At 42.3% G+C, this 258390-nt stretch overlaps 8 protein-coding genes and 1 long non-coding RNA gene across 34 annotated transcripts; 5 read left to right on the top strand and 4 right to left on the bottom strand.

Moving 5' to 3' along the window:
- The first annotated feature begins 31775 nt into the window (after positions 1 to 31775).
- Positions 31776 to 78067, top strand: LOC109637989 (rho GTPase-activating protein 20-like). 2 transcript variants are annotated; one of them, XM_069533062.1, is made up of 15 exons: positions 31776 to 32013; positions 53406 to 53491; positions 60065 to 60241; positions 61370 to 61519; positions 62136 to 62177; positions 62469 to 62553; positions 62652 to 62729; positions 62880 to 62946; positions 63386 to 63589; positions 66492 to 66682; positions 66905 to 67069; positions 67687 to 67796; positions 68238 to 68427; positions 73534 to 73648; positions 74722 to 78067. In XM_069533062.1, the coding sequence occupies exons 1-15, from the start codon at positions 31897 to 31899 to the stop codon at positions 76419 to 76421; spliced, it is 3477 nt and encodes a 1158-aa protein (XP_069389163.1). In that variant the 5' UTR covers positions 31776 to 31896; the 3' UTR covers positions 76422 to 78067. The 2 variants fall into 2 exon arrangements, with proteins under 2 accessions (XP_069389163.1, XP_019956282.2); XM_020100723.2 differs by lacking the exon at positions 31776 to 32013 and adding an exon at positions 50089 to 50388.
- A 13323-nt stretch (positions 78068 to 91390) lies between these two features.
- Positions 91391 to 93606, bottom strand: LOC138411762 (uncharacterized). The gene is made up of 3 exons (XR_011244254.1): positions 93478 to 93606; positions 91611 to 91711; positions 91391 to 91520 (listed from the first exon to the last, which is right to left on the bottom strand). It is a non-coding gene; the product is annotated as an uncharacterized lncRNA (long non-coding RNA).
- LOC109638006 (radixin) lies at positions 93472 to 116635 on the top strand. Of its 3 annotated transcripts, none has more exons than XM_020100756.2 (15): positions 93472 to 93738; positions 100195 to 100295; positions 107530 to 107613; positions 111146 to 111241; positions 111584 to 111706; positions 111950 to 112101; positions 112186 to 112269; positions 112367 to 112513; positions 113285 to 113381; positions 113479 to 113642; positions 114180 to 114310; positions 114692 to 114852; positions 115010 to 115102; positions 115187 to 115396; positions 115937 to 116635. In XM_020100756.2, the coding sequence occupies exons 2-15, from the start codon at positions 100284 to 100286 to the stop codon at positions 116099 to 116101; spliced, it is 1719 nt and encodes a 572-aa protein (XP_019956315.1). In that variant the 5' UTR covers positions 93472 to 93738; positions 100195 to 100283; the 3' UTR covers positions 116102 to 116635. The 3 variants fall into 3 exon arrangements, with proteins under 3 accessions (XP_019956315.1, XP_069388487.1, XP_069388488.1); XM_069532386.1 differs by lacking the exon at positions 93472 to 93738 and adding an exon at positions 93858 to 93998; XM_069532387.1 differs by lacking the exons at positions 93472 to 93738; positions 100195 to 100295; positions 107530 to 107613 and adding an exon at positions 110407 to 110592.
- A 425-nt stretch (positions 116636 to 117060) lies between these two features.
- On the bottom strand, positions 117061 to 136786 carry LOC109642049 (probable ribonuclease ZC3H12C). 3 transcript variants are annotated; one of them, XM_069532385.1, is made up of 6 exons: positions 136665 to 136786; positions 123880 to 124742; positions 123275 to 123414; positions 122951 to 123185; positions 122345 to 122445; positions 117061 to 122169 (listed from the first exon to the last, which is right to left on the bottom strand). In XM_069532385.1, the coding sequence occupies exons 2-6, from the start codon at positions 124638 to 124640 to the stop codon at positions 120677 to 120679; spliced, it is 2730 nt and encodes a 909-aa protein (XP_069388486.1). In that variant the 5' UTR covers positions 124641 to 124742; positions 136665 to 136786; the 3' UTR covers positions 117061 to 120676. The 3 variants fall into 3 exon arrangements, with proteins under 3 accessions (XP_069388486.1, XP_019962248.2, XP_019962249.2); XM_020106689.2 differs by lacking the exon at positions 136665 to 136786 and adding an exon at positions 129963 to 130395; XM_020106690.2 differs by lacking the exon at positions 136665 to 136786 and adding an exon at positions 124838 to 125265.
- Positions 136787 to 138442: 1656 nt separating this feature from the next.
- Positions 138443 to 155422, top strand: LOC109642048 (interleukin-1 receptor type 1). 4 transcript variants are annotated; one of them, XM_020106686.2, is made up of 13 exons: positions 138443 to 138618; positions 141414 to 141517; positions 148334 to 148411; positions 149171 to 149429; positions 149815 to 150001; positions 150679 to 150850; positions 151119 to 151181; positions 151585 to 151720; positions 151833 to 151987; positions 152621 to 152764; positions 153930 to 154097; positions 154223 to 154488; positions 154746 to 155422. In XM_020106686.2, exons 3-13 carry the CDS (start codon positions 148336 to 148338, stop codon positions 155040 to 155042), a joined length of 1923 nt encoding a protein of 640 aa, XP_019962245.1. In that variant the 5' UTR covers positions 138443 to 138618; positions 141414 to 141517; positions 148334 to 148335; the 3' UTR covers positions 155043 to 155422. The 4 variants fall into 4 exon arrangements, with proteins under 4 accessions (XP_019962245.1, XP_069388481.1, XP_069388479.1 ...); XM_069532380.1 differs by lacking the exon at positions 141414 to 141517 and having other exon boundaries at positions 138503 to 138618; XM_069532378.1 differs by lacking the exons at positions 138443 to 138618; positions 141414 to 141517 and adding an exon at positions 147942 to 148078.
- A 374-nt stretch (positions 155423 to 155796) lies between these two features.
- il1rl2 (interleukin 1 receptor-like 2) lies at positions 155797 to 168348 on the top strand. 3 transcript variants are annotated; one of them, XM_069532382.1, is made up of 12 exons: positions 155797 to 155963; positions 156711 to 156797; positions 158674 to 158884; positions 162355 to 162523; positions 163092 to 163254; positions 163600 to 163671; positions 164631 to 164760; positions 165412 to 165551; positions 165684 to 165827; positions 166821 to 166985; positions 167078 to 167284; positions 167379 to 168348. In XM_069532382.1, the coding sequence occupies exons 2-12, from the start codon at positions 156719 to 156721 to the stop codon at positions 167570 to 167572; spliced, it is 1674 nt and encodes a 557-aa protein (XP_069388483.1). In that variant the 5' UTR covers positions 155797 to 155963; positions 156711 to 156718; the 3' UTR covers positions 167573 to 168348. The 3 variants fall into 3 exon arrangements, with proteins under 3 accessions (XP_069388483.1, XP_069388482.1, XP_069388485.1); XM_069532381.1 differs by lacking the exon at positions 155797 to 155963 and having other exon boundaries at positions 156592 to 156797; XM_069532384.1 differs by lacking the exons at positions 155797 to 155963; positions 156711 to 156797; positions 158674 to 158884 and adding an exon at positions 159848 to 159986.
- A 1709-nt stretch (positions 168349 to 170057) lies between these two features.
- Positions 170058 to 177635, top strand: il1rl1 (interleukin 1 receptor-like 1). Its single transcript, XM_020106693.2, has 12 exons — positions 170058 to 170151; positions 171930 to 171993; positions 172116 to 172368; positions 172725 to 172914; positions 173233 to 173383; positions 173491 to 173556; positions 173719 to 173839; positions 174389 to 174537; positions 174640 to 174777; positions 175450 to 175614; positions 176121 to 176266; positions 176679 to 177635. Exons 2-12 carry the CDS (start codon positions 171933 to 171935, stop codon positions 176925 to 176927), a joined length of 1689 nt encoding a protein of 562 aa, XP_019962252.2. The 5' UTR covers positions 170058 to 170151; positions 171930 to 171932; the 3' UTR covers positions 176928 to 177635.
- On the bottom strand, positions 177525 to 185090 carry LOC109642053 (interleukin-1 receptor type 2). Of its 2 annotated transcripts, none has more exons than XM_069532957.1 (10): positions 184653 to 185090; positions 182925 to 183018; positions 181982 to 182240; positions 181146 to 181320; positions 180142 to 180319; positions 179025 to 179111; positions 178852 to 178908; positions 178633 to 178768; positions 178164 to 178309; positions 177525 to 178073 (listed from the first exon to the last, which is right to left on the bottom strand). In XM_069532957.1, the coding sequence occupies exons 2-10, from the start codon at positions 183001 to 183003 to the stop codon at positions 177928 to 177930; spliced, it is 1263 nt and encodes a 420-aa protein (XP_069389058.1). In that variant the 5' UTR covers positions 183004 to 183018; positions 184653 to 185090; the 3' UTR covers positions 177525 to 177927. The 2 variants fall into 2 exon arrangements, with proteins under 2 accessions (XP_069389058.1, XP_069389059.1); XM_069532958.1 differs by lacking the exon at positions 184653 to 185090 and adding an exon at positions 183130 to 184050.
- Positions 185091 to 187845: 2755 nt separating this feature from the next.
- LOC109637931 (mitogen-activated protein kinase kinase kinase kinase 4-like) lies at positions 187846 to 257987 on the bottom strand. Of its 15 annotated transcripts, none has more exons than XM_069532940.1 (32): positions 257703 to 257987; positions 257396 to 257461; positions 223967 to 224023; positions 216113 to 216238; positions 214476 to 214586; positions 214106 to 214196; positions 213400 to 213530; positions 213151 to 213205; positions 212939 to 213017; positions 212678 to 212853; positions 212254 to 212326; positions 211887 to 212097; positions 209724 to 209885; positions 209420 to 209506; positions 207494 to 207802; positions 206346 to 206501; positions 202723 to 203004; positions 201275 to 201384; positions 200632 to 200792; positions 200372 to 200469; positions 199610 to 199788; positions 199276 to 199393; positions 198391 to 198846; positions 197311 to 197425; positions 196074 to 196262; positions 195584 to 195727; positions 194428 to 194562; positions 193284 to 193384; positions 192627 to 192776; positions 192318 to 192477; positions 191725 to 191864; positions 187846 to 190997 (listed from the first exon to the last, which is right to left on the bottom strand). In XM_069532940.1, the coding sequence occupies exons 1-32, from the start codon at positions 257757 to 257759 to the stop codon at positions 190914 to 190916; spliced, it is 4569 nt and encodes a 1522-aa protein (XP_069389041.1). In that variant the 5' UTR covers positions 257760 to 257987; the 3' UTR covers positions 187846 to 190913. The 15 variants fall into 15 exon arrangements, with proteins under 15 accessions (XP_069389041.1, XP_069389043.1, XP_069389044.1 ...); XM_069532942.1 differs by having other exon boundaries at positions 196074 to 196241; XM_069532943.1 differs by having other exon boundaries at positions 198391 to 198738.
- Positions 257988 to 258390: the final 403 nt, after the last annotated feature.

The raw sequence follows: 258390 nt of genomic DNA, 5'->3' as shown, positions 1-258390 counted from the left end.
ATCGAACACCAGATGAGCACCGATTAAAGATTTTCCACACTGAGCTTTCAAAGTCTTTAAAACCTCAAACATGAATATTTGAAACACGCTGAACTGAGTCAGTCTTCAGATTAAACACTTTTTCCGCAGTGAATCTGTGTCAACTTTCAAATACATTGTTATTTCAGCTGAGAGCATCTGCTGTGCTCCAGGAAACAGTTTGTTAGAAACATTCAACAAAGGTGCCTGTTGAATGTTTCTAACAAACTGCAGGGAGCAAGTACTACATATTCAAAACACAAGTATGTTAGTATGGAAAATAAATTACATGGTTCTCGTTTTGATTTGACCGAATCTAAAGGTTTTATTTTACATATCCAAACATAGTTTTCTCCACAAGTCTTATATATATATATATATATATATATATATATATATATACAGACCTAATGTTACATTCTGTACACTCCAATCCAAGATGGCTTTTAAAGAAAGGCTATTGTTCCTGAGAAAGTCGTCCGTGCAGTTCCACAGTTCCTCACAGAGTTCAACCAAACACTATTTACTTCATGACCACTTGATTCTTGATGAATATGATTTCTGAATTTGCACTCAGCAGGGAGCCTTGACGGCCGAGCTGTGTTATTTTTGGCTTAATGGAATCCAGCGTGGAGAATCAGCTGGAATTTTTGCATTAGTTAATCCATTCTGAATTCTCCTTCATTTTCTTCCAGAGCCTTCACTGTCTATTAGTCTGAGGCTAAGCACGAGCCAGGCGGGTCGGACCCACACCCTCCCTGTTTACACTGACAGTCATCCACACATGGAACTAATTCTATCTGCGCGCAGCACCGAGGCCGCCTGCCGCATCGCTCCGCCAGCGCCAACCTGCAAAACAATCTGTCACCAAGGCAACAGGCGGTGTTAGACACGTCCACGGTTTAACAAGGAGCAGGAGTTGATTAGAAGTGGCCGAGAAGAGAGTGATTAGGTCCCTGTGCAGAAACACAGTAAGGATGACATCAGTGTCCGCACGTGCGCTTCATCTAGAAATAGAGTCCCTGTGTTTGTCTTGGCGAGTCGATATGTAACCGCTATTATTGAGCTTTTGTTAAAAGCTTGAGTCGAAATGTGAGACGTCGCAGATATCGTCTTGCACATGCCAGAAAAACTGTTTAGAGAAAGATTTAATGAGCCAAAGGTATTAATGCGGATTAAAGCTCTACAGGCTCATTCTTGTCAAACTAACATTGCAACATCGCTGGACCAGCTTAGTGTATTTACTCAGCAAAGACTGGAGGAAAAAAGAAGAATTGCCCTGGACAAACACTGTGTGGTTGCTATCGTAAAATCTCCCCAACACTCTGTAAAGGCTGTCGCTGTTTGAATCAGCCTGTAAATATTTGAGTGTGGGTTTTTCCTGGTGTGTCTTTACTTAGAATGCCATTTACTTTACTTAGAATGAGAGGCCACATGAGAATCCTGACTGTATAATGTAACATCAGATTTTTTGGGTCTTTTTTCAAATCTAGGTCAGAAGGGCTGCCGAATGAACAGAACAGTGCAATACAAACACCATCCCCCCCCAGTCCACGCCTGCACGAGCGCATTCCTCGATGCCAGAGCCCCCACGATCCTGTAATCCGCCACCTTGACCTCAAAATGACGATAAAGCCACATACTGTAATTCACTCGTGCATGCCCGGCATATTTCACGTGCCTTTTGAAACAGAGACGAAGTGATACGTGACTTCGTCCTCCACCTGACATTGTTTGAATTGTTGAGTCTTTCTCGATGCAACCTTTGCTGGTGCATGTTGCACATTGAGGAATTTCACAAACAAAAGGAGTTGACATTGGCTTCAAACTCGGCTGATAACAAACTTCAAGAGCTGAGTGTTGATTGCTCCTGAGCTGACCCTTGTTTGTGTTTAATTCTTAACTGTGCTGTAAATGCTAAAGATATAAATCACCTTAAAGGGGATTCATGGCAGTGTCTGCGCTACGTTAGAGCCCTGTGATGCTGAGGCGAGTCGACGGTGAAGCAAACGCCACAGGATGTACCACTCAAGAGGAGGTGGAAATAGATTTGTGACATGCGGACAACGCATCCCGGGGGCCTGGTAGGTACCGCTGCCCAGACTTTTGTGGGCGGGGACGAAGGTGGAGCGCTGTGGGTGGATGGATCAGTGGACCGACACAGATTGCCCTCCAGCTTTTTCGGGTGCCAGCATCCAGACGGATAATGATTAACCGAGAATGACTGGTGCTGGCTGGAACAGACCTGAGATCAAATCAGGTCTTGTCCAAAATAGATTGGGACTTTTTAGAGTTTAGAGTTTCTCTAGTTTTCTTCCATTTACCTTCCTTGGTCGTACCCTCCATCTAACCCTTCCTCTGCTCCTTTCTTTCTCTCTTCTTCCCACTTCCTAGCTATTATTGTAATATTTCCCTCTTTCCTTTACCTCTTCCCTTTTTTTTTACTTCTCTACCTTCCATCCTCTACCTCTTTGCATTGCTCACTTGTTCTTGCCCCTTCTTCTTCACCTCTCCTCTCACATCCTTCTCTTACTTATTTCCCTACCTATTGTCTTTTGCACCTTTTCTACCGCCCAAACATTCTCCTTTCTCCCTCCATTCCCTCTTTTTTATCTTGTGTAGAACGAGTGAGACACCATTAAAACCACTAAGCTACTGCTGCTGTGCATGACTCCCTAATCTAAATGAAACCTGACATTGCTGTGCTTATTTCCAATATTTCCTGACTCCGTTACCCTCATGTGGTCTCCTCTGACTGCTGGCATCCTCCTGAGTGTGTGAGCCCAGTGTGCAACAAAGCAAGGCGAGGTTTCATGCAGGGTAACTCACAGAGTTTTAACTGAAACACTGAGAAAGCAACAACTGATCCAGCAGAGAGATTGTGAAAATCACTGACTATTAGAAAATAATAGAGAAAAGTAAATAAAACATCATTGTTTAAACAAGTGAAAAAGACTAAGGATCATATTCCCCATCAACTTCCAGCTCTTTATTGAATCCACGTTTACACTGAACGAAGTGGTTTTTATGGCTGCATGCTCCATCAGATCCATAAATTCTAGATGTCTTGTGCAGTATTTTATACCCACTTCCTTAAATTCATTTTGACATATTTGCCGTCATTGAACATTTTGAGGGAACCACAATGTAAAATAAACCCTTATAGGTTTTGGACAACTTTAGCTTTTGGGGCAAGTCTCAAATCATCTGGATGTTTTCAGCCGTGTTAGTGGTGTCACTCCAGGTGTGGTAACGTCAGTCAGTTTGAAGTCGACTATCTCAACAGCTATTAGATTAGATTGTAATGAAATGTGACACTGAGTTTTCTTGTGCCCGGAGGATAGCTAAGCGCAGTAGTGATCAATGAACGATATCGAGGTCCTGCCATTTTCTACCAGTCGGGCCAAGGCCGAACACTTTTCCACCAAGATCCTAAAACCCCGTCTCATAACATTGGGAAAGTGATCCATGCCAAAATAGAATGGGTTATTTCTTGGCCCTGTTCTTCCGAACAAGTTTTATGCAAATCTCTTCAGTAGTTTTTTGCGTAATCCAACAAACCAACCAATAACCAGACAGGGGCGAAAACATAACCTCCTTGGCGAAGGCTGCTGATGATTGTAGAAATTCTGCAGCTGAATCCATGGCATGGTCGGTTGAAAGACAAAACATTGTCTCTTAAAAATGTGTTTCCCTTGGCGGGTCCGCTTGGTCTCGATTTCAATTTTGGGAAGATGGATTGTTGTGAATTGCTTTCCCATTATAGTAAATTAAAAAGGAGGAGTTGACCTACTTCATCCTCCACTGGCTGACAGACCTCAGCAATTAGTCCTGTTCCCTTAAAACAAAAGGACTGTTAAATCCATATGTCCGTCTTCGCCTGTGTGTATTTAGTTGAAATGGAAACTCTAAATTGCCCTTAGAATAAATCGATTCCTTTCACCAGAGACACAGTAGGCTGTAGTAATACATTACTGTTTTCATCTAATCACACTACAGCCTATTGAAAGATACATGGCTCTGTTACTGGTGACTTTTACACGTGGTCCGGTTTTCTTCCACTGCACCTACATTTAAGTAACAGTAAAAAATCAGTCAGTAATTTAATCATACCAGAAAAAATCTGGATCTGCATCAAATTGCACACCCATTGATATCAGTCCCCTAAATATACAGTACAGTACTTTTTAATCAAGATCCATGACTTCTTTCTTTGCCCAAAGTTTTTGACCAACTGACCAGCTAACCAGGCAACGTACAGATGTTCCTTATCAAGACATTGATGGTACAATATGAGTCATGAGTAATTTCTAACAATACACTCAAGATGAATGTTGGCATTAGTAAATAAGTTGTCTTATATCCTGTGTCTATTTGGCAGAGTGAGCAGAGCAAAATAAGTATTTCACTGCAGGCGTTGGATCAGACATCACAGTACAATGAGGTATAATGTGTCTCGCTGTAATTTGTCTACATTACTAATTAGCTGTGGTTGGCTGCTGCTCGTAATTCCTTCTCATACACCACCGAAGTCTCTGCTCAGCACTGAAGGGCAACGAGGCCAAGAAAAACACACAGGTGCTGAATATCAAGGAGCTGATGCCATTTCCTAACCTCCCCCCCCCTCCTTAGCTTTCAGCAGATGCTCCAACCCAGTAATCCAAAAACAACCTCTTCTCTTCATCCTGCTCTCCCCCTCCGTCGTCCCAGTCCTTCTGTGGTTACTGAAAGAGTTTTGTCTGTGTTTGGATGAGCTCATCAGCGAAGGATGTTCCACAGCTCCACTCACTCTTTCATCTTTCGGAGACTTGGACGGAGCGGCCCGATGCTTTCGAGCAAAACGGGTTGCATGTGCATCCATGAAGCAGCGTTGTTTCAGTCCAACCCCATTAAAGAGTGTTGTTTATTTACAAACTACACCGTGCATTGCCTTTTTTCCAGGAAATACACAAGTTGGAAGTAGAATTAGTAACCGTAATGTTGACAACTGCTGCCACAACTAAAGGAATAAAAAAAATACACGATGGAAAGTTTGTTCTAGGAGGATCGTGCCTTTAAAAGGTTTTTAGTTGCTTCTCGGCAGCAAAGTTGGATTACCAATGAGGCAAAGCAACTCAGATGCCCCTTACCCCAGTTGCCCCTCGGTTCACTACAGAATGTTCAGGTGACTTGACCAGTCTGTGTTCACAAAACTTGACATCTGCACCTGGGTCTTGCATTATTAGCACATTTTTTGCCGTTTCTTACACAGGAAGGATTTGTAAAAAGCTAGTTTTTGGTTATTTGATTTTAATTTATTGACTTCTCATGTATTTCATTTTACGATTACAAACTTATTCCAGCAGCACCCGTGTAGAATGCCTCCACTTAACAATTTAATGTTTCCAATCTTTTTTTTTAAACATTTGACCTTTTTTAATGTTTTCTCTGCTTCTGATCTGTACTTTTATGCTTCTTTTATTTCTGTAAACCACACTGAATGAACTTTGTCTGTGATAATGCACTGTACGACTACATTCGTAGCAGGGGCAAACAGTAAATAAGTTATTAACAAATGGTATTTCTACAATTCCTCAAATTGAAACCCAATACCTAGAATGCAAGAGTTTTTCAAAGAATTGAGTCTCCTGCCTCCACTAATTGTAAAAACATCAGGATGCTGCTGACACAGTGGACATGAGGAGACATTAAACAAGCCTCATCGCCTGCAGCTTGAATTTCCTGGTTGGGCCGGAGTGATTCCTGGTTGCCAGCACATGACAGGAATGTATTAAAGATGACTGAGCAATCAACACAGTAATGTCCATCTGTTACAAGAGTGCTGTAACTGATGTGGAGCCTAAAGCAATGACTCCTGACTGTGTTTTTACCAAGATGTGAGCCAGTCAGATTGATTTATGAGAACTTTTAGATAAAAATTGAGTCAGTCTCCTCAATCTTTCACTCTCTCTTGTATTAATTAGTAGTTTGGCTCCTCTTGAAGGCTCTCAGGGGCCTCTGGGTCGTACTAATTCAAAAACAGTGGTCCGAGAGGTTACAGACGCAGCCTGTTGAGTTCTCTAATTCCCCAGACCGGCTGGGAAAATCTGTGCTAAGGAAGTAAAGTGAAACTGTGCTGTGGTAGCTGCTTTCTGACAAACTGTGCTGGACAGCTCGGTGAAAAACTCCCACACATTATCATTTGAAAAAACACTGAGAGAAGTACATAAGAAATTCAATTATACGGTGATCGGTACACTGCAACACATAAACAAAATTCGGAATATTATAATAATAAGGAGGCAAATAACCAGGAAAATCTTTTTATTCTGACAGGAAATCTGATAAACATACATGGGCATTCAAAAAATCTATTTGGCCAAAATGGAGACCACTGCTTCAGGAGAAAACTGTGTGATTGAAGTAGAAAAGTCACTTCAGAGAAATGTTCTAACCAGAATCTGAGCTATTATCTGTCTATTAAGGTCAAAATATGACATTTTTCTCACCTGTCAAGTCTTAAAAACAATCATCGCCTCCTCTAGCCTCCAGGATTTTACAGTAAATCAGATGTGGCATTTTCTCTCTCAGGTAATAGTCGTAACATGAAAGCCCCGGAGGCCGTTTGAGAACCACTGCGGGGATTTTCTTTTGGTTAACACAAATTATGAAATATATCCTTCTAATTAACTGCAGTATTTAGGTTTGACTGTGAAATGAACTGTATACCTGCAATTACCTTCAAAACTTCCTTTGAGCCGTGAAATGTAGCCTCACAGTTTACCAGAGAATTTAAGTCAAACTGTGACGCACGTCCCTGAAATTAGCTTCACATGTGGCACTGAAATCAGGAAGCAAAAATACTTTATTTCCCACCCACGACCTCCGTGACTAATGTGACCAAATCAACCGTTTTGTAGGTGCGCTACAGGAACAGACATGCAATCATGTGTATAATCACCGGTGTGGTCTGTAATTATTAAGAGTAAAAGCTGCATCAAGGTGCAAAAAGACATGCATCTGAAACGTGTCGACGGTTGCAAGACGAGGACAGAAAATGTGTGTGTGTGTGGCATGAAGCAGTGATGACAGACAAAAGGAGGAGTGCATGCAAACAGAGGTGCAAAAGATCAGGATATAGATATCACCTATCAATCAATATTGCTCTTATAAACCACATATGAGTCATTTGGGTCAAAGCATATCTCCTCATGGTCGACTAGTACATATGTGACCTCCTTAATACACGATACCAATACATATAAGAAGAAACTCATGGGAGATAGAAGACAGATCTGATGGACAGATGCAGTAAATGGCAAAAAAGTAAAAAAAAATAATGATGGTGGATGAAGTGATGCACACTGACAGCTTGTGGAATAGATTCAATAAAGACATCATGTACTGTATGTAGCCACATGCACCCTACAGCAACATCTGTCTGTCTGTGTGTACACGTGTGTTATCTGTGAACATATAAGAGCACACATCACAAGGTTACTGGCTTTAAGTGTTGTCAACACTCATTTCATCATTCACACACACAGACCCAGCTAAGACCCTTGGTTTGACTTGTACACAAATCATCAGTCGATTGTTTGGGGACATTTCCGTCCCAGAAAGCAGCTGCAGAGTGACCGTTCCTTGTGTTTGGTATTTGACGGTATCAAGTCGTCTTCTAAGAAGTTTAGAAGAGGTGAACTGACAACTTCATATGACCAAGTCTCTAGTTATTATCAAATGTCGGCAAACATCTCATCCTTTGTTTCTGTAATTAGCTCAGAGCGATAACTTGTTAACTGTATTACATGAACGTCACTGTGACCTTAAATATCATCAGGCGGTTAAATAAAGAAAAATCTATTATTAGCATCGATCAACCTCATCTGTTTCTGAGATGAATATGCACAGATCCACATTCAGCTACAGCAGAACATTTGATGTATTGCACCGCATTCTGTTCTTTTATTTAATGTATCGTGTTATTGCATACTGCGGCTCTCCTCCAGTTGTTTTGCACAATTCTTCACTTAATGTATTTCTTCATACCGTTCCTCTGTTGCACCATTGAAGAGGCTCCTGCGTATTTCATCCCGCTGTTTAAATAAACTGTATATGGGTGTTTGGGTTGACTTAATAAGAGCTGACGTACAGCAGCAGCTTCCAAATGAAGTCGAACGTGAAACCTGCAGATCCTGTGAGGACCAAAACAACAAGCAGCAGAAATCCTCGCTCGATGGGAAGGTATTGGGTCAAATCTCTGTTGGTTCAAGTGTTTTATAAGAGATCATCAGACAGAGAGAAGAGGGAGATGAAGTGTTCTGCACAGATTGACACGGCTCATCATCCTCCTCCAGATCTCCGGTTGATCTCTGCCTCTTGGCTGTTATGGAACTGATGCTAATTAATGAAACCGAAGTTACACAAGAGTCATGGGAGTGAATCCGCAGCGTCTCATGACCGTTTGTGATGAGGGGTCAGAGGTGTCATGCAAGCTTGTTTGTTTTGGGACAAAACCGTCTGGACCCTCATCACCTCTAATATTTACTGAGGGGAGAGAGGAAGCTGTTGCATAAGGAAACCTGCACTCATGAACAAACTTAAATGTTATACTTTTTCAAATAATAAATACAAGAATACTTATGTGAAGGGTTAAATGGCAAAAAGTGCATCTTATCTGCTTCAACAATCTGTCTTGAATCTTGCAAAGACTGCCTATAGTATTATTATTTATTTTAGTATGGAGATCACATACTTCTACCAAGGCAAACTCGGCATCTTAACTCGCAGTGTTAAAGATTGAGTAAAAAAACCTCCCTGGATCTTAAAGTTTATGGGTTAAGACCGACTTCTTCACAAAACTGTCTTAAATCAGTCTTTGAGTGATTCTGCTATTAAACAAAGATATTAAACATAATGTCCTCAGTGCAGGTGAAGATACGACTGATCAAAAATCAAATGTGTGGATAACAACTTTGTTAAAGGGAAATTCTAGTATAAATCAAAGTCTAATTACATGTATTACATTATATCCATGTGAATGTATAAAATATTTTGTGTCGTACCGAACCTCACACCCATTCCTAATTTCTGCAGGAGGCCTGTGACTTGAGGCTGTAGCCACCGCGATGAGACACACGGACGAGATCTCAGTGTAAACATTAATTTAAACAGCAGCCACCAGGAGATTGATTCTGCCGCTTTATAAACCTCATCTGCAGTTAAACTGTTAATATTATACCATCAAGGCTGATATATGTTATTTTAAACCTTTTAAACTAAGTAAACGAGCGTGAATTCCACTTTAGCCAACACAGACTGAGATCGTGTTAACACTGTAAACACACTCCATCTGAATGGGGCAAGTGGACGGGCTGCAACCAATGATTATTTTCTTTAATTATAAACTTTATAAAGCATTTATAGTGGAGTGCATGCTTTTTAACTGTGTGTGTGTGTGTGTGTGTGTGTGTGTGTGTGTGTGTGTGTGTGTGTGTGTGTGAGAGAGAGAGAAAGAGAGAGAGAGAGAGAGAGAGAGAGAGAGAGAGAGAGAGAGAGAGAGAGAGAGAGAGAGAGAGGTAAATTACAGTACGTGTGTGTGTCAGGTGGAACTACCGCTGTGTTTGTACAAAACATGCTCCAGAATAATTGTTCAATAATTACTGTCTTCCTTCTCTTCATTGTTTCACAGTACGGGTACAGTCAGTACACACACTGACCAACAACAACTTCAACAACACCATGTTTGCATGTGTGTGTGTGTGTGTGTGTGTGTGTGTGTGTGTGTGTGTGACATCAGAGTCAACACAGAACATTTCCACTGTTTGTGGGAACTGGGCTAATCGACCTGTATGTGTGCTGCCTCTCACTGCAGCAGAACACTGGATGTTGTTTTGCTACTCATTATGTGATAGAACATAAAGCATCTGGTGGACAAACGTTAGGGTCAAAGCTGAGGTCAGACGATACCATTGTATTTCTGTTATGAAGCACTCAAGGTTAAAACTCCTGGTCATGGGCCTGCAGAGGTGCAACTGTAGCTGTCAGTGTTTATCATCTTTGGATACCAAAAGAGATAAAAGCAGATTCATTTGCAGTTTTGCAGCCAATGACTGTGACAGTCTGTGGAGGAGACTGAATCTGGGAGAGCTGACGTTTTAAAGACAAACATCTCAAATCCTACAACCAGAATCATTTTAAACAGTAAGTGGTCAAATATACTGTCTTCAGAGAGTAAACAGAGAGAATTTGTTTATTTACAAAAATCAAGTATTCACAGCTGTCCCCTTGGCTTTGCCCTTTGACGCACAAAGCTAATGAAGTAACTTAAGATCGCTGATTGTCCACAAAGACACGCAAACCAGTTACAGACACCGCAAAGAAATGGAAAATAACCACATCACAAATGGGCTCAATTGAGTGCATGCTACTCCACAAAGACACAGAAATAAAGAGAGAGGCAACATGTCCACAAGAAGATGCAAAACAACCACAAGGAGACACAAAATGCCACCTGGAGATGAAAAAGCAACCTCTCAAGGACACAGAATAAACACAAAGGGACTCGGAATGTGTGCAGGTGATGCCATAGGACGTGAGAGCCACAGAACCACCACAAGGAAATGAAAAAATGACCATGAGAAGAAAAAGATAATAAAATGAGATGCGATGTGTCCACAAAGAGATGGAAAACCACCGCACAGAAATAAAAAATGACCATGAAACAATGAAGACCAACAAAAGATGCAATTTGTCCACAAAACGTCCACAAAGACACTTAAAACATTCACAACCAGTTACAGTTTCCTTTTGTTCACAGAAGATTCCATTTTTAAAAACAACATAAACTCATCAAAACAAACTAAGAGGGAGCCGCACACTTATTCTCCCAGGTCATCGCTCACTCAGTTTCCAGCTGAGGACAGCGGGGGAGCTGTCAGATAGAAATGAGCAGCAGGAAGAGAGAAGAACTGAACGAATTCACTTTGAATGGCAGAGGGATATGAGGGCGACCTCCTCTGTGTCCTCTCTGGAGCCCTGCAGTCACGTCTGAGGCAGAAACACACGTAAAACCTTCTGCTGTTGGTCGTTAAAAACTTTTTGGAAATGTGTCTGTTTGTTTAAACATCAGCAACAGTAGATGATTCACGTTTCTCTATCGTTTCCTCATTTACTGCCATTCTTGAAGCGACTGTAGCTCCACAGAGTGAATTCTTAACATATTTTTACATTTCTATGGGTTCAAACTAAACGTGCAGGCTGAGGTTTCAGGCCTTTTTTCAGGAAACGTGAAACATCACTGACCCATATACAGTAGAGGCCACATCCAACATCTGGTTACAGACCCGAGAAAGAGAAGGAATTAGAAACAGCAAACTCGTCTCTCTGACTCTTCCATCTGTCACTTCTCCTCCCGGTCTGCTCCTCGTTCGCTCTGTGTATCGTTCAGATAATTTGTGATTCATTTGAATACAAAAGGATTTACTTGAGTACGGTAATAAGATCTGTGAGATTAATGTAATTACATCCGCTGGTTTGGAACAAAGAGAAATATGTTGTTCAAAGAGTTCATCCCTGCAGTTTATTTACAAATCGTGTGACTTTGAACCTGGAAATTATTTTTCCATCCAAGTTTACTTTCTTTAAATGTTGCAGCAGAAAGACACGAAAAACAAAAGATGGAAGAAAACTGGACATAATGGACATGTAGTGCAGTTTTAATAGATTTTGTGGACTTCCTCTTCAGACTACATGTTAGTGTTAGTTAGTGGGTGTGTGAGCGACAGACCAACTCTGAGATACATAACATCTTAAACAAAAGAGTTTGTACAACTGATCACAAACCCTCTGGTTATGATGAGCGTGTGCAGATCAACCAGGAGATAGTCATCATAACTCTGCGTGTCCAGGTCACAGCCTTTATTTTGGGTCTGTCCCATTTGCCCTGTGGTGAAGACGGCCTGCAGCGCTCACCTGCACCTGAGGATGGAATGCAAACACACACACACACACACACATACATACATGTGCTGTATATACGCACACACTTTCCTGCAGCTTTGTGAAACAACTTGTTTGTTTGTTTCTGTTTCATGCAGGTTTGTGGGAGAAGTGTGTTTGTGTTGTTGCCTGAAACACAAGTTGAACATGTGCCTCCACCTTCCACTTCTACACCAAATGACCAGTGAGCATCAAATGTCAAATGAGAGGAAAATCCTGAGCAATGAGTGAAAGATCAGATGCTGCCATAGAGGATACAAGTGGTCATCACGTTCATCATGGTGTTCGCTCTTACATTAGCACGTGGAGTCAATGTAGAGCCTGTGGGTGAGAGCAGGAGAAACAACGCTGACACTCAATACATAAACTTAACGTCCATCAAACAGGGATTCAAACCAAGAACCATCCTAGTTCTTTATAGATGCCTTATTTAAGGTCTTGACCTCTATATGTATGTTATTATTTGGTGCTACTCGAATAAAACTGAATTAACTTGAATCAATATCAACACACTCCAAATTCTAACCCAACCTCTGACCTGCACCTTTTTCAAACCTTTGCTGTTACGGTTCACTTACTTTACACAAACATAAAAACTGCTTTAAACTGCATCCATCCGTGGAAAATCAGTGAAACAGTCGAGCAGATCAATATCACAGTATCGTGACGTGAAGCAGGACCGACACCAGCGCACAGCGACTCCTCGGCTCTGCTCTCGTAAAAAATCCTAAGAATTCCTTTTGTTTGCCATCCACCAGCCTTTCATAAGAACATTACACAACGACAGAAACACGTAACACATGCCGTTATGTAGACACCTTTATCCAAGGAGCTCTTTACAAGCTTGTGGAAGGATACTTATTGTAATATGGGCGCCCTGCTGGGAATCAAACACTGGCAATGTTATTGCAACAATTGACCCATTAGAGCCACTGGACTGTACCTGAAGTCCATGTTGGATCCCAAATACCTTCTTTGATGTGAAAACATTACCTGAGTGTGATGTAATCTCAACTCGTCTCTTCTCATCTTTAGTTTCAGTTATGCGCCAGGGGCATGAAACAGGGATTGTATAAAGAGTTTTATTTTTGTACCTGGGATGAAGACAGAACCAGATATTTTAAAATAAGGGCCTCTCTTGAATTGTTGGCAAAATACAGTATATTACATTCGTCCACATTGTAAGGGATGAGTCACAGTTTGTGAGGGGGGGGGGGATCATACCATTGGAGTTCCAGTGTTCTGCCTTCTGTTGTTTCTATATAACTGTAAATAACCATAACAAATATCTCTGGTCCTTTTAAATAATACAAATGATGTATTCCACTTTGCTGTTACCTCTCTATGTGTGTAATCAATGCAGTGCAAGCAACACCTGAGAATTACGATTCTCCCAAATGGGAAATGAGGCTGTGCAGAGTTGACAAAATAGGAAAATGGTTCAGCGGTTTGGTACTTTGACTAAAAGTTAGTTGACTAAATCTTTGCTGTTGCTCTACATCAATTTGTGATTCATATTTTTATTTTTGAGGCTGTTGTAAGGTCACAAAGGTTTTTGGCCTGGAACCGATGGGGGCCACGGTTTGCGTTGGTAAATCAGACATTCCTGAATCTGATTATGATGTAACTATGTATAAATACTCTTTGGTGAGATGTTGGATAGGTGGAGGTTTAAGAGCACAGCGAACTCCTCTACGCCCCCTGAGAGGGTTTCAGCCGCTGAGCCTCGGCCTTCACATTTCATTTAGCGAAGCATGGGTATCTTGATCTGCCTGATCCCGGCTGAGGGCTTCTCTCAGACCCATCCCCCCGCCAAGCTTGTGTAATGGCAGGATGTATGTCTGACCGCGATCCCTGCTCGGACAACCATGGCGGGGGTTTTCTCAGAGGCCACAACGTTCATGCAACTGGGACGTGACAGAGGGCACAGGAGGATACTGTGCCCTGTCATGTGATGTGTGTCTATCTTTGGCTGTGGATGCTGAGAGTTCCGACTGAGACAATGACGGAGAGAGAACATCTGCTGGTCACCTTCCAGCGAGGCTCTCTGGGAAACAGATACAAGAAGGATCTGGCTCCGACTCCTGCTCTGTTTTTGTGCAGCTCCTGTGTATTTTAACTGTATAAACATTTTGTTTTGCCAATATTCAGTCTGAGTGTGATTTGACTGGCTGTAGCCCACAAGAAAAAACTTTCTAACACTAATGACACATGAATGTAATAAGTATAATGTTCTCATCTACTTGCAGCACAGAAGATCAGGATAACTTGCAGCGTTTTTAATATGATGTCTCACTGAGGCAGAATAATAAAAAATACACTTCAACCTCAGTGCATGAACATTTGCACAGATCTAGTGAAACCATACTGCTTAGACTATGACTGAACATAATATTAATTCATTTATCGCGGTGTTATGATCAAAGTAGCAGCATTAAGACAGTGAGACATGATTCTGCTTTTATGTTAAATGCTCACTGAAGTGATGTGGGCTGCATAAAATCATGTCTTAACTACATTTTCCACAATCCATCCACGATTTAAAGTGACTTGTGTGAAGACTGCAGCAAAACAGTGGAGAGGCAATGCTAAGCAAAGCCTCTATATAAATCTATATATTATAGTGGAGGAGGCTCAGAGAGCACCCCCCCCCCCCCCCCCAGGTGAACCAGGGAGAGCTGACTGGCACAGCTGAGACTAGTTGAGCAATCAACTCTCCCTGACTGAGCCGCCGCAGACACACAGACACATGGGAAGAGAACGAGAAGCCTGAAAAGATTATAAGCCGGACAATTTATGTTTAGTTTTGACGTTTCTCACGTGTGTTAAAAGAGAATAAAAGAATTCTGGAAAGTAATTGGTTTGTTTCTGGCTGTTGTGGTGAGACCCCGGTGGAATCTTTATATGCCACAATTATATAAAAATATGTTTTATATTTGTCCCACCAGAGTTTCATGGTTACATTTTGTACTCAGCATGAAAGAGCTCTAACTTCATGTTGTGCATCGTTGCTTTATTGTAGAGCTGTGTGCTGTGGTCTCTGCCTGCTGTTGCTGTCAGCTGCGCACAAACACACATACAAAAACACAAACACACACACAAAAACACAAACACACACACACACAAAGGGGGGGGGGGGATACATGACTAAGGGACCAAGTATCTGCACTAAGCGAAAAATGCCCTCCAACTTGTTAGAGATCACTGTTTCATGTCTCTCTCCTGCATCCTCTGGTGACCTAACCCTATACACACACACACACACACACACACACACACACACACACACACACTCAGAGCTATAAAAATGCAGGGAGGAATGCTCGGACGTCACAGCTCTGCTAATATTATGTTATGTTTGTTGAGTACATGGCAGAAGAAACATCTGTGGCAAAGTGGAAAAATGGAAAGACGACAATTTTCTGGAGTGAACGCCCAGAACAAGCTTCTCCCAACTATTACAGAAACAAACATTTAACCTTAACACAGAGAAACAAGTGTTTATGGCTCATAACCAGACGGAACATAGGGTTAGTCTGACCCTCAATCTGACATTTGTGCCTGAGAAGCTGCAGAACAACCCCCCCCCACCCCCCCCGCTGTAAAATGTTGAATGAATGTGCTCTAAGCAAAGCCTGGTGCCCCTCCTCCATTAGTTCAATGCTCTTGTGTAGTGTCTGAATGATGGGACTGTTGACAACATCTCTGACGCCCCAGCACAACAGTGATTCACACCAAGTGAGTCACATAGTGTCACTCCTTAAATCATCGTGTTCCTTTCACCCTGCGGTCCCATCTCTGTCTGCATCTGCTCATCATTCCTGCAGGGCTTTGTGTCCACCGACCAGCGGTTCGATCCCCGACTGTCAGTGGTCACTAAGACAAGGAGAGCGCTAGTATAAATCCAGTCTATATACTATTTGGTAGAACATTAATTCTTAATGGTTAATGATGAGTGACAAATTCCCTTGATGAATTCTTGGTAGAGAATATGTGTATATTAACTTTACATATAAGTCATTATCATAAAAAACTTCATTCAGATTTTCTACAAAAGTTGAACCTCTAATCAGTTTCAGTTTAGTTTTTGAATCGGAGAAAAGTTTTTCTCTATGAACTGTTTGCTCTTCAGTCCCCATCTGAACCCATAATGTGACTCTCAGGAGAGATAGCTGTTCCTCCCTTTAAAAAGTACCTCCATTCTAACAATCTGAGGGCTATTTCTGTGCTGCTGGGTTTCCTGCAGAAGTCTGGGATTGTGGTTATGTTGATTAGTGGCTTGGAGACATTTATATACTTCGGAAACACGCCCAAAATACAGGCCATTCTGGAGAAGCAGTGGGTCAGGGGTGGAGAGAGAGAAAATAAAGTCCCCAACATACCACTAATGTTTCTACAAGCCATTTGCTCCACATGGGCCTGAAAGAAAAAGTCACTTGAATGATACCGTATGTGATTTGCCACAGTGAATCAGCCAGAGATCTGAACAACCTCAGACTCGTAAACATCTTGTTTCCTCCGGGGGTGGCGGTGTTCACTGTTCAGATTCTTACACAGGCTTCGGTTATCGGCTGTGAGCTCTACCTCTGGATGACTGAAGGATGACTGTCCCGAACCCGCCCGCTGTTATCGTACAGTAGAACTATTGATTTATTGGCGCTCTTTGTGTCAATGTTGGCCTCGCACAGTGTTTGGGCAGTTCTCACCCCTCCAAAGACTTGACGTGACATAAAGATATGTTCGTGGTTCATGTTTTGAAATTACTATTAAAAAAAGTACAATTAATTATGATCGGTTGAAGGATATGAGCAGCTTTCAGTAGAAAAAAGAAAGCAACAAACTTGTCAGATGAAGACTCGACTCATACTTTCCTGACTTCTATTTCTTGTAAAAAGTTTTCTCCTATGTAAATACAGTACCTAGGCTTCAAAGCAGATCCAACCTGGAACAACAGAACTAAGAAATTCACAAATGGTAGGTTTGGGAATAAAACCTCTGAACTCTGACGGCTGGTTGCGATGATGGCAACTTTTTCTTACCCTTTGCCAACTGAACCTTTGGATCAAGGGACTAAAAGAGTTTGGTGAAGGTTAGAATTAAGATGTGGTTACAGCAGGAAAAAAATCCTTCCAGTGCAAAGAGGTTGTGGCACATGTTGGGAATTAAAAATCAGGTCATAGGGGTTGAAGGCTTTTACCACTTTATTATTTTCCACTGCTTCTATCTTAAGTTTAATGCCACACTGGAAATGTCAGTCATCTCCTCTGTGCTCACTTCAAGGTGGAACCGACACCGGCTGAAGGACAGAGCGACGGCCTGTAAGTTAGTAATTTTTGTTGTGGGACCAAATCCCCTAAAGGATTATTCCTGAAATGTGTTGGTCATTTTAGTCCTAATTTTGTTATTATTTTCTCAGAGCTGAGTACTTCAACAGAAACCACCCTCAAATAGAAACCATATGGAGACATTTTCCATCAGTATTTGAGACGATCGACAACTCTCACAGTGGAACGAGGGACAAAGAGAAGGACTGGTTTGACAAACAGAGCATGGTGCTGATGGATGAAGAGTTAATATAAGACAAATGTCCACGTGAATGCAGCAGATATTGATATTTCATCATTGTACCATCAAGTTTTTTAATTTGATAATATGATCATAGTGTGTCCTTGTTTTGCAAAATCTGGTTGTCCAAGCAAAAATATAATTGAATATAAAACAGTGGAACATATTTTCCTTGTGTTCAATCTTAATCTTTGCCACATTGAACAAACTCAAACGATCAAAATATTTAAAAAATCTCAAATTGTCCTCTCTGTTATTGTATCACAGTGATCTAGTGATGATCCCACTGCGGACACACCCAAGATTGGTTTTCCACCGTCAGATGAATAACATTTAGGGATTTAAAGCCACAGTTGGCAGACGTCCTGTTGGCCTGTGTGATATGTCACTGCAACGTTTTAATTTGAATCAGACCCGAGAGTAAAGGGGCTCGGAAGGTGATAGGGATGGAAGTAGGTCATCCAACTCGGAGGGTCGGTGGTTCAAGCACCACATCCTAATGTCCACATATCCAAGTGTCCTACGTCAAGATTCGGAAATTGTGTCGATGTGGTGGATTATAAAAAAACAGTGCAATGTATTTACCATTTACAGAAAGTCTAATGATTTGCAATCTTTTGTGTGTGGTGTATTTTTTAACGATAAACTTTAATAACCGTTCAGACAGAAACTTACCATGATGACTTCCACAAGGTACAATAACGTTTGCTGCGTTAGTTTTTAGTTGGCTCCACCTCCTAAGCTGCAAACTGAGGGTCACAACAATGATGCTGCGCAGCTCCGAGGATGACTTTTCATTGTCTTTGAGTGAATGTTATTCGAACCTAGTCATCATTTACTCATCTTCACACCATCTTCTTCTGATTCTATCTATGAAAACTGCCACATTCTTCCTGGTCATGACTCACACTTAGTTCCATCTGCTCTGTTTCCCTGTTGGGATCCACTCCTGCCCCCCCACAGCACTCCTGCCTCACCCGTCCATGACCTCATGCCCGTCCCGCTGAACTACACTGGGCTTGGCCACACCAGGCTGGCTGTGTTGACCTGAAGACCAACAGAGAAATACTGCAGGGCGTCCTCTTCTTTCTTGTCTATTAGCACTGAAGTGTGGTAAAAATAAGTAAAAGTCATATTCAAGTCACAGGAACTAGTGGAAAGAAAATGTCCAGTGCAGTAGATAAAATCAGAGTAACAGGACTGGGGATTGATATTTGCTCCTCTGTAATAACGTTTATCAGTTTGTTAGGAAGGGGGTCAAACCTGACGCGGCTGAATAAGATTAATTTTGTTTTGGAGCAGAATCTCCGGACGCCGGAATCACTTCTTGTGAACGTCACATTAAACAGACCTTTCTCGTGAAGAAAGTGTTTTTTGTCAGTGTCACACTCCGACATCCTGACCTATATTTTGTTGCATTGATTAATTTTGGTGGAGCACAGCACAGTCAAGCTTTTTCCAAGATTCATCCACAAAGAGGAAAAAAGCAGTTCTTGCTGTATCCAGGTATTTCTGATTATTGTGACTGTGAGCTTAACTTTCTAGATTAATGAAATGTTCATACCACAGTGGCCATGTCTTATCTAAACTGCCACAGCAAACACATTCTGTGAGAAACCTAATTGCTGCCAGATTACATATTTTATTGATGTAATAAAGACATGTAGTTAATTAACTTATTTGTCAAGCCTGCAAGTCTCATTTTAAGCCATAGTATGACTTATTACTTAAACGTTTGGCTTCCAGTTAACGTTGAGCTCACCATGAATGTTTTCAAGGTCAGCTGGAGGCGCAGCAGCAGAGCGACACGACTGATAATGACGCATTTGGTTTTCGGGGTGTCTTTGACGCGGACGGGTAGCGGCCTAAGTGGCCCCATGGGATTGTTGGATTGCTTGTGCCAGGAAGTTCTGCCCTTCATTCCCTGAAACTCCAGATCTGAGACTTCTGCTTTTCATTGCCTGTGTGTGAGGTTTGGCCCCTGGATGCCACATTGAAGAAATACTGCCCTAATCCCGAGTGAGTCAGTGTGTGCGTATGCAGTGTTGTTACAGGCATTAGCTCTACAGCCTTGCTTAGATGTACTTGTATGTACGAGTAGATATTGTATGTTTACACGTGTTTATGTCGGCATGTAAAACTTTGTATATAGACTAGGTGTGTGTGTGTGTAAGTGAGTGTGTGAGTATGTATGACCTTCAGTGCAAGGATCAAACCGCTCCAACTGAGATTAAATAGTTTTACTGAGCACATTCGTTATTTCTACGAGCCTATAAAGGACAGAATATGGATAAATAACACAGACACACACATACTCGCTGTCAGCATAAGCCAGATGACGTGTTTATGACCATATTTGGTTCAGGGCGACTCCTTCGCTTTCTTAAGTAAAACAGATCATACGCTCTGGCCCCGGCTGAATTGTCTCACTCGCTTGTGTGAGGAGTCGGTCAACAGCTCTCCCACTGAGCGTTCCACAGGAATGCAACTTGTTTGTCAGTTTTTACACCATGTTTTATGATCGCCAAAGCTAATACCGCCAGGAATGTGGGTCGAATGTAAACGTTGTCGTATTGATCCCCGGAGAAGAAGAAAAAAAAATCCCTGCATCTCTTTAAGGGCCAGATTTCGAGCCGCAGCTGGTTTGCAGTATTTTAAAGTCTTGCTCAAGGGCACTTCAGCAGAGCGGAGCAATGTGAATCAGTCTACATCCTGCTTTCTTAACCGCAAGGCCCTGAACCAGACATCTTGGTGACCTGATTATTTAACTGAGTTTCAGTTATTTTTTACTTCTTCATCATCATTTTCTTCGAAGATGCTCTTTCGGGTCAATTATTGGCTGAGTTTTTTTTTTTTTTTGACAATTTGATTATAAACTATAACAAATGGAGGATTTGACTTATGAGGTTTATTTGAAGTTTGAGATAAAAACATTTACACAGTGAGTCAAAGATGAAAAAGGTTTTTCTATCAAACAGCAACATCAAGAACTTCGACTAATTAATTTCATTTTAGTTTCTGAGTCACTCGATCCTGCTCGGAACGCGATATGAATTAATTACAGAGTATAATGCTTGTGTGTGATACATCATCGAGGCAGCTGTTGATTTTGGATCTGACATCTTGTTTCTAAATGCACTATATCACTGGATATACCACGGAGCCCTCGGCATCATTTCTCTTCTAAAGTGGAAAAGTTCATGTGTTTTGGGAGGGCCTTCCAAAAACAATTACCTCGCACTTGGAAATTTCACCCCAGCTCAAAAGTGTGGGCCTCCGCTCACATGCAGCACTCGATGCAAATCAACTTGTTTTGACTGAGATTAGATCTAAATCTGTCACTTGCAGATAAGATCTCAGAGAAGTATCACTTTACTTTGGCTCTCGAGGATATAATCTCTGAAGCCATTTTGCAGCAGGTGTGAAGGACACTGCGGATTGTCATGGACGTTCGAGAGCAGCAGAGCATTTAGGATGAATTGTTTGTTAGGATAGCGAAACAGTAACTTACCTACCAACATCACTCATGTGAATCACTGCCCTTATATTTGATTTGAAGAGCTGAGTCGACACGAGGGACTTGCAGATAGAGAGGGACACCCCTGCTCTAACAGCATTCGGTAGCTTGTTCCACCGTCAGGGAACCGTGAACGAGAAAAGTTTGGACTGTGATCGCCTTGTTTGCAGACACCGCGAATCCAGACGAGGTTCCATAGGTGCAGCTGATTCTAACTGAAGATGTAGAATCAAGCCACATGATTGAGTTCAAGTGGATGGGTGCAGACCACAGAGTCGCTCTCAGTGGCTTGAATTTGATTTGGGCGGCCATGGGTAGCAGGTCCATGGGAAGTGAGATATGTGAGCTCTGATTAAAGACCAGACACATTCTGGAGCACCTGTTTGATGTTGTGCTGGAGAGATTGATCGGCTGAGACGTTTAAGAGTTCAGTCTTTGGATGTTTAGCTCCAGGTTCGCGTTCCTTCCTTCATGTGGTTAAGTCTGAATCAATTTTTATTTACTGTTTCGAACTCACCGGACAGAAAGTTGGATGTGATAGGACACGCAGGGCTGAATAATGTAGAGCTGATATCTGGAAGTTAAGCACATTTAATCCTCTTCAACCCTCTATGACCTACATCTGACTCTGAGTACATACAAAGAGACATTTATATATATATCTAAAGACGTATAGCTCCATCCAACAGTCAGCTGATCACGGTACCACCTTCAGAACGTACCATACAGATAGTCTGTATATCTGGAGGTCTACTTTGATTCTAGGTGGGAGGAGAGTAAATCAGAGCCTTTGAGTGTGGGACATTATATTTGTATACAACTAATTCGATGTGGGGATTAAACATATGTTGTGCTGTTTGGCCGGTGGACTCTAAGTGCATCTTGCACCATCATATCTACATGTACTCACAGAAACTGAGGGCGAACACATGGATCCAGGTGTTTGAACGTGAGATCAGTTACATACATCAAATTCCATTTCCTCTTTCTCTGCCTAAACTCTGCCTTTGATCGACAGCTTCACTATTACTGCCTCGGGTCCTGACTTACTCAACGTCAATCTTGAAGATCATGGCCACGTGCCGAAGCTGTAAATGTATCAGTCCGATGGCCAAGACTACTGTGCGGGATCTCAAGACCTGGAAAAGAAACTATGTGGAATTAGGAAAAGTATGAAGAATATTTGGGCTTGCTTGCTTGAGTTTAAAGACACAGAAACAAAATATCAGCCACTCGTACTTTGACTATTCAAAGTGGTTCCAACACTGTTCAAACCCAGAGAAATCCCAAAATAAAGCCAACATCTCCCGATATAGACACTCGAGCAATACCGAGTCAGTCTCAGCTGTCAATCATGATGTTTCACCCTGTTTTTATAGCAGCGAATAAGTAATCAAATCACACGTGGCCTCATTTGGATTTTCTCGTATTCTTTCACCTTAAGTTTTCTTTTGAGAATTAGGGTTTTACCTTCGATACAGCTCCAGCTCTGTGGTCTCCAAGAACTGTTCTGACCCATTTGCTTTGACACTTTACTGGACGCAGCTCATTGATAAACCTGCTGTGTATTAATGGCCAACATGGGCGGATTGCTGCAGCGCTGCCAAAAACAACCGCGACTCCACCCAACTGCTAAACAGCTTTAGTCTGAAATGATGTTTTGTTATCTCCCACATTCTTGTTCTGTCATTGTTTGTTTTTCATTTAGTCTTGCTTCTTGCCTTCAGCTCAGCGTTAAGGCCAGTGTAATGGAATACTTTCCCAGAAACATCTTTTAATAACGGGCAATACCAATTTACCACCCTGCACTGTCCAAATGTTCGCCAGGCAAGGATAAAGTCACACGGACAAAAAACAAAACAAAAGCAGTTACAGATATTCTGCTGGGGTTACTGTACCATGACCTCAATGGGTGAAAGTTTTAGCAATTTCTTCAATGATTCATATAAATTCTTATCAAAAATGTAAATGTTCTCTGTTTTAATTCGTTGAAATACATTTTTTTTAAACTACCTTGTGGAAACATTGCCTTGGAGATAGATCGCTGTTCCAGCTGAATTGGAGATTTGGATTTTTACCTCAGCAGATGTTTAAAACAGCATGAATGCATTACCTCTTTTCTTTTCCAACTATTTGTCATTAAGTCCTGGATTCAGAATTTCAGTTTTCCAGGCTGATTCTCTGACCCCCAAATATTCAGCCTCAGTTTGCCTTTCTCTCTGGGCTTTTCGCTGTTAGCTCAGTGTGTTGTGAAATGCAATATGTAGCCTGTCTCCAGTGCAGAAAACTGGACCTTATTAGCACCTTGAGCTAACAGTGCTAACCTGCTAACAGTCCATTGGCAGTGAATCAGAGAGCTAACCAATGCACACTAAGTCAGAGCCAGAGTTAGCTTGCTGGGTGATGATGGACACAGTAAATTAAATTAACTAGACTCTCCATCATCGCTGTCAGCTCTGCAGGGCCGGCTGTCCACAAGGCATGAATCTGCAGCACTGAAAATCAGGTCAGGAGCTCCGTGCAACATTACGCTGTATAGACAGATGCCAAAAAAGAACCGTGTATTTTGTAAAATCATTTCCATAAAGTCCTGCGAGGTTTTGGTAACATGGAAACTGCAGAGGACTGAGAGGAATGAAGCTGTTAATGGAGAATGTTTTGGCCAAGAAACTTTTTTTCATGACGCCCGCTCTAAAGAACATCGGGGATTTGTGACAAGAGGTGAAAGTGAAGAGACGTGTTCAGGCACTCGTAAATGAGAGGAGAGAGAAAATGATTGTAACAAGGTGAAGCAAAGGACTGAAGACAGAGACATCATCTGTATTTAAAAAAATACTTTTACATGTAATACGTATAGTACCAGAAGTAAAGGTACTTTTCCTGCAGTATAGTCTGAATCAGAATCATTTATATATTAATGTTGCAGCTGATAAACGTGGGGCAGTTTTAATAACTGTACATATTGTATTACTGGATTGCTTGTGAGTTTCCTCCTGGGGATCAACACTGCGATTGTCAATACTATAATTATAATTTATTGCTTGTTTACTAATCTGAACTTGTTTATGTCACTAGTAACACACTGATCATTAGACAAACATAGGATTGTGCAGTATTGGATTAGAAGAAGGAGGTGGCAGAAAAAAGAAACTGTCAAGTTAAGTACAACCTCAACATTGACATGTCAGTCAATTGTTTCAGAGGTTGGGGACAATTCAAAGAATTCTCAGATGGTGGAGTTGTCGTACGCTGGATCAAAAGCAGAGAGGTTTGGAAACGATGATGATGAAGTGTCCTGCATTCTCTCCCCTGATTAGTTCTTATCAGTGACGTCTCAGTGAAAGCAAATCATTTCTAACCTTTACTGACAGCTACAGCTCCACCTTGTAGTCGGTCCAAGAAAATAAACCCCCGCTCTTACTTTGCACCACTGCCGACTAACTGAGTTACTAAATATTGTGTTACTACCCTACACTGTTGTCACTGAGCAGCTCTCTAAAACAAATCCAGATGATGTTTCCCCGCTGATGATACTCAGCTGTTGTGGGCTCATGGTAAACACAGTGGAACGTTGCATCACGTTTTCTGAGCAGAAATGGAAAGACTGATTATTTCGACAATCCGTTCCTCTGTCTTTCCACCTGGTTTCCGTCTGGTTCCAAACAAACCTCAACAGCCACCACCAAGAGCAGTAAAACTTTCAGAGAGTGAGGAGATTTGTGATCTTTTCCCCAAACATGACAGGAAAATGTCCTGGCGTAAATCACTTACAGCACGTATGAGACTTCTTTATGGCAGATGTCCTGCAGAGATACTTCACTTCCCCCTCCGGGCTCTGCAGGCATCACGAGCAAAGGCTGAACAGGTAGATCGCAGATTAACATCATTATTACATTATTGTTATCTCTTGACAGATTTGGTTTTTTCAAGGTTTTAAAACATATTTAACATTTTAACCTCCTCACTGAAGTTAAGCCTTTTAACCTTACGAGTGAGATTTAATTTCTATGACATTTGCAATTGTCTGCATTTTGTCCCAATTACTGTTTTTAATAACTGACACCCGGGAGTTCTATGCACATGATAACAGTGCACTGGCGTTTAAACTGCCAAAATAAAGAATAATAGTCATAATAAGAAAATTGCACATCATGTTTCCATCGCTGTCGATCAGAGTTGATAAAGAATTGAATCTAATGCAGTGAATGCCGTTTGTATCCATTGCAGATAAAAGCCAGATGTTAGTGAGTGTTAGTGGTTTTTTTGGACCAGTGGAAATGGGGCTTCTTAGTGTCAGTACCTGTGAGAGGCAGCGCAGGTATAGATTTTTATTGTATCCCTCCTGTGTGCAGCTCATCCGTCCTGTCGTTGACTGAGAAAACTTATTTCATATTTAACCTCTGACCGCTCACTCTTATTTTAAAACCCCCCTGAGAGGGAATAAATCCAGATCTTTATCTTTGCAGTAAATATCTCTGGATTAGAAGTGAGGTGGGAGTGAAATGTAGGTTTTTGGGACAGCACGCAGGTGTGCCTGGTTTTTTTTTTGCACATGGACATTTGTGCTAGCATGTGAACATGACTGGTTCATTGGGGAAAAGGAAACAGGGTAACCTCATCTCTCTCTTTATGTCTCATGTAGAAGATGTAAGTTTGAGATTACCCTCAGCTCCAGAGGTAATTGTGTATACAATCCATACATGAGCTCAGTCGAAGCTCAACATGCTTCCAAGAACAACACCTGACTTTCCAGTTTTCAGAAATCCGATCACGGGCTGATAAGACCTGATTGCTATTTCTGAAACACACACCGGATCAACGCTATCGTCACTATGTCAACATTGTCACGTGCGGTGCCGTCGTGTGGATGAGGTTCAATTCTCCAGTGAATCTCTTTCTGTTATTTGTTGAACTGGACCCAAATGTAGACAAATAAAGAAAAAGCAAGTTCTGGAAAGATATTGAATAAAAAATAAACAGGCTTACACTTACAGTAGGCTCACAGGGAAAATAACTTCAATCTCTCGTGCTGTGTGAGCTGGAATCAAACGACAACAGTTCTGAAATCACAGCGTTTGTCCGTTGAGTCTGGTGATAAGTGTTTATTATTACCTGTGTTCAGAACTGTGTCCCTCATGCCACTCCATGCAACAAGGTTCAAATCACAGCTCTCCTCTGCTGCTGTGATATGAAGCGTGCTGCGGCTCGGAGAGAAGGATCATCTTGTGTTTGTCAAGAGATTCATGATAATAACATCTGGCATGAAAGAGGAATTCTTCAGTCATGCCACCTCTGTGTGTTGGCTCATGTCTCGCTTTTGCTTTTGTAAAAAGTAAAACCAGAAGTGTAATTACCCAATGTGTAACAACAAATAACACACACACACACACACACACACACACACACACACACACACACACACACACACACACACACACACACACACACACACACACACACACACACACACAGGGCTCAGGAATGCTTACCTGCTGTGGAGCCTTGACTCTTGCTTGTCTGACCATCTCTATCCCCCACTCTAAAAAAGCAGGGTCAGCCAGGAGTTCATCTCTCATCCAAAACAAGCTTCTAGAATGATTTGGTAAAATAATGAATCCACGAAAATACGGGAATTATAATGGAGGAAATCAGTGAAAAGGTTGAAAAACACCCAAACACAGAGGAAGACATCACCTCCTTGTTGTGATGGAAGTTATGGAAGTTGTTTTATATATTAGGTTTTGAAATGGCCAATGAAAGATGCCTTGTTGAGATATTGAGATATTGCTGTCTCGTGTGTATTGATATTCATATTCACTGATCAGAACTGTGTCAGCCAGACTTTGCTGCAGGGTGTGACTGTGGTCTGCACGTGACGGCTACGTGCTAAACTTAAACTTTCGCTCAGTGCACGTGCTCTTGCTCAGCACACGTTTTGAGTAATTTCCCTCAATAAGCCCTGTGGCTGCTCCACTGATAATAAACTCTAAACGCAACCTCTTTTAGGAGTAATAACCATCATGCTGCTTTGGGACTTGCTGCAGGGTATGTGGCTATTAGTTTGCCTCAGAGAAGAAGGAAGCTTCAAATAAAGGTAAATCAAAGAGAATGAATTCACAGCTTCTCTCCTCTGCCCAGCGTATGTGCTGTGCTCTGTCGTCAGCAGCGTGACAACATGCCTGCGTGCGCTCTCTCCCTCTGACTCATGCACAAACACAATTGATTACCTCTCAGCCGTCTGCATCCCCCTCTGTGTCGATGTCCGCCCGTTATCTGCTGTACATGCAGTGTGACTCACCTTTAACCTTTTGTGCCTCTTATTACTCAACGACCCGACACATTTGTTAGAGGGCAGTTCTAATCTCTCCACCATCAACGCGCTTCCAAGCACAAAACAATTATCATCTCGACTGTTTGTGCCATTTGTCACAAATAATAACCTGTAAAAGGTCAGAGCTAATATTAGGCTGCAGAGGGCCGGGAACCAAAGCTTCTTCAACATTATGCACGTCGGTTTTCTGAGATTGAGTGAATGAAGTAAATAAAGGTAGAATTAAGGCAGAACGCAAATTCCTTCTCCATTGTTTATTCTGTGAAATGACAAGTTTTCATATCAGCACAAACATAAAGGCTCATATCGGTTGATATTATCCACCAACTGTTATTTAAGTTGTTATGTTTTTTCCAGTTCTACAAACATTGTTGAAAGAGTTGATGGGGTAATAATTGTCATTAACTGACCAGGGAGGAATTCCTTCCAAGTACAAATCTAATGTAGGAAAAGTGGATGAAGCCCACAATCTTTTTAATGTGCAAAAATGCTTTTCAGAGTTCAGCTATATTTGAGCAGGTCAGCCGTGTCGAGTGTGGCAGTAAGCGGTGCCACAGGGTTCTCCCCACAAACAGCCTGAGACGAAACAGTTGCTCTTCACTTTAACATGAATTCACAGAACTCTTATTGCTTTCAGTTGCTGCTGGAGTCTAAGCTGCTCAGCTCTGTCTCTGCCATGTGTCCCCCTGAGTTCCTCCCATGTGTCTCTGTTCATGTGTCTCTGTTCATGTGTCTCTGTTCATGTGTCTCTGTTCATGTCTCTCTCTGGCAGCTCAGTTGCTGCTTTTTGAATCCAGGGACAGATTGGCCAGCTAGTCTCAGTTCAACTCTCCCTGTTCTCCTCCGCTGAAAAGCTAATGGTCCTTTCCGTCAAGATTATGCTGAAAATATCAGAGGAGATTCAGGAAAAATATTTTACGATATCTCATTAATCCTGTGTTGACCCTGTGACCCCCCCCCCCACTCCTTCAAAATCTGCCTACTTGTTGTGACGAGCTGCGAACTGCAGGGATCAGGCATTAAGATAAGACGAGATATTTTGACAACACGTGACACTGTGGACTCCCTCTGCCTCGTGCTGCAGTTTCAGTTGTTTATAGAAGACGTACGTATGTATGTGTTACACTTGTACTTCACCATCTGTTTAACCTGGAGAGACATTTATTCTACAATGTAAATGTCTGTATGAAAATCAACAGATTCAACGCAGAAACTAAACGAGGCCTCCGTGCACACAGCAGATAGATGCACGTGTATATACAATGTGTACCCAGTAATCATGAGTGGGACTTGAACATTAGGATCATAAATATTTATACCCGTGATGCATTTGAAGGCCCAGGGCTGCTATGGAAATGCAGCACTGCTGGTGCTTTTGATGAGAACGTCCATTCGGGTACAGTAGCTGGTTCAATCCAATCAAAACAAGCGGCTGCTGCTCCGTCTGTTCAAAGGAGACAACCTTACATAAGCTGAGTGACCGGCCAACCTTTGTTCTGCCTCCGGATTTGACTAATTGGATCATTGCTCACTCAAGCTTTCATAATGCCAAACAGACAGCTGACAAAAAAAAAAAGACGCAGACTAAGAGTTTAAAGTAGGCAGAGCGATGCGAGATGTCTAATTAGTGTCTGGTTGATGGTTGATGATCAACTCATGATTCAACATCTTAGTTTAATCTAAGATGATGAATGAGAGTCAAATACCAGCAATGACAGAATATCATCTTTGAATCTGTGTGTTAGTTTATATCAGCGATTAAATAATCTGTAATCACTCACTTGAGTTTGAGTGATTAATTCAGAATTGCATTTCCAAGAGGGAATATAATAATAATAATTATTATAACTAGATTATCAGCAGAAAAAAGAAGTTGTATACTTACACATTGGGATTCACACCATGTTCAACCATGAGTTAAGGGTAATCATGCACGTCAGATGAATGGATAAAGTTCCTCTTCTGTCTTTTCCATTGAAACAAAGTGTTGTAACTATTCTAACAGTCCGCAGTTTGTTTGGATGCATCATAAACGTCTGTGAGCTGCCTGAGGCCTGTTTGGTGAACCAACAGGTCGATTGTGTGAGTTGTAACTATGACTGTAGGGGAGCAAGCACCCGATGCTTGTTTTGCAACAGCAACTTTTTTTTAGTTTAGTTTATTCATGAATCTTTAATCCTTCCAGTGCCAGAGTACAGTATGTTTATGTGACAACACTTGAACTGCGACTGCTCCTATTGTGTGAGACTGTAGTGTTTGATGGTTTCTGTTTACGGAGCTGTTTCATCGACGCCCTCTGTTGATTTGATGTGCATGTCAGTCAGAATGATGATTGCCAACCAATCAAATATGACTTCCTCTTGCAGCTGTCATCTTTCCAATGTCATCGTGGTTATTATCGCTTTGCATCAAGTCACAATCATTTCTCAGTTCGGGGATTAGTACACTGAGCAAACACTGAACATCATCCAGGCCTGTTGAAGTCTGACAGAAACAGAAGTGTAACAAGAACCTGATAATCCCTCACCTGCTCTGGTTTTATTCTGTCACTGTTATGGTTTGTCATGTTGTTTATCCCATCGCTCTCTCTCCCCAGCCTTTCTCTCCCGCTCAGACGTGAGAGGCCATTAAAGCAGCCTCAGACTGAAGGCTGTAATCCTTTCAGCTGTGTCTTTACCAGAAACACAGTCTCGTGTCCTTGGCTTCCAGGAGAGGTGGAAAGATTTTCTTTGTGTCCGGCCACCTCGTGTTTTGGTTTCCATGCACCGCAACCTCTTTTGTAACTATGGCTGGTTGACGATGGTGTCAGTGAGACTCTGCTCCGACACGCACAGGACGTTTTGCAAAGGGATGATGCATGTTTCATTGATTTGATGTCCATGTCAGTCATATGTTGAACACGGTGGACAAGAGACAATAGCAGAAATAAGAAATGTTATCGCCTAAGTAACTTAGTATTATTTGGTGCTTAAAATGTAATTGCACTGAAAACCTTCTATTTTATTCATTTGTTTTTTCTTTTGCTTTGTATTTTGTGAAGCACTTCGTAACCTTGTTTGGATGAGAGCTATACAACTTTTTATTATTATCGTTTATTTATCCTTTTGTGCACGTCACACTTCTTCTGTTTTGAGCCACGTTCCTGTCAAAGAATGATGTGAGTTCCAAACAGCAACATTGAGGAACTGAGAACGAGACAACATGTCCCCACACTCTGTTCCACAAAAGAATAGAAGAACAAAATCACAGAAACACATTTGCATTCTCTGGTTCCTTGTTGTAATTTCAAACATCACAAATAAATGTAAACCTAATTAAACTTGATTCATGCATCTGCACATATTTGGTGACATTAGTAACCAGGCAGACCAACAAGAAATGAGGGAACTCAGTCGATACATGTGACTGCAACACCCTCTCCCTATTCAACAGTGTGTGTGTGTGTGTGTGTGTGTGTGTGTGTGCGTGTCCCTCCACATAAGGCTACATGGCTTAACACAATGGCCTGTTCTCACATCAGCACAGTGCATTTGAATAGCAAAGGCTATTGGGGCAGGAGCAATGGGTGGAGGTTAACAACCGCAGTGTAAAACAGTATCTGTCACGCACGCACACACACACACACACACACACACTGATCTCAGTTTTTCTGGCCTCTTGTCTTATCTGGTTTTGCGGATCCTCTGTCTCCCTCTTTGTTTTTGTTTTTGTCTTTCATTCTTGTTTTTAAGCTGTGAGGATCCCCCCCTCTTTCTCTCTGTCTGTCTCAGAGTCCAGGCTAATGATCCTCCGCCGGCCTCCGTCTCCCCTTCCTCTCTTGTTGACATCTCAACAGTGTGAGAGGAGGAGGTGCTGAAAATAAAATAAAATTCTGAGGAATAACTTATTTTTGTCCCTGTGAACTGTAAAAACTGTAAAGTTCTCCCCCTCACTGAGGATCCCATTGATCACCACTGCCTCCCACCCCTTCTGTGACAGTTTGGAGGATGCTGCCAGCCTTCCTGCATGTATAACACCCCATTCATTTACCCCCCCCCCCCCCCACCTCACCTCCTCCTCCTCTTTTTTGCCTCAGCCCCTCCCCCTGTTTTCCCCCCTTCCACCTGACTGGCCAATGGGACCAGACGGGCTTGTCCGGGCGTAGAATGACCGGGGGGGGAGAGGGAGGCAGGGGGTGGGGATGACCGCTTGGCCAGGACCAAACACCCTGCCAGCCAGACAGGCAGGAGCAGAGGGGCAGAGAGGACACGGGCGTCCATGCAATCTGTGGTGTCTGACTGGATAAATTGTCTCTGTCTGAATTAAACTCCTTTGCCTGATGCCTCCACAGAGCAACAGGTGTGAAGGAAGAGGTTCCTGAGGAAGAAGAGGAGGAGACACACTGGATCTAAAGCATGCACTGAAATTCAACAGGGCCAAAGTGTCAAATCTGATGTCAGTAGCTGTCAGCACAGACGTCTGACTCGTACACTCTGAGTCCTGCACGATGCCGGCAGGAGGAAGGAGGTTTTCAGACATGGAGATGTTAGTGGGGATGGAGGACGAGCAAAGGGACACAGCCAGGAGCAGGGCTGGGAGCTGTGTGGAGTTTTACACAGTCAGAGTAAGTTGTCTTGAATCATTTGTTTCACAGTTGCCATTATTGAGGTTGAGAAGGAGGTTTTCTGCTTCTGATCTGTGGAATATGAGAAATGTAGGACACACACCAGACTGGAAAATGTTGTATTTTTGTGCGGGAAGTGAGAGAATGTTAGGAAATTTCACAGCTCTCTTCACAGGAGCACACCAAGAATGTGTTTTCACACTTGTTGCATCTCGGAGCGGAGAAAACAGCCTGGAGCGTCACACCGCCTGGTTCTGAATCATAGAAATGAATGAAGCAGCTCATGTCCACAGTGGGAATAGTTTATGATGCTCACAGTGAATAGTTCTGATGCACCGAACTTTAATCAAAACTAATAAGAAATCAAATACTGACAAACACAATTTTCATAAAGCAACATAAAGTCCAGTTAGACTGACGTCTGATAATGTTGAATTGTTGCCCGGCCCCAACTATTCAAAGCAGGAACACAAATTTATGTCCACACAGCTTTTCAAATCAGACGTTACAAGAGAAAGGAAAAAAAGTTAACGCCATAATTGGAGCCCAGGTTGAAAAACAGTTCAAAATGTGTGCTTAAGCTTTCCTTCATAACCTGGGTCTTTGTGTGTTTTCATGCTGATACACATCTCCACAATTCAATAAAGTGCACATAGTGTCTATGATATTTAGAGGGATAAGTTGAACTGTTGTTGTAACCACTTCTCTGTGGCTCAGTTAAAGCCGGCAGACCTGAAGAGATTTGTGTGTGATTGGAAGGAGCTGAGCTGTTCGAGGAGGGTCTGGCTCATTCAGCCAGATGCTCAAACTGCTGCAGAAAAGCTGAACCTGGTGGGAGTTTATTTCTCAGCTACACTCTGGGTTAATGACCACAAACTCTTGCAACAGTTCCTAACTTTTGTTGAGTGTTCTTGCAGCATGCTTGATGATGTTGGATGGATCTGAAGTTCTATGTTTGTTCAACATCAGACCAACATTTTATTACTCCTCACTGTGGTGATACACTGGTGAAGAAGGACTTTCCATTTGAAAAGACCTTCGACATCCACATTGCAAAGCTTTAGATCTATAACACATCACTTTATTTCTGTTTCTGGGCCGCTAACATGAACATGTTTGGAAATGCTGCTGGCCCCATTTTAGTTTGAAAACTCCAGGGCTGCGTTTTTGGTATAAACGGGCAGAATTGGTTATGTTTGGAAAGGTGACGGTTTCACCTAAATCCCTCATCTTGCTTTTCATAATTGCTTCTTCTTCGTAGTATTTTCTGTAACTAAGCACCAAGCTGCAGGGCAGACAACCTGCTCCATGTTTAGACTGTAAATAAAGATGGACGACGCATCCCCTCTCCCCCCCACTATCCAGAAATAAAGTCAAAACACGCTGCAAAAGAACACTGCCATCTTGTGCCAATGGCGTGATTTGGAGCCAGAGTAGGTGCAGTCATGATGAGGGGATGGGGCAGTGCTCAGTGTCCTGAGGGTATTTATTTTATCATTACATTTATATCATCAAATAACTTAATTAAAACCAAACTTATGGGGAAACATCAGTGTGATATGAACTACCTAGAATGACAGACATTTTAGTTTTGTCCATGTGCCATCTGCTAACACGGAGGAGGTGAGGTTTATGAGCTATACTACAGCGAGTCATGTCGTCCATCTTTGTAGACAGACTATGATTTACCAGCATGCTCATGCCCAGTGTACGTGAACGGTCACGTGTGTTCGCATGGACAGAGATTTCTTGTAAAGCGGAGCGAGTTGCTCATCAGGATGGAGATCATTTTAGTTTTAAAACACTATCACACTTTGCGTTTGGTGATTCTGTCCAGAGGGGCTTGTCATACAAGAACTCACTGTACAGACAGAGCTTTACATGCAATTTGATGAGTGTGTCTGTGCAAGGCCGTCGACAGTCGACCAAAAATGCACGAGTAGAAAACGGAGCAGGTGTTGCTGTAAATTACAGAGTATTCAATATGCAGAGAATCTGATAGTTGACTGAAAACATTGTTGAAAGTCTTCATTATAAACATGTGATACGCAGCTGAACCTGATCATTGTCGACAGTTGACGATCACAACAAAGTGTTACCTGATGGTGTTGGGGCATGTTTCAGCAGGCGGGGGAAACAGATACTGTCTCCAGCTCAGCTGCTTGTGAAGAAGGTCTGTTCGAGATCAGCGCTGGCAGCAGCGAACTGACACGGCTCAGAGAGCAGCGAGGCAGATGTCCAACTTTGTCAATCTGAATTCCTGCAGGAAGAAACACTGACTGTCTCTGTTTTGTCATCACATTTGGACGTTATTCACGACTGCGTCTCAGCCTCCACCAACCCTGAACATGACAAACCTCCATGGTGGTTTGCATTTTACTAAACGACTTGAATTTGAGTTCTTTCTCCGCATTAGGTCGTGTGATGCTCATTCATTTTAATGCCATGCAGTATAAAGAACGTCAATGTCAGAATAGTCATGTGCTGCAGTTCTTCTTTCAAAAACTACACTTCTTCTTTTGTGGTCTGTATTCTGTATCTTTGGCCGGGCTACGCGCACACACACGGTAAAATCTGGATTTATAGAGTGAGAGAGGTGTAAATGTGAGTGTTTGTGTACAGTAGGAAGTCAGGTGGCTTCACGTGAGGCGGCCCACAGACCGGACAGACTCAGAGGAATGCTGCTTTTGTGTGGAGTGAAACTGCTGCTGGCTCTTTGTTCAAAACCAGGCTGCTGTTGCACTGTACACCCCCCCTTAAAACAGCAATGTAAAAATATATGTAGTACAATGTATTAAAAAGAACTTTATTAAAGAAGTAAAAGGTTCCTGCAGCCCCATGTTTGCCTGCGTTTCCACTGCAGATTAGGTAAACTAGCCTGCAGACGTACAAGCTGTTCCACTCCAGTCCACCAGGCAGCAGTAAAGCAGAAAACGAAACGATGACAAAACGATTGATCGAGCATCACTACTTTATGATATATTGATTTGCAAATGGGATCATTGCCCTTGTATGAACTCTGTATTTGAAACATTCAAAATGTTTTACTATTTATCCACGAGACTGAGCTGTTGAAAGGAAACGCTGGAGCACACGAATGTACTGTGTGACGAACCCAACCCAAAATGTTCCTGTCCTTTCGTAGACTACCTGGCCAGGGGGTTTTTGTTGAGTGGAAATATTTCTCTGTAAGTCCCTGAAAACTTTTCTGGTTCCTGTTACATGATTCATCGATTCATTGTGACGGAGCTATCACTTGAAAATACACTGGTGTGTCTGATCCTTTGAATAGATTTCCTCACTAACTTCAAACCATCAACATATTTGAGCGGACGAACCATGAAGAAGCGACTCAGAGGTCAGCGTGTGTGGAGAGAGAATGACGGCCTGTGTGTGTTCAACACAGCCCAGTGTCTGATACTATATCAGCTATACATGTGCACAGAAACATATACGCTCACAGTGAGAGTTCAGAAGTTCAGCGAATCATTAAAGTTATCTCCTGACTCTTCCAGGTATATCATTACTGCCCCTGAGTCATAACAAGTCAGGCCGGGCTCTTACACTGTATATGTATTTAGACATGTATGGTGCCTGTGTATGCAGCTCTGTGTGCGGGTTCACAGGGTCAATGATCATGTTATATGAAGCGATTGTTTTCACGTAACTGATTCAATGCATGTACAGTGTCTGTGTGTGTGTGTGTGTGTGTGTGTGTGTGTGTGAGAAAGAATCCTTCGGGGGTATCTCCTCAGTGTGTCCCGGTTTGAAGGGGAATCCCAACAAAGACAAAACAAATTTACCAACTGTCCAGTCGCTTTTGTGTAATACTGCTAATAAACAGAGTGAAAACATAACCTCCTTGATGAAGATAATAATTGTTCTTGCAAGTTTAAGATTTGCCCCAAATGACTTGAAGACTAAAAGACCAGACACTTGATCACCTTTAATTTCGGATGACTGGGATATAAGGACTCGTTAGATATGTGACACGACTTGCTTGAGGTGAGATTATTTACCAATTAACCATCAATTTTGTATCCATCACTCTATTTCCTGATCAAGTGTTCTTCATGGGTGGCCATTTTGCTTTAAAAAAGAGGCCTCTTTACACGTCACCAGCAGAGCTTTGCTTCCCCAAAGAAACAAGAGCAAGGGATTCAACGTCAGGAGGCATTATGTCTCTTCAGCTTCAGACGGCGGTCTGACACTGCAGGTTGTGAAGTTCGAGGCATCAGGGTGGCGGCAGGAGGTATTAGGCCAGCTGTGAAAGGGAGGGATTAGGTTGAGGAGAAGTAAGGGAGAATGGCTATCAGGGTAAAGAGAAGAGAAAAGTTTAGTCTTCCAGAGGGAGGAAAGGATTTGAGATGGAAGGAATGTAGGATAGGAAACAAGGAGAAAAAAGGATAAAGGTTTTGATGAGATGGCATCTGGCAGAACTTGGCGCCGCTCCGATAAACTTCAGTGAGAGAAGTAGCTCCCTCTGCTGCTGCATGTTTGAACACACTGCCTGAACAACATAGACAGAATCCCCCTTTACCTACAGTACCTGAAGGGATCACCTGTTCCATCGCAACAACCACCATGTGTCACATGACTGTAATTTGTTGCCATGGACTTGTGACGAAGGAGCGCGAACCTGTGGCCAAACAACTTCACCCACTGTGTTTCCATTGCAACTGCACAAAACACAACTGTCGTCCAATCAGCAGCTGATCTTCAGAGAGAGAGAGAGAGAGACTGAGAGCTGTGTGTGTGTGTGTGTGTGTGTGTGTGTGTGTGTGTGTGTGTGCACTCGTAAACCATCTGTGAAGTAATTTGGTCATTAAGTTGGGTGATTATTTGGGAGACCTAGTGTAAAAACATGTTTGGGTCTATTTTCCTTCCATGCTGTTTGAAGACAAACACGTATACAGTGTGAAAAGAGTGAAGCATATTCAAGGAAGCAGTAACAAGTTCTGCAGTCGAGGCTGAGCAAAGAACACAACGAACACACATGGAGAAGAGTAGAGAGAAATCAAAATGGGGAGTGTTATTCATCAGTAAGAATTTCATGACCTGTCGATGGAAATTTAAGTTTTGGAAATTGGACGGTCGTCAATTTTTATTGTGGACTTGGACATTGCAAAGCTTTTCTCTGTAGTTTCAGACTTTAACATGTTAGGATAACAAACCGAACAGATCTCTTACATTTACAAAAGAATCAAACGCACAACTCGTGTGTCTGTTGGCAAAATGTGGAGGACAAGCAGCTGCAGCTGATGTTGGAAAACTGTTGACGCTCGTTGGCCTAAAGCAGTTTTTTCCCTTTTAAATCAACATTAGTTTGGTAATGATCACCTGGTCAATGTGCTGAGTGCCTTGCAGATTTCACATTCAACCTAATAAGTCTAAAGTGGTCCACTTGTAAAATGTATCCCGAAACAAATAAGGGCCCTGTTCGGCAAACATGCAGTGATGATTTCTGGCCCAAATGAAATAAGGACAACCTTTGGTACCTTTGGTTCACATGTGGTATTGTTACGGCTAACATGTGGCCCAGATGTGGGCCAAAACAATTTTGCTTGTTTCCTCCAGCAGCTGCAGGTTTGTTCTGACCTGGTCCTTTGCTGAATGTCTTCCCCAGCCTCTCTCCCCATTTCAGACTTAAAATATCCAGAAAACCTATTTATGGATCCATTCATTTATTATTTATCCACATCCACTACAGGATTTAATTGGTTCTTCCTCAGATCATCCCTCAACAGAAAATGGAAATCGGTCCAGTAGCATTTTGAGTAATCCTGCGAACAAACAAGCAAACAAATGAAAACATAAGCTCGTCTGCAGAGGTAATCATCTCTCTCTCCTCTTGTTCTGAAAAATCGATCTCAAATTGTACATCACACTGTGCAGGAGAGCGTGACATGTGGTCTGATATTATATTCATCTTCCTGTTTCTCATAATGGTTTGACTTAACCAAAGTCCTGCGTCCAATCTTTGTCTCGATGGGACGGATAGCATCTCATTTAATGTCACTAACCCTCATGGCTGTGGAGACACAGCGGCTGCTGATATGATTTGTGTCTGATTGTTCGTGCCTGTTGCTTCAGATACATCTAGTGGTTATTGTTCTGCTGACTGAGAGGCTTAAGAGAACACTGATGGTACAAGAGATGTTCTGCAATGTAGCTGCAGAAAAGATAAGTCATGGTACCAAGCATTTCATCTTATCTTTTCTTCAACATTTGACCATAATTTAAAATGTAAATGTTTGCAAAATCACTTATGCATCAAAATGAACAAACCACATATTGCTCTGTTACCCAGTTACCACGACCAAAGTGAAGTTTATCTTGCAGAGCACTTTGCAGCAGATAAGGTTTTCAGATGTGGATATGGAGGCAGAGAAGATTGTGTTAGCCACATGATATCTGAGAGAGCTGAAGGGCGGTTTGAAGAGACGGAGAGAGAGAATAAGAAAGACAAAAGAGAGATTATGAAAACGGAGACCAACCACCAAGTTCATCGATAGCATCTGGGTTATTTTTAACCCAGGCCTCGTGATGTGATGCCACTTTTCTCCTCGACAGCAGCCCATACTGCGCTATGGCAACGCAGACTTTAATGGCTTATTGAACACACACACACGTACGACCCTCTCATCGGACACCCAGGAGTGTTCTCTGAGACACGCTCCACATAAAACACATGAAACTCACAGTGGAATATAATGAACTAATCTTTTTGTGTCGTCACAATGTTATGGAAAAGGTTTGGTGAGGATGAGGCATAAAAACAACCCGGACTGGCTCAAGAGAAGCTCACAGTTAAATTAAGTTTTTGAGGTTAGACCTTCATCGTCACACTTATACAATAATAAACACAGGGAACAGCTGCAGTTAAGAGAAAGAATTCAAATGGTTTGAACTGTGAAATGAGCGGCGGTCAACCTCCTCCCCGTGATCACTTTCTTTTCTCTACCGTCCCCTGACTTCCTACTTTTACTCTCGTCATACTTACTACGACTGCTGGAGGCCATTGTGACCTGATGTGAGCTTCGTCTCTGGGAAAGTGGTGTCGATTCACAAGGAAATAAATGCTCCTCATAATAAACATCCTACACGAACGGTTACTTTTAATGGGAGGATGTGATTAGAAACAACCCAGATGTAAAACTGTAAATCTACTTTTCATATACTGTCGAGTTCCTTCCCCTCATGACTGAACACTCACTGCCTGGACGCTCTTTCCTGGGAAAAATTCCTCTGGTGCAAAGGAAGTGATGCATTTTACATCTCAGGCTTTTTCTCAAGCAAACAAAAGCAGAGGAACTGTGGTTGGTTAGCATGAGCGGTGATAGTTGCTGTGGTTGAATGGAGAAAGAAAATGACGCCACCCACTAAAAACAGTGCTACACTTTCTGCAGATGAAGATGTAACCTGGAGTCTACGTGGACAGAAACAGTTTCACTCTCACAGACTAAAAAAGAAAATTGTATGTATGGATCATTTACCCGGACTGCACATGTGAAAACCCTCAGTCTCTGTCTGTAGCTGGATGTTTACTGGCAGCGTCGCAGTCTCTTTGGCCCCTGATGAGCAGAGATGTGCAGTAAATCACGTGACTTCTTCTCACAGTTCTGCAGCTCAAAGTTCAACAGATGAGAAACGACGTGAGCCAAACTTTTCTTTTTTTAACATTGACCGTGCCGGAGTAAATAATGCAGCTTTGGCCCGAGGAGAACGTTTCCCTTCAGTTAGCAACTGAGGAGCAGCTTCAGCTCAACCCTTCATTCTAATGTCAACTGTTTCCACTGGTTCCAGGTGACGTGTCCAGGACTTGAGTATGTCTTCTAAAAACAGAACAGGGCTACGAGCAAATGGACTCTTTGTTCCGTTTGTTGGTTTGTTAGTTTGTCTGCAGGATTAGACAACCACTACCAAATTGAAAAAAAGAAAGAATCACACATTTTCACCAATGTCTCACAAAGATATTTCATGGATCTTGATGAAATGTTTCTATAAGGACAATATCACTTAGAGGGTTTTATTTTCCACCCCTCTCCATTTGTTTATTTTCAACAGATTTCGATTAAACTTATTTCCAGAATTGGATTTCGTCCAAAACTTGCTTCTGGGTAGATAATAGTATTTTTTTTTTACATTTGCACTGATTTACCTGGGAATTTAGGGGACTGACATCTGCATGTGTGTGCAGTTTGGTGCAGCGTGGTTGAATTGGGACATTTGTCAAATTATAAAAGATTTTAATGAAAAGATAAGACTCCAGAGCCATTTCAAGAGCATTGAAACTAAGAACCACCCACTTTCTTTGAGGTGGAAAATAACACATTGCCAACCATATAGAACAGTTTGATTGTCTGGTTTTTCGGCATAGTGTACAAGGTCGTGGGTTTTTTTTGGGAGCGTGTGGCTCATTTTTAGCTCTGATCTGAGGTAATTACTACATGTAAGAGAAACGGCCACTTCAGTGAAGACTTGTCTGGTTATTATGGTTGGTTTAAGGCGGGGGAGCTTCGTCCAAGAATGAGGGGCTCCTCCGCTTGCATGTGTGATTAAACCACTTTCTGCACCCTGGTCTGTCGAAATGCATTGTGTCACATTTAGAAGCAGTTTTTTGACCATTGAAAATACTTAAAAGAGACAAGAGGACTTACTTCTTTCATCAAAGTGGTGTTTATATAATTTGGAAAATGTGGTTTTGCATCAGAAAACACAGATGCACACATGCTGAACCACAGTTATCATTCTTGGCAAAAGAAAACACTAATTTCCCTGGACTTTAAACTTTCGCTTTACACAAAAACTCCACTGTCTCAGATGGGAGCATTTCCTGGGAGTGTGAGTACAGAGATTGAGGAGGATGATGTTTGAGACAACAGCCCATCACACATTCAAAACCTTCACACAGATGTTGACACAGCAGGACTGTTGTGTTTCAGGGCATCAGGCCAAAAGTCCTGTTATCTGCAGTTGGATCTCGGCTGCTGCTGCTGCTGCTGCTGCTGCATGATCCTCTACTGTTTTGTTTTGACAGGGCACATGACAGAATGAGCAGCGAGAACGGATTACAACACTCGTGGCTCTGCAGCGCTTCTAAGGCACGTTTTAAAAATAGCAAAAGGCGTTCCCTGGAAACACAGAGCGAGTGTGTTTCCGTGCATGACACATTTTTGTGATTGTGAGTGTATGTTAAGTCAGTACATGGTTATTGGGTTTTGCGTCAGCTTGTGTGTGTACGTGAGCGAACAGTTTGTGTGTGTGTGAGTTTTCTTAAATGAAAGTGGATTATTTGCGGCAAGAAAATGGAAAAAGTTCAACATTGCAATTCTGGTGCATATCCTGGTTTATTTCTGGCACTGCCGAGCAGGGACGTGCCATCTATAGTGTCATTAGGACCGACACACACACACACACACACACACACACACACACACACACACACACATCCTTGCCTTTTAATAAAATCCAGACCATGCCTTGTGGGGTTAGTGGAGCCGCTGTGGGACGAAGTGCTGTCAAACTTTTACTTTTCTGAGCTGCTCCCTTGAACTCGGAGCAGCTGCCTGTTGTACAGCCTTATTTTACGCTGCAGCTCAGTGTGCATGAAATAACCTGAGTGTTTATTTGAGATATTTCATCGTAACAGAAAGAACCAACATAATCTGAGTGGTCTGTTTTCTGTTCACGTCTCGCGATGCATGTTGTGTTCATCATCCTGGCACAAGAGGCTCATTCCAGTGCAACACTTAGATTAATGCAAGATTCACATAGAGGGAAGAAAATCATAAAATGTGAAATGATCACACGCAGATTTAATTTTCACCCCAAGGTCAACATCCTCTGATGATCCTGACCTCTTCTGGCGGAGTGCAGGCTTTGAACTCTTGACCATCAACCTCTGGTGGGCCCATAACAGACCCCTGGAAGTGATAGCGGCTCACACACAGCGCCCGGCGGACGCTATGACTCTGAGCGCTGACTGACACACTGCTCACACACACATGCACACAGATAAAGGCAGATGGACTTCACACACACACACACACGCTCACACAATGAGTGGTCAACAGTTGAGGCTGCTTATCCTCCCCTCTAAACATTCCTGATTAGCTTTTCTCTCTCTGCTGCCTGTCGGACTCCCACAGAAAGTTGGAGAGAGAGCAACTGCTGTCGAGTGACTCTCTCTCTGTCTGTCGCACAGATAAACGACCATTTGGCTGCACGTTCTTGTCACTGTTGTTGGAACTTGATCAGTGACTCAGCCCACTACCACCTCTTGCAAGTGAATATTTTCACCGGCAACCCATTCATCATGCAGAGCTTTGAGGAGAATGCGAGGCAGCCTCAAGTCAAAAGTGTCAGTGCAGTAACAAACTGCCTCAAATTTAATAAAAGGAAACAACCATGCAGGAGAGAAAAGCGATCAGTCACAGGGAGGAAGTGCAGCTTTCTTTGTACTTTTTTTTAAATGGCCGCACATACAATTATAAAAATCAATCAATCAATCATCAAAAAATCTTTGTGAAACTGTAAAAGTGATTTGTAGCATTGAGCGGTGGAAAGAAAAGACCTGCAGCAGGACTCAGTCCACAGAACCCTGACGCCACATCACCGCTGCTGCGAGAACAACTGAAGGTGTCAGTGAAAAGTAGTTTTTTGTTAAAGAACAACTGTGATCCTGAACGCTATTTTCAAACCTGTGTAATTCTCTGCTTCATCTTGTCAAGCTGTCGGGTTGTTGCTGCCAGGTCTGATGAGGTCAGGGGTTTAAAGCCCCTCAGAGGGTTTAGCTGATGGACTGAACTTTTATCAAATGGCCTCATCTGGTTGGTGACATGATTTCCTTGGCTGGCTGTTAGCAAGGAGAGGCGGCTGAGTTTGTTTGGATAGATTACTTCTGCACACAATGTGTAATATCCTGGTGCTGCGAGTCTTTCAATCAAAACAATTACAAAAGACGGAGTATGGCGATGTTGTGAATTAGCGTTGGCATCGTGGGAGTCGTTGTTTTACAGCTTGTCCCGGTTTGCCCTCAGTGCTAATCCTTCAGGAGGTGATTAAGAGGAGCCCAATTATCTGCAGGGGTCTCCTCGTCTCTGAAAGCAGAAAACTCCTCACACACCTTTATCTGGCAGAAGTGGCCATTTCACCGGCAGCTCATTCATCAACATTCAAAGCTTCTAGGGAGACGTCAGCAAACCCACAAAGACGCATGACTGAGCCGCCTCACGTCGTCTCTAAGCAAATCGTCCATAAATGATCCACTGCACAAAGGTCAAACTGTTTCAGAGTCTTCACATGGAGCCATTTCAGTCAAGAACCCAGACAGCTTTTTCCATGGAAATGAAATTATTTAAATTCACTCACTCTCCTATAATCATGTTCTTTTTATTGGCTCATTTTGCTCAGATAGTCTTTGTTTGTGTCTGTGTGGTTTGTGCTCCGATGTTTTAAACCTCTGAATATTCTTGTAATGATCATCACCTTTTTTTTTAGCTCTAGTGTTTCCTGAAGGTAGAATACATTTAGTTGCTGGCATGACTTTTTGAGGTTTGGATGAAGAAATCTCAAAATATGAGTCAGAATCTGAGCACGAAGATTTACACAAGCATTTCCTGTGATTACATCGATAATTCTGAGGCAGCAAAAGTTTCTCCGTTAATTATTTAAGAGAGAAAATCAACCAGCACGAGATCTCTCTGAACCTCTCTGACTTATTCCTGTTTTTGGAAATGATAAATTAGAAGGAGTCCATTGTTTGGACCTGTCAGTGTTCAGCTGACGGGGTCATGAGGGTCGACCTGCAGGACTAAAGAACCTGTAGCTCCAGTAGAAACTTCAGAAACAGGCAGCTGAAGAAGAGAAGAGCAGTGAAGTGAGGAGTCCGCCTGATAACTTAAGAAAGTACTTGATGTCACATTGACAAATACAGTTTTAAAATGTTTAGTGTAAGCGTGTTTTTAAAGATCCACGATTAAAATCCTGCAACCACGACACAGTTTATAGAATGTTTTTACAAATGTACTTTATAATAACAATATAACTTCATGCATTGACACAAAGGAACAACATAGATTTGAGATAAGGGGAAACTGGGCTGGTTGGATTTCCTCCACACGACAGATATCATCAGTAAAGATGTTGGAGATCTCATTCACATTCATTCCTTGAATAACCTGCTTTTAGAAGAGACGCCAATTAGCCGTTTATTTCACATTTAGCTTTTGGGGAAACAGTCAAGTCATGTTTGTTTACATGTGTCTCGATGAGCTTCAAGATTCAAAATCAAAGATGTATGACAAATTTATGACGATTCAAATATATGAAATAAGAACATATCATAAATGAAAACAAATAGAACATTTAATCAAATGTGTGAGTGAGTGATAAATAAATAAAGTGATAGAAATTCCTGGATGAGCCCATGTGCCGAGGTCCGTGCCACGTATTTGGGAAATGCATGCAGTAGTTATGTGCGTGATCTTACCGACAAACAAACAAACAGAATGAAATCTTAACTTTGTTGGTGGATTCAACAAACATCAAATACAAAAACTACATCAAGAGAGTCCAACACTTTCAAAGACCCAGGACAGTTTGAACTATACGCCCACACCTCACAGAATATCCCACTATCACAGCTCATTCACTGTTTTCACTGGTCGAATCAAACTCCCGTGTTCGGACCCTGGACTCTCACCGCGGACGGACCCCTGCCACTCTCACACAGAAACCCTGTTCGGTCGAACCTGCCGCCTACACCAGCACGACCTCTCGACTGAAACCAAAACAGCCCCCGAGGTTACAACTCAACCTGTCCTGCTGCATCCTCCGCATGACTCCTGTCTCTCTCACACACACACACACACACACACACACACACACACACACACACACACACACACACACATTCCTACCTTATCAACATTGGGACTTTGGCGACCCACAGTTGACCACTGTTTCAAGTGATAAAAACTTACACACACTTTCCTCAAGTCTTTCAAAAATTGACAATTTAACGCCTTTGCTCTCAAATATACTCTCCCGATCTTTTACCACTTGTGAAAGAAAACAGTGAGAACGTGAGGGCCAACATGTAAACGTAGAAAACTCTTCACTGTCATTTAAGTGTCTCCACTGAGGGAGTAAGTCTGAGCACCCACAGAAAACCCATGTGGAAACAGGGACTCAAACCAAGAACCTACTTGCTGTGAGGCGAGGGTCCCAACCACTGCACCGCCCAATTCAACGTCTTCCTATGACAAATATTCTACAAACAATTTTCTCTTGTGAATTTATCAGAGCTGGAGCGGCTTTAATTGATGTACTTAAATACTGCTGTGTGTTGGAAATCCTTGGAAGATTTGTATTTTGAACGTTTTGTGCATTTTTCTATTTTCCACAAACCACTGCTTCCAGTTTTGGGGGGGGGGACGGTTTTGACCCTTTGACAGAATGTGAACGTCACGCTGCTTCTTACAGAAACAATATGCGACGCTGTGACATCAGGATGATACAGTCACAACAACAAAAACAACAAACGTGTGTCAATAGCATCTTTAACTCTGTGGGGAGACTGTGGTAATCAGATTAACAGGGTTAGAGGGTCTGGAAGGAGGAGGGGGGGGGGGGTCTCTGTGTGCGTGTGTGACGAGATAGCAGATGTAACAGCCAGACTTAGACCGTCTGTTTCTGATTTCTGTCTCAGTGTCTCTCTCCGTCTGACCGACTGAGTGATCGACTGTCCGTGACATCATCAAAACAAAAAAAAATCCCAAAATGTCACATTTTGAATCATAATAAATTACAGGAACTATGTTTCCTCCAGAAAATTAGATATTAGTTCTTTGTCAGAAACACGTTTGCACATTCAGCTCTTTTTTTCAAGCAACAGCTAGAAAATACAGATGAGTAAGTTTAATTACAGAAACTGGAAATGACTGATTACATTTTGAGAAGCTGACACAACCTGACACAGCTGCTCTTACGTCACAGGACTGTGATCAAGCAGCAGCCGTTGTAATTTCATAGTTAAGAGTCAATCAAATAGAAATTAAACTTTGATTCACAACATTTTCTATCGTATGCATTTTTCTTGACGGGATGAAAAAGCAGCTGCTTTTCCAGCTTTAAACACGACTTGACCCACAATTTAAAAGTTCCACTTCTCCACAAAGTTTCTTTAAATGTCTTTCCTCCCTGTCCTCCACCTGAGTCACTCCCTCTCACCACAGGCTTTGTCTCAGTCTGGTTCTCCCAGGCCGCCTCCGTCTGTCTCCCCCCACACGTCTCCGCGGCCCAGATCGTGCCTCGGCCTCCCCGAGCCGCAATGTTTAGACAAACCGAAAGAGACAGAGACGCGCTGACTGTGAAGGGAGAGTGACGCCGAAGTTTCCGCCTTCTCGTTCTCTGTAACTAACCCTGATGTTTTGCCTCAGAGGCTTTAAAGGCTGTATCGTAAATCCCTGAGGAGTAAACACACCATGAGAAGACTTTCAGATTCTTTTTTTTTGCAGTGCTTCTTTTGAATGCGACGTTATTCCCCCAAAAAAACTAAAATTTCTTCTGTGCAATGTTTTTTTTGTGGGTTGAGGGATAAAGTTACAGTGACTCAAGTCGTTTAGATAAAGGATGGAAGGATAAACAGACAGATGTGAATTATCAGAGTTTTTCAAATGTTTTAAAATCTGCATGTTGCTTTATATATATATATAAAAAAAACTAGGAACACAGGAATGCCCAAAACATATTTCCCACCCACACATTTTGTTTTCCACAGTTTATTCAGCCATACCTCAAACATTTGTCGCCCAGAAACCTCTGGATTATGCTGTTCAGGAAGAAAAGGGAAACAGTCGGTCTTTATTTTTGGCAGACGACATGGAAGTCTGGCTTCTTAAAGCAGCAGCGGTGGCATGGGCTGTGGTGGTGGAGGTGGTGGAGGTGGTGGAGGTGTCTCTTCCAGGGTAGCGGATGCTGTTTTTGGGTCACAGCGACTCCCTGTCTGCCTGAAACATTTCTGTCATCTGTCACACATCCATCCCCTGGATCCCTCTATCCTCTTTCTGCTGAACCTCCTCATCACGTGGATTTGTTGTCAGAAGAGGCAGAAGTGCTCTTTAAATACATTATTCAACTACATTTTATATGTGAGGCTGCATTCGTGCATGTGTTTACAGTGCAAAGTCCAAACCACCAACACCTGAACCCTGCACAGTCAAGAATAAAGCCTCCTATCAGAGCTCTGGATTCTCTCCAGCTCATTTTCTCTTTCTCTGGGATCCACTGTTTGCCGTCCAAGTCAATACTCTCCCTGGCTTCGGGTTTTCAATAGCCTGACTCCCCGGGCGTGACGGAGACATTCTCTCTCAGCCACACTTCAAAGAATATGTCAGATGATATTTGCAAGGACACATATTGATTCTCTGTCTTTCCTTCCGAGAGGAGAATATCAGCATAGAGCAGATTAGTCTTCGTATTTCTCTCCCGACCTGTAGAGTCGGCTCAGACGCGAGGGGGAATCCTGGAGTGTCAGACGGCGGGGTGGGTGACCCACGGTGGAAATTTCTAAGTGTGCTTTAAAGTTATCACAGAGAAAAGTATTGTTTCTGCCATGGATACTGGAAGTAACAAGCAGTAAAAACCCCAAACACACTTTTTTATTGTTGCAGCCCGGTGACAGAGTGGAACACTGAGGCGGCAGAAACAAAACCGTGTAGTGACAGTCGTGGTCGACCGGCGACGTTTCCAACCACATTTCTGACACACCCTGGACATTTTTTTCCTTTAAATCCAGACGACTCCTGAAAACAGCGGGAAACTAAAGCCGTCATTTCACCCCTAAAACCAGAAAGAGTTTAAAAACGCTATTTATTTAAAGTCAAAAGACAAATGTGACTGAACCAAACTGGGCCCTTGATGAAAGGAAGATTTAGCTGCAGAGGGAAGGAATGTGGTTTCCTGCTCATGAAGAGACCTCCAGACAGAAGCTGACGGTGTTCCCCCGGCTGTTGTTTCATGCATCTTGTGACATGATCAAAGGGGAACACTATCAATGTTCTAATCATCGCATGCAGGACACTTTTCATGGGACAGATAACGAGGAACAATCGGTGCATACCTTTGTGTTTGTGCAGACAAGACAATGGTCTACAAAGAGCAGCCGTGCAAAACTATCCTTTCAGCTTGACGCTGTTTTATGATTTTTTTTTTTGCAGATGACAGATAAATACCCTCAGAGATTCAAATGATTAAAACATTTATATTCTCAGGGAATTGCAGATTTATTTTTAAAGGAGACACATTTAGCGTGTGGCTCAGGCTCCAGCTTTCTATTCGAGTTGAAGAGAAAACTAATCATTCTGATATTCTGTTCTCTGTGTCCAAACCCAACGAGAGGCCAACATGACTGAAGATCATAAAACAAATTGATGCGAATATCTTTTTTTCCAATTGTCCCTAGATGTCCCTTCAGATTGGGGTTAGGTTTCCCCACTCAAGGACAAATTATGTTTTCTCAATTTCCAAAAGTTCTGCAAAGTAAAGAAAGTCCACAGATAGGGAAGTCTGGACGATATACTTATGTGCAATCAACATTTTGCAGATTGCATTCCTAGTTGCTAGTCTGACACGCCCCCTAACAAAGCCAGGTGACGGAGGCCGACGTTTCCGACATGTGCATGAAGCGGTTGACCAATCGCAATGGAGTGAGGATGAGGAGGAGCTCGGGCTTTATCAAGAGAGGCCTTAAAGAGACAGGAGCTAAACGAGACTGAAAAGAGGAGGTGCAGCAATGAACAATATGACGCTGACGTGTTTTCTAAACTTTAAAGTTTGTAAATATGTTTGAGTGATAAGAAAAATTTAAACGATCAAACTGAATAAACGTAGGCCTGTAATATGTCTCCTTCAATGGTTAACAATACGTCCACGCTATAATACCGCGATTTAATCCAAATCCTAAAACTCAATTTACACAGTCAACAAATCACCTCAGCATTAAAGGAGGCGTGTGCGGCTCTGATCACCTTCGGCCCTTTGAAAGTAAACACCTCCAGCCGCTCTCGGGGAAGTTAACCTACAGTGAAATGTACTGTAGCTACAGTGTAAAGGCGAATGTGTCGAACGGGTCCCGCTGTGGCTGCCTGCTCTGACATTCCTCCTCATCACTCATGTTGTTCTTGGCACTGGCAGAACATTCTTACACCTGGACTCTGTGGAAACTGCTTTCCTGTCGTACGAGAACACTCGGCCCCTCTGTGGTGCCGACTGCCAGACAAGCAGAACACATGATGGGTGCTTCAAATGAAAACACACACACACACTTGTAGGTAAACACAGTCAGGATCAAGAGTTAAACCAGAGCAAGCTTTCATATCTGTGAGGAAATAAGGGAAAGGAAGTTCTGCTTTCAAAATAAAAGCACTAAAAAAGTGATGAAGAATACTCATCCACACAATAAGATGGAAACACAAAGATTCTCCATTAAGCCTTTTTTTTTCAGCAATATAAAAACATTTCCAGACAAACATTCACACTGGAACCATAACGATGCTTTACAAATCAACGGACATGAAGTGGTGTTGTCTGGGACAGGCAGGAAGTTCAACAAATCAAATCAAAGCACACCTAAATAATCAGAAACAACAATGACACTGCTTCATATACAACTCAAACAAGCAAACACAAGCATGCCAGGTGGAGGGACAGCAAATTTTTGTTGGACCCAAGTTAGACCGAGCAAGATTATGAAGAAACTTCATAAATCAGAAAATGTATAAAGGTTTTCCATCATTTCACATCTAATTCTCTTATGTAAAGACCTTTTTAAACACGGTCTATCGTCCATGTGGTGTTAAATCAACGCTCGACGCTCACCTGCTTGTTTATACACGAGCATTACAAACATTTCTCCTGACACACTCTCTGTGTTCTACTTCACCTTCCCAACAAACATTTTCAGGAAGGTTTTCGTTCTCGCCTGTTTTATTTTGACAAGGAAGATCAGTGGTCGGCTGATTCACTTCCTCTGACTTTACAACCTCAGACTGAGCTCAGCTGCAGCAGCTCAGACCAGACTGCGCTCACACACTGACACACACACAGACACACACAGACACACACCGTGGCGGTTCATCATCCTGCTGCCCAGCATCATGAGCTCTGCTCCTCGGACTCGCTCTCTGCTCTTTACCGGATAAACGTTGGACTTATTTACGCTCGTATCATGGGAATATACCGTCGGTGCGCTCGGCTCCGTGGATGTGTACAGCCTTGATGGAAACCATGTCACCGCAGCAGGGGACCATGGGACAGAACAGGTCCGACTCTCTGACCGGAGAGAGCAAGGCGCCCACCGAAAACAAAAAGGTAACAGCGGCGCTTCTCTGCTGATGGAGCAGTGGCTCCGGACACTGTGCGTCCTGTGCGTATTTACGCACAGAGATTCCAGGCGCTTTCAATTAGGATACGTTTGCAGATTCAAATCAGACTCTTGTGAAATGTGAAACTTAATTTTTTTTCGATACAAGAATCATGACAGAACCAGGGTGTGAGTTTTTTAAAGTGACTTTAAAGACTGACTGTGGATGATTTATGCGTAAAATGTCAGAGTTGTTCGGTTTAATCGCTTATTTCCATATTTATTTGCTGGACTACTGAAGTTCCCTTTTTGGTCTGGTCTTGGAAATCTGCATTTGTTTCTTCTGCTTCACACCAGGTCAGTTTCTTGGGCTGGATAATGATTAAGTCGTTGGTGATAAGAGCTGTTTTAAATAAAGTGCATATCGAATTTGTTTGTTAAATGAACATTTAAACCCCTGTTAAGCACTTTTCATTTTATTTGGTGTTTTGGATTTCTCATTTGAAAACCTGGATATGATTTTAAACGCGTAAAATCCACCTACATTGTGATATTTATGATAATATTATTTCTAACCGGGAGAAACGCTCAAATCCACTAACAAGAGACATTGTTAGTCACTGTTATCTCAAATAAATGTCTATCTGACTGAGCTGAAGAGAAACCAAACTGCAGAACAGGATAACGAGCTGATAGTGATGATTTATCAATCAGACAGACAAAGCAATGATCAGCTTCTCTGGCCTCTCGAAAGTTAAGCTCCTTCTTTAAACAACAAAATTAAACTCTAGTTTTTAACATATGATTCGTGGCCTCTGACTCTCATGTGGTTTAACTGAGCTGCAGTTACTGTAGTTTCCCCCCCCCCCCCAGTTTTTGGTGACCCGCTCTGATTGAACATGTAGTAAACAGCGCCCCCCTCCAGTGCATTTTAAAATAAAGATTGAAGTATTTTTCTGCAGCATCTCAGCAGGATGTGTAGAACTCATATCTGCTAAAATGCTGCAAATAAATAAATAAATGCAAAGTCAGCCATTGTCCACATTTGGAGTCTTATTTAAACATGTGTTTTAATATAAATGCCATCATCTGCAGAAAGAAGGCTGAGTTTATATGTAGAATTATATATAGATATGTATTTCTGTCCCTGTTGATTGGGTTTTAATGGTATAATAACTTCACCAGTTTGGCTCCAGATTAATCAACCAAAGACGGATGGTTTCAGTTCAACAGTTAGAGCTGAAGGACCATTACTGTGTTATTGTCTAATTTCTTCACCTCCAACGCAGGATATGCACGGCCGTGTTTTTACACAAGGAAACTTAATGTTTTCCCAAGTATTTCACCACTTCCCCGGGCCGCTGCACTCGGTCGTGGTTTGGAAAGTTTCTGCGCTCAGCTCAGCTCTGGGAAGTTGTGAGAAATGAGCTGTCATCCGGCCACCTCCAGAGAAACCGGAGCCGCGCTTCATTGTCACGGACGGAGAAAATACTCCGAATGCAGAGTTTCCACATGCCTCCCTGCGCTCCGATGCTGTTCTTCTTTGTTTCTGTCCAAATGTTGAGGCTTTATTTGACATGTATGACAGCTACATGCGTAGATGGTCTCTCTGCTGATATGATAACATTGGTGTTTTCTTGAAGTTAGAGCTCACAGTTCAGGATTCCTCTTTGATTTCTGTGCAGTCGTCATCCTCTGAGATTTCAGGACTTACATGTGCAGCAGCGATATGACTATTGAGCTTCGTGTGAATATGATGTATCTGATTATGAACTTAAGAGTAGTTGCTTGTAGAAGATACCAGCAACTACTGTACATTCCTGTTTACATGTGACAGATCATAGTCAGTAGTTGCTGAGCATGAAGCTGTCACCAAACGGTTTTAAAGCTCAAACAGGAAATTATAATGTGATTAAGATGCGTCCACGTCATGTGACTGAGGTCAAACTTTACCACATCTGGTACGATTCGTAGAATGGGAAAAATGAGGCTCCGAGGTTAGAGCGGTCATCCCCTAAAGAAGGTCGGTCGGTGGTTTGATTCGTTCCCCTTCTGCATGCCGAAGTGTCCTTGGGCAATATACCCATAATGCCCCTTCTCATAGATGCACTGTGTGAATGGCTAAAAAACTTGTGGAGAATTTCCGACTGTGCAGATTCAGCTGAGTCAGTTTCTAACATGAAACTAATGAAATCCTAAAACCAACCTCAAACATGACGTCTCCCTCCTCCTCCGACTGTTAAACTGTTGTCGGGGCAGTTTGTCTGTCGTGTGTCCTCTTCATCTCGAAGTTTGTGAAAAGTAGATGAATCATTCTTTTGTCCGGACATTTTTTATAGTTTGATGTTGTGACTGTGGACTCAATTTCTCATCGCGAACGCTATCGGAGAGGAATGTGACACCAATAAGTCTCTGCAAAGTTTGACTTATTTCATGTACATTTGAATTTCTAACTGTTTCCAGATTAGCAGTTGTGTATATTTGGAGGGTGTTTATGTGTCACACGTTTTTGGAATGTCGTCGATAGATCGGCTTTAAGTGGAATGGCTGTGGTTGCCACGGGGATGACTGTCATACTTGAGGCTGCTCGCAATTCATCATGTTACAGTGAGAATAAACGAGGGATCGTAAACATTGTGCAACACCACTCTTCTGATCCACCTTTCAACAATTTCACTCACTTCCTCTTTTTCCTCTTGCTGCTGTCACTTCTCTTTTTGTTTAGTTAACTCCTCAGACACACACACACACACACACACACACACACACACACACACACACACACACACACACACACACACAGGATCTTTTTTCCATTTCCCTGTCTGCCTTTATTTCCTGCAGGCTTCGAGCAGTGCTGGTTTTGTGCTCTGCGTTTCCATTTGGCCTCCTTCTCAATAACCACCATACAGAATGCCATTTATCATGGGATGCCAAATGGTGCAAACCATCATGTTCAGTCAGCACTTGCATTGATTACCCCCCCCCCCCCCCCTCCCCCCCCCCCCTCTCTCTGACTGCATAGAAGATGAAGACCTTGGCCCAAAGACGACAGTCAGCTCCTTCGCTGGTCATCAGCAAAGCACTTACCAGATCGAGAAGCACGTCCAGGTATGAGCTCCCACACACACACACACACACACACACACACACTTGGGCTCTGACATCATTGTTGGCCTGCAGTTTGTCAATGGAGCGATGATTTCTCTCAGGAGAAAACTGCAATTTGTAGCAGAGTTTTATTTCTTCCTCGTTCCATATGAATTTAGATTCCTCAGATTTAGGGTTTAAGGGATTTGTAAGCTGTTTTCAGACAAGAGCACAGACCGGGACATTTTCCTGAAATGTTCTGGATTTAGGTTTTAAGGGTTTAAAAGAGAGAAATTTAGCTCCAGAATCACTAACGCAGGGATTTAAGGAAGTGAAACACCGATATTTTAGAGGCTAGAGATTCCGATTATTTCCCACTCTGCTTTGAACGCTGGCTTCCCAGACTCATTCATGGCTTAGAGCGGGGTTTAAATGCTTACCTCTCTCAGAGCTATCAGGATTTTCATCACCCTTGCCCATTATCAAACAAATCCTTTCCTCTTCCTTTCAACAGGGTCGGAAATAAGCCATTAAAAACCTCTCAGGGGAAGCATGTACTTACCAGGAACTTCACTGTGTTTAACTTAACTCTTTGCCTGTGTCACTTTTTTAGGGATTTTTGGGGAATTTCATGGACTTTATTTCTCCTCTAAACCCTTTTAGACTTTAATATCAAAGTTTATGTGCCGCCGTAATGTCTCCATCGAGGAAGTGCCTGTCTGGTGTGTTTATGATGCGTGTGCATGCTAGTGCCAGTTTTTAGTGACGGCACAGGGAGGTCAGGTTTGGCCGCTGAACTGTGAAACAGGACCATTAAGACCAGCGCTGAGGGAAACTCTTCACACTTTTAAATGGGTCAGTGCTCATGGGGCAGAGTGTGTGTGTCTGTGTGTGTGTGTGTGTGTGTGGGTGTTTGTCTGTGTGTGTCTGTGGGTGTGTGTGTGCAGAAGAAAGTTAAAACAACTCATATTCTGCTTGCAAGCTCAGAGGGAGGGAGAGACAAGTTCTTGAGTGAAAGACAAATAGACTGACAGAGTCTCTTAGTCTGTCCAAGTCCGTCCAGTGTGTGTGTGTGTGTGTGTGTGTGTGTGTGTGTGTGTGTGTGTGTGCATGCTTTACAAGTCAGGAGGTATGGAGCCAGGGCTTGACACTCTCAGCTGTCACCTTTGACCTTTGACATCTCGTCAGGAGGTGCATGGGCCGCTCTGGGTCATCTGGGGTCAACACCTCTCATGTCGTGTGAGGTGTTCATTAATGTCCGGATGTGTGTGTCTCTGTGTGTGTGTGTGTGTGTGTGTCTGTGTGTGTGTGTGTGTGTGTGTCTGTGTGTGCGTGGTGGTCAGGTGACTCACAGTAGGTGAATGTGAAAGATCACCAGCGTGATTATTGTGCAGGGGCTGTCAGTTATTTCCATATTTTCAGGATGATTGATTTAATTTCTAGATTTTCTTGGTTTCTTTTTTGTTTGTCATGAATTTGTTCTGACAGCGTTTCATGGTAGCTGTGGTATAAAAACTATAAACCCCCAAAGTGCTATTAATACAGTTTTTATGGATAAACAAGTAGCGCCAGAAATACTTGGCAGTGGGTTTCACAGCACAGCAACACCACTGTTCTCTTCCTCCAAATAATTCTGCTGGCTCAGGTGGTTATTACAAAAGAAGGAAAGTAGCTTCGCTGTATTTGTCGTCCTGAGAACTTTCTACAATCACAAATGAAAGAAGGATTTTCTTCTTATATCAGAATCAGGAAGATTTTTCAGTTTTGTTACTTCGAGACAACGGCGACCACAAACCACATCGGTTCTTTCACATCAGCCACATGAGCGCCGTTACTCATAAGTAACTTTAGTTCAGTAATATCTCACAAACCCTTCACTCGTGTTTGTCAGTTTCACATATCTGTATCGTGATGTATTTTTATATGATTCTAACAAATCGATCGCATTGTATCATGAGCTATTCTGCAATTCGCACCACTTTTAACAGTGTTTTAAATTTAACCTTTTTTAATTTTTCTGTCTGATTATTAAAAATGTAATTTAACCTTAAAAAAATCAAGTTCTGATTTGCTTAGTTTGATTGATTTCATTTAAAAAAATCCAACATATTACATTGGTACATAGACATTTTTTACAGCCTTTACATTTGCTATTGTTATTCAAACCACTAACCTGTAGCCCTGTGTTGTCATGTTAGCTTCTTCAGTGTGGCTGTGGCTCAGAAGGTAGAGCGGGTTGTCCATTAATCATAGGGTCACTAGTTTGATTCTCCATTTGCGCAGATGCGTGCTGGATATAGAAGCAGTGTGTGGATGTGTGATTGTATTTAAAAGCGCTTTGAGTTGTTGTTAAGTTTAGAAAAGTTCATGAATGCAGCTTGTTTACCGTCTCAGGGAAATACAAGGTTTTCACCATATTTCTTCTTCGCACGCTTTTATCGTTCCTCCTCTTCCAACCTCAATAAACAGCATCAGCTCTGTTTAAGAACCATCCAACAGCTCAGCCTGGAATCAGAGAATTACTTAAGGACAAAGGATCTTTTCACAAACTCGAGTTCTTGCTCTTGTTCTTATAACAACAGCTTGGAAATTAAATTTGTTTTAATGTTAGACAAATTAGAAACATCGGCTGAATGCCTGAAAAATAAATGTGAACTCATGACTGATTTCATTAGAGATTTATACATTTAACAGCTTTAATACCTGAGGGTCCTGGCTTTCCCATCAGGCCAAGAGACGCTGAAAGGCTCTTTGGCCTTCAGCTCAGCCACTTACATCACCTGCACACACACACACGCACACGCACACACACACACACGCACACACACACACACACACACGCAGACGCACACACTCATCCAGAAGTATAACCTCATCTCACAGTGCAGGGTATTAAACTGGAGAATGAATCCCCCCCACCCCGCCCACAGGCAATGAAACCTACACTGCAGGGAGGAAGGTGACTGCACCATAAAGAGTGTGACACACACACACACAAATCCAAAAACCATCTGACACAGCACACACACACGTCATTCACTCATGTGCACACACTACAGCAACATCTCAGTCCATTTATCTGACACCTCAGTAGACGGACACGTGTTTGTTTTAATATACTCGTCAGGATATCAGTGTGTTTTTCTGGTTGTTCCAAGGTCCCTGAACACAACGACAAATACATGAGCGCGCTCACTCACATTTCATGCAAAAGAAGTTTCCTAATGAGATCTGCTGAGGATATCACGGCCGATAGCCCCTGGCCACTTCTCCTTTACCGACTGAAAAAAAGTGAAGAGCTGATGATACAGACGATATAGAAACTCACATTAACACACACACACACACACACACACACACACAAACACTCACAGGGACATTTGTGCGGTTGATTATAAAGCTGAGCAGATGTGCAGTGTTATATAAGAGTGTGTCACGGCTGCCCTGAGGGAGTCCGTCTGCTCGGTGGGGGTCGGAGAGGGTTGACAGCGGAGGTGACGTTACACAGCCACTGAACACGTCGCTGTGCAACAGTGTGGCGGTGTGATGTGTTGAATAAAACGATGTCAGTGAGTGAGTTTATTAAGGTATTGATCTTTTAAAACATCGCTGAAACTTAGGAAAAGGAGCTTGATGCAGAAAAAGAAAGAGAGAGCGACACAGAAATGGACTGAGGGGAAAGTGGAACATGTTTGGGAAGAAGAAAAAACCCAGGGAAGAAGAAAGAGAAAGTTACAGCTGTTTATCCAGCTGTTGTCCTCGGGGTTTATCGTACTTACACCTGTCGGATCATGCTTGTGTCCGTGACTAAAACTTTACTCGTCTGTCCCGTCCCGGCCTCCGACACTTAACAACTGAGTGAATCACACAGGTTGTTTTCTAATTCTTTTACTTCATTCTGGATTTTGACATCATGCTTTAAATCCAAATCTTCCCTGGTGCCACTTACATATTCATGCGGGGACATTAGTATGCAGTGTTGTGTGCGTCTTTTCTACACCGGGTTCTCATTGTGTTTCAAAAAGTCAACAGTTCTCGGCACAGAGCAGTTCCTCGACAAAGGTGGCCATGTATGCGAGGGCGGGCCGACCACTCGATTTATCAACATCACATGATGCACAATGGAGCCATTAGCCGCTCATCCATCAGACCCAAAGGGCGGCCGGCCCGGCTGTCAATCTCACATTCAGGAGCGAGGGGTGTGCGGCGAATACGGAACATGACGCCTTTTTTGGGGCAGCGAGATGTGAAAGGGTCTTTACAGCAAGGTTTGTCCATGTGTGTGTGTGTGTGTGTGTGTGTGTGTGGCCTCCTCTGACAGGAGCATTGAACAGACGAGGATGTGTTTCTCAAACTTTTGCTCTGTAATGATTATAATGCTGCTGCAATTTAACAAAGAACCCCCCCCCCCCCCCCAAAAAAAATCCTCCCCTCGTCCCGTTTGCATGTGGTCTCTCACCCCTGCTGTCCTGCGGCGTCCTGTGGCCCGACATCAAGAGAGCAGCCACTGCCATGTTGAGAAATCCAATAGGAGCTGAGCTTTGATGCGGAATTAGTCACATATCAAAGACTCCGGAGAAAACTCATTTTGAACTTTATTAGTTCTTTGGAGACAAAATTTGGAGAAAAAGCGGGGGGGGGGGGGGGGGGGGGGGGTCGGTACATAGAGTCATGTCCCCAAATGACTTCAAGCTGCAAGAGTTGACACTGAAAATTAAGATTTACATGTTGCAGCCTCCATCTCTTTGACGCAGTAATAAAGAAATGCTTGATTTAGAGTAGTGGGCTGGTGGTTGTGTAAATGTTTTCAAAGGGGGGGGTAAAAACTCATTTCACAGTAAAACCACATGGAAAGTATTTTTTTTCTGTTCTAGGAACAATGGCAGATTGTTTTGCAGCAAGAAACTTTGTCATCGTTAAAGCAACATGTTGTCATATCATGTCTTGATAAAGTAAAATATTGTTGACCCGAGAAAAATGAAACGGATGTATTCCTCTCAACCCGTCCTTCATCTTCATTTTCCCACTCTTTCTATCCCACGGGGCCTCAGAGCTTAATTGGCTACATTCATCGCTTTTAATTGAATTCACTCAGCGGCCCTTGGATTTATTTTTGGATGGCACACAAAGACGGACGAAAGAAGGGAAGCACTCCAGCGTAGTCGTCTGTTCTTTGTTAATAATTGCATAACCAGTTACTTACGCAATGTCGCTGGACGGAGAGCGAATTTGAACTTCTGTGTCCTCCCAGCAAGAGTTGGACTACTTCTTCTTTGTGGAAAGGGTCAACTGTGTTTTTGTGCTTGTGGGTGCGTATGGGTGCGTCCTAGGATGTGCATTTGTAAGAGAAGTATGTTAAAAAGTGGGTGTGTACATGCGTGAGAGTGTGTGAATGTTTGTGTACATGAAAGAGGCAGGGACGGAGATATAAAGTGTGTTTAAGTAGAAATCTCGGTCTTTTATCTGGTAGAGAAGCGTAAACAGGAAAGCTCTCAAACTATTTCCTCTTCCTCTAAAAGTTCCCCACAGTTTACATCTGTCCATCAGCGGGACATATTGACAGCAGAGATGCAAGATAGAAGCTTCAAATTAAAACTGAAGAGACGGAATAGATGATGTAACAGACGAGTTTTTCGGATGAACGATTCGTGACCTCTGCAGAGGAGGTTATGTTTTCATCCCTTTCCCTTTGTCCGTTGGTTTGTTTGTTTGTAAGCAAGATCACACAAAAGCAATTGATTTGATTCTCACGAGACCTGGTGGACGGACGTGATGCTGGTCAGGGAAGAACCCATCACGTTTTGGTGCAGATCTAGATCAGGAGGTGGATCCAGGAATTAGTTTTAGCACTTTTCACTTTTTTCTCTGATAATAATTCATGGATCTTGATGAAAAGTTGCAGAATAAAATGGACTCTGAATTTTCCAACTGTTTGACTTGATAGAGCCGTCTTTGTGCACATTCAAAATAATGTCTAACAGCTTTGTCCAACCAACGTTATTTGTAGCCAAACTATTGCACCAAGGGTCCAACATTTATTTTATTGAAAGCAGCTTATTTTATGTGTGTGGAATCGAGTGTAAGGAATCAGGAGAAGAAATGCAGTAAATAATGAGGAGCATGTTCCAGTTTTGCACTTTGTCTTCCAACTGCAGAAGCTAGTTTTTTCACAGCCTTTTTCAAATTAGGTTCAACAACATCCACGTCATGTTTTGTTACCTACATCCTCGCCGATGTGCCGTTATTCCCCAAAGCTGGAGGAGTTTGGAAAATCCCCTTTAGTTCAAATGCAGCAACTGTGAAACCACTGGAATGAATCAAGCTTCCTGAGTGATTTCATATTCTCACAATCAATTCCTGCACTTTCAGTCCTCCATTCTTCTGTCAGCTGCTTTGATGCATTCAGGGGCCCAGTGCTTTGCTGAATGACAGTTGAAGGGAGTGAGAGAATTTGAGCCAAATGCTGCGGTTTCAAACCTGTTGATCAGAGAAATGCCTCCAAACACTTCCAAACCACAAATACCTCCTCTGGGGATCAATAGAGTATTTGATTCTTTGTGTTGTGTGTTTGACTCTGGATTGTTTTGGCCCCAGGGAAAGCTGCCTGACGCCAGTAAGCCCAGAGTCGTGTCCCCTCGTCCAGGCCTTCCTGGCTGAGTGTCCAGGCCGCCTATTCCTGGGACACGCCCAGGCGCAGCTAAAGACGGGCCTGCAGACTCAGGAGAGGCACCTCTTCCTCTTCACGGACACGCTACTCGTCGCCAAGGCCAAGTAAGTGCTCCTTTGCGTGTCTTCTGAAATGACAGAGAGAAGAAGCAAGTGTATGTTTTTGTGGCTGTGTGAGTGAGAAGGAAAATGGAGACAGAGAGACGTAAACAGGAATAAAACGAGGGACAAATTTCAGAAACCCAGACGCAACATTTCGACTGCTGCGCCCAGTTTCACAAACAATATGTGGAAGATGGAGACTCGTCTTGAGCTTCTCAATCGTTCCCTCCATTCTTCCTCCCTGACTCCACTGCTCCTTTCATTCCTCCCTCCCCCATTTTTCTCCACTATATAATTATTTCCCAGCCAATTAAATCCATATGAAGCCTGGCTCGGATCAAAGCTCCACTGGCCTGACTCGGGCCTACAGTATGGGCCTCCCCACCCACAAACTGCACACACTTTCAAAAATAGTCACTTGAAAAGCATGCTGAGGTTTTTGAAGTCCGCAAACACACACACATGCACGAATGCACACATATGAACACATGGGCATGTAGCGACGGAAACAAACTTCTGCTCTGTGCACTTATGTGCTTACTGTACACACACACCCCTGAGTGCAGACACAGCGAGACCTCTGTGGTCTGTCCTGGTAGTCATGTGCCAGTGGGCGGAGCTGACCCTTCCAGCACAGAGCATAAGCTATAATTGGTTTTATTACATTGCGGCTGAACACAGGGTGAGTAGGAGGAATGTGTGTTGGCATGTGAGAGAGACGGAGAAGACGTTCATTTTTTTGTGTGCGTTTTTGTGCCTTCATATGTGTGTGTGGATTCCACGTGTGCGTTTGGGGTTTATCCCTCTATAATCACATATGTAGTGAGCCTGCCTGTGTTTAACCTCTGACTTTTAATATTTCGCTTCTATATTGAGTGTTTTTAAAAGTTCGCCTCATGTTAGTGGTTTATAGAAGCTATTTTTTGACGAAAACTAACTCAGATTGGAAGTTGAGAGGATCTAAGTACGTTCCTTGGGGAACTCCTTTATAAGGGACCTTTCTTTTTTTTTTGGTCAGCTTTTTACATAATATGTTCCAGGGTTTCTAGAGCACAAATAGAAGTCTATTAACTTTAGGTCGTTTTTTAAATGATAACTGATTTACCCGTTGCACACTCTTTTCTTTTGCAGGTCTCCGACTCATTTCAAAGTGAAAGCCCAAGTCCGGGTGTGTGAGATGTGGACGGCCAACTGTTTGGAGGTGGTGTGTGAAGGAAGCACTAACACAGAGAGCAGCTTTGTCATGGGTTGGCCCACCTACAACTGTGCGGCCACCTTCAGGTACACACATGCTCACACACTTACACACAAATACGCATGCACGCATCGCAGGGACATTTGCTTTAGTTTAAATTTTCCTAGATGATTATAATACTTAAAAACTAGACATTCAATGCAATTTAGTTTTAGTCTAATTCATGCATCCACTTGCATTGCATGTCATTCATACCCAGCACACCAAACATATTTCTAAAATTCCTGACTGAGCCACGTATAAATCTGAAAGTGAACACCATGTCCTGTGGTGCAGACGTGTATTATAGAAGCAAACTAAAAACTGAACATGCAATCACAAAATCTATGAGGCCTCAAGCGCAAAAGGATTGAACCACCGGCAGTAGAGTTGACAACCACAGACGCACAACAGGCACAAACACGCAGCACACATGCAAATACCTCAATTTGTATATATGTTCCTGCCTCGATGGAAAACACCAATCATTCTTCTATTTACAGCCTTATTACAAACTGCAACCTGGACTCCACTAATAGAAATCCATAGCTAAGGGCAACGTCTGTGCTTTTTACCCATAGTTACATAAAGAGAGAAAACAGACAGCTGCTTTAAAAAACGAATTTCCTCTGATTGTGCTTCATCTCTTTCTGTCCTCTGCAGCTCTGAGGAGCACAAGAACAAGTGGTTGGCACTCATCAAAAGGTAAATGCTCAGTTAAGCCTGACTTGTTTTTGTGATTTAATCCATTTATTTAGCAAATTAGATTTCTTCAATTTGCAGGCCACAAAAGATCGGATGCAGCAGACGTGATTTAATAAAAGCAAAGTAATTTAGTTTACACAGAGTGAATGAATAAACAAGCGGCCAGTGAGAGTTATTGGATGAATTTATGAGATTTGAATCAATGAATACAGGTTTACAGCTAAGATGAATCAGCTGATATGATGGCACATTCAACTGCTCAACCAAACCTCCTTTGTTTTTGTCTTTTAGCCGGATTATCGAGGGTAAAGAGAAGGACGACCCTAAGACCATACCAGTCAAGATATTCGCAAAGGATATTGGAAATTGTGCTTATGTAAGTTTCTCTTGTTTCCTCTTTAATGCGTTCATCAACAGACATTAGCACAGTTTGTGTTGTCACTTATTAACACACAAACCACTTGTTGTCTTCAGGCCAAGACGCTCGCTGTCAGCAACAACGACAGCACCACTGATGTCATCCGAATGGCTCTGCAGCAGTTTGGCATATCGGTGAGTTAAGACCATTGCTACTTGTTGAGTATTTTAGATTTTATATCATCAATTTTTCATGTCACCATATCTAAATACAAAATACTGAAATTAACATCTAATGTTCACTGATGTGATTCTTTTAACACAATTCCCTTTTTCTTTTTCTAGGGTTGCGTTAAAGACCACCGGTTGTGGGTGAGCTCCAGTAAAGACGACCCTCCATACCCTCTGATCGGTGAGCCCACCTGTCTGGTTTGATGCACATTACTATTTATAACAGACTTATTATGGGACCATAGTCTGTTCCCTTCAGTCTTTTCCCTTTTCTCCATACAACATGCTTGTAATTAAAGAATAAAGTTAAACCAAAAACATCCTTCCTCATTTGTCTCATGGCATTTTAGAAAACTAGTCGTAGCTATAGCAGAGAATATCAATAAACTGCTGAACAAGCACAAAACACTTCCCATCTTGAAGCGTTTCTGTCACTGTGGTTTCTTCTGTGACATTTCCTTTCCATAATTCTTTGAAATTCAAGCATCCTTAATTTTGGATTTGCTGATTTTAACGCTAGTTCTGCCGCATTAGATCAGACCTTTAGTTCGACTCCATGTGATATGCGCAGACTGCAAATACCAGACCCTCTGACCTCTGCACCCTGACCTCTCACGCAGGCCACGAGTTTCCCTTTAGCATCAAGATGAGCCACATCCGGGACGGTGGGAGCAACGGCGGAGGATTCGGAGGTGGGCGGGATCCAACGAGTCCCACAGACTGTCCAGGGGTGCTACTGCTGGACCAGTGTCTTCCGCCCGACACCCAGTGCCAGTTCATCCTCAAACCGAGCAAAGTCGCCCCAGGACAGGCTCAACTTCTCGGTAAGACTGGATTTAAGGTCCAACTACCTTTTCATGGAGATGCATGACAACACTTTGGGGGTCGATTACTCCTCAGAACAAGATGTGTTTATTTCAGAATCAAGGACAGTTTAATATGTGGGTGACTTGAACCCTTGAAATTCAATGGGAAAGTCTGTAGCATGTTTAATGTTAAACAGTCAGTGGATTCATTCTGGTGCTGTTAAAGCAGTAAGAGGGAAATTAAGGTGTTTTCTGAAACTTATTTATTGAACTGTTTCCAAACCAAAAGTTATTTGTTCTCATTCGAAGTAAAAAATGACTCTTGCTGGGTTTTAAACAAGTTAAGGTTTCCAAGCACTTGTTTGGCCATTGTCAAGGATGTATCTGTAAATTTACCCCTGTGAAACCACAGGAAGACAAAGAAGGATGCACGACATGTTTCCTCCAAATTTGTTTCACATACAGTCAGTTGTTGTTAGTGCTCAGGATGAAACAGCAGCGAAAAGGAAAAGAGACATTGAGAATGGTGGGAAAGGAGTTCTTAGCGGACAAGGGGTTACAGCAGGGGTTAGGACAGACGCTGTATCAAAATAAGAAAAACAATAGACAGATGAAGAGGAAGAAACCCCAGAAGGGAAGAGCGTGATGAGTGTGAGAATAGGAAGATGGAAAGTGAAGAGAGGTGACACAGCTATTGAGTAAGTCTGAAGGGTCAAAAGAGGTGAAGGAAAAAGAAACAACGGACTATAACAGATGGAGAATGAGGAATTTACAGGGACAGGCAGAAAAAAGGGGAACCTCAGAAACGAGAAGAGGAGGGGGAGGGATGAAAACAGGAGGACGGAGGACAGGCGTGATGACGAGCTGCAGATACAGAGAAACAGATGGAAAAAGGAGGAGATGAGGTTTAGAGGAAAACAAGTCGAGGAGGAAAAGTGTGTGTTTTCCAGTCGAGGAGGCTCCAGTAAGCCAACCACAAGCTTCGCCTCAGATTCCTTTGCCTCAAGCGCAACAGCGCCTTACATAATCCCTCCATACCAGCGCCGCCACCGTAGAGGCCTAATGGTTCACACCCAAACCCGAGAGCTAACGAATGTGTGGGTTTCTACTTTACACGTTAACGATGAACACCAACACTAATCACGTACAGGACCTGATGTTTACTTCCAGTTCCTTTGATTTGCTCTAGAGTTTATGAGACACTTATTTAAACACATTCTACCTGCATGCAGTTCCAAAAAACATTTTTATCAGTTCCATCTAAAATCATTTGTCCGCAACAAAAACGCTCACATAGTGGAACCTGATCCTTATGAAGAAATACACAGCATCCAGCACCTGTTTTGTAATCTGCCTGCAGAAGATTATTTGTGGTCCATCTTCGTTTCACTCCCCGTCTCTAAAGCTCTTCCTCACCAGAGCGCTGTAATGATGTAACGCCTGATCTACAGCGAGGTCATGTTGTTTCAATGATGGCGAGGCCTGCTGAGAAGTGCCAGAGCACGCCAGAAATTCTGTAACTGTTGAACTTTGCTCCAGAGAGTATTTGGGCAAGACGCCACGGCAGATCGTTAAATAATGGATTCTACGAAAGGCATGCCGCAGAGTTTTTTTGGGGCCCTTTTTGGACGAGTGCGTCCTCCACCCACAGAAAGAATTCCTCGTTCGTTTGGAGAGAACCGCCCTCAGATATAAATCACAATCGCTTGTGTTATCAATGATGTCATCTCAAGATCGCTGGCAAAATAAAGTTGCCACAATTAAATTTACTGTGGTTGTTGAAAGATTTACTGCAGCTTCCAAATATACTGATGACAAAGGTTTTGACAGATGTGTCAGAGCAGATGCATCACTCTGTAGTAGCTCTGCCAAAGAGGTTGTGTTTTCACCCCCGGTTTGTTTGTAAGTCAGATAACACAATAACATCCTACAGATTTCTGAAACTTGGAAGGATGAGGTGGAGGTCTGAGCTCTGCTGAGTGACATTATAGTTTGATTAATTATTTTTAAAAAGCTTGTTTTAGACAATTTATCAAAAAAAACAAATTTTCAGATGCTACAACCAGCAAAGATTTGGTATTTCACTCAATAGTTAAACTTAATTACTAAAAAATCACTGTCCTTTATCGAATGAATCAACTGTCAACTTGAAGTAGAAAGCCACCATGCTGCAAGTTGATCCCACAGGTTTTAAAATCGTGCTGCTGTCATTTGAGGATGAGATAAAATGGAAAAGTTTGCTGTACTTTTCATCATCATACGTGTCAGTGCACACACAGTACATGGTTTCATAACTGCAGGAACACGCTGAGCTGTTATGTCACAGAGAACATGCAGACACATTGAAGACACACCCGTAGACAGACGACAACACAGGTTGACATTGTGACTTGACCCAGCTGAGCGCTCGACAGTCGTAAGCCTCAACACACAGAGGGTCCCATACATAATTCACACACGCACACACACACACACACGGATAAACAGAGACACACTCTTCAATTTAAGTGGTTCTCTGGAGCGTGAGGGCATGTCTGCATATGTTTCTCTCAATCACAGATTCTTTGGTGTCTCTGTGTTACACAGTGCGTCTTTCTCTCTCTCACCTTTAAGCAGCGATCTTGTAGTTTTCAGTGGTGACACCTGTAGTTACTGGTGTTCACAGCAAACATCCAGTTTAATGCTACAGGTCGCTGAATTCTGGGGGGCAGCAAAACTAACTTTTGTGAATTCCATCAATCTATGGAGCTGATAACTCTGAGAAGCTGGAGGTGTGCTCTTCGTCTAACTGCTCACTGTGGCTGCTCCTTCTTCTATAAAGACTGTTGCAGTGCTCATTCTAAACCTGCCGGTTTGCTCGGCCTGTGGTAATGCTGGTTTGGTGAATCACCTCTAACAGCTCTTCCTCTTCCACCTGCAGAGCCCGGACAGCAGAAGACTTTTAAGAGGAAGAGGTCTCTGATCAACTGGCCTTTTTGGAAAGGCTCCAGCACACAGCTGGACGGCCTGCCCCTGTCCCCGACTTCCACCTCTCCCACTCAGGGGCGACTGTTCGGACGACCCCTGAGCTCCATCTGCTCTGCAGACCACGGCCTGCCCAAGCCTGTCATGGTGAGTCCTGCAGAGGTCATGTGCACCATGAGCAGGAGGAGGTCAGGAACCTGTCTGGAGGATGGTTTGGGGTCTACAGTGTGTAGCACTGGGAGGCTTGGGAGCTTTTGTCTGATGTACTGCAACAGACATGCTGAAGAGATATGTTTTTGTCCTGGTGATAAATAGAATAATATGAAGAGACTCTATTAACGAAGACTTTAATTCCATCGTTTCTTCCAGGACATGTTGGTGTTCCTGTATCTGGAGGGGCCCTACACCCGGGGCGTCTTCAGACGGTCGGCCGGGGCCAAAGCCTGTCGGGAGCTTCGAGACAGACTGGACACTGGGACTGAGGACCCAGAGATATCACACCAGTCTGTGTTCATCATTGCCGCCGTCTTCAAGGTAACACACACTCACACACACACACACACACACACACACACACACACACACACACACACAGGTCTGCTCTGTCTCACTCGTTTGAAGCCAGACAACAGAAAGCAGGAGCGACTGATGTGCATCCAAAGTCACATTAGTGCAGACAGGATAATCTGTCAGTGCACCAGGCATTCTGCCAGTCACACACACAAGGTGCAGCATTGTTCAACATCCAGGCCGAGCGGTGGCTGCAGCGCGGAGCATCCTGAGAACAGCCCGGAGTTTTTTATCATTTTACTCAGGTCATTCATCTTTAACCTGTTTTCTGCAGAGTGGACACGGATGGTTGCTCCACCTGAGACTAAAGTTTTGTTTAATGGGCTTCACGCTGTATGTGTCTAATTCATTGAAACAGATGATAATACTATGATAGTATATTTGATATATTATGAGCAAATGAAAATCTCATTCAGGATTTGTGTGTGTGTATATAGATTATTTTCAATTTCTCTATATTTCCCAGTGTTTTTTAACTTTCTTATTTATTACTGAGTGACTCTTTTATGATCCCTGTTGTTGCTGTAACACGGCACATTTTTTTAGTGGTACTTATCACTTTAATTTATTTCTCCACACAGGACTTCCTGCGAAATATCCCAGGCAGCTTGTTGTGTGTGGATCTGTACGAGCGGTGGATGGACGTGATGGAGGGGGACGGAGGGGAGGAGACGACCCAGGCTGTCCAGAGGTACTGGACACGCTCCCTTCAAATCCTTAATTCAAAAACATCTTATTTGGTGCCAATTAACTGCTGCAGCAAAATCACACAGGCGTTCATTATGCAGATCTGTGACAAATTAAAGGAAAAGACCTGAAGACGCCTCAATGTGTCACTCTGTTGGTTCTTCCTTCAATTACACACTGTTTACATCTGCACAGAGAAAGACGGAGAACGAGAGGGGGCACATAGCTTCACATCCAACATCAACAAACAGAATTCCTTTTGCTTAGGAAAATAAAAAACAAGTAATGTGAAAGAAACAATGAGAATGTGAGAGGAGAAATTCCTGTGAAGCCAGAGAGCAGGAAGTGACACGGCAACACACACACACACACACACACAGGAACCAGTCGTTCACCATCCTCTTCCTCTCTCTTTCTTCCGTTTCTTCATCGCTCCCTCTCTCAGGTTGCTCCACCTCCTACCTGGCGAGAACCTGCTTCTGCTGCGACACGTGATGGCCATACTGCACTGTATCCAAGGCAACGCCCACGACAACCAGATGAATGCCTTCAACCTGTCTGTCTGCATCGCTCCCAGCATGCTTTGGGCTCCGGCACCGAGCACCCCTGAGATGGAGGGAGAGGGCACCAAAAAGGTGAGGAGGAGCACACACACACACACATGCAGATTAATAAATGTCAAATCTGCCAGGTGAGATTTGAGATTTAATCCACAACAAAAATGTTTGTTCTTGGCCCAAGTCCGAGTCAAGGTTCAGAAATCAAACACACCAACCAACAATCAGATAAACAGACAAGGGCTGAACACAACGTCCTTGGCAGACCAATGAGTATTTCACAACATGTCTAACTGGAAAACACACTTCTAGACATACTACAAGTGTGTGTGTGTGTGTGTGTGTGTGTGTGTGTGTGTGTGTGTGTGTGAGTGTGCAAACTGAGGAATTCAACATTTCAGTGGGATAATAGAAGCAAACTGCTTCAGCATGAGTGTGTATATATGAAACACATGTGATCAGACAGGCAGACACGAGTTTGTCAGACAGGTAAGAGACTGTGATCTCTCTTACACTATGACCCACACACACGCCTGTACATATACATATACGTGTTCACATGCACACACTACCTCTGTGAGCTCAAAACCATTTGTCAGCAGTCTGAAGGTTTCCCTGCGGATGTGAGGGTCGACCTGTGAGCAGGAGCTGACACATGCTACTAACACACAGCTGTGACGAACACACACACACACACACACACACACACGCTCACTCAGGTTGGCATGTCATCACTGACGAGCTCAAATCACATTCTTACTCTGCTGAGTCTGAAATCCCGGAGGTCGGAGCAATACTTGACAGGAAGGAGGAAGCTTCACAGTTTCATGCTGATTCTTTAACACACAGGAAAATACAACTTTACAACTTCACCATTGAAAAGTTATTTCACCCAAATTACAAAAAACACAAGTAGCTTCGGTTCTATTCACTTTTCTTCTTCAGATTGTTTCTAGAATCTGTTGTACATGAATTTTTGACATGAAACATCTGTCAAACTGTTTCAGGGAAATACATGTGCGATGTTTTTAACATGTTGTAACAGACATAAGAGAGCATATCACAAATATATCAGCTGCAGTTATTCAGTCCATTCTCCGCTGCCCTGCCTCCTCCGTGTTAGCAGATGGGACAGGGACCAAACAAAAAAGAAGTTCCTGTTTAATAAATGTTTAATCAGATGGTGTGGAGGCAGCTGGGAGAGCACCTTCACCTGGAGGATCAGTCAGCGCAGGTGAGAGCCGTTAGCTGATTGATCCTCTGGTTCAAAAGGCAGCTCATGGTCGGTCCTTCGGGAGCGTATTGGCTGGAGCTCAATTTTGTGGCTCCATCGCTTCTGGAAGTGGAGACACGTCAATACATGGGCGGCCAGACTAACCTGAAATAACTTAAGTCCGCAGCAGAGGCCGAAGCAGCCGCAGCCCACTGAGCCCCCTCACCCACCACAGCCCATCACGTAGTCACTGAGACTTGGAGCACAATGCTTTTGGATTTGTGGTCTCTTTGGAAAATAACACTTATTGAGTTACACACAGTCTTAGTGGGTGGCTGGTCTGCTTACCTTTTCAAAAATGTGTGTGTGTGTGTGTGTGTGTGTGTGTGTGCATATTGAGAAAAAAGATATGCAAAGAATTTCCTACAGAATTTTTCTACAGAAAATTGTGTTTCTGCTGAAACACTGCTCTGTTTCTTTCTACACACACACACACGTCAGTACAAGTAGCCTCAACACCCGCAAATACCTAAATATCTCCTTCACAAATACTCCCCTGATAACACTTTCCCTCTCACACACTGCTGGTTTGTGCGGCCGTCCGAGCACAGTCGCTCTTTTTCTTAAAAAAATAACAAAGTGAGATTTCAACATTACCCCCCCCCCCCCTGCGGTCGCGACCATGGGCTAATTTAAACGTAATGGCCAAGTCCCAACCTCGTCTGGAGACGTGTACGCTCAGTTTCAGCCAATTCAGTTGAGTCTCTGTGTCCCTCCCACGTCCACGCAGCGTATAATTTAAATGTTTCTGGCTGTAGCTGCTGAGGAGCTCCCGAGGTAAAAAGCAGTTTTGGTTTGTGTACCGCTTAAGATGGAGACAGGGAGACAAATCATTCAGAGGAAAGTTGTTTTTTTCTTTTGAGCTTGAAATGTGGAGGAGCATGTTCCGCGTCCTTCTGCTTTGTTTAAAATTACAGTGACTTTTCTGCAGAATCTTTTGCGGGAGGAAAGAGAAAAGCGATTCCCCCGGCAGATAGGTGGACTGTGTCTGTGTGTGTGTGTGTGTGTCTGTGTGTGCGTGTGGATTGATGAACTCAGAAATATTTAGGAATGACCTACTAACACACAGCTGTAACATCTGCTAATGCACACACACACCCACGCACATGTGCAGATTGTGTAAACGCCTGCTGTGTCCTGCAGAGGCATTAAATAGAGAAAGTTCTTTCTACACCTGCGTTCATCCCACAAATGTTTCAGCATTCAGTTTAATTGACCTGCTTTTGTAAAGAGGTGAAAGAGAGGTGAAGAAAGAGAAGCAGCTCTGAACAGGCTGCTGATGGATGGACGGCTGAACGTCCCCTGGACGCCCACAGGCTTTTCTCTAACTGTGCTCCGTATCACGTAGCAGCGCTCTCTGACTGACAGGGAGGAATGCTGAACGAGTGTTTGAAGGAGGGCAGGAAGGACACAATGAAAGGGAGAGTGACAGGTGAGAAGAGAACAAATCAAGAGAGGGAAGTCGACAGGAAAAGAGAAAGGAGGACGGTAAAGATGAAAGTGGTGAAAACAGTAAAGTTAAGATGTTTCTAGTGACGTGCGTGAAAACTTTCTTTAAATGATCTCGATCAGACTGGATGGAAAGATGGACGACGTGACAGCTCCGAAAAAGTGAACCGAATAATCGTGATTGCCCCCTGGTGGCTGGCTGCCTTATAGGCCATGAACCCTGCCTCCTCCAGGTTTGCAGAGGGGACATGGACTATCACAAAAATTGTATTACGCATCAAGTAATTTTTCCCAAAGATGGTCACGTACAGTCTTGTGTCCAAATATCTCACTGGCTCCAATGACGTCCAAAGTGCAAGATAGCGGCACCCATGTCTGCGATATTTCAGCTCAAGGGGGTGGAGGAATTAGTCATGAGACATTGGAAGGTTTTGGGGATTTTGCATGTTTATTTTTGCTATCGCTGCTGGTTTTAGCTCCATATGAGTGAATATAGATACTGCTTTAAAGTCTCTTGATAAAAGTAACGTCACGTTTCTGCTTCATGTGTCACACGAGGTCACGTGCAGCGTTTGTGGGGGACACACTGATGTTGTGTAACTGCAGGTTATGGATAGCAGAGATGGCTGAGAATTACCCATAATCCAAAGAAAAGTATTGCCTCCGGGCTTTCATACAGCAGTCATTAGTGCAAGTGGTGCACTTTCAGAGGAGATAAAACCAGGAGGAAAATGTTGCATCTGCTCTCTGGTAACAACAAGAAGAGATTAACTTTTCCATATTGCCAGCATGAAATAACCGTGGACCTCATTACGTTATATAACAACTGAAAATTCAGCTCTCATCAGAATAAATCAAGCATCAGTGGCAGTTTTATTGCACTGCTCAAAAATCTCCATCTTATCAAGAGACAGGTTGATAAAAGTTGAAAATGCAGTAGATTTAAACCATCTCGCCCTCTTTGAAGACAACTTTTACGAGACTTTTCCTACTGGACCCCCTCATGAAAATTCCAGAAAATGCCAGAATCAACCATAACACACAGAAGACACAGACAAAGACGTCAACGTGGAAAGTCCCCAAGAGTTTTTGATGATAAGGGCCGACGCAGGTGTTGATTTGCTTAATTTCCATTACCCAGACACCACCCCTCCCTTGACCGTTTCAGACATTTTCCTGTTGTTGTGAATACGTCTGACCCGAGCGCACGTGAGAAAACGTCTCAGCCTTCTGCAAAAAGCTTCGGACTTTTCGAGGTTTGGTTCAAAGTCCTTTGAAACACTTCTAACTTCATAATGTGCAAAATGACTGTGCAGCCTGAGTGTGCAGTGTTTAACAAAACCCTTCCTCTGAGCAGTGACTCATTAACTGCATGTGGACACCACACACTCACACACACACACACACACACACACACACACACACACACACACACTCACACACACACACACACACACACACACACACACACACAGACAACATCTGGCCCACAAACAAACAGAGAGAGGCCCTAAAGTCTGTTTGTCTCCACCGTGTTTTCCATAGTGTCATGGTGTCGCAGAGGCCGAATGGCGACAGGGAAAAACATCTCATTTATAAACACAGCAGGCGAATTCTACTGGAAATTTCCCAGCGTCTCTGAGTCCCTCCGGCGTTCTCTGCGAGTTTGTTTCACAGGACGTCACGTTATTTGGTAAATTTCTTGTCTGTTTAGACTGATCCGATAATTCCTGTAAAGCACCGTCATTGTCAGCGTATTGCAAAACTGAGCTGGTTGAAGCAATAGCTCAAACGTATTGGTTAATCTCTGCAAAATGTGTTGGTCGCGTTGCAAGCTGAGATGATGATGATTATTATCCTAGAAGAAATTCAAAAGAAAGGTTACTGCACAAAACTTCTACTCTGCCGTTCCCACCCAATAAAAGCGAAACACATGACGTCAGGTGTTTTCTCAGAATGCAAATTCTTGTGTAGGCGTTGGAGCGACGATATCAGGAACAAACAAATGAACACAGACTTTTCTCAAGACTGAAAATAAGCACACACACAAAATGATTTCGGTCACAGGGTCACAAAGTGATTCAGGCTGCAGCTACAGTAACAGCAACCGCATGTTTGTTTCAGCAACATCAAGTTTAATCAATGTTCAAATGCTCGTGAATTGGTTTGAATGTGTTTGTGTCTAATTAGGTGCATGTGTGTGTCTGTGTGTGAGTGTGTGTGTCTGTGTGTGAGTGTGTGTCTGTGTGTGTGTTTCATACGTTCCACTAAACAAATGTGTGAGTTTGAATTCGTGCTGACTTAGACACTGCAGAACATTTTGCATCCTCCCTGTGGAGCTGCTTCAACAAATGAACTTCTGCATAAACAAAATCCAAATGTGCAACAATGAAAGCGAGCAGTCAGCATCTGGAAGGTAAAAAGGGTTCATGCTGTAACTGTGTGGCGTCTCCTCCTTGCAGGTGTGCGAGCTGGTCCGGTTCCTCATAGAGAACTGCAGCAGCGTCCTGGGAGAAGACGTCACCTCGCTGTTCAGAAACTTCAGCCAGAAGAGCAGCAGCAGTGACCACGGATCAGGTGAGAGAATGAAGGGAACAGGGCAGAACGGCAGCGCAGAGATAATCAAGTGTGTGAAGCACGAGGACAAAAATAGAAAGTGAGCGAAAACATGGACAGAGTTTCACCAAGTTGTTCTTTTCTTCATGAAACCACTGAAATAAAAAAACTCCACCACGTTGTTAATATCAGCTCATAAATCCAACGATGACATTTCAAACTGTTTTGAGAATTTGTGGAGATAAGTGGTTGAGAAGGTCGACATGAAACTATGGGAATAGTTTGTGAAATTTAAATATGAATCCTCAACTATCTAATCATCTGCAATAAATAATACTAAAAAAATATGTACTATATATAATGTGTGTGTCAACAGACCCTTGAATTGTTTTCTCAAAGTTCCCCAACAGTGCTTCAGTGTGCTACACACACACACACACACACACACAGACGTTCTAACAAGATGGTTTGACATTGACTGTCTAACCTTGTGTGTGTGTGTGTGTGTGTGTGTGTGCGCGCCACTGAATGGCGGAGGCTCTTTCAGGCCTGTTGATTGGGGTCAGCAGATTGACCCGCTGTAATTTCAGTGATTGCCAGGGTCACAGGTGCAGATTAACACGCCATTGAATCTCCGCATTCATAAATAGCGCCAACTTTTCTTCCCGGCTCTATAAATAACCACGCGAGGTCAAGGAGCTCACAGCAGGACGGCGCTTTGTCCTCTGTTCTCTCCGTCTCCAGCGGTGAACCGTGACTTTGTTCATTCAGCTCACGGGTCAAGATACTGCTCTCACTGTTTCAACTTTGCGGATAAAGTTTTTATTGAGACACCGAATTCGGGAGTTGTAGTTGTAGCAGCGTCCATTGTAGTAAATTGTAAAGACGTCCACTTGAAAGGGAATGTATGTCAGAGCTTTATGATCATAGGGCTACGTTACTGTTACAGGAACATAATAATTAAGTCTTTATTTATTAAATTATTGTTTTTTGTCAAGTTTTTTGTTGTTTTCTTGTTTAAACATAAAATAATATCTCTTTCTCCTCTTCCCTCTTCATCTTCCTCCCTCCATCTTGCTTTCTTCTCTTTCAAGACGCGTCGTCCTTCCAGTTGAACGACTCGTCCTACGACAGTCTGGAGAACGAGCTGAACGATGACCCGGAGTCTCCCTTCCAGGAGCAGCTGCCGCTCCGTGACAAGGACAAGCCTGACAGCCGCAGCCGCGACTCCGTCATTACCCTCAGTGACTGCGACCCCGACCCCGACCCCGAGAGTGACCTCCTGCTGCAGCTCCCCCCGCTGGCCAGACCCAGGAGGTTCAGCCCTGCAGTTCGACAGCCTCGCACCCGCGAGGTTAATGGCATGTCGCATGGTCCCAGGAGGCTGAGGAGGAGTTCGGAGCCCGCCCTGGCCCTGGCGAGTACGCCACCGTCAGGCACTGTGATGGCTCACGCTGCTCATCTGCCTATAAGGAAGGCGAGCTATGATGCCGCCATGGAAGGGGAGCGGGAGGAGGAGGAGAATGAGGTGTTTCTGGATCAGAGACTGAACGGGCTTCAGCTGAAGGAGGAGGGGGAGGATGGATGTGAGAAGGGAGGAGCCAAAGTCCAGAACGGAGGCTGGAGGAAGGTGAAGCACACAGCTCCGCCTCCACTGCGATTGGACGCCAGCTGTTCCAGTCTGTCGTCTCCTGCCACCTCACCCACAGGCTCCTCGCTAAGCTCTTTAGACTCCGCCTTCTCGCAGTATTCTACTGACTACGCCACCAATGGGATGATTCCATTGGCTGAGCCTCCTCCTCTCTCCCCTCTCTATCCTGGGCGGCCCCAGCTGTCACCCCGGGGCTCCCCCCCTCAGAGGGAAGCCACTCATTGTCCACAGCCCACCCAGCCCGTCCGGACCACTCAGAACACCTCCCACCCCCACGGCCTCCACCCTAACACGTGGCTCAAGAGGGACCGCCGCCTGTCACTCAAGCAGTCTGATAACGGACACACGGAGGAGGACTTGCCTGTGTTCAATGGGAAAACCAACCCAACCGGTAATGGCTACTCCGTCGGTACGCAGGAGGCGACGGCAATGAATCGAAACTGCCAGCGGAGATCCAGCAGTCCTCCGTCCTACCAGCAGGCTCTGCAGCAGCTGCAGCGCAATCGCTCGCCTTTCTACAAGGGGACTGAGAAGCCCCTGACGGTCAAAGAGCTGAGGCAGCTCCACGACCAGACCTGTACCCAGAGACCCCCGACCTCTTCTGATAACCCCAAACCACCCATAGGATGTGAGGCCACACAGAAACTGGCTGGAAACGAGTGTGTTCAGCCCCCGCAGGGTGTTTTCTATGGACAGAGCGGCACCACTCTTGTCCTTCATAGGCAAAAGTCTTACTCTCTCACTCCAGACACAGAAGGACACAGAGGAAAGACACTTCCCCTCCCTCGTCGTGCGTCTGAGCCCAACAAGCTGACTGCAAACTCCTCTCACCCATCCTCCACTCTTAGCCTGAACAGACCTCGAATTTTTAAGGGTCAGGCTCAGGATGGCGGCCTGAGAGTATCAGACGTAGAGCCCAACCATGCCGAGCCACGCTTCTGCCTGTCTCCCTCCGCCACCCGGACTGTAAGGGACTACTTTTCCTCCCAGGATCAGGAGGATGCAGACACCTGCTTACGGAGGAGTCAGGAGGTGGCGCTGGCGATAGTGCAGGGGAAGAGGGAGTGGCAGAATAGGCGATGCAGTGACCCGCGAGTCGACGACTTCGAGCAGCTTTTTTTCGCAGAAGAGTCATATGTTTAAATAACGCAAATGCAACGGTACATCCCCAAATCATAAACGGTCTCCTCATGGGAACAATCTGTATATTGTAACAAACATCTGGCAAAAGTACAATGAAAGTTTTGCTGGTAATAATCCCTAAAATTTTACTGAAAACATTCAATAGGCATTTTTTTCAATGATGTTACTTTGAAGATCCTCAAAAATGTATTTATTGAGTATTGATGCCCAATTTGTGAGAAACAAAAAAGTTAAACTCAACATCTGGATTCCTTAAACGTCAGTCACGGTGCTGTCAGCACAGGTTAAGTTACACTCCTCTGAGAAACACGTGTTCTCTGACCGTGTGTCCTCGCTTTACCTTCAGAATGTGAAATAATGAGGGAAGAGGAGAAAAAGAAAGAATGAGGAAGTCTTATTTGATTCCGGTTCTAATGTAAAAAGGACACAACCAGAGGTAACAGATGTTTTAAAGGCTGCAAGAGCACAACTGTTCGTTACTGCTGCTCTGGGCAATAGTGACAATAAGGTCAAGACGATCTGACGCAGACACTTTCCCGTGATGTTTGCTGCAGTGCCAGAGGAGGAAAACACGGATGTCTCCCATTGTACATACTTAAAAAACTCAATATATCGCAGAGTATTTTAGATAGCAAGTCCACCTTTAATGACCGATTACATCTGTTGAGTGAACTGTTGCTTTTCTTGTGAAGTGTTTATACATCTGAGTTGGTGGAATCAACGGGGCCGGTATTTATTCGGATGAGCTGAGTTTCCAGGCGCACACCAGGCAGTGATGTCCTCTGCAGCTCTGGCTCATGTCTCTGTCACCTGCGAGAGGAGGGGAAGGGTGGGGGAGGAAGAATATGATGTGTGTGTGTGTGTGCTTGTGTGAGTCTCCTGAGTAAGACGTGATCATCGTCGGCCTGTCCTGAGCGGGAATGTGAGAAAACTTGTGCCACTGAGGGAAAAGTCTCTTTAATTCTTGCTTTCATAGCACTTCAACAGTCTCACCGAGAAACCCTGTTCGTCTCACAGGAATGTGAAGGATATGGCCTGCGTGTGCGTGTGCGTGTTTGTGTGTGTGTTGAATGCACAAACAGTCCCTGTAGCTGTCGTACGTTTGTTCATAATAATATGATGATGTTGCAGTGTTGATTTCTGAAGTGACACTTAACAATTAATGACCTTATTTCACTGTGTATTACTGCAAAGTGTGTGGATGCAAACCTGTAGGTGGTGCAGTACTTTCACAGTGTTACTATGAACTGAACTTCTCCACACAACAACACTCTGGAATAAGGTCATTGTTATGTGAAGTGTTTCCATTTTAAATGGTGTCAAAATGTACTTTAATCCTGTTTCATTAATATTTTAATTCCTCTCTCCATTACAGTGAATTGTGTCCAACATGTATAGCTCTGCATATTTATGATATAGAAATATATATATATAAATACATATAAATATATTATCTTGTTCCTTTGGTATGTTGTGTTGTGTAAGAAAATCATATGTGTATTTTTGTACATGCCAATTCTGCTGCTGCTGTCTCTATAGAAAGTATATTTGCTACAAAATGCACCATTTGTATATTGTGTACATCTGATGTCCAGTGTTCACGGGAACAAAAACCTTTTTAATAAATGTCGCTCTTGTGAAAACTACTTTTGTCGATCAGCTGTGGATTTGTTCTTTACTGGAAATATATGCTGAAGGGAATCCTGTCAAATACAAAACGTATACAAACTTTTACATGGACTCATGGATGAACCGATTAGAATTTGTGACCGCACAAACTATTGTTCTGTCTTCTGAACGGCTTGAGGGAATCCTTTCAAATTTTGTACAAATGTTCATTTAGGCTCACAGAGTAAGTTAGTTATTTAGATGTGGGGGCTTAAAGTTCGTAGGTTTAGGGAATGTTGATGTTAGAGGTGAATCTGGTTGTGTCCTCTATGACCTGGAGCATGATGTAAGCAGGGAGGGGAACAGCAGCTGCCAGGTATTTATAACTCAACATACCTGGCAGGTGTATACCTGTAAAACTTACAATGTACAAGAACACTGGGAGAAGTCTGGTGTGTTTGACTTCTTGGCTTCATGCTCACTCATGGATTTACAGCTTAATGTCTCAAGGCAGGTGGGAATTTAGTTTCCCAGCAGCCAGAACCTTTGCTACGTGATTTTGATTAAACCTGCTGAAAAAAATACACCATCTCTCTATCACTAGAAGAGACACGTCTAAAAACATGGCGAGCTTCGTGTCTCATAAGATCTTCAGTCTATTCAGTACAGCTGAGCTTTCAACCAACAAAACAAAAATACAAATAAGATAGTTTTGAAAAGTATATACAATCCTCATAAGATCACAAACGTATTGAGATACATCTCATGTCCAGCATCACCCATTCTTTGTTTTTATCATAAAAGTCAATTGTCGTTAATTAATTAATTAATTCCAATAAAGTAAGTGAACACTAGAGGTTTCCTTTATTGTAATGTATGAATATGAGGTTCAATATAAAATCTAGATCGTTATGAAATGAAATCTTGAGTGTGGACATTAACACTATCCACCAGTGGCAGGTTCTGTAACCACAGCCTCATCGGGCCAACTGGCTTCGGATCCTCTCGACATCACAGTGACCCACAGTTGCATCTGCAGCAGCTGCTGGATGATGAACGACTGCTGGTTCCTCTTCTGGTTCTCATTCTGTTCTACGCCTAAAGTTCCCCCAGGATCAATAAAGTATTTATCTATCTATGCAGCAGAAAGTTGAGCAAATCACACTGAAGTGAGGGGTTCGATTCCCAGTGGAGCCAACAGACAACTGCACTGTGCCTGAATACCATGTGTTTTTGATAAACTGCAAGATACAAACATTCCCATGTCTCCTATTATTTTCAGAGTTTGTAGAGTAGGTCACAAGCTGAACCTTCGACCTCACCATGATCCACTATGCACCACCAGAAGTAAGGTTTTCATCCCGACCTTGTGCGGCTGGCTGCCTTAAAACGTGACTGAAGCTCACAAGCTGTTGTCCTTTACAACGGAAGGTGCCACAAACAGTTGGTGTTAAATACTCAAAGTTTTGGTTTCAGTCTTCGTCTGTCTGTGGGCTTGTTCCCGGTGTTCCAGCCGTACTCTCTCACACCCTCACACTGTCTTCCTGGCAACAGAAGTTTGCCTGAGGATGATAAGGGAAGTTCCTTGGCCTCTCTGAGAGATTCCAAAACCTACGTGCAGCTCTCCATGCAATGAGATCACGTATGATAGGATCTTTCCAACTCATGAATTTCCGTCAAAACAGCAGTTAGTGGTATTGAACCAATCCGAAATAATTCAACCCCCTCACCAAGGATCCTGGTGACACATAGTGTTGTTCTGACACACTTTCCTGCTGCGTATGAGCGAAAATGAAACTCTCCCACCAAACCCCACAGGATCCTCCATCTGATGTCAATTGAGTCTTTAAAGTACCTTCGTTAAAAGAACCCAATGTATTTCAGTGCCATTTCTTCCAAGCTGAGACCCACAAAATATAATTGCGCAGTAGTTTACAACACTGTGTACACGAACAGAGTCGTTTGAAGAAAAACATGTCAGCTCCTTGTTTGACATTTTTACATCTAAATACCACAAATTTCAGCTCAGAAGAATTTAAGACCTCCAACAAAGATCGGTTTTACAACAGCAGAGAAGATTTATGTTATGACACCGAGAACTGGAGGAAATGAAATGCACAAAGACCTGTTTAAACGCCAGAGAAGAAGAGTGTGTGTGTGTGTGTGTGTGTGTGTGTCAAGTTTAGAAACATGAAGATCTATGTTCCTGTGCATGTGAACGTCCATGTTTGTGGTGTGGACTCAGTGTTCCCTCTTTTAAATACATAATTTTGTGTGAACTTAATTGTCTCTTTATGTGGAATGTAGAAAGGTGACGTCAGCAAGAACCAACTGTCGGAGACTTTTTTTTTAATGTGACTGCTGATTATCAGAGTTAACTGATGCTGATTGGCTGCTCTGCCGGAAATAATGTATAGAAGAGTGAGTCCAGTCGACCGGGGGTGAAAAGTAATCCACATCCAAGTAAGACAATCCATTAAAAACAGAAGCAAAGCAAATACTGCAGCTTCAGCTTATTGCGTTATGTTTTCACTGCTGTATTTTATTCAAAAACTTTTTTCTCTTCCCTCAACATTGGGAAACAGGGTGTTTGACTTATTTCATGCATCCATCCATTGTTTTCCACTTATCCGGGTTCAGGTCCTGGAGAACAAGTAGCGTATTCCAGACGTCCCTCTCCCTGGCCAAGATTTCCAGCACTTACAGGGGATCCTGAGGGATTCCCAGTCAACACAGGATATGTAGTCCATCCATTGCGGTCTCGGGGGTCTCCTCCAATTGGGCGTGCCGAGTAAACTGCCTGCAGAATGTGCCCAGGATGCATTCTGACCAGATGCTGGAAACACCTCCATGAAACCGGCAGAGAAAACTTATTTCATCTGCTTTTATTTGGGATCTCGTTCTTTCGGTCACTAGCCAGAGCTCGTTACCACCCCCACCTTACTCCTGACGCCACACCAACCCTGTATCTCATGACCCTGAGATACTGCTCCTTCACTGGGGGCAGCAACTTAAGAGAGAGAGAGAGCAATCCACCATTTTCCAGCAGCAGAGAACCACGGCCTTGGACTTGGAGGTGCTGACTTTCATACAAAATGCACACTACAGATGAAGCCTTTCCCTAAACTCTTTCTTCAGCCTTAATTGGCATGTTGCTTCCTGACAGTTGGGTCATCTGTAATAAGATTTATGTCTAGAAAATTATGATCTGGGAAAAGGTCAAGTACCAACCATCACCAACTCATTCTGTGAGTCTCCCTGGATACAAGCTTCCATGAAGCTCTGGGGCCAAAAAATGACCCTGCTCTCTTTTCTTTCATCTACAAAGATTCCAGTTCTCCATTAGATTTACAGTTCCCTTTTGAACGAAGTATGAAGAATTCCCTGGCGTCTCAGCGCAGCTCACACACTCAAACATGCGCCCTTGCACTCACCTGTAATTTCTCAACCACAGAAATGATGACAAAATCACAAGCACACATTTATCTGCCTCAAACATCCCATTGAATCATGATTTTAACAGGAAAATAGGCGGACATGCACATGCAGGGACACGCCCACAGACTCTTATCTAACGTGCAACCCTCCAGGCGATGTGCCCGCTGTGTTCCACGTGCGAGTGCACATGCTTTTGTATTTGTGTCCCTTTCATGTGTGTACCAGCGAGGGTGGGAGGGGGGGCACGATGCCTGACCTTTGCTTACATTAAAAGAGGGCGATTAGGTCAAACTTTCATCCACCTCTTTGTTATCACCACCGACCGTCTCGTCCGTGTTCCCCATCAGTAAAAGGCCAAAGAGCTTTTGAAGTTATGTTTTTTTACTACTGTAACAGGGGAACCCCAGAATCTGTCTCAGGGAATCCTGCACGTGAGTCTCTGTTCTCGCTCTTCACAGCAGCTTCTTCTTTTTTACTCACTTACACCAACATTAGAGGATTTTCCCAGTTTTTAAGTGAGTCATGTTCAACGTGTGAACAATCGGTAGAGATGTTTATTTCGTGGAATTCTTTACATTTTGATTTTCCTCAGTGATTCTTGGAGAGAAACACTCTTTTTGAACTGATCTACAGTTCTGAAGTTCACTCTTGAACTCGCTGGACCTGATTCCGGAACAGTTGAAACTGCGACTGTCAGTCAGTTCCACACTTCTCACTGGAGATCGTACCCACTCACCAAAGTTACATAGAACAGACATTCAGGAGGAGACGTGGGAATGAAAGAGGAAACATTCTCTCTCTATTCTTCAGTGATGGAGAAACAGATATTCTAACAGGGATTTCACATTTCCCCAGGTATTACCCTGTACCTAACCTCTGACCTTTACTCGCCTTACGTAGCGGGAAATATGAGATGTGTGGATCGATGCACATCTTTATTTAGTCTGCACTTTGTTACGACAGTGGAACAGGGAAAGATACATGAGGGGGCAGGAAAGGGCAGGTGAGGTCAGGGTTTGTGACCTATGAGTAAACCCGATGACATCAAGAACCCCCGACACTCCACCGACCCGACATCAAGGCCTGGATAGTCCCCACTGTGGCACTCCCTGTCCGTCTCGGGTGGTCGACGTGTGTGAGCTGTGGTTGGCGGCGTTCAAACAATAAATTTTTTTTTTTCTGTGTTATGCAACAGACAGCGTACTGTTTCATGTTTCAAGAGGCTGCGTGTGGCAGTTTAACACTCACAGGTATTCTGTTCACAAAAGGCTTTAAACATTTACCACATTAACCTCTGGGGAAATTGGAAATGTCTTCATGTACGGTTGGTTTCTTTATCAATATTTCACATGAGTTTGTCTGTGAGAGGCGGAGGGTAACTAGGACAAAGTCAAATTTTAACTTTCTTTATTCTTTCAAAAATGAGAGTGCCAGAGAATCAGTCACAGCCCCGTTCATCTTGGTGTGTAATTTACACCACATCCGTCTCACTTATTACCTCTATTACCAAGTAAGCCCTTTGATGTGACACACACACACACACACACACACACACACACACACACACACACACACACACACAACACACACAAACACACAATGTTGTATAATACAGTACTTTCTACACTCTTCAGAATATTTAATGGAGCTATAACAAACTAACAAAGCAGCTAAGAGAGCTGAGAATGATATAACATGAGTTGCTCTAACATTAATCATTATGTAGGTAGTTATTACGTCACAAGTTCTTTTGTAACACGCCACGGCCATGACAGGGTGACACATCATTATTGACAGCTGAGACTGACTTACGAGTGTATGGGCGGGACAGGAAGCTGCAGCTTCACGCCGCGATCACTGCTCCACAGGTTTCTACTCCAAATGACCTCACCAGAGCCATATCCAGGATATTTTGGTTTTATATCTGTACAATAGAAGGTTACGGAGACGTGTCGTCCATCTTTATACTTCACTCACTGGTTTCTACATCATCACATAACAACGTCAGCAGCTGCCACAGTGAGGAGAACGACTTCCAGCTTTCATCAGCTCAATAAATCCCTCCGAGGGATTTGATCTACAAATGCCCTGAAATCTGATTAATATAATAATCACTGTAAGTGGCCCTAAGAGGCTTTGCTCCAATTGCGGTCGTATCTGACAAACTGAACAACAAGAGGAGGAAAAAAAACAATATCCAGGCAGGTCTCCATCAATGATGAGAGTATAATCTACCATGCTGACCCACTTTCTGCATTTCTATTGGCTCACAGCCCAGCAAGAGTTCACCAGCTGTCATTCACCAGCCTATTCAGTGGGATGCAGTGTGTGTGTGTGTGTGTGTGTGTGTGTGTGTGTGTGTGTGTTGGAGCAGTTTCAGCCTCATTACGAGTTAAAGTGGATAAAACCTTTCAACAATAGTATTAATCTTTGATTTATGATCAGGTCATGACTTTAATCTGCAGATCTAGAAAAGGTCCTCCATGTTTTTCTGCAGACTGAATGAGTGTGACCCGTTCATTTAGATAACGGCAGTTAAGGCTTTAAACCAGAGAAGGAAACACGTCACACCAATCCTTTACTTTAGTTTTAGAACAGATTTTTAACCTTTAACTTGTTGTTTTTAAAGTCTTGAATGGTCTGAGTGTGCACCGTTCGATTTTAGTCTGAATTTGACCCAATTTCTGAGACGCACCACCAACTTTCAATCAGACCAAGTTTCACTTTAGTCATTTGTCTTCCAGTGTAGTGAGCGGGGCTCAGAGGCTCCTGAGCAGAGCAGTATCTGAAACTTTGATCAGTCGTCTGGTTGAAGAAAAACCACAAGTCACTTCTCTAAACTCAGAGACAGTTTTTTTTTAGCCTTGCCAACATGAAATGCACGGTGAAAGTGAAAGTAGGACACGGTGACATGTTGCATCATAGGGACAGAAAACATTTCTCCCTTATTAGTTTGTGAAAACAGACGAACGCCTGTACTTAAATATAAATTAATATTGTGATCATTCAAAATGAGTGTCCATTCATTCTTCAGCAAATCAACTGTGTCCATCACAGGAAGTAGTTAGAGTCAATGTCAATATAAAAGTTTTAATATTTAAATGTGTTTCTCTATAAACTTCCAGATCTCGACCTTATTATGTTGTGATTCGACCTTTTATTTTGCTTCATTCATTTTTTGCCATGGATCTTTGTGAAGCACTTTGTAACCTTGTTTAGATAAGTGCTATACAAATAAAGTTATTATATCATAACTCTGCAGATGTGACAGACTGACTCTGTGTCCACACAGACGCTGAACAGTGGAAGAAGGACGAGTCGACACAGACAGTCGAGTAAACATCTTAACCAGAGAGGAGCAGAGGAATGTAAATGTCTGACCGCATCTTGGGAAAGTTTTGAACATCTGTGTCGTGCGACTAATCATTTCCTCTGAATAATAAACCGATAAGATATCTGCTAGCTCACTGGAACCGGTCGGCATCACGTCATTGACAGATAAGTCATCGTCACGTTAATGCAGAACTCCTCGGTCTGTCACTGGCGTGTATCTCCACAGGCCTCAGCTTTCTTGTCCCACTCACGTGTCGCAGAGCCAGATGAGGCCCCTCTGACGCCATCACTCCCACTCCAACATCTGCCATTTTGGATCTGACAGAAACACGTGCTGGCTGCATCACCTGCAGTTTCTCCCCCGTGACATTAAATTGGATCCTGTGTTACGAAAAGGAAAAATGAGAAACTATGACTTGAAGTAAGACAGAGAAAACTCTGGACGGATGGAGGCACCAGTTTTCTGCGGAGGTGAACGGCAGAAGACGTGAGGGTTGTCTCTGATACAAATTGACGATGATGACTCAACACGAGGAGCAAACGTGGAAGAGAACGAGTGACAGAAAGTGAAAACTCGAGAGAGAAAACCAGGTGGAGAGGAAGACACAGAGTGAAGGAGCTGTCAAGTTCAAAATGCATCAAAGCGTCGAATCATGTCGGAGTTGAAAAGAGGTCGCACTCTGAGAAAAAGGCCGTCGGCGAGGTCAAAGGTTAAAGTTTAAACTTGGAACAATGAGGAACGGGCAGAGAGAGAAGTTGAACTTTTACCTCTGAAATGATTCATTTACAAAACTGTTTATAATTTAGTTAAATTTGACTCAGCGATTCTAACGCATCGATACAATGATAGAAGATAAAGAAATGAAGTGAGTGTAAATGTCTTGTTGCACCTGTTGTTGCTAAATAGTTTAAAGATCAAATGAATCACTTTCTCTGGGAGACGTTTCCAGCGTTCAATTTTTTAATTTCAATTTTCTTCAAAATAGAAATAAGCAGGTGAAGAGCCAGAGAGCAGATGTGAGTATGCAGACAGAGGCTCACACACTTTGCAGCAAGGATAGATGTCATACGGTTAAAATGCAAACATCGTAGAGATCCTGAAAACATACGAGTGCGGGGTCAAATATGGAAATGACATTTAAATAAGGAACCCTCCCGTCAGCAGCCTGGGAAATGAAGCTGTGGTGGCTGTTAGCCTGCAGAGCAAATAAAAGGTCAGTGATAGAGAAGCATTAGACTCAGCACACAGCATGGACTCGGTTTATTTCAGTTTCACCCTCTGCTCAGGTCGGTGAGAGCAAGTACACAAATGAAAACAAGGAAACTGTACTTGCTGTTTAAATGAAAGGATTCTTTGTTTTGTAACTTCCAGTCTGAACTTCTGCCGTCATGAGATCATGTGAGAAAAACATCATCTCCGGTGTCTCTGTGTCTGTGAGCAACTTGGGAAAATATAAACCAAGCCTGATAGAAATCCGACCAGACTCAGTCAGTCTTGTCTTCGTCTTCAAATATTTACTCCGCAATGCCATTTATAAACAACTCTAAATTAAAAAATACTGTGTTTACACGTGGAGTCGTGTTTCTAATGAGGTTCTGGGCGGCCGGGGGTTCACATCCACAGTTTCTTACAGAGCGGAATATCATCTTTTAATCTGTGTACATTCAAACTGTTTACATCTTAATACATCAGAGTAAATGGATTAACATTTTCTGCCGCTCTGTTTCAAAGGGACTCTGGGTAATGGTTTGCACTGGAGCTGCCACACTGTCGTGCATCAGAGCGGAGGCGGGATGAGTTACTGCTTCTATCGCAGGTGCATTAAAACAAACACAAGCTCTCTCACACTTATTGGGCAAGTGGGTTCAAACAAAGTGCTGACGTTGGAGGGCGACATCCTGCTTCTCTCTCCCTCTGCCTGAAGTTTCCCGGAAAAGAAGATGTTATCAACCCAATACCAAAATAGGTCAGAGCTTCAGGAGAGCAGAGGCCGGTGGGTCTGACGAGCAGACGACCTCGGTAAATGGCGAACAGTTTGTATTTACTTTCAAGGCACTCAAAGCTAATTTGGTTTTCACGCACACATTCATACACAACACTTACTCTATTAAACATCCCTCACACACTGTCGGTGCAGCCATCAGGAGCACGTTCAGTATCTCGCTCAAGGACGCTTCGGCACGTGGAGCGGAGGAGACCTGGATGACCTGCAGGAGGACGATACCTTCGTATGCAATGAATGATGTGATCCAGTGAGAGACAGTGGGAGGAAGAAACATGTTACAGCAGATATGGACAAAGTCACAGTTAAAGTGATGATGCAATTAAAAGGCGACAAAATGAAACGTCCCGTTAATTTGAATAAAACTGATGATTTTTTTCAGTTTGAACGTCACTGGAAACATTTTGGATAATCTAAGTGCACAAGTCAATCAAATATAAAACGTAGGTCTAATTGTTTTTAGACATTTTGATAAAGAACTAGTTGTGGACGTCAGGAGAATATTCAGTGTGTGTCTGAAAACAGCTGTAGTTTTACTTTCCAGGAGTGTTTTGACTAATCCTCCCGAAAAGAAAAGTTGGCTTGATGAACAGCTGCTGTTTTTGTGTCCTTTTTTTAATTTCAGCGATTAATCAGAGAACATTCTTATCAAAGGCGATAGACTGGATGTCAGAAACTCTGAAGTGTTAGATACAAGCTGTGTAGAAGCAGAAGTCAGTCTGACCTGTCAAATCTTTTCAAACTCTCAAGATCTCAAAAAGCCCCAGGAGTCATGTTGTTGAATCATTTCTCCTCCCTCGCTATCTTTTCTCCCCCGTTGTTTTCCCTCTCACTCACTCCCCTCTCACTCTGTTTTCTTCTCCTACTGCTGCATCTTGTCACTTTGAATTTCCACGTAATTCTCATTTCACGTGTGCTCTTCATCCCTTCTCTTCTCTTCACCTCTGGGCTGCAGCTCTTTGATGCTGTGATTCCACCATATGAAGCCACAGGAGACACTAGAGGCCACACGTGCCACATGTCACCGTTATTGATTGTCCAGCATGTGAACGTGCACCTCTGACTAATCCGACCAAACCACATTCAAACAATCTGCTGGAGTCCTTTTACTCTTATGTACAGTACCTACAGCATTTTATTACTGAAGTGTCTCATATTATTGTATATGTGCAGTAAGGAATAAAAAGTTAGAATAAAACTTATTCATCACCCTTTTCTTCAACATCTGTCTGTATTTTAACCCCTGTCTCTCTAATGACTCACATTTTCCAATATATCTCCAGATATAACGAGGCTACAGGGACGGTTTGAAGTCTGTATGTCATGATGTCACTATGAAGTTCGAAAATTCACTATATATTGTGATGTAATGCATTAACTTTGCAACCAATCAGATAAGAGATACAGTTTATTTAGATTAAAGGTCTCTGATTGTGAATGGTAAACTGTTCTGAAGCTAATTTTGACCTGATGTAACAAATACATTACAACAAGGATTAAAAAACTAAGAAAGTTGGGATCAATAATATAATGAAGACATTGTTAAATAAACTTCATATCAGACTGGATAGTGGAGAAAGTTGCTTTACTTCTACTGCTTCTGCTTCATGAGCAGATTAAGTTAAGAGCAGCTATTCTGACTGGTGAGTTGAAAGCAAAACTGTTGAAATTGTACTTTGCAAAAGGCCTTAGTCATTCATCATCATATGGTGTGTATATGTCATGTTGTGTTGATTCATTATGAAACGGCACAGTTACAGTATGAACATGATTTTTATCATTTATTGCTATTTCAGTTACACAAAGAACATTTTCATTCGGTTTCTGTTCCCTCTTTTACATCCTGACAGACACCAGCACGGCAATAATCCTGAGAATTACAATCGCCATTCTCAAAGATAGGATCAAAAATATGATTTATTCAGCACTTTTCCAGCCAGAAGCGTTTTTTATTCCACTGGCAAAATATTTCACTTGGCATCCAGAGGCACTGATGGCAGGTTTCCCCCTTTTCTTCTCCACGCAGCTGAAAACATCACGTCACGCTGCAGGAAACGCCAAACTCTGTGTTGAGCGTCCAAGTCAGCGTCGCCCTGGTTTCCAGAGCAAAACGAACAAAACCTCCAACACAACCGAGGCTGAAATGTTGATTAAATGAACTGCGTTGAGATGAGATGTATGATATGGTGCTGATATGGAGCGGTGGATAACTGATGAGTTTGTCTCTCTGAATGTGGAGGGAGATTAAGAAAAGCAGGTTTGTTTTATTGCCTGTTTCCTGTGAGCTGGCAGGCGGCAGCTGAAATGTCAGAAATGCCAGAAGTGGAGTCGTGGGGTTGAGAGATGATGGATTCAAAATGTGCCGTCTCTGGCTACCGAAAGGTCACGTTCTATAACTCCTATTAAAATGCATTTAAGTGCATTTTCCATGCAACAAACACAAGACGCGTATAAAAGCAGCATCACTTTTCCATAGTAATGTCAGAGTGATCTAACCTATGAAAATACCAAATATGAAAATAAAGCAATAAGCCGGGTTCCCAAGGTTTCAGCCATAAATGTGTGGAAGAGCAACATCTTTATAAACGAGTTTCCTCACTGGGTGAGGATTGGATTATATAGCAAACTTGAATAAGTACATTGTGTTCAGCTTTGGATTAATACATGTTTGTGGCTCTGGTGAGTGTTTTCTAGCTGCCGTTGATATATTCATGACCTCTTATTTACTCACGGACACATTGAGTTACAGAGCTCATTTACACTAAAGCTGTGTGTAGAAAATAAAGAAAACATTCCATGAAAACACACATGGGATTGTTGAGCTCAGAGACGCAGATCTATATAAAATACGACATATCAGGGTTTGGATACAGGGATTCATTAATTATCAGTTTTGGCCTTTTCATGGGATTTGTTGACAGGACAATAAAAGAATAACGTCACTGTGTCCTGAACTCGGCCCAGAAAGGTTTCACATACAATGGAGACGTCTCTGAGGTGAGAATAAGATAAAAGCTTCACTATAAATGATTCACAGTGGTTCAGTTTGTGGTTGGAATTCCACAAAGTTCAATGTGGGTCAGAGAGCGTCCAGTCACAATGTTCGACCAGCTCCATATGCAAACATGAGGCCCATTGTCATCTGTCCTGTACCGTTAACTGAGTCATAATGAGAAGTGTTAGTTGTATTCACTCTTCTGTCAAACCTCTGTTTGATCAACACTTCAAGGAATCAATAGAGAAAGAATGTCACATGTAAACATACTTTAAACTGTCCAGTGCTGTTTGTTTGATATGCCAGATAACAGAGACCCAAAGGTGGTGTATGTGTGTGTGTGTGTGTGTGTGTGTGTGTGTGTGTGTGTGTGAGTGTGTGTGTGTGTATGTATGTGTGTGTGTGTGTGTGTGTGTGTGTGTGTGTGTGTGTGTGTGTGTGTGTGTGTGTGTGTGTATAAAATTAAGTGGTGATTTGCTGCCCCTCTGTGGCCATGGCACAAAAATATTCAGATTTTACAGGTCACATATGCAAATATTGTAAATTGTAAAATGATGCATTCCCCCTGCCTGCATGATTTACTTGCTTTTTAAAATTCAAGGCAAACATACAGTAACTCTCCAATGTGTTTTTGTAAATGTGGGGGAAATAGATTTAGGGTTCTGAAGCTCTTCTGCTTTCACCAAAACACAAAACACAATTTCCTGCCAGGAAATAAAACCTGCAGTAACAATAATGATCACATGTGAAGATTAGCCTGAGCTTGTGTTTGAAGGTCGTTGTGCAGCAACCTTCTCCTGAAGCTCACTAATGAAACAGGACACATCAAAGATTTGATTTCAAACACATACATGTCATCATAAGAACATATGTGCAGTGTTGTGTCAACTGTGGATGTGAGCGTCCTGCAGGTTTTTAAAAGGATTGAAATCAAGACTTTTACTCACTGAATGAGTGGAAAATCGGCTGTTTAAAGAAAATGCATAGTATTTGTTAGCAGATCTTAGGCTAAAGTTCAAAACATTTTTTTTCAGTTGTGGATAATGAGAGAAAAAATGTGTTTTAATTTAAAACCAGTTTGATGGTTTAAAAAAAATGACACAGGAGGTCAAAGAATGTCTTGAATTTCAGGTCAGGGGGAAAGAAAACTGCAAAAACACACCCTCTAGTGGTTGAATGGTTGTAGTTTTTATTCATACGATTTGTGTCCAATGATTGAAAAGATAGAGAGAGACCTTTCTTCTTTTCTTTTCTGTTCACGTGGCATGTTGCTTTCCTTTGGAGGTCAGAGGTCAGGGTCACTTAAAGAATGCACCTCTATCACGAGCAGTCGCTGACAAAAGACAGTTCACTAAAGACCTGGTGAATATACTGCCTGAACACAGAGCACACACATTTACACAAACATCTCTGGCTCCAGTTGCGTCACGTGTTAATTGTTCCCTGACTTTGACATTTCATCGCTACACCACAGCTCTAAACAGGGAACAGGTAGTTTAATGGTTTCCACTGTGCTGGACACACACACTCACACACACACTCAGAACTGGGATTATTGACATGTATGAGGATGCTGAAGGTGTCAGAGGTGAAAACAGGTTAGGAACCAGAAACCAGCGTCTTCTTTATTTCATCTGCAGCTGCGGAGACAATAAAATCTTCCAACATCATCGTGGTTGAGAAAAGGATCGTCACTGCAGTGCTCTTGTATCTCATGTTGCCCTGGAGACCGATGAACAAACTGGTGATTTACAGTCATCAGCCACATGGTGTCAGTGTTTCTTAATATAACAAAAATATGTTGAAACTAACCTGCACCACTGAAACATTACAACTTTCACAGGTTCTTAAAATCAAATGCCGAACTCACTTTAATCATCCAACTGAGATCATCAGTGCAGCGTTAAATAAAACTGTAAAAGGAAATGTGACAAAACAAATGAACAGATTTAAATCTTGCAAAGAAAAGAACTAAATAACACAGATGTATTTGCATGCGAGACACAGATTCCACATTTGTGATTGGTAAAAAAAACCATACATTTCATTCAGATGATATTAAAACAATACAATAATGTAACACGATAAAAACGACGATGCATTCAGACTGTTGCTGAAACAAGATGGACAAGTGCAAACCACATGTTTGCAGAGTAACGTCTCCACTCCTCAGTGTGATCATAAGTCTGTTTGAATCCCTGTGGACGTGTCAAGTGTCATGTTTGTTCTGTATTTGGTTTTATTTTCACACTGATATGGACCAAGTTTGAAACAGAGCAAAAATAAATACACTGGGTTTTATTAACTGGACTCATGAATCTTTGGATAAATGTGTGTAAATAAAAAAAAAGGGCAGAAAAGATTCTTGTTCCTCTTTGCTTTTGGAACAGAATAAGTACCTGCTGTGCCACCGCGGTGCACCCGAGAGGTTACATTAAACCAGTTTAACGTTCCACATCACTTCATTAAACCGCTGACTGAAAACACTCTGGGGAGGCAAAGTGAAAGGACGCGGCCTTTAGGAGGAGAGGAAGAGGAGAGGAAGCAAAAGTTGGAAGGAATGTGAAAAACATGAAGCTGAGTGATTTACTGCATCTGCATAACGGAGCATGATGTAGAATAACAAAAAGGACATTTACAATCATCTGCGGTTTCTATCTCACATTTTCATTTTCCTCGCATGGTTTCACATGATGTTTAAATAGGTTACAAAATGATGAATCAGCCTCCCAGGAGATCCGTAATTATAATCTGGCCTCTATTTTCAACCGACTCCTCTTTCTGTGGAGAACATGTTGGAATTGAACGCAGCTCCGAACACACACACACACACACACACACTCTGGACGAACATGGGATTCTCCTAAATGTTGTGTGAGCAAAATGAAGAAGGAATAAAAAAGAATGAAACATGATCTGACATCTGTGGTGCTCCGTAGTAAGTAGCACACTGAGATGTAGTTTTGGTTTCTATGCCTTTTAGATAATAATATAGAATGTGATACTGACTCCTCACTCTGTATATGAATTAAGATAAAAACAATATATAAAGGAACCTGGTGCTTTTATCTCTGTTATAATGTTAAATATATATATCTGCTAACAGACTCTTGTGGTTGTTTGTCAGTTGGTTGGTTTCTTTCTTTGACTGTTTGGTTGTGTTACTCAAAAACCTCTGACGGATTTCTTCTAAACTTAGTGGAATGAGGACCGAGAAAGAATCCATTAAACTTTGGTGCAGATTTGGACAAAGTCGATTTTTTTCTTTCTGTAACATTTGATTCCACCAATAATTCATGAACTTGATGAACAGAACCAGGCATATTGATGGGGATGATATGTTTGTGTGTGTGATGCTGGTCGGACTTAAGGGGACTGTTGGGCCTTGGAGGAAGAATACATGTTTCAGTTTTACATGTGGACTGAGCAACAAGATGGAATTAAGTTTTCATGCATCTTCAAATGCTGCAAAACCAAACTGGATATTTAATTTACACTCCAACACATAAATGAGGCAAAGTGAACGCTCCATATCCTTTTATAACTATACTCTATATAATCATGTGTGACCAGAAGGGTATGTGAGTGTCCTGTGGTAAAGTTTGGGAGTCCTGGTTCACACACCCCGCAGCTCTGCGGAGTGTCAGGGTGAGGGAGGGGGTGAATCTGCAGGACTCACCACGCCTCGGTGAGTTCGTCAGCCATATTGACTGTGCGTGCACCTCCGGCCGTGGGAGCCTGGCGGAGGAGTCTCCCGCAGCCAGTATCACGGTATCACCGCGTCAGCCCTCGGTGCGCACCGTGTCCGGTAAACAGCGCAGAGGAGGACGGGAAGGTGAACCGCTCTATTTTTACGCGCGGTGGATCTATATAAAGACTCGCAGCCAGCTGGAGGAGGGGGGTGACAGTTGGACACGTCCTCAGCCACCGGGCGTCAGAGGTGAGTTTGATCGGCTTCGTCTCCGCCTGACTCCCGTTAATCCCTTTCAAACCCGGTGGGGAGGGGAGTGTGTGTGTGTGCGCGCGAGGGGGTTAGTCTCCTCTCCGGGGCTGGTTGTGCCTTTAACGCAAAAACGCTTTGCACGCGTACAACTTGGAGAATACGGATCACCTCTCCGACAGGTTAGCCGCGTGCTCGGACCAGACAATTCAGCCTCTTAACCGGCGGAGGTCGTGCACGTTACCGGGCGGGAGGACGGGGTGAGTAAAGCGGAGTCACTTCAAATAATTACGCAACGGACACAGTGGCAGTCGAGGTAATTAGCTGCGTGTCCGTTTCCCGTCGGTGTCCGGTGCTCAGGAGTCTGTTTACATATTTGCGCAATTACGCGCAACCGGCTTCTGGATGTTGGAGCGGCTTCAGCGGCTGTTGCGTGTTTTGTTTTCACGCGGAAACATCGCTCCTCGTGCCGCAACTCTCCGGACCATCCAAACAGCTGCTGTCGTCATGTCGATGCATCGGCGCGGGTTGGAACGCTCCTCTCGTGGCGTAGGTGGCTTCTAGAATGTCAAATCCCGCTATTTCTTGCGCGTCTCCCCTCCACCGCGGTTTGAGTCGCCGCGGTGATTGCGCGCGTTCGTCGTGAGAGCTATTCTACGTTTTGCGCGTAAACATCGGTCGTGAATCGAGGCACCTCACGTGACGCTCCATCTGGCGCAGACAGGTGCTCCGTCTGCTGCGTCGCCGGCAACTTAACGAGGCTTGTTGATTGGCCTCGTTAACAGCCAGCGGAGGGAGATGATTGGTCATTAGCCCTGTCGATCAAATCCCCCTCCTGTTGGCTCTTGGCCCCGCCTTCTTTCCGGGGACCAAATTACAGCTCATTTGAGAAAGAGGCTCCGCGTCATGTCATGAGATAGTCCACCTGTAGCTGGTTTTAGATTTCTCTCTGTTCTGCTCAGAGTCAGGCTGCTGTTGTCCTCACAATATCTGTCTTCATGTGTGTTGTCTCTGAGTTCAGGGACATTTTTGAAACCCAGTTAAATGTCATCTTTTTGAATTATTCATATGGATTATGAATAACAAATGAAAATCTTAATATAAGTTGGTGACTAAAGATTAAAGTAACATAGTGTCTTGTAACATGAACCATATTTTTTTTTCTTCCTATCTTTATAAAGTTTAAACGATCTGTATTATCACCATCACTTCACTGTTCGCGTGGCATGTTGCTTTCCTTTGGAGGTCAGAGGTCAGGGTCACTTAAAGAATACATGTCACCATAGATGCATTTGTACATAACACAAGCATGTACGTGCAGAACTTTCTCAATGAGAAGGAGCAATTTGGGGTTCAGTATCTTGACACTTGGGACTATAGGGAAGACTGGGATCGAACATTTGAACTCTTCTTCCCTTGTCTCCAGCATTGTTTTTAGGTTTCCCATGAATCTTGCTGAAAAGAATATTTAGGGCGCTGATATTTAGAAGTGAGAGCTCCAAGTGGCCATTCTAGTTTTGGAAAAAAAGGTTGTTGGACTCTCAGAACCAAGGGAGTGTTTCTAAAGATGCATCACCCACATCAGTGTCTGTACCAAAGAGCTCGGTGACAATGCAGAAACATGTTGAAGCCAGTTTTCTACAAATGAACAGACGCATTAAATTCAGCTCATGAATCTGGTTGAATCCAGACTCATTCTTCACAGAGCAGCTGCCGATGTGAGAGCGTCTCAGGCTGGTCTACGGTGTCATGGTGTTGGCTCTGCAGCTCCTCAGGCTGAATGGCTGAATCAGTTTGGCTCATTGAGCTTGTTGGAGGACATCTGTCTTCGTGCTTTTGTCTCTCTGAGTTTCTGTCATGTGCCACTTTACATTTTTATGCTTTTAATGTTGAGTGAATAACATAGTGAATATTTAGGTTTTGCATTTTAGTTTTTGTTTGCTCTATCAGCTGTTGTTTACACGCTCAGTCTTGTTGAACCCAACAGTAAAAACGATAAAACAAAAGTGAACAAGCTGGAAATATCCTCTATACTTATCCACTGTATTGTAAAAGTGCATGCATGCATCAATAAGAAGTACAGTGGGTCAAAGTTGAACCAGGAAGTTGCTGTGTAGAGGGAATTAAATCTACTTTTTAACAAACAATTAGTATCAAAGTATTCCAGAGCTGTGTTTTCAAACTGCACGGAGTCGGTGGTTGATATCAGTTGGTGCCTGAGAGCAAATGCTTTGGTTTCACAACCCACATCATAGCCAGGTCCGCTGACAGACACTATCCAGTTTCTCTTTCCGTCTCTCATCTCACCGTCATGTCTCTCTCTGCTTCATTTCTGTCACTTTCTTTTTCTGCACCCCCGTCGTTCCCGTGTCGCTCTGTGAGACACCTCCATGTCCAGAGCGGTCCTGTGGTGTCAAACACTGAGTCAGTCCACTGAAGTCGACCTGGATGAGTGTCAGCAGCTCCATGCAGCAGCAGACGGGAGTGATCATGACTTTAGCAGCTGTTCAAACCTGTTTTGCCGTCATCTGTTCAGCCAAGTGAATATTAATTAGAGTCAATATTGATCCTATCAGTAATGTTGAGTAAACTATCTTGTGGTTGTTGGACTCATCAGAAGATAGTAAATAATTATTATCTTATATTAATCTTATGTTTCCCTCTGGTCAGAGAGTCTGTGGTCTCCTGTCATTACCTCCACCAGGATGTGTATTTGTACATGAGCAGTATTAAACAAAAACTACTCAACAGATTTCCACAAAAACTTAATAGAAGGATGTGACATTGACCAAGAAAGATCCCATCTGATGCACAAATACATTTTTGTTTATTACTTTCTTTGACATTACAAGATTTACCTTCCCCCCCTTTCGTAATGTAGATTAAACAACCAACCAACGTACATGGCTAATTCAAAAGCCAACAGTTGGTTTTAAAAGTTTTCCAGCATAATCTTTAGGGGTGTTGAATTTATTCATTGAAATTAAGTTTGAAAGAATTTTAAATGACACATCTGTCCACTCTGGATTTACGTAACAAAACTATGCAACATTACTGGCTCTCTTAACCTTCGCTTAGGAGGCGAATAAACGGTTCGCTCCTGTGGTGAGGTAGATTCACACGTTTCTGGACGTGGAGTTGAACTGTGTTGAACTTTGACCTGCAATATTAACTTGCCATTGACGTAAGTGTGATCGTTCCCTTACTTAACGGATAAGTCAAGAGGGCACGCAAAAGGTCAAGCTGACAGTGAGCGCCCTCTGCTGGATCATGAGGTGATGTACTTCCGATGAGCTTCTAGCCATGTTTTTAAAATTGTCTGTCATTATAGTTTGAATTTTGAACTTTCACACTATATTCAAATTAATGTTTGAATTTTGAATAAGAAAAATAATGCGTCAGTGTTTGTAGCAGTGCTTAAAAAAGCCTCTGGAGGATTTAAAAAGCTCAACGAATGTCGTGAGAACCCAGGATTCACTGGACTGTTTGTGCAGAACCTCTGTAACGCTCCTTGAAGTTTCACTGTCAGTTTGCTGCGTGTTTGTTCGTGGTTTCGCGGGTCTCACTCTGCACCGACCATTTGTGCTGTTCCACAAACACTCGATGACGAAGCACTCGACGCTTGTGTTGTACAAGGAAAGCCTTGTTGTCAGGAGCAGTTGGTACAGTTTCCTGCTGTTGTAACAGCTGTGTGAGTGTGTGTGTGTGTCCTCTGTTGCACTTTAAGTATTAGATGTTGTCGACTCTGCAAATACACATGTAATACAATCAAATATTCCTATTTTGAACAAACCATGATCTTAAAATAAATAATATCTCAGAATAATGTCTTAGAAATTACATCACAAGAAAAGAAGCAATTTGTTTTTTTGTCATAAATTTCATCCTGACGCATGTTAACCAGAGTCAAAACAGCCAAATACAGGAAAGACAAAGAGCCAGTGTTCAGCATTTATTTGATAAAATGGACGATATTATATTCAGTTTCCACCAGAGTCATAAAAAAACATTGTTATTGTTTTGAACATTATTGATTTACATGATCGAAACCTGCTGAAAATTCAAGTGGTTTGAGCTTTTGATATTTGTCTTGCTCTCTCTATGAGCAGTGACCTGGAAGCTGTGACAGAAGTGGCCCTCTAGTTTCAGGGAAGACACACACACACATACATACATACACACACACACACACGCAAACCCCGAGGGCTTATACATCCACATTTACAAGGTAGTGTGCTGCTTAACAGAGCAGACCTGTGTTCTTTAGGGGTGTGTGTGTGTGTGTGTGTGTGTGTGTGTGTGTGTGTGTGTGTGTGTGTGTGTGTGTGTGTGTGTGTGTGTGTGTGTGTGTGTGTGTGTGTGTGTGTGTGTCTTAAAGCCTGAAGCACTAAAATCTATTACATTTTGCAGGTTGTATAATCACTTTCATCGTGCACCTTCGGAGAACTAAGCTGATGTTATTGGTTCGTGCCATTGACCGAATAACCATCACAGATAAAAAATAAATAGAGACAACATTGGAGAGACAATGCACCCGCTCGTTTGAGTCCCACAGAACGCAGTGACACCTCGGAGGACGCATTTTGGTTGTAATTGTCTGACTTCTTCATGATGTCATTAACCACATGATATCACATGATGAGGAATCGTTTTCTGCTCAATTCAAGCGTTTTATTGTCTCTGCAGCCATATTTGACTTTGACCTTTTGAGTGATCATCTCCAAAAGTTAATCATCTTGAGATAAACTCCCAAGAAATATTTGTTTTTTGTGGAAATCTGCCCATGCATTGTGGAGTTATTTTGTACACATACACACACCCATGTGCACACAGACATTTTGTCAACGATATAAGACAATTATTAAGTGAATATTGTGACTTATTAACGTGTTGCATGGACAAATTATGCTCCATAGATTCTTCTGATCCAAAGCAGGATCCTCCATCTGACTTTCGTCTCTCCAGTTAATGAAAGAAATCAGTGGAAATGTTTTAAGCCAGCTCATAGTTTTAGTATTCTCTGTCTTGTCCTATCTCCCGGCTGCAGGAATATGGGTCAAGGCACCCTGTGAATTCTTATGTGCTCGGACTCCTGCTCACGTTTCCTTCCATTAATCCTCTGCTCTGCTCCGCACCCTCTCACCGTCTCTCTCCATTGTTAAGGAGAAATGGAAAGATGCAGCTCAAGAAGTGGAGATTTAGAGCTGGAGGAAACTCACTGCAGGCTGCACAGTTTTCAGCTGCTTTTAGAATGTGCACCTTTTTAATTGAGAGAGTAAAGGTTCTACTTTCTGAAACTGTGTCTCTGTGACAAATGAACAGGGCTGGCTGATATGACCAAAACGTATTGGTCTAAATAATTATCACGATAAATGTCAGAGTGGAAGAGTTTTTAAAAGTGCTTGCAGGATTCCTAATCTTTATATCGATGTATAAAGATTTTTTTATGTCGCTACAGATGAAAATTTCATCACCGTTATTATCATTTTATGGTCGGAACTGACAAATGATCCGCTGAGACAATCGAATCGTTCCAGTTTCATTAGTGAGACGGAGCATTTCCTGTTTCCCTCTCCAGGTTGTCCCGCCCTCACTTACTAGCTCATTAGCTCCATCGCTGGCGTGGAATGAATCCTGGGATAAGTAGGTTCGAGAAGGATCCTTCCTTCCTTCCTTGCTTGTGAACAGAAGGATGCATTTCTCATAATCTTTGAAACTGGACCGACGCTGTCAGTAGCCCGCGAAAGGGTGCGGCCCCTGAATCAGGATGCAGCTACTGTCACCGCATCACAGAGTTGCCTCTTAACCATAGTTACCATGGTAACAGCCGTCCTCATACTTGAACTACTTCTCTCGTAAATGGAAGTGTGGAGAACTTCTAAATGACAATCCTGGGTCAGTGAAGCTTTGTGCCTTTTTAGATTGAGGGCAGCTCTGATTGCTGGTGCAATCAAAGACTCGTATTCCTCGTATACTTTGAGGGTTTGACCCCTAAAGAACATCGATGGGGGGGGGGGGGGGGCTCACTAAGCTGTGCATTGATTTGCAGGGCTTGTTCCTCAGTTATGTGGAACTTCAAAGGGAATTTGAAGAGATTGATGTGAGAGAGAGAGAATCAGAACTGAATTAGGCCACTGTTTTCAAAGCGTTTTCATAATTCTCTGTGATGTGATTATAAAATGTGCAGTTTGAGTATTTAATGTATTTCAAATATTTAGAAATCCCTTTCCTCTGCCTGTGAGTTTGATTCTGACAGAGAAGGAAACATAGAAGAGTTAAAGTGATGAGGGAGTCAAAGGTCACCTCAGAGAGATCATCTAAATCATTTGCTCCCCTGTTTTCTGTCTCCTCTCTTCTGCACTCAACATTTCTCATCTTTGCTCAGCCTGTAGTGACGTGCCCGCTGATGTTTGTTTGTTGACATTGGTGCATTTGTGTCTGTTTGTTGTGTCTCAGGCGCTGGTCCCCCGTAGGGAGGCAGAAAGACGGAGGACAACTTCTTTGCGGTTTCTCAGAATCAGGGAGCGGCTGGAGAGAGGAGGAAGATGCCTAAACCGGTGAGTTTCTAACACACTGGTGGATTCTCCAGCACCATCCTCACACTACCGCTCACCTGTCTGCTGTATTCCTCAGTATCAGATTTCAGAACTCGAGGGAGTTGTTTCTGTAAAGTTTCACAGTTATGGAGCGCTTGTTTTGTTGATCTGTAGCATGTGTGGCTCCTGGGAGTTGAGACGTGCCTTTTGCAAACCCAATGAGAAAATAAATAACTCTGTGATTAAAGCTGACTTACACACTTCTGTGTATTTACTAGACTGCAGCATCTACACTATTGGTGATTATAAGACACTGATACTGCAGTTAAGGCGTTTTCAAACATTAACTCTTGATAATGTCTGAACAACTGTGTCCGAGCGTTATCCAGACTTCGCCTCTCTCGTATGAACCGAGCAGCAGGAGGCAGACATGACGTGTGAATTTGCTGCAGAACTCACATGTGGCATTTTCCCTTATCAACTAAAAACTCATTGTCTTTCCAATTTCCAAAATCAAAAGCAAAGAAGCCAAAAGGGAGAAAGAGACGGAAATGTAAAGTGAATTTAGATTTTTCTTTAAAACGTGAACTCAGCATCAAGGATGTTATGTTCTCACCCTTGTCTGTTTTAGTTGGTTGGTTTGTTTGTCAGCAGGATTATGCAAAAACTACTACACAGATTTCCACAAAACTTTATCGGAGGACGGGAGGAACATTAAAGTGAAGGAAATAATTCAAATTTGATGAAACATGTTTAGAGGACTGATATTTATGAAATAAAAAATGAAGGGGGATGATGTCTCAGGGTTTCAGGCACTGACGAGAAGCAAAGAAGTAGAAATAAACCATTGGTCTTTATTCCTGAAGTGCGGCCCCTCATACCTCCCAGCTCGGAGTCTTTACATCAGCCCGCCCAGTCAGAAGTGATCTGTCACAGGGGCGCACGGACACACACACACACACACACACACACACACACACACACACACACACACACACACACACACACACTCACACACACAGTCACACAGACACACAACAGTCGGTCACTTTGTGGAACCGTCGTGTCGATTGAAAAGAGCAAACACAAAGAGGTCTTTCTCTGCTCTATTTTTGGACTAAGGGACACTGGGAGCTTTCATGTTGCACTGACACACACACACACACACAGGCTGAGGTTGCACTGCATTTTAAATAACAGGATTATCATTTTATGGACCTTATCGTACCTTTTTATAATATTATCATCTCGACACAATATGAAACCACTGTGTTGTTTTAAAGTGCTGTTTTTCGAAGTTGTGTACAAACACGGACTAAATGAAATTAAAGACTGACTGACACAGACAAAACTAATTCCATTTAAGTATTTAATGACGTTATCAGAGTTATTGCTTGAAAATTTTGCATTTTACATGAAAAATAAACTTATGTGACACACTTGAAGAAATAAAAACTCCTTTACTGTGATAAAATGTTTGTTTTAAACAACTTTAAATACTTTATATATATATATATTATCTGATAGAAAAACCCACACTTACATTAACTAAAAAAAGCTGACAGAGGTCAGTGAAAACGAGGAGGCGTGTGTGGTTGCAGGTGTTTACAGTCCTGCTGTCTTACGTGCTGGCTGCCTCCACATCTATCTACACCCAGCCGGCACTTCCACTGAGCCCCTGCTCCATCAATCTCAGTAATGGGGAATTAGGCCAGGCCCAATTCCTGGAAAGAGACCAGGGTGATAGGAAAAAATAAATAAATTAACTAGTGAAAGGATCGGAAGTGAAGAGAGCAAGAGAGAGAGAGAGTGTAATGGAGAAGGAAAGAGGATGAGAAATGAATTGGAAAGATGGAGCCGCTTATCATAAAGAAAAAAAGGAGGAGCAGAGGAAGAGAGAGCTTTTAAAAAAAGTTCAGTACATTTGGAGTTTGTGTTCATGCAATCACGAAAAGTTAAAACGTGAAAAATCATTCAGCCCATCAGCCGTTATGTGACAATGAAATAACGTCTGAGGGGCAGTGGACTGGGGACGTCAGGGGCACAATGTGGAAATCGTGCCCAGGACTTTGTCCTTCGTTCACCTGACACTGATCCGAGTAGTTTCAAACCGTGTTTTAGCTCCGGGCGACATTTTTACTTATCTCTGTTCACACCGATCTTCTTATGAATGCAGATGGATTCAAAAGCCAATAACTGACGCATTTCGGTTTAATTTATTCCACGTCTTTCTCCACAAGGACAAGTACCCGAGGGCAACCCAAGCCTGCTCAGATGTGATTGGTCAAACTAGAGAATGGAGACCAGAGGGCCTCCAGCTCCGAAATCAGCTTTCTCAAACAGAGTGCAATGCATTTGAGGTCTAGATTTAGGAAGTGATTTAACTGTGTGGTCTCTGATAAGCACCACACTAAGAAGTCAATAAATTGAATCACAGAGAAACAGATGAAGGAGATAAGAGACACAGTCGTGGGGATGGACAGATGGAGAGAAAATTCAAGTGAGGACGAAGTAAAAGCTCAGATTATTGAAACACACTGACGGGAACAAAAAGGCACATAACAGAGGATTTGGCAGAGGACTGAGTGACGGGTACTTTGTTCATATCAAGCCCAGAAAAACGACACCCGAGCCGCCCTCGAGGGGAACTCCCACTCCGGTTACTGGAGGCTGCACATTAACACCAGGCCTCGCGTTCGGACAATAAACACATCAGCCCTTTCACTGCTCCTGTGCGTCCTCTGGTGTGATTTCTACCGATGAAAATGCTAAAATGTCACGTTGGATAAAGAGTTAAATCTGAGTGGCCCCTGCAGGCGCGCTTCATTCCATTGAACACATGAGCTGCGACGAGTCCATTAGAACCACAGGAAACAAAACGCAGAGATGGAAAACAGAAAGAGCAGGTAAACCATAAGAGTCTGTTTTGTTGTCTCCCTAAAAGGAAAGACAGACGATAAGCTCGTTAGCCTCAGGCAGGCCATTAAAAAGTGAAGGTAGTCTGGACCCTAACCCTCCCAGAGGCTGCGTTTTAATGGTGTGTCTGTGTTCTACGTACACCCCGGACACAACATGGGTTTCCCCCTGGTACACACGTCTTTTTCATGTTGTTCAAAATGGGGGTTGTAGCCCACAGAGGGGGCTCTGTGTCAGTGGCTGTAGAGAAAGGGAATTCTTGACAAACCTCATATTTCACCTTACGGGTATCGTTAATAAATGCATTGGACTCACGGAGCTATCCGAACTTTCAGCGACGGAATTTTCTGTCTCTTTAACGTAATATTACGACTTTTATTACCGTTTAAAATCCAAATGACGTCCATGTAATTTAGCAAGTTTGTGGTGTCAATATATGTTTGGATATAAGGAGTCATCCGAGGTTTATGGTATTGAAGCCAACGTTTTATTTAAATATCTCCATTAGTCTTTGAGCCGCAGTTGTTATTTTTAAAGAACCTTGTTTTCTCTCTTCTTCTATTTCATTTTACTTTGTAAAGACGTTGTCAGACCTCAGCCTCCAAGGAACATTTATTGCCCACTGCAGTTCCACAGAAGAGCCTTGTTGTCTATTTAATAAATATAACTCCTGGTTTCCCTGCAGCTTTACACAGCAGCTGTAGGAAAACTTGTTCTCCACATAGAGCTCAGGTTCAGAGCAACACCCTTGAATCTGAAATGGAAATATTAAATATTAAAAAGCTTGTATTTTTAGGAGACATAGAAAATATGTCAGACTTTCCCTGACATGAGGTCACGGTCATGAGGAACAGTTCGGTCTGTGGCCCCTGCCGCTGATTCAGACTCCATTCACTAATACAACAAGCAGACTGACCCGTCTAAGTGTAAACAAAGCTTCTTAGAGGAGAGGAGGGATAAAAAAGAGCAAACATGAAGAATCATTCTCACCCTGAGGGGGTTCAGTGGTGCTGCAGAATCCTTTAAAAGACGCATTGATTTCCGATATGTTTTGTTGAGTGTATGTTAATCCCCGTCGGCACTGTGAGTATGTATGTGCATGAGTATAGATCTGTGTTTGCACAAGATAGAATGAAAGTTGCACACATATGAATTCTGTGCTGCCTCTCAGAGCTGCACGTCTGCTTTAAAGGAGAGTGTTATTTGAGCAGTTGTGTGTGTTTGTTCAGTGTCTGCATCAGATCCGTTAATCCAGGGTACGAGATGTGGTGGGACGTCGTACATTATTGATTTATCGCTGCGTTTTGCACATGTTGCCCGTCCTGGTGTTGGCGTCCCCGGGGGCCGAGGGGGCTGGCGAGGGGGAGTGGGGGAGGCTTTAAATATTTCAGAGGGCCATTTTCATTTATATAATGGGAATTATCCAAGTCACTAAAACTAATTAGAGGGAGGGTGTGAAGTTCACCCTCCCCCTCCACCTCCTCTCCTAACCTCAACTGCATTAAAGTCACTGCTTCATTGGAATGTTTTAAAAATAGCTGCTCTGCCAGAGCATCAGGATAAAACATTAACAACTAGAGCAGCACATGATTCATAACACAGAGATTTACTGACGTGCACAAAACAGCCAAAAGACTCGTGATGTAGACGTCAAGGAAATAATGCTACTGTCTGAATGCCGACGTTTATATTGGAAGATACTGAACTCGAAGGCTGTGCTGACCGTGTATGAACGCTGTGCGATCACGAATATTGAAACAATATTAATTTAAAAGAACTCTAACAGACATAACATTATGTAAAATGAATTTGTAAAAATTAAATTCAGTAAAATAGATTTTAAATTCAGGTAAAATCAGGAAAGGTTCTCCGATAACAAGGGATTTTAAAGCATGATATAAAAACTATTGAACTATGTTACGTGATTAACGTGATTAACCTCCTCTGACTTCAAACTAATCTAACAAAGGATGTGCAGCACCAACTTGTCACCTACCAAAAAACAAAGACTGAGAATCATTCCCAAGAAGTTTATCACAGATTTAACCAATCCAAACACATTTGCTTTTTTCAGGATTTGCTGCAGCACGTTGTGTTCCTGAAATCCTTCCTGACGATGTCTGAAATTATGATTGTCTGTTCCAATCGCAGATAAAAAGATAAATTCTTTGTTAAATATAGTTTGAGGATTTTTAAACTTCACTCTTTAAACCAGTTACATTGATGATTAATGAAACGCATCAGGATTGGTTTGTTTCGGCCGATACAACCTCGACCACCTACTCATTCCTCCTTGATGCCGCACTTTGAGTTTGAGAATACAAACAGCCATTCAAAAAAAAAAAGAAGAAGAAAGAAATCCACTCAAAGCACAAAGAGGACATCCTCAGACGTAAGGACGGTGGAAGCGGAAGAGTGGTTGCGGAGCTGAAAAGTGAAGTGGCACTAAAATGAACGGAGGTGAAGAAAGAGAGGAAATGTTGAGTGGATGAGGAGGGAAAACGGAAAGAAGAAATTGTAACCCTGGTTGCCTATAAAGCCTCCGTTAACCAGCTTATACCAACAGCTTTTAATCATGGCTGTCTGAGTGTCTCTTACACACTCAGTCAACAGGGGGGGCCGTGAGCGTGGGCACACGAACCCACTATGTAGCCGTCACTACTCGTTATGAACGACATGGAGGCTCTGGAAGACGCTGGTTTAAACACAGTCAGTTAATCTGTGACACACACGCACGCTTCTGAAAGAAGCCATTACATTTTGGTGTGGATCCAGATTGTGATCTGGATTGATTCCACATTGATTTGCTTCTCCACGCCGCTGCCTTGTCACTATCTCTGTCTCACACACACACATATAGGTGGGGGGGGGGGTTACCTGCAGGTCTGAACAAGGACTTTAGATCTAGACAGAACCGTTTAAACCTCGCTGGACACTTTTGCTCCACTTTCTGATGTGTGACTCAAATATTATAAAATTGATGAATTAATTGACAAACACATTCAACTGATTTAACTGCAGTTTTATTGTTTAACTCCTGTTTACTCTGCGTTGACCAGCTTATAGCTCACCTCAGCAGGGGTCAATCCGCTCACCATGTCGTCCTGTCAAGAGTGTAAATCCCTCTTTACGGCGCCCCGAGGCTTTTTAGTAAATTACATTAAAATCAGCCACAACTGGTCGCCATGGAAACCTGACAGACCGGACAGAAAAGAGACACAGAGCGTGTGCATGTGTTAAAGTGGAATGATGTCACATTGTGTGAGCGTATATGTTAAAGAACCGCATGGTGACGCTTCTGCACACACTGACATGGTTCACTTAGTAACAGGATGTTTGTTGTGCTCCTGCTGCAGGGATTTATTTAATAATCCAAAGGAAGGGGATTTCTCAATTAATTAATTAAGTTAAATGGTTATTGAACATCAGAAATAGTCTTAAACAAGTAATATGTCTGAAAAGGATGAGAGCACGACCACATGCTGTGTGTGTGTGTGTGTTTATGCGTGCAAATCGTCTTTGTGTGTACTTTTCAGGTCAGTGGAGCTGCCTGTGTGTCTGAGTCTTTTTGATTCTTGCAGTGTTCACCTCAGGCATTATCTCTCTCTCTCTCTCTCTCTCACTCACTCTTTATCTACCTCAGTTCAGTCTCTCTCCTTCCGTCAGGGTTACTTGAGGACGGTGTGAGGTGGTTTCACTGCAGCTGGGTTTGCGTACCTCAGACCACCACAGCACCATCTAATGTATTTCACCTCCAATGGGAATTAAAGGAGAAAATAAACAAACACACACTCATTTGTATGCTCAGTGTGTGTGTGTGTGTGTGGTTTTGGTTTCTTCAAGCTCTGCTGCAACAAAATAGACACACACACACATTTCATCACTCTCACAATACAGAACACATTCATTTTTCTGAAGTTTCAATTCAAACTCAAGCAGGTGTTGAGTCTTTAAATTAAGTTTTCAAATATTTTTGGTTCTGAAAGTCATAACTCCCAGAATCCCTTTCCTCTCGACTGGTTTCTTATTTTTGCAGTGGAGCAGCACTCGACTGCACCTCACTGCTGATCTCCCAGTGTCAGTAAAACTTGTATTTATTTGTATTCATTATGAATAATTTATAAGTACGTGCCTGTATTTGACTTTTGGGGATTGTTGTTGTTGTTGTTGTTGCACAAACTATTCAAGTCTTAAATTTCTATGATCATAACTAATTTTGTTTTCCAGTCGAGAGAAGGCAAGAGATTAATTTAATTCTCTGGAAAACCGAAGAAGAAAAACACATTTTAATGTAAAGGTATTATTTTCTCATTGAGTTTTATTTTCTTCTTTCCTGCAGATTAATGTGCGCGTCACCACCATGGACGCTGAGCTGGAGTTTGCCATCCAGCCCAACACCACAGGCAAACAGCTCTTCGACCAGGTAACGCATACATGCACACACACGCCACGCACGTTCGGTCCTGTGACATCACTATAGACCGATGCCCTCAGCGCTCACTCGCTCCTGTGGAGTGTGAGCATCATGTCTGTGAGCAACATGATGCAGCTGATGAATCAAGGGTTTTCTGAATGTTCCATATGAAACCTTTCAAACTTGGCATTTGAAAGTGAACTCCGTGACCTGCTGGAGGAATCACGGTGAGTGTGTGTGAGTGTGTGTGTGTCAGTGAGTGCTTGGTGGGTCTGGGTTGGTACTGGTTCTGTACACACAAAGCACTCTTTGTCTAACTGTGGGCTCAGTGTGTGTGTGTGTGTGTGTGTGTGTGTGTTTGGAGTAGTTTCATGTCAGGCAGTGAAGGTTTGTTAAGGATGTGGTGACGTCGAGGCAGAATTAAGGGCTCATCAGGCTACATCCACTCAGGTTATGTCTGTTTTGGTTGGTTGGTTTGTTTGTCGGCAGGATTACACAAATGCTTCTGAGCAGATTTCCAGGAAACTTGGTGGAAGGATGAGACATGGGGCAAGAATCTATGTGGGTCCAGGAATTTGATTTAACTTTAACTTTCTATAAGCTTTCTGTGATGTGGAATAATTCCTGGATCTTGATTTTTTTTAAAAAAAGAGACTGTTGGGCGTCAGTGTCGCTCTATTGACTGCTTACTGTTTTTGTTGTTGCTCTTCAGTCTGCGTTACACTGTGAGATCAGATAACAGAAGTGTTGCACTGTAAATGTTAGAATGCTCTATGATGACTGTATTAATAGAGCACACACACACACACACACACACACCTCTCACTTCTTCCCTCTCTCTCTGTGTTACTCTCATTTCTATCGTCCTTCTATCTTTGACACACACACACACACACACACACACACAAGCGTCTGACTCACCAGATCTGAATGTTTCAGCTGGCTGTGTCCGAGTGTTGTCATAGCAACCAGCTGTCAAATGTCCAGTGATGTGAGCACACACACACACACACACACACACAGACACACCTGCTCCCTCAGTGAATCTGATGATGATGGTTATTTCATGTTTACTAGAGCAATTTATATTCACATTATTTAAATGAATATTACTGTTTGTGTGTTCGTCGTATATTAATCTATCAGTTATCTGATGTACCTTTTATCTAGATAAACTTTATATCTAGATTTTCCTCCTGGTACTTGAGTACAGTTGGTAACACTCAGAGGTTCAGAGTTTAGAGATGTTCTGAAGAAAACATCCCAATTAGTTAATTGATTATTCAGTTATTCAATGACAAGTCACAGGTTCCAGATTCTTAAAAACAAGGATTCACTCTGTTTCTTTCCTGATCTGTAAGTTTTAGTTTCGGACTGTGAACCAGAGCCAAATAATAATTAACCTGTCAACGATAACAGATGAAAATCTGGTCAAAACCTCCCGACTGTACTGAAAGAGAATGGAGCGGAGACAGGAGGTGAAAGGTGAGTGAGGTAACAGGTGCTGATGTAACGACAGACGTCAGTGGACATTGTGAAGTTTCATGTGTCCATCAGGGAGCTAAAAATAGATGCGGATAAAAAAGCTCCTCGCTCTCTTTGAAAAACACTCCTGTGCCAGAATGAAAGTAAAACATGTGACCGGGTTCTGTTGAAGTTATGTGACATACACAATAAAGAGGCGATGCACAAAACCAGGAAAAAGAACGTTCGGGTTCTAGAGTTCATCTATTCAAGCGATGTGGCATTGACCTGTTACCATGGTGATAGCTAAATGGACGACATTACAGCAAACCAGAATGTCTTGATCGCCCCCTGGTGGCTGGCTTATCACACTGACGTTTGATCAAATGTTCATGTACTTAAGTTTGGTTTTAATTAGTATTTAATTATTTGATGCTACAAAATGGGGTGAAACTTCATGATTGACAGCTGAGACGGGCTCACGATTGATCGGGCTCGTGTATCGATGGGGGGGGCTGTGTCGTCCATCTTTGTGTACAGCTCTGTGCTGTTGTGGGATGAACACAGTCACGTCTCCCTGTGATCGCTCGTGGGTCGCGTCAGAAGCAGCGACCTGAAAGCTGCTTTAATTCACATGAATGAAGAGAGGGCTCCATTGATGAAGCTGCAGAGCTAAATATGAACACACACACACACACACACACACAGGGCGGCAGGGTTACACAGGTTAGTTTGATTAAAAAGCTTTCCCGTCTCACTAAGTCCTTTCATCATTGTGTGTGTGTTTGTGTGTGTGTGTACTTCTGATGCATCATAATCACACACACCGTTAAACACATGTATGAACAAGTGTTTTCATCTTGTCTCTGTTCAGTGGTGAAATCCGCTCGATGCTTCTGCCTCTCTAATGTTTTCCCTCCTCTCTCTTCTTCCTCTCATTATTCCCTCTCTCTGTCAGGCCGACCATCCCAAACCATTTATTCTCATTCTGCGGCTTCACTTCTTTAATCTGCATTCCGCGCTCTCATACTGCTGCCTCTGCATTCTGCAGCCCCAGTGTGTGTGTGTGTGTGTGTGTGTGTGTGTGTGTGTTGCTACAGCGTGTTCAGGGTGTTGCTCCCTGCAATTATTTGATTCTCGGTGTGTTTATGTGGCCGTGTCTGCGTGGGACAGAAAGTTAATTACGTGGTGGTGAGAGCCGTCGTATTGACCGTGTAAATCACATTGTGGTCTCAGTAAATGACCGGCGCCCCCCCCCCCCCCCCCCCCCCCCCCCCCCCCATAAATGTGTGAATATGTCGATAGTTTGTGAGTGACAGAGCACGTGAGCATGTTGGAGAGAGAGAGAGAGAGAAGGGAGGTAGAAAGAGAAGAGGAAGCAAAATAGAAGAAGGGAAAAAGAGGAAGGAAAGAAAATAGAGATACTGGGTGAAACTTGCAGATTTTTATTTCCTTCACCGAGAACAACATGTTTTTATCAGCGTTCGTCGTCAGCAGGATTAGACAAAAGCTCCTCAAACGATGGTGGGTGGGATGTAAACCCAAAGAGGAAGCTGGTAAACAGATCCAAACAAACCAGTGGATCCAGGAACTTTTCATTTCCTGTACGCTCTCCCAGTGCCCTTCAAGTTAGAGAACAGTTTTACTGGCGATGGGAGAAGATCTGCTGCAACATATGATGAGGTTTTTTTAGACAGTGACTCAACACAATCTCATGGAGATCCTCGCGTGATCTCAATATAGATTTCTCTTCCTTCCAGGATATTCAGTTCAGTTCGGTTTTATTTTTATAGAATAATGACAAACACCAATTCTAGAAAATGTATTCTACTCATGTCTGATGCCTCAATGATGTGATGCGATAAGTGGATTTGTTTTTTTCAATTCTTCATTTTGATTGGTTATTTAATGTTGAAGGTAATAAAGATGCTCTGAGACGTTTTCCTGTTGTGTACAAAGCAACGTGAATAAAGATATATATTTCTGTCTTAACTCAAAACCCCATTGTATAATAACATAGAAGCTTGATTGATTATGTATATTTCCTTGCTGTTAAAAACGACGTCTGTGGTTTCAGGTGGTGAAGACGGTGGGTTTGAGGGAGGTCTGGTTCTTCGGCCTCCAGTACACAGACAGTAAAGGCTACGTGACGTGGCTCAAACTCAACAAAAAGGTGAGAGACCCTCAACCCCACTTTTTATATCTTTATTTTATTCATTCATTTCCACAAACATTATTAAAGTTTAAAGGATTTTAAATAGTAAACTTTCATCCTCTTGTGGAGTTTGTCAGACTTTATCTTGCTGCAAAGCCTCAGAAGTGAACTTGTATTTATAATCTCCCTTTAATATTCTGTTTGCTGAAGGAAAAAAAAACCTTAATGAATATTACAGAATATTTCTTTCGTCAAGTTTTAAATGAAGCCACAGAAGCGGATTTCCTCAGGACTTTACACGACGCACACGACGTGTGAAGTGTGAAGCATGAGGTGACGTGTGTGGGTGTTTTTTCTCAGGTGACCCAGCAGGATGTGAAGAAGGAGAATCCGCTGCAGTTCAAGTTCAGAGCAAAGTTCTTCCCAGAGGATGTTTCCGAGGAGCTCATCCAGGAGATCACACAGAAGCTCTTCTTCCTGCAGGTACCGAACGACTGCTCTGCCAAGATACTTTAAACTTGACTTTTAGAGATGCACAAAATAATAACTTGTCATTCTCGTGTATCTGATGCAGGAAAAACTAGAATTATCGCCCTGTCATTGTTTTTAAACGATTAAACGATTCAAGCATATGAATATATTGTGTTAAAATGTTTGCAGCATGTGGTTTTGGTAGCTTCTGCTGACTGATTGTGTGTGTGTGGTGTGTGTGTATCCTCCCCGCAGGTGAAGGAGGCCATTCTAAACGATGAGAACTACTGTCCCCCGGAGACGGCCGTGCTGCTGGCCTCCTACGCTGTCCAGGCCAAGTATGGAGATTACAGCAAAGACGTTCACAAGCCGGGCTACCTGGCCTCCGACCGGCTACTGCCACAACGGTACGGTGTATACACAGTACTCAAAGCAGTCAGGATAAAAGTGTTAATGTACACAAATAGTAAAAGTGTGTTTATGTCTCGCAGAGTTCTGGAGCAACACAAGCTGACAAAGGAACAGTGGGAGGACAGAATACAGACCTGGCACGAGGAACACAGGAGCATGCTCAGGTCAGAGACGACTGTACTGTCAATCAAGCTTTTAACACTTTGGCTCCAGGATCCTCAGTTCCATGTCGTGACCTTTTGTGTCTGTGCGTGTGTGCAGGGAGGACGCCATGATGGAGTATCTGAAGATCGCTCAGGACCTGGAGATGTACGGCGTCAACTACTTTGAGATAAAAAACAAGAAGGGTACGGAGCTGTGGCTCGGGGTCGACGCGCTCGGGCTCAACATCTATGAGCATGAGGACAAGTAATCAAAACACAAAAACACACAAATGTGAATTTCTCAAACATTTGATCTGATTGGTCGGGTTTCGTTGTTCTCTTCCTTACGTGATAAAACTGAGATCGTGAGATGATACACAGAGAAAATAAAGTATATAAAGTATTTCTCACTTTACTGAACTCTTGTGAATTATTGAATAGTTTAATTTCTTAAAGCCTCATGAAAAAAAAACATAATTAAAAATGTAAGACTTTGCAAGTCAGTGAGTTAATGTGTGAGCAGGCGTCCTGGAATCACTGGTTCAGCTGATGTGATCAGAAGCGAAGCTGAAAAGTGATATCAAAGAGGAAGTAAATGAAACCACGAGAGAAGCTGCTGCCCATGACTCACAGTTTATTTCAGGTTCTCTGATGCAGTTGATGCAGAGAGCTGATAACTGCGTCTCTGTGTCGAGGAATTCATTCTTAAAAGGGTCAATGAATCCATATTTTAATCTTTTGATCATCCGCATTTTTTGCTTCCAAGTCCAAAGAATATTTGGAATATTCTATCCGCTGCCAGTCTGGTACAAAAGCGCAGAACTTCTACCTCAGCTAAATTATATATAAAAATAAAGACATTTACATTTTTCCTTCTCCTTCATGAATTGTATTAGTTTGACAACAGTGCCCCCTTGTGGTGTCGGACAGCATAGCAGATGAAGACCATGGAACACTAAGGCTTTTTTCTAACACCTAAAATCATTTCTTGAAGTTTTTTTTAAAAGTTTACTCTCACAATCTGTCGCGTCCTCAGGTTGTCGCCAAAGATCGGTTTCCCCTGGAGTGAGATCCGAAACATCTCCTTCAACGACAAGAAGTTTGTCATTAAGCCCATCGACAAGAAAGCTCCAGTAAGTGATGGAACAACTTGTGATCGATCGTCATTTTCTTTTAGATTCAGATTTTTGAACGATAATCCTTTACGCCCGTCCTCTGTGCTTCCTTCAGGACTTTGTGTTTTACGCTCCTCGGTTGCGCATCAACAAGCGCATCCTGGCGTTATGTATGGGAAACCATGAGCTGTACATGAGGAGGAGGAAGCCCGACACCATCGAGGTGCAGCAGATGAAGGCTCAGGCCCGAGAGGAAAAACACCACAAACAGATGGAGAGGTACGAGCTCACGAGGCTTCTCACTTATTGAGACTAGAAGAGACGTCTTTAAAAAATGTTTCCCCGCTGGAAATCACAGTGTTTAAAGTGTTCGTTTTCATGATTTGCTTTTTGTTTCTGGGATTCATGTTCACACTGAGTCAATGAACAAATTATAGTTGATGTTTAAAGTGGAAATTCATTGAAAACTCTTCGTGTGAGCGATAGGGGGCAGTGCTGCGTTAAAGAACATCCTGCTTCACTTCTGCAGAGATGAATCTGCAGCATGCTTTAAATGTCAGTGGGTGAAATATGATTGTGTGTACTTGTATGTGTGTGTGTTGTTATTTCTCATATTTCATTGTGAAGCACCTTATAACATCTCAAATCCCTTTTATTGCATTCTGATTTAAATCCATCACTCCATACACTGTACCAAATAATGCATGTTTATATTACTGATGCACGTGTCCATCAGTGTGGGGGGGGGGAAGTTAAACAGAAAGTTAAAACTTCTAGATGATGTCACCAAACCAATTCTGTGTTTCGCTGATGCAGAGCGCAGCTGGAGAACGAGAAGAAGAAGCGAGAGCACGCGGAGAAGGAAAAGGAGCGAATAGAGAGAGAGAAGGAGGAGCTGATCCAGAGGCTGAGGCAGATCGAGGAGCAGACTCAGAGAGCTCAGAAAGGTACGACAACAAGAGAGCACATCATGCTCGTCCCTCAGCCGGCCTCCATGCACGAACAAGAGGATGAAGCTCTCTTCATATCAGAAAACATGTCAGACACTTTAACAACTGCAGGAAAAAAACACGTGGATTTCGTTCTTTTCCCCAAATTAACGTCTGCTCCTTTCGTCCCGAGGTATCCTGTTGTCTGTTGCATGTTAGAAACAATCACCAACTCTTGCTCGTTATGAACCCTCATGAATTGAATGCACCTATATGCTTGTATCCGCTTTGGATAAAAGCGTCAGCTCATAATGAATTTACTTGCATTTGTCCCAATCACACGGCCACACTGGTTGTGAATGGTATGCAACTCATATTTTTCTGTGTGTGTTTGTGCAGAGCTGGAGGATCAGACTCGCAGAGCGCTGGAGTTGGAGCAGGAGAGGAAGCGAGCGAAGGAGGAGGCCGAGCGTTTGGAGAAAGAGAGGCAGGCGGCCGAGGAGGCCAAGGCGTCGTTGGCTCAGCAGGCGGCCGACCAGATGAAGAACCACGAACAACTGGTACTGATGTTTATGTCCAAGTGAAAATGACTTTTATATAATGCTTTTCTCATAAAACGAGAATAAAAGGAAGTTGCTGATTCTGCCTGGGTCATATTATTGTGAATTGTTTGTGCATTTGAGTTTTTAGATGAACTTTTGCGTTTATTTTCAACAGGCTGCTGAATTAGCGGAGTTCACTGCTAAAATCGCTCTGCTGGAGGAGGCCAAGAGGAAAAAAGAAGAGGAAGCAACAGAGTGGCAACACAAAGTAGGTGTCAAATGTTTGTGGGTTAACATCTGTAAACGTCTGTGTCGGTTTCTCTCTGTGAATTTGCACATGTGTTGTTTCCAGGCTCTTTCAGCACAAGATGACCTGGAAAAGACCCGGGAGGAGCTGAAGTCGGCCATGACGTCTCCACCGGCGCCGGAGGACGACGAGCACGACGAAACCAACGCCGAGGCGAGCGCCGAGCTGCTCAGCGACGGCGTCACCAGCCACCGCAGCGAGGAGGAGCGCATCACTGAGGCGCAGAAGAATGAACGTGTCAAGAAACAGCTTCAGGTAGAGCAGGAGCGTGAAAGTCATTTAGAAAACATCCAGCGAAGGGGAAGTAAACTGAGGTGAACTGTTCGTACTTCGCTATTTTATCTTTCAAATCTTGACGAGCTGCTGGACAAGCACACACCTGCTGTAAATTTGCCAGAAGAGAAGCGGAGGCCACGAATCACAGAGTGTCGGCGGTTTGTAGAGCAAATAGAGACGAAAACACAAATCACTCTCCAGGGAATAAAAAAAGAAATAACAGCTGCAGCGTTTTCAGTAAAGAGAAGAACAGCTGTACCACATATTGTTGAAAAAAAAGAGAGTTTGAGAATAACAGCGTCAGATCCTAAAGATACTTGTGAACAAACTCATACTGAGTTTTACATGTTTTACTGAAATACATTTCCCATAAAGTTTTAACACACAAAAATCACAATGTTCAACTTTGATTCTTTTTTTATTCTGTTCTATAATCATGATTATTTTTCTGCTCAGAAACACAAAATCTCATAAAGAAGTTTTTAATTGGTCAACCTTTCTCTCTGTGTGTCTGTCCAGGCTCTGAGTTCCGAGTTGGCCGAGGCCCGTGACGACACAAAGAAAACTCAGAACGACATGCTGCACGCCGAGAACGTCAGGGCGGGAAGAGACAAGTACAAAACGCTGCGTCAGATCCGCCAGGGTAACACCAAGCAGCGCATCGACGAGTTTGAGTCCATGTGAGGGGGGAGGGTGGACACAACGGCGTCAACGCATCACTTCCCTCGTGAAGCCCGACACCTGCAGGAGCTCCTGCTGTGGTCCTGTCAGGAGAAGGAACGACCAGCTGACGGGCTTTGTAGCTTCAGCCTCGCCAAAGCTCTGCCGAGCAGCGGTTAGCCAATCACACAGCGACCTGCTTTTTAGAGCACCGCCCCCCCCCCCCCGCCCTGACCCCAACGAAGCACGTCTTTTAATCGGTTGGAAATATAGCAAGCGACGTATTCTGTCAACCACGGACTCCTCCCTTTTACAATACTGACAATATTAATGCTTGCATGTCCGATAAATAAACAGCAACAGGAGCGTTAGAGAAAATGCGACCGCACAGAATTGGCTGAATTTTACCCAACAAAAAAGAAAAAAGGCCGTTTGTAGCGTTTTGATGTTGCTGGCACACTCGTCCGTTAAGCTTTAATATCTGTACCTTACTTTTATTTCTTTGTAATCAGTTGAATTTAAATAATTTGTTTAAAAAAGTTAAAAAGAAAAAGGAAAGCGCCTCACTCGTCTCTTTTCCTTCTCATCTTGTCACCGTCTGTCATTTTGTGCAGGGCCAAGGTTCCTGTTCAGCTGTGAGCGTCATCCATCTGTTCATGTTGCATCAGCTGATTTATCTCCAGTTTGCGAACGCTCCCTCTGGAGATTTATGAGCAAACACACATGAAAAACTAAATGTGCTTGTTTTTAATGGTGAGGCGTTTTGTTGAAATAATTTCAAACAGTGAAATTATTAATAAACGCCACATTTCACCACGTTATAAAAAGTGAAAACCTGGATCTGCTCTGATCGTCTCTGACTTGACACCACATCCTTCCGCTAAGTTTCGTGGTTTTCAGTTTATTTGTGATCGTGCTGACAAACAAACAAACAAACAGTAAAACCCCCTCGGCAGAATAAAACCAGGACAATGCGACACGTGAAAGCTTGAGTTGGGCTTTTATTGCTCGTTTTTTTACATCACACACAAGAACAGTCAACACGTCTCATTTGGCCTCAGTTTCTGTAAATATGACACAAGTTTGTTTGTCGTGAACAAAACATACAAAGTGATATTTTCTTACATACGATGAATTAGTTTGGGTAAAGTCACTTCAATGGATTTCATTTGAATTTCAAGTTTGTTTTTTTTCTTTCTTCTCCTATAATGGATTATTTATTTGGGCTCGACGCATCATAATATTGCTCATCAGACTTAAATATTTGTGTTCAATATTTTTAACACAATTTTACTTTAATACACCTTCTGAATCAGCACAGTACATAAGACAGCTTTGGTTTTAAATAATTACCACCGACCTGAGAACAGGGGGAAACATTTGAATTTTTTTTTACTTTGGTCCCCGAAGAAACAGCACTTCAATAATTTCTACAGCAGAAATGAAGCTGTATTAAAGCACATTAGAAATAAAAGTGGGAATGTACTGAAATAAACTGGGACGTTGTCAATATTTTTACATTTAACTTCTCATTGGATTAAAAAAAGCTGTATATAAGGCCGACTTAGTCATATGAGCAACAAATTACAACAAAGCAGAGTTGTATCTGTGAAAACAGTGAATAATTAAATACAACAGGACAGAAGTTCATGTCTGAGTAGCCATCGGATTTAGAGCTGAACTTAGTTTTCTCCCCCTAATCTGTTTCCATGAGAGTCGAACTTTTCACACAGAAATAAATGAGTTAATAAGGAAAGTGATGTAGTGGCAGGTGAGAGTCTTTAACTCCACGGTACTGCAGTTTTATACGACTTAAGTACAAGTACAAACAAATATGAAGTGAAATTTCTGAAGAAAAGTCAAAAGGCCTTTTTCACTGAGGCTATATTTACTTGTCACAGTGAGTTAAACCTTAAATTAATGATACTTGAATTTAATTTCACACTTATTACTATATATTTAGGTCAAGTTAATCAGGATATGCAGTTTATTTGTCTTAACCTGGTTCACATCAGAATATTGGTGTCCATGTAAACGTGTCTAGCGTGCTGGGATTGTGCAGGACATCAAACTCATCTTCAACATTAACACCTGAACCTCCACGACCTCACACTGACTGAAAAAGGTGAGAAACTGCAGGAGAGCGACTGAGATTTTTGAGGTCAGCCCAAGACAAACAGTTTCACTTGATCTCACACACGTTACGCGCAAAAGCAAAACAAACAGGTGACGTCTGCATCACCGCTGCTGAGAGATTTGCTTCATGTTTCCGTCTGAACTCAAGTTATTACACCGGCACGCTCAGCGAAGTGTGCAACACTGTCGATGACGACAAGGACCTCGCAGACAAACACATACAATTTAGAAAAATAGCTCTTTAAGGTCATGACAGTAGAAAAATAGGTTTTTTCCCCCTCATGCACTAAATATGTCATTGTAATTAATATGCAGTGTTAACACAGCACCTGGTTTGTTTAGTTCAAATGTCGAGTGTCTCGTCCCCGAAGCAAACAGCAGCACACGGTGCCACAGCAGCAGGACAGGGGGAGCACCTGATCACAGAAACTGAAGCAACAGGGGCGACTGCAGACTTGTTCCTGAGAGCGACACCTGTCATTGTGGTTGAGGTGTCACTAAACATCTGGAGCCTGAGGCACAAATTCCAAAAGATGAACCACGTTAATTAAAACACTCTCAACCGTCTTGGCTCTAAGAGTGTTAAATACTGCGGTGTATGAACTTAAGAAGCCTCAGTTTTCCTCACAACCACATCGTTAAACACATCTAACGCCGGTTATTTTCAGCGTCATATAGCAAAAGGGGAATAAAAAAGCCCTCCCCCTCATATAAATAAAGTCTAAATACCAAAGGTGACAAAGTTTGCCACAAATACTCAACATTTTCAACTCGAAATATTTTTTGTTTAAATATTCTCATATAAAACAATGATCTTGTTTAATTAAAAAGTTTATAGGATACAATTTGTATCAACGAACAGAGGTGTCATCTGGCTACAGAGATATGATGCAGACCAGGGCAGAGTTTTGTCTTTACAAACAGTTCCTCGCACATTACAACAATCCCATTGGTGGAAATAATCATACAACTATTCCAGACAATAGATGCAGCCCAAAGTGCTTTACATTGGGAGAAGGAAACTTTATAATACTTTCGAAGAGAAGGCAGATAAATAAGAGGAAGTTGTTAAACAGATGAGGAATTGTTCCCCAACAGTCTTTAATGTAATGTGAAAGATATCGCTGTGTAAGCGTTTCTATATATAGCCTATTTCAAAGTTCGTATTAAACCCATAGACTGTAAAGATGATCGACAAACAATGGCGTTAAAATATCTCACATCCAGGTGGCGCCGTTTTGCACTTTTCAAGGGGGAGGGGTTTATGACTGCAGCCAGCCACCAGGGTGTGATCAAGGTGATTTGGCTTCACTTAAGGAGAGCTGTTATGTCGGCCATCTTTATTTACAGTCTAGGGTTAAACCAGGGAGTTTTAATCGAACCACTGAGATTAGTAGTTCCTCCAGGTGAAGTTTAGTGTTCCCACTAATTCACTTTTTCATTTTTTAGTTTTTTAGTTTTTCCCAGATTCCTGGCTTCTCTAACAGAACGGTACATGAGAGTGAGACCCTGCAGGAGGCAGCTACACTCTCCACTCGTGTGTCCGACATTCACACACGTTAAAAAGTTAAATTAACACATATTTCAGAATAGAATTAATGAAATGTTACCGACAATCTTCCACCTAAAACATTTCTGGGGACCGTGCTTTTGACAGTCACTCTGATGTGACTTTAATTTAAAGGATGGGAGACGAACAGAGGGCTGGTTATGGGGGTAAAAAAATCCACCCTGAAAGCTGACGTGAAGTCAGCTGAAAGACCTGAACGGTAACGGAGGAAATAATTCAAAACAGCTCAAGTTTTTCGACCGGACTTTTCGCCCTCTTCTTCTTGTGGTTGCTGCAAAGTTTCACTTCCCTGTCGGGGGAAATCCACAAAATATCAACAGCGCAGCTGATCTGCCACCTGTCAGCGTGAAAAAAACAAGAAGAAAACAACAAAGTAGGAATGTATTTACGATGAGGCAGAGACGATCAATTTTGTCGTCTCCATCTCTCACAGATGTCATGGACGAACTTGAGCAGAACTTATACCCTGATATGATTGCCCTCCCTCCCCCCAAAAAAACATGAACAAAAAGTGCCAAAAACATAATAAATTTAAAATATGTAAATAACTTAAAATATAACAAATAAATTAATTCAAACTGAACAACACTGTCACCCTTACACATGAAACGCTTCCCTAAGCACACTGGTGTCTTAAGTGCTGGAATTCAACATATAGAAAAATATGGCAATTTCCGGATTTCCCTTTACAAAAATACCATTAAAATTAATGACTCAACTTCCCTGCAGTGAAAACAAGCCGTCCATAAGCATTGCCGGCTTAAGGAGCCTTACATCTTATTGGTTCTGGCTTATGTGTGTCCAACCTGACGTAAATATATTAAGATAATTGCAGGGGATGACTCTGCAGAAGTGACCTCAGTCAGGACAAAGCTGTAACCTCATCCTCTCGGCTAAATTTGCGATTTCTCCATCAAAATTGCAGCTGCGAGCTCCTGAGCATCCATCACATGAGGGTTTCTGGTCATCACCATTCTCACTAAATCTGGAGGGAAGATGCCACACAAGTTAACAAACATCCTCTCTCTCAGGTCCTGGTATCGACCCAGGTTGGGGGGCTCCTGGTGCTGGGGCAGTGGGGGCAGGTGGCTTTTGTGGGGAGAGATGGACGTGAGGGACAACTGCGGGAGCGGTGGAAGACTTGATGACGAGAGGCCGCGGGGCGATGAGTGAGCTTCCCTCCCCCTGCTCTGCAAGGTGAACAGATCATAGCATGGCTTAGGCGACTGCTGGTATTGGGGCTCCCAGTTTATGTGCGGCAGTGGTTGTTGGTTTAGGGAAGTGTAGTTTCTTCTGGAATGAAGTGGTGACCCTTCATACACTCGGGAGTCCGGGAAACCACCATCCTGCCAAAGGGAGCCCATCAGATTTCTGCCAAGCGAGGAGCTCTGAGAATGGGAGTGAGCAGGAGATGTTTGGGGTGGGCATCGTGGACTAGCTGGCAATTCCCCTGGAAAACTGCTCAGTGACGGATGCCGAAGGTGGGGTGCAACATAGGCTGAAGGGCTTTTGAAAGGATGTGGAGATGCGTGACAAGTAACAGAAGGTGAAGGGTCTTCCAAACCAAAACCATGTTGTCTTTGCAAAGCTAAAGGAACGGGATAGCCATGAGGAGCACGTTGGCCCAATCCAGGTGGGACACGACTTGTAGGATGGGGGTACTGGCCAGAGCAGTGATGATGGTGATGAGGATGGTGGTGGTGATGGTGGCACTTGGGGCCGTCATCTAATAAGGGGTCAGGGGAGAAAGAGTCCGAGCTGACGCTGCCTTCGCTGCTACAATCTGACAGCATCGATCCTGCTCGCAGATCAGCTGGGAAGAAGCATTCAAGACTTTGTGGCACAACCAGATTGAGGCCTGAATATGCCTTTGCCAGTGAGCTGTAGCCCACCTCCGGAGACTCACATCTGTGGTAAGTGTCGGGCTGACTTGGTCCCGAGGCCCCAGCAAACCTGGAACTGCCTCCACCGCTACCCCCAGGGTATTCCCATTTGTCCAGGTTTCCTAATGAAGGAGGTGCCCCTGGAGCAGGATACCCTAAAAAGTTGCTGCTACAATTACTGCTGCTGCTGCTGCTGCTACCCCTCCGTCCTTCCACTTTGGACTGGACCCGAAGCCGATCCTCCAGGAGGTCAGTGAACGAGCTTCGTGGGCTGGGGTTTGGCCGTTTCTTTGGAGTGCCCTGACTTGGCTCGGCCTCAGCAATTCTGTGACCTTGACCAGGACTTTGGCTCTTTATCATCAGGGTGTCTTCCAGCAGGCCTCTGGAAGTCACTGATGAAATTTTGGCACTGGCTCGGAGCTCATCAGCCACAGCACGCTGGGGCTGGCTGCCCCTTTCAGGATGGTAAAACTTGCACTTGTGACCATATGTGCACTTCTTCCCTACAAGAAGAAAAAAGAAAAGTTATGATTAATGTGCGACATGTTTGTGGAAAGTATTCGTTTCTTTTTTAACTTGTATTATTTCACTGCTCTTGAGCAAAGTCATTATCTCTAGTATTAAAATACTGAGTGTTCATATTATATTTAGAGGCTGTTACATGAATAGATATTTTACCATAAGGGCACGGCTGCTTCCTGTGAATAACAGGCCTCTTCCTTAGAAAGTTGTCCAGACTGGGTCCATGACGTCCTAGTGGGTCATCTGGTGGCATGAATCTAAAAACACACAGTTAATGGGTTAAAATGGTGGTAAACCCCACATTTTCATCATGCATCAGTGAGGATTCATCGACACTAACAGCCGCAACAGAGGCTGCATCTCGGATATGCTGCAGTGAGGAACCCTAATGATGCCTGTATTCAATGTTTGGGATCATAATACATTGCCTGTGCCTGCTAATTTTTACAGTGCATTCAAATGCCAAGTGAAACCAAATGCTTGGTGATCTGAGCTAAAAGAACAAAAGCTCAAACGCTGAAAAAGATAGTATCTACGGCGTAAAGAGGGGATTTGATCACTGGAGCAAAAAGTAAAAGAGAAGTGTTGAGGAAATGAAAGTGTCTGATAAGTAAAAGAGACATTCTCAGATATTTGCCCTGCAAGAAAATATTGGCTGCAACAATGGATTGTTAAAGTGCATTTTAGTTTTGGGACACAAACTGGTTATTTCTTGGACTTGAACTAAAGATTTTGAAGTCAAAGCATTTCTGAGTCTCTTACTTGTCATTGACAAAGGAGTACATCAGCAGACGCTCATCGATGAATTTCTTCCACTCTGGCTTCTCATTGGCAAGGTCACGGTAGTTGTCGTTAGAGACAATGATGCCATCGGACTCGTAGGCCAGTTTGACGATGAAGCGGTCGTCGTAGCAAACCACACGACGCCCCTGCACACGTCGAGATGGAGTGAAAACCAGGATCTTCTCTTTCTCTAGTTGCCTCAAGATCTCCTGGTCTGAAGAGAGAGAGAGGATGTGATGGTAAATCAGAGAGGATAATAAATTAATCACAAAGCACATTTTCTTTCTAAAAATTGAAAGCTACCTGTGATGAGAGCGTCGGGCCGTGACTGCTCTTTTCTCCAGGCAGGAACAAAAACAGTGATGTCACGGTGACCTCGTTCTAAGAACCAATCCACAGCCAGCTGGATGCCTTGACACGAGAACACTTCCTTATTTCCGTGACTGCAAGAGCAGATAGAACATGTTAAAGGCAAATTCAGTAAGATAAAGGTAAACAAAGGAGTTTCCCAAACTGCATGGTACAGAGCCTTGGATCCAAAGCTCATAATGTTACAAGCGTCTTTCAGACGTTTTTAACAGAATGTCACAGAAAAAATATTTTCTCACTGAACATCTGTGCCTCTGTGGTTTTGATTACAGCCATGGTCCACTGGTTGAGGAATTTTTGTTACCCATATACTTCCTATGTCTTTAACCACAGTATTGAAATCAGAAGATGTAGATAAATGCCACACATATTTGGCAAAAGCTGACTTCCCCAAATAAGCTGACAGGGAAACTCTAAGATAATAATAACTTGAAAATAGATCATGTTAGTGAATAATAACCATTCTTTGACTGTATCAAACTAAGAGTTGTCATCATCATGTGAAACCTCCAAAACCTCAAAAAGCTTCTCTTCCTCACCTCATGGCTACATTGCTCCCGTCCACCACAACAGGCCGAAGGTTTTCTTTGTCCTCCAGCAGCTGGGACGGACACAGCAGCCGACATGAGTCCAGAGAGGAGCTAAAGGAGGAGGAGGAGGAGGTGGAGGAGGAGGCCAAAGAGGATGATAAAGATGTGGAGGGAGACTGGGAGACAGTCACACCTCCGTGCTGCTCCATCTCTGTCTTGGTTCCCAGTTTGACCAGCTCTCCCAGGACGTCATTAATGAGTGCGTGTGTGCCCAGTTTCCTGAGCACCAGCAGCACCAGCTCCTCGGAGTAACCGAGCTTGAGAGCAAACTCCACCTTGGTGCGGCAGTCAGTGACGGGGTCGGTCGGAGCTGATGTTTCTGGCTGTGTCAGGTCCAGCCTGACCGGCTGACAGGCAGTGGAGGACTCTTGGTGGTGTAGGTGAGGCTGATCTCGATGAGGATTTTGAAATTCGGACCGATTCTGGATTCGCTCATCTTCACTGTCGGATACTGCACTCTCCTCCGAGAAATTACTGCAACTACTGCTGCTGCTATAGCTTGAGTGAGTACTAAAACTAGTACCACTACTACCTATACTGTTGTTATGTGAGGAATCAGCTCTGACCTGCGAGATTCCTACATTCCCTGCATCGGTTGCGGTGCTCAGACTCCCCTGACGCTCAGCACCTTCCACATGTAGGTAGTCCAGATCCAGCTCCAGGCTGAGGATGTGGCCTGTCCCATCCTCCAGATGGTCCTTCAGGCCCATGAAGCCGTCTCATACATCCAGCTCCACGCCCTCCGTGACCTCCCGGGCACCTAGGCGACCCCACCGTTACTGCAGATGGTTTACAGTTCCCTGGGAGTGAAGCTTGAGGGAGAAACAAGAAAGGATGGTTAAGTTATGGAGAACTGCATTCAAGTGGAAGTATGCAAGAAAAGCTGCCCATCATGTTTAAAGCTCACCTCACTCTTCTCAGATTATTCTGCAAAACACCTACAGACAACCTCTTCTTCTAACAAGGACAAAGCCTTTTGCAGCATCGTTTCCCTGCACCCAGGATCCACCATGACCCAGCTCCACCCATATAGTTTGCATATTGAGATCTAACCACACAACTGACAAAACAAGAACATTTACTCACACCCCAAGGATACATAAGTGAATTTCATTAGGTCTATTGGCTGCACCACCTCTAATGATTTGCATTTTAGCAGCTCAGACCTGAGACAAGTGACTGCAAACCTCACCTGTCTTGGCATCGTGTCTTGGCCAATATTCAACAACATTCAAAACCTTGTGGTTTCGCTCATTCATGATGAACACGTGAAGAAGACACCTGACCCCGGCTGCAATTTAAGTTACGAACCCATTCTGCTGATACAGAAAGAGCACGATTCAGCCTCTTCCAGGGTTATCAAATAATCTAAAGTGTTTTAAAACCTACAGGTCTTGAGGATCAAAAAAATGCTTCTGATTGTATTAACTAACTAAGATGTCCCTTCTTGAAATCACACAGTCATAATGTAAAAGGTTCAAAGCAGTTTGAACTAATATCAAAATACTCGTAGTAAAGTTCACCTGTGAAACTCAATCAGTCTTTGAAGCATAAAACACAAGACGTAAGTTTTCCAACCCTAAAGTCAAGACAAAGCTGTGGTTTCCACTTCAGTGTGAAAGTGAATGAAGCCGTAATGATCCTTTGGACCCGTATTCTCCACAGAGTGACCTGCTGCCCTCGGGGGGGTCCACGCAGCGGCTGAAACAAAGAGCGATCTGCTGCTGTGGGAAATTGCTCAGTGACCCCTTAAAAAAACAACATGTGTTCCTTTGCTCGCTCATCGCCACAGTATTAAGGGCACACAAACACACACACATGAAAACACACAATTAAATAACCTTACTTTACAAAGGGTTCCTTTAAGCGTTCTTTGTAATCAGTTCTACTTTCAGTTTTGTTTGTTTGATGCATAATTAAGTACAAGATCAGGCCTTTTGTTCATTGTGTTGCAGATTATCTAAAATATGAACAAAGTACTCATTCTTTCAGTCGCCTATACTTGGAAAAAAAACCTGTTCTTTATAGACGGTTTTGCAGACATCAGCTGACAGTGAAGTTGTGTGATACCTGGAGTCTATATATCACCTGAGATCACTGGTACGATGTGAAAAGAGAAGGTGCTCGACTGGAAATAACCTCAAAGGGACGTCCACGGCATCAAACTGCTCTCAGGACTGTCAAAAAACGATTTAGAAATGTCTCAGCTTTGTTCCTGCTCACTAATACAGGGAAAGTACACACGGGGGAAATTGTGAGTGAGGCAGCAGAAAATAAAGTGGATCCACGTGACTTCACTGAAGAACAGCCACCGTGGCCACAAGCAGCGATAATTACTTTAATGTGGTTTTGAGATAATCAGATACTGGAAAAATTGACAAGATCACTTTGTCAAGTCAAACCTGAACTCAGAAGTTGGGGGAAATATTTGTGCATGGGTTTCAAAGCTGCTGATGTAAATGCTTATAAACCAATTAACATATTTTAAATAGTAGCTTTTAGAATTAAATTGTCAAATGTTAACTTTGTCACTTGCAATGTTCATCTCACAGAAGCACCTAAAATCTTGTTAAACCAATACAGACGTTTTAATGAGTGACATGCATAAGTTTTAACTGCTCCACCTGATCCTTTTCTTTGCTCTTTGTTACTATGCAGATATTCCAGAGATGTGTCGAGGCTTATTCAAATCCTCTAAACGCACAAATTCATGACAGGTTGTTTCCAGCATCGTGTTTTTTCCACTTTCTGACGTCACAGCACATGAACACACCAGAGATGGAACCTTGACTTCACAACTCAGGCAACTCGGGCAGATTGAGAGGTTTTCCATGATTCCTCTTTTAATAAAATCATTTTCCTTTTGTTAATCAGGTGCGCGGACTCGGAGCGAGAGGAGAATGGAGAAACAGGCAAGAAACAGCAAAATGTGTGTCCTCTTAACTCGGGTTAACCCTAAACTTTGGTCAAGTTTTTACCATTAATTAATACAAACTTCAAAGCTTGATTGTCTGTTTTCTGCACTTTGGGCCTTAGAAAAACAAAACATCTGCCTTTGACAAAATATTTGAGGCCTCCAGCACTAACAGTGGAATTGTTCCGATTAGAAATGCTTTGTATTTCAACTTGTCACTAAGAAGAGGACGTTTGCTTGACTGGAATAAACATTACTCAAAACATTATTCCGTGCAGACTTGTTTTTATCCACCAGACTCTGTGTGGTTATATTTCAGAGACATGTAGTGAGAAGTTCCTTAGATGTGGGGTTAAAGTGCTGCAGAGTAGGGGCCTCTTTATGTCCCGACTCCTCGTGTCTAAGCTGCCGCGCCGCTGTTTGTCAGCCTGAATGCCACAAGAGAGCTGGAATAATTTAGTCCGCCAACAACAAAAGAGGCACAAAAGGAAGGAGTGAGAGTGTGTGTGTGTGTGTGTGTCAGGGGGTTGGGGAAAGAAGTGTGTCTGGCTTGCCGTCCTTCAACAATGCAGCTGCCACCCAATCTGTCCTCCTCTGACGGGAGCATTGTTCTCAGGGCCTGAGCAGCGTGCACAGACGGAGACTGGGTGGGGGGGGGTTTAAACCCATTCACCCCCCACCAACACTCTCACACACTCACACTCACACACACACACACACACACACGCTCATTCACATGATGCCTGATAATGCAGCAGTCACACCAGCCTCAGGCACAAGTCGTCGGACAGAATCTCTGAGGAGTCAGCAGAAATATGACAGACACACAGCAAGTGTAAATCACCCGATCAGAGGCATTCAGCTACTGTCTGTCTGTTCGTTGTGGCAGGAATTCACAGCCTTTGATTTCAGAAACTAACAAGGAGCTTTACAAATAAATATAATGTAAAAAGGTACGAAAAAAATATATTAAATCTGAAAGAATCCAAAATATATTTTAAAAAAGTGGACAAAAGACGACTGAATTAAGTCTAATTAAGTGTCAAATATTTGCTTTAGTTTAATATTTACTGATGGAGTTAGATATTCAGTAACTAGACGTGCTTTGTTGTAGCATGGAAGTATATTAAATTAATCTAATTTAAAAAACGTTTTACAGAATTAACTACTATGACTGTGATAGTCTATGTTATCATTCCTGAGTTGAGGCGAAACTCAATAAAGATCCTCATAAAATTCTTATAACACAATTTTAAAGTATTTGATTTAAAATTTGCCTTTTATTGCTGAACCATCATTATTACAGATCTTATCTAATAGTATATTAATGCATTAATATTAAGCTCAATAAGCTTTATAAAATACAGAGAACAGATATTTTCTACTTAGACCTAGTTTAATGTTCTGCAGAGTAAAATGTTCAGCACCATCAACATCTGCTACTTAAATAAATGTTCACACAGTATGATTAGGGATTTGCAGGAAGATATTTTTAACAACATGATTCTGTTTTTAAAAAATGTCAAAGCGATATTGTGGAAAATGAAACACACTATTTCAGTAAATAATACCACAGGCCTCCAAACTGTGTTCTGCGCATATCAAAACTACGAAGTGATCACATGAATGAACAGCATCGTGGATTTTCATATTTTAAAAATGGCTGAACAAAGATTTTCTGTATCCAGAAATATTGGTTTGTAGTTATAATACATATTAAGTTACATTCATGGCTTCACAGCTTGTCTGAACATTTGAAAACAGATTTGAAATACTATATACCTATTTTCATCTGCTAGGAATTATATAACGTTGTTAATAAAACCTTCATTTTACCACTAATCAGGGTTTTTAATTCCAAATGTATAACTCAGAGAGAATGAGTAAGAGGGAGGTGTGAATCCAGAGAGCAGATGCAGCCTCGACCTCAGTGACCCAGCCTGCCTGCGCTGCCTCTGCACTGTCTCCCTCCCTGCATGTCACGATCCAGGGTTAAGGAGGGATGAGCTCCCCCGAGGCCAGACCGAGGGAGCACCGGTCCCTGAGGGCCACCGGATGGCTGAGCCCAGTGGTGAACCAGTCTGCCACACCGGTGACCGGCTGGGAGGGGGGACAAAGGGGGGTGTGGAGGGTGGGGTTGTATATCTATATCTATATCTATATATATATATATGTGGGCAACAGGGGCAACAGATGCCTGCTGAAGCCACAGGGGACCCCCGTGAAAGCATCCTCCTCCTCCCCCTCCTCCCTCGCTCCCTCTCCTACTGCTGCCCTGCAACTGGTGGTGTCCATATTCGTCCTCAGCGACACATATCACCACTGTCTGTCATGTGAAACTCTGAGGTAGGGGGTGGAGGGTATCGCTCTCACTTTCCCCTCCTGAGCTGTGCAGACTCTCAGTCGAGTCTGGTGCTGCCTCCGTGTTAATCACGAAACCCAGGATCAGACTCGTCAAAAGCCACATCCAATTATATTGTAACCGTTAATTACTCTGTTCTCTAATTGGTGAGGGATTCATTCAATAGGAGGGAAATGAAACTGTTCCTTATGTTGTGGGAGAACCCCAAAAAACACCAAGTCTTTCAATTTCACTTTATAATCAAACAATATATTCCTCAAAATTACACTGGAATGAAAATGGAATAATAACAATTGTTTGTCCATAAATTTAACAATTTAGTTTAAATAAAGTGATTTGCAATGTTTTACTTGTAAAAGAGATTTGAGAGTTTTCTTGTCTGGGTCACATTTATTCACATCTGCACATTTAGGTTGTTGCTTCTGTTAAACTGATTACCACTTATCAGCCACAACATGTTTTTTAAAATTATGGTCAAGTGTTTTTGACTTTTATTCTCATTTTTAAACCTTACAGATTGTTGAAAGTAAATTCAGCCGTGTATTCACATTGATGAGCCACAACCACACCACTCTAATGTTAAAATAGTGTGGCTGAACGCTGTTGATCTTTTTGGTGAATGTAGTCATGGAGATTTTATGATTAAGAACTATAATCAAACATCAATCGAAACAATAGCAGCAGTATCATTCAACATGCAAAACTCAGGCTCACACAAGGCAAACACTCAGGTAAATATAAAACACAAACACTTACCACACAGCTCCAAGTGAAACAGCAAGCCAGCAAAAAAGTTTTTTAAAAAAACTCTTGCAATGCCTCCTCTCAAATGTCAACTTTGGCCATTTAAGCTGCGAGGCAAGGAAGAAGAAACTTTCCAGAGTTGGTGAGAATAAAATACGCCTGCATGTGCAACAGAATTCCTTTTTAACGCAAAAAAGGGGGAATTTCAGTATCCACCAGAGAACTGGAAAAAAGTAAAGCTGTCAATCCAACTGGGTTTTATAGTGCAGCAGCAATCCTAAGAGGTCAGCCTCCAAGCTCTTCTTTTTGGTTGAGAAGCAGAGTGCAGTGTCCTGAAGCTGCAGGTTTCACAGTGTGAATGACAACAGATGGAGTGTGAGGCATCTACCATCCCCTCCTCTCACAGAGGCGGCCCTCCGACCAATAACAAGGCAGGAGTCTGACCACAAACACACACGTCTCACTTTCTTGTGTTCACCGAAGCTAAATCTGTACACAGCAGTCAGCCAACTCTCCACCAATAAAAAGGGACTTTAAGATAAACTAGGATAACTCCACCCTCTCCACCCCCCACCCAAAACCTCACAGACACACACACACACACACACACACACACACCACCAGCCCATCCGCCGGCTTGAGCCATGAATGGACGAGAAGGCGTGAGCTGACAATGGTGAGGAGAGGGACACAAAGGAGGGTCCTCGGCGGGCAGCTGCACACAGACACACCATGCTCAGGGCCATTACACACACACACACACACACACACACACACACACTTGTGCACATATTCCCTTGCACACACACAAATACAGATACATGAGGAGAAAGAGCGAGTAAAAAAAAAAAAAACCAGGACCCAGAATTGAGCCGTGCGGAACACCTGGCTCACTGAGGACGGCTGCTGCCTTCGACCTCTTTGTTTCATGGGTGGGGGATTGGTTTGACTCAGACAATGAGACAAATTATGTTAAAAGTAGTGTGTGCTCCCAAAATGGGTGTTGGAAGTGCAATTGCCTGTGTGTGTGTGTGTGTGTGTGTGTGTGTGTGTGTGTCTGACAGAAAGTTAGCAGGTGGAAAGAAGAAGCTGTGAAGCGAAAAAGCCTTCAAACTAACAAGCGGCAGAAAAGGAGAAGAGTAGGAACAGACAGAAAGCAAGAGAAGGGCTTTATTGTTTGGACACGGCCCTGATAAATGGCGGCGTGTTTTCAAAGGGGTTTTCATTTTAGGCTCAGAGGAATAGAAATAAAAGACTGGCTGCGTGTCAAGCTGGACTTTAACAGATCAAGTTACCAGGCGTTTTAACCTTAAGAGAGAAGGAGATCGGTTTTTTTAAGTAAGTCAGAGAATCAAGTAAAATTCATCCTCTGGGAACCATGAAAGTCTGGACAGTGATCTTTATTGAGATTTAGGACATTTCCTTTTGGTCCTAAGTGGTGGATAAACCAATATTTCCATAAAGTCATGATGCAACTTTGTTACTTTCTGTCTGTTTGGGGTATTAATTTAATTATTCAATTATTTTTTCATCCTGGAACCCCTGTGTTCTGTCTTTATTCCTTTATTTGGCTAAAAAAGACAAAACAATTTTAACCCACCAAACTTATAAATATCCACATGCAAACATGACACATAATGTGCAGCCTGTGCAGGCCTTTGCATGTTTTACCGAAACAAACATTAAAGCATCTTCAGACCCACTGATGTGTTTAACTCCTCTGGTGAAAAGGATGTCAGAAAAGTTTTCCTCAAACAAGAAAGTAAACAGGGGCCGCAGATCACCTGGTAAAGTGGGGCCTCAATAAACTGAGGCTTGAGTCTTCTCTTTACACTCTGAACCTGACCTCTGAATTCAACATGACAGATTTACAGTGGAAACAAAGGCAAAAGAATATCCATAAAAATATATTTTTGAAAAAAAAGTGTGACAAAATGGAAGAGCTGTCAGTCAAAACCCACTTTGTACTGAGATAACAGTTAAAAAGCAACCAAGCATCTTCTGGAAAGTCCGAACCAGAGAAATGCAAATGCTGAGCGTAACATTACCCTCATCAGGGTTGGTTGGTTATTTAAATTCATTCTAGTAAATGTCATTGATATTGTTCAAGTCGACTCCATGGAACACGGTGTCTGATCGGCCTCATCAGTTAGAAAGACTAGTTTTGAGTTATTTTACCGAACACGCCTGCAGCGTGATTCATGGATATTATCATTCCAGACACATTGGGGCATGCGAATGGTTTGAAGCATGTGAACAGTACTGGATATTTAAGACTCATGCTCCGTGGCTGCATTTTGTGCTTCTACCTTTATTCAAAATATAAAAACTCATGAAACCTTATAAGAATATAAACTGTTCACAGATTAGCTTCCACTGGAATATTTAGGAAGCTGCATGTACATCTGTATCTTGTCATGAATGTAGTTTTCATTGTTCCTCTGTGGGTGGGCACTAAGTTACAAACCAACAATGTATCGTCATTACAAAGCTAAAACAATGCTGTCAGTCAAACAGTTAATTTATAACATTACAGTCACTTCAGTGCTGATTTTGCTCCCGCATCCTCCCCTGCCCCCGCTCCCCCCCTGACTTGCAGTGACTCCTTAATTGGGGCTCAGCTGACAGGTTTTTCCCTCAGGGAGCAGGAGCCATGTGGACCATCTGCTTCTAATCGCAGGATGAACAGGTGTCCTGCTCCCCGCCGCACCGAGCCTCTCCAACACAGCAAAGTGCAGCACGGCGCTGGGAGACTGCTGTTTACACAAGATAAATCTGAGTAGTTCTGTTTGACCTGTGCTCGTTTCTACCTCAAACACAAGAGGAGACATATGGATACACAACCTTATCTGACGGAGTGATCACGGCCGACGAACGTTTGACCAGTGCATCTATGCAACTGAAATATTGAGCAAAAACAGATCCATGTATTTTTAATAATCCAGAATCATCAGTTTCTGTGGGAGAGAGTTGTAAAGGCAAATTTAGAGAAAATGTAATCTAGGAACACAGTGTGTGAGTTAAGATTAAAACCATGAGACTGTAAGAAACGTTACATGGCTTTTAATTTGGAACGATCGATGCAGAAAAAACAAGACAAATCAGGCTGGTGTGTGTGTGTGTGTGTGACAAAACCTGTGTATCTCTGAGCAGAGTTGTTTGGATCGACTCCCGTTGAACTGGTGAATTTAAAAATGGTTTCGTCAGGGAACTGTTGGTTTTTGGTTTGAGGTCTGTGGTCTACTGAGAGCTACTGCGCTTTTATTTGAGATCGTAGATGGATGCAAACACTGCTAAATAGAATCAATAACTATTTTATGATTCGTACAACAAACTAAGATGCTAAGTATATGGAGGAACATATGATGTTCACATAGAAAGTCGTCAGACAGCTTGTACAAACACAAAGAATAGAAATATTTGCAGTGGATCCAGTTGAGAGAGATTGTAAAACAATGTTAAATGTCTGCAGGTGTATTCTGTGTGTTTGTGTCTAATATCTGAATCTTTGTGTCCGCCCTGCTAATTAATTGATTCATGTCCTCAGCGCTCATTTAGCACCACACTGGAACACCACAGATCGAATAACAGCCTATTACACAACCAGCCTCCACCTTAGAACTCATGTTTCACTGCAGTCCCCTCCAGATTACTCCGAACGCCCAGTGTTATCCTGAGCGACGAGAGAAGACAGAGGAACAGGACGGAAGAAAGTGTATGTGTGATAAGAAAAATCCACACGGAGGGGTGAACGTGTGCCGCTAAAGGAACAGCAGGAGCCGAGGCTCACTGCGTAGACACCGATCCAGGCAGCGGGGATTACTGCAGCCCCTTAATAACGCCTGAGAGGTGGCTACAGGGGGAAGAAGCAGTCGTCCAGCTGGTATCATCCACACACACTTTACAGACATAATGCTATTCTAACAGCCCCCACACATGCTCCTATACCTATGAAGAGGGAAGCCAAATAAACAGGGCCAGGCCACATGGTGTGTGTGTGTGTGTCGAGGGGGATGGGACGGGGTCATCAGACTTTGAAGGCACAAAAGGTTGGCCTTAGGCCCAATGCCCTATGGGTCATCTGAGGAGGCAAGGAGGCATCATGGAAACACACACACACACACACACAGACACACACACACCACCTGCTGTTCACCCAGGCTCGTGTTTGGTGTAATGAAGATGGAGTGATTCAGCAGCCGGACACATTGCTGGGATTTACCTCCTCATTCAGGCCGATAAAACTAAAACCTGCTCTGCGTGTTTGGAATCCTAGTTTCATGTGCAAATGTAGGATTTCATCTGAGGATCACTTCAATCAACAGTCCGTCCTAATGGAACGCACGGTACCGTGTGTTCAGACGCACACTGATGACATGACTTCACCCCTGGCTCCGCTGTCTCTTTCAGTTACGTTTCAGGAATTAAACCCATTTGGTCATTTTCATAATAGATTTCAAAATAATGTAATATTTCGAGAATAAAGTCGTAATATAATAGTTAAGAAATCTTGTTTTGAGAATGAAGTTGTACTTTCCCCAGAAAAAAGTCATAAGATTACACGACTAAAGGAAAATCTAAGTTGCAAGGAGAACCATGAACTTATCCCAGTTTCACTCCTCCTGGATCTAAAACCTTGAACCAGTCTCATTGTCCACATAATGGACGTTTCCTTCTTCAGAATTCTCTCAGTTTCTTGAACAATCTTTTTAAAGTCTGATGAGCCCAAAGTATTTTTTACAAGATCATTTATAATCCTCTAAAATGACACGCAGCATAAAATAATATATAAACAATTCTCGCGAATGTCTCTCTTCTGTAATCTCCTTCCTTTAAGTGGCCCAATAATAACATTCCGCAAAATTACTGCCACGGTCTACACGCACAAACTTCCACCAGCACAATGACACACGACGTAACGCGCGTCATTGAAGGTTGAAGAGTGCTTCAGCAGAAATAACAAAATTAAACACTTTGCTGTGACTTATACAGCATCTGGTTTCCTGGAGAACGAAGATCTTCAGATGCCAAAAAGACGACATCAGGAAATGATCAACAGAACTTTTCATGGAATCTTACATTCATAGTTCTACTGTCAAGAGCGCGCACACACACACACACACACACACACACACACATTCACACACACACACATTCACAGCTCCCTTATTAAGTCATGATATATCGTCCCCACAGGGCCTGGCCTATTGAACATTGTGAGTTTGTGTGTGTGTGTGTATATTAGCAAATTCCCACATTTACATATATCTTGGTGCATAAATGTGTGTGTGTGTGTGACTGTGCAGGTGCATGAAAGTGTGTGTGTGTGACATCAGGGCGAGTGCCAGGTCAGAGGGGTCAGCAGGGAACAAAAGCACGGAGCAGCTCCCAGCTGCCGGGCCAAACATCATCCAGCGAACCCTTCCCCTCCCATCCCCCTTCCTTTTCACTGGGAGTGTGCCACAGTCCCGCTTCTGCTGACGCATTCATTTAAAACACACACACACACACACACACATATATACACACAACATGTGTCCCGCCTGGCAGTCCACAGTCACAGTCTAGAGCTCGCTGGGTAAAAAGGCACATGGGGACACACGCAGAACAGACATGGATGCAAATCCAGAACACCGACTACAACCAGGATTCATAGTCGAGCATGTGACACTTTTGTTTGGTGATTACAACTAATCGGGAGGTGATCTTATGTAAAGTGCCTTGAGATAAATGAATACTATGATTTGACGCTACACAAATGAAGTTAAATTGAATCTGTTAAGGATAGGAAACACAAAACTTTATAAAATAAACTGTGAATGATTTATAAACTAGAATTGCAAGATAGGACTTTTTTCACCACATACATCAGGCGTGCTCGGAGGACTGATGTCTGCGAGTGTGTGGTGTTTGGTGCAGGTGTCATCGACTTCAGTCGCTGATCACGTTTTCTGTTTCCCATTATCACAGCTGTCAAACCACAGTGAGAGTGTGAGCTGTTGTGTCACTGAGGATCGGCTGAGTCACCGAAGCAGACACATGATGACACGAGGCCGTCTGAAGCCAGATATCTGTCAAGACGCAGTCAACATGCTCGATTTGCATCTAAGCAAAAGGAGCTCAAACAAAAAGGAGCTGTGTGTGTGTGTGTGTGTGTGTGTGTGTGTGTGTGTGTTTTACAACCTATACACCTTGCACTGCTCCCACATTATACAACATGTCTCTCTCAGGTTTTCAGCCAGTTTAACTGTGCAACAATCACTTTCTATCAGTGGAGATACTTTTGATATATGTGTAATACACTGTGTATATTTTATTTACAATGTACACCTTTCTGTTTTGTATTGTTCCTTTTGTTTATATATTTTTTACTCTTATCTTATCTTATCTTATCTTGTTTTATCTTATCTCACCTCCTCATGGGTGTGTATGTGTGAGTGTCTTTGTGATAAAACAATATAGAAATAACAATTGTCATTAATTCTATATTTTACCCATATGATTATTGATCTCATGTGTTTGTGTTGTGCTTATTATATTCATGATGCTGTTTTATTATCTCTATAGGAACTTAGTGATTGAACTTTCACCTTCTCATACATTTTTACATTGTCCTGCAAATCGCTTGTATTTTCTGACACTGCTTTGATTATTTTTAAATCTTCTGAAAGTGTCAGTAATAGATTGTGTGTCAGAAATAAAATGAGAACTTACTTTCACACGACATCCATCCTGTCCAGAGGCAAATCCCCCATCACACACACACACACACACACACACACACACTATCACATCGAGACAATTACTCTGGAAGAGCTGCTCCTTCAATGAACAACTGAGAGAGAGAGAGAGAGAGCGAGGGAGAGAGAGACCTTGTGGCCCACCAGCCTCAGTGTCTCCACCCAGTGGCCATGATCATTTAATATCTAAAGTCAAACCTTTTTAAATCTTTATTTTATTTTAATTAGGCCTGATTCTGTTTTATGACTCTTTTCACATCGGCCATTATTTCATCTTGTTAATTTTTCTTCTTCTGTGTCTTCTGCATTTTTCATGTCGTGATTCTAAAGTACACGGATCGACACATGTTGTTTTGAATGTTACGTGTAAATGAACATGACCTCACTTGACTTCACTCGACAAACTTCTTGCTTCTGCGGTTTTATGAATTGAAGCCTAGGTCTTAATGCACCGCACTGACTCATTAACACCCTTTTTTTTCTTACAACGTCTCACCCCTTGAAATAACTATATTGGTTCTGTTTATATTCAGGAATTTGTATTTCTGGTGTGCAGCATCAGTGAGTGAGCCTTTATTTACATGGTGTAAACACTAATGCTTTTAACATTAAAAGAACTTGATATAAATGTGTTTCCTCAGACAGATGCTTCATCCCATTTGAAAATAATAGTTCATAACAAAACAGTAAATACACACACGGGTGTTTCTATCTGAGGAGCTGGAACATTTGTAATCTACAAGTTACCGATAGAGAATTCAAAATAACATCGATGGTCATTCTCCACTGGTCCAGAAGCAGATGAGTGTCACCCTGATGCAGCATTTGATATGAAAGAGTGCCCCCATGAGGTGACCTTTAACTTTACCTTGCCATAGTATTTATATCATGGTCACTTTACTTGCACTATTTTATTTCATTTTATTTCATTTATGCCTTGCAGCATTATTTATGTCATGGTCACTTAATTTTGCAATATTACTCATATTATGGTCACTTTACATTAAAATACTTTTTACATCATGCCACTTTTTTATCCTCAGTACTTGTTTTTGCACATTGTCTTGTTGCAGGTTGATTGTTTTCTTGTTTATTGTGTAGGTTATAGATATTTCTGTCTGTTTTTTGTGTTTTTACCCTTTCTACTTTAATTCTGTAGTGTATACTACACCTTCTTTCTGCTGCTGTAATAAATCAATTTCTCTGTTGTGGGATGAATTAAGTATATTTAATCTAATCTAATCTAAAACATTGTGAGATTGGGCACTTTGCAACTTTTTCTTTGATTTCTTAGAGAATAATTTTTGGATCTTGAAGAAAAACAAAAACCCAGCCACATTAAGAGAACCTATTTCTGTGAGTGTTACATTTGGTGCAGCCTGATTGAATCTGAGGAGGCTGGTAGGCCTCGGTGATGGTATCTGATATGCTAGTGTTTCAAGTTGCCTCTGTGTGCCGCCACAAGAGGTCTCAAGATCACAGAGTTAAAAAATGGAGCCTTGTGAACATTAAGCATAAAACATGAGGTGTGTATCTCCACACTCCAGAATAAACATGTGCCAGACTGGATGAATCCGACAGAACTGAGTTAGAAACAGAGAAGACGATAAACAACAGTTCTGCCGTGTTAACTGACAATGACTGTGAAGAGAAATGTGTGAATCATATATGAACAACAGGATCCTGGCTGGTGTCCTCCCAGTTATTGCTCAACACATTAAGCCACTGGCCGACTTACAAAAGATCCCATGGAAGGAAATTGCAGCATGTGCTGAGGTTTTCACAGAAGAGGAAGTCAAAGCTGTGGACGGTGCGACTGAACTTAGGTTTCAGTTGTTTTTAAAAAAAAAAAAAGAAGATGTTTTTATTGGATATTCATGTGACCTGAAGAGGCTGCTGCCTTTATGGACGGTTATAACATCAACCTGGTGAGTTCTCTGTTTTGAATGATAGAAAGTGCTGGGATCATTTTCACCTGGAATCAGAATCCCTGATGTCACTGTTACCGTTCAGGATCATATTACATTTACAGTGTCATGTCAGACAAGCTTTTACTGAGCAAAGCACATGGTCACCCAGAGCTGCGTCTTCTAATCATTTTCTCGACCTGAACCCAACTTGACTCTCCAGAATCCTGGCGCACGGGAGAAGGATGAAGGTGTTGGAAGAGAACGAGGACAAATCATGACATTACAGGAACAATATCAATGATTTATTCAACCACATTGTTTTTCTCACTTTGTCCAAATCCGATTTGAGCAAAACTCTAAAGTCCACCTGAAGATGTTTCCACCTCTTATTGGAAACTGAAAGAAACACAAAGAAATCAAAGAGTAATCATCACCATCAAGTAGATAAGATAAGATAAGATAAGATAAGATAAGATAAGATAAGATGATCCTTTATTAGTCCCACAAATGGGAGATTTGCAATGTTACAGCAGGGACAGTGACCACAGAGTAAAAGTGTCTGTCTGTCTGAGGAACACGTATCTTGTGAACCGTTCATCTCATAATTAAATACTAAAAATTAAAAGGACATTTTATTCATTTTCATGAAAACCATTCACTATAAAACTGGAGGAAAACATGAAAAAAAAACTCTGAATCTGGTTGATCACGGATGCACGATCTGCTTTATTGCAGATAAACCAGATAGGATGAGCACAGAATCCTCTAACTTCACCCTGCACCATAGAAAACCCGTTCCAAACAGGCAGGTTTTGACTTTGGCTTAAATATCCATTCAGTTATTTCAGTTTAGGAGGAGTTGTGCTAATTCTAATCTCGACCGGTTTAACCTGTCAACCCCCGTAATTTCTTTGTCTTTAATTTGATTATTCACTCACAGTTTTTGTGCATCGGTTCATTAAAAGGCTAAATGTTTTTAGGTTGGAGCAGGTGAAACACGTGGTGAAAACACTGACCAATCAGTACTTGTACTTCAGACATGAACTGCGTTTAAGAAAAGTGACGGCAGAAATATAAAAAGATCTTTGGTTGTAAGGCTTTGTATTTACGACAGCGAACACTTTATATGTGTTCTAGATGTTGCGTCACTGTCATCATTCACGTTTATTGATTAATTTATTGATGAATTATCATTTGAAGACTGATTGAGTGTTTTAAATTATTGAATTTAAACATCCTCAACTCAGGTATCAACTTTCACGAGCTCACACTCACTCTACCGACACAACATGAGCCGAACAACAAAAGACACTGAAACCTATTGATAATCTGAGAACCACTGGAATAATCACTCCGAAGTTCAACCACAAAGAATTTCCCCTTGTCTGCTGCGAAACAAATAAAAAGTGTGGTTGACACTTTTTTTTTTAACAAGAGACCGAAACTCCAGCTTCTGAGATGTAGCTGCTCAAACAGTAGCACTGTGGCTGTGGGTGTAGTTCACATTTTCAGCAGCACATCCTGTGGAAAAGTAAAAAAAAAAGTGACATTCATACCAGGGTTGTGGTTTATTTATAAGAAACCTTTCTCCTGGGGGATTTCTCTGCACTGTGGGGAAGCCCAGCGGTGTCCTCAAACCTCTGCTGGACCACAGCACTTCATTTGACAGTGATTCTGAGAGAACTACTCTCAGATCAGATTATGATTATGATGGAAACCACAGAAGTTCTCTGGTGACTGTTTATGTTATACTGTAACTAGAGCCTGATTGATTAATCCTTTGGCTGAGATCATCATCCGATATCAGCCTTTCAGACGGTATTAATATTAAAGTTTGTCAATATGAAAACTTTTATTGTTTTCTTTTCGTTTATAATTACTTATATTAAAGTTTAAGGCTCAATTATTGTCATGACGGTTTGATGATGACATCATCGCCAATAATTTCTATTTATATAAACATATTGTGAGACGCGGCAGCACAGGAGTGTTTGGACAAACTCTCCAATTAAAGGTTAGAGTCTTTAGCCGTATACAATAATAAAGTTAAACGTATTAAAGTATTAAACACTGATTTCACTGGTGGCGAAGAGACGCTCCAGCTGCTTTTGACTTTTGACCTGTTGTTCGAATTTTTGTGTTTATTGACTTTCGACTTGTTTTTCTCGTCGTGTTGTTGGATTCTCGAAAGACTCTTTTTGTGTTGTTTCTATGGACGTTTGTGTTTGGATGTGTGTTGCATTCATTATCTCACGTTACTCTCCACGCGTGTCCCTGACTCTGTGAAGTGACCTTTTGTTTTCTCTCATGTTGTCTCGTTCCTTATTTTATTTTGAAGGAAAATGTCCTTGTGTCTCCTACGCATTTCCTTTCTTTTGTCCTGTTTCCCGCCCTCGTGATCGTCCGCACCTGTCCTCGTGTGTCTCACCTGAGTTCACCTTATCTTAAGGTTTCCTGCTAAACAAATCCGACTACTTGTGCTTTTTAACAGGCGAATAATCACACATTTTCTTTTATTTTATATCTTCTGTGTGTGAAGGAACCTGCAGTGGAAGTTTTCGTCTGTACTTATGTTCAGATTATTTCCATTGAGGTTGATTTATGTTGTCCTATGTTACGTTATGTTGAGTATGTTTTTTACCGTAACATTTTTGGTGGATGTGGTTTTGAAATGCAGAGGAAGGTGAATAGAGGCGTTGAGAGGTGGAATGTAAACAAACTGTTCCTCCTCTTTGTGTGTGTGTGTGTGTGTGTGTGTGTGTGTGTGTGTGTGCGTGTGCGTGTGTGTGTGTTTGTCTGTCCATCCTGTGGAGGTGGGACAGAGCGATTGAGGCACTGCCTGGGCTGTGGACTCTGCAGAGCTGTGTAAACTCATTCATCCTTCCTCCGTCTGTTCGCTGCCTCTGATTCATCTGAGGTGAGTCAACCATTTAAAAATATGAATCCTGTTTAGTATCTGATTTCTTATTTTTCTTGCATTAACTCTTCTATCAAATGATTTGTCCCTGATCAGCTACCTCTCTACTTACATTGCTAGAAAAGCTTTTTTAAATGTCAAACCACAAAGCAAACACATTTCCTTCTGTGTCCGGTTACGATTCAGTCTTGTTCTGGGGGGAGTAGATCCGAGCTTCCTAAACTGTTTGTGGACGCTTGAAGAACCCTGAAAGTTCAGCATGTCCTCTGAAAGCCCAAAACCCAGACTTGTGCTTTCTTAGAAACTGAACACACCACTTACTGAAGGAATTAAAAAATGAGATGCAAGGAAAATATTTTGTCCTTAAAACTAAAGAATAATCACAAATGATTGTGATCTCAGAATAACTACCATTTCGGCTTTTATTGTGAAGCCCCACAAGTCAATTATATATATATATTATTATTGATATTATTGTTGTTGTTGTTGTTGCCCATATTATTACCATATATTTTGATGAATTTGCCAAATACATTTTTTTAAAGCCAAGTTAGAGACCCACTTGCAAAACCAACCATTTCCACTGGCTGCGGGCCGCACTTGAGGAAACACTGGTATAAAGAAACAAACAGACGTGATGCACCTTAAATCAGTGGTATTGCTGTGAAATCTTAAAAAAAATCTTAAAGATAAATTAACAAAATGTAGAAGTCTAATTAAAAATGCATTTTATTCACTTTTATCTTTACGTTTGACTGTCGAAGCTGTGCACGTGGTTTCTCTGCAGTTGGGTGCAGACCCTTTATCAATGTACTTTGTCCCATCAATCATTTCGGTGTCTAGTAGTAAACATGCGCACATTCCCTGCTGTCAATAAATACCTGGCTCATGATAGCAAGTCAACAACTTTGCTCACGCAGCACAAACGGCACAAGATGAAGTCAACAAGCAAAAATTATGAGATTGCCGAATGAGAATTTAGAGCTAGTTGTCTCTATAGCGGCGAGCTCTGGGTGTGGTTGGTGGTGTGTGACGTGCTGGAAAGCAGGTTGTAATGTTCCAGTACTGTACACCAGAGTTACATAGTGCTGTTCCAGGGGGCGCTGTGGTAATGACAGACATGCCATTCTCTATGGCACGCTGTTATTTTGAAGGTAAAAAAACAACTTATTGTTGCTTTAATTCGCTCATACCTTGGTCTCATATGTAACTTGGTGCATGGCAGGTTTTTTTAGGGTTAATTAATTTTTGCAGGACTTTTTCACAGCTCTACATCACTGCCGCTGACTGGAGTTGGAAATCCAGCCTGTTGTACAGTCGGTTGTTGGTGCTCTCTGATCTGTGTAGTTTCAGAGCCATGGGGCAAAATGCAGAAATGACTAGATATGTTGGTCATCTCGCAGAGCACCTCACCACAAAACCAAAAAGGCATGTTCATTACTGAGAAAGAAACTTCAAACTAACCCCAGGTACGCCCTCCGAGTGAAAGACAACACTCTGTCACTTTCTCGTGCTGCGCGGTGGATGGGGTTTCTCATTTTGTTTTCCCACTGAACGAGCTAAATGAGTGTTTGACAGGAGTTCAGCATCGTGCCCATCAACCCTCATTCAGAAGATTGATATTTGGATATTTCCAACATCTGCAGTTTCCACGTGGGCTGATATATTTCATCTTTAGCAGAATATTCCCACGCTGTTTTTCCTTCCTATCAGTAGAGTTTTTGCTGCTGTAAGTTTCCCGCGGCTGCTGATACCGCATCTTTAATTTCATAGATATTTTCCCAGAGAGAGTTAAAAATAAAGTGATTTATTATCGTCAGATGTGTGTGCTTTTAATTGCCAGTTTCCTGTCTGCAGAACAAAATAGTCCTGAGCAGATATTTAATGTGCATTTAGATAACTGTCCTGCAAAATAATCTTTTCTCAGCAAGTCCTTATTTGCAAACCATCTGCTCCAAGCAAACAAAGCTTTCCTGGAAGAGACCTGCAGACTCTCAAGCACAGTGTGACAGTCATCTAAACAACTTGCTGCAGCTTGTATTGAGGACGTGCACTGAAGTGTTTCAATTCTCCATCGTAACCCGGGGTCACATCCTCTTCCCCTAAAACTTCTGCTTCGCTCAGCCCTTCTCCCCCACTGCTTTAGGAACATATCACATGAGTCCCGTTGCCCAAAAGCATCTTAAAGCTGAGATGATATTTGTCTCATGTTTGTTTCCGTAGATCATATCAGGGCTTAGAACAGCAGCTTTATCAGCAGTGAAAATGAAAAACACTTTTCCAATATCATCTTTGCGTTGGTTTGTTAAAACAAGAATTTTGCACGTAGTGGTCATTTTGTTCACAGAATATAGACTTAGCTTAGTTGATGATAGCAATGGTAAAATAATGCAGCAGCACTATTTCACTTCCTTGTATAAATGCACAGGCTCATTGTGTCATGTTGTGGTGGTCGTTCAGTCACACAGTAGCAGCCGGGGCGCGTTTTGCTGCGGCCGCCTCACGTTTATTTCATCAGTGAATCATGATGATTATCTGCATGTTGGTGGTGACTCATACTGTCACTCTTTTAATACTCAAACTAGGAAATTCACTCAAATCTGTCAAATATTCTTTATTCGTGTACTTCATCCCTAGGTTTGCTTACATAACATTGATTTAAAAGAAAACAACATTAGGTTCACGGTGTTTATTGACCAGCGATGTACTCTGGAGACCTTGAACCTGTGATCACTCTCCTGTCGGTGGTGCAACCGCTGTCCCACAAACAGATGGACAAAGTTTGCTTGACTGAGCAGATTTGCGGGACAACACATCCGAGCAGAACGCAAACACAAATTCTGGGACATTTCCCAACAGCGTGTGTGTAAATCTCAGTTTACAACATGTCACTGTCACATGAATGTGTGAAATTAACTCAGCAACCGTTAGGGCTCTCTGGCAGGGATCTTATGAAACCACAGTCACTGGATTTTTTATTTAGATCTGCAACAAATACAACGCACTCATAAAAACAAGTCCCTTAAACATGCTGGACTTTTTCATTAATATCCATGAAAACTTTCTGTGAAATCAATTAAATATGTTGAAAAACACTCTGACTAAAAGATATCTCTGTCATTTCCCAGCAACCTTGCTCTCCCCCCCCCCCCCCCCGTAGAGGATAAACACATGGTAATGATATTTCCACCAGCCTCTCCCTCCTTCCACCATCTGCTATCACCAGTCAAAGGAAACTTCTGTCATCATCATCCAATTGTTTGGTGTCTGAGAGGAATCCAGCAGTAGTCTCTTCCAAATCCGAAAGTTGACATTGTGTCACTTCCCAGAGGCTCAATCCTCTGAAGACGACATTTATAGAACAAACACTTCCACACATTCTCTTGTCTGGTGCAGCTTGATAGAAGTTAAGGCCGACTGTTGGGCCTTGGTGGAGGTTTGTGCTCTTCTGAGAGATGTTCTGGTTCAAAATGGATCAATATTGAAAGTTTTGAGTGGCCAAATTCACAAATCAACACCTGATTAACCAAAGTGGAGGTAGATGTTTTTTGAGATATGTGGAATAGCACATACATACACACATAGAGAAAGTCCATGCAATATAGTAAGATAGCAGAAATAAGCTTTACGTGCGTTTGTGTGCTGAAACAAGACGTTTTTAAAGGATTGTTTTTGCGTTACCTCACATAATCTATTACATTGCCTCCCAATACTTTTCCCCTTCTAGTCCTTGGGGACCACATGTAGCAGAGAGGGACTCGGGAACTGATGTAGTTCATGTAAACTACAGTGACTCTGTGTCACCCTGCCCCTGACACACATTCACAGCTATTGCTTGTTTTCTGCGATTACAGACATGTGCAGGATAAATTATCAGCCCATGTCCATGCCCCCGACCCAAATATCAACTCAAAATATTTGTCCAACCCCGGCCCGGCCTGACAACTGGGAAAACTGCACAGATATTTGTGCTCATCTAATGAAATGATGATGCTGCATGAATTGGAAAGTGCAAGAAGTGGAAGAAGACAAAATGTATGGTGAAGGAACATATAAGTAATCGTCAAAGAAATTCTTGTCATCACTTTCTGTAGATTTACAGCTGCAATTAAAATCGTCTTTTAATGTAGAAATATCAGTTTCGGCTTGAAATGCAGACGTTGATACGGAAAGGGAGGAGTGCAGGGAAAATATGGTCAGGGAGTGAGTTGATCGTAACACGTGGGAGAGAAGACAAGTCGTAAAGATAAGGAGCTCTGATATAAAATTATTACGTTTTATTTATTTTATGGTTATACTATAACCACCAGCTGAGTCATTTTATGATCTGTCAATACTTGTTAATGATCAAATTAAAAGTACATTTAAATTGGAAGTCATCAAACCCATAAAGTAACGTGTCAAAACATTTACATGACTTGTCTTTCCATGCAACTGAGTCACTTACGCTCCCCTCATCCTCCCCTGTCCTCTCCCACGTCTATGCTCCGCTGAACCGGCCTCGCTCTTCCCACGCTCCTCTCCGCCTGGACTTGTCCCAGAGCGAAACTATGCTGCCTCAGCTCTCCTGAAATTCTGGTTCCCTAACAACATTCAGACTCAGAAGTTGAAATCTATAAAAGTAATGTGCACAGACAAACTATATCTCTAATCGTCCTCCTGCTCTTACAGCTAAGTTTTAAATGTAACCCTAATCCATACGTTAACATACATTTTCAGTGTTTCAATTAAAACGGAAATTATTATGGACTATATGGTTAAATACAACAAGCAATTTGAAAACATCCCCTTATTATGACATTTTAACAAATAAATAAACTGGAGGTGTGAAAAAAGGTGTGATTTTAGCACGAATTCAAAAGTTAGAGACGAAATAAACAAATACAGAGATTTTATTATTGTTCTGTGAGAGCAGATGAGGGATGTCGATGTTTATCATCAATCATCTTAACAAAAAATCTCAGGGTCGGGTCAGTCACCTGTCAGTCTCCATGTCGAATGGATGTTTGGACCAAATGTCAGATGTGAAATCTCCTATCATCGTTTCCTAGATACAGATCTAAAATGAGTGAACAGCAAAACCTCACAACCTGCAGTACCTCACTGTTACATGCAGACAAGCCGCCAGCGCACCTCTGATCTACAGAGCGTTGTTTCCTTCAGCGGAGGCTCTTCCTGTGGGGACAGGTGCAGTTTCTGAGGTTTAGATCATTTTCCTCTCGTTTATCTGTTCTCTCATTTTGTTGCTACTGTTATAACTGCACAGGAAAGAGTCTGACTGATACGAGCAACCTCAGGCAAAGACAAAGACATTATGTGTAACTGAAATGTTCTATATGTGTTGTGCATAATTCTATGAACACTCATCTCCATACACTTCAGTATGTATCAACCAGTTTGAAATGAAAAAGCATGTGAGCGGCGATGTGTAACCTTGCACATGTTGTGTTTACCCCACAGGATTTTTCAGGGGCTTCCACTTGTTTACTGGGGTGCTAATATTGTAACAATGCAATGTCATGATGACATATGATAACACATGCAGCTGATCTTGGATTGTGATTAAAACCAGATTGCTTAGATATATTAAACACAAAAGATCTATAACTCACCGTTTCTAGCTTCCTTAAATACACATATCACAGCATCTGTGGTAAGATACCAACTAACGTGTAACTGCCAGCAAAGTAGGAGTGTGTGGTGGAAGATGTGGTTAGATCACATCCGTCGTTATAGAAACCTTTCCTGTTTGATTCAGGTCTCACACCAAGGTCACAGCTTCTGTGCCTGCAACCAATTTAACAGTTTATGATAAAGAGCGAGTCATGAAAACTGTGGAAGATACTGTGGTACATGATAAATACACATTACTAGTACAGGAAATACTTTTGCACTGAAACAATCCTCCAAGAATCCTCCTCATTCTAGTAGTTTATTATTTTAATAGTTTTTAAAGCTTATCATGAAATGTTCATTTTCTCTGGAGCAATGTTTTCTTAACAGGGTGATTCACTCATTGTCACCGGATTTACGCCTCATTGCTATTAACAACCATGTTCTCCGATCATACTGCCGTTTCATGCCAAAAGTAGAGGGTAGAAGAAGTGTAATGTCTCAACAAGTCTCCGTGACATCAGTGGAGTTTACATTTACCAACATGCATTCCCTGGAGGCACATCTTTATTCATAACTACCACTTACCTAACCTCAATATGTTGCTTCACCTTAACATTTAATCAATTCTTTTCCCCATAATTTCCCACAAAAGTTGTATACCTCCTCCCCAAAAAAGACATAGTGTGACTGAGTACGAAGTTTTCCACAATATGAGTCATACCTTGGCCATACACACACACCCACACACACCCACCCACACACACACACACACAAAAACCCGACTGACTGGGGTAGTTGTACATTTTGAGCAAAAAAAGGAAGCATGTTCGTAGAGTTCATTATAGTGACAGCTTCTGTGGAGGAATGTTCACTCGTAAATGAGCGGACTTCAGGAATGCTGGGCTTCTCTCCAGCTCCGAACTCACACGCTACCTTCTGTTGGAGGTTTCTCAATAAATGACTCTTCAAAAATACCAGAACGATTGTGATCTACTTCTGTGGCTAAGAGGGAGAGGAAGGCTGGGAGACAGAGGAGAGAGTGTTTGAGAAGAGGAGGTAGAATGAAGTGAAAACTGATTTTGCTGATCATTGCTGTGATTGACAGTGAAGTGTGGTCAGCTGTTTGTTTTGTAGCAGGATTTTTTTTTTACCGTGTCTTGCAGCACATTTCTTACATTTGCTCATGTGTGTGATTTTCAGCCATGAGCCAGACTCCTACACTCAGAAGCCTCCTCTTTTTCTTTGGGTTGTATGGGATCTGTTCAGGACTCCTACAAGGTGAGTCTCTCTCTCTCACACACACATTTCTTTTCTAATACGTTTTATATTTCTTGTTTTTGAACTATGTGCCTAACTCAGTCCTTAAGTCTGTACAAAAGCATTGTATCGCCATCTTGTGACCTTTGATGCAGCTGCATGTGTAACGTGTCGTCACAACTCTAGCTCTAAACTAATAAATATGTTATGGTGACACATACATTCACTTCATTTTTAAGTACAATATCCATTCTGTGCAATAACAAATAGGAAGCTTCATTTATTAGTTGAATTGGTTTGTGTCTTTTCTGGGATTTTAAACTTGTATTTTATAAACTTTACCCTTATTCAATGATGAGTCTTTCTTTAATTCTATTATATTCTCTGTAGTGGATGAGCTGGGATTCAACCAGCCAACAACATTTAACTCTACAGGATTGTGCTGACCACATACATTCTCTGCACCAATGGGAAACCTACATCTGTTAAATTATTGCATCACACACTGACCAGTCATTTTAGTTTCAGCTGAATCAGAGACATGAAAACATTCATAAGCGATGAAGAGCATCATGGAAAAATACTGGAAGTCAGGCTCAGTGTCCTCTGGGCAGCTCTAAACCTTGGGGCTGAAATGGAAATTTTTCTCTGAAAACAATTTTTGGAATTAAATCTATAAACAAAGCAGCCTGGCTTTTTCTGACAACCTTTACTTGCTAGAACAGGTTTCTGTAAGCTCTATGACTGACTGAATAAAAGACAAATCTCTCCCGTATTTAGTGGAAGGGAACTGTACCAACTACCAACTCCAGTTTGAGAAAGTTTTCTCCGTTCCCGGGGAAATGGCGATGCTGAACAGCACCTTGGTGTCTCCAGAAGTCTTCGACTTCCACACCGTCCCGTACAACATCACCTGGTACGACTCGAAGACGGGAGAAGAGATAAGCGACCAGCCGGGTCGAGTCCTCGTGCGAGGGAACACTCTGTGGTTTCTGAAAATAACGCTGGACGACAACGGGGAATATGTGACCATACTGAGGTACAGTGATGGAAATATCAAAACAAGCTGAAGGAAGCAAGAGAAAATTGATCCTGATGTGTTTGTCTGTCTTCATTGTGCAAATTCCTGTTCACAACACTATTTCAAACATTCAAACCAAATTTTCAAACGGTTCCTTATCTGAATTAAAGTTAAACTCTATAAAGGAACATTTGAGGAAATTCCACGGTCCAGCAGAGGGCAGTATCAGATAGAGATGGACTCTGGGTTTAGATTGTTATGGCTGAGACGTTTTATTGGGTTGGAGGTTTGACAGGTGGTTTTGTTATTTTTAGCCTCCACAAGCTCGTGGTTCATCAGCTCATTGCTAAATTAAAAGTAGTGAGAAAGGAAGTTCATAATTATCTCCTTCATTTTCCAACAGAACTCCTTTTCGGTGCTACAGACAGGCCACCAAGCTGGTCGTTGATCTGCCTGGAGAGTGTGGGAGGCCTCATAAAAGTGGTCAAATTCTCACAAAAGGCGTCAATGACAACCTGTCCTGTCCTCTAAAGAACTACATCTATAAACTGGACAGCTACAACATCAGCTCCTCCATCACGTGGCACAGAGTGAGTTTTCTCCATCGCTTCACTTAAATCTCTTTGACACTCTACTGCCACCATTTCAACCAGCTCTCTGTTTGTTTGAGACTTCCTTTAACTTTCTGTAGGTGGCGCCCTTTTCTGAGTATTAGGGCTGTTTAAAGGGGAAACTAAATCCTAAAGTCATAATAATAATAATAATAATAAAGTCATGATGATTACAATAATTAAGTTGTAATTTAAGAAGAAAAAAAGTCTTGATAATAGAAAAAGAAGTGGTATTTTAACGGGAAAATTATAATAACAATAGCAGGATAAATTCTTAATTTAAAGAGGAAAAGTCACATTATTACAAGAATAAAGTTGTTATTTATCAAGGAAAAGTCACGTTATCTTAATATTACGACATTATTGTAAAAAATCTTGGAACTTTTTTTTCTTCACATGGCCTCAATACTCTGTCGTAGTTTGTCTATCACCACTCATGCTGTAACTAGTTCCTCATTTGTCGATTACAAAGAAAAGATTATTACAGTAGGCCATTACGAGTGATATAAAAATAGAGACAGTGTTCATTCAGTCATTTACATTTTGTCAATCCGTTGAGAAAACCTGGATCCACTGGGCTCCAGACCACCCAATTCGTTTTTCTCTACATGTTGTAATTAAAAAATTCCTGACTTTTACATTCATCTCTCATCTAGGGTTGTGAGCCCATAGTTCATGGAAAAGGTAAATATGTCTTCTTGACCAAGACCATGCTGCTGATCAACAAGGTGAACGCTCAAAACAACCACACCTACACCTGCACTCTGAACTTCACCCTCGGAGGCGTCACGGGATCCGTGTCGGAGACGATTGACGCATGGGTCAGAGGTGAGAAAAGCTAGTTCGCAAGAGAGGGCTTCAACCTGAAATGAAGAAAACATCAATTTAATTGTTCATTTCTTGTTGTATGCCAAAAAACTATATCATGAAATGTACTTTATGTGTTCGTCTGCGTTAGTTAACAGGATTACTCAAAAACTGCTGGATGGATTATCGTGAAAATTCCGTTAAATCTTGGATCTTATTCCGGATGCTTCATATATATTCATGATGAGAAACAGGCTTTTACAGTCTTTCATATTGTCTGTGTTTTCAGAAGAGCACTCAATGGTTCCACAAGTTCATGAACCAACCAATGGAACAATCAGTGCACAGATAGGTGAGTCCTTGTCTACAGAAATACACCATAAACCATAAATGATTATAGGGTTGTAAAATCCTGTCTCACGAAGGTATAAGGGCTTAATTAGCAAACAACCAAACAAATTAGACAGGGGACATGTTTTCAAGGATACATTTAAAATTTTGAAATATCGACAATGACCTTGACGTACTGTTTTGTGTCTTGGGTTGACATATCTACATTACATTTTAACATTTGGACTGTAACATTAAACAAATATATTCTACTCCTTTTTTGTTTCTTAGGGTTCTTCCATAAGTTGTAGATTGTCAAAACAGAACCATTTTTCTGGACCTAACTTCCAGTTTGTGTAAATTGGAAAATAATAGAAAGCAAAAATGGAAAAATAACTGATGTCACTGTTTTTGTATGTGTTTAGGAAGCAGTTTCAGCCAGTTGTGCAGTGTCTTTGTTCCGGGTGTTGGGTTGCCCTTCGTTGACATCTTTTGGTCTGCCAAATCCAACATCATCGATGGCTCCGCCCCCTCCGACCGTGTCTACACAACAGTCCATCCGTCAGTCCTTCTGCCTTTCCTTGTTTAACTTCTGTGATCCGCTGCTTCTGGGGTTAAGGCTAAATGTGAAATAAATATTCTTTATTTATATCTGTCTGTTCCCCCCCCCCAGGTTTAGGTTCCAAGAGGTTCCCATCAAAGGTGTTTGGATGGAGCTTGTGTTGACATTTACTGAGCTGAGGGAGGAAGATTTCAACATCACTTTCACTTGTCAAGCGCAGAGCGGCCGTGGCCATCCTCAAGCATATTTTATTTTGATGCCACCAGGTACAAAACCCACAATACACCTCCTTCCAAAAAAACCAAATGAACTGCAGTTGCATACCTCCACCAACCATTTACCTTTGACCACTGAAATCAGTCCTAGTGACAGCTCTCCAATATTTAAAGAAATTCCCTGAAGGCAGACTTGAGATATGATTTGGCGCTATACAAATAAAATTGAATTAAATTGAATTGAATCCAAGAGGGCAAAACATGTTTTGTGAGGCCATCATGAACTTGAACTTTGACAACTAACCAGTTAATTTCTGTGTCTACGTGAACAGTTGTGTCGAATATGAAATTATTCTATTCAGGCGTTCTTAAAAAAAACATGTTCACGAGGCAAAACAGGGTTTTGTGAGGTCACATGTGGCCTTGACCCTTTGACCCCCAAAATCGAATGAGTTCATCTTTGAGTCCCAGTGAGCAGTGGCACGAAATCTGAAGAAATTCCCTCAAGGTGTTTTCAAGATGTTGTGTTCACAAAACTGACCGCGTAATTGTAAGGTCACAGCGACCTTGACCTTTGACCGTCAACCTCCAAAATCGAATCGGTTCATCCAAGAGTTCAAATAAACATTTGTACCAAATTTGAAGAAATTCTCTGAAGGTGTTCTGTGATGTTTGTCTCTGCAGATCCAAACATCCTGATTCCCATCGGTTCCGTGTTTGGTTGTTTGATGGTTTTCTTCATCATCAGTGTCGTCGTCTACTACATGTTCAAGGTCGACATCGTGCTGTGCTTCAGGAAAGTGTTTCCAGTCCTCTACACCAATAAAGGTAACTTCTCACAGAAAGCCTGTTATTAGTCACATGTAGTGTAAAAAGTCTGCAGAGATAACTTCAAAAACACACTCTGAAACCCACAATCATGCTTTTGTTTGCAACACACAACCACACAACCTGAACCTCTACTTCATACCTGACTGGAAACAAGCTAACCACAGGACTGACGGCATCATTTCTCATGAAGTGTCACTCACAAGAACATTTTAATGTTTCTGACTTTATTTTAACATTTGCTTTAAGTCCCAATATAGATAGATAGATAAACAGATAGATAGATAGAAAGATAGATAGATAAACAGATAGATAGATAGATAAACAGACAGATAGATAGATAGATAGATAGATGAGAGATTGAGATATATATATATATATATATATAGATAGATAGATAGATAAACAGATAGATAGATAGAAAGATAGATAGATAAACAGATAGATAGATAGATAGATAGATAAACAGATAGATAGATAGATAGATAAACAGATAGATAGATAGATGAGAGATTGAGAGATAGATAGATAGATAGAAAGATAGATAGATAAACAGATAGATAGATGAGAGATTGAGAGATAGATAGATAGATAGATGAGAGATTGAGAGATAAATAGATAGATGGATGATAAATAGACAGACAGACAGACAGACAGACAGACAGACAGACAGACAGACAGACAGATAGATAGATAGATAGATAGATAGATAGATAGATAGATAGATAGATAGATAGATGGGGTTACAGGAGTTAAGGAGGAGGAGCAGATGGAACAGTGTGCAGAGTCTTTGGTTGACTTTCTTCCTCCAGCTGGGTCTGTAATGATAACGGAACAAGACAACAGACCCAAACAAATAATACAAATTATAATACAAAGTATTTCATTGTTTCTAGACACACACACACACGAGTGAATAGTTAAAAGTGAAACCAATGTTAAAATCAGGTTAAGAGGCGAAGACATCTAACAACATGTGTTTTGGAGTTGTGTGATTTGAATCGTGCATTTTGTAGAAAACACATCATGATGATTCGATAGATAAATAGATTTGCATCAATTACAACCTGCAAGATGTAAGAAAATAGCAGCTTGTGACTTCAGACTCGTCTAGAATGAGTTGTGATGTATCCGCTTGATAAGCTCTTCTTCTCCCCCGTGTCAGATATGGATGGGAGGCTGTACGACGCCTACGTGTCATACCCGCAGTCCTGTGCCATCGGATTCAGCGAGGAGGTGGAGACGTTTGCTCTCCACATTCTGCCACAAGTGTTGGAAAAGGCCTGTGGCTACAAACTCTTCATAGCAGGCCGCGACTGTGTCCCCGGGCAGGGTAAGTCACTTTCTTACTTGTCTCCTAGATGGAGCCCAGGGCACAGCAGCACATTGGTTTATATTTGTTTTTTTCTATATTGGAAGTCCAACATTTCTCTCCATCTTCTCGTTTCCTCCCTCCAGCCATAATTGACGCAGTGGAGGACAATATACAAGCCAGCCGGCGCCTCCTCCTGCTCTACACAGCCTCCACTTTCACCAGCAAAAGACACACAAGCAGCACGAGCAGCAACAATAACAACCTCTCTAAGAACAACAACAGCAAAGACAACGGCGAAACGAAGACCGACGACGGAGGGAGCGAAAGTGAGGAACTCTATCCAGACACGAGGCAGAATTTGGATTTGCTGCTAGCAGTACACAAAACGCTAATGGAGGGATCGCTCAAGGTGAGAAAACAGATGTGATTGTTGACAGCGGATTAAAGTTTTACCTCCACAAATGTAATTCCTGCATAGAGGAAAGGTTTTAATACAACCAGGTCCAGCCTGATCTCAATCTGAGGCCACATCCCACAGCCATACTGTTTTAACTTAAACAACGTTTTAGCCGACAACCTGAGGCAGAAACAATATGTCACCTTGATGTGGAGTTCTTCTGTCCCAATGTTGTCAAAAACTTATTCATTTGAGCCGCTGCTTTACAGGTGGTTCTGGTTGAGTTGGAAGAGATCACCCCAGCTCAGCTGGCTCTCTTCCCGGAGTCGGTGCGACACCTGAGGAAGAAGCAGGGCGCCGTGTGTTGGTGGAAGGAGCAGAGGACGAGGCAAAGGAGGAGGACATGTATGACGAGGAGAAAGGATGAGGAGAAGGGTGAACAGGACGCAAAGATGTCCCCGTCCCTCTCTCCGTCCTCCAGGTTTTGGAAGGAGATTATGTATAATATGCCAGTGAGGGGCAAGAGGGCGGCCCACCCCAAGAAAACCACCCTGTTGAACTTATGATGGGCTCATGATAAAACTGTGTTGTCACCAGAAGGTGTGAGGTGAACACTCCGGAGCACACGATGCTGCTTTCCTTCAGCTCACGTACCTTTTCATTGTTGGATCGTAAAGCGTCTGTGGAGGATTCCAGTCTGGATGCTCCTTTGTTTGCCTGCAACAGAAGAACTGTTTATATTCCAAAGCAGCTGGAGACTGAAGAATAACCTGGATAAAGAAGTACTGATCAAACACGATCATCATGTATAAAAGTGAAATGTACATATGTAAAATGAAATATGTAAAAAAAGAAATCAACTGTGAATTTTTCATGACGTGTAATTTCTTTGTTTTCTTGCATCAAGGCACAACACAAGGTTCTCATTAAAAATGTGGAGAAAGTATCATATGCAGACATTTTATCTAATGATGAACATTTTCAGGTATTCTTATGAAACACTTGGGGAGGATGTGTTATGGGTCACGAAGCTGATTACGTGTGTTTCACATCTGGATCAGGGGCAGATCCAGGTATTTTTCTGTTCCTGTCTTCATTTTAATTGACTTCTCTGCTTTTTAAAATTATACTGAAGGAAGCTGTCCTAAAATATGATCTGTTTTCATGAAGAAGTACATGTTAAAGTCGTATCTTACAAGTCAAGGTGCTCATGGAGGAAAACAAAGGGGTTTTAAGTGCAGCCTGACAATATGCTGTAACTTTCATATCTGAAGCGATTGAGGTCAGCTGCCCTACATTGAAATAAGCTGGGGGTGAATCGTTTTGCTGCACGTACAGAATGAGCGGTAGTTTTTTCCGTTTTATTTGATTTTAGTGTCAGTGGGAGAGTATAAAACTCTGTGAAGACACAAGGAGGGGAAACCACGCAGCTCCTCAGAATCTGAATGCAACTTGACTAGCAGCCGTCTTCACCAACTCTCAACCTGGTAAATTATCATCATTCCCTTTATTTATTATCATTTAAAGAATTGTACTCTGTGACGTCATGCAGGGTGAGTTGAAATTATTATTCTGTTTTTTTTCTATACACTGTGATTATTAGTTAAATTCAGTTTTGGTTTTAGTATCATATTGACTCAGGTGTTTATATAGTAATTAGATACAGGATATAGTAATCCCTTCCATTTGTAGTTTTCCGGCAGCAGATTGTGTAAATACAGGGCCATTTCGGTCTCAACATCTACGTGTTGAATTAAACTCCAAGAAAAGCTTTTTTCCTTCAGTTTCATTACAGAGGGATTTAAAACATCTCTGTGATACAGAATAGAGATTTTCAGTACCTTAAATTTGTTCCACTTTAGAGGAAGAAACACATAAAACCGATATCTGAACGGAAGCCGGAGAACCATAAAAAAACCCATGCAAACGGGGATTTGAACCCAGAACCCTCTGCACCAAGTTCTTGAGACAGAGATTAACACAGGTGACGTCAGATACAACCAGAGAGAACAACACACAGAGCGTCTCTAAGTGTTTGACCTTTTTCACCAAAGCCGCGGAACTTCCTAGGAAATCACAGAGAGAACCAGCCCTCCCTTCTTTGTATATAGGAAGGAGGCATGTCCCAGTTCCCTTTTACAGGCGTCTGCTTGTGTACAAGGAAGCTGGCGTGTGACAACATGAGCCATGTGTGGGAAATCTTAGAGGAATCTAATGAAATGTAAACTGTCCAGTTCCAAAGATGAGAGTCCTGACGAGGACAGGCTGCGTCTGCGGCTTGTGGGTTACTCTGCTGTCTCTGACATTCTCTGCGGCGCACAGTGAGTACTCATCATCACAACTCTTCCTCTGACACCAACTACAACCTCTGCTGTTTGAAATAAATGGCAAAAATCAGACACTGGGTGCTTTACAGGGAATTTATACAACAAACAAACATTTATAACTTTTTACTGACTCTGTTGTTCCACTCAAAGAATCAACAGGAAAACACCTGTTGGTTAAAGCAGAGGTGAAGCTGAAGCCTATTTTGGCTGCTGACCTGTAACATGAGATGCAGTGCTTATAAGACACGACTTTATTTATGCAGAGTTTGTTAAATTATGGCCTGTGTGGCAACATTATTGCGACATTTCCTGTTTGCAACCTGTCGAACAAGCACAAAAGCTTGACAGCACATGTTTTTCAACCACAAAAAAAAAAAACAAAGCTCTCCCTAACTACCATGCATCCTGAACTTGTTAGTAAGTGACAGAATGTATATACAGTAATAATCAGTCAGTACAGATCACTAGAGCCCAGGGTTATTATAGTTAATGAAAACTAAGACTAAAACTAAAACTAAAACTAGCAATGAAAAAATAATTTAGTTAACTCAAATAAAAACAACAATTACGTGATGGTTAAAGAATGAAATTAAAGGACTCACACATTGTTTCATCCTTTTTCAGCCTCTACAAGTCAAGGCTTTCTCTTAATACATGGTAAAACTAAAACTGAATAAAAACTGAACTGAAACTAGTCGATTCCTCATAATAGGGATCAATATTTCAGTACTTCTGATTCTGAATTGCCTAAATTATTCATTTCTATATCTTCTTCTTCTTAGGAGACGTCATAGTGCAAACTTATGAGTAACAACATCTCCTGCTTTACTTTATCTGTATGCAGCACATTAATATTTGTTTAAGTTGTCAGGCTGTGGTCAACTTTTTCTAGTTAGCTGGTTTCTTAAAGCTCAGTGAGAAACCTGGTTTCTCTAATCAGGTTATGGGTTTTGTAAAAACTACATTTTTACCGGATAGATGATACCAAATTGCGCACACTCATAAATCAGACTTTGTCCAAGCTGACGTGCACGTTACTTACACCTCCTGTCTACAGCAGCACATCTCTGACTAACTGCAGCTACACTTGTTAAATGAGAGAGCCGATTTTTCCCACTGCTCATTTTGATATGTGACAGTGACAGTGAAGTGACAGAATAACTGTTACACCGAATGATTGTGGGGAAAGAAGACATCTGGCCACACTAATAAAATCTCTCGCACTGCGTCCATATCAAGAATAATAAACCCCTTCTGACGGATATGAGGTTTCAAATGTTCGTTCAGTCATTCGGTTCATTTCAACCTGCAGCCTCCTGTGGATTGAATAGGTCAAAGACGTCAAATATTTACCTACACTTTTATGGTTGAGTCTCCAGGAAGTCCCTTTCCTGAAAGAGGTCAGGTTTGTGTTCAAAAGGAAATTACTGAGCCGCTGTCAGGTTGCACAATAAAAATCCCCTCTTTATTAATTAAGAGAGAGACACCTGACACCAAGGGTTCATTTTCTACACAACTACAGCAGCTGAAAGCAGCTTGGTCACGTATAACATGTAGAAGGAAGAAGTGCATAATGTTTTCTAAACTTTAACGTTAACCTACATGTGAATAAAGGCTGTGTAAAAGGGCTATGAGTAAATCTGTCATCACTTTACTGATGATAACAACAATAAAGTTTTTCCTACAACACAAAAGAGTTACAAAGTTCATTACTAAATACATTGGGATAAAAAAAAAAATAAGAAAGATAACATCAGAGAAAAAAAATAAAAGCATTCAACATAATATTCAATTTGTTATTAAAAGGCTTTAAATCAATTAAAAATCAGGCTTTTAAATGACTGGTCTCCCTTTGCACCGTCCCATCCAGACCACAGTGGGGAGGCAGAGAATCACTATGTGAGTGTCGGACACCTCTACTTGCTGAGGTGCCGCCTTGCTGATGCTCACGTCAACGTGACCTGGAGCAGAGCAGGGGGCCACAATGTGAGCCTGCCCAGTGGAGTGGAGGTCCAGGCTGGGCTACTGTGGTTTCTACCTGTGCAGACTTCTCATGATGGAACCTACACCTGTGAGAAAAGGTATGAAAACATGGTGTGTCGTAGTGGCTGTGTGAAGAGATGTGACGTCTGGAAGTGTTCACTGATGTCTCAGCTGGACAGGAAGGTTCCAACCTAACTCCAAATGTCCACCTTAATAAATCCTAAATAAATTAAAAAATGATAAATAGAGTGATATCATGTGACCTTGTTTGAGTGGCCAAGGAGGAAACATGAGGAATAACAAGAATAACATTTGTTCTAGGTGGAAAAAAATCAATTCTTCGTCACACTGTGCCCCAGAGATCAATCCAGCATCCTACACACACACTAACAACACTAACAACAGCATCCTACACAAACACTAACAACAGCATCAACAGTAACAACATCCTACACAAACACTAACTACACACACACACTAACAACATCCTACACAAACACTAACAACACTAACAACAGCATCCTACACTCACACTAACAACACTAACAACAGCATCCTACACACACACTAACAACACAAACACTAACTACACACACACTAACAACATCCTACACAAACACTAACAACATCCTACACACACACTAACAACATCCTACACACACACTAACAACATCCTACACACACACTAACAACACAAACACTAACTACACACACACTAACAACATCCTACACAAACACTAACAACATCCTACACAAACACTAACAACATCCTACACACACACTAACAACATCCTACACAAACACTAACTACACACACACTAACTACACACACACTAACAACATCCTACACACACACTAACAACATCCTACACACACACTAACTACACACACTGACTACACACACACACTAACAGCCCTTGCCTGGCACATTCCATTTACAACATTTACATTTTGGATTCATATTAATATAAACAATGAAATATTTACATTAACCAATAACCCGAACGTCACACCTGATAAAATATTTACACACAGCCCGAATATGTCCTTAATTAATATAAATGTACATTTACACAAAACCAAACACCCCTCTGCTCACTTCACATTGGTTCGGATCCCCCCCGGAACTAATATCAGATGCGCGAGTCTCTGGGGGAACTGTTTTGACCGAACACCCGGAGAGGAGTAACACACGCGCAGGTAAATTTGTTTGTTGGAATTTTATTCAACCGCTTTTTATTTCAGTTTTTCACAATTGTTAAAACACTTTTCTTTTTTTTTCTTTTTTTAATCCTCCTGAATCCTTTTCTCACAATTCTAAACACAAAACTCTTTTTTCAAACTGCATTCACAAAACCACATCATCTCCTCAAAACCGTTTCACATGTGCTCAAAACCAATGTTGTCAGATCTTGCACGAGTCGGTCAAAATAGAAAAACTCATTAAACACTGCACCAAACAAATTGAGAACTCAGTGGTCCAGGCATCATGGAGAAATGTTCATTGGTCACAATAAAGAACTTTACACAGCTGATCATTGAGCTTCGTCCTGTCTTTGGGCTGGGTCAGGCCACAGCACTTCATCCACATCACATGTTATATTTGCCCTTGCCAGGCAATGGGGGCGGGGGAATACCCTAGTGTGCCGTACCCAGCCCTGACACATCTCCTCACCAATGTCATCACAGGCCTCAAGAAGATTACAGTCAGCCTGGAGTAGGGCTGTCGCTCGTACACCTTCCATCTCCAAGTGGAGAAAAACTCCTCTATTGCATCGAGGAAGGGAGAGTACGGTGGCAAGTATAGGTTATATGGCGGTCGCCCGAATGTCATCAGTAATTGCCACTCTTCGTCTTCCTCTGCCTCCTCTTCCTCTGCCTCCTTCTTGTCCTCCGCCTCTGCCCCCTCATCCTCTGTGTCTCTGATCCATTGTTGTCATGAGCTTGCCGGACAAACCTGCCTGCACTCTGAACTGGCTTATATTGGTTGTCATGTTGTCATGATGAGAAACAAGTGCGGTCAATTTTCAATCGTTGGGTTCAATGGATGACACACACGTTTCGTTTGGGTTCAATGGATGACACATGTGTTTTGTTTGGGTTCAATGGATGACACATGTGTTTTGTTTGGGTTCAATGGATGACACACACGTTTCGTTTGGGTTCAATGGATGACACACACGTTTCGTTTGGGTTCAATGGATGACACACACGTTTTGTTTGGGTTTAATGGATGACACACACGTTTTGTTTGGGTTTAATGGATGACACATGTGTTTTGTTTGGGTTCAATGGATGACACACATGTGTTTTGTTTGGGTTCAATGGATGACACATGTGTTTTGTTTGGGTTCAATGGATGACACATGTGTTTCGTTTGGAATGACTGAGATCTGCAAATAGTGTTTTACTAGCTGAAGATAGTTTATGGTTTTGTCAAAATGATGCTCAATTCAGTGAATGAGTTTAGAGAACTGAGCAATTGATTCAAACAACAGTTTTAGCAATTCAGAAAAACTGCAATTTAAGCGTCTTTTTCTTCAAGTAACAAGTGAACGATCATATGATTGTTCAACACAATATGTGTTAATATGAATATATACAATAAAAGAGCTGACACTGTAATTATATATATCCAACTTTGAATGTCTTGACACTGGCTTCCTGTCCGTTAAAGAATGAACTTTAAAATCCTGCTGCTGGTTTATTAGTTCATTTATTTATCTATTTATTTATTTATTTAGTTAGTTAGTTAGTTATTTGTTTATTTCTGATTTACATTCTGAACCATCCAACCAGACCCTCAGACTGAAACAGGTCTGGTTTCTGTCCACAGTTCAAACTAAACATGGAGGAGCACTGTTCACTCTCAAACGTTTTTCAATGACATTTTAAATGTCCATGTAACTTTATTACATTACATTTGAAGACATGTTTTTTTTAATCATCTTGTAAGTGTGAATAAATCAAATTACATGAGTGATTTGATCAAGTAAAATGTTAAACATTAAACACACAATTTAAATTTATATGAAGTCACTTTTTTTAAAAGTGCAAGTCCACTGCAACTTTTTTCAATGACTGCTAAAGACTTTCCTGTTTGCCACAGACTTTTATTAAATCAAATAATCCTAATTTCTGACAGTATTTTATTTGTTGTTATATTTTTTTAATTCTCTTTGTAACTCTGTCATTTTAAATGCTTCTTTTGTGCATTGTCTTCTGACGCTTTCACGATTTTGTCATGCCTTTGATCATTTATGTCAAGCGATGAATTAAAATCTAATCAAGCCCTTGCCAGGAGTCTGAGTCTGTTTACAGAGGAGGTAACGTCAGAGCAGATGTGGGAGTAAGGGAAGAACTCTTGTTGCTGATTTTTTTGTAAATAAACCACAATTTACTGACTATGCCTGTGTTTTATTAGGAGTTTTTAAGAGAGCCCCGCAACACAAAAACAAAGACATAAAGACAAAAAACTCCCATAGAGCAAAAGGTGATAGATGTTTGATCAGGTCAGGTTCGGCTTTTCTGGATCCGTCTCAGTGTTTGTCTTTATCCTTCTCTCCAGGTACGAGACCGGATCAAAGAAGATGAGCTTTGGGTTGTCGGTGTCGGCTGGAGGGTGTCCAGATCCATCTGAGAACATTTCCACCCTGCGCGGAGTCAATGGCGGTTTTCCCTGCAAACAGATAGAGATCTTCAGACTGAATAACACCAGGAGCATACGATGGATGAAGGTATAAACAACCCCATGACATCCATCTGCTGCTATGAATTATCGTTATCTGCCACATCTACTGTTGATGTTTGCACTGGCTGCTGTGGTTCTGCTCTTGTTGAAACATGAGGGTGTGAATGATCTCACCCTGAGGTACTTTAAAGCAAAACTAAACCAACATCGGTTAGTAATCCACGTTCTCCGAAAAAGTCCTTCTGCTCAAATAGTTTTTAATCTCAATGAGTCACGTTCATTGGCTGTGTTTACGACAGAACTTTTATTTGTGGGGCACAACGTTAAAGAAAAGGGAGTAGAGATGATGAACAACCCAGTCATAACCACAGCCAATACACGTGATAAAGAAACCTCACTAGAATATTTACAGTAGCATCTCTAATGAGACATAATATATATTATTACAACTGTCTTTTACTTGTTTGTTATCTGTAATATTTGAACAAATACTTAATGTGTGTCCACAGGACGAATAACAGTTATTTACAAATCTATTAGTAAACACTTCTAGCTGGTTACAACTTCATTATGGTGTATGTCTAAGTGTATAGTGTATGTTTTTCTGTGTCTAGGACTGCCACCCAGTGGAGCCCTCGTCTTTGGATGAGGACGGCTACATGCGACTGCTTCCGGCCTCAGAGGAGGATGCTGGGAAATACACCTGTCTGGTTGATGTTAGCTTCAATGGGAGGAGCTACACAGCTGCACGTAGCATCCAGCTGAGAATCAAAAAAGGTTTGTACTGTAGAATGACTCACACTCGATGGAAAACTATTCATTATTCTCATTATTTGATTCACCTGATGAGACATCATTTCTTCCCTTTGTTTACACCAAGAGACCATTTCCCATTAATTGTGGAATCGATGTAAGATTTCTATAATAAAGTCGTAATATTACAAATGATATCAGAAAGTTTGTAATTCAAGATTGCCATAATACTCTGTTGTAATATATTTAATGCAAAAATTTCAAAACATCTTTAAGATCATTGGGTCTGTGTTATCTTGGTTTGTTGTTTTCAGTAGTGTTGTAAAATGTACTGTGTTATTTTCTGTCACACTGATTATGTCTCTTTAGACCTCTCAGATGCAATAATTGCAGAGCCGAAGCTGCTGTTCCCCCAACAGGAAGTAGTCGTGGTTGAAGTGGGCAAGTAAAACCAAATTATGATCACTGTGATAAAGATACACACACATCTTACAGCTTTGAGTTTCCAGGTGAACTGCAAACATGCCCGCAGGTTCATTCATTTGATGGGGACAGTGCTCATTAAATCAACAAGCCAGTTTTCTTTTGTTGTCCCAAGTCATGCCCTTGCCTAAGGTGTGGCCCCTGTAAACTTAACTGTGATTGAGAATTAGTGTGGTAGTGCACCTTGACGTTGGTTGCCACCCCTCATTAAACCGAACGAACTGAGAATTAGAGTAAAATCAAGTCATTAATCAAATTCAAAATCCAACCTACCTCCTCAGAAGCAGTGAAGAAACACTCCATCCAGTCAAGGACACATTTTCTTCTTTCTTTACAATGAGTGTGAGGTGAAAGGATCTATTGGCAGAAATTGAATATACAATAATCGTATGAGGTTTTCACTAGTTTGTTTTATCTAAATTGTTGTTTTCTTTACTCTAGAATGGGCTCTTTATATTAAAATACTTTATATTTAAATACTATTTTTGTACATCAGGAGTGGCTCCTCTCTACGGAGGCCACCATGATTCCTTTTTTATGGCAACTGAAGCTGCCACAGGGTCTCTGTCATGTTTGGAAGGGGAGGGGGAGGTGAGAGGTATTCAGCTGCAACTTGCAACTTCACCACTAGATGTCACTCAATTCTACACACTGAACCTTTAAGGGGTTAAAACATCAGCAGAATTGTGTAAATCAATGAACACTCTGCAGCTTGTCTGTTTACCAAAGATCTACATTTCCCCCTAAATCTTTGTGTATACTCATTACTCATGCAACACATTTAGGCTTTATGTTCTTATAAATGAAACTCCACTGATACCAACATGCAGGAGTTGAGGGGCTTAAATGTTGCCTTGTGACTTAGATTAACTTGCAGAGTGACAGCTGCATTGTTTTCTCATTTCACTGACAAGCAGGTATGAGAGCAGAGCTGCAGTGTTTAGCCTACATAGGTTTCAGTGAGGACCCTAAAACACTCATGTACTGGACTGTTGGCGATATCTTCCCTGAGGATTACAGGGAGGTACTCAACGAATCCTTTAAAAAGTGAGTGTCTCCTCCCTTTCTTACGGTTTCATGGAACAAGCTGGTAACAACCCTTCCCCTCCGACGGGGGGAAGGGTTGTAAATATTTTCTCATCACTCCCATCATATCTATGTAATCATATCTAGCGGAGTGACTAATTCCAACTAGACAAAACAGTCACATCTTTACAGATGTTTTAGGTCCATGACATTTGACTAATCTCAGCTACATTCCCCAGGAAAGTCCCAGGAAAACAAATATTGATCTTGATCTTGTAATCGAGACAAACTGTTCTGACACATCCTGCATGCATTGTTTACGGGCACAAACCCTGCTGATTGGTCAAACTAGGAATGTAAACATTCCCCTTGGGTTCAATCAAGATGCACCAAATTGCACATGCTCATAGATTATAGTCCCATAAATATGTCAATTTTTTTCATCAAGATCCGTGAAACATTCCGTGTGAAAATTTCAAAACACTTCAAATCTCACCATGTTCAACAGGGTCATGAAAAAACTTAAATGGGTTTTGATTTGTCGTTCTTTTAGTGGCTAAGCTTTATTTAAACAGCTGTAACCAAAGTAGAGTGAAAGAACAAAGTAAAATTCATGCCAATCTTGTTTGTTTGACTGATTTATCACCGACTGACTGGTCCTGTCCCTTCTAGTATTTCTGAAAGGGGGAAGGTGTATCGTCTTTCCACTCTGTCCATCTCTAAAGTTGAGCCTCGGTTCCTGAACGTCCCCATTTGTTGCCATATAACGAACGCAGCAGGAATGAAAGTCGGATTGATTCTGCTTCAAGAAGGTAATTTCTTCTCTTTCTGTTCTCTTCATTTAAACATTACAGTGCTGTGTAGTAATTGAATGAATATCATTAAATCTGTTATTTTTATATTTATATATATATATAGCTCATATTCATAAATCCTCTCTCCAGCCGACCACAGTGCCTTCTACACCAGCATTGCTCTCTGCCTCACTGCCGTCGTTGCAGCTCTGGCCCTGGCTGCTGGCTCCCTTTTCTTCAAAGTGGATGTAGTGTTGGCTCACAGGAATCTGATGAGATACTGTTCCAAACAAGGTCTGTTCCATGTATTTAGAAGGTTCTGCGTATTTCCAGCTAGAGACTTCTTTGTGTCATTGCCCCCAAATTTCCACCAACACCTATCAGTCAAGTTATGAGGGTGCATTTAAATTCACTAGACCGTATTTTTTCTTGTGGATCTGCACCCAAATTGCGCACACACCCTATCAAGCAATGTTATAAATTCCTGGATCTACCACGTCATTTAGATCTGCACCAAAGTTTAATGTTTTTATTACCTGACCCATTCACATCCTTTCTTAGATTAGATTAGATATACTTTATTCATACCACAACGGGGAAAGTTACTTATTACAACAGCAGAAAGAAGGTGTAGTATACACTACAGAATTAAAGTAGAAAGGGCAATAACACAAAAAACAGACAGAAATATCTATAACCTACACAATAAACAAGAAAACAATCAACCTGCAAACAGACAATGTGCAAAAACAAGTACTGAGGATAAAAAAGTGGCATGATATAAAAAGTATTTTAATGTAAAGTGACCATAATATAAATAATACTGCAAGGCATAAATGAAATAAAATGAAATAAAAATATTGCAAAGTAAAGTGACCACTATAGAAATACTATGTTGAGGTAAAGTGTATCCATGATGATATAAATAATATTGTACATTGTAAGTGATCGAGACACTTTAAGTGGAAATATAAGTATTCGAAATATTTGAAATATAAATACAGATAAATAAAAATAAATGAGAAGTTTCATAGTAATCCTTCCAGCGGTTTTTGTGAAATCTTGTCAATCAAACCAACATCACCTCCTTGGCGTAGGTGACAATAATGAAATGAATTTGTTGAAGAGTAGACCGGTTGTTCTGTGACATAAAAAACAGTCATATCAGAATGGTGAAATGAAACAGCAATGACAAAAACACGTTTAAACATTTCATATAGTTGAAGTGAATCATAAACAGTGTTCTAGTGATCCTCATCTGAACAGTTAATGCTTTCTTCTCTACAGCTCCTGATGGGAAACTCTACGATGGCTATGTGAGCTTCCTCCGTCCCGGCACCCTGAGCTCATCTGAGATGGCGAACTTTGCCCTGCAGATCCTTCCCGAGGAGCTGGAGAAGAAACATGGCTACTCCCTGTACATCAGAGGACGAGACGACTGCCCCGGAGAGGGTCAGGTTACTTATTTATTGTTTGCAGGATAAAAAAACCAAAAAACAACCTGCAGAGATAACGTCACATTTCCTGTCTTTGATCTTTTACAGCCTCGCATGATACCATCGCTGCTACTCTCCACCAGTGCCGCAGACTGATCATCATACTATCACCTGATGCAAAATCCCCCGATGATAGCAAAACAGAGGAAATGTCACCATTATGCGACGAACAAAACCAGCTGTGCTATGAACAGAAAATCGGCATTTACGACGCTTTGACGCAGAATGAAGCCCGAGTGATTCTGGTGGAAATCGGTGAGATGCCTCCGCTGTGCCCAGTCAGAGCGAAAGTCTTTGTGTTTTATTAGCGTGGTGATTTTTAACACAAAATTCTGTTCGCTTCTACCAGGTGGCCCAGTGGATTACAGTCGCCTGCCGGAGTCTCTTCACTACATCAAGAGGAAACAAGGAGCTCTGAAGTGGAAGAACGCCTCAAATGGAACCCACAGTCTCAGCAAGCTGCACTCAAACAGAAGGTTCTGGAAGAATCTGAGGTACCACATGCCCTCAGTGCCCGCAGGAGAACACCAGACAATGAATTAACCCAAGTGGAAAACTTTCATTCGCCCTCGTATTTCTGTGAACGATGACTCCTCTCTTGCTCGTTGGCCGACGACACAAGAAATTCCACTGTGTGTACAGCTGAATTTTGCCACAGTACAAATAAGTGTAAACGACTGTGCCAGCACTGTGAGACGGACGACATGCTGCACTGTGTTTGTGAATGGGTGGTTTTTTACTCGTGACGTTATTTAACTCTTATCCTTGTGCTCTTCAGGTCATAAAACACAATGGCTACCAGTTCATCTACTCATTTAGAATGTGAGCCTGTTCATGCATCGGTATGTTTTTTATATTTAAGATATTCTGGTTTTGTTTTTGCAGCTGTCACTATTTGATTTTACTATTTTCCTTTGTCTTTAGAGAAAAACCTTTCAAGAGCAGCTCAACTCGGTTTTCACTGATTAGATAACTATTGTATCAACTGGTCAGATAATCAGAATGAAATGAGAGTCAGCTTTGCCTCTGGAGCCAGTGATGAGGCCCAGTCGTCATGGCAGCTCCACATTGAGGAGAGAAATACAGTTTTAACCTCTGCAATGTTCTTCAGCACATTCTCAGCTGCCTCTCTTTCCTTTTACTACAACAGAAAACGTGTTGTGTAAGATTTAGCCTCCTTGGTGTTCTCTTGTTCTGAATGTGAGTGATGATTAAACATGTTAATTTATCAGGCCATTTCCACTGAGTTCAGTCTGATTCTGAAGCTGAAGAACTGATGTTGAAATATGTTATTTAATAAAGATTTTAAAAAACGCTGATCAGGTGCCACATTTCCTGTTATATGGAAAATGAACCTTGCAATTGGTGAGATGTACGAGGGGATTTCCTTCATGTGGTTATTTAAGATTATCAAAGGTCACAGTTTTTGGTAGAAGCTCAGTTTTTGAGAGTCTGTGACACTTGATTCACCTTCGATTATGAAAACAGCCAATGCAATCATTTCAAGTCCAACTCTTAAAGGCGTTGCTGTTTTCCATCACATCAAATTCTTAGGAAGTTAAAACATTTTTCCTATTTCCTAGATCCTTCTTTCCAGCAAGTTTCACTTACCACAGGCTATTAAATCATTTCCGAATAGCCTGTGAGTAATACTGACAAACAGACAAACTCCTTTTTGGATGTAATACGGTATTACTGAAATCACTTTTTACAACTACTTGTCCGACCATAGGATAATGAGATGCTGGAAGCCTGCCTCATGTAGAGGTCAGAACATTTTGGGATTTTCCATGCTTTCTGAAAGTTTCCTTGGCCTCTTATTTGTCTCAGCTTTAAACACATCCACTGAGCACAAATCCTAGTTTTGAATTCAGGGTTTAAGAGTTTAAGACTTCCACTTTAACCACACATTCTCTGACAGGCTTCATTTGTAAGAAACATCCTTTACTTTTACTGGCAGATTCTGTTCATCTTCAACAGCCATTTCCTGTTCAGCCTTTCAGAGAAACATCTTATCTTTATTATTTTATCACGTCAGAACTTCAGATATCCTCTGCAAGTTCCACATAAATACAACCAGTGCTGTCGTATAAAGAATTACCGGTAGTTAAACTGAGCTGGCTGCCGAATATACATTTCCACAGCTACAATTTTATTGAGAAAAGTATTCAGGCAGATGACTTCAAACAGACAGTGATGTATTGTGAGGTGGTGACTGAGGCAATACCTATAATTTGCCTCTGGAGCTGGTGATGATGCCTAGTGGTCTTGCCACCTCCACATTATATGAGATAATCACTGGCAACTCACAATTACCCGGAAAAAACCTTTTTACTCACTGAACAATGACGTCTGTGTGGGTTTTTTTCGTGACTGAGTGATACAGTTTTACATTAGAGTAAAAATACCTGTGTTTTATGGAAGCACATCATCTCTGATTACTCCTGCAGTAACTGAATTTATATTCATATTTATTTATTTTAGTCATGTTCCTAACTTTACCTTTGCAAACAACTACTGCAATGTTGCATGCTTGTCTCTTTTTCTAATGTGTTGTATTTAGTCTTTTATTCTTCGCTCTATGTGCAATGCCCTTGACATGTTGCTGGAGCACAATACTTTCCTAATTCGGGATCAATAAGGTACATCTATCAATCCATCCATCTATCCATCCATCTATCTATCTATCTATCTATCCATCCATCCATCCATCCATCCATCCATCTATCCATCCATCCATCCATCCATCTATCTATCTATCCATCCATCCATGAAGCCCAACAGTCATCACCAGGTTATCCACACTCAGTCATTTATTTTTATTTTTATCAAGAACAATGAATAATTCTGTGGAAAAACATAAATGCTTTCTTCCTAGACCCACATTAATCCTCTGTCGAAAGGATGACTGCATGGATTCCAGGAAACTTTTTACCCTCAAAGAGTTAATGAAGGATCGGTGGATGGGGGAACTCCCTGTAATCAAATGTAGGTGGGGGTATAACTTGATTTCCTTGTGCTCATGTGGAGCAGATGCTCTGTTCAGTGGGCACTCAGTCAGACGACACTCAGAGGAGAAGAACCCAGATGACTGAATCCACGCCAGCTTCCTGCACTTTGAAGTAAGCAAATGTTTTTATTGTAGTGTTGCAGGATTATTTCAAATAGTCTTTACTGTATTTTATTTTATTTAAAGTCTGTATAGTGCCAATTAAAGAGGTACCTGAGTAACAAAAAGCTTCTGTGACTCACTAACTGTACAACTGAACTTCTGTTCACTATATTTTCAATCATTTAGACAATTATTAGAGCAAATATTTGCATTGTTGTCAGTGCGATGTTATATTAAAGTGACACCACAGTTTATTTATTCATTTATTTATCGCTTGATGCCATAACAGCCCTGAGACTGTGTGAGATGAGCTTTGGTTAATATGGTTTGTCGTGTAAATGATCTGTGAGTATTTATGTGTATTTATATACTGATATATAATGGTTGAACTGACAGTGTGTAATGTCAAACTGCTTGTTGTACTGAAATACACAATACTTCTCTCACTGAATTCACTATCACACCATGTAAGTGGTGGATGCGTAAGAAAACTACTTATCAACACCAACTGTATTTCACTAATTGTCACCAGTGTTTCTGTACAAACCCGAAGCTGTATTTTTATCACCCGGGAAAGCAACTGTTTTTTTTTTTTAAACTATGTTTGAAAAGAGTAAATGCATCTTCAGAGATTGACACCTGCTGCTAATGTTGCAGAGGAAATGTGTTAAGCATCAGTGAGCAACTCGCTGTGTAAAAGATAAGATCCCTTCTCTCCTGTGCAGATGCAATTTTCGAGCATAATATTTTCTGCCACGTATTTGTGTCTGTGGTAACTGACTTATTTCACATTTGGCTTTCTGAAGTGATGATGTGATAAGCGTTTTCCTGTTGTTGGACATCTAGCAGGTAATCTATTTTTAAGTGTGGGTTCCTCTGTGAGAGTGTGGCCGTGTATCTTGGTTGAAGGGAAGAGCAGAGCTGCAGATTGATCACCAGGTGATGGTGAGTTGGTTCAGATGGAGGGGGCAGATCTGGCCAACACATCCGTGCATTGAGGAGGCAACTGTTCACATTTGATCAGAAGGTTATCGGGGCCTGTGGCGGTGACATTCTCAAGAAGAGCATCAAGCTGAAGAGGAAAAGAAGGACACACGTTCCTTCCTGTAGCCTCAACTCCCAGATATTCACTTTGGCGGCACAGGGACGAGCAGAACCACATGAATTCTGCTTGCTCAAAAAAAAAGGTTTCTTTTATAATCTTTAGCTGTTATTTGTTTTTGTTTAATTCTTCTTTTAAGCTTTGACACATTTCAGGATTCACACCAAAACCTTTTTATGCTTTTGTTCGTCCCTGCAGTGTCAAATTTAATTTTTTTGGCATGTGGAGTGGTTCTCGTGATTTATGTCCACTCCTCAATACCCTTTGGGAGTTTCCTATTATTGTCACTCCCCCATCTCTCCCCAAGAGACAGGATCTCTATGGGGGAGAGATGGGGAGTGCTGGTTGGCCTAGAGTTGAGCCAGGGACCTGCTGTTCGGGGCTGGTGCATCCATATGGTGTGAATCCTAAACATCAGGTCACCCGTTATCTGCCAATGTCTAATTTAACCTAAAAAGTTAAGTTATGTTAATGGTCATACAAAAGGGCAACATGAAGCCATTTCATGCATAATTTGATTCGAACATTCTCTGTGAAGCTTCTGACACTTATTGCGAAACTGATCTTATCATTCTGTCGGGCTGGTGGCTTCAGGAAGCAGCGTTTTGGCTGTTTGTATATCTGCAGTATGTTGCATGTGCTTCGTTAATTATCAAACACAATTCAAAATTGATTTACTCTTTCAGATAATGGATGCGACCCGACTTCTCCTCCTCATCTTTGTGGTGATGTCAACATCTGAATGTTCAGGTAGTGTTTTCATTATGATGGTGATAAACCAAAATGTGTAAACATCTATTCTACTTTTTATGAAATCTTTTTGGATGATTAATTTTCATCATTGTCAGTAAATCTACCATCTTTTTCTTTAGGTTCAGAGACAGCAGAGCTGCAGTGTGAGAACTTTGATGCCAACCCTATTAACCTTCTTGAAGGAGAAGCGTTATATTATCAGCATTACATTCTTCTTACGCTCAACTTCTCAGACCAAGAGCTCAACTGGTACAAAAACAGCTCCAAGATTAAATATATCTCATTTGACAAGAAAGAGAGGATACATCAGCATGATGGATGGATATTTTTCTTAAAGCCTCTGACCGAGGACTCTGGCCTCTACACTGCCCGGTAAGAAAAGACCTGCACTTTGACAACTTTACAAAACTTAAGTGATGCCATTTTCCTGACATGAACTCTGGAGGATTTGTGCAGAATTGAAATTCAGATAGTAGAATTCACATACAGTCTCTCCGGAAAATGTCCGGAGATCCTCCGGAGGTTAGAAAGCAGCTTTTGAGACTTTTACGCACATGTATCATCAACAGCACTTCAGATTCATGTTAGTTTCTGATCTTATGGGTAACAAGACAACACTCTCACCACGGATCAGGATCACAAGAGACCAATCCCATCAAAATGTTCCTGGTTAAAACAAAAACATGTGGCTGCAATAATTATACCATGTGGGGTTGCTTCTCTTCCAGGCATATAGACCAAGGAGGAATCTGCCGCAACTACAATGTCAAAGTTGAGGTCTTCAATGCGAGTGAACGAGAGAATCCCAAAATACTTTGGGGATCAATCGAAAACTCCGACCAGAACATCCAGGTCCGCTGTCCATCGACTGTGACAAACACATGTACGATGTTTGGAGGAATCGTCACCTGGTACAAGGTGTGAGAATATTTCAGTAACACCTGAGGCCTGTACTGCGAAACATTTTTTGTGGTTAGACAGTAATTTAATTATTCCGCATTCATGTGCAAATAGCCGCCACACCCACAAAAATAACTGCCATTTGTATTTTGTGTGGAGAAACGTGGTTAGGAACTAGTCTGACAGTAAACACAGTGTACGTTCAATGAAAGTCTCTGTTGTATATATATATATATATATATATTCTTCTTCTCATGATAAGATGGACCCAAGAACTAATATAATCACTGTCCTGTTTTCCAGTGGGTCTTTATTATCTCTTTTTGATTGCTGCAGGACTATGTTCTTCTTCAAGGTCACCATGAAAAAGAACAGTTGGTTGAAAATGCCAGCAAACAAGATGAGGGCATCTACACGTGCATTTGTACCTGGACGCACAATGACAGGGCGTACAACACGTCGGCCTCCAAGAGGCTAATAGTTGAAGGTGAGAGAGCTTTTGTAAACCTTTAGTTGTGTGGATTGAAGGGATCTGTTGTGTAAATACACATTAACGAGTTTCTGTGGAACATTGTGTTTTACTCTCGCTTACAGAGCGTTCATCTTACCATCCAGTAGAAATCCTCTCTCCTACAGACGAGGAGCAGTTTGCAGATGAAAGTAAGACGAGCTCCCTGATTGACCATGTTATTATTTATTAAGATATTAGTGTTGCTTTTTAGTGAGAATTCTGTGAATGGAGCTGTATTTCAAAGAATGGTGGTACTCTCCTAATTACATATAGTAATAAATGTATGAAATGTGTTTTATTCTTTCTACCAGGCTCGGAGATCAAGTTGGAATGTAAAGTTTTCTGTGGGATCAATATCAATGTCAATGATTGTGATGCTAGCTGGCATATTGGAGACATTGAGAGGGATGGATACAACCAAACCATCCAACGGTAATCGTGATTTAAATTATGATATACGACTGTCTCACTAAAGATTTACCTCAGCAGCTAGTGCTACAACTGTAGAGTCTGACCAAGACATGTACAGGACATAGACAGGATGAGACGCCGTTTCTCTCCGATCCCCGGTGTAAATATATTTGTATACAGATCATACAAGTACCGAAAAACAACAGAACATTGACAGTATGCAACATAATATGTATATACGGCCTCCCCGAAACCTCAAAGACCGCCTCCTCGAGGGCCGTGCAGACCGCGAAGGCTGAACTGACATGAGACGGTCTGGTTTTCCGTAATTGGAGCAACCAGCTCATCCGGCCCTTAGTTCTGAGGTTAGACACGACAAGAAAGTGTAAATGCCCCTTTTTTTTATCCTAATGAATCCTGGGATAGGTGGGGCCGGGATGGATCTGCCTTTCTTTTCTTGGGGATGAAAGGATTCATTTGTCAGCTGAATTGAATTTTAGATTTTGTGTATTTCTCTTCAGTCTGTTGTTTCCTGTTCTTTAATGAGCCGAACTCTGTGTCCTCTGTCAGAACCAAGGAGAATCCTTCAAAGAAAGTCATCACCACGGCGATACTGACCATTGAGAAAGTGTCGGAGAAGGATTTTAGGACTAAATTCAACTGCACCGGCAAATCTATTTACACAAGCAACTCTGCCACTTTAACTCTGAAGCGGAGAGGTCAGTGACTGGAGGCTATGATTCGAACCCTTCGATGATAAAAAAATTTCACACATTTCACACATTTAACTAACTTTATGGAACTTGTGTTTGTTTTTCCAGAGTCGAAAACTCAGATGGTCATGACAGCCTTGTGTGTGTTGTTCGCCTGTTTGTTTGCGGCTGTGCTGGTGAAGTGCTTTGCTGTGGACCTCGTGCTCTTGTTCAGACCCTGCCTCCGTCTGTGGAGTCACAAGAAAGGTACAGAGAGGATCTGTACCCCCGTCTGTTTGTTTGTCTGTCGGCAGAATCACGCAAAAAAAACGCCTGAACGGAATTTCAGGCAACTTTGTGGAAGGATGGGAGATGGTCCAAGAACAATCCCGTCAGGGGCGGATCCAGGGGTTATCTTTTTTCATCAACTTCATCACATTATAAACAGAGCATTTTTTTCTTTGCATTTTCACAGGGATGAATTTGCGCATGTTTATTTTAGTGGACTGATATTTACTTGTTAGGGAGTTATAAAATAAGATAAAGCCCCTATTAATCCCTTTATAAATCTTTTATGAATTATTAAAGTATCAAAAATAGAGTGGACAGATTTTGAACCAAGATAGTGGAAGAATAAAAGCAATAAAAGTCAGGACCAACAAGTGTTGGTGTGGATCCAGGGCTTCACAACGACCAGATGGGAACCTTTAAATTATATCAATATTATGAACTTTGCCTGTAAACCATCAGATCCAATTATTATAAAGAAGGGTTTTTTGTATATAGAACGCACATTACTCACATCACATTGATAAACTTTTACTCCAGATGTGGTCGAGCTGCATGATCTCAGAAGAAATTAAATGCTACAGAAATGGACAAAAGGAAAAGTCGTGACCAAACAAACAACTATTCTGTGAATTTCTTTGCATTTAACAGATGTGAGGCTGTACGACGCCTACGTGGTCTACCAGACGCAGAGCGCGGAGAAGGTCACCGAGAGCACACTCTGTTGGTTCCTCACACAGGTTCTACCCTCCGTCCTGGAGGAAAAGTGTGGATATCGACTCTTCATCCACGGGAGGGATGACATGCCTGGAGAAGGTCGGAATTTGATTTCCTATTATTTTTGTGTTTTAGTTTTGGATGCACATGACATTTGTTCCTGGAATCTGTGGGAAAACTTGAATAAAACCACCTGAACGCCGTTCGTGAAATCCCGTTCCAGTGGTTCCTGGATGGAACTTGGTAGGTAATTGGAAAAACATTTTCCAAGTACCCTGGAACAATGAGTCAATTCCAAACTTAGCTTCCAACCACTAGCAGTTATTGGTATATTCATAATATTCCATAACTTGTCGGTTTTTCCTCTTCTCTCTCATCTTCCTCTCTTTCCGTTTCTTCCTCTCTTCTCTTTCTGCTTTGGTCTCTGTGTTATTTTATTTAGCTCTAACCCTTCACACTTTGTCTGGTACATTTTTACACGTTAAAATCCATTTTTTTTCATCTTTTAGGTGTTTATATACTTTTATTGTCGTTAAAAGTTTTTTTTCAAGCCTGAAGAAGCATTTTTCATGTCTCTGCGTGAACTTGTTTTTGTGACCTCTCAGACCACGTGAAGCAGGTGGAGAGCAGCGTGAAGCAGAGCAGGAGACTGATGGTGATCCTCAACCCGGGTTCAGGATTAGAATCCGAAACCAGTTACCAACATCCGGACTCCCTCCATAATTCAGTGATAGGAGGGTTTGACTGGCAGGTAGGAGTCTGCTTCTACTGTTATTTTTGCAGCAACTATCATTAATATTGTGCTTTTATTTCTATTTTTCCTATTTATTATATATTAGTGTTTATTCCATATGCTATACTCTCTTTTACTTGTTTGATATTTGCCTCAAGTTGTGACCAAGAGTTAACATTGTTTGAAAATAGTATAAACAATTGTCTAGAGATGATTATTAAATAAAAGAAGAAACAATATTAATTGAAACTATGAGACGATTAAGATTAAATCATCACAGAGCAGTTACTTAATTTCACATGGTGAAGTTGTATTTGAAGAAAATAAGGAGACATTCTTATATTTTATGTTACTGAGCCAAAAGGTTTCTTCTCTATCTGAACTTTCACTCCCCCTGTCGTACAGACAAATGACATCTGTGATTTTCCAGGTTGTGTTCCACCATGCTCTGGTCCAGAGGGACATGAGTGTGATTCTGATCCAGCTCGGAGACACTGGGCCGCAGGGATACACACAACTCCCCATTGCCCTGCAGCATTTGATTCGAAAGAGCGCCCCCTTGAGGTGGCCAGAGGGCTCGCGGGATGCTGCTTCACGTAACTCACGGTTCTGGAAGAAAGTTCGATACCTGATGCCGGCCACACCTGCAAAGAGGTGTCACCAGTCTGCTCTCATTTGAGATAAAGAAGACAATGTAAGCTCCAGCCCTTTGGTTTATGATGACGGAGGGCGTAAATCAAATTGAAGATAAACAAAAACAATGTGATTATTTTAAAGAAGAAGTCTGACGTGTTGAGAGAACAGATTTTCAGTTTCTTGACGATTTTTGTTTTTTGTCTGTTTCAAATGCATCAAAAAAAAATTTTCATTGTCATCGATGTTAAGAAATGTTGTTTTTTGTTGTTTTTCTATGACTTTTTAATTATATTTGACCTTTTAGAATATTCATATAAGTGTTGTGACAGCGTTTGTCCACAGAGACAGTTCATTTTTATTGAACTATTGACAGAACTTGACCTGGGCATTAAATTCTTTCAAATGTTAACTGTATTATATAGAGATATTTTGATAAAAAGATACCGATGTACAAATTTATTTTTATTTCACAAATATGGTTTCTGTTCAAGTGCTATTTTAATTTGTTATTTGATGCTGTGGGAACATCATGATTGACAGCATATCAGCATGAGCTCCACACCGCAGCTTCACTTGCTCAGGACATTTTTGGTTTTATCTTTGTACAGCGTGAAGAAGAGAAACCACAACACACACAAAGTAGAGACGTATCTTTATTTACAGTCTGTGGGAGTGTCGAACAAAGTTGCCCCTGAGTGTGTATTTCAGACGGAGTGTTAGAATCACAAAATAAACAGATAAATTCACTTCTCATGCGCTTCTGTGTTGTTTTCATGTACATGCAGATATTGCAGCCCTCGCTGAGTTTGACCAAATATCAGAATTCCTGCTGATTATTCTGTGTTTCACTCCACAAGATGTTTCCATCACACCTGTACAAGATAGATGCGTGAGAGAAGACCTGTGGCAGTTAAATGCATGTACCTGTCACATGAGGACATAAAGTGACTGAAACCGACAAAAGCTCCATATTTAAAAAATCATTAAATCCGTGGTTGTATCAACGCATGAAAGACTCATTCTATGTAATATAAGAAGAGGTGTTAGAAGGTGCTGTTCTGTCGAGCCAGGATATAATCCAGTTTCCTTTTGCTTTTGGGTTTGAAGAGGACGTAGAGGAAAACAGAAACCACACAGAGGAAGCAGGACATGGCCACTGCAGCGACCACCAGCCATGTGAATGTGGAGTCTGCAAAGAGGGAGACGAAGGTAAATTAAGGTTTTTGAGATACAGCAGAGTATTTATACACAGTACAGGAGGGTACAGTACACAACTTACCCTCCAGATGAAGCCTGGCCACCACTTCCTGTCTTCCTGCCTGGTTCTGAGTGACACACTTCAGCTCCGTCTTCACGTCTTCTTCCGTTATCCCCACGACAACCAGCCTCAACTCAATCTGGCAGCCGCCTGTCACCTTGGTTACCCTGGAGACATTGAGACAGGGAGTTTTAATACTATATGTGAGAACAACCCATCACTTGTGGAAAATCTGCGCACAAAAACACGATAGGATCCAAAATATTTCCTTGATACAGCAAGTGAACAGTATCTGAGTATTTGTATTTACTGTATTTTGGGTATTTATTCTGGGAATATTATTAAATTAAGTCAAACTTAGTTTAGTTTGCAAACATATTTAACATGTTGTCAATGGCACAAAATAGTCCCATAAATCATGCAGAGAATAACAAATAATATTGTGTATCATGGCTGCAGCAGCACCATGCAAACACCCCCCAACACTGACCTCCTCCCCCCCTGCAGCGCCCGCTCATCCAGGTACGATGAATCCACCGATTGGCTGTTGACGAGCCACTTGACCTCGGTGGAATCCGCCTGGTGACATCCGGTGAGCACTGTGCACCACAGCTCCAGACCTGAACCTGCAGGAGGCCACGGGTGAACTGATGTTAAAGCCTCTGTTGAATCTAATTCAAAGCATTTTGAAGATAAAAAGGTTTCTCACCATGTGGACTTTCAAAAATACTTCCGTTCAACGGCGAGACAATCACAGGTGGCGAGGCTAAAACATGAAGACACGTTCAAGCGTCAGGGTGAAAGATAATGAAGAGAGTAGAAACAATCTGAGAGCGTTGATCAGATGTTTCCCCACCAAAATAAAAGCACATTAAAACTCACCATGATCAGTGCTGTAGGTGCTGCTTCTCTCAGGGTCAGAGGTCACAGTGACGTCAGGTGCGGAGGTGCTGATCTCTGGGTCTGGACCTGGCACACACAAATTACACAGACACACACTTTTAGAATTATTCATGGTAATACATTTTGCCAGGTGCTGTTTTTGTGACGTTATTATCTCTAGTGTGAGTTTGAGTTGTGTGGTACGTTAGTGCATCACACCCTTTAGGCCACTAGAGGACAGCTCACTCAGGTTTATTGAACTGTGCAACTGGTTTTCATCATCTTATATGAGCTATCATGTTTTACACCGTTTATATTCTGCTCACATTCTATCTATTACTTATATTTTCTATATCTCCTGTATGGAATTTTTCCTTATTTACAACTTAAAGGTTCAGTGTGTAGAATTTTGTGATATCTAGTGTTGAAGTTGAAGGTTGCAGCTGAACACCCCTCACCTCACCCTCTCCTTCCAAACATGAGAGAGAAACTGTGGAAGCTTCAGTTGTCATAAAAACTCAAAAGGTGTTTAGTTTGTCCAGTCTGGACTAATGTAAAAAACATGGCGGCCTCCGTAGAGAGGGTCCCCTCCATGTAAATATAAAGTATTTAAATATAAAGTATTTAAATATAAAGTATTTAAATATAAAGGGCTTTTTCTGGGGTAAAGAATTCATACAATTTAGATGAAACAAACTAGTGAAAACATCATGACAATTATTGTACATTAAATTTATAGTTATTATAAATGTATGAATAGTTCCCTTTCACCTAAATCTTAAACACTGGACCTTTAAACGAATGTTTCTGTCTTTTCTCTGCTCTAACACAGCAAACATAGATTTGGACAAATGAGGGATTATTTTCTCTCACCTTTATATTTAAGCTGTTGTTATAAACTGGCATCATGAATAAATGTATGTACATCAATAGACGGGCGCAGCTTTTGTTGGTAATTAACTTTCTGTATATAAATGTAGGCACACAGTTAGTTTTTGATTCCATTTTTAAATGGAGCAGAATTTAAATATGATTGGACACGAATCTGCAGAATTTTTAAAACATCAAGAATCATTTATTTCCAATCTGCAGTAGAAATGCTGTGACATCACTCTACCTTGCACGTGGAGCAGGACGACCCGGCTGACTTTGTACTGCTGCTGGTCGATGAGCACTTGGAGCTGACAGGTGTACATGCCCGCATGTGAGCGGCTCACTGCAGGGATCCTCAGGTTGGCACTGTCCTGGCGGAGGGAGCCCGCTCTGCCCGACTGAAAAGCAGTGGAGCTGTTTTCCTGTTAGGAGATCACAGGACACGTGAGTCTCAGGGAAGGAGCAAGGCACTAACAGTGAAATAGTTGAGGGTTCAATGTATTCTGGGGCCTTTTGAAGCAGCTGCTTTAAAGTGTAAGATATGAAGATGTTTGGTGCTACGCTATCAGTTTGTGTTAACAAATTCATTAACAGTTAATTTACTATACATTATTTATGTCTATATGACTTGTGTAGGTTTTTAATTCAGCTGAGCTGTAGCTCCTCTCTTCTTCAGATCATCGTCATCTTATCTCTACCGTAAATAAATGTTACCGTAAACATTTTCCAGCTTCGGCTTTCTGCTGAGATATTCTTTTAATGATTTAATTTAATCAATGTTGACTGATACAACATTTTTTATTGTGATATAATTTAGAGACGTATTGTTCAAAACCAGTCCAACATTTCTGTCAGTCTCTGGAAGAAATGCTTGGTTTTGGACTTGACTGGACGAACTGTTTACAACAATTAAATTTTTTTTAAAAGTCTTATTCTCTTAGAACAGGTATAAAACTTAATATTAAATCATTTTCAGAAGTTGATTTATATTGTAAATTGGACGATAGTAAATGACAACAATGATGTTTCATAACAAGATTCTGGTTTAGAGGGGAAGACGTTTAGTCAGTTGTCGAAATCACAAATTTTTAAATGTGCACCAGGAAAAAGGCTGAAAATTAGTTTTAAACAAGTAAAATCTCAGTAATTGATCATTGGTCATTAAACTGATCAACATAAGCACTTTTTAAAGCCAGAAATGTTTTATTCTTATTATAACATTGATGTATGAAGTATTTGCCCTCTCACCTTGTACCACTCTATCAGTCTGTTTGTACTGTTGAAGTCGCTCAGCAATGGACATCTGAACGTCAGCCTCTCTCCCACCGTGGCTGAGATTGAATAAGACACTTTCTCTATGTCCACAGAGCCGGACTCGAACACTTTCAGCGTGATTTTCCCGGTGATACAGTAGGTTTCATTCCTGTTGATAAAAGTGAGGACCATAATTTTAAAGCTGCAGGTAGCAAGACGTTGTAGCAGGGGCGGATTCAGGAGCAGGGGGGGGCAGGGGGGCTGTGGCCCGCAGGGGGGCTGTGGCCCTAGAGTTTTATTTCATGAGCTTTTTTTTTTTGTGTCAAAGCAATACAGCTAAAATAAAAGACTTAATGAATCAGGAACTGTTTGAGAATGTTGGACATATAACTGTCCCCTATGTGTAAACTTTGGCCCCATTTTCTCCTTGAAACTTTGCAAGCATCAAGTTTCTTTAAGCAAAAATATTAAATCTTTACTTCTTCTAATTCATTTTTTTTTTTGGCCGGCTCTGACCTTGACTTCTCTCTGGATTGAAACAAGAGAAAACGCACAACCTTCTAAAAATCAAGAGGGACACCAAAGAGGGACGCACATTTAAAATTGTGCAGTACATTTTTTTCCATCCTTCATAATCTGAAATATATCAGGAATTGAATATATCCATTTTAAATATGATGAAATATTTAAATAGTTTCAAAATAGTTAGTATGTTTTGATTTTGATCTAATAATTAAGTTTACGTCTTCCAGAGAAATCACGAGTCGGCCTGTAAATCGGTTTTTCATTTTCACAGCAAACGGCAGTAGAGTAGAAAAAAGACTCTTCACCTGTACGTGCACATATATTCCCCTGAGTCCGACGCCTGAGCTGGGAGGAGCCACAGCTGCTTCTCACGCTGCTGGACGCGCCCGTCTCTCTTGTTGGCCACGCCCTCTGTCTCATTGTCCTTGGTGATGAGGAACCTCGCTGTCGGGAGGGCGATGTTTAGGAATCTGAGGACGCTCTTGAACACCGGGAAGGAAATGATCACAGCTTCACCCCCCACCCTGAATTGCTCCACCTCTGGAGTCACCAGTAAGCAGCCGTCTGCAGGTGAAACAAAAAAACTTTATTAACACACATAAAATAACAGATTGTCATGATAAGACATGTAATGAAGATTGATTAATTCTTTAGATATCAGATATTGACCAGCCAGTGACGTCTGGTACTAAAATAAAAACAGCAGCCTGATGAGTTTTGAAGAGTTTCGTCTTAATCTTAATCTTCATCCTCTCAAACACAACGTTTTGTTTTTTTTATGTCTGAGAAAAACAATTTTATAATCATGGTGCGGTCAAATAAAACCCAAACTGTGACCCAATGTTTCAGCATGAAACTTTCTTCAAACTAAAAAAAGAACTAAGAGCAAACAAAACTAACAATGGCAGTCAACAGAAGTTTGCAAAAACAAAATGCTCAACAATTTAAATAAGTAATTGAGACAAATAAATGGAGATTATGTGGAGGGAGGTGTTCAGAAAAACCCTCCTGTCGGTTGAGATTTCTAATCTTATCAAAATGAAGGAGTAAAACATTTCAGATTCCAAAATACGTTCCTATATTTTTATGAAATTAAATCCTAATGACAAATAAATGTAATTGAGGTTTGATAGTTTCCAGATTTACTGAGAAAATGTGAAAATGAGAAAATTAAAGACATAAAAGACAATGGACCGATACTCAGCCTTTGATTGTGTTTAAAATAAAATAGATAAACAGAACTCGTACCTTTCATGGGCAGAGGAGTTGACCAAGGTTTTCCACACACAACGACGACCACAGCGAACATCACAGCCCAGAAAACCATGATGAGCAGAAAAATCTGAAATGAAAGATCCACCGTCATAAAGTGAGGACGACTCCGAGAACAGATAATTGGGTTTGAATTCAACAAAGTAAAATATTGAGAAGAACAAATCCAGAGGAATCATACTGAGGATGAAGGATGGAGACAAAACTCAAATCTGTCCGCATCCGAGATTCTGCTGCTTTTGTTTCCTCGAGCAGTTAAAAGTTGTCTTTACGTTTGGTTTTGATTCCAGCTGTTTTGTAGATTGTAAAACTTGTGACATAGCAGTTGTCATCTGACTTTTGAACACACATTAAATATAATTTAACCACAGTGGTTTATGAACAGGAACAAAGTCAGTGAGTCACATTAATTTTTAAAGGTCACATCGATCAGAGGTCAGCCAAATGATTTCTCAACTAATTATGATAATAATATTCTTAAACTATTGTAAACTACTATATAATATACAGCTATTTCAAATCAGATTTTAAATTGTTTTAAATCTAAATAAAGTTTATTATTTTTTATGTATTATTATTATTATTATTATGAAACAAATAGAATATTTAGAAAAAAATGATTTCTCTTCTGTTTGTCAACATTATCTAATCTAATAATATATATCATTTATAATCTCAGAGTTAGTTCAGTTGTACAGAGTTTGATTTACTATATTCTAATTTATTCAGTTCGTAAACTTACAGGGGTAAATCATTATTCAAGCATGTGACAACTGTTGACTTTATTTTTGATTTTATTCCATGTTGGATTCCGTCCTAAAGTAGATTTCTACTCTATTGAATTCGATTTTATTGAGTTTTGAGTTTTAGTCGAGTTTCTTTAAGGAAGGTCAACTCTCGTGTCCGTGCAGAAAATTTCCACCACAGACTTCAATCATAATTTCCATGGAAACAAGCCAATTTTCACTTCTGCTTCTGTTATTTATTGGAGGATCAGCTGACACACACGCCCTCTCACACACACACACACACACACACACACACATACATGCATGCACGCACACGACCGATAAATTCCCCAATAAGACCTTTGTCTCAGTGTGTCATCAGAGGGTGATTCCATTCATAATATCTGTCGGTGTACTATTGTTGTTAATGAATATCCACACATGAGTCACGATGGATTAGGTATCTGGGATTGTATTTACATGTAGATGATATAAATAAGAGCAAACACACCGATACGTATATTAAAAAATTACATTGTATTCTGATGTTAAACCATATACAATAAATACAACTAATATAATACATAAATATTATTGGACTGGTTATTAAATATGGGTTATGTGGTAGAATTGACTAATTAAATATACAGATTAGACAGGTAGATTTAGATATGTTATATATATACATATTATATATATATATTCAAAAGTATATATTCAAAAGTAAATATTCAAAAGTAAAAATGATATGATATGTAATTATATTTAAATATGCAAACCTGCATTATGTTTTCTATGTTGTGATAGATAGATGACACATAGAATGTCACACACACACACACTATATACAAATACATATACATATAAATGTATATTTACATTAACAAACAGATATATATATATATACATATATATATATATATATATATATATATATATATATATATATATATACAGTGTGGAACAGTGTACTCACGGTGTGAAGTGAGTGGCACTGGCAGTGTGAGGTCAGGCTGATGTGATGAGAGCGTGGACCTGTGGCCGTCTCCTGTCGCCTCAGGGGGAACCTGCGCTCTCTTTTCTATGGTTCCCACCCCTCAGATGGAAATTTCACAGGTTTCCCAATGCAACGCAGTGTCCTGTACAGCTCACCACCAATGTCTGCTGACACACACACACACGCACACACACACACACACACACACACACACACACACACACACACACACGCACACAATCACAGAATTCAAAGGTAGTTGTTGCCACCCACAGGCATTCCCTTGTATGTTTCTTCGACATCATCAGCCTCTTGCGTCAGTGGTGGACATCTCCATGTTTGTTTTAGCACAAGAACAAACACACACACACACACACACACACACACACACACACACACACACACACTCCCACACACACACAATCCATATAAACAGTAGGGGGGTCATTGGTTCACATTTTCTCACTGTGCATGTAGCTGTGCAGAGTTTTATTCTTATTCATTATCACTAATGTGCTGTTGCCCTTCTATTCTTCAGCCATGTGTTGTGGTGTTAATTGATACGTCATGATTGGTAATAACACACCGGCCATACAATAACGAAATGTGTGACACTCCCTACTTTTCTTGTAAGGTCGGAACGTGCATCATCAAGGGGCGTTCGACGCTGCAGTGAGGTAGAAACCAGTCCGGTGAATTTCCAGGAGAGGATCCAGACATTTGAACGTTTGAGCTCCGGTTGATTTTCAGGTTTTTCAACCAGAGTTTATTAAAATATTCAGCAGGATCAGAGCCAGAATAAAATGTTTGTACAATAAAGGTTAAAGTTTTAAAAAAGTGGAAGGAGATATGAGAAATAACAAGTATAAAAATGTGAATTTAAGAAAGATTTCAAAGAGGAGAAGGAGTCAGACTGATGTAATGAGGGAGTTTGTCTGGACCCCCGACAGAAAAGGCCCTTGGTCCTCGGTCGGGACGATGTTTGTAACATAATTAAGAATAAACTCCATCTGTTTGTGAGTCAAAAGAAGAACCCTCCATTCAGGGGATTAGTTTCCATGGAAACAGCTTGCATCACTGCAGAGTCTTCCGTGTCTTCTGTTGAATTCGAGTTGCACCAAGCTCGGTGGGGATCATTCTGTCAAACTGAGTCATGAGGCATGAGAATGCACAGTGGTGGAAACCGTAGTAAAAACCCTAGTTTCTGTGCGGAGTCATGACCGAATCGTGAGTCACTCATTTATTACAGAGGCGTTTTCAAACATTTGTTTATTCAGGGATGGTTCAGAGAGTATCTGCTTTTTTTACTACTTCAGGCAGAATCTGCTTCAGAGTCAGTTATATTAAATATTCAAGCGAGAGTTTTACTGCTTCTTCTTTGAGCCACAGATTTATTCAGACAAACAGACAAAGAGCTCAAGTCCTTGTTCTAGTACTAGCAGTACTAGTAGTAGTAGAAAGTTTTCAGGATCAACAATAACAAATATCCATTCATCCATTTAATCCTCTACTTAACTTAATAATCTGTAGCCATGAGCCGCAGTGTTATTTATGTTAAGGCTTTTTCTTTTTTCTTTTCTTTGATCAAGATCAACCAAAATAATTAGTTTAACTTTCGTTCCCGGATCAAAGCAGAGTTTTCATATCATCTGAACCTGAAACATTTTGGTGAGAATGAAAATCCAACGAGACATTTTCTCAAAACAAAGAAAAAAATAAACGTTCATCTCAACGGATTCTGCTCAGGTCGTCAGAATCGATCCCTAATTGGAATGAATGTGTTTATTGTTGTATTTTTGGTATGAGGTAAACTACAATCATCCTTTCACGTGCAGGATTATGCAGTTATCTTTATCTGTTGCAGGGTTAGAGGTGACTGACACAGAACAAACCGTCCATTAAACTCGACTGTTGAGAAAGAAGTGTTGCATATTTTGGGAATTCTCCAAATCGTCTTGTGCTCTTAAAAAACATCCTGGAGCTCAGATTTAGTCCGACAGAATTTACCTTCCAGCCACTCAGAGCATCAGAAAAACACACCGACGGCCCGACTGTCACTAACTGCTCAACAACTGTCGGTTCACTTCACTCGTCTGAAAACAGCAAAACATCTTAAAATCCTCCTGGTGGCACGATCATAGTGCAGCGGCAAGAATTCATTAGAAAGTCTTATTTCTACAGTAGTAAATGAAATATATGATGAAGTTGTTTTGATATCTTGAATCTTTGAATATTTGTCACCTTCAGCAAATAAAAATGAGAAAAAAAACTAATCAGAACGATGTAAACTTTTTTGTGAAACATTAGTCAAAGGTTGCAGATTTGAGACGATGGTTGCAATAATGGATTTTGGTTTATATATATTGTATTTCATCGATGACAAAGATTCAGTTGGTATTACATTTTAGCAAAATCCCCCTTTGGAAAACTTCCGCTAACAATAAAGCATCAACAATAATTGAAGCTTATATTCAATTTGTCTTAAGACGTCAAACTGATCAAATTAAGCAAATTATCACCATGACACAAAACCCCTTGTTTACATGTTAGGAACTTCAAATATAAGTTTAAACATTTCATTTTAGTTTGAGTGATAAACGTCCATGAATGTAAAGTTGTGAAAATTCCCTCAGAGCTTTGTCGAGAGCTTTTGATGCAGAAGTGATGAAAGTATTGTTTCCACCAAACTGCACGAAGGTGAATTGTTTCTCAATGTCTCAGCGTCGACACATTTAACTTTCAAAGAAAAACACAATCCTCTTCCATCCACAGAAAATGACTTCTGTCGTTACTTCTCTTATTTCAGGAGAGTTCAGACAAACACATTCTGAAATCAGACACACAGGAAGTGAAAGATTACAACACACATACTGTTTTCTTCGTGTGAATGGATTATACAACATTACTGCATTGAGAATAAATGAATGGTTCACATGTTGAATCATTTCAGTTTGATGTTACTTGCAGATTGTAGGTCTATTTGAAAAAAAACCAAAAAATTGCCTTTTCATGGAAATATGAAAGTCGCAATCTGCAAAAAAAAAAAATGTTGAAATCGATCCAACGTGTTTGAAATGTTTAACTTTACCAACGCTTGTTACGACATGTTTCTGTGCGTGCGTGCGTTTGTGGAACAAGCGGCAGCAGAAGCTCGTCACAGACAAAAGACACATTTTTCTTTTTAAAATTACTTTTAAAGTTTATTCAAAGAAAAAAAGCCTCCAGGAAAATACACGACTTCCTGTCATACACACAGAGGACATAAGTTAGAGTAGCATGGCAGAAACAGCAGAGGAAAAAAAATACGTCGCCTCACGTCCAAGCCAGCAGGGAACATGACTGCAATGGTTCCACGTCGAAGCAGCGCTATGTGAATACCTGAAATGAACAACACGTGTGTTCTTTATTGTTTTGTATGTAGGTGATTCAGTGGGGTGGGGAACATGACCCAAAAAAGAAAAAAAAAGAAATATCCAAAAAGGGCTCGAAAACAAAGAACCAAGTTAAACATAAATACTGTGATGCACATTAGTGTAACAAAACATTGCCCCTGTAAACATTTTCTCCACCTAAGGTGAGCGGAATAATATTAAACCACCGCAGTCGCATATTTACGCGTACGTAGACTTACAGAAACAACAGAAACTATAGTTAAGCCTCTCCGCTAGCTCTAAAACTCAAAAATTCACAATGCTTCAAGTGATTTATTTTTTTTGTTTTGAAAGAAAAACATTTCCAAGTAGTGGTTTTCATAATACTATGTTTACATGTTTTTGAAGTGCTGCCCTCTTGGCACTTTTTTTTTTTCCCAATGTGAGTTGGCGACTGATTGTTTTTTCTTAGATATAGACGTAAAACTTGAACCCATTGAGAATATCAATAATAACCACGTTTTTTTTATTCCATGAAGTCGATACAGGCCTTGATGCAATAAGAGACACGGGTACTACTGCACACACAGACCTCAGACGACACAGCACTGGGGTCCACACAGCTTCTCTGTACAAGGGCAGGGAGCGTCCTGTGTTAATTGTTGTCGTCAGGGGGAAAAACACACCCAAGGTGAACTTGTTTGTGACCTGACGTGTTTGGACATGAGGTCACAGCACGAATTCAACTCTCCCTTGTTTTCTTCTCAATGAACGATGTGTAATTTCCCAGAGTAGCGTGGAAACTCCGGCCGAGCCTGGAGGAGGAGATCGATGCTGCAGTTTGCTGCTCAGTCTTTCACATATACAGACGATCCGAGAGATAACAGCTGGAGCAGGAAGTGGGGGGAGGGGGGGGGGGGGGCACTGAAATTGTGAAAAAAGAAAGTTGGATTTCGTCTTCAGTTTCTTCACCAACATTAGAGTGAGGGGAAAGTTCTGCTCCAAAATGTAAGGGAAAGGTTTGTGTCCTCATTCGATGGTAAAGGGTGGACTCGCAGAGAAATCCTCAGCTCAAAGCTCACGCACTCTAACAGCTGTGGCAAAGGTTGCAAAACAAATACATAATCGCCCCCGACCCCACTCCACCACCCCCCCCGGGTTAATATCTACACCTGACGTAGAGGCTCGGCTGCCGCAGCTTCCGGTCGCCTTAACTCAAATAGTTGAACATCTAGGATTCGATCACTTGTGACAAGATACAAAGCAAAAACAAACATCATCTCATGCCTTGGACCACCACACAGTAATATGTCTTTCTACATTCTGGACACTTAGTGCATTGCATTCATACAAAATGATACAAATGAAAAATGATTTGGAAAAAGAAAAATGAAATGGAAGAACCACCTCCCAGAGAAAAGACTCTGCTGCTGACCACACGTTCACCTCTCTGCCAAGATAAACCGATACGCCGATGACGCCGAACTCTCCGACCGCACTCGCTCGCACGCACACACTGAACCTTCTCTTCCACTCTATCACTCCATTATCGTTTTTTCTCCTCCATTTTATATTCAACTATATTCACAGCAGTTCAAGTTTCTCCAGCTGAGAGACGACGGGTCACCTCCTGACCCGCGTTGAGTTTCAGTCGTCCATGTTTGACCGGTGAGAAAAACATGACCACTGACTCCACCTGGAAGATTAAATTAACTTTTATTGTACATAGACACCTTTTTATTCTATTTAACCTTTTTTTGGACCACACCCACGTCACCTTCTTCTCAGTCAAACGCACCTCGCACTCCTGTGGGTTCGGAGTAAAAGCAAGCTAACCGTGTGGACTATGGGTGGATGTGTGTGAATCTTTAAAAAACAAGGTAAAAGACATGTTTAACTCCACATAGTTACACTAATCTTCAAGGAATAATAATAGTTACAATTCAAAAAATACTATTCTGAAATCCATCTGCTTCAACATCTCTTTCTTTCTCTCATCACCGCCTCTCGATGTTTTCTTTAAAGCACCTGTCCGCTCAACACTTCAATGACACACACACTCACACACACGACCCCTCCGACTGAATCCCGACTTACAGTGAAACCTCGGAAATCAGGCTCCTGCCATCTGCTCGTCACCGTGATGTCCCACCAGCTCCAGCGGTTTACAGTTTCCGCCCCTGGCTGACGGTCTGGACCTCTAACCAGCACGTCAGCAGTAATTGGACCAAACAGAAGTACATGTACACACACCACCGTAGCATTAATACGACAGACTCCGGCCCCACCAGCCCCATGAAATGCTCGCGAGAAAAGGCGGAGGGCAAAAACATGGGGCAGAGGGGATACTCCCTTACAAGAGGCAGACCCGCAGAAGGTAGTAGCAGTAGTAGTAATAATAGTGGTAGCAGTACTAGTAGTAGCAGTACTAGTAGTAGCAGTACTAGTAGTAGTAGAAGACCTCAAGCTTACTGAGCAGCCGAGGAGCACAGGAAACGATGCAGACGTACAAAATCGATCCCATTTGCGATTGCCCACTTGTCTTGAATTCACATTTAAGTTATTTCTACTTCCTTTCATGTATTAATTAGTCACTGATTTTAATCTTATACACAAGACGTCACTTCAGGTAATTTCAGGGCATGATGACGGTGGGACCGGTCGTCGCTGTGCGGCAGGTCGCCCCCGGAGACTGAAACTCCAGAGAGAGCGGTCGCAGTTGACCGCTTCAACAAAGGTCCGGTTGATTGTTGTTCTCTTTTCTGAGGGCTGACGAGACATCGACGTTGGGTTCTGAGATCCAGTGTTAGCGAGGGTGGAGGACATCGAGGAAGATGAGGAGAAGGAGGAGGAGGGCAGGTGTGGACCTCTACCAGCTGAGCAGGTTGCTTCGGCCCAGAGTCATAAAGTAGACCTGGCTGGAGCCTCCAGACCGAACGGAGGCGAAGAACACCTGAGGAGGAGACAGACGTTTAAACACCAGATATGATCACAAGCTCCATTCACTCGTTTTGTAAAAAGTTGGAGTTTTATAAAAAAATAAATTTCGAGAGAAAAATCAAAACTGAGGAACCACAGCAAGAGGAGAAGGATTTCAAATCTTTACTTCACTTCCGCCATAGAAGGCCGACAAATTTTAGACGAGAAGAGGAAGTAGAGCAGAGTGAAGTTACTTCTGCAGCTGAGCAAACAGAAAGTGACTTTAGAAATCCTCTGGGCTGCAAACTGTGGCTTCAAATCTGTGACCAGATTCACTTTGAATGGCTCATCGGTTTCCTCGCAGATTCCCTTCAGCGATGGTTTCGAGTCAAGCATCAAAAACATTTGTTGTGGTTTAAAATGTTGGTTAAAGAAGAAGAAATATGACGTTAATCTACAAGAATTAAAACATAACTTTTAAAGATTGTGCAACGGAGTCTATTCTGAAGAACCCGGAGATTGTTTCCTGTTGAGGAAGAAATGTTTTCTTTGGTCGACTGTGAGCTTATTGCTATACCTGCGTCATTCTGGTAACATTAGGACCTTTTTCCTTGATACTCAGCTTTACTGGAAGACGACTCAGATGTTATTGATTCCGATGCCAATAAGAAACTAATCCTAGCTCACGGATCAGATTACAAAGTCAACACAGAGCTCTTTGTCAATACGCAGTGTAGATGGATGCGTACGCGTTGTCTCACCTTGTCATTTCTTTCACAGAGGAACTTGAGTCTCTGGGCTCTCTTGTGCATGAAGACACCATCCAGGTGGCCGGTCTCCACCGAGCGGATCTCTATGGCCTTCTCCCCCCAACCCATGATCTGGTTGGAACGGATGTATGCTGCAGAGAGATACGTACGTAATAAATGTACTGGTATTCAAAAATATGAGGTCTTTTTAAAAATGCATTAATGCAAAACGCAGAAGAACGGTCCGACTCGATGGAGGAGGCGACGCCCACTTCAACAAGTTTTTCACTCATTTTGCAAAAACATTAAGAAAGAACATAAACAGGATTGATCAGTTGAATATTCATATGGGCTGACACTCATATCTGTGTTTACCAATAGGCACAGATATGAAAACTTTTATTTCTATTGATCACACAATTCAGAAAGAAATCCTACACAAACTGAAATATATTCTTTCTATCTTTTTTTTTTTTTAAACATTGTATTTTCTTCTGACATTTTAGACAAATAGACATTCGTCGTTTTAGCAGGTGGTTTGGTAAAAAGGTACAAAGAAAAACTTGTGTGCGTGTGTTTGTGCAGCTGTTTCCCCTGAGACTCACCCACTGAGGTGGGCATCTCCCCCCACTGCAGCACCACGTCCTTGGTGATGCGCCCGTAGGTGTTCACGTACACGCCCTCGTCCTCGTAGCACACCAGCAGCTCGATGCCGTCGGTGTTGGGCAGGATGATGATGGCGTGAGACTGGATATGGGTTTGGATCTGCAGGGAAACACAAAACCAGCACAGTGTTGACATGGGAGGAAGAAGAGAAGTCAAATCATAGAAGAGTTAGTGAGCTACAACCCTGATATATATCATTTAACTCTTTAGCAAACATGTAAGTGAGATATTCTTTTAGTTGTTCTTACGTGTGTGGGTAGGTAGATGTCATAGACAGCCCCAGAGTCCACATCCACAGCGTGGAATCCAGAAGAGGAACCGTAAATGACCTTTAGCCTCTGCCCCTCCTCCACGGTCAAGTCAACCAGCAGAGGTTTGTGCACCAAGTCTCCGAAAGACTGAAGGACAAACGCCAGAAAAACGAGTTGGGTTATTTTCCTCTGTTTTGATTGGTCATTGAGCAGCAGCGTGAGCATGACATCAGTGTTTATCAGAGAGGATAAATATTAACAGAGAGCAAAACAAACAGTTTTCAATGAATCTGTAGTGAAAACAACACCTTGGCATCAGCATGCATTCTGGGTAAGAATACAGCCATAAAAATATATGAAGACTTTAAATAGAGGCTGGCTCATTTTTTTCTGGGGGACGATCCTGAACTTGAATTACACAAAAGTTTTCATGTTGGTGCATATTAGCAAACGTAAACACAGATATGTGTGTGACAGGCTCCCATCAGCTGTGATTAATCGTGGTCTACATAAAATCAGGTGTTGGTACATACAAGAAAGATCGAAATTATAGAATCAGCTTTGGAAATATGTGTATTTTTTGTTCTCATAAACTCAATTGTTAAATGAACTCATGTTCTATCAAGCTAAGCTAATCAAATGACATGCTCTCACCTTGAAGGCCATGAACTTGTGGTAGGGTTTAGGTGCCCAGGCGTAGACCTCCACCGAGTTCTTCAGAGCCAGAACCAGGAACTTGATCCGCTCATATTTCACTGGAGCACAAACACAGAAATAAAACTTTAGGACACGATAACAAATGATCAGCATCAGGAGGAGAAAATGATTTATTAGGATTTAAATGTTAAAAAGAGGGTATGAGTTAAATTAAAAGATTTAGAATTCTGCTAATGTGTCTTAGTTTTGAAAAATGTCTCAACATTTAACTTCCTCAAACAAACATCTGCACAAGAGAACTTGAATCAGTGGGTGAGACTTGGTTTCCCGCCAATTCAGACACATGTAAGTAAAATTCCTGGACAGGAAATAGATGTGATGACTGACAGTTGTGAGCAGCGGAGAGGGGTTTCCAACAGGAAGTTTCCGTCCAGGCTCAGTGACACTACCATCATCGAGGACATTCTGAGTTTTAGACAGGACATGTCCCATCGAATGCTGCAGTGTTACTTAACTAAGGGCTTTCCTTCCAGCTTTTATCAGTGACATGCTTGTGTACAAATATTAACTCTCCTGTTTGAGTCCAGATGAGGAAGAAGAGGACAAAGCAGGTTGTTGAATATAAAAAACTGATTAAAACTTAAAAGCTGATATTTCCTCAATACATAATCTATTAGAGCGATGTGTTGTGAAACGATGATGACGCATTAACTCGTCCTTAAGTGTAAGATGCTTAACTGTATCTACACAGATCAAACACAACAATTTCACACAATGAACTTAACTGTCTCAAGTTGTAGAGTTCAACGTCAACAATTTCTTTTTTGTGACTTTATTTTACAGGCAACAACAGAAAGACAGAGAAAAGGATGAGAGACGATAAAACTTCCAGGACAGATTTACAATGAATCAAATCTAAGTGTCCATACGTTCATTTGGATGTCACAGCCGCCACAATATACGCTTTCTTAAATTGGTAAAATCATTCATAGCTGAGCGGCAGCAAGTGATTGTTACGGTTGTTACCAGGTCTGAAAAGGACCTTAGACCCTAAGGTGACAGTGAGGCCACACTATAACTTACTCACAGTCATCGCAAGCTTTCTTCTAAGTTATTATTTCACCGTGAGAACGCAACTTACCGACTTTGTAGTGGACGCAGCCCTCCAGGTCTCCCACAGTGGTCCAACCCTGTTTCTTCTCCACCTCGGGGTCGTTGTGCAGGATCTTGTTCCTCAGCCAGGACAGGTAGTAAACACGGAGCTTGTTCTTCTTACCTGCCATCGATCGAGAAAGGTCGAATCAGGACTAACACATTTTCATCTACAGGTTTTCGTAACAGTAGATTACACAAAAATAACCGTTAGAAACTCGGTGGAAAGACGCAGAATGGGCCGAGGAAGAACTCTTTAGATTATGGTGCTGATCAGGGGCAGGGGGGATTCAGAGGATCGATTTCTATGAGTGTGTGACATTTGGTTCAGCTTGATTTTATTGAAGGGCACTGAGGAATATTCTAGATAACTATGTATCTCATCTTGTTTTTTTTTTCTTTCTGTCAACTACTTTTAAAGTTGCTGCAATATTCCTTGATTCCTAAAACACAAACGCTCGACACTATCAATCAGTTCTGTAGATAAAGTCAACAATGAAGTGCAAAGCAATCAGGACACATTGATAAAAAGGGAACCTCCATTCACAGGCTGATATTTTTTGCATTTTATGATTCTTCAACAAGATGTTACGTGTGGACAAATTGATGATACTACTTTTCCCATGACGCATATTCTACACGTTGTTAACGAAAACAAACAGAAGCATGTTTCCCTGTGGTATTTCCTTCCGTCGTGAAAAAAAGCTTGAATGTGTGTCAGCGCTACATATTGTACACACACATGACGCGCTCTCCGCAAGCAGAGATTTACTCAACATCCGTTTGGCCAGAAAGTATCTGTTGTGACACTTCTGACTGTCTGTGTGAAACTGAGAAAGAGGAGAAGTAAGAAGTGGGATGTGGGATGTGCTTTCAATCTGAGAAGTCGTGGGACTCAGAGCTGTGTGTTGGGATGAAAACATTTATGCAACTTCACACACAGATGCACAATGAGCAGGGTTTGGTGGGTTTTCATTCATATATGCACGTGTGTGTGTGTGTGAACATGACATAGCAAGCTCTCACACACACACACACACTACTTATCCATGCTTTTGTGTTTATTTGCACCATTATTGCGTCTGTATGATTGCAAAATGTGTGAGTTTGCCCATGTACGTGTGTGTGTGTGTGTGTGTGTGTACCTGATATAGTGACCAGAACGTTCAGTCCCTCCAGGACGTCCATCTGCTGAAAGCGCCGTCGGCTGATAAGAGGGTAAACTTTCCCCTGACCGCTCCGATCCAACAGCATCAGCCCGCTCTCTGTTCCGACCAATAGGTTCACTCCTACACACGGAGACACATGTTTAGGAAAACCCAAACAAAACTGACCACAGCTGGAAACACTCAGCAGTCTGGTCGTCATCACAGTACAGACTTATTGGTGCCTTGCTGCCCCCAGGTGGTGAAGATTGTAATAGTAAGAATCACTTGGTATTTTATGATTCTTGACTAAGACTGGAGGAACTGTCTGACAGTTTTTGGGACATTTGCTTCTTGCATCCTGTCACAGCTCTGCCTCTGTCCCATGCGAAGAAGTGCACAGACTAAAGAGAATCGTGTTGAGATGTTTTATCATTTGATGACGGTCGTATCACCACGCCACTAATCAACAGTGTCTCTCCGTTCTTACCCCAGAGCGCGGCACACAGGATCTCCGAGTTGAACCTCTTCTTGTATTTGCGGATCTCTGGCGTGTCGCTCTGAGGGCGAGTGTTGACCGGGTTGACGTTGACCACGGAGCCCTTCCGAGATGGGTCGGCCCGCAGCGCCTCTGCCAGCCGGGCGTCATTTGCGTAACCTAGAAGGTCAAAGGGAGGGGCTTAGGTAGGACGGTGTAGGATGTAGAGTTTACCAGGCAGGGGAGGGGGGGGGGGGGGGGCAGTGAAATGGTCCAGTATTAGAAAGATTGGTGGAGCGCCTTCTTTTTGATTTGTTAATCATAGCTCAGAGAAGAAGCTTTGTTATATGTAAAGTGGGACATAAAACAAGCAGCACAACCTCCGAACGTCTCTAAAGCCAAGGCAACATTTCCTCTTGGCCAATGCTCGTCTCTTCATCTGTAGGAAAATCTAAACCCTTCTAATCAGTGACTAAGTGCACGTTGAGCAAAGTCAAAATAGTGAAGGGGCAGCAGCAGGTCACCAGCTGCTCTGGGTGCGGTAATGATTCAGCACATGGGTGGACAATTTTCTACGCTATCCACGCTAACTGCTGCTGTTTTACACACACACAGGATCTCTACAGCCGGTTCCTCCCTTTTCTTCTGCATTTGTCGTTCAGCAGGATTACGCACAAACTACTCAACCCACAGATCCCGGAATTTCGGGCGTTTTTTCAACGTTTCGTTTCTCGTGGAATAATTCGTGGACTGTCATTACGAAAATCAGGCACATGATCACAGTGGATCATGTGCCTGATGATATCTATGAGTGTGTGATATTCAGAGAAGCAGCTTTATAATGGGATTGTTGGGCCTGAGCGCTCTGAGTCCCATCCTAATTTTAATATGATTCATTATCCGCAGCTTCAAAGTTCTGGGGATGAGTTTCTACCTTTTTTTCCCAGGAGCCACTTTGGGAAAGTGACGTCACGCACTGGTTTGTGTGTGAAACTAGAAGTAACCATATTTGGATAAGTGGGAAATAAGTGGAAAATGCTTGACTTTTAATGGACCATAATTTACTAAATGAAAGACTTTAAACTAGAGATTGAAACATAAACTCCTGACGTTATAAATCAAATGAGAAGTCAAATCATTTTCTCATCGCCCTCTGCTGGTCCTTTTGAGATAACACAGGTTTCAGACACCACCTCACTCTCCAGGCCCAGAGTCTACGTCTACGTTTTTATCTATGGAAGGAACATACCGACATTGTTGAGGGCACTGCCAGTGGATGGAGAGACTTGGAGGAGGCGTGGGTCGATAAACGGGGTGAAGGAGGAGGAAGATTTGTGTTTCTGCATGTTGTTACTCGACTGGCTCTACAGAGAGGGAGAGAGAACATGATTCAGGGGTGATAGAACATCACAGCTCTGAATGTCATCTTGAAAAATCAACAATGTATTTACAGCATCAGACAACGGACGAACGTTAACGACACAATGTGGTCAAACAAGTCGGCAAACTGAGGTATCTCATGGTGCATGCAAATAAAATGGGCATTCAGTCAAATCAAAAATACGGAGGGAAAACGGCAAAACCAATGATGAAGGGTAAAAACATGTAGAGAACAAAATGGGAATCATAACTTAAGTAAATTCATGGGAAACATACTTGCCGTTACGCCTCTTAACTGCCCTGTTCGCTAATCTGTTTCAGGAAAATGCGAGAATATGATGTGTTTGTTGAAAATAGGCGACATCAAGTGATAAAATGAGATTTTAGTGTTTGGGGGGGAAAAGCTAACAGGCCTGATCTCAGAAAACTCACAAGGAGAGACGGGATTAGAATTTCAGATCTTTATCTATTTTAAACCAAAGTAACTAAACCTTTGAACAATAAAATCACCAGGACGTTCACATGGCGAAAAGTAAAACCTCTTTTGTCTTCCAGTTGTTCTTCTAACAGAGCGAGAAATACATCCCTCCATCATCTGTGTGTCGGTGTGGAGCTACAGACAGCAGAGGGCGCCCTTCAAAAACTCAGGACATGAAATCCACTTCAGAATCAGCAGTTTCTCATTTGTTTTTTAACCCTTTCTGGGTCATTTTGCTTGTTTTTCAATGCTTTTGATTTCGTCTTTCTTTACCGCATTTAAACTGTTAATCTTGCCAATGTTGGTTGTTTGTTTTTCCCAGCATTACATCGTCCCAAAAAACACAGAAGACAAATCAAGCGATGAGCTGACTGAAGTGAGTTCTACTCTGCTGTGCTCCCACTTATAACAGGTGGTGATGATTTTGTACACTAAGCCGGTCTCCGTGTTGGGGCTGAGGGGGGGACATACCTCTGTGAGGATGCCGAGCTTCTCCAGGGGACTCTGGGGGGACATGGAGGAGGGGCTGGCGAGGCTGGAGGAGGAAGGGGAGTTTGATGCAGAGGAGGAGGGGGTGGAATGGTGGCTCTGCTGGATCAGGTCTGGGAGGTGGTGGATGCGGCCGGCAAAGCCGTTCCTGTCCGCGTGCTGTGTGGGGTGATGGTGGTGGTGGTGGTGATGATGGTGGGGGCTGGGTGTGTGGTGGCCAAGACCCGGGCCTGACCCCGGGCCAGGGCTCGGGGCAAAGCTTGCGAGCAGGCCAGCGGTCTGTGCCTGGCCCGGGCCGGGACCCTGACGCTTTCTGTTATCACCTGCACTCTGGAAGTAGAAAGAGGGGTAGACGACTTTGGGTCTAGATGCGTTCCTGATGAGTTCAGGGGAAGGGAAGGTGTTAGCTAGAGCAAAGGGCGCGCTACAGTGGCTATTCTACAGGCGGGAAGAAAGTCGTTAGTAGTCAATTACGTGGTTAGATAATATGGTAAGTTGTTGTGTAGTTTGTTGGTGTTAGAAAAAAGACCTTGTGTTGTGTGTACTGGTTCTGACTTCATGTCTATATCTGAAAGTCCTCCATGAAAATACAACAAACCTGAACAAATGTGATGCGTCCCTATTATGAAATTAGCTCCAGGTCTTTATGAGAGTTAAATTAAAATCTGTGGGGTTCAGTGCTCAACCTTCACTAAGCCTCTACACGCTGGAGCTACTCGCCATCGGGGATGAAAGAAAAGAAACATGCTCATCACACGGAACAAAATGGAAAAACACAGGGTGTGAATGAACCAAATACACAAAGACAGAACGACTCAGAGGATGTGGTGCGTTCCTGCTGCGTCTGTCTGTCACGTCAGCCTGTACCTGTCTGACAATCAGAGTGCTGTCTTTGCAGGGCGTCGACCCCGCGTCGCTCTCGCCTTCATCGTGGACGATCATGGTTTTCACCGACTCCGTTTCTCCGTTGCTCAGCCTGGAAGAACTGCAGGACAGAGGAGGAGCCGCTTTTCAACACAAACTCGAACTTTCATGTCAAAGAACATGAGGCCAACACGCTTGTTTTTATCCATTGATTGTTCTGAGCAATAAACGAAAAATGTTGTTCAACCCCAAATTATAATGGGTTATTTCCTGGGTCATGGAAGTGAGTTGTGTAGTTTTTGTGCGGTCCTGCTAAGAGGTCAGAAGTTTCTCTTACACGGCTCTGGAGTCCTCAGGGCCGGAGGTCGACTCTTCACCTGCTTCCTGGTCCACCTCTTCATCATCGTCTTCATCTGTGGTGTCCGAGTCTTCGCTGGAAGATGAATAATCCGTCACCTTATTCGGCGGGCGAACGTCATCCACTGCACGCAGCTCCTTGGCCAGAGCCGTCAGGTCCTAAAGGTCAGGAGGTGAAAGGGTAAAAACAAGAGTCAAAGGTGTTTGTTTTAATCTCTCGCTGATTTTTCTCCGTCTGTTGAATTTCAGACGTCACATTAGATTTCAGTTAATCTTAAAGCAGGACAGAGTAAAGCTGCGGGAGAGGAAGAGAGGTTACAGAGCAACACCAGCCAATGTGAAGGCAAAGCCAAAAGATGAAGCGAGGGAGGAGGTGACGTCTCAGCCGAGGCTCTTCAAGCTACTGCAGGTAAGGTTAGTGGATTAATTCTAACAATGAGACAATTGTTATTAGAGCTGCAAAGATGAACATCTCAAATAGGATAGAAGAAAATGTTTATTGAGAGTTAATTAGATAGAGAGAGAGAGTGAGTTGAAATGGCTGCTGCCGAGCGAGAGGAACCAGTGGAGGAAGAAGCGAGCGGTACCGCAGCCAGAAGATAAAACAACCGTCTCATCACATCACTGCATCGGATGGTGAGCAGGTCACATGACACACTCACGCACTCACGCACACAAACATATTTCTACTTCTATCCCAGCTAGTGAGCTACAGCGCTGACCACTCAGCTTCAACTCTCACCGCTGGTCTGCTCGGCCTGACCAAGTCCCTTCTTTCCTCAGATTTTTTCCCAGCATTCTCTGGCCGTTGGAGGGGCGGGCCCTCTGATTTGGAAGAGGCTAAAGGAGGTGGAGGTGAAACGGTCAGATAACTGTTTTAAAAAATGTGATGTTGTTTGTGTAGCATCTTCATCAAAAGTGGTATTTTCTTCAGCACGCATATTTTTCAGGTGGTATTTTTCAGTTTTGTCGTCTGATCTGTTTCGGTGTGTGCGCACTCACAGCGAGCCCTGAATCTCTCTCCAGAGCCACAGTGAGAGCCGGGCTGAGAGCTGGAGTTACTGGAGCTGCTGGAGGAACTGGAGCCTCCGCTGCCGCTGTTACTGGCTGCTCTGGGAAACACTTTCTCCACCCGCTCCCACAGCTGCCGAGGCTCCGCTGCACTGTGGAGCCAACAGAGTCAGAGGTGGAGCCATTGAAGAGACAGTGACTACTAACTGGTGGAGTTGCAGATGTGATGCTGCGCTATTATTGTCGATTAGGTCGTTTTTTTAATTCTGACAAAGAATCATGATTTTTAAATCAAGAGGCTACGAGTATTAAGCAACTTATAAGGGATAAATAATGAAATTTAAAGAATAAAGTCAAAATTTTACAAGAAAAATGTTCGATTATTGCAACAAAAAAGTCATAAAATTAAAGAGTCAGAACAAAGTCGTATTTTTATAAGAATAAATTCGATAATATAACAAGAATAGAGTCCTTAAATAATGAGAATAAAGTCAGATTACTACAAAAGAAAAAGTCAGAATATTAAAAAGAACAGGAACAATAACGACCTGAAGTCTGAGGAGGAAAACTGAGAGAGTAAAAACAAAAGTGAGGAAGAAGGAAACACAGAAATCAGAGGGTGAGGTCTCTTTACCTGGCAGCATTGCGATGAACCGCATGGCTGCTCTGAGGGGTGTTGCCTTGGTGATGGGGCGAGTCTCGCCTTGACAACACAGGCGACCTTGATGTAGTCCTGACGGGAACCTTTCATGATAAACACAGTGACCGGCTCACACTTCGTGATACACACTCTTTACAACAGCAGCATCTCAACAGCCTCGTTACCGAGCTGAACCACTGAAGAACTTCTTAAAAACTGCGACACACCGAACCACAATACTTGTTGATCTTGAGCTCTAACTATTGTTAAAACCCCTCAATCTCCCAGCCACACCCAGAGCATCACTGTGAAACAAAACTCCAGTCGCCTGGGTTCCGAATCAGCTTTCACCCTGAGTCGCTCATCAGTTCCAGTAAAGCCAATGCAAAACATTTAGGTAGCATTCAAAGCTCAGCTCAGTCAGTGAAGCCATCGTCATGGTGATTAACATGAACAGATTTTTGTTTTGCTTTGTTTAGAAATTCAGGTTAGGCGGGAAAAATGGAAAAGATGTACTGATGTTAATGAGAGGTCAGTCCTTCCTTAGTGACATGCTGCTCCTGCACTTCAAGACTGAAATGACTTTTGTGGCGTCTATGTTTGTTAATGTTTCTGTGAGTTTCTGTAATTTTGTGTATCGGAACTAAAATAAACGGTTAGGTCTTGGCAGCACTTTGTAACAGAGGGTTTCTTTTTCTGGAAGACAGATAACTTTGGCTCAGGGGGGGAATAAATTTAGATCTTTCTTTTTTTAAATTCTCACTGCCCACATTTATGGGTCGTGATACTTTTCCTGTCTTTCCTATACTTACCAACGCCCTATACATTCAGACGGAAATAAAACTGTGCAGAACTCTCGCCTACATTTGCTTATTTGCTCTTTGAGGTTATATTTTATGTGAATTTAAATCAGTAAAAAGCTAAATTCATCTGGTGAGGAGGGACAAAGGTGGTGTTTAACCTTGTCTCAGTGTCTGCAGCAGGATTTTACTATGACTTTAAAAACTGGTCCTGTAAACAACAAGCTACCTTCATTTTGTTTCGACGCTGATGCACATCACACGGAGAGACGCTAACTTCTGCTTTCTGGTGATGTCTGTATCTGAGAAACAGATTTAGAGCTAATCTATTTCACTGGAGACTAAAAGTCCTGTTTGTGGGGAGAGAAGTGATTTAAAAGCTGCCAAACAATCTGCTTAATTCAAAAATGTATGTTTTTATATGTATTTAATGAAATCATCTGTAATTCCCCTACGAGCTTCTGCCTGCACCATATGAGACGAAAATTCAATATAAACGTTTTGTTCACCGCAGAGAGAATCAGGCAGAGGGTGGGAAGCTATTAATAGGATAATGGCAGTTTGATCAGCGAACAGAAAATTGTGTCAAGTATCTAACTACTGCTGCCAGACTACACCGGGGGTCTTTCTTCCCGTCCTTACCCTGGGCGGGACCTCCTCTGAAGGGGCCGGTTCATGGGGCGAGGGCCTAGGCTGGGGGTGGGGTTGTGGGTCAGTGCGTGCAGGCGTTGATGATGTTGAGGATGATGATGAAGATGGAGGAGGGTGATGGTGTTGGGGTTCCTGGTTGTTGCGAAGGTGAAGATTTTCAAAGCTAGGGGCGAGCGGCTCGCTGAAGGAGCGCGACACAACGGGCGGCGTGGCGGCGCAGGAGTTTGACGCCACGCTGCCGCTGCTCTTTACAGCGGCCACGTGGGAGCGGACCTTACAGACAACAAAACAGAACAAATGGGGGGCAGGTCAGGTCAGTTTGCATGCAGTGCACTCTGGGAATTCAGGGTATCTTTAGGAGTTTGTCAGATTGGAGCCAAACAGGACCTGGTAGAACACCACAGTGAAGGTTTAGATTAAGACTTTTTAGACGTGGTATATTGAGCATTCCTGGTTTCATGTAATTTTCATAACCTTTTTATAACTTTAAGCCACACACTAAGCTAACCTGGGTTACACTCTCCCTCTGTAAACTGCTCTGAGAGACTGATACACACTTTGGCCACATGGCGCGCCACCCACCACCACAAGTAAACTCTCAACCTGTGGGAACCAGTGAACGTCACAACCACAATACTTGCACAATGTTAGGTGGCCCGTGAACAAGATGCAGGAGTTTCTGTTGATCTGACAGCATTCTTGTTGAGAGTAATGGATGGTGAGAATTTCACAAGGTGGACTAAGTAAATTTGGCTTTATTGCTTCTCGTAAAAGCTTTTTCAGCATTTTGGATTTTGTGGTTAAAAGGTATATGGCTCCAAATCTTAGCAGAACCCCTAAAGAACCCATGTTATGACTGCAACAGCAGGGAATAAGGAACGATCACTCAAAAACTAAAAGACAGTAACAACAACAATAATGCACAGGAAGTAAAATGAAGAGGCGAAGGTGAGTGGATCCTGAGTCACATGTATTAGACTCTACTTGTGGAATATGGTTATTTTGAAAAATGAACCACTTCAGTTATATATTATACAAAATATTGGATCCAATTTAATGGCTGTTCAGAATAACTGATTGAAAAAGGCAGAGACATGATGTCACAAACTAGTAAATAATAAATTACAAGGATGAAGTTAATCTCAGCAAAAGCTTTAAAACTATTGACAAATAAACGACTATTTGAATTAATAAAAAACGGGATCTCTGTATATATTCTACTTTAACTGTAGTCTCTTCTTTTAATTCAGATCACACAACACTGAAGCTTGTTTCAGACATGAACCTCGTGTCCACACATGTTCTGGAGTTTTTTTTTTTTGCACATATGAAGAACACAGTGTTTCCAAGTCGCTGTGAATTTTCAGGAAATGTTCCTGCTGTATTCTCACATGGGCTCACTCAGACATTTGTATTCTCACATGCAGCTTCTCCGTCAAGACTTCAGTGCACGTCTGAAAGCAGCTTAGGTGAGATCGAACAGCGCCATGCTGTGGATGTTTAGGGCGAGACAACCTTCAGCTTGATTCAGGAGGCCTGAGCTTCACCACCAGTACCGAGCACGAAGATGTTTGTATTAATGAGAGCCGAACGAAGACGCATGCAAACATACATGTAGGCGGGAACACAGGGTGCAGGTCATACAACATGCACACATGATGTTCAGGGAGAGAAAGCTTGTAGATTTAACAGTGGGTGATTTCTTTCATCTAAACCCTGATCTTCTCTGTCTCACTTCTCTTTGACTGCAGCTTTTTTTTTTTTAATTTGGAAATGAAAGTAGTTCAGCAGCAGTTTCTATATAATTATCTCTGATTGGAAGATGAAGCCATTGATTCAGTGCTCAGTGAAGTGAGTGTGTGACTGTGTGTGTGCGTCACATGTGATGACTCACACCTAATGACAAAAAACACATAAATCCACTTCTAACATTACGACAAATGTTAAATACGGTGCCCGTCAGTGACATCATTACCCCCCATCCCCCTTTGTACAATGTTACAGCATCATTCCTCTGTGTGACATATTCACTGAACTGTGATTATTCACGCTTAGTGGCTTTGAATACTTGAAGATGACTAATTCTGTCTGAGTCACTCTGCTGCGAATCTGAGTTCCAATGAATTATGGATGTTTCTAATCACCAGCGCAGAGAAAGTGAGGCGGTCGAGTTCAAACTCACAACATACCAGCAGACAGGCACACTCATGTTCACACAAACACACAACCATGTGCACACCTGGAGATATAAAGTGACTCTGCAGTAATTACACATCTGACGGGAGGACAAGCTGTCAATCAAAGCGTTAGTCATGGGAGAAGAAAATGTATTCAGCGTCGTGATCTCTTATTTTCCTTGTTGGAAAAAGTTTTCTTTAAGATGAAGGCAACGTTTGGTTTCATGCTCTCACTATCTCCTGAAAATGAAAACAGCCACGTGAGATTAAACATTAACATTAACACAAGTTCTTGTTGAAACAGGGTTTCTGCAGGTTTCAACTGTTTATTTCTAGATAAGATAATTACATTCTAGACTTTTTAGACTTGTTAAGAACCCTGCAGAAACCTTGTAAAAAGAAAGAGAAGTTCAACAACAGCACACAATTTGATCAATTCTCCATATGAACCAACATAAAGGAGCTGAGCTAAAAGAAGGAAATCACAGGAAAAAAGCTAAACTACTAAAACACCTAGAACAGCAAAAAAATACAAGCAAATCTTCAAAAAGGGATTTAATTTTGAAATCTGCTGAAAGAGAGAAACTTGATTTGATATTATTTTAAGAAAAAAAGGGGTTTTAAAGAAGCAGGCAACATCTGGAGTTGGTGTAAGTAGAAGAGAAACAGCTGGATGAAGATGAAGCTTTCGTTTCCCAGTAGAGCGACATGCACAAGGTCAAAGGTTGCCATTTTTTTTGCATGACTATCATATGGAGACTAAGCTGAATGCAAACATCTGTATGTTCAGACTGGATAAAACATGATTTGGTGTTCGGTAACAGGAATGACGTACGTGTGAGGTCATCTTAGACACATTCTAATGCTGGTGTTCAACTGAAAAACTTGCTGCCCACTCATGATCGGATGTTAATACCAGATCTGAAAGGGGCGTATGTTAAGCGCTACTGTCGGGATTCACAGATCTGTTACCTGATCTGCAGCTTTTAATTTAACAGGAAGTCAAAAAATAAAAACACAGCATCTCCAGTGGAGACCGAGCCCCTCATCTGAGTGAACAGGAAGGCTGCATCATATGACATACACATGTGTTATATGACTCTATGTATGTTTACGTTGTGGTTTGAGAAGCTTGTGACTCATTCTCTCCCACAGACTCTTCTCACCCTGTTGTGGACAGGATTAAACAAACAGTACGAGGGATGAGGGGAACACAGCGGCTTTTAAAATGAGAAGATGCTGAATCTGCTTCACGTTGCTGAAACCTCCGTGTCCCCATCTGCACTTTAACCGACAACACTGAAGGAGGAAAAGCAGCGGCGAACTTTAACATCACACCAACTCAAAGTGCCGCCTGTGTGCGACAGCTGTGGAAGTAAAGAGGAAGGAAGAGCTCACAGAGGGTCTGGGGGAGGGGTTTGAGGTTACTGTGGTTACCTGTGGATCCACGGGGCGGTGCATGGCGGGCGCCTCTGATGCCGAGTTCCCGTTGGGGTAGGAAGACTCGGAGCGCGGCGGCACCGGAGGCTGCGGCGGTTTGGTCTGAGCAGACTGAGGAGAACCCTGGATGTTCTTCCGGTATCGCTCATCAGCCTAAGGGGGACACAGGCACAGATGAGGGACGTTCACGCAGACGGCAGCATCAGCAGTGGTCTGAGAGAGGTCAGAGGTCAGTGTGCGTCAGTACATTAAGAGCAGGGTGAGTGGAAAAGAAGCCACCAGACGCTACGGTTTGTTAAGACATGATTTCTACCAGTGGGAGTATGATGAGCACTTTAGAAAAAGTCATCAAAGCGCTTCCTCAAAGGCAGCAATGTTATTGTTGCCACAATATTCCCACATCCGTGCTAGTACGACAACAGCACCATGACCAGCAAAGAGTGTCATGCATCTGTCATGAGGAGGAAGGTTAGGACACACACCGAGGTCCAGGACACTGAGGGAAACGATCACTGTGTTTGTGTATCTTGTGAGTGTTTGCACCTCCGCCAAGGAGGTTCCTGTATGTGAACGCCCCCGACCGTTGGTTGGTAAGAACGTTCGTTTGCTTGTACCGTTCATTTCTAAAGTCAAACGTGATGTTTATTCTCAGAGGGGTTACGGAGAAACTACTGACGGAAAAGATTTCTACAAAACTTGGTGAAAGGACGGGACATGTATTGCCAGATTGGGCGTTTTTTGTTTCTTTTACATTTTTAGTATTCCAGGAATAATTCATGGATCTCGATGAATTACACCAGGTACAGTTAAAGGACTGATCTCTAAGAGTGTGTGCAATTTGGTGCCATTCTAGTTTGAAAATAATGTTTCCCACGAAGCAATCAATCAAGAAATGCTCTACATCTAGAGGTATAAATGTAGAGAAGCTGCCCAACTTTAGTCCAACGTCACTGGAAGATTCAGACGAGGAGTTTTAGAAAGAGACATTTACACGTATAGTCACAAAGCATCGGTGCATCTCACACCAGCAGCTGAGCCATCACCTGACCACACAGCACACCCCAGGCAGTGGGAGTGAGTACACACAAGCAGAGGGAAGCATTCTACAGGAGTCAGTGTGACGGGGTCGAGCTGCGAGGGTTCACCTCTCTGACACACTCAGAGTCAGGGGCGGGGCCTTGCAGGTCAGCGACAGGTCGCTCGGCGTCTGTAGTTTTCTCCAGACTGTGGATGTGACTGGACCGCGTCTTCTCAGAGTCAGTGCTCTGCGGTTGTTTTGTTGTATCCGGAGGTTTGAAAGTATCGGGATCATGGTTCTCTGGGGGTTTGGCCGCTTTGCTACTGTCCAGGTTCTGGTTTTGCTGGAGGGACAACAGGTAGGCCTGCTCCTGCTGCAGCTGTCTCTGGAGCTTCTGAGCTTGACGCTGCTCCTCAAGTTCCCGCCATTTGTACTCCTGAGTACAGGGAGGGTCACATTGAGCTAAAACACTTAATACTTAATTCCTTTGGATTCTCTTTAATTCCCTCTCAGATATTCAAATATTCACACATAAACAAATTGGCAGATTAGAGTCTTAACTCCACCTGAGAGCACTACGGTTGTATGCCTCCGCCAATAATGCAGTTTCCGTGTATATATTTGCACAAACCTTTTTTTTCCTGATTCATATAAGGTCACTGTGATCTTTGACCACTGAGACGTAAACATTTTATTTGATCTTAAGATACCATGTTCCAGACAAACATAATTAAAAACATTAAATCATTTGTGAGGCCACCTTCTATCTTTGACCACCAAATTCTAATCAGTTCATCTGCCGGTTCGTAGGCATAAAGAAAACTGCAGTTTCAACTGGATTAAACCATTATACTAAAAAAGATGTAGTATTAAATCTGTACTTGCCGATGCCCGACCCGGCATCCTGGGTAGTATCTGAGAAATGTACGATGCTGGTATCGTTATCGGAACATTTAAAGTCAGCACATAGAGACATATTATGATATAATGTTCATCGCAACCGTCTTCTTCTAACTGATGAGACCCAAACTTTACGGCGCTGAAGCTGGTGCTGCAGGGTTTTCTTTATTTTTATTATATATAAGCCAAAGTCCAAACAAAACGTTAATAACTTCAGTAAATCTTGTGCTTTCTTTGAAAAGTCAAACATGTGATTAAATCCTGCTCCCAACCACAGTTGCGTCTGTTAGAGCAGTTAACTTTGCTCAAAAACAATCAAACCACAGAAATATTAAGACCATAATGATTTTTATAGGTTTTGATACTTTACCAGCGGCTGCATCTCTACAGAGAAAAACACAGTTTGAATCAAAAGGATCAGATTTCTTTTAAATCTTCACAAAGCAAATGTGTAACACTTTTATTCGTCTCTAAGAGGAAGCATGTTGCTTTCATAGTAAAGTTTATGAACGCTGACAGAGAACTGGACAGAGCAGCCGATGATAAAGTGACTGTGTGAAGTGTGGAAGTAGGAATACGAGGAGTCATATCCTTTCATTATGTGAATATCCTCTGTGATCCCCAGAGGAGGAGAATCCTTTCAAAATAAAAACAAAACAACAGAGTCATACAAACCCCCCTCTTCCTGTTGGATGACATCACCATCGCTCAGGGCCCAGTAAACATCCCGAGAAATAAACCTGAGAAGACTTATTATGTTTTGACCTCAGCCGTTAACGGCTCCGCTGGGATCTACAAACGTCGTGAAGCGGATCCAAAAACTTGATTCGGTTTAGATTTGAAGGAAAACTGGAGCAGGAAGGTTTGTGTAACGGAGGAATAATAACTACCTGCATTATGAAATTTAACAACCTGGGAGTTGTGGAAACATTAAAAAAAATAACCACTGGGACTCAATAACAGATGGAATAATATTAAGAAAACAGATTAATAGAGGCAGAGGGGAAAGACAGAGACGAATCTATTTGAAGAAAGACATGAGGGATGACTGGAGGACGTAGGATGGGGGCCAATTTTAAGAACTTCTATATTTTCATAAGGAAAAAAGAACTCATACGTGAATATGATTTTAACAAGTCGGCCAGGCACTCACCAGCAGCATGGCCTGTTCATGGAGCAGCTGCTGCTGCAGGATCTCCAGGTGCCTCTGCTCCTCCTCCAGCTGGCGACGGATGTACTCCTGAGAGTCAAACACAGCCGTGCACAAGAGCTCCGAGTCAGAAAAGAGCGAATTACATCAAATAATGTGAAAACATAAACTAAGTAAAGTATAAAGTTAAGCCAAAGTGTCCTGATCGCTCCCCAGTTCATTTTTCCAATAAGTTTGTCTTTAATTGGTTATTTATTAGCAGGACCTCAACACCACGGCTTCATCCGACACCGCAGGCTCGTCGTACCTGTTCACGGTCGGCTCTCCTCTTTTCCTCCTCGGCCCTCCTGCGCTCCTCCTCCTCTTTCCGGCGCCGCTCCATCTCCTCGACGCGTCTCTTCTCCTCCTGCTCGCGCCGGCGCTGCTCACGCTCCTGCTGCCTCCTCATCTCACGCTCACGCCGTTGTTGCTGCAGGTGGACAGAAGAAAAAATAAAACCGGCTTAGTGTGAAAGTTCTCCGTCATGATTTTTGCACACTTGTCTGCACACATGCATTTTTTCATTAATCATTCTTTTTGATTGGATAAATGGTGCAAAGATTTGAATTATGTGACCTGCATGCAGCTTTTGTGTATCTGATATTTTACGACAGATCGTTATGGATCATGGTTGAGTCCAATTACACTTCATCAGAGTAAATAGTTGGTTATTGCGAATGACTTCAGCAACATTCCACTACCACTTTCTTAAGACCGATCCATGAGTCAGCCTGCCGGAGCCGAGAACAAGCCCCAACACATGTGATGAGCTGAGGCGTCAATGGTGCAATAAAATCTGTTGCATCAGACCAAACACTTGAGATTAACGATCATGTTATATTAGAATCATTTCAAGTATTCTGAGAGTCTCTTTTACTTTCTTGAGGATTTCTTCAAGATTTTATTGATGTTAAAACACTTTACTCAAAAATGTAAAATACGATTAAATATCTTTAGATTTTGAGCTGTACACAAAAAAGGGGTTTTACAAAAACATTTTTTAAATGAATCAACAGAAAATTGATTATTGAATATAAATGTTTGATCCAGTCTTAAAACTTCAAAATGAACACGGCTACCATCGGGTTAAAGCAGATGAATTTTGAGTGCTATGTTTTTAATTTTTAAAAACATTCCATCTGTTCATCCACACGCTGCCAAAGATTTTCAAGTCTTAAACTCTTTTTTTTTTTACTCGGGGGCACATGTGACTGTATTTACCGGTGTAAACGTGGAAAATATAAATAAATCCAGACACTAGATGAGCTGAAGTGACAGGAAAGATGTTTAGCATGTCAACATTTCCAGCTTCTTCATCACTTAACCAGAATGACAGCTTAAGCCTGACGAGCGTTTATCTGACGTCCGGTTCTCTAAGCAGACACGTGAAGAAATTACCCTGATTCCTGTCTGTCAGCAGGTCGTGAAAAGGTGCAGAGGGAACCGCGGGACATTGGTTTATTTTGTGGCTTTAGCATCATGACGCATCAGGTTTGCACTGATTCGCAGCTAAGCCTCCGTGAATCCACGGGAGGTGATCCATCAAAACAGGAGAGCACATGTGCGATGGTGTTTCTCTGTCGTGGCCTGAGTTCAACTGTAGCTCCTAATGTCTGAGTCATGTACAAGCATCGTCATGAATCAAAAACAGCCCCGAGCTGGGACTGCTGTGGGAAAACATGAGCCAGAATAAAAACTGCTTGTCTCGCTGTGACTGAGGCCTCGCAACTTTGAGGTGTCGTTAATATAAACCTGCTCCTTCTCTCTGTTTGAGCACGTTTGAATATCCCCAGTCTCTTCTATCATTTCACAGTTTCAAATTCCATTTATTTCCTTGGTTATGTCTTTTTCCCCTTCTTGTCTTTCAGAGAATTTACTTTAGTCCACTTCTGTCCAAATTTATAACCATCTCCCTCCCTCCCTCCCTCCCTCCCTCCCTCCCTCTCCCTCTGTCCACTTTCCTCTCTCTTCTATCACTGTACATTTTTCTCTAAGGAACAAATGCACCCGAGCTCCCACAGACACTAATGTAAAAGGACCACAGCTCAAACAGATAAGGGATAATTACAGGGTTTTCAAACTCGTCCTCTGGGGACACCGATTAATTTCTATTCACCGCGGCCCGAAAATTGATTTTGGAGTCTATTATATGAAATAATCAAAATATAAATCTAACCATGAACCTCTGAGAAGTTGCTAATCCTATTACACAGAGATAATGTATAAACTGTATCTGGCTGAGTGCCACTGGTTCTTCACACCATCATCGCCGTCACAAACAAAGTGAGAACATCTGTTGGAGCCAAACCAAAGGATTTCTAGAGGTATTATTCTAAATCTAGATCAGATGATGGATATACTAGTGATATCATTATCAAATCCTTTCGATAAAGAAATGTGATTAATTCAGCTTGAGGTATGAAAAGTTCACCTCCTCCAGCCGCCTCCTCTGCTCCTTCTGCTGCTCAATACGTTTCTGCCTCTCGGCCAGTAGTTGGCGCTTGTACTCCTCCTGCTCGCGCATCTGCTGCTCCTGCAGGAGCTGCTGGCGGCGCAGAGCCTCCGAGCGCTCCTTGTTCTCCTGCTGCAACCGGATGAAGTCTCGGCGCAAGGTCGACTCACCCGGCACGTTGACGATGGAGCTACGTGAAAGACGTGACGACAGGAAATTAAAACAGTATGAAAAATCGAAAAAATATATATTTATCCACTGCAGTTTTTTTCTTTTCTTTTAGTTTCTATGTTCTTTCTGCTCTGGATTCGATGAGTGAAACTACTCAGTGATTGACGATGGTTACCTCGGCTCTCCTTCTTGCTCAGATGCCTCCTCCTCCTCTTCTTCACTGCCACTGTATTCATACTCAGTCTCATCTGTGGAGAACAACAAAGGAGAATTTAAAAGTGGCTCAAATGTTCAGGTGAAATTGTGCAACAGATCACACATGTCTCTAAAACTGAAGCATCATAAAAGTCAAAGTTGCTGAAAAACATTGATCTAAATTAAAAGTTAAGGTTCTAACTCTTTTTATGTCTTTGTCTTCACTGACGTAATCATAAATGAGCCAGTTTGCTATAAGATGCCGTCGTCTGTCAGTTTAGTTTTGTCTCATACTGACGGATGTTGGATGGTTTAGAACAGAGTTGTTGTTATTTACAGGAATAAGCTACGTACGAGTTTGAGTTTCTCATCTGTGACAAACAGCCTCTTCCTCCTGGACTCACCCTTCTCGCCCCTCTTCTTCTTGGTTCGGTCGATATGGTCTTTGAGCTGGATGCGGACCTGCCTCTCGTTGGGCTGGTCCCGGATGAAGGGGTGTTTCAGCAGCTGCTCCGTGGGGGGGCGCTGAGTGTAATTCTTCACCAGGCAGCCCTCAATGAAGCTGAAGAACTTCTTTGACCTGTTGAGTTGAGATGTAAGATGTAAGATTGTAAGATGGAAGAAACGTTTGACTGAGCGCATAAAGATTCAAAAACGTAACCCACCATTTTTTGGACTTGAGTCGAGGAGGGGGGTTTCTGGGGATGAGGAAGAGGGCTCTCATTGGATGCATGTCGCACAGAGCTGGAGGAAACAAAAAGGGAAAACAAGTGAGGGATCAACAGGAACAAAACACAGAGCAAAGGCACACGTGTACTAAATACTACTTTATACTATGCAAAACGAACCACCGTTAGATTAATGCACAAGTACTTACGAGGAGCTCCCTCAGCCATCTCTATAGCTGTGATTCCACAGGACCACAGGTCACTCTGAAGGACAGAAGAGGAGTCAGATGAGTTTGTGTGCACGTGTGTGCGTCCATGTTTCATTTGTGTTTCTATTCCTACTGAGAACATTTTAAAGTTTAAACAAAAGTGAAGAATATTTCACTTTTATTTCAGACACAAGGCAACTTTACAGTAACAGACAGAAGCAGTAGCAGACTCTGTGTTTCTTTTCTCACCCTGTAGTCATAGGTAGCATCTGGGTTTTCATCACAAGCTATGACCTCTGGAGCCATCCAATATGGCGTCCCGATGAAGGTGTTCCTCCGCCCCACCGTCCGATCCAGCTGAGCACTCACACCAAAGTCCACTGAGGAGGAACAGGATCAGAATCAGTCACGACCGAATCAAACTTGAGTCCACGGTTCTGGTTCACAGTGTAAAGTCTGAGACGCTGCTGTGTTTTAAATGCTCTCTCTCGTCTCCGTTTAACTGAAATGCAAAGTGATTTTTTGTGGCCTCAGAGAAGACATGTGCTTTACACTGCGTGTCACAGGACAGCAATTTAAAAAAGGTCAGAGGAGTAATTTGATTACAAACAGTAATCTCATCGTGCATCATTTGGAGAAATAAAAATAAGCAAAATAAAACATATTTGACAAGTTGACATATACTTGCTGCTGTTATATTGAGACAGGATCATTTCCAACATATCTACAGTGATATTTTGTAGTAAAACTACACATATGCTGAACTTTGAGCCTGAAAATCCATTTTGAAAATGTGGCTTTTATACGGACCTGCAATCATATGAAACATTATAACACTGGTAATGAAAATGAACCAGTTGGCACCAGCACGGCATTGACTCAAATCTGGCACTGCTGTATGTTCAGTTCAGACGTCCAGACCTGTGCACACACAGAAATAAAAACCAATACGTACCCAGTTTGACCTCAGCGTTCTCAGTCAGCAGCACGTTTTGTCCCTTGATGTCACGGTGGATGACATGATGAGCGTGCAGGTGAGCTAATCCCTGTAGAGATACAAAAGTAATGATCACATATTTACAGCTTCACAGAGATGTTGCGTCAGAGGCAACACTGAAAGATTTCTGCGCGCTGAGTCCAGCTTCTGCAGGTCACTTTTACAGTTTCAGAGAGAAAACTGCAACCAGCGTCACCACAGACCAAACAAACGGGCAGGTTTTTAACATTTCTGAGAATAGAATAATCAATTGAGGCCTGGTGTCGACACCACACATCTTATTATTCTGCAGTGAGGTCAGTGGTTGGCACAGATGAAGGGGACTGACCCTGAGGATCTCTCGGGAGATGTAGGCGATCCAGTCCTCCTTCAGTGTGTTGCCTTTGGTGTTCTTCACCAGATCTGTGATGGAACCGGCACCACAGAACTCCATCACCAGCTGGAAGCGAGAGAGAGAGAGAGGGGGCAGATATGAAAACATTACATTCAAACATAAAAACACTCCATCACCACATTCATTTTATGGTATATCTAATTTCAACAAAAGCAACAATTACTCAGAAAACTGACAGTGTGTATTAACATTACTTCGCATTTTCCATTTGTGAGTCACTAGGGCCACTTTGTCCTTATTTCACAGCTGATTGGCACTGAGTTAATGCTGCTTGGTATCTCCTGAATTTCACACTCATCGATGGAGGACCTCCGCTCTGCAGCTCAAAAGACTACGAACGAACTGTCTTTTAGTTTAAGCCATATTTTGAGGTTAGAACGAGAGGTTATCTAAATTTATAACATCCCGTCAACGTGCCATCTGCAATGTTCAGTGTTAAAGAGTTAAACATTGGAGTTTTTCTTCATTCTACTTACCTTGCTGTGCACAATTTGAGTTCACATATGGATTAGTCGAATTAATGATTAAATCTATGCATCACACTTTAAACACACAATCTGAAAACTTCCACAGTCACACACATGTAACAGTGGGGGTCTTAAAGGGGTCATGGAAGCAGCTGTTAAAACAAATACAGGGTCATGTTGTGGAGGGAGAGAGTGAGAATCAGCTGAGGGTCATAAACCGAGGTCCTCCTGCCTGTAAACACATCCAGAGGCGATAACGTTCCTCTCTCTCTCTCCCCCTCTCATTATTTTAGTTTCTTATTTTTTGCTTCAGTTTTTATTCTCGTCTCCGTCAATTGTCTTTGATTTGTTGTGAGTTTGAGTTGGTCTCGTCCACAGGAAGAACGTGATGCAACATGGGTATGTGCAAGTATATATAGCTGAAATATACTGTATCCTTATCTGGACTCACTGCTGGAGAGTTTAAGTGCTGGTATGTATTATCTTTCTTCTGCAGTCACCACTGACAGAGTCGAGGGCCTCGCTAGAAATAGCCAGAGAACAACTGATTAATCCTTTTCCCAGACATGTCAGTGTCTGTGATTGTTCGTCGGAACTTTTACTTTACAGAATAAAAAATGCAGAAACAGAAGTTTATATTTTGCAAAAAACAAATTATGTTTACTTTGTCGAGTCAAGTTCTCTTCATTTGGTTGTATTTGTGTCTTTTTATTTATAGTTATCTATAATAATGTTTATGAAATATCAAGCCTCAGTTATATTTCTAGGGTTTGTTAACAACGTCTTAGGAAAACTTTTTTTTTTAACCTGTATCAGTAACCAAAAATTCTGGTTTCATTGACTTTAACATGTTGATTACTTCCTGCATTAGAGTTGATAACAGATAACCGACAATAAACTACTTTCACTTCCTCTTAAAAGTAAAACCTCATCCTCTTCCAATTTGCTGCTTCCTTTATTTTTCTAAAAAATTAAGAGCTTTTCTATAAACGTGGAGGCTGAGATTGGTCGGGAGCAGTAGAAGAACAATCTCTATGGTGCGTTTCAGGTGAATTCAAACTAACAACACTGCATCCATTGTTCTCGTGGTGGAGGTGAACTCACCCATAGCTGGTCGTCGTGGCCCGGTGGACTCTTTTTGATGAAGGCTCCGTAGTAGGTGGCTATGTTTCTGTGGTGGGAGTATTTCTTCAGCATGTTGATTTCCAGCTTGATTTCCTCCTCTTCGTCCTGTAAGACAGCGAGAGGAGTTAGTAATCATTACCTGAGTCAAAGAGCGGGGGAGCCATTACATGAACTAACTGAGCAGATCAACAGTCTGATAGCAGGTGATTTTATAAATCCTTTCATTCTTTCCTCCCATAGTTTTTATTACTTTATGTTGTCACTGCTATTTGTTTCCTAATTTGTTTCAAGTCCACAGGTTAACACAACAACTACTGGACACACAATGAGTATAAGCTTGTTATCAGGACTTATTTAATCATCCGGGTTCCTCTGCTTTGTGATCAAACTTTGCTGAGCTCTACAAATGCCAAACATCTTTGTGGATTTGGATAGTTATGGATTTGCTGTTTTTCCATGTTTAACATCCCATTGAATTGTAAATTTTTGTAAATATGCTTTTCACCTTGGACTCCGGGGAACCTGTAATTGCATTCATACTATTTTGCGACATAGATAAATGTGGCCTTCCTCACGGAGAAAATGTGAAATCCTGAAACAGTAAAAGAAAACTTTTACAGTCTCAGGAAGCAAAGCTAAGACTCCGGATCTACGAGAGACGAGCTGAGGAGCCGAACAAGGAAACAAGCAAAGTCTAATAAACAGAAATGAGTCCAAAGGAAAATGCAGATACAACGTTAAGTCAAAATGATAACAGAGCCGAGCGAACCATCGCCTCTCAGGATATTACAGGACAGACTCAGACATATGACACGATCAAGCGATTGCAGTTTCTCAATCACTGAGGCTGCCTGACATTTATTTTGGAAACAGCCATGACTTGACATTTTCACTGTAACTGCGACCGGTCGATAAGCAGGAGCGTGATGGGCGGCTGCGACCAGGACTCGTGTGTCCACAAAGGCGAGGAAGCGGGGTGGGGGGGGTTAGCTTTTCATGTCGAAGCTTGTGACATTTTGTCGTGTCAGTTTGTGCTGCAGATGTTAACAGCTGTATCACCCACAGTTTTTTTTTATTAGTTTTTTTTTTTAACTGTTGTTGATCTTTGCCTCCCGTACTTACAGATGTCAAGTTCAGTCTGACAGAAAAAGAAACAGACAGATTTTTTTATAGCCTGCGGGAAAAGATTGGAGCTACGTATTGATACTGGAAGAAATTCAAAACACACACACGTGTCTTATCGAGCGCTGCAGCAGGAAGAGAAGACGACTGACAGTTCTGAGTCAAGAGGTTAGAGGAGTTCTACGACTGTCAATGTGGACATGTCGGGATAAACAAATTAACTGCAGCTCAGGAACAGAGATCCTGGTGTTTGGTCAACTCACAACCAAACTACTCATATCTTCTTGTTGGGTTCTGCCACATAGTGAAAACTGTAAAACAGAAGAAACATGGCGGCCTCCATAGAGTGGACTCCCTCGATGTAAATATAAAGTATTTAAATATAAATGGCTCTTCTGGGGTAAAGAAAACAACAATTCACACTAGTGAAAACATCATGAGGATTATTCTAAATTCAATTTGTGCCGATAGATCCCTTTCACCCTTTCACACTGGACCTTTAATTCATCCTCTGCTTTTTATCCTCATGAGATCTTTGAGCAGCAGCAGGTTTCATGAGAGGACGTCGCCGTTTGACATTTCTACACCAAAAAATAAACAATTTCAATGATGGGGTCGGTCGGACAGCCAATCCCATGAGTCACCGTCAGTCAGCCAGTTGGTTACTGGTGCAGCCAGACAGCCAACCAACCGATCAGCGGGGAAGCCAACAAACCAGACGGCCGGCCAGGCCGCCCTCTGTTAGTCCACTCATCAGCAGCAGACCATCAGCAGGTCTGCAGTCGTCCAACCAGTCACGAAACAGGTGAGTCAGCTGACCTCTCAGTCAACCAGGCAGTTGGTCAGTTAGATATGTAAACAATATTTATGTGAAAATGAAACCAGAGAACCATGCATGGTACCAAAAAAAAAAAGTAAATCAACTGCCACAGACACAAGGACCTTCTGTGGTCAACTCGAACATCCCGTCGCCCACAGACTGTCAGTCATGTGAACCTTTCTGGAACAAGTCAACATAATTACAGACGCTGCAGCCAGACTGAAGGAGGAGTAATGCGGCAGAGACATTATTACACATCATATCCACCATGGACCTGAATAAAGGTTCAGAAGAAGGGAAGAGGAGAATCAAAAATGATTTCACTGCTTTTGTGACGGAAACAGAACAATATGTTTAAAAACATGTGAAACCTCCATCAGACTATCAACAAAAAGAAAAGTGCCATCTATTAAAAATCTAAAACGTTTTTTGTTTTGTTGCTAGGCGACGGCTGTAACGGCAGGACAAGCTGGTGGCGCAATAGAAAAGACCAGAGCGCCTCATTTAGTGCATGCGGCCGTTGGAGGAACTGAAGACGGCTGCGTGGACCGTGTCCTCCGAAGGATGGAGCCGGCGAACTGAGACACAGCTTCTGACTGAGCTCCAGCAGTCGTACAGCAGCTTAGACCTCAGTCTGTCAGAAAATACAATTTGGATTCAACGGAGATACACACACAGACCTCCTGCTTCCACAAGGAGACAGTGACATCATCCTCCTTCTCTCTGTGTCTTTCATATCTTCACTATTGTTTGTGCACTGTCCATTTATTTTTGCACCGTCTCTCGGTCCCTCTCGTCCTTGCAGCATCACTTTCCATTACTGTCTCCCATAATGACTTTAGTCCCATGTTGATGTATCCCATCATTACAACACCTCTCTCTGCTTCACTCTCCCTGTTTCACTTCCCCTGAACTATATATTCACAGTCAGTCACTCAAAACAAGGCGTCCTGAAGCTACTCATTATCATTCCTGGGCATGAAGTGGTGGGGAGACTCAGTGGCGGCCATATTGTTGCTTAAGTATTACAGCACACAATGTGAGGGGAGGTAAAGGACGGCCGCAAAATGGAAGCATAATGGAAAAGCAGAGTAGGAGGGAAACCTTGGCTTCGACCGAGGCCCCGAGAGGTCGACGTGTCTGCACCAGGCACGTTGTCTTCTCAAAGATGGTCTTGTTACTTTAGGTTTCATCTCTCTGATGTTCACAAGTTCACGTTTCAGATAAATCCGGTTTTATTTGGGGATTTTCTGATACCTGGACTTTGGGTATTGCTGATAACGAGTACAAGTGCATTTAGAATAATTTACAGCTACTTATTTACCATATTTTAAAAGCGGTGTGCTACTAGCCCTGTGTGAAGTGATGATGGCTATCACTGTTTTGAATACTTTGAAAAACAAGTACAGAGAATAAAAAACTACAGAAGCGTATTGAATTCACTTGAGAAACTTCTTTTAAAAAAAAAAAAAGACGTGATGACTTTTTTAAGAATTATAATGGATTAGCCTGATTGGCAACACTAGTGCCTTAATTCCTGGAAGGTGAGAGGAAGTGATGACTTTGTCTGTCTTTATTTAAAATCTATCTTATGCTGTTTCAGCATACAGACTTTATGTACGCCCTGAATAGAGAAAACAGATACAGAAAATGTTCTGCATTTAATTCGACATGAAACATTTTTAAAACAGACTTTTTCGTGTTTCATGCCTTCAACACCTTCCCACTCTCACACCTCTGAGTGAACAGGGAGGCTGTGAGGACAGAGACTTATCCTGCTTTTTGTTTTTGCTTCATGCAAAAAATTCAGAAACAGAAAACAAGTAATTATAGTGACAACTGCAATTAATTCCCCAGAGGGAAGCCAAACGCAGAGATAAAGATGTTTGCTGTGGAGTTTTTCCACTAATCAAGATCGATTTTTTTTCCCCCCCTACTCAAATCCCACCGGATTACATCGAGCCGACAGCAGCGGCAGCGAGAGACGCAGAATGCAGAGCTGCTGCATCTCTTTTTATCTCCCTGACTTCATTCTTTCTTTCTATTCTCAGACACTTGCTCTCGTCTCTCAAAGAAAACAGAGGCGGTGACTGAGAGAGAGATGCCAACAGGCAGAAATAGATCAGGATCTGATCGAAGAAGAGGGAGAGAATGAGGATGAATGCAATAAAAAAAGAGTGTGATGGAAGAGGATGGCCAGGAGAGAAGAGAGGTAATGGATGAGAGCAATGGAGGGAAAGAGAGGAGCGTGCGAGCAGGGATAGCCCCTCCCATAATCCCACTGCACTTCAGCTGAACCTCCTCGGAGGAGCAAAGATGGAAAGAAAAAGAAAAAACCCTTGCTTTCTGATTTCTTCTCCTTATCTCAGTTCTCTCACTCCGTCTCTTTGCCTAAGGTCTCTGCTCGTCCTCTCACAACACGTTGGTGCTGCGTGAACGAGAAAATATTCATATAGAAGTTTAAAGGTTTAAAGGAAAGTCTGAAATGTTGATATACATGTATATAACAGACGCTGATATTTCACAGCCAATCACACAGATGTAAAGATAGACAACTAATTCTGATCAATTACATGGTTCTCAGCCAGAGTCTGCTAACATGGAGGAGGCAGGGGTTTACGCTACATTGCAGCCAGCCACCAGGGGGCGATCCAGGTACAAGAATACCATGTTTCTGTTTACAATGCAACGGTTCTAGAATCTGGTCTTTCCAAGTTAATATCTACACCGGTGTCTTCCCCATGTATGACGCCGAGTTTGTTTTTTTCAATGTGTCCATCGAATGTTAAAAACACCATCAACACACTGGCTGTGAACTCTCCGGACATTTCCCCTCTGCGTTCTCACACCTTACGATCTTTATCGAGATCGTACCGCTGTCTTTCTCTCATCGTCCACTCGCTCCTCTCTCCAAAGTGTCTGTCTTTCTCCTCACTCCTGCTCTGTATGTGGAGCAGGAAGTGGTATGTGGGTCAGAGCACATACGCCAAGGAGCACGAGGAGCTGAGAGTGGACACACACACACACACACACACACACACACACACACACACACACACACACACACACACACACACACACACACACACACACACACAGGAAAGGAGTTGCATAGCTGCGTTGTTTTACATCTGTGACACGTGAGTGTGTGTGAAAGCTCTTGTGGTTCCCCTCAGAGTCTTCTATCTCTCACACATACACACACACAGATATAAATGTTGCATGAGATGAGTGTGTGTGTGTGTGTGTGTGTGTGTGTGTGAAAATATTGAGCTTTTTATCTGCAAACAACTTCCTCTGCTCAACCGTCCTTCTTGGCGAACATCCAGACAAACTGTTTATTTAAGAAAATGGCTGAACTGCGCAGAAAAGGATCGACCACTCTGAGCGTTGTTATTTGACGGAGTAACCGTCAGGTCTTGAATGTTCCCCCACATGTGCATTTCTCCTCAGTGATTCAGCTCGTATGAATACATAAACACACTCCCCTCAAATGTTCCCCTGATCCTCCTTCATGTGCTGTCTTATTCTCCACAGCTGGAAATGGAGATTTGTGTCTGCAGGTCAGAGTCAGCGAGAGGTACACTCCCAAACTCAAGATTACTTTTTTCAATATTTAACCATGAACTAGATTTTTCAGCACGACTTCAACTAAAACCTGCCCATGGCTGAAAACTAACGTATCATGAAGGATTCAGCAGCAGCCACGTATATTGAATGGCACCGTATTTTTTTCTTTATTAATTTCAGTGAAGCTATTAAATAGTATTTCAACCATTATAACAGGGTTCATGTAGGTTTCCAAAAGCCTTTTGAAGACCCTAATGAATGAAATTCAAGACGTATGTTGAGTCCCAGAGTTATTTACACTTCCCCAGAGATTTCAAATGAATTTCAAGGCACAACAGAAGGAGCGTTGAATGAACGTATTTAAGACCTACCCGGAAATAATTAAGGCGTTTAAGACTTTTGAAGACAGAAACCCTGTGTAAGACACTAAAATCTCCCACTGAACTCCACATTTTCTCAGCATTACAAGGGAGGGAAATGGATATCATGACGAATCAATAAACAGAGCTACAATCTGCCAGATATTCAACAAGATGATTTATCATCCTAACACCCACAGGTTTTCCAGCTGCCATCTCTTTCCCTTCCTCTCTTTGTCTTCTCACTGGATAACTTCACAGAGGTTGTAAAACCAGGAATGAGCACTGAAGTACAAACAGCTGAAGTTCATGTTTATGGGTTTTCTTTTTTACAGTGTAAGATTTTTTCAGTCCACAATAATTAGATTATCAAGAGAACAATTATTTTCAGAAGCAGGCCTGACAGGGGTCACAAGCAGGCTCTGCTTCATAGGGTCAAACACTAATTGGTGTGGGATCTCCTAAAGATCTAAGACTGGATGTTTCAATATCAAGTTTTGTTTTAAGTCTTGGATTTACAAATCGATCATACGATACAACTGAAGAACATCTCAATTCCAATTTCCTCCAAACTAAACATCTGTCCATAGACTTTTCTACAACTGAAGTCAACGCCTAATGATCATGTTGAGATTCAAGGAAAAACCTAAATTTTCAAGTCTTCCAAGTAAGCAAAGGATTTCTGCTGCTGGACAATAATGTTGATATTAGTGAGCAGCAACTTATTACATTTAAAAAAAATTAAATTAGATTATTATATTATTATCAGGGCCAATACGAGAACTCAATCCCACAACATGGAAGTATTTCTGATGACTGATAACAGAAGTATCTGGCTGTAAATATCCCAGATGACCTGTTTGTTTAATTTATAAAGCCCATCCTAAAAAGGGTTAATCATTAGTGTTTTTATAGATGAAGCAGAACAAATGGAGTCAGATTTAAAAGATTTTATCTGACATCCTTGATGATAAACTCATTCCTCTTTGAGGTGTCAGAGCAGGAAATGACCTAAAGTAAGTTTTTATGAATACTTTTCTCATTCCTTTACTTGTAGTTGTTCATTCACAGATGAGTAACACAAAAGACAGGGAGTGGAAAAAAAGCACCAAATACTTTTATCAGCGTGGTGGGATGCAGTTATACTGTGTAGCAGTACCGGGACATTTCTGCATGTGTACACGCCAAGAAATACAGGCTCCAATTACACAGGCAGAAACAGCCTCTGGGTCCTTACTCAACTCTGTGGAAGCTGGCAAGCATGCACCCATGTAAACACGCACACACACGCCAGTGTTCAGTCTTTAAGACTGTGGCCTGAACCGCTCCTGGGAAATTTTTAATCTGCTGAGCTTTAGATATAAACTCTGCTTTATTCAATAAAGTAAATTAAAAGGAATAGGCGGTTTGGAAAATGTGTGATTTTTAAACTGAACATTGATGATTGATAAGGATGTAGAGGAGAAGAGGTGTCAGAGATAGAGTTTGTTTTAGTGATAACTGTGACACTGAAAGCTTGAGTTGAGTACTAGCTCTGACTTAGTCCGTCGAATGCAGCGAAACTAAATTTAGGATCAATTCCAAATCTGCAAAAGCTGTATTTTGTGGCTGCTGTGAAGAGTCTGGTAACTGCTACAGCTGCTGAAATAATCTCCCTTCATGCATCATTCATGCATCTATTCCAAGCTACTAGTGTATTTAATTAACTTTGCAAAAAGGAAATGTTTTTATATTGCTGTGTAAAACAGTTTTCATTTATCACGACTTGTGACAGAGAAGAGAAAAATTGAATTTTAAAAATAATTCATCAATGCTGCACAATCCAGTAGCTGTTCAGTCAGCATGCAGGTCAAAATAGAGACTTACAGAGACGATTATCATTTTTACCCATGGTAAACTTAAATGGAAACCTGGCCGATAACAACACATATTAAAACCACACATCAGTTTCTGTTTACTGACCTCTGTGACATCCATAACCTTGATGGCCGCCAGTTGTCCCGTCTTGACATGTCGACCCTGGAGGGAAACAGAAGAGACGGACATAAGAAAAAGCTCAGCGGGTTCAAAACAACAGGAAAATATCCAGAACATTCAGCGACATACATTACATGTTTTTGTTTACAGCACATTCACACCATCGTCAAAGCTCTTGAATCTCATCGCCTTTCCAGATTGACATCTTCAAGGACCTCTTCTACAGGAGATAATTCTATTCTTTTTGTTTTGCAATCAGCGTTTGTCAGAAATGTCATCAACGCGCTCGCTCGCGTGCATTTTCCTGAAACGTCCCTGCAGTGGTCTAACGTGGGCTTTCCGAACATTTCATTGGGAGGCTGCCAGGGGAAATCCCGAAAGGGTCCCGAGCATCTGATTCGGACATTTGCGTTCTCACATACGAGGCATGTGAGTTCAGTGCATGCGCCTCGGAACACGGCAACAAAGCACTGCATGTGTCTGCATCATGTTTGTAACCTGTGTCTATACATCATCTATGTGTCTGAACTGCCACACGATCAGGTTTCCTTTGTGCGGAGCAGGACCGCGACACCCGAGCCACCGGCCCCTGCTCCTGAATGAGTCGGCGAAGCACACAGTTGGAGTGATGACGGATTAGCCCATTTTGATTTAGCCGCGGGGGACAAGTGTGTAAGTGTGTGTGTGTGTGTTGAGGCAGGGCAGGCAAAGAGGTCAAGGCTGATTGAGAGACCAAACTGCAAAGATGACAAGGAGGCAAATCTCTGCTGGTGCCCAACTGTGGGAACTACAGTGTGGGAACAGAGGGGTGAAGGAGGACAAAACTAAAAAAAAAAAGAAAAGAACCCTGAATATTTTTTCAAAACCTTTGTCTGAACCTGACAGACTCAGGTTGGGTATCAACACACGGGAGAGGAGTGGAGGTATTGAGTGAATTTGGAGAAAAGTAATTACACATTAAAGCGCAGGAAGGTTTGTGTTGAACCTTATCAGCTATAAAACACAAAGGGAAACAGTGATAGTTGAGGAAGAGGAAAGAAACAGAGCAGAGTATCTGTGCAGATACTGAAAATAATATTCAAATGGGAAAGTTATTTTAAAAACTCAACAAAAAAAGGTTTGACACGATGACAGAATGACCAAAATCCTACAATTAACCAGAGTCGTCCTTGAGCTAGAAACTGTCAATGGAATGTAGTGGGCGAATGTGTGTGTGGCGTCTCAGTGCTTTTCAGCCACAGCAGGCCGACCTCCATCAGCCTCCATTAAACACTAGCATCCATCTTACTTTGGTACTGCTGAGTCATCGGTTTCTTACTCACGACACACACACACACGCACTGACCTCACCGTCTCAATTTAAGAATTTTCATCTCTTTTTCTCCAGTGACGACAGGCGAGTTTAACAATTCACCCCCTTGAGACAACAAGCAGCAGTGTGTGTGTCTCTCTGTGTGTGTGTGTGTGTGTGTGTGTGTGTGTGTGTGTCCTCAGCTGATGAGGAACGTGTGTTGACTATGTTTGCTTGTAATCACACACACAGGAGTTCTCTCCAGTGTATGCACCAACCGTTGTGTTAACGTCTGCACACAAACACACACACACTACAAACACTTGATCTACACACTTAAATACACTGTCGATCAACTGGCCCCAAGTAGACACGTATAGACACACACTTCACGATCCTCCCGCTCTCTCTAACACACACACACACACACACACACACACACACACACACACACACAGTCACACACTTAAGCTAACATACTGAAAAGGAGTTGCTATATGTGCATAAGTGACATCATGACAAGATGCTGATGAATGAAGAGCTTTACTTCATCCTCATTTTTTTAAATCACGAAGGGACATTTGTTTCCTCATGTGAAAGAAGAAAAATAATTAACAAGATGAAGCATTGTGTGTGTGTGTGTGTGTGTGTGTGTGTGTGTGTGTCCTCTGTGTGTATGAAAGGTGACCTCAGTACACAGACTGTAATAATCACAGAATCCTTCCAGCTGCCGACCCACACACACACACACACACACACACACACAATGGTGAAACGATGACATCATCTTCTCTGGTTCCTTTGTTCAGAAATGAGACACAGGCTAGACACACACCTGGACACGAAAATAGGGAAAAAGACGAAGGGACAGTCCGTCATTCAGCCAGCACTGAAAAGTTACCGTCGCTTTTTCTGACCCATAAGATTTACTCATCATAAACCTGAGATCTGAGGAAACAACAGTCAAACAGGAAGACAAGCGTTTATATCAACACAGGTTGTTAACTTGACTGGCATTCTGTAACACACATATCTCCGCCAAGGCCCAACTATCCCACATATGACCTAGTTGATCTTGTTATAAAACAAAGTCATATTCCCTCCAGGCCTTTGGAGGAAATCATGTGATGAGGGCTATGGGATACATTTGACAAAAACTATTTCTATAACCCCATTCCTCTCGTGATCTTTCTCTTTTGATCTACTGGATCATTTTTGACCTCCTTTGAATTTGTGTCTAAATATACAAAGGCTGCAAACGTCTCCCTTGGGAGAACGAGTTAAAGCCCGTAACCTTCATTTCCAGGGGTCACGAGCCAAAATAACTAAGAACAAATTAACTCACTTATTTAAAAGTGTAACTGAGGCCAAGTGCACCAGAAATCTTCTTAAGAATTGCAGAAAAGTCTCCAAAACCAAAATCCCAAAGTGGATGGATCTGTTACAGTACATCCACATGACTGGGAAAAAAACATCAATGAGAGATTGATTGAAGTTGTAGGTTTATCTCATAGATCTTCTGTTTTTCCGACGGAGCTTCTGAAAGTCAGTTAACTCCTCCCAGCTGACTCCACGCTCCATTCAAACATGACATAATCCTCCCGTCATCCGACTCTCTCATGACCAGCACCGTGCTCTGTCCCTGTCAAGTCTCTGCGGGGGATGTTTCGACCAGAGTTTCCCTCATCGTGGAAAAGCCTGGAGGGCACATGAGGTGAGAGTCCAATGTTGGATTCAGAGCAGAGATTTTGACTCACATGGTCTCAACACATTTTTCTCAGACGCCCTCAGAGAAAGTTTGTATTTGTGGGATTACAAACTATGTCTGGGATCATAGAGCCTCGGTTTTTGGCACATGGAGCAAATGTCCTATTAGTCATGCACGGATGTAAATCTGTAAATCTGAGCCAGAATAGATTGATAAATTTAACTATATGGTACATGGATGTGAATCTTAACAAGTGGAGCCTAAACCAGGTTTCCGACTGAATACAGACGACAGAACAAATGCTCCGTCAGCAGCCTGATGAGGAGCTATGAGCTTTAAAAAATGAACACGTGTCGGTGCTGATGAATTGATTCACTCTGATTTTACTCCAGAGATTGTGCTTTGGTTTCAGAGCATCACTGACTCACACGTTTCCCCCGCTGCCAGCCAGCAGCCACTTTAATCAGTCAGTGTTTGCCAACACTGCCCCGGCCCGTCTCTCCCCACAGATCACCAGCTCCACTGATGTCTTCGTTTATTTCAAACACTCACCAACTGCAGATTTTTTAATTTGCTGAGCTGGCACCGGAGACATTTAGTGCATTAGTACAGAGTCGAATAATTACTAAAGGCAAACTATGGCTGAAACAACTGGCCGAGCACTATTCATCAGCTCTGGTGTTCTGTGTCTATAAAACATGTGACTTTCCTGACTGTAAATAAACAATGAGTAGACTATTGGCTCCAATGTCTATGACACTAAATCACTGCTGCACTAATCAATATTTCTAAATAATCTAACAGCTCGTGAAATGTGAAAGGGATCCCGTGTGGAGTTATCACTGGATCAGGAGTTCCCCTGCAGCTGAACATTAGCGTTTCAGTTTCTTTCAGCTCACTGTTCTGCACATGTACTGCGTCTTCAGAGAACCTGCAGCTGTGTCTAAGTGAAGACGCACTGACAAACCAGCTGCACGCTTTCAGTCTGGCCCCGCACAGCTGACGGACAAATAGGCGACTAGCTCATAAACGTTGAGAAGCAGAAAAGCCTAGATCACTTTCTCAGGAGCTGGTGGAGACCAAAAACAGAGCTAGGAGGAGAAACCGGACTAAAATTCATTTGGCAAACAGAAAAACAACGTCACATGCTCATGTTGCTCCAACTGCTTGACATGCAAGTAGGTAATTCTTTGCTATATGAAGCTTAAATGATGATAGTATGTAGATGTTGTGTTTATACCATAGACAGAATAAAGACGGGACGACACTTCTCTCCTGATCATTCCGTTTTCCTCAAATAACTAATAACTGTTGACAAACACAAGTGTGAAAGAACTCCCTCAAATGACAGAAACCATTTTTGAGAAAAATAACTTTTAAAGTCTGTCCCATCTGCTAACATGGGGGAGGTGGTATTTATGACCTATACTGCAGCCAGCCACCAGGTGTCAATCGTGAAGCTTTCGGAGAGAAGTCATTGTTTAAATCTTGATCTGCTGCCCCCACATGGTGAAAGTAAATGAATTGCCGGGACTTTGAAACGTGTGGTGGAGGTGGTTTGTGTGTGTGGTGAAATATTCTCGTCTGGATTTTAAACTTCTTTCACCATCTGTCACCAGAGGCCACAAAAGCCTTATCTCTATTTGCCCTAAGCAAACATCTGCCTCTGACATTGTTAGTGTTGTAAAAACAATCTCTCACATTTACTCTCCAAGTCATCGGAGGAATGATTGTATTTCCTCATTGTACTGATGTGCTAGCATCTCAAGATGAATACCCTCATTCAGTTATGATTCACCTCATATCTTCGACAAATGAAATCATAACCTGCTGCCCTCGGGCGTTCGGAACCATTGGTTTTACTTTCTGACAGTTTCACACACTGCTCATGCAAAAGATAAAGTTGCAGCGATTTGAAAAAAGAAATTAAAAACGACAATAGTCGAGCATTAACCGGAGAAGCTCGGTCGTGTCCCGGTGACCTTTAAAGCTTCCTTCACTCCGATCACTCCACGCTCCAATCAGGACTCAGTGAGGGAGCAGACATCGGCTTTAATGACGGCCCTTACTCAGACGAGTGGGACCTGATGCCAGAGTTCATAAGGTACCCCCCACCACGATCCGTCAGCTGGTGTGACCTTTAACTCGAAGCTTTGAATCTGAGGGGGGAGGGGTCTCTTGTGGAAGAGACACGAGCTGAACACAGATACTGATCTAGGGTCAGTTTCCAAGCCGAGTAAATCGGAGAAACTGCAATGTTTTGGACGAAACCACTATGAAACCATTTAAGTAAGTTTTAATTTTCTGGTATTATCCTTTAACGTGATAATAATGAATACTGGCTGACAACAGGGAAGAGTTAGGATTTAGGGTCAGATTACGTTTAGTGACAAGATAATGTAAATGATGGGTCTACACAGATATAGTCAGACAAGCATGTGTGAGTTATTGTGAGCAGAAGATAACCAAGACGAGGGAAGAAAGCTGCACGACTTCCCCCCCAAGGAAATGCCACACACACACAAGCACACACACACACACACATGCACACGCAAACACACAGTTTCTCAAAGCATTTATGTTCCATCTTAAATAGGTAATATATACTTTCACATAATAATCTGTTATCAACACATCCACATAGTGTTTAACTTAAATCTGGACATACGTCTGGCTCTGTTGAGAATTACGACTGTCTGTGTGTGTGTGTGTGTGTGTGTGTGTGTGTGTGTGTGTGTGTGTGTGTGTGTGTGTGTTGGTTTTTGTTGACAAGGCGCTCTTTATTGCACCTCTCTAGGCTTTGGGACAGAGACAAGGAGCCAGGTGCAAGCTTTGGTACACGTACACACACACACACACACACACACACACACACACACACACACACACACACACACACACACACACACACACACACACACACACACACACACACACACACACACACACTGTCACATGCACAGATGCACAAAGAAAGAAAGGCGCACACACACACACAATTGTTGCAGTTCAGTGAGTGTAAAAAAAAAAACATCTTACAAGCCTTTATTGATCAAACCAGGGATGCATGTAGTTACGAAGACACTGCTCATGATCATCTATTGATGCGTTTTCACACCATCAAACAAACAGACAAACACACATGCAGAAGAAGAAAAAAAAATGGTGCGGTCCAGAGGAGGAATTTGAATATTTCGGGATGGTTCCAGGCGAACAGCTGCTGGATTCTGTACATCCTGTCACACATGGTCAGCAACAACAGCAAGGGCTGTTTCACTGAGTTACATCCAGCTCTGCAGTTTTCAATTTGAAATTCAATGCAAAAAGTAATCCAGCAAGATGCACTTTCCAAATTGAGTTTGCGTACCTTGATTTATTATTTTTTATAGTGGCAATAATGAAGGGATGCTAAATGTGTTTTGTAAAGAGTCCTCACACGGCGATCATGCACAGTCTCCAGGCACATTAGCTGTTACGCTTCACAGACTCATTTTTTTGCAGATCAACAAAGTGATAAATCAACTAATTCTTTCAGCTGCTGTCTAGGAGTTATTTTCTGCTGAAATTCCTGATTCCCCTCCACTATCAGCAGGAAATAATTAGCAATGTTTGCTTCGGAAGATCAAGACACTGGCGGTTTTACAAATCTATACATTTCCTGTTTCAGTCAAACCAAGTGATGTTCACAATTTACTGCTGGGAGTCTGTGATGCGCTACTTTGTTGGGGTAAAGATTTCCTGAAGATTAAGAGAAACTGTAAATGCACTTTTCATGACAAACCTTTGATTGGCTGAGAAATACTTTCATTAGTTGTGAATCTGGTAAGTTCATTGACATAGACTCTCCAATGCAAATCAAACAACAAATCACTAACTACGGTATGAAATCACAAATTCAGTTGACAATTCAGAGTTGGCCCTGCACCGCCTGCAGGGTTGCACGCTCGTTGTTAATGCATCACGCTCTGCATGGTATGAACCAGACGTGCGATTTCAGCTGATGTGCTTCTTTCTGACAACAGACACGCACCAGCACACAGTTAATGTAAAAAGCTTGTAGTGTTGAGTCACGTTTAACCGTTTTCCCTGAAGAGGACGACTGCTGCCTGTATTTTAACATCAGGAGAACAGCACAGTGACAGGACGGGGAGGAGGGTAAACAGTCTCTGAAGGGGCAAATGACAATATGATGTTATCGCATTTTCCTGAAACTGCCCAGTCTGTAAAAATAGACTTTAAGGAAAACTTAAGACATTTTAAGTAGAAATCCATTATTAAGAGGTGAAGGGGTGTTGCTCTCAGTTTCTGTTGCAGCTTTGCTCTGACTGTGTGTGTGTGCAAACAGGGAGCTCTGTGTAAGTAGGCCAAGAAAACAGCCTCACTCAGGGGAGGGACAGAGAGAAGGAGAGAGGCTGGTGAATCTTAAAAGCCTATTGATCGCTGTGGTCCAGCTGGGCAGCTAAGAGAGTGTCTGCTCCTTTGCTTTTCGGATAAGGACCGTATGCAAATAAGGAAAGATCAATATGGAGTTATTGATTTTGATATGAATAATGATTGTTTCAAATTTACATTATTGATAGTACATATGGAGAGTTTGCTAATGCATTGGGTATTTTAGTGGGTTCTTTCAGCGATGTTATTTCTGCACACAGACAGAGGATGCAATGCTTATCAAGGATATTATTCGGGGTTAAAAATCGCAAAGAGATGCAGAGAAGTGAAAAGAAGTAAGCAGACAGACCCACAGTGAAGCAGTGACAGGTAGTTAAAGAGAGTGAGCGCATTGCATACAGCTGCTGTAATTAGATCTTGTAGTAGTAAGGGCGGTTACATTCTGGGCACTGGTACAACTTTCCATAACGTAACAAGCTATCACCCCATTTTTAGAAACACGGTGAGGACTGACCCTCAGTGATATCGCTTATCAACAGGCCGACACACCACTACATCAGAGCTTTTCCTTCGCCAAGCAGAGGCAGCTGGGAGAACGAGTCCCTCCACAGATCAACTCAAAATATGCCTCAAGATTAAACACGTTCTTTTCAGGCGATAAGATCCCAATAAAGCTGTGATATGATTTTTTAAAACAATGTGTTAAGTGATATGGTACTCAGTAGAGCTCATACCTCCGTCTGGGCCCCACAGTCCCCTCATGAAACCACATCTATAATGCTAGATAAGGATTTTTTAAATTTGGATTTGCACCAAATGGATTTCATAGATATCAGTTCCCTAAACTTGCCCGATTTTCCTCATCAAGATCCATGTCATTTTCTGGGCAATGGATGAAAATGTAAAACAAAACAAAAATATGCCCCATCTCAGATTAAAAAAAAATAAAATAATTGGATCAGCCTCTTTGTCCAGATCGGCACCAAAATCGAATGGGTTCTTTCTTTGCCGATGTCCCATCCTTCCCACAAATTTGAATGGAAATTTGTTGAGCAACATATGTGTAATTCTTACAAACCATAATAACCAACGACCCAACAAAGGTACAGTTGAGTCTTGATTAGCAAAAAAGAAATAAAGAAAATAACATCTTAAGTAATTCATTCTGTGCCTCGAGCTGAAGTTCAAAGTGACCAAGCCTAGTGTAGGTTCTGATTCATTCCCCGATTGTAAAGTCTGAGGACATCCAGACATGAGACGACCCAAAATCCTCTCACTGTTCCTTTCATCGTGACATTCCTCCATCAGCCCTCTGAGCCTGGAGGATCAGCAGAGAAAACATACCAACACGGTGGAGACAAAGGCAGCGAGAGAAGCATAAAGGAGAGTAGAGAGATGGATTAGTGAATAAAAACAAGAGATGGACAGAGAGACGGGAAAATTACGGCAGTTCTCTGGTCCATTCGGTCCAGAACGAGGACAAGTTCTTAATTTATTTGTGCTTGACAAGAAATATCTTCTTCTAATTCCGTTTTTGTTAAGGTGGAGATGAAAGATGATGGATATCTAACCACAATAAAAGAACAAGCCATCCAGAAGAGAGTTCTGAAGGTTTTGGCCAACAACTAAATCAATGCTGAACTATTACAGACATATCAGAAGAGCAGATGCTGATAAGACGGCCCACATCAGTGAGGAAACCTAAGGAAATAAAATGTGAACGAGGTTCAACAACCATTGCACCATAGCACCCTGATGTCTAAAAATGAGGTAAAAATTGTTTTTTGAGTTTGTTTAAACGTTCAAAACAAACTAAAACAAAAGAATTCAAACAGGGAGTCACCACCTCCTTGCTTAATCAAACTCAATCTCCAGGTCTGAGGCCTCTGGACGGAACCCAGATGAAGCGGGTGAGTACACTGGAGGAATTAGCTCGCTGTCGGACGCCATTACCCCCATTGTAACAGAGAAATGGTGCTGGCTGTGCCTCCACGCGCTGTCCTCCCACGTCCAGAGGAGACACAGTCAAGTCACTGCTAGAACCTCGTTACTCTCTCTCAAAGCCTCATTAGTGTTGATCTTGGCTGACTTGGGTTGCAGAGATATGAATCAGGGAGAAGAGCACTATTAAACAAATCCTGTTAGAGGAGGCCTGCTGGGAGGCATGGGATAAAGTTAGATAAAGTGACGGAACAGTGTTTTGTAAGAAGCTAATGCTGCCCGTTAGAAGGTAATTAAATTCAGCAGAGAGGGAAAAGTAAAAGGAGTTGTTGGTGGAAACTCCGGCATAACATGGTCTAGCAAGGCACTACCCACGATAAAGTATGGGTTTGAATTTCCCTTAACAGAGCAACTACTAATAGACAAATTTGTGCTCAACCAACATGGGACAGTCCACAAAAGATTTTCTTTCATTCCTGTTTGATTCTGCTTTATAGTTTTTTACCAAGCGAGCTTTGGTGCAGAAATTCATGTTCCCCTGAGGATGCATCCTAATAACTTAAGTGACTCTCTGACATCAGCTCGTGGATTTAGTTTCTTTGTGTTTGGTGGTAATTAGCAAGTGTTAGCTGCATTTTGGTGCTGAGTACATCTTATTGGCCATTTTCTTGAATTGTTTTTAACCCTTCCACACATGGAACATGAATTTAAAGGTTGTTCTGACCAACTTCCCCTTGTCATTCAGACATTTGAACTTCTGGACTGATTTGATAAAGACTTTTCTTGTCTCAAATTAGATTACCTGTGCAGTTCATTTTATTGTTAAACTATTTCATTTCTTTAAATATCAATTCAAAGCTGTAACAACATCAATAACGTGAAATGATGGAAGGCGAGGGGAGCGATGGCGTCCACAACCTGATCGCTCAGCAAAAGAGTCGGACACAAGTAATGTCGACTACAGGGCATCTGTTTTATCCTTTGATTGGCTCACTGCCTTCCTCAGCTCCCTCGGTGACCCAAAACTCCCACACACTCCATCTTATCTCCTGGCTGGCTTAAGAGAACCTCCAACCACCAACTCAACATCAGACGAGAGCCTGGGACTGTTTACATCCTGATTATAAACACAAGTGGGGGGGTGAGCGAGGGGACGCTCGCTCTAACTTCACACGGCTGCATGGTTACAGAGAGATTTTCATTGGTCCATTATTGCTGCTGATTGGCGAAATTAAATGAGGAAATGCAATTGTAATTCTGATTTATGAGTCAGTTAACAAACTAAAATCTCCACAGATTCTGGATCTAAGGGTTTAATTTAAAGCAGCACATCCGCTTTCTATTACAGGGACTTTGTGAGAGCTTAAACTATTATTTTTTCAGCATAGTTTGGGGATTTAAATCCTCTCACGACCGACTGCGGGCTCCATTCAAACAAGAGGCAAATAACTTACTCTAAACAGTGTTAAAGCAAGGCTGACTAATCCACCGGGGACACAAGCTGCTTACATTCAACCTGGAAACCAATGCTGAGCTTAATCAGAGCGGGGCCGTGGCAGGCTAAAGTGCTAACTCAATTAGCTCGTTAGCTGGGGTTGACTGTGTTTCTAGCCTCTCTGCCCTCTGAAATGAGTGGGGGGGCACTGGAAGCTAAGAAGGACTATTCATAATTTAAGGGATTGAATCATATGATGGTGAAGTCAAGAAGTGAGAAGCAGATTAAAATAAAATCTCAACCAAGATGGAGCAACCTGCTAAAAGCTGTCAGAGGCCCCAGCAGCGCAGCATTAAATCATCTACAAACCATGCATAAGTGAATGTAGTGAAACAACTCAAAAACCTCCAGCTAATGATAACATCTGCACATTAACCACTGCTACTCATACAGTGCAAGCTGGATATACAGTAGATCCTCATGGTGCATCACAGACTCAAATCCAAAACCTCAAGACAGACATTCTGTATATACGGCATCTGAATATCATACAGGGATGTATCACACATCACACACTGCTGGCTCACTGCTCACTCAGACACACGGCTCCATCTGAGGGAGGGGGGGGGGGCATGCGTGTGCGTGTGCGTTTGGCCATGTCAGACATGGCTTGTTTTGATGACACAAGTATGCTGTGCACAGATCAGCTGTTGCGGCCGCTTGGCCCCCGTTCGCCCTGTGGCCTACTTTCTCCAGCCAGTGATGCAAGATGGCCACTCGTTCAGTAGACTACTCAGTCCAAACAACACAGACCTGCACACCCTAATCAATATTAGACCGTCTTCTTACTGGACACAAACACATCACACACATTACAGGTGAAACAAACATGTAGGCTATTGTAAAACTGTGTGGCTTTGCAGGCGCACTGGACTGTTGTGTAATCGTCTAGAGGCCACGTACAGAATATAGTAAGAGTGAGAGACTAGAGTGTATAGTCTAATTCTGGGCGGCAATAATGTGTTTACTACGTGCGCGTGCGTTTGTGTGCATGTCCATGCGTGTGTGCATTCCCATAATGCCTCAGCGCCCTCAGGGGTTTAAGCTCCATACACTGAATCACAATGGAAAAAGGGTAAACTGTGACGTAAGGAGTTAACTATCTGATTTAGATAGGGGGTCAAACGTCATGAACATTGCGATCTATATTACCTGCTCTGAAACATTAAAGCCTGGAACAGGTAGAACTAAATTCAAAGATGTTACAGCTGCTTATATGTCCATTAAAGTCACTACAGTCCAGTTTATGAATCAAGAATTTAATACAGTAAAAGAAAAATTCTGTCTTGTTTAAAGACATATTGCGAATGCCCAGCTTTATGTGACTGATGTGTTCTGTAAAAGAATGAAAGACATTACAAGTTTCTTGGACAAATAAACAATTGTTTTATGTTAAATGTGTCTAACTTCTTACCATTCCCCCAAAGCTACCGGCCTCTCTATTTAGCCACATGGTGATAAGAGTAGAGTGGGTGTACGGTGCAGGGTGTGGGCAGGATGGGATGTAGCTGCCAGTAGTCATTAGGAATTGTACCCTGCTGCCACCCATTGAAAATACAGAACACCATTGTCACAGGGCAGCAGACGCATTGGTAGCTGCTCAATGTCCGAGCTCGCTCTTTGTCCTGCTTCACATTCACAGACGTATGGATTTAGACCAAAAAGTTTGCCCACCATTGTGAAGCAAGTTTGTTGATATGCAAGAATATTGTATTTAGGAATTCAAACAGGCCATCAGGCTGGAGATGAACGCTACACAACAAGAAACACAGAGGCAGACGAGGATAAAAGACAGAATGGGAGGAAGGTTTCCCTGCAGTGATGTATTGATGTATCTGACCTTGCTACAGAGCCAAACCTCAGCTCTCTTCATGATTTGGCCCTTTGATAGATGCTGCACAGGGCACTGCAGTGTTTCGCGTGCTGGAAGAGCTGGCAGAAAAACTAAAACTCTGGACATACAAGCGGAAGGAGGAAGGGAAAGAGGACAGAGAGGAAGGAGGAGATCTTCAAAGGGCGCAAGACCATGCCAGGTTTTTCAGAGAAAGGCCGAGCAAAAGCGACTGCCCTTCTCCTCGTCCTGCTCTGTCATTTAAGGCAAAAGTCCGGACCGCATTCACCTCTGCAGCCTCCCTGCAGGCTGATTTCTAGTCATGCTCTGCTTCATCTCTGCATCCCTCCAGACAGGAAGCTGCTGCTAGACAAACTGACGAAGTCACAGGAAGTCAGTGGTTTGGGGTCTGTTATGGTACGATCTGATGTTTTAGTTTCAGTGACATCTCCTTGTGATGATTTGGTGGCAGTCAGGGATGCCAACTACGCCCTCCATCTTCAGACTCAAGGGCAGGGCGATATCCAAACCACTGGAACTTTCTACACTGGCATTTTTATCACCTCTTCAAAGGCCTGCGAGGGTAATGAAGGGGTTTTGCAAGGGGGGGGCGGCTCTGGTAAATATAGGGCCCTGCGATGGTGAAGAGTGAGGTCTGAAGGAGGTTTCACATTCACAGCAGGCCGTAATAAAAGAGAGCGGCTCTTTTTTCAGTGCAGGGAAGGGTGAGGCACACTTAATTAAGACGGAGATGCTTTGACCGCCAATGAAAACACACGGCTGAAAAAAGAAGAGTGGGGCGACAGGCGGAGAAACAGAGGGGGAATGTTAGACTGAGGGTTGAATAACACTGGGTCTCTGTTGTATAAGAGATCTTCCTTTTTCCTGTTCGGCGCTTCTCAGTTCTTCTCTGTTTAGACAAGCGACAGACAAGAGATGGAAATGAGTACAGAGGCACTTAAATCCTCAAAGGGGTTTAAAACATCTCATTTCACCTCAAAGCAATGAGAGAAATACAATCTTTTGTGACATTAAAATCTCAACAAGGAATAAATAAGATAAATCCCTTTAGATATCCAAAGTCTGCAGCCCGACACTGAGGAGATGAGCTTCTATTTGACACCTCAAAAAAGAAAACTTCACTGCAATCTGCACTTCACTGTCTTTGGACTGTGGGAGGAAGCTGTACCCTGATAAAAACTATGCAAACTCCACACAGAGATGCCATGGCCAAACCTGGATTCAAACCAGGAACTGTCTAGCTGTGAGGAGGCCGTGCCAACCACTGCACCACTGCGCCACTATCTTAAAACAGAAGCTTCAAAATCATTTTGATGGTACACAGACCAGTGATAGGGGCCTCTGTCATTCCATGCTCCATGATGCCCAAACCTATTCTTGTACTTCACACCTTAAGTGAGGGGGTATGATCCTGGTTATTATTATTTAAGTGGCTGCTCGTGTCCAAAAATCTTTGAGGAACAATTGTTATGTGATAACTCAGGTTTCAGCACGGGTAAATAAAAATACTAAAGCCTAAATCTAGTGAAACAGGAGAGCCTCTGCATAAAGTAAATTGAGTTCAGCAGCGTGTACAGCTGTGTCAATCTCATCCACAATGGCCTCTTTTCTGGCTCTGGCCCAGAACAGCATTACTCCTTTTGCTAGGTGCAGTGAAAAGGCCTTTGTGGGGGATTCAAAACAAAGAATTAGGACCACATATCCAACAGGCACAGTGAAAACTATTCAGAGCAGAACCAAGGCAACGCGCAAAAACAGTGTACAGTTCAGTTGTGTGGGTGAAAAAGCTCCTTTAAAGCACCATAGAGCTGCTGTGCACAAAGCTATGGGATTATGAGGACTAAAGAGTCATTTAGTCAAAGCCTAAAGTCAACAGTAAGTGCAAAAATGCTGCCTCACTCCTGGGTGAGCTGAGCTACTGAAGGAAAGAGGCTGACTTGGCTCAGATTAGCCACTTTCATAGGAGTGCTAATGGACCCATACATCCAAAAACACCAACTGTGCTGCTAGAACCACAGAACAAACTCTACACCCACCCTCAGAGTGTTGTTTTCACTCCTGTTGCTTTGTTTGTTCTTGTGAGTGCATCTATTTGTGCTTTGGGCTGCGGATATTTTGTCGAGCTGTGGTGTTAATTGTCTTCGTGACGTCTAAATTCATATGTTGGAAAAGTTGCATGAAAAGATTCGGAATAACAGAGCGTCGCCTGCTGACCTGGATTTAGCTCAACCCAACCTTTTCCTTTTGTCAACATGAACACGCCACAACGGGCCATTTGGCAGGTACAGGCCGCTGGTGTGTGTGTCTGTGTATATTCAGCGCAAGCTTGAATCAAAACGTCCGTCCATTTCACTACTTATTTTAATGTCTGCAACTATATTTATTTGTTTCTTTACTTGTGATTTATCCCCAAAACAGACGTCTCTTCTTCAAGCAAACATGTTTTTCCATGCGAGTTGTGATGCGCCACGCAGCAGTGGCCCCTCCTCCCCCTCAACATACTGACCCACAATCCATCTCTGCTGCCGCTCTCTAAAAATAGAGTGCGGCAGCATAGAGATTTAACCTACAGCGAGGGAGAGAGGGACAGAGAGAGAAAATGAAAGGGCAGTGCAGGAAGATAAAGAGGGATGAGGCCAGAGACAAACAGGAGGTCTTCCAGCTTCACCCCGACAGAGCTGATGCTCAGATATCCGATTTTGTCTTGTGTGATATTGTTCCTGCAGCTGTAGCTCTAATCTGATGATATGAAGTGTTGAAAAGACATGCGAGTGAGCGATGGACAGCCACAGGAAGTCACATCCATGTGTCCTCCAGACAAATGAGTTACAGGACAGCCTCTGTTGCTGCCTTTCTGCTTCATTAGGCCACTGCAGACAGCCGGGAATTATGGGAAAAGGCTGGTCAAAAGATCAGGAGACGTCCTCTCTCAGGAGGGACAGTAAAAACTGGAGTCTGCATCAAGGTTAAATGATGCACAACACAAAGAGAGATTTGACAAGGATGCCGACAACTAATGAAACATTTTCATTACTCACTAAACTATCAAATAACTTAAGTTGCACTCAGTAGAGTAAATACATCCGCCAAGGGCCCTATCTCACAATGTCGATTCCTTCGTCCAGTGATGGCAGCCACAGAGGAAGAAAAAACAACTGTCAATCGCTCCGTTCTGCTGATGCCTGATAATCCCCACAGCCTTGGCTCCTCTCATCTGACAACACGCAAACCCTCCGCCACTTCAGCGCTGGAGAGCCAGGTATGATTTATTTAGCCGGCGAGAGGAGAGTTGGGATTACAACAGCGGAGGAGAGGACAGGGCAGACAGAGGGCGTCTGAGTCCTCTGCACAGCGAAGCGGCGGTAAATCCTCCTCGAGTCCTCAGGTTTCCACTCAGGTGGGTTTTCACCAGACTTGCATCATCCACCCGGCATCCGTCTGCCTCTGGTTCATTGCTAACCTCAGGAATGATGTCACCCACATGCCCTCCGCGCTCCCGCCTCAACCCACATGGCGTGACAGCACGGCAGGCAGAGAGACGACGGGAACCATCATGTCGGCAACAGACAGCCTCCCTGCTGAAGGGAACTTCAATCCACACAGCGAGCTCCGAGTCATTAGGAGACTAAACACAGGGAAGCAAATCCAAAAATGCTGCTTTGAAGAGACTGTGAATATTTGGTGCCTATAGTCGTTATCCTCAGATCTGACCATACTCCCTCAAAAGCTATATAACAAGATCTTAAATCACCCTCAGAAATGTATTTTGGGCTTATGGAAAAAAAATCCCTTCAAAGCAGCTTTTGCCTCAAAACAGGGTTCATTCAAAGAACTTCACTGAAATCCCTTCAGATATTAATACATATGCAGCTTCTTGTTCAGAAAAGGTTACCAACTACTTAAAGCACAAGGAGTCACAGCCACACACACATTCATACATCGCATCCCATTCACACAGTGACAGCTCAGCAATCTGGGTAATTTAGGGTTTGGTGTCTTGCCCAAGGACACTTGGTCAAGCGGCTGGAGGAGTCAGGGTTTCCGACCACCGTTCTTATGATTACCGGTCGACCTGAGCGACAGTCACCCAAAACACAATTCCTGAACGTAACACAGATTGTTATATTGCAGCCTCCTCCATGTTAGGAGATGGGACATGAACCAAACTAAAAAGTCAAGTACACGTCTATAAACTAAAATTTCCAAAGAGGGTTTGTGTCATTTTAGCTTCTTATCACGGAGCTGTTTTTCTGGTAAAGTTTTACATTAGTTTAATTAAATATTTGATGCTGTAAAAATGGGGTGAAACAGGAGTAAAGCAGAATCTCTGTGAGCATCTTTCAAAAGGTTCACAGGACCCAGAACTAAACGACAAAGTCAGCATTTGCGTTTCTCGTTGAAGCAAAAGGTCACAAATTGCTCAGACCTGTGGCTGCAACCACCAAACACAACAGGTTTACAACCACACAGGACACACACTGCAGGTCGCCCCATTAAAACCGATTGACCCGAAAGAGGCAGAAAAGAAAAGCACGGCCTCACTTTGCTGTTAAAGCCTCCACTGATGCATTAACCTTTTCCTGTCCGAGGCCCTGCAGACCTCATCAGCTGAGTGGCCAAAAATAACCAGCAATCCCAGCATGCCTCACAAGTTGCCATGGGATCAAACAACAGGGAGGGGGAGGGTGGGCATGGAGGGCTGGTTGAAATCACATGGTGGTGGTGGTGGTGGTGGAGAAGGGGGAGGGGGTAACGGTGGTTAGATAGGACAAGAGACAGTTGGAGAAAAAGTGAGCGAGGTCGATGACAGAGTGATTTCACTGCAGAGTAATGTGTGTGTGTGTGTGTGTGTGTGTGTGTGTGTGTGTGTGTGTGTGTGTGTGTGTGTGTGTGTGTGTGTGTGTGTGTGCGCATGATAGTGTTATGACAGGGCAGATCTTCCATTCATCCAGGTCTTTTATTTCAGTCCTTCACACTGTTGAATAAGTGCCAGGATACTTTCTCTTGTAAATACTGATGGACAGACGGAGACACGCACGCACGCACACACGATCCTTTCCTTGTTGTCGTTTCGAGTCGAGTAAATTTACAGAGGCAAAAATTAAAAGTTTGTCTCGGAGGTCAACATCCTCCTCAAACTCCAAAAGAGGAGAACAACTTTCAAATAAATGTTACATATAAGTATTTTTTGCACAAACTCATTCACACACGAATCAATAAAATGCTGTCTCACATATCAAAAAGGCTCCCAGATGTTCAGTGGGTGTGTTTTTATGACTTCTCTGAGTGAGAAGGACCCCTGAGCTCTGCAGGGGCCTCTCAGAAGCAGGACAAGTTACAGTATGTAGGACAGAGAGCACACATTGAAGCCCCCAGCGCCCACCAGCACCTGCCATCAAAGCTATTGTGCTGTCATGGTGAGAGTATTTGACGAGAGGGCAGACGAGGAGAGGTCGCCTAGCATCTGAGGTCAGAGAGCGTGTTTATAGAGCGAGTGCGAAAGTATAAAATTTAACAAAGGCAACTTTAAAACCAATCTTACTTAAATGCAGTTGTATTACACAAATGTAATGTGACATCATGATGGTGTGGTATCTGCTTTTTAACTGTGCCAGACGGAGAGAAGAACTGACAACGCTTCACATCTCCTTGAAACAACCTCAGAAGCGTTTAAAAGAAAACTCTTTGTGTCTAAGTCCTTTTCATGCCCCCGTGTTGAAGTGGTCGATGCTGCCTGATATAGACAAATACTCGAGACCAGAATGCAGCGTAAAAACAAGGGCAAAATACATTTGGAGCTGAAAACCCAAGAAAATCCCAAATGGGCAGCGTGGCAGCAAATGAGCATTCCATCAAGAGAGATCTAGGGGGGTCAAAGCTATTTCTAAAGGGCACACACACACACACACACACACACACACACACACACATACATTCATACAACACAGCTGATGAGGTGATATTGTCCTACAGGGTCATATAACCTCACAAAGTATAATTTCAAACTTTTGACACACCATGACCCTCCATCGCTTTCAATTCTGCTTTTTGTGCTTTTTATGAAACTCACACTTCCTCATAATGATGACAGTGTGAATCCAAAGTTTATTTATGAGTTATTGTATCGTTCACTGGATGGAGACAAGTCAACACACAGCCGGTATCCTATAGTTCCAAATCTTCTCCTGATACGATGAATATACAGCATAGATTAATGTTGAATCCACGTTGGAAGGTATAATATCAAATTATCAAAATACAATCCTTCACAAGAGAAGGTACATCCAGTATCTCATCCACACTCACAGGTCAGTGTTATCCACGGACATGTCCAGGCTTGTCCTAGAGATCGGCCACGTGTGTCAGTGAAAAGACTTGGACATGGTTCAAGTATTTCCAAGCGGCTGAGGACGACTTTTAACACGGTTCAGTGACTGAAAGCCTCGTGCAGCTCTGCCTTCTTCACCTGCAGCTACACAGGTTGTACAGGGATGCAATGAAGTCCGAGTTTAATAAGTGCCCGTTGTCTCACGTGTGTCATGTTCTGATCATGAATTCACACGGTCCACATATGTTTTGCTGTTTTTTCGTTTTGTTTGCAGGTAAGAAGACATTGTCATGACAGTGCTCGCCTCCTCATGTGCAAATGTTCCGCCAAAACAAGATCCCCTCTAAAACTATTTTGTCCTCACCGCCGACACAGCATGGATCTGGTTATCATTTCAAACTGCTCTTTGTTTGGAGGAAAGAAATCCTTCTGGAGAGGAACACAAAGCTTAAGTGCTTTGTCACTTCTCTTTTAACGTGTCTGCTGTTGACAGACTGTGTAGTTTGTGACTGTACGATTTGGTAAAAGCAAATCTTAATTATTGATAATGATGATGGGGTATAATAATTATGGTTTAAAAGTCAGAGAACACTAACATTTTAAGGGATATTGGTCAAGATTTGTCCAAACGAATGATGTCCACATGAAAAGAGACACCACATTTCAGCAGCATCAGACACAGCAGCTTATTCCACCAGACACCCCCCCCCCACACAGGCAGAGAGTTGCACCACTAAACACTTTCCAAACCAGTCTCCCAGGCAACCTGGTGCACAGAAGACTGGGTACAGGCTGGTAGGAAAACAGCCGTAGGAGGGCGTCACTGTCAGATCTGACCCTATAATGACCCGCGTACCAGCTGCTGTCAACATGCTGGGGGCAGAGCAACAAGTGTGCAAGAGTCAAATGCCCACAACAACGACCAGCACAACAACAACCAGCACAACAAAATGTGGCTTTTTCACAGACTGAACCTGCCATGATCGCACATGCACTCCAGGAGAAGTGTGTGTGTGTGTGTGTGTGTGTGTGTGTGTGTGTGTGTGTGTGTGTGTGACAGGCAACAAGTGATGAGGAATACATTTCTACAAAGGGCCCCCGAGAACATCTCATTACATCCAAAGCAACGACTATTTTGTGAGAACCCCCTTCAACTCTATGATCAGCTACAGGAACGTGGCCACCGCCATCAGAGAGGCAGTTGGTGGTTCAGTTTCTTGCCCAACGACATGTCGGAATGCAAACTGGAGAATCCCGGGATCAAACCACTGACGTTCTAGCTATTGGACGACCTGTTCCACATCTTGAGCCACAGCCCATCAAGACTGCAGCAGCATCATGGTCAAAAAAAAAAACCCAACAGGCACCAATGGCATCAACTTCCTGCCAAAAGCTTTGAAATCTTAGAGGTTTGGTGGAAGATTGGAACGACTGTAACGTCTAATACTTTACTATTATTCATGTGTCTGCACTTTGATTATAGTTCTGATGCAAACAGAGCCGTTTGAAGATTGGGAGGAATAACAGGATGCTTAGCGTGTGTGTGTGTTGTTTTGAAGCATTTTCGGGACTTGTGCTGTTATTAGAGAGTTCTCAGTAAGGAAATGATGGGAAACTAAGTAAGAAGCTGAAAAATAACAACAAACGGTCCACACCCTGACGCTAACCAGGAAAACCGAGATTCATGGTTGACACGCAACATCATCATCATCCTGCCCGAAGAAAGGTTTTGTTCAATACTGGTTATAAAACCTGAGTTTCTTTTTTCCAATACCTGAAGAGAGGAGCTGCAGAACTGGACCATTGGGTGGATTGTATTTTCAGTCAGTCACTTTAAGTATCTATTTACATTACAACAAAACAAGTGAGTTAAAGTTTTCAAAGGAACATTCCACATTTGAAGAGGACATAACAGAGTAGTCTTTCACTTATTAGTGCAGATATCTTTGCAGGTTAACCTCTGCTTCCATCTGAGCGACAAGACTTCCCCCCCCCCCCCCGCACAGGCAAACTTCTGAAGTGTGTTTGATTTTCTGTATCTGCATGGTAACACAAGCAGTCTCCGAGTCAGAGACGGCACCGCCTGCTTTCAAGAGGTTTTCCCAGATGTCAGCGCTGTGAGGTGAAACCCTTGTAGCTTCAGTTCAGATTATTTTCAGTTTTTTTGAAGCGACTGTGTGTCTGTCTTCAGCTCGGAAAAACCTCCTCAGCTTAAAAACCCCACTGTGATGACATCAGGTGAAACATTGTCATCGACATTTAACATGAAAAAGAAAGCCCCTGAAATACGGACAGGAATCATCAACAGTGTCACCTCGCTGCAAACTCCTCTCAGCTGCAGCCTACATGTGTTTTCAAGCCCATCGGTGCTCATGGGAGTTTGCACAGAGTCTGCCCGGCTACAGGAGGAAGTGCTCTCAGAAAACTCTGGCCCAATCACAGGCCTGGGTTCTTGTCAGCTGGCTGAGGCTCATCGCCGCGGTCCAATCGCGCGGCAGGATCTGTGGTCAGGTGACGGCTCAGACCGGCTCACAGTGTTTTGAAGCAGATGAAAACAAAAGCAAATGAGGCTGAGTCGTCTCCCAGCCAGCTGCCTCGCTGTGTGCATGGCAGACAGGAGCAACAGAAGCCCGTGAAGGAAGAACAGATTTATTATCACTACGGCAACAAGTGTGTGTGTGTGTGTGTGTGTGTGTGTGTGTGTGTGTGTGTGTGTGTGTGTGTGTGTGTAATGAATAGAAAGAGGGAGACATTGAATGAAAAGTGCGATATCAAGTACAAACTGGATGAATAGAGAGTTCAGAAAAACTATTGGCTATATTTTCTTATATTAGTTTAGTTTGGTTATATAATAGTTCCAGACTCTTACATGAAGAATTTCTACAATTTTGAAAAACCTTTTCAATCAATTGTCAGTTGTCAGTAGATACCAAACAAGTGGAATGGATTCAGCTTCTTAAACATTTAATTTTGGGTCATTCAGGACTCTTAAAACTAACTCGAAGCCCTGAAATGACCTTTTCAGTGATATTTTGGTTGTTATGCAAACTCAAATCTGCCACAAGATTAATGTAAATCTGGTTTAAGTTTAGCGTCTCAGATGGATACTGGATCATTCACCTGTCTGGCCTCCACCCACACACACCCACACACACACACACTAATACTTTGTGATAAACTTTAACTTGGCAGGATTGTACCGTTTATAAAATGAACCATGACATTATACATTATTATCTTACATCTTAAATGTACCTAGATATTGATATTTCAATGACAGTGAGTAGAAATAACAATTCAAGAGTCAGGTTTTTTTTAACAGAAGCAAAGACGAATGAGTGTTACAGATGTTTCACAGACTCACGGACTGACTCTGTTTCCTCTAAACAAAAAATACTTAGCTGCGAACTACGACACAAACTTCTCCCTCAGGTCAACAACATGCTCCAAGACTCTGCTTAAGCTTTTACAGAGGACAAATACCCCCCCCACCCATTAGAAGCTTTGTTTTCCATGTCCAGATGGCCACCATACAGTAACCACCCCCCCCAACACACACACACACACACACACACGCACACACACACACCATGTCCAACTGTTTTAACTACAGACAGCTCAGACAGACCAACAACTGTCATTAAGAGCATGGGCCAGACGTGTGTGTGTGTGTGTGTGTGTGTGTGTGTGTGCAGGAGGAGGGGCTATAATAAGCCAACAATTGGTTGGGCCTTTATCTGGCAGGCTACTTGGGCCACTTCTTACTCAGTCACACTAACTGGAGCCAAAATCACTGACCAACACTCAAAGACTCGTCTCAACTCTGGAAAATAAACTATTCTCATTAAAGTTCATCACTCAGCCGTTATGCAAATTAATCACAGCGTCATGCGCGTCTTCAATTTCCTTTTTGCAGTATGCAATATGCCAATATCATCCATTATTGATCCCCATGGAGTAAATTCAACAGCCCAAGTACAGAATAAATACAGCTCCAAAATAGAATAAAAATAAAATACAAATATACAAGAAAAAATAATTCTTCCAATTAGATAATAAGGTATGGAGCAGTGCAAATGCAAAATAAAATATATTATATACAGAATATTGTATAGTTCAGTGTAATATTCAATATATATGTTGTATGTATGTAAAACTGTCCGATGCAAAGAGTGTTCAGGATGATGTGTCTATTAATGTGAATATTATCATCTCTCTTTATTTTGTTTCTGCTCTGAATAGTTTAACTGGACAACAAATAATAGCACAATGTGATAATGTGGATAAATTCTGCTCAGTGTATATGACTGAAGTTTAACTCAGAGCACGAGGCGACCCAGGTGGCGGCCATTTTGGGTCTAAACAGAGAGGCATTCAGTGGGTTTTTATCAGACAGGGGCCGGTCACAGATAACAGTATGAAGGGACTGTTGTACAAGATGCTATCTAGTGCTGTGGGAAATCAATAAGGGTGGAGTCCTGGGAAGAGAGAGAGACAGACGGAGAGAGAGACAGGCGGAGAGAGAGACAGAGAGAGAGAGACAGGCGGAGAGAGAGACAGAGAGAGGCACACAAAACACCTAGAAACACTGTGACAGCTGTGACTGATGTTTTGACCTTGGAAATATGTGTGTGGTTTTCAATCTCTGTGTGTGTCTGTCTGTCTGTCTGTCTGTGTCTGTCTGTCTGTGTCTGTGTGTGTGTGTGTTGTGTGTGTGTGTGTGTGTCTGTGTCTGTGTATACACACTCATGACTGCACGATTTAGCCAAGCTCGAATCCAAAGATGAAAAAAAAGACGAAAGAACGGACCAACACCGTGATAATGTCAAGCAGGATCTGTATTTGCTTCAATTTGTTTGGCTGTTCTGAATGTTTCTCAACTTCTGTTGCACACAATGCAAAAATCACAAAATAGCTATCAGCAAGAGAAGTAGTAGAAAGAACACAACGTAAATATTCACGAACATAGAAGAACGTTTGATTCTGCGTAAGAGGTAGTGTCTCTATTCTGTCTTGTGCTCTGATCTGTAACATCACATGCATCTGTTCTTCTTTTTTTTCCTGAGTGATCCCTGTTCCTCAAACACACTCAAGTTTTCCTGATGCTTCTCCATCTGGATTTTAAGTTCTGGTCACATGGACGTTGAGTATTTAAGACTCGCCAGCAGTTTTAACATGATTGATACGACACACAGGAAATATTCAGCAAGCTGGAACCAAAACAAACGTCTGTCAATCTCACTGGAATATTCCTAAAAATAGAAAATGCTCGACGTATGTGAAGCAGGATTTGAATATCTATCGTGGCGTCTGCTGGTCAGTGGGACAGCAGCAGCAAAGGAAAGCACAAATGGATGTTTGTCTGAAACAGGAGCCAGAATCAACGGAATTAAACCCTGACACGTACAATGTCTCCTTCACTCAGAGACACAACCTCAACTTCTACATTTCAGGAATTAACCTGAATCAAAAACCTCGCAGAGTTTTACCGACCGGCGTAAACTGGGCCGACTCTCATATGATGGACGTTCAACTGCACGTGTCATGTGCAAAAAGTCAGACAGCTTTGTTTGTTTTTGGTTTTTTAAAACACACAAGAGGAACCAAGAGGAGACATAAAAGAGGAAGATGATAAGGAGAGAGAAGGGGAGGGGGGGGGGGGGGGGGGGGGGGGGGAAAGAGGAAGCAGAAATCAGGTCAGTCAGACTGGGAGATACGACTGAAATTTACAGACTGACGTCGCTCATGGGGACAAAGAAGTTCCATCGCTAAATTTAATTTGATCTGCTGTCTGGAATCCGACGTCTCCTCTTCCTCCTCACAGCAGACGTGGAGATGATTAGTGCGACGGATGTAAAATGTTAACGTGTGATGTGTGTAAGTTCTGTGGAAATAACAATCGACACAAGCTTTTATCAACAAAAGCTCTCTGATCTCGTCGTCTTTCCAAGTTGACGACTTCTACATGTATGGCTCCTCTGTATTCCTGCTCACATGAGCTCACTCAGACATTTTACACCCCCGCTGGAAAGTGTCCGGACGTCTGAAAGCAGCTTCGGTCGAATCTTTCCTCTTTTGTTTCTTGTTCCCTGAAGAAAACGTCTCAGTCAACAGACACAGCGAGGAGCCGTTAATACTCTCAGTCTCTTCAGCATCACTGCCTCAGAGCTACAACAACAAACCATCTGTTTGCACTGTGTGCATGTGTCCGCGGCTCCACCCAACACCACAGTAACACAGACCGAGGGAGTTCTCAGCAGACACAGAACCATCTTCATCGAGAAGGGGTCATCTGTTCATTGTGACGTTTTCATAGAGAAGAACAAACAGGAACGATGCTGTCGTTTCAGTTCTGAGGTATTTTTGTTGAGGCGACTGTCAGAGGTGTAGAACAAACGTCTAAAAGCTTTTCAATCTCAGTGGATGTATGACGAAATGAAGTATTTTAATACTTTTTTTTATTTTCAAGTAATTAAAAAGGTGATAAACTTGGGCTATAGCCACTTGTACCATTTTTTTAAATTAACATTTGTTTTGTTTTCTAATTATTTCAGCGAATGAAATATTTTTTTTTTTAAAACAGTTTTCAAATCATATTACTTCATTAGGTTTTGTCCAGAATCCAAAGGTAATAATCTTCATATTTGAGAAACTTAGACTAATGAATGTGCATCTATGCTTCATAAGAGAGTTTAAATGCTTCCTGTAATTCAACTAACGAGATTAATTGACTAATTAATCCAACAATATACTGCGATATTAAAATAACAATTAGTGACATAATCTACCCAGTCAGGTTTAGTTTGTCGCTTTGTTTTTTTATCGAACAACAGATTTGATAAAGAATAGCTTACTTCATTTTAAACATATATAATGTGAATACTTTTACAACCTAAGCTTTTAGAAGTACAATCTATTCATAAATCAAAACCTGTTGACCTGACATGAATAAATTATGTCGGTGTTTAAAGTGAACATTAAGTTTTTATGTCATTTTCTCAGTCCTGAAGATTTGTGTGAACTTTACAATAACATTTTTATGTGATCGGTTGACTGCGACGACCTTTAACTCACGCAGGAATAATAACACATTAAAGTTAATTTCACACATTTAACAAATTCTATAATTTATCAGATGAATCATTGCTGTCAGGCAGAGAGGATAAAATAATATTGTGTGACATAAAAATCAGAGTAATTATATCTTAAAAAACGTGTGAGTGCTGAAGAGCAGCTGATTAATGATTTTTAAAACATCTTGTTCTTTGTCCGGATCACTGCCTCCTCTTCCTTTTCAGCGTGTGCCGTCTTATGATGACGGATTACAGACGCCTTCCATCAAACTGCCCCACCATCAACGTCCTCTTCATCCTTGACAGGCATGTGACGAGGGTCAAGGAGGAAGAGGAGGAGGAGGCGCGACCACCCCGGTTTCCTCAGCTGCTCTTTTCCACCTCCTCCTCCTCTCCAGTCCATCCGAGCTAAAACCTTCTTCCTCCACTTCTTAATCCCAACATCTCAGGGCTCCTGCTCTTCTCAGGGAAGCATCCTGACCTTTGCATTGCACATCCAGGGTGGGCTTGAAAAATGTGGGAGAGGATTATTTTTTCCTCATCGTCCACCAGGTTCAGGAGCGAGCCTGAGCGGCTGGTTGAGCCGATAGACGAGGAAGAAGGGAAAACTCTTCTCACCTCTCCACAAAACTGGTGTTTAGCAGTGTGCGTCTGAGCAGCGGAGTGATCTGAGGCTCCTACTGTGAACTTTCAGCATCAATTCAGAATCGGTATCAGGAAGGGGAACATCTTTAAGGGCTGTTAAACTGTTTCCCAACAACAGACCCTGCAGGAGTTAAGAGCTACAGTAAATGTGTCTCTTTTAATCTTTTGTATAAAAACAAGAGCAATAAAAACCAATAAAAAAGCATCTGCGGTGAATAAAAAGTCAAAAAGTCGACAGATTGGAGATAAAACAGAGGAATCCTGCAGCTGATGTGTGAATGCATGAACAGAGGATCACCAGCAGCTGCAGCGGGCGAGTCGCTGCATCAGTCCACGCAGTGAGCATCACAGAACATGACCCAGATACTGTCTGAGGCTGCGTCTAATTTTAACTTCACTGTGGCTAGCAGGCAGAGCTGGTCACTGCTAACACACTCATTAGCAAAGAATGTGGCGTTTGTGCGAGTAAGAAGATAAGTGTAACTTCTGTAATCCACGATATTCGTGTGTAATTGTGTTTTTATGCAATTAAAAAAATAAAAGTACAATCTCTTAAGATAGATGCAGAGGCAGTTCTTTCACTGGACGTTCTTAACTGAAACTTTTCCGACTTGTTCATGAAGACGCATGAACAGGTTTGATCATTATCGAGCAATTTAATCAAGATAAACACTGTGTCTAAAATTGTGCATTTCCAGCGATCAATCTTCTAAGATGGTTTCAACGACATTGACGCTGTAATCAGCCATAAAGAGCAGGAACTGGAAGAGGACGTCGTGATAAACATTTAAAACCATCCCAGAAAAAGAGTTTAAAGATCAGCTGTGTTTTCAGATCCTTGAAAATTGATGCAGTGTGAAGAGAAATCACTTTTGGTGTCTGGTGTGACGTGAAAAGATTCAGTGATTGTTCGTCTGCCACTGAAAACAACACTCAAAACAACACAAAACTCCGCCATCACAAATCGTGACACAGTCGAGTTCCTGTCGCTGTGTCGGTGGCGGAGCTTCCACCTCCTCTGATTGGAAAGGTCACAGTAAGTTTCGCCTGTGAAAGAAAAGTTCCCGGTGGAGACCTGGTTTGCTTTACCGCCACCGCCGCTGTTGTTGTTCCTGCTCGTCGCGGCCGCGCTTCATTTCCTGTGCCGTGAAAGGTCACAGCAGACATGGCGAACATTCCAGCTTGAATAGCCGGAAGGTTGGTGAGCCAGCTTTGCATGAGTCTATTCCTTCTGACAGCTTTGTAGTTCCTCCACGTTACAGAGGAGGAGCCAGCTTATAAATACCTCCCATAGAACTGGGTTAGGTGCAAAACAATAGAAATTGTGTTACTGTTCGACTGATGACTGATTTCTGCTGAGTTTTAAAATGTCTATTATTAGTATCTATTATTTCAAGACACATATTTCTTTATATAGATCCAGTGTGATTTTAAGGCTGAAAAATTATAATATGAATAAAAATGTCAATATTTCAATAGAATCTGATCCAAAAATATAACAATTATATCCTTTTTTTGTTTTAAATGATTATTTATTGCATATTTTGGAGTTGGGGACATTGTTATGGGATTTTGCACTTTTAATAACATAAGACAAATTTCTTGCGGCCCTTATTTACACTCATGAGAATCCAAAACTGGAGACTATTTAAAATTTGTTTTTTTAAATCCACAGAGCCACCACCAGAGGAAGCACGTTATAACTTATGTAATTGATAAATTGTCGTTCGATTGATAAAATAAGTAAAAGAAAATCAAATGTTATTGCAGGATTGTCTTTTTTTGGAGCTGTTGCTGCAAACAGGTCAATTCCAGAAACACTGAATCATCCCTGTGTATGTTCTGTAAAAACCTCATCTCTTGCACTGACACACGTGCAGCGGACAGATGTGGCGTGCGTTCAGTGAAGTGCTGCGTTTCCTCTGGGAGCTGCAGGGATGCTGCTCTGCTGATGACTGGCTGCTGGTGGAGAGCCACACCCAGACAACAGGAAAAACAACAAGCATCTTCCCTGTGATAAAGTCAGGAAGAAGAAAAGCAGAGGAAATGAAACTGCTTTGAACGGCTGTTTTTTTTATCTGAACATCATTTTCACTTTATCTCGTTTTCAGCTTCTCGAATATGATTTTTCCGATTGACGCGGAAAATCAATAGTTGCATTTCTGCTGCCAGTTAATCAGATCTGAAGGATATTATTACATCACACCCACTCCTGGTGCTCTTCACTTGTTTCCAGTGAGGTCGAGCACAAAATCAACTCATCAGCATCCGCAAAAGACATATTGGTGTTTTTTGAAGAATAACACTTCATCTGCAGTGAAAGATATCTGACACTGAAGTTTCCCTTGTAAACTTTCATGAAGGCCGTGAGAAATGATCTCATACTGTTTAAATGACTGATGTTTAAATGGTTAAATGATTACAACAAAGTGTATCAGACAGTGAAGGAGGGCTCTGCCTCAAATAAATTATTCATTTAAAGATTGAGTTTATTGATAGAAAACAATGATCATAATTCTTCAATTGCAAATTAGAACATAAATATAATATAGTATTAATATCCGTTGCTCTTTATTAGAGTTAAAGAGTTAAAACTAATGTTCTGTATTCTTGTTCCTGGTCATAATAAAATGTTAGCACAACTAATCTTCATCCTAACAGTGCTGTTGTCTGCGCTGCACTCAGAAGGATTTGCACGGTGCATCAAGTTGTCACTTTCCAAACTGCAGAGACGTTTCGTGTGGAATGGCAGAAGCCGGGTTGTGGTTTTCTAATCTCACTATCACAGCAGAGCCACCAACTTCTCCTCGCTGCGCTGATGACTTCCGCCGTTTCACTACTTCCTCACAAACATTCCCCCGCTCTCTCTGCCGCCACCCACAAGAGGAGAGGTAACAAACTTCACCATTCTGTTCAGGGGGCTTTAAACACTGATCAGCTTGACTTGTTTTGCTCGTTTTGTAAACCTGAACGCAGCCCGTCTCTGTGAGGCCGAAACAGCTGCAGCTGCGGTTTGAAGCCGAGAAGCTCAGTAAGTCATAAATGGGTTCAACCATTTCCTCAGAGAGGGGGATTCCCAGCCCCACATGCTGAGTGTGGTCTCACCCCCAGAGATTTAAAAGTTCCTGTTACATCTTTCAGCCCTAATTTAAATTCTCTCTCTCACATTCTCTCTGTGACCCTCCACCTCTTTAATGAAGCTGAGGTTTGTTTATCTATTTCTTTGAATTGATGAAAACATGTTCAGTCGGATTAACTGGTGAAGTATTTCCTTGAAAAGCCTATTGTCTAAATGAACTGCCGTGTTTTGTTCATGCTTTGAACATCTCGCTTTGATGCTTTGAAACCCAAAGATCATTTTAAACATTGTACAGATATTAATACTTCATTAATAACGTTTTCATAGCGAAACCAAAGTCTCCTCAGGTGCATTTTCTTGCTACCATCTTCGAAAAGGTCAGATAAGGCTGCAGGTATTCTTGATATAGACCCTGTAGGTCGTTGTTAGTAGGTACTAGTTTGTTTGCCTTATGTGCACGACGTTGTGACGTCAGTTCTGTGCACCAGGAGAGGAGCGGCGAGCATGAACCAGACTTGAGGCGGATCGCCACGCGAGTATCAAGTAAATGGAAATGCACTGAAAATGGAGGCAGAATAAAAATTAAAAACATTCCAGCAGATGTTTGCACTTAAACAGTTTAAATTTTAAGAACTTGATCAAAGACCAACAGATTTTTTTTAAGCGTGTGAAAACCAGTTCGAGAGTTTTAAGGTTCGATGTGAACTTTTCCAAACAATGTGGATGTCGTCAAGGTCCTTCATCCTTTCTCAGTGGCAACTAAACAAAAACACATTGGTGATTAAAGGGTGAGTGCTTCTCTCTCTCGCTCTTGTGGTTCCTCTTTTCTTTATTATGTCTCTCTACCTCTTTCTACCCCCCCCCCCCCCAACCTCTTTTCTACTTTCTTTTCCACCCGAACAGCTGCATCGAGTCGCACTCTGCAGCCTGAGAAGCCGGAAGAGTTGAGGATCATGTGCACATGTGCAGACACACACAAACATACGCAAACATTTTTGATTCTGATGTTTGCGAGACAGACTTCACAGACAAGAGAAGCAAAAAAAACTAAAACTAAAAAAGAAGACCTTGGTTCTTCCTCACTCAAACTGCCATGGCACACGTGGTTATGATTCACCGAATCCTGAGGGAACTAAACTCAAAATGTCAAGGTTAATTTACGTTCCAGTGCATCTGAGCATTCCCACAATCACTTGTCCGTCGCTTTAAATGAAAGCCGCATTCATCCTCCACCAAACCACAATGAAACGCATCAGAAACAAACATAAAACATGTGACCACTCTGCCATTAATGTGCTTCATTAAGATCATTAGACGTGTCTCTGTGAGATGACCGCGCAGCACACGTTCACAGAGGTTGGCCTCGGGGCTGGCCTCGTTGTCCACGACTGTAAAATCTGATTCAACGTGACACTCGTCTCGGCGGCAGATTCGCTCCGTGCTGCTGGTCACTTGTGAAATCCTCGGCGGCACAGATGCAGTGAATTCACACTGTCCTGTGAACGTTGACAGGGCGTTGTACATGCGTAAAATAATAAAAAAAGACTATAAACAAGATGTGCAGGTCAACACATCGCTGCTCAGAGTGCTGGGTGATTTGTTTTTACCTCCTCCCTGTCTGTTTGCTTTTAGCAGGATTACACAAAAAACCACAGAGCAATTCTTGGTGGAAAGATGGGACATGGGAGAAAAAAGAACCCATTCAATTTTGGCATGGATCTGGACAAAGGATTACCAATTACCCGGGGAATAATTCATGGATCTTGATGAAATTAATTGTGCATATTCAGAGGACTAATATCTATAAATGTGGATAATTTGGTGCAGCTTGATTGAATTAAAGAAGACTGCTGGACCTGATCATCATGTGACAGAGTGACTGGCTCCATTTTTACATTGCACTAGCTGGGGGGGGGGGGCAACATGTCCTTCAGCAGACTCAGCTCCGAGACCTGAAAGCCTCCTCAAATATACTTAATGACTTTGTGGAGGACACCGGATTACTTGTTATTTACTTTGCACATAGTTTAAATGAGCCTCAGCTCATAACCTGCAGAGCAAGAGCAACATTAACTATGTCTACATGAACACCAGTATTCTGACTAATGACCTCATTCTAAATGAGACGTTATTTTGTGACACGTGACAGAGCACGGTCTGACCATGACTCATGTCAACACTATGTCCACGACGTCCGTTTCTGAGAAGTTTGGTTTTAATTAGTTATCTGATCTGATAAAAACAGGTTGGAACGTCGGCGCCTCGATACCGGGACTCATTTACCTAATGTGCAGACTCTGTGTGTTACGGCTGAGTTCGTATCCAGGATATTTTGGCTTCCTGTCTGGATAGTGTGGGGAAGTGGAGACCATCTTTGTAAACTATGACTTCTCTAGGATCTAACAGTCAACACAACACAACAAGCATCAACATACAGTTGGTAAGTAAATCTGCTGATCCCGTCTTACTGAAACTTTGCACACCTCCAGCAAAGTCGACGATTAAAGGTAATTAAACCAGTAATGCTGAATTTTCAAACCTCACATGACCCAATCACCAAACCAGCGTTCAGTACCAAACCTCAATGTTTAATTAAACCTATTATAACTGTGGCAGCCATGATGTTAAGTAACCTTGACTGTAAATTCAGGTTTTAAATGTTGCGATGAGTCGGTTTTCCAGCCACAAGGACACGAGAGTCAATCGCAGCTTTGATTCTGGAACACAAATATCCACGAGCCGAGCTGTCCAATGGTGTGACAGCTTCCAGGTCATTACCATGGAGACATTTCCCACTGCCACCATCTGTGACATTAACGTGACGTAAGTCCAAACAAACCATTTTCCTGCAGCAGCAGACACCAGGAAAGTACAGACACGGCGAGACACACAAAATAAACACTTCCTCACACACGAGTGCTGCATATTTCAAAATGATATAAAATAGCTCAGTCTCGGAGGAAGAGATCTAGCAGCTCTCTTCTTTCCATCTGCTCTGGTTTCTACCAGGCAACAGCAGGATGATGTCGCTGCTCGTCTCTGATGGAGGCGGCAGAAGCACCAGGTCTCCATCAAATGCTTTCCACTGTGTGTGTGTGTGTGTGTGTGTGTGTGTCTGATGGGATGAACAGGCCTATCCCTATAAATGCAGCAGAGAGCCTCTCCAGCAAAAGGCCTGCTGGGCAATGATGTGCACAAATGCGCAATGTAACACCGCCCACCCAATGGTGCACAAGTCGGTCAGCGTGGCGAAGGCTGTCATGCATGGATGGAGCTGGACTGATCAGTGCAAAGCAACGCGTGCAGTATGTGGAGGAATATTTTACTGGGGTGTGGATGAAAGGAGGAGGAGGAGGGAGGGAGGAGGGAGATTGGAGGAGGCTCCTTGGGACCAGAGTGGGTGCACAGGGATGATGGTGGTGAAATAAAATACAAAGTAATGAATGTGCAGCAGTGACAGATAATCCAGTGCAGACACTGGTGTTATAATAAACCTGAGACTGAAGGAGGAGGAGAAAAATACATCAATGCATGTTTGTGCTCCAGTTTTCGCCTTCTCTCTCTCTCTCTCACACACACACACACACACATAGATGAGGCACACACCAACCTTGTACACTTGTCCATAGGTGCCATTTCCCACCACCTCCACCAGCTCGAAGATCCCAGCAGGATCCTGCGTTTGGAAAACAAACAAATATGAATTACTTGGTGTAATTAATTGATTCCCTGTTGCAATCTAATTACAGAGGGGTGAGTTGGATGTGAGCACCGGCAGCGCCCGGTTCTCTGGCCTCCCCATGCCAGCGGATATAAAGACAAAGAGGAGCCGCCTCTTCTCATGTGATCGTGCGGTGGTTCCTGTGGGGAAACCAGCGGGTCTGTGGGGTGTAAATGCCCGGGGGAGACACACTCACCCGCAGGGAGGCCAGGTCTATGTCCACCAGACTTTTGGCCGGAGAGTCGTTCGCCATTTTCGCAAAAAGAAGCGGAGCTAAATCAGCGGAATAGCGGCGTGTGTTCGATTCTCCTTCAAGCCCGCGATGCGAGTCTCATCCTCGGGTGGGTTTAGTCTTAATCCCGCCGGTGGTGTTCTCCGTCCGAGGCTTGTTTTTCCCTCTTTGTAATCCCGGTGAGAGGCTCCGCTGCTGCCGCTGCCTCCGCTGCTACATACCGAGCGACTGCCGGAGCCCCTCTCTCTCTCTCTCTCTCTCTGTCTGTGTGGCTGTCTCTCGACCACGATTCCCCGCCCTCTCTCTCTCTCTCTCTCTCTCTCTCTCTCTCTCTGACAGGGGCGGCTCTAGAAGATCTGGGGCCCAGGGCAGAAATCAGCTGCTCGTGAACGCAAGCGTCCAACCGAGAGACTCCGTACTTTCTGCGGACTTTCTTCGGTCGCTCCCCCGGTGTAGTTACAGACCCCCCCCCGGAATTACAGACCCCCCCCCCCCCTTCCCGAGTCAGAAGTTGCAATTGGAACGACCCCTTGAGTCAAAATTTCGTCTCAGAACGTCGGAAGAACTTCACCGCGCCCGACTTCAAACTCCAAGATGGCCCCTCCGTGCATCAACAGCAGTGAAAGCTGTAGTTTGTACTGTTTATTAGTCC

Source organism: Paralichthys olivaceus, chromosome 10 (assembly GCF_024713975.1).
Source record: "Paralichthys olivaceus isolate ysfri-2021 chromosome 10, ASM2471397v2, whole genome shotgun sequence".
NCBI lineage: Eukaryota > Metazoa > Chordata > Actinopteri > Pleuronectiformes > Paralichthyidae > Paralichthys > Paralichthys olivaceus.
This window is presented reverse-complemented; position numbering and strand designations above follow the sequence as displayed.

What these genes read in the sequence shown, in the direction of transcription:
- LOC109637989 (XM_069533062.1), top strand. Translation starts at nt 31,897, where the DNA reads ATGCCGGCAGGAGGAAGGAGGTTTTCAGACATGGAGATGTTAGTGGGG. An exon ending in TGGAGTTTTACACAGTCAGA is followed by an intron (nt 32,014 to 53,405) that starts GTAAGTTGTCTT and finishes CTGACTGCATAG; the next exon opens with AAGATGAAGACCTTGGCCCA. An exon ending in CAGCAGTGACCACGGATCAG is followed by an intron (nt 73,649 to 74,721) that starts GTGAGAGAATGA and finishes TTCTCTTTCAAG; the next exon opens with ACGCGTCGTCCTTCCAGTTG.
- LOC109638006 (XM_020100756.2), top strand. An exon ending in CCATCGACAAGAAAGCTCCA is followed by an intron (nt 113,382 to 113,478) that starts GTAAGTGATGGA and finishes TGCTTCCTTCAG; the next exon opens with GACTTTGTGTTTTACGCTCC. An exon ending in GACTCAGAGAGCTCAGAAAG is followed by an intron (nt 114,311 to 114,691) that starts GTACGACAACAA and finishes GTGTTTGTGCAG; the next exon opens with AGCTGGAGGATCAGACTCGC.
- LOC109642049 (XM_069532385.1), bottom strand. Translation starts at nt 124,640, where the DNA reads ATGGGCCTGAAGGACCATCTGGAGGATGGGACAGGCCACATCCTCAGC. An exon ending in GGGAGCAATGTAGCCATGAG is followed by an intron (nt 123,415 to 123,879) that starts GTGAGGAAGAGA and finishes CTGCTCTTGCAG; the next exon opens with TCACGGAAATAAGGAAGTGT. An exon ending in TACTCCTTTGTCAATGACAA is followed by an intron (nt 122,446 to 122,950) that starts GTAAGAGACTCA and finishes GTGTGTTTTTAG; the next exon opens with ATTCATGCCACCAGATGACC.
- LOC109642048 (XM_069532378.1), top strand. Translation starts at nt 148,012, where the DNA reads ATGAGCGGACTTCAGGAATGCTGGGCTTCTCTCCAGCTCCGAACTCAC. An exon ending in CGACTGTGTCCCCGGGCAGG is followed by an intron (nt 154,098 to 154,222) that starts GTAAGTCACTTT and finishes TCCTCCCTCCAG; the next exon opens with CCATAATTGACGCAGTGGAG. An exon ending in TAATGGAGGGATCGCTCAAG is followed by an intron (nt 154,489 to 154,745) that starts GTGAGAAAACAG and finishes GCTGCTTTACAG; the next exon opens with GTGGTTCTGGTTGAGTTGGA.
- il1rl2 (XM_069532382.1), top strand. Translation starts at nt 156,719, where the DNA reads ATGAGAGTCCTGACGAGGACAGGCTGCGTCTGCGGCTTGTGGGTTACT. An exon ending in ACCTACACCTGTGAGAAAAG is followed by an intron (nt 158,885 to 162,354) that starts GTATGAAAACAT and finishes CCTTCTCTCCAG; the next exon opens with GTACGAGACCGGATCAAAGA. An exon ending in CTCAACGAATCCTTTAAAAA is followed by an intron (nt 164,761 to 165,411) that starts GTGAGTGTCTCC and finishes TGTCCCTTCTAG; the next exon opens with TATTTCTGAAAGGGGGAAGG.
- il1rl1 (XM_020106693.2), top strand. Translation starts at nt 171,933, where the DNA reads ATGGATGCGACCCGACTTCTCCTCCTCATCTTTGTGGTGATGTCAACA. An exon ending in GGAGCAGTTTGCAGATGAAA is followed by an intron (nt 173,557 to 173,718) that starts GTAAGACGAGCT and finishes TCTTTCTACCAG; the next exon opens with GCTCGGAGATCAAGTTGGAA. An exon ending in TAGGAGGGTTTGACTGGCAG is followed by an intron (nt 176,267 to 176,678) that starts GTAGGAGTCTGC and finishes GTGATTTTCCAG; the next exon opens with GTTGTGTTCCACCATGCTCT.
- LOC109642053 (XM_069532957.1), bottom strand. Translation starts at nt 183,003, where the DNA reads ATGGTTTTCTGGGCTGTGATGTTCGCTGTGGTCGTCGTTGTGTGTGGA. An exon ending in AACTCCTCTGCCCATGAAAG is followed by an intron (nt 182,241 to 182,924) that starts GTACGAGTTCTG and finishes TTTCACCTGCAG; the next exon opens with ACGGCTGCTTACTGGTGACT. An exon ending in GCGCTGCAGGGGGGGAGGAG is followed by an intron (nt 178,310 to 178,632) that starts GTCAGTGTTGGG and finishes CAATGTCTCCAG; the next exon opens with GGTAACCAAGGTGACAGGCG.
- LOC109637931 (XM_069532940.1), bottom strand. Translation starts at nt 257,759, where the DNA reads ATGGCGAACGACTCTCCGGCCAAAAGTCTGGTGGACATAGACCTGGCC. An exon ending in CCTGTGTGCCGCGCTCTGGG is followed by an intron (nt 195,728 to 196,073) that starts GTAAGAACGGAG and finishes CTCCGTGTGTAG; the next exon opens with GAGTGAACCTATTGGTCGGA. An exon ending in GGAGATGCCCACCTCAGTGG is followed by an intron (nt 191,865 to 192,317) that starts GTGAGTCTCAGG and finishes ATCTCTCTGCAG; the next exon opens with CATACATCCGTTCCAACCAG.